The sequence below is a fragment of the Stegostoma tigrinum genome, chromosome 17, assembly GCF_030684315.1.
Source record: "Stegostoma tigrinum isolate sSteTig4 chromosome 17, sSteTig4.hap1, whole genome shotgun sequence".
Classification (NCBI taxonomy): domain Eukaryota; kingdom Metazoa; phylum Chordata; class Chondrichthyes; order Orectolobiformes; family Stegostomatidae; genus Stegostoma; species Stegostoma tigrinum.
Window position 1 is genome coordinate 8,398,875 of NC_081370.1, and position 288,358 is coordinate 8,687,232.

Below are 288,358 nucleotides of genomic sequence, written 5' to 3' on the forward strand. Positions count from 1 at the left end.
TCCCTGGACTGACCTATCCCCTCCCTACCTCCCCACCTATACTCTCCTCTCCACCTATCTTCTTTTTTCTCCATCTTCGGTCCGCCTCCCCCTCTCTCCCTATTTATTCCAGAACCCTCACCCCGTCCCCCTCTCTGACGAAGGGTCTAGGCCCGAAACGTCAGCTTTTGTGCTCCTGAGATGCTGCTTGGCCTGCTGTGTTCATCCAGCTTCACACTTTATTATCTTGGATTCTCCAGCATCTGCAGTTCCCATTATCTCAGTAAAATAACTGCGCTTGTCAAGCAGCCAGGGATTCTCCATTCCCAATCCCTGATGCTGTAATCCTGGCCACATTTTGCTCCATGCCCTGGTTTGCTCCCAGCTCTGGCAGTCCGCTGGTATTTCCTGTCGCAGGCTCCAAGACAGCTGGACAGTTTGGAGAAGCTAACACTAGGCAGCCAGCGTGTGCCCCAACTCTCTGATCAATGATACTGTTTTCATTCTTTCCTGCCCTTTCCGCTTGTGCACCAGAGACACAAGCAGCAATTGGAGCTGGGCACATACAGAGAGAGACAGAAGGGAGGGGGTGGCAGTGAGATCGAGGGAAAGCTGACTTTGCCGTGTCTGGGAGGAGAGACATTCTCTGAGTGAGCATTCCCGCGCCCCAGCAGCGGTTCCCCGTTCACCCACTCCGCCCCGAACCACCGACCATGGCGTTCGCTCCGTGCCTAGGATGTGTTTCTGCGAACTTTGGGCTGTCGGGGAGAAGTGCAGTTTAAAGCGGAGTTTGCAGCAGCCTGAGGCTTTCTTTCTGCGTTGGTCTCTGTGAGATGCCTTCCATGTTGCAAGAGGTAAGCTCAATCACAAATATATATGCATTGTTTTTTTAAAAAATATGTTCTGTAGACAACCTAATTTAATGAGTCAGTTTGCAACCCTAAGCGTCTTTCACAAACTGAGGGAATGTCCCCGATGATCATTTTTGCTGGTGTTTGTGAAATACTCTGGGAGAGGCTGTTAGGTTCAGAGCAATAAGGGTACGATGGATTTATTTTTTTAAAATCGTGCACACATGCTGTTCATTTAATGAGTTCTAACACAGGGGGAAGGTGAGCTTGAGAAATGATTTGAACAATGCACTCTGAACAAAGGGCATCATTATTGCTCTAGAAAAAGCAACGAAGAGGAGACTCCACATTAGTGTATTGCAGAGAGCGACCACAGACACCGATAAATTCACGACCAGCCTCTTGTTTGCCGACCTTCCCTGTTTATGTAGCGCTGAGCTAGAGTTTGTGCCTACTCACTGTTTAACCCCTCACTGGGCGTACGACATCTCGGTCACAAATGGCTTCACACTCCAGCAGTCACGTTTCAGCAGGATCATTGGCATTTGTACCACAGGGCTATTTCTCAGGACTGGGTAATTAGTTGGTACAGCAGGACATAAATCTTGACGATCCATGGATTTCTGTGTCCACGTGGAGATTAGAGACAGCGATGTTTTTCTTTATTGCACAGTGAAGTTGACCTGTTCTGTTTCTTTTAAATATCCAGAAGTGTTACCACTCACAACTGAATGGCTTTTCCCACCACCTATGGTATTGTTCACCTATAAACCACCACCAGTAAGTCAGTAGTGTTTCCGATTGTTCAATTTACTTGCTGACCCATTAAACCTAATGTATTAACACCAAAGGTGAGGGAGAACTAGGGAGAGAGCTAAACCAACAAGAAGTTGGGAGGGGAAGCTAAAACATTTCACTCCCTTTGGTGACGCCCCCCTTTCTGTTAAAGCATGGAGGGTATCAGTGGCGCCCAGGCACGAACATACTTGCTGCAGCTATAACCCCGCTCCACTGCCTGGATCTGCCAGGCCCAGGAGCAAGTGCACCCGGAGCACTTGGGTTGATCTTTTGCAACTGTGGTAAGAAGTCACAAATGTCATTGCAAAACGAGTACACTCACAATCCAGTAGAATTGCAATGAAGCTATTGTGATTTTGTTCTCATTACTGTTTGCCTTAAAGATCGTGAAAGTAAAAAGCGTCTTGATTGTTCATATTGCACTTGAAATCACAAATAGGTCAGTGTGCATGACGAGGTGTGGTCTTTGGATCGTGCACAATGGCAATAGTGCATGTTACACTCTGATAGATGTTCACAAATGAAATAACAGGCTGCTGATCTGATAGTTCTCATTTTGTCCTGCTGCCTGAAGTGAATGTTGCTCTCATTGTCACTTCAGAATGCTTCAATCATAGTAATCTGGGAAAAGTTACAACACTGAAGGGGATCATTGTGCCCATCCTGGTCACTTTGCATGATCAGTATAACAGAAATACCTCTCCACTGATAGCCTTCCAGCTGTTCACTTTCATTTCCCAAATCTAAATTTATGAAAATTCTCTCAGAACCTCCCCTTGTTGGGGGCCATATTCTGGCTTCACAAAAAAAATGAATGCAATTTAGGAAGTCCGTGGCCTCTGTACTTTTCATATCACTGTATTCGAGTTAATGCTTGAGTAATTGAAATCTTCCCACTCTTGCCGTCTTATTGTTTTTCCTGATTTTCACATTTGTCCTTTGATCATTCTGCAGGCCATCTCTGCAGAAGTTCTTCAGACTAGTACCCTAGGCCTATCCTTCTTCAACTGCTTAAATGCCCATCCTTACAACACAAGGCCAGAAGTGGGGATATTCACAGATGCTTGCACAATTTTCAGTACCATTTGTGACTACTGCATCTCAGATATTGAAGCAGCTATGCAGCAAGACCTGGCAATGGCCAGGATTGAGCTGACAAGTGACTTTCACAACACACGAGTGCCAGCCAATGACAATCTCCAACAAAAGAGAATCTAACCGTCACCCCTTGACATTCAATGACATCGTTATCACGAAGTCTGCACTATCAATATTCTGGGAACTGAAGGTTACCTATGAACCTGGACTGATCTGGGCTAGCCAAATAAACACTGTGGCTACAAGCACAGGTCAGGGGCTAAGGATCCCGCAGTGAGTAGCTGACGCCCTGATTCTCCAGAGCCTGTCCACTACAAGGCACAAGTCAGGAGTTTGTTGGAATACTCCCCACTTGCCTGGATGGGTGCAGCCCCAACAACACTCAAAGCTTGTTACCAACCAGCATGAAGCAGCCCTCTTGATGTGCACCACATCCACAAGTATTGACTCGGTGCACCACAGTCACTTTGTAGCAACAGTGTGTACAATCTACAAGATGCACTGCAGAAATTCTCCAAGGCTCCTCAGACGGTACCTCTCCCCCATGACCAGTCCCATCTAGGAGGGCAAGGACAGCAGATACGTGGGAATACCACCACCTGCAAGTAGTCTTCCTAGCCATTCACCACCCTGATTTGGAAATGCATTCCTTCACTTTCCACGCACAACAATCCTGCAACTCCCTCCCAAGCCACACTGCAGGGCTACCTAAACAAATGGATTGCAGTGCTTCAAGAAGGCAGCTCACCATCCCTTTCTGAAGGGCAACTAGGGGTAGGCAGTAAATGCTGGCTGCAGCCAGTGACTCCCAGATCCTACAGTGAATAACACAAAACAGTGCAAATCAACCCCCCCCATCCATGTCAATATAACAATCTACTGTGGATGGACAGGAGTGCACTGCCTAGCTGCTGACCAATACAGTAGTCATTCATTTTACTTTAGCTCTGAATTTGAAAAAGTGATCACTGCCCATTATGTGTCCCCTGCATGCTACTGTTTATTATCCTTACGTCTTCAATCGCATAGTCATCAGTAAAGCTGTATCTAAGGCAATCTGATTTCAGTTTAATTTTGTACTGGCAGCAGTGAACCAGGAACTTCCCAGAAGTCCTTATCTCCAGTGTGCAGAATGTTTCCCATTTCTCTAACGTGTTACAAAGCTATAGCTAGATTCCTGGGCAATCATAAGCTGAACGCCTGAATCTACTTCCTGCAGAAACCACCTCCCCACCCCAGTTGTGACCTTTCCTTTCTTGAAGATGTGAAATCTTTACGGTGTCAAATTTAATGATTGTTAGTTCTCCTCAAATAACTTTCCAAAAGGCTGTACTTTGAGAGAGCCTGGGCAGTGCATAAATGCTGATTTAGAAACAAGCTACATGTATCTGACCAACAACTTCAGAGAATCAGACAGTCTGAAAATGTGTGGGAACACGAGCTCCATCTCGCTGATGAGCCTGTGACTTGTGAAAACAAGCTGCTGGGGTTTTATGATTTAACTTTTTTTGGTTTATTCAATCTTCTCTATTTATTTAGGAGTTAAAGGAACGTGTGTGAAAGCCTAAGGGAGAAATACAAATGTAGACACAGCTTGAAGCCCACATCTCTGACCCTGCCATTGCACAGGTCCTAAAGACACTGTCACATATGTTTGCTGTAGTTCCAGTACCTCGGAATCTGTCTTTACCATTGGTTTTGTTTTCATTTAAAATGAATGATTCTGAATTTCCTGTAGTTGCAAAATAATCTATTATTACACCCATTTTGCAAAAGGGAATTTACACCAGAATTTCTTGCCAATTTTGCTGGTATTTATTAGGCCATGAGCAATCAAGATCCAAGGAAAGCACAGAACTCTCAATGTTTATTCCTTCTTTGTCAAAGCAAGCAGAAAGAGCCAGACTGACCCTTTGGAGCTGGAAGAAAATTTCCAGAAGATCAATGTACTTGATTGCCATTTGCCATTCAGGAATGGATTATTTTAATTTACACTTTGAAACTTTTTCCTGGCACTAAACTTGGAAATTCCATAAACATGAAAAGTAGTTTTGGTTTGTTGAGATGGTTAGTGGAAAATAAGGGATTTGAGTCTCGTTTAGAAGATCATGGCTCACCACAGTCAGGACTATGTAGGGCAAACTGAGAAGTGTGCCCACTCCTTTCAGTTGTGCGCCAGCAGCAAGCCTGTCTTACCAATGTTGACATGTTCTATGGATTGTTGCTCTTATTGGAGCTGTTTATAGTCTCTCCCTTCATCCTTTCAATTAAAGTAGGTACATTTGCTCCCATGTTGTACGTTCCTGTCATCTGTCCTCACTTGCTTGCCCCTCTGTCACCCTCTCTGTTGAAGTTGGCACACATTCTCTCACTACAACCTGAAACACCATGGCTGCCTTTCTCCCTCTTTGCCATCCCATGGAAGTGGTTCAGTGGTTGGCACTGTTGCCTCACAGCATTGGGACCCAGGTTTGATCTCACTGTTGGGTGCCTGTCTGCGTGGAGTTTGTCTATTGTCCCCCGTGTCTGTGTGGATTTCCTCTGGGTGCTGCAGTTTCCTTCCACGGTCACAAAAATGTGCAGGTTCGGGTGGATTCCCATAATGTCCAAGGATGTGCAGGCTAGGTGGATTAGCCATGGGAAATGCAGGGTTACAGCATAGCGGCGTGGGTCTGGATGGGATGCTGTTCCGAGGGTCAGCCGGCTTCCACACCGTAGGGATTTAATGATTCTATGATGTAACCCTCGAAAAACTACTAGGTTCCATCAAAGATAATGGGAACTGCAGATGCTGGAGAATTCCAAGATAATAAAATGTGAGGCTGGATGAACACAGCAGGCCAAGCAGCATCTCAGGAGCACAAAAGCTGACGTTTCGGGCCTAGACCCTTCATCAGAGAGGGGGATGGGGAGAGGGAACTCGAAAAAATAGGGAGAGAAGGGGAGGCGGACCGAAGATGGAGAGTAAAGAAGATAAGTGGAGAGAGTATAGGTGGGGAGGTAAGGAGGGGATAGGTCAGTCCAGGGAAGACGGACAGGTCAAGGAGGTGGGATGAGGTTAGTAGGTAGCTGGGGGTGCGGCTTGGGGTGGGAGGAAGGGATGGGTGAGAGGAAGAACCGGTTAGGGAGGCAGAGACAGGTTGGACTGGTTTTGGGATGCAGTGGGTGGGGGGGAAGAGCTGGGCTGGTTGTGTGGTGCAGTAGGGGGAGGGGACGAACTGGGCTGATTTAGGGATGCAGTAGGGGAAGGGGAGATTTTGCAACTGGTGAAGTCCACATTGATACCATTAGGCTGCAGGGTTCCCAGGCGGAATATGAGCTGCTGTTCCTGCAACCTTCGGGTAGCATCATTGTGGCAGTGCAGGAGGCCCATGATGGACATGTCATCTAGAGAATGGGAGGGGGAGTGGAAATGGTTTGCGACTGGGAGGTGCAGTTGTTTGTTGCGAACTGAGCGGAGGTGTTCTGCAAAGCGGTCCCCAATGTAGAGGAAGCCGCACCGGGTACAATGGATGCAGTATATCACATTGGCAGATGTGCAGGTGAACCTCTGCTTAATGTGGAATGTCATCTTGGGGCCTGGGATAGGGGTGAGGGAGGAGATGTGGGGGCAAGTGTAGCATTTCCTGCGGTTGCAGGGGAAGGTGCCGGGTGTGGTGGGGTTGCAGGGCAGTGTGGAGCGAACAAGGGAGTCACGGAGAGAGTGGTCTCTCCGGAAAGCAGACAGGGGTGGGGATGGAAAAATGTCTTGGGTGGTGGGGTCGGATTGTAAATGGCGGAAGTGTCGGAGGATGATGCGTTGTATCCGGAGGTTGGTAGGGTGGTGTGTGAGAACGAGGGGGATCCTCTTAGGGCGGTTGTGGCGGGGGCGGGGTGTGAGGGATGTGTTGCGGGAAATACGGGAGACGCGGTCAAGGGCGTTCTCGATCGCTGTGGGGGGAAAGTTGCGGTCCTTAAAGAACTTGGACATCTGGGATGTGCGGGAGTGGAATGTCTTATCGTGGGAGCAGATGCGGCGGAGGCGGAGGAATTGGGAATAGGGGATGGAATTTTTGCAGGAGGGTGGGTGGGAGGAGGTGTATTCTAGGTAGCTGTGGGAGTCGGTGGGCTTGAAATGGACATCTGTTACAAGCTGGTTGCCTGAGATGGAGACTGAGAGGTCCAGGAAGGTGAGGGATGTGCTGGAGATGGCCCAGGTGAACTGAAGGTTGGGGTGGAAGGTGTTGGTGAAGTGGATGAACTGTTCGAGCTCCTCTGGGGAGCAAGAGGCGGCGCCGATACAGTCATCAATGTAGCGGAGGAAGAGGTGGGGTTTGTAGGCCTGTGTAGGTGCGGAAGAAGGACTGTTCCACGTAACCTACAAAGAGACAGGCATAGCTGGGGCCCATGCGGGTGCCCATGGCCACCCCCTTAGTTTGTAGGAAGTGGGAGGAGTCAAAAGAGAAGTTGTTGAGTGTGAGGACAAGTTCAGCTAGGCGGATGAGAGTGTCGGTGGAGGGGGACTGGTCGGGCCTACGGGACAGGAAGAAGCGGAGGGCCTTGAGGCCATCTGCATGCGGAATGCAGGTATATAGGGACTGGACGTCCATGGTGAATATGAGGTGTTGGGGGCCAGGGAATTGGAAGTCCTGGAGGAGGTGGAGGGCGTGGGTGGTGTCACGGACGTAGGTGGGGAGTCCCTGGACCAAAGGGGAGAAAATGGAGTCCAGATGGTTCCATCAAACTTCCTTCCCAAAGCACTGATCACAGCAGCTAACTTTCCTCTCTCCCCACACTGGTTTCTTCCCTTTTCCTTCTGACTTTGTGTTCCTGTTCTTTCATCCATCTATGGGAATGGTCATTGGCAGTCATTCTTGGCTGCTGTTCATTTTCCAGAATCGACTGACTACTGTCGAGAAATAGGACTCTGCTTTCGTTTTTCTACTCTGTACCAAACGGTCAATTGTTTCACGCAACCCATCTCAGAGCCTGAAACTGGGGGTTGTTTTGGTGGGGGGGGGGGGGGCGAGCGGAATTGGTTTGGCTCGGTACGATATAATGCACCACCCTTTTCCACTGCCTGTAGTGCTGGAGCCTTCAGGAAGTGGCATTGATCTTTGTAATAGAGTTGCTTTGCCTGAAACAGCAGCTGTGTACCCCTCATGTGACAGGTTATATACAATGACGGTGTGTACAGTTCCAATCACCATCGTCTTTGCAATACACCACGTTTACACTGGTGTGTGACAAGTCAGCACAGGTTGACGGAGAGCAGTCAAAAGCTTGCTGTAACAGACTAAGCCCATTGTGGACACAAGATTTAGTTGCTATCCCTTTAGTTGTTTACAGGAAACCATAAGTGTTTGACCAGTAATGGAACTGTATATTTCTATATTGATAAATGGGTTTGTGTGTGTGTTTGTGTGTGTGTGTGAACAGCAATGTGAAATTGGATTGTCTGTGGCTCTGTGTCAAGATTAGTGCACTAGGTCTCAAAATATTTTTCTCCTTTTGACCTTGCTGGAATTTCTTGAGCTACTTTTTGATTTTCAGTGGGAGCTATGTAGTTTCAGTGGCTGCTTTTTTTTTGTTTCAGTCTTGCAAGCTCCTTTTGTGAGATGATGTCATCACTTATGAACACTACCTTCTGCATTTCTATTAGCATGTGGGGATTTTTGTCTTTAAGAGAGTCCGAATCAGCAGACCCAAAGTCCCCCAAAATCATCACTGTTCCTTTAAATACAAAGCCAAGCATGCAAGGAAAACATTAACTTCCTAAACATGACACTATTTCAATAGGTGCAACTATAGCTTTGTCAGCAACAAATGCTGTTTTTATTAAAAAACCTGACACTTCAGTAGACAAAATGCCTTCACCTTAAACATGGTTCTTGTAGGCAGCTGGTGTTACAGCCAAACAGTTGTGTGCTTTGGCTTGAACCCAGACGCATGTGCCTGTAGTAATTCATACTGTGATGTTTTGGAACATGATAATGTCGAACTGCTATTTTGTAAAAAATATTCGTAATCATACTATCTCATGTTAGATCGTACAATTGATGCAGTGTTCATGACAATAGAATCTTCTACATTTCGCTGCAACGTGTCTGCAGCCGTTTAGGAGCTACTGTAATCTAGAGACTTCATGTTAATTAACAATGTGCCATTGGAAGGTTTGAAACTATTTTCTCTCTTTCCCACCACATTTTTCACTCTCCAACCATTTTCCTGTTTGCAGGGCTGTTCAGCCCTTTGCAGCTACTCTCCTGTTTTTGTGATCCTTCCCCGTCCTGTTAGACAGTTCCCAGCTGCCAGCCTTTGAACTATCTCCAGCCCGCAACATTTTTAATGCCCCAGCTCTTCCACCTGTTTCCACCCCTCCCCAACAAAAACCGACCTTGCAGCACCTCCCCATTTTCCAGCCTCACCACTGCCCCCCCCCCACCTCGCCCTCCATCCTTACTTTAGGGTTCTGCAGAAATAGTTCTAAGGAGGAGGTTATGATGGACTGGACTTTGCAATCGGGGTTGAGAACCAGAGAACAAAGGCAGAAAATCTGTCCTATTTTTGACATTCTCCCAGTAGGTAACTCCTCACCCAGCCATCTTGCAAACCAAGTGTGTGCATGTAGTTGTGATCCCCTGGCTATGAGAAAAGAGTACTTGCTGCCTATTGATAGCATAGTTCAAAAATGGCTGTATAGATATTCAGAATACAACTTTGCCTTTAGAGGTCTTCCTTGGTTCCTAGATTTCCAGTCGTAAGTTGAAATATGCAGAATTTTTGGGAAGTTTAGACAATTAATACAATTGAATTTTAAAGCCAAACACCCACCAACCATTTTATAATGGCTTGGGTTTAAAGTTACATCATGCATGTTTTTAAATTTATTTTTAATTCATATAAATTCTCCGACAGGTTTAAAGCCACAGTTGACTGTATGCCTTTGCAAAGGATAGCACAACAGATTTTGACCCATTCCTGTCACATGCATTTTCCGTCACTGACTTTAAAAACAGTTTTAACTCACCAGCAAAGGCAGTTTGACTGAGACCAGTTCCAACTCTGAAACGATCTTCAAAAGTCTGTATCAAGAAATAATATAAATGAGCAGTACATTGAGAAACAATTGGATGCAAAGCAATTCGACATTAGCATCTGTCAGTCTCTTGAGCTGTCTCTCAGCATAGCAGTCTCTTTTTCTCCTCTCCTGCCTCGTGCTCGTTCTGTTTCTATTGATCATTTTCTAACTCTTCCTGCATGTCTTTGTTTTTCTGGATGTTTCTTCTTGGCTGTATGCATCTGCCTGTACCTTGACACATTTTTGAAAATCTTTTTGTCAAGTTTATGTTGCTCTCTTTCTGTGGATCTCCCCTTTTTTTTGCCATTCCCATATGTTCCCAGTGTACACTCCCGTAACAGCTGATGAGAGAGTATTGACTGCCTGTCCTGGTAAGAATGCCAGTTTGTTCGAACAGTGACGCCTATTGTCTGCCTCTGCTGCTGTCTGCAAAACAGTAAGTGGCACAGGGAAACATTAAATGGAAAGGAAGCAAATCAAGGGGCGAAAAAATTATGGATAAAGCAGAGTGTAAGAGAAAACCCATCCATTAGTGCAACAAAGGATGACATTGCTGACCTCCAGTAATCGTTCCTGGAATGGAATCAGCAAAAGATCCTAGGTCTGATTATCAGCAGTGTGTGCATTTCCAGGCAGCTTGGTTGGAGAATGCCTGATCCGGGTACCATACCCATATGTAACACATGTATCAGTTTCGGATTGAAGAGAAACTGTAACAAAGCCAGCCTTAGTCAGTGGTATTTGATAGAACCACCCTACAGTGAAGTTTCCAGTATCGTGCAGGCTCTGCCATTCAGCTCATCCTATAAAGGAGAGCTGACTGTTGGAATTCTGAACATATGAGTTAAATGGATTGCAAAAAGAAATAAAAAACACAAGACTTGGCCCTTCAACCTGCTTCATCATTTAACGGGACCATGACTGGTCATCTTCAACTCCACTTCCTCTGCTGTTACCCATGCCCCTTAATATGCAAGAATCTACCAGCCTCTGTCTTGAATAACTAAGACTGACTTAGTTCAACAACTAAGCATCCGTTGGTTTCCTTGTTGGAGAATCCCAGAGACTCGTGACGCTGAAGGAAGAAATTGCACATCCGATCCCTTATGCTGAGCCTGTGATCCTGTTTTTGAGATTCCCTACCTGAAATATCTGCACAGAGGTCAGTTTCCCATCACCAAGTCATCCTTTATTTACGTTAGCTCAGTACATGGGCTCTGATCAGTTAGCTCAGAAGCAGTCCCCAGAGTGAGGAGATGCTTGGACTCCTGTTTGTACCTGTCAGCTAGGGCTTCCTGATTGGGGCTGTTAATCTGAGCCAATCAGGGACTCACAGTCAAGGAGATCCACTCGTTATTGGCTTATTAACTATGGTTATCCATTTTCTCTCCCATTCTTTTCTTCACCAGCAGGATTATATTTGTTTTTTCCAATGCTGTGGGCTGTTTTTAAACCTCAGAAATATAGAAAGTACAAAACTGATATGTGCAATATGTTCTGCTGATTCTCTGAAAGCCTGATGATGCAAGTTGCCAAGTCCTTGTAAGATTTCTTCACTTAAACCAATTTCTTTACATTCCTTATTCTTTCTCGACCCTCCATTATATTATTTCTATAATCTGTGTGTTGCCTACTATTGGAGACAGGTGCAACATATGTTTTCCTTGTACCTACCTCTGTCTATTCTCCATTGTAATTTCATCTGTGCCTAACTCTAAACGGTCCCTAGATAATAAAATGTGAGGCTGGATGAACATAGCAGGCCAAGCAGCATCTCAGGAGCACAAAAGCTGACGTTTCGGGCCTAGACCCTTCTTCAGAGAGGGGGATGGGGAGAGGGAACTGGAATAAATAGGGAGAGAGGGGGAGGCGGACCGAAGATGGAGAGTAAAGAAGATAGGTGGAGAGAGTATAGGTGGGGAGGTAGGGAGGGGATAGGTCAGCCCAGGGAAGACAGACAGGTCAAGGAGGTGGGATGAGGTTACTAGGTAGATGGGGGTGCGGCTTGGGGTGGGAGGAAGGGATGGGTGAGGGGAAGAACCGGTTAGGGAGGCAGAGACAGGTTGGACTGGTTTTGGGATGCAGTGGGTGGGGGGGAAGAGCTGGGCTGGTTGTGTGGTGCAGTGGGGGGAGGGGACGAACTGGGCTGGTTTAGGGATGCAGTAGGGCAGATTAACAGGAATATTCAAATTCCTTGAGTGGCCCTGTCATTTTTATTTCGAAGCAAGTAAAGTACATGTACAAGAGTGAAGAACATCAGTTGCTGAAGGGATCTAGCTGACTTACCTTGTGATACTAAGATTGGACAGAGCACAAGGATAAGAGTTTTAAATTCAAGGTGTTACTGCACCTTGGCCAATCAAATCTTTTAGCGCTGGAATTATGAATGAACAGGGTATGGGACAAGTTAGGGTATGGGCAGCAGAGTTCTAGATGTGTTTAACTTTATGGACAATAGAAGCTTGGAAGAGGGCCAAGTGTTTACTTTCACTCTGCCTATTCAGTGCATATTAAATTCTCCCTTTGATTGGGATAGTAAAATTTGGAGGCAAGAAAGGGTTCTGACAGCTTCAGGGAAGACGCAGAAATGTTGAGATGGATCATATGATAGAATCATACGGTACAGAAGAGGGTCTTCAGCCAATCAAATCTGTACCACCAAAAATACATGATACTTACACTAGTCCCACTTTTCCACCATAGGTCAATAAAGTATCATCTTCTCCACCCTGTATCCCACACTTGCACAACTGACTCTATGGCCAACAAAACAGTAGAATTGTTTCAGTAGAAAAGTAGATATGTTTGAAGAAGTGCAAGCAGCCTGTGGTAATTTACTTTCACTAATGAATGGAAATCACTGCAAAAATTTCCATAACCAGCACTTTGGTCCTTGACATTTTGGGTAAAAGTTGTTTGCAAAGTTGGGTCAGTTAGAGACTATCTCTCTGAACGATAGACTGCAGTTTATTTCCTCAGCTCAGAGTTCCTGGCAAGCTACAGAATTTCTTACCATCTGACATTGTAAGCTAACTCACAACTGAGTAGTGGCATTGAATGATTCAACAGAGTGATAAAAGACCAGGCTAAGAGCTAGCATATCAGAAGGGAAAAGTTTTGGACAATGTGTTATTTCCAACTTCACGTATATTAATCCACTCCTCCCCCGGCTCATCAGAAAGGCACCAATTGAACTTAAGATTGGCCATAACTTTTGAATGTTGCTGACCTTTCTTAAGCTATTTCTGTCAGTCAACAAAAATATCCAAGCAAAAGCAGAAGAAATCTCAAAATAACCAGAGAAAGCAGAAATGTACATTTGATGTTACAAGGAAATCACAATTTGGAGATTGTGTTGATATCAAACAGTTAAATCACGACCACAAACTCTCATTATCTCAGGCAAGAGCAAATTAGATCAAATTGTTGCTCCATATCAATGTTTATCTGTTGGATGACAACACAGAATGGAATGTTTGATAATGAGTACACCACTACATTTGGAGGACACTGATTTTTGAGGAAATATCCTTTTCCTCATGCACCTCACTGAGGTGACAATGCAAAACCACAAGCTTTTAATTTTTAGATCTCAATCAGCAACCTTCATGTCTCAAATGTATTCCTAAACTTAGAGAAAACCTATGCGTTAACCTCAAAGAAATATTTTGATGTAGATATGTTAGTTTAGGATGGTTTAATTTAAAATAAGGTCTTCTGTTTTCAGTGGGGAAAATATGGCATATTAAAGAGTTCAAATGTTCAGTGTTTGATCATATTTGGCTGTTGACTTGTCTCGATTCTCTGGTGCTTGTTACATCTGGGTGTGGTGACTGAGAAACAGGCTGAAGAAGAAGCATCAGGCTGGAGACATTTTGAGGCCCTTATAAATAGAGGTTCTATATATGCAGAAACTTGTGTCATCTTTGCATGTCTCTGAGGCACAGTGATCATTTATCTATGCTACAGTGGAATGTTGCACATTGCCCATAGAACTGTATCTTAGAGCGTGGCGGCTTCTTTGGGAGCTCAGGCAGCTCCCATTCTTGGGAGAGGTTATTCCTGAACTGCCATATGAACGCTATTCAGAAACCTGAATAAATTCATGGATCGCACATCTCGTTTACTGGGTGAGAGGGGGGTGTTTTCTTTCCGAGCCAACGTTTTCCACTCTCTTCTGAAGATTCGCACTTAGTACGTTTGTGAAGAAACCGTTGGTCTAATGGCATGCCAGCCGATTCACCATTCTCCGTCAGAGAAGACCTCCCTGTGATGGTACATTTAGGTGTCATGTGGAAGGTTTGAATTGGATGAGACATTACTGACATCTCACCCACCTCCATCCTTCTGACCCAACATTCACAGGCATCCTCTAGCACCAGTCACAAATTGGCAATCCACAACTGGAAAATTTCCTGATGTTGTATCTCTGTCTTAATTCAGAGGAGGAAAGCAAATCAAAACCCTGCTAATTGTGTCAGAGATCGCAGGAACTGCAAATGCTGGAGAATCTGAGATATACAAGGTGCAGAGCTGGATGAACACAGCAGGCCAAGCAGCATCAGAGGAGCAGGAAGGCTGATGTTTTGGGCCAGCTTTGATCAGTCAACTTTCCACTGTTAAACCATGTAGGATGTATGTGAGCCCTTTCTCTACCTCAGGCAAAAACACTCCTGTATTTCTAGCCTTGAAAGATGGCTAGCGATCATATTCGGATCAACTGTGCTGGTCTTCTGCTCAGAAGACCCTGCGATGTGCTGATCTTAGTGAATTACATTAGTTCTTTATTGAAAAGCAAGATGAATGGTCGAGAGCTTTTATTGTGCACAATACCAGAGTTGAACCATAGTTTTGGAGTCTTCAAAAGAGTGAATTACAGTATTAAGTTTTGATATCAACATAGTATATAAGGAAGGGGAAAGGTGTGTTTGGAGATTCGGAGAAAGAGCGGTGGGGAATCTTTGGAACAATGATCATAATAATACCAATAAAGTGATGACGGTGGCTATGATAGGGGATGAGAAGTTGGCCAGAGGATATACAGATAGGCTGCTTATTTCTGATCGAATTGCCTTTGCTATCCCATATAATTTTTTTTAATAGGCATCTGAGCTTTGCAGCATATCTTTAGAGCCATTGCACATCATTCAAAGTGCCCACTGAGCATTGTCTGGTGTAGCAATGAACTCAATATGCACTGACTGCAGCTCACACTTCTGTACTGTGAAGTTACTCACCTAAGAAATTTGCAAGGCTGTTGCTGTAATTCCAGTACTTAGAGATCTGATTTGAATGATTATATCTCTGCATGCTGCAGTGGTAGGGTATGGTAAGTGTGTCAGTAGTTTGACTCCTTCTTGAAGGGAACAGTGCAGCATCTCGTTTGAGAACAATGGAATTCCATGGTCTGGGACACTGAATTCATGAGATTTGGTATCTTGTATGTACTATGTATTACATCTCAGTGGGATAGCCCACTGGAAATCCAGTCCTGTTATTCCTAGAATTATCACAAAAGTAAATGTTTATGGCCAATTGCTCTCAGCCCAGCTCATCCCCGCCTCCCTAATCTGTTCTTCCTCTCACCTATCCCCTCCTCCCATATCAAGCCCCATCTCCTACCTACCAACCTCATCCCGCCCCCTTGACCTGTCCGTCCTCCCCGGACTGACCTATCTCCTCCCTATCTCCCCACCTACGCTCACCTTTACTGGTTCCTTCCCCGCCTCTGACCTGTCTGTCTCCTCTCCACCTATCTTCTCCTGTATCTATCTTCGATCCACCTCCCCCCTCTCCCTATTTATTTCAGAATCCTCTACCCCTCCCCCATTTCTGATGAAAGGTCTAGGCCCGAAACACCAGCCTTCCTGCTTATAAGATGCTGCGTGGCCTGTGTTCCTCCAGCTCCACACTTTATCTCGAATTCTCCAGCATCTGCAGTTCCCATTATCCCTGTCTGTAGGGTTTTCCAGGATATGCTGTTCCCCAGTTTCTTTCCCCCAGAGTTCTTTTCCATTTCTTCACAGGAGGCTCATGTGACTGGTACATTACTGCAAAGTTGCTGTTTCAAAGTCGCAGCTTAGAGCAACTGGTGACAGAAAATAAATGGGATTTCATCGAGCTTTTGGTATGTTACGGGAGAGAAAGACCGCTCTCCCCTTCCAGAGGCTCAAAGGTGTGTCCTAGCATTATTCAGACCACAAGGTGCTCAGTCACTGAGGAGTCTGTTCGATTAGTTGTGGCCAGGATGGCTTTTGTCATCCAAAATGTGCCTCAATTCCACAAACCGATCAGCAAAATTGTTTCCTGCCCAATTTAGTTTTGTACACTGCCCTCCCCCTCCCCCCACCGCTGCCATCAGCCCATCTATGCCCGCCGCTGTTTGAACAAAGTACCAATATAAACATGACTTGCAATGAGCTTTAGTAACTTGCTTTTAAAAGGAATAGCAACTCCTTCCGCAGTCCTTTGCTTTAAGTCAGTCACTTCTGTCTCCAATCAAAAAAATAGAGAAAATTAGGAAGACAGTCTTTATACTAAGAAGCTATGATAGATCTCAGTGCCCAAGGACTAATGATGTTCAGGGTAGAACAATCAACATTGTCTTGGTTCTGAATATTATATGTCAACCATATTTGCACTTTACAAGGGCAGAGACTGGTTTGGTTTCAGTGCTCCCACATAGTCATAGAATGATTTTAATCTACCCCACATGGTGGTAACACATATTTAGACTTACCCCTGAAAGTTCCGTGTTTCTGGTGCACTCCTGACTTTTACCTGATTGCTTCTTGTAGGCAGCTGAGGTCCCAACCTTACTCGGTTGGGGAGACTTTATTAATAGATGCCAATCATACTCTTCCAATGTCATGACACTCATTATGGTATTTTGAATGTCGATTGAGATGCTGTGCTCAGTAAAACCTTGAGGAAGAAGTGAAACCACGAGAGAACCTAATCCTGGGAGATATTAAGAACTGCTGATGCTGGAGTCAGAGATAACACAATGTGGAGCTGGAGGAACACAGCAGGTCAGGCAGCATCAGAGGAGCAGGAAAGCTGATGTTTCAGGTTTGGACTCTTCTTCAGAAGCCTAATCCTGTGTTACCAGGACCGTGCCCTTACCCAAACTGACTTTAACTGATGTGAGTCACTGTGGCCAGCAATCACTGGGCTGTGGCTGACCAACTGACTATCTTGTGAGGCAATGGTTTGCACCTCGGGGGTTGTTTCTGACTTAATCACTGTGACTACTGTTGTTTGCACACTCTGCAGTGAAACTGAATGGTCCTCTCAAGGAATCAAGCCTAAATAAGATTTATGGAGACTACGGGCTGCTGAGATCTCAATTTCTTCATCTTGGACTCCCTGGTTGGGTCCAAGGCGGAATCTTTTAGACATGGACTTTGCTGTGGGAGCTTCTGGAAAGATGATGTGTTTAGATATCTTACTGTCTCTGGGCTCTACTTTTTTGTCAGTGTTCAGTTCCTTAGACATCATCCCGTGCATCCTAATCACCAGTCAGTGGGAGCCAGACATTATTTGAAAAAGGAAAGTGAATGCATTGTGTCTGGTGTTGTGGTTCCTGGTAATACTTGGTTTGGGCAGGTATCATGAAGAGTGAAATGTAACTTAATTCCAAGTGCTAACATGGCCTGGGCCAACAAATCGTTGCTGCCAGGAATGGTGGGCCTGTGACTGATCTTCTCCTCCTGTCTCCCCGTTAAAATTCTCTTCATTGGCTCCTGCTCTGTCTTGGTTTAGAAGTGAAGAAATTTCCACTTGGTCTGGGAGCAGAAGTTTGCTAAGATACATAGAGTTACACCACAGCAAGATGCAGAAGAAAGTTGGTTTTTAAAAAAAAAATAAAAGTTAAAGTGATTTGCATCTGCGCACTACAACAGGGACTGTTTGTGTTGAAGACCATCTAAATTGGTCTAGGTTTAAATGGGTATAAAGTCCCCAGTATAAATACAAGAAAGCTAATCCCTTCAGGAGAACAGCTTGTTTCACACATGATGTGGAACAGGATCATTTAGAATCCAGCCAAGAAAAGGCATTCCAGCACTTTAGCTCATGAATGACCATGGAGACTATTTATAAGTTAATTTTTGGCCTGCAGTTTATCCAGCAGGATAAGGGACCTTGCGTTGCGTAACAGGGTGGCACTCCTGTTTATTGCTTACTGTGCAACTTGGTGCAGTTCTAATTTACTTGACAGAGTAAGCCTCAGTAGATTTTAAGAAAAATCCTGCTGGAAATGTTGGTGCCAGTTGGACCCTGTAATGGAAACCGATCTGATTTATATTTTTCCTTTTTTTGTTTAAGAAGAGTAAATCTCAAGTTTCTCTTTGAGTTGATAATCTGCAGACATACAGAAATGACTGAGTTGCGATCCTATTGATTTTGTAAGAATTGTGGCAACTGCAGAACTCCACGGTTGCGCCACTGAAATTGCCTGTGTTAGGGGTGTGGGGAAATGCCCATGAATGGGCCATTCACAACTTAAGGATGAATCTGTTTTCTGCTAGAGACGCTGGCAAAGTCACCGCAATGGTGGCCACAGGTGAAGGGGAGTCTCTGTTCAAAAACCTTACAGGAGCGGCTAGAGGCTTCACAAAAACCAAGTGAACTGCGGGCACTGGAAACCAGAAACAAAAGCTGAAATTGCTGGAAGAACTCAACAGGTCTGGCAGCATCTGTGGAGAGAACACGGAGTTAATGTTTCTGGTCCAGTGACCCTTCCTTGGAACAGATGGAAGCTTCCCCCTGACAAGTCCATACAGGAAGTTTGCAGTTTAAGCCGGGACCTGTCTGAATTTGAAGTCCTGAATGTGCCAGATTTATGACCTGACGTTGCTCGCAGAGAAATGCAATTTGGATTGCTCTTTCTGTTTCCCAGGCTGTGCAGAGCGATGCAGTAGTAATGCACAGCATTGTTTATTTTGTGTCATTTGTGGCAGATAGACAAGTAACCTTTATGTAGTAGAACCGTTTTTTTTTAGGAAAAAATGATGAGTTTGGGGTTCTGTAATGTCTGTTTGATTCTGCATGAAAAATGTGCATATTCTACTGTAATCACAGAACTGCCAGGAGCCACTGTTCACTTGCAATTTGAAACTGGACTGGTTAGCAGTAGATAAAGGGTTGTAACCCAAGTGTGAGACCATTAATCGATGAACTTATCATATTCTTTGTCAGACATCAAACACACCCACTCACCCATAACTGCTGAAGACATCTCTCATCAGTCTATTTCCTCTATTTCCTCTCCTCCATTCCTGACAGTATCTAGTTTATTCTAACATACCTCAACCCTATTCTCATAATACCCCTGCTCTCACTAATCTGCCATTGGCTTCTCATCCAGAAACACCTCAAATTTTAAATTCTCATCTGTATCCACATCCTTTTCTATGACACAAACTGACTTCTTTCGGACCACTCTCTCAGAAGTGCCCTTTGTCTTCCTGGCCAAGTTTTTGGGAGACTGGGAGTTAAACATGGAACTTCTGGATTGTTTAGATTTTGATAAGTGAATCCTGAAAAGGGAGCTGTCTGATTATTTCATACAATTTTGAAACATTTTTTTGAATTGCCTTTTTGTCCTTAATGAGCACAGCTAACATTTAGAATCTGATGAAGAGCATCTGAATCCATTTCCACGAAAATGTAATTGCGCGGAAGAAACAAGGGAACTCCGATTTTAAAAAAAATCCGGACAGTTGGAGAAAGTTGAGGATTCCGCACAAAATATTTTTTGAAGTGAACTATCCAAGAGGTGGGGGCACAGTGGCTTAGTGGTTAGCACTGCTGCCTCACAGCTCTAGGGACCCAGGTTCGATTCCTCCCTTGGGCGACTGTCTGTGTGGAGGTTGCAAGTTCTCCCTGTGTCTGCACGGGTTTCCCCCGGGTGCTCTGGTTTCCTCCCACAGTCCAAAGATGTGCAGGTCAGGGTAGACTAGCCATGCTAAATTGTCTGTAGTGTCCAGGAATATGTAGATTAGGTAGGTTAGCCACGGGAAATACAGGGTTTCAGGGATAGGGAAGGGGGATGGGTGGGATGCTCTTCAGATGGCCGCTGTGGACTTGATGGGCCGAATGGCCTGCTTCCACCCTGTAGGGGCTCTTCGATAAGTGTGAAGTTCTGTCTGTATTGCTCTGTGAATCAGTGTTTGGTAGGATAAATGACACTCCTGTGCTCAGTGAGTCAACATAGGTATAGTACAGGATCAGAGTAAAGTGAAGCTTTCGTTACATGCCTGAAACGTGCACATCAAAGCAGCTCTCAGATGTGTCCTGGTGAAACCAATGTGGCATTTTTCTGTTTCCAGCACTGAATTGCGAAGTTGTTTCAGGGCGAGAGTGCTAATTTACGAGAGATTAATGCTAAATTAAGAGTGATATTTGGCTGCGTGTCTCATCACTGGATACCAGATCTGTAATTGCCCAAACTTGTTTCATGCAGATCTTTTGCAGCGAACAAACACTAGTTCCACGTATGAAAAGCGAGTATGTCATTCACTGCACCATTGCATCAACCAGTTCACGCTAAAATTAAGATTCTAAAATGGCCACCAGAGGTTCTCCTGCATTTTGTCCAGGGAAGATTTGGAAAAAGGGGCTAGTGTTTTCTGTGCAGCTAATTCTGTGTGGAGTTTGCACATTCTGTCTGTTTCTGCATGGGTTTCTGCTGGGTTCTGTGATTTCTTCCCACAGTCCAAAGATGTGTAGGTTAGATGGATTGGCCATGGTAAATTGCCCTGTAGTATCCAGGCAGGGTGGATTAGCCATGGGAAATGTAGGGTTCAGGGAGGTGTTAGGGGTCTGAGCTTGGGGAGGATGCTGTTTGGAGGGTTGGTGCAGACTTGATGGGCTGAATGGCCTCTTTCAGCACCGAAGGAATTTTATGATTGAGTATGAAGACTGGTGGAGGAGAAGGCCTTGTGTATTATTGCTGGACTGTTAACCCGGAGACCCGAATAATGTTATGGGGACCTGGGTTCAAATCCCACCACGGCAGATGGTGGAATTTGAATTCAGTAAAATATCTGGAATTAAGAATCTAATGATGACCATTAATCTATTGTTGGTGGGGGGGACCCCATCTGGTTCACTAGTTCCCTTTAGAGAAGGAAACTGCCATCCATACCTGGTCTGGCCTACATGTGACTCTAGACCCACAACAATGCGATTGACTCTTGCCCATCCCTAATTGTCTAGAGGGAAGTTAATAAATACTGCTGAGCCAGCGACACCCTTATCCTGAGAATAAATGAGGTAGGAAAAATGGTCATTTAGCATTGTCCCTACACAGCTGAACTAATCGAGGGAAGCGAGGTCTGATGGGAAGATACCAGAAATTGTGCCACTTCACAGTCAGATTGTTCATTTATAATCATTTGAAAGATAACAGCTTCTGTTTTACTTGGAAATATTTTGCCTGATTTTAAAGGAAAAACTGCCAGCAGGGAATGGAGAGAGTTCTATTTACAGCTGAGCTCCCTGCAGGAGAGAGTCTTCCACCGACTGAGCTAGCGTTACAACAGCACCAGTGCAAGTTCCTAAAGTAGAGATGCAGCAAAAACATCCGAGAGAGATTTAATTAGAGACAGGGGAGATGTGGAGGTTGTGAACCAGGAAGCTCTTTGAGTGCACTCAGACACAGAGGCTCTGGTCTGTGTTGTGATAGAATCCCAAGGAGCCACCTGTCATCGTATAAAGATGGCTCAGGAACAAAGTGCTTTTCCCCAGCAGTTTCTGCCACTTTTCCCATTGAATCGCCAACTGCTTGACCATGGAGAAGATGAGAGTTAGTGATTCCTGGGTTTGAGGGCAAAATGGCTCTATCTTTCTGTCCTGCTGAACTCTCTGAATTGAAACAACATTGAAAATTCATAATATTGGTGAGATTCCAAGTATATGCTGATATGTAGTGTAAATAACAATAGCTGGTGTAGTTCCATTTCTTCCAAACTCTCTTATTCTTAACTAAGAACTGGTTTCCATTAGGAAACAGGGTTCTTTATCCACAAAAGCACCACATCCTTGTTCACACTGTGTACAGGCCACTTGTAGTTCATTGCACATCGTGTGGAACAGTTGGAATGCACTGTATGTTCTTAGCTCTGAGACCAGAGCACCTGAACTGAAACACTCCTGTCAAATTGATTTTTGGTTCAAATAATTCAGAAATGAAGATGTACAGAAAAGTATTTAGATCATAAAATGGGAATTCATTGACCAGGTGTAGATTTACATTAGGCAAGGATCAGTCAGGTAGTTTCTCACTAGATCTTCAAGATGAGATGTTGAACATGATTGGAATAAGATCCAATTTACTCACTGTATTCAGATGCTTCCCACTCTGGCAGTCAGAGCTGTGACGAATTTCAAGGAATTTGATTGAAGCACTTTCTTGTCAACTAAATGTATAAATTGCCATTCTTCCTATTACTTGTCTTGTAATGTGCTTTCAAGAAAATAAAGCAATCTGCACGATGCTGTCCAATCCATGGATATCAACATTTCAAGGAAGCTATTTTAGTTTGTCAAGGCATTATCAGCAAATGGTTTCTCAGCACAAGTATTTATTATTTAATGAGAGAAGATTGTTTCAATTTTAGCCTGTTATTTCTTTTGAAAGCACATTTGTGTTTAAACTCGATTGAGGTTAAGTTTCCATTATAAACTCAAGTTCCTGTCACTCCCAAACAAAGCTAAATGATAGGTCTGTTCAATGCTGAAGGTATTCTGTTGATACTCTTTCATTGTTAGGAGTATAGTACCTTGAGATTACTTAATCTCATCACTGGCTCTTCAAAACTTGTTAAAACGATGTTTTTTTCCCCTGACACTTTTCACCTATCATCTTTTTCCACTAACTGAAATTTCTAATATCTACAATAAAAATTTAATACAGTAATTCCAATAAAAGTAAATGGCATCTAATTGTTCAATTACCATTGTATCTGCTAATATATTGATCAAGGTTTTCACTTAGCCTTAGCCTGTCTGAAAATATTTGAGCTAAAACTTGCAAGTTTTTCTTTCCACAGAGGTGTGCTTCTGAGTTGAAATCGGACTGGCGGGGTGTGTTTAATTTTCTCGGATGCATCACCAATAATCAGCCAGATTTAGAGGATACCTTTCTTTACCTCATAGCATTTTCTGTCAGGTAGTAATTTGGCTTACTTTGAAAAACAAGAAGCCCAATTTCAAAATCTTAACTAGGGAAAAATATATACGACAAAAAAAAGTTGATTATTTTTTCAAAAACAGAGGCACAGCAGTGAAAGGTTACTGTGGGTAGGCAGGATTGTAAAGTAAACAGATCAGCCATGAGCTTATTGAATGATTTAGCAGGTTTGAGGGGCCAAATGGCCTACTCCTGCTCCTAATTCAGATGTAGGTATGTGTTGAAAATGAGAAAGAAACACCAGTTGTGAATTTTGTTGTTTAAGTTTATAATTTCTATGTTTATAGAAGGGGATTAAACTAGGAATATGCTGAAATATGGATTGGATAAATTTGGTGGGAGAGCGCAAACAGAGATCAGGGTAAAGAGACTGCTGTGCTGTTTAAATGCTGCTTCAGTATAAAAGAAAAATCACCAATGGTGTTTGAAACTAGTTTTTTTCTACCTTTCTTATTAACAAGAAAATCATCTTTGAAACAGGAAGAGAAATGTGCAAATGAAGAGAAAACTAATATGTACTTTCCTAATCTGACTTTATCATAAAAGGTGTTTAATTTTGAAAGCAGAAAGAAACCCAAATTAGAGTAACAGACTGAAGGAGGAAAAGAGGAAACTTGTAGACGAGAGGCCTTGGTCTCCCCCCACCCACGTTTTGTTGGAGCGTGAAAGAATTGGGTTAAAGGAAGGAAAGTTAAAAGTGAGGTGAGAGAGAGAAGCACAAGGGCTCTAAGGGTTGACTGAGTTGCTCAAAGAGTTGGAAATAGTGGTGAGTGTGTGGCTGTGGTAAGGGTTGGATTCAGTCCTGGACAAATTGAAGACATGGTCTGCAAGAAGATTGAGAAGTGAGCAAAGTGCCAATTGTTACAGAATGAACTTGGAAAGTGTCCTCAAAGGGCCATAATTCTATTCAATCTCTGCTGCACCAGAGCATCCAAACTGCTGGTGACTAATGGCTTACTGTCTGCGACCTTCTGACCCAAATAGAAAGATAAAGGCAAAGAGAAACTTCACAAGAAGTTGTACGGGGAAGAGAGGCTGAAGACCTGAGGAAAAATACAAAGAGACAGAGAATCAGCAGCCTAAAGATATTTGAGACAGATGAACATGAGAGTCTATATTCTCCAACGTGCAATGGGTTGCATCGCAGGATGTCACCCTGTACAAAATAAAGACAGAAATGTTCAGTTTTGTAACATAAGTTGTACCTGGTAGGGTCTGCCTGACCTGGGAGTAGCTTGAACCTCACTCTGAAAACACGAAGACTCCAACTGTGATTGGACAGTGCTTGATGAAGCAGGGTGAAAGGAGGGTAACCCTGCTACTAATCAGTACTCTGCCTGACCTGACAGCACTCGTGATGTTCATGAATATTCCTTGATAGCACGGGGCTAGATTTTGATGCAGCAGACAAATAGCTGGGAAACTTCATAACTTAGCAGGCATGCATCCTATAAAAAAGGGCCCCTGCTCCTCATATTTTTGTGCCACAGAGCTGAAGTGCAATGGAGTAGAACCCACTAACTTCAGAGGAGGACCCTAAGCAGTGACAGGGGTGGTCAGGTAGGTGGGATAGCATGCCAGATTCTCCTCCCCACTTTACCAGAGTGGCAGCCCGATTTTAAAGATGAATGCGAGGTCCTCAAACCCTCACCCCTCATTTTTCTCAATGCCCCTCGTATTTGTTTTCCCTCCTATCCCTCCGCCTTCCTATGTAGTCTCCGAAGCTGCTCACCTAATGTCCATTGTTGACAATCTCAGTTTTTGGAGTGGAGATGAGGAATAGTTAATGTCTAACAATCTATAAACTTCACAATTCCTGCTTGGGGGAAAGAGAACCTCCCATTCACAAAACCTACTCAAAAAATGAAAATTTCCTCAAGTAGTCAACCTATTTTTAAGAACAAGCATCTCTTTCAAGAGCCACATCAGAGACAGAGTTAATCCTCTAATAAACTTTTAAAACGGTTGAATAATATACAAACAGGGCTGTTGCTGAGAGAAATGGCTTTGGATCTTTCGAAGTTCAGCCAAACATTCACAGTGGGTTCAACAACAATAAAAAGCCCAAAAAATATAAGTAATGGCCTCCTTTTGAAACTGATAAACCACACGAACTTTTTCCCTAAACTACTCTACACTAGAATCCTATCGATCCTTGTAGTCTAGAAGTAGGTGGGGGGATGTTGTTCTTTCTAGGTTAAAATCTGCTACAGGTTTATGCTTTTCATTTTTTTAAAGGACTCTGGGCATTTAAATCACTTCAGGTCATTGCACTGGAATTCTAAACAGTAATTCCATCAGGTTTGAATACATAAGTATGCTACTCTCATTGGAACAAAAAATTACTCTAATGCACATCAATGTTTAAACAGTGTGAATGAACATAATGATCAATATACCTTTGCCAGACAGAGCCCTATAATCAGTCACAGTCACACACATGGATTGCAATAATAGAACTAACTGTAGAATCTGATACCACAATTTCTTGTATTTTTCAATGCATGTCCAAGAATTCCAAAAGCAAGTGACTTTCTTTAGTTCTCTGTTTGGGGCTGTAGACTGTGACTGAAGGGGCAGTGGTGAGGGGCAGGAGGGGTGTGGGTCTAAACTCTCCATCTCCACAATGGAACCAGGAAGTGTGCGGTGCAATGTGTGGGGGGGACACTCTTGCCCAGTGCCCACTCTGGGCCAGTGAAAATTGATGGAAACAGCAATCCTAGGTTAGGCCCCATGGGCTTTTTTTAAAAGGCTGCCAACTTGGCAAGAATCCTGTCCCTAGTTTCTGCCTTATCTGACCTAAGAATGTTTCCTGTAGCATTAACAACAATAGACCTCGTTTACACGACATCTGTATCAGGATGAGTACTTAGCAAGATGCTTCACAGTGATGCATCAAAAGAAAAGCTGACATAAAGATGCACAAAGAAATACCAGGGGCAGTCATCAAAGCTTGCTTGGAGGGTTAGGTTTTAAGGAGTGTCCTAAAGGAGGTGGAGGTAGAGAATTTAGAGTTTACAGCCACCAGTGGTATGATGCTGAAAATTGGAGGAAATCCAGTGGCAACTGGATAGATATACAAATGTTTAATGCCTTGTATGAAATTGTTTGATTCAAATAGGAATTGTCTGCCCCTGTATCTAACCTGGGGTATCTGGTAATCTATGACAAAGAATGGTGTCAAGGTGTATTTGCTTTCTGTGCACGCAGCTCTTCTATGAGGGTACTTGATGATATGGATGGACCTTCAGTAAACATCTACTTCCATCTTCTGCTTGACGTGAGGCTATAAGGCACTTGACATGTAGTGCACACCAACTGCTTGATATTGATACTTCTTAGAAGGTGAGACACTTCACTAGACCAAGTTCTCTGCCAAAACAAAAACAAAATCCTGTACATGCTGGAAATCTGAAATAAAAACAGGAAGAGCTGGAGAAACTCAGTAGCTTATGGCAGCATTTGTGGAGAGAGAAAAAGAGTTACTGTTTTGAGTCTGAATTGTCTACTTCACAATTGTTTTGCACATCTGTGATGGAGATGAGGTGACTTGGGCTAGAAAATGAAATTATGGAGCTGAACATAGAAGAACACAACGCAGAACAGGCCCTTCGGCCCTCTATGTTGCGCCGACCTGTGAACTAATCGAAGCCCAATTCCCTGCACTATCCTATTGTCAAACATATGCTGATCCAAGGGCTGTTTAAATGCCCCTCATGTGGCTGAGTTAACTTCATTGGCAGGCAGGGCATTCCACGCCCTTACCACTCTCTGAGTAAAGAACCTGCCTCTGACATCTGTCTTAAATCCATCACCCCTCAATGTGTAGCTGCACCCCCTTGTACAAGCTGAAGTCATCATCCTCGGATTGATGCAAAAAAGCCAGAAGAATCATGGATGTAAGTGGGAGGAGACTGAATAAGGGAGGACAGAGTAGTGAGGATGGGAAGATTTAGATTGAGTAGACTAGGCACAGGTTGAAATAAGGAGTCTTGTCTGGGCAGTCCTGTTTATGGATTTTGGGAAAGAGGCAGAATGGGCATGTGTTTCTTTTTGGGGGGGAACCATGAGGTGGGAAGCTCACAGAGGAGTTGAGGTCAGTGAGAGGCTTGATTTTCAGAGCCAGAGGTCATGGTCCTTGAGATGGAAGGAAGGCAGCACAGCAGCTGATAACAGCGTGGCCCTTAAGGGCAGGTCTGATAAAGCTGAGGTTAAACCTAAGAGAGAGAATTGTTGCAAGTTTGGAGGGAGACTGGTTAGGGAGGGGTAAGGCGAGTGGAGAAACTAAGGTGGGCAATGTCACATCGGCAGTTCTTGATGGAGAGATCAAGTGCAGGTAAAAGGCCAGCTGGAGGGGGTGGCGTGGATGACAGTGTCTGCGTAGCATGGAAAGGACTTCTGTCTAAAGGCATGCATGTGGAGGCAGAGGTGATGGAGAAGAGTGAAGTGTCATAGCATGCCTGAAATTCATTGAGGTGGGGACATTGAAGGGATAAAACTAAGTCCTGTGCTCAGCACAGCTCATTCACAGTGTTTGGCACCGAGTATGGATCTCAGTGTGCGCCTGTCGCAACTGGCTGAGGAATGTTTAATGTCTTGGAGAAGCCTGTAATCTTGGGTGGGCTTGAAACATGAAGGAGCTTCCGCTGGAATCCATGCCGGGGTGAAATGGGGTAGGTGAGAGTTACCGACAGAGGACATGTGACTCTGAGTTTTTGGCAAGCACTTTATCAAACACTAGGAGGGAAATGGACAGCCATGACAGTGAACAAGCTGAAAAATTAAAACTGAAATCCCACTGGAGGGAAGAGCAGGATTTCTTCAAGGTAGACATACGTGGAACAGGAGTGTCAGTGAATTAAAGGCTCAAATACAAACAAAATACTGGACCTCTGATATAACAGCAGGAAGTGTCTCAGCAGATCTGAGAGGTTGAAGTTGACCTTATACAGGTTTGTAAAATCCTGAGGAGTATAGGTAAGGTGAATGGCACGTGCCTGTACCCTACGATGGGGAATTTCAAGACTAACGGGCATATTTTTAAGGTGACAGGAGAAAGATTTGGAAAAGGACATGAAGGGTATTTTTTTCATAAGCACAGAGGATGGTTCAAATGTGGAATGAACTTCCTGAGGAAGTGGTAGATGCGGGCGCAGTTGCAACATTTAAAAGATCCTTAGCTAAATACATGAATTGGAAAGGTCTGAATGGACATGGGCCAGGAGCAAGCAGGTGGGACTGGTTTAGTTTGGGATTATATTTGGCATGATCTGGTTGGGCCGAGGGGTCGGTTTCTGTGCTGTGTGACTCTCTCTGGAAGCATCCACGGAGAGAAACAGTTACAATGTTTTTGACTCCACTACACGCCGTCTTCCAGCTCTGAAGAAGAGTCACTCTGCACTTAATGTTAACTCTTTGTATTGCCACAGGCGCTGCTGGGGCTTTTCAGCACTTTCTCTGCTCATGTGCTTTTTAAAACACCTACACAGAAGGATATCGATAAAATTTTGGAATTCGCTCTCCTTTTCCAGAGAACGCTGTTTACAGCCAGGGCTCAGTCATCCATTAACTACAGCCCCTCTGATAGCTGCATAGACACCAGATGTGCACTTGTCAAGCCACGGCCTGCTGGCCTTGACTCATCTATTTGATTCCAGTGTGATTTTCTTTCCAGGACTAGTTTTTGAATTGCAAGTGCATCACAGTAGCAGTTAAAGAGGAATTAATTGATTTTTTAAAAAAAAGTCCCCAATCATATCACAGTAGGGTGTAAATTGCCAGCTACACCACAGCTCCTGGATCAGTCAGAAACAGACCACTCCTTTTCTGAGGAAGAAAGAACTGCAAATGCTGGAGGAACACAGCAGGCCAGGCAGTGTCAGAAGAGCAGGAAAAGTCGACATATGGTTTCCAACTTGGTTCGGTTTAGCTTGTAGTCTGCTTTGGATCATAGCCGACTGTGCACGCAGTGTTTTATTGCATTAACTTGCAATGCAGGTTTATTCCGAATGTGGAACAGAAATTGTAGCTGGGGTGACAAGGAATGGCCTGTACCTCAGCGTGTGAATGGGCAGCATTTGGAAACATGAAGTTCTATGGTCAGTGAATGTCCATTACAAAGGATCAGGGTGGCCGCATTTATTAAGGAGTATAATGGTTGAGAGAGAGGATATCTGTGAAGATCAAAAACAGAATTTATTTGGTTACATCTAAGAAAGAAAACTGGATGTATTTTTTTGGACTACCAATTAGTGAAAAAGACAACTTTTGTATTTTTCCACAAATTTACATTTCTAAAATACAGTGATAATGGTGGACTTCAATGATAAGGATGCAAACTGGAATAGTGAGGATGTACAGGACCAAGAAGAGGTTCTGAATTACATTTCAAAGAACTTTCTTGATCGGTATGTTTCTAGCTTCTGAGAAAGGAGGCAGTGCTAGATGGGGTGGACCAGTGGCTCTGTAGTTAGCACTGCTGCCTCAGACCACCAGGGACCCAGGTTTGATTCCACCCTTGGGCGACAGTCTGTGTGGAGTTTGCATATTCTCCCCGTGTCTGTGTGGGTTTGCTCCGGTTTCCTCCCACAGTCCAAAGATGTGCAGGCTATGTGGATTGGTCATACTAAATTGCCCCATATTGTTCAGGGATGTATAGGTTAGAAGTGTTAGCCATGGGATATATTGGTGGGAGATGGGTGTGCATGTGATTCCCTTTGGAGGTTTGGTGTCAAACTGTTGGGCGGAATGGCCTGCTTCCACACAACATAGGGGCTGTATGAATGCTGAGGAGCAGTAAGGCAAAAAACTCCAGAGCTAATCCTCCTTTGAGTAATTGTGAATTCCAAATGTGATGACGACCATTCTTTTCACAAAAAGTAAAGGATAAATTCAGCACCGATGGGCCAGCCAGTAGATATAATGATCAGAGACAAAATTAAAGTAACTTGACTAACCAAATATGGATTAATTGAGAAAACCAGTGTGGGTTTGTTCTTTTACATAGCCATTCATAAGACGTGTGTGTTTGTGTCACTGACCAGGTTAGCGTTTATTACCTGCCCTACTAGGTTCACGAGGTCAATTCCCAGAATGGCGGGACTGTCATATGTTGAAAGATTGGAGCGACTGGGCTTCTATACACTTGAGTTTAGGAGGATGAGAGGAGATCTGATTGAGAAGTATAAGATAATTTAAAGGATTGGACACTCTGGAGGCAGGAAGCATATTTCCGTTGATGGGAGAGTCCAGAACCAGAGGACACAGTTGAAAAATAAGGGGTAGGCCATTTAGAACAGAGTTGAGGAGAAACTTCTTCACCCAGAGAGTGGTGGATATATGGAATGTTCTGCCCCAGAACGCAGTGGAGGCCAAGTCTCTGGATTCTTTCAAGAAAGGATAGATAGAGCTCTTAAAGATAGTGGAATCAAGGGTTATGGGGATAAGGCAGGAACAGGATACTGATTGTGGATGATCAGCCATGATCATAATGAATGATGCTGGCTCGAAGGCTGAATGGCCTACTCCAGCACCTATTGTCTCTTGTCTGTTGCCCTGGAGAAAGAAGGTAACAGCGAGCTTCCTTCTTTAACCACATTGTGGGACAATACATACTGATGTTGTTGTGAGGTGATTTCCAGGATTTTGCCTGGGGCCCACATTAAAGGAATGGTGATGTATTCCATGTCAGGATGGGTGTGTGTTACGAGGGCACCATGATGTGTTTCTCATGCATTTGCTGCCCTTGTCATTCTTGATGGTAAAGTCACGTGTTTGGAAGATGAAGTGAAAGAAGCAGCGGTGTGTTGCTGTGGTGTGTCTTGTGTGCTCTGTTGTGAATGTGCGTTAGTAGTGAAGCGAGTGAATATTTAAAGTGGACTGCCAGTCACCTTGTTGGGCTTGACTAACACGGCTCAGCTTTCTGATGAGATAACAGAAAGAGTTGATGAGAGTGGTTAATACAGTTTTCATGGATTTCCAAAAGGTGTTTGACAAATACACACATACAGACGTGACAACCAAGTTGAAATCCATGGAATAAAAAGGATAGAGGTAGCATGGATATGAAGGTAACTGAGTAACTAGTGATGAATGGTTGCTTGGTCTCGTAGAAGTAGGGGATCCCACGGATCCTTGTGCAGACTGTGACTTTGCTTTATTTATTACTGAGCTAGATTTGGGGAGCAGGGCAGCGTTTCCTAACTAGCAGTTGATACAATGTTTAAAAATATTGCAAGCTATAAGGAGGATAATTGACTTCAAGTGGAGTAGAGCTGGATGTACAACAGCTGAAATTTACTGCAGAGAAGTGCGAAATGGTACATTTCAGTATGAAGAACAAGGGGATATGATGTAAAGAATGCAATTCTAAAGGGGGGTTTGGGAATAAAGTGTCCTCGAGGAATATGTGCTCAAAACATCAAATTGCAAGCTGAGAAGCCAATTAAACAGGTGATTGGGATCCTTGGCTTTGTAAATAGAGGTGTCATGCAGACAACAGGAAATCTCTGTGCTGGGAGACTGCACTGCCTTCTCCTGGGAAGGGTCACCATGTCATGAGCCTTGCAGGCAGTTGAGAGGTCCACGTGGGCCACCAAGGACTCTGGTGGTGGAAACTTCCACCAATCATGAGCAGTTGGCCGTTTAAAGACCAGCAAGTCGTCTGCTCTGTGCCACAGTGGCTTCTCCAGGAAATAAAAGAACTGGGGATTTGGTTAAATGCTGTCCCTGTTTCCAAACCTGCTGTGGTGAAGGGTGTAAAATACAATCCACAGAACATAGCAGCTAGAAAACTTAAACTTTAATAAGATGTGAAGTGAAGCACAACTGGAGCAATGTGAAGGCATCAAGAGGGGCTGGTTCATCAGAGTTTTTTTTCCCTTCATTCATTCATGGGATGAGGGTGTCGCTGGCAGCGTTTATTGCCCATCGGGCAGTTCAGAGTCAACCACATTGCTGTGGGTGTGGAGCCACATATAGCCCAGATCAGCTAAAGATGGCAGTTTCCTTCCATACAAGACATTAGTGAGACAGATGTTCTTTTTCCCAAAAACCAACAATGGATTCATGGTCATCATTAGATTCTTTATTCCAGATATTTTATTGAATTCAAATTCTACTATCTGCTGTGGCGGGATTCAAACCCAGGTCTCCGGAACACTATCTGGGTCTCTGAAGTAACAGTCCAGCGATAATACCACTGGGCAATCAATGGAACAATCAAGAGTGAAGGATACAACAGAAGGTGATTGGCAGAAGACCCAGTGAAGACATAAGCTGACTTGCACAGTGAGTTGTTGAGAATGGTGAGCAGGGATCATCTTATCTTCTTCTTAGATGCATGGGATGTTGGTTTTAAATTAGCTTGAGCTACAGTACTGCATTAGGGTGCAGCAATGTAATTAGAGGAGTTCACACAGAGTTCTAGGAATGCAAGTACAGATGTTGGGAATGCCTTTAAGGACTCTGAGGTGGAAGAACATTTAGAGATTGAGAGGGAGTTTGCAAGGATGGTAGGGTAAAGGTTACTGAGGAGATTGTTGATGGAGGGGGAAGACAGTACCTGAAGATGGAATCATTAACAGTATCAGCTCACACTGGATCAAGAAAGGTAGTTGGGCAGTCCACAGTTTAGTCGAAATAGAGTCAAGGAAATAGGAAAAACAGAGAAATAGATTGGACAGGGGATGACAGAGAAACTGATGTGAGTGCTGGGCTGGGAGAGGAGGAGCTATGAAGGACATTTGGCACAGTGGACTCTGAAGGGGCAGAGGCAAAATGATCAGTTAGCCAAAATGGTTTTCTGAGTGAATCAGAGGTAATAGGAACTGCAGATGCTGGAGAATCCGAGATAACAAGGTGTAGCAGAGCTGGATGAGCACAGCAGACCGAGCAGGAAGGCTGAAATTTCGGGCCTCGACCCCCCCCCCCCCCCTCCATTTCTGATGAAGGGTCTAGGCCCGAAATGTCAGCCTTCCTGCTCCTACGATGCTGCTCGGCGTGCTGTGTTCATCCAGCTCTATACCTTGTTATCTATTAGAGAGAATCAGCCAGTTTTGGGATTGTAGAAATACATTAATCAAAAACAAAGGGAGGAGGAGTGACTGGATTTGGATTGTTTGGAGAAAGAGAAGTCATTGAATTAAAGCCCAGAAAAGATGTGGCTGCATTTGAATTTTGGGGAGGTAGAAAGGAGATGGGTTACAATGATAAAGAGGAGAAAAAAAGTAAAGGGAGACAAATTCTTCTTGGGAGGTGACACAAAGCAGTATAATGAAGGTTGCATTTCTATTCAATGCCTGATAATCAGTTTCATAGTGCTTCGTTTTGTATCTTGCCTGTTTTGATCCAGCATCTGAGGTGATTTTATTGCTGGGTTTGGAATTGTTCAGAGATTGCGGAGATGAGCTGATCCATTGTAGATATTATTTCATAATTGGAACATTGAACAGAAGGGTAAGGCTACACCTGGCTTTCATCTCCAACATTAAAATAAAAAGCTAGTTCCTAGGAACTACTGTGTTTAAAATGATTGTTTTGCTCTATCTTAACCTGACTTACAACGCATCCTCAAACTATTTCCTCAGTTTCAGTTAGTGTAATGCTGTTATCCTGTTAACAGAGAAGCCTCTGTTTCTGCAGTTCGCCGGGAGCCCTGTTGTCGTCTTTGAATAACTATCAAATTGCAGAGACGTATACGGTGTGGGGTGTCATAGCATCGGTAAAAATACCTGCTCCTACAAGAATTCTTTTCTCGGAAATGGAGGCTTCTCGTGTTTAATTGCACATAACACTGATTTGTACACAGTGACTGAGGGCTTGGAAGCAGAATGCAGCTGTTACAGCAACACACCGGTTCCACAATTCTTTGTAACTCATCAAGAGAATGAAAAACTGAGAAGCTGGGAAAGCCCCACACTCGAGTCACAATTAGAATCCCTAAATGTGGAAACAGGCCCTTCGGCCCAACAAGTCCACACTGAACCTCAGAACATCCCATCCAGGCCCATCCCCCTATAACCCACCTAATCCACACATCCCTGAACACTACGAGCAATTTAGCATGGCCAATCCACCTAGCCTGCACATCCTTGGACTGTGGGAGGAAACCGGAGCACCCGGAGGAAACCCATGCAGAGAATGTACAGACTCTGCACAGGCAGTCACCGGAGGCTGGAATCGAACCCAGCTCCCTGGTGCTGTGAGGCAGCAGTGCTAACCACTGAGCCACCGTGCCTCAAATTTCCTCAAATAGCTTCTGGATGGTTGAAATGATGTGGCTTTTTATTTTAATTTACAAAATATTTAATCGTTGGATTGTGGATGTTGGTGTCCCAAGCTGGTGCCACTGTTTACGGTCCATCTCTAATTACCCATGAGAAGGTGTTAGTGAACTGCTGCTGCCGTGCTACAGGTTTACCCACAATACTCTTCAGGAGGGAGTTTCACATTTTGACCCAGTGTCCCTGAAGAAATGGTGATATGTTTCCAACATAGAATAGTGAGTGACTTGGAGGGGAACTTGCATATGGTGGTGTTCCCAAGCATCTGCTGCACTTGTCCTTGTAGCTGTTAGTGAATTTCGAAGGTGCTATCAGCAAGTGCCCTGGAGAATTTCCGTAGTGCATCTTTTTGATGGTAAACACGTATACCGAGTGTCAGTGGTGAAGGGAGTGAATGTTTCGGGACGTGATGCCCCTCAAATGGCCTGCTGGCTGGCAGGAAGTGTTACTGGAGCTGCACTCATCCAGGAAAGTGGAGAGTGTTCCATCACCTTTTCTGCTCTGTGGATGGTGGTCAGGCTTTGGGGAGCAAGGAAGTGAGTAACACACTGCAAAGTTCCCAACCTCTGGCCTGCTTTTGTAGCCACAGTATTTATTGAACTTGTCTAGTTCAGCTCCAGTGATTGTAAAACCATTGATTGTCGAGGGGTGATGGTTACGTTCTGGCTTGTTGGAAGCAGCGAGTTCCTGGCAGTTGCATGGCACAAATGTTTCTTGCCACTTGCCAGCCTAAATCTGGATATTATTCAGTTCCTGCTGCAGTTGGACATGGACTGCTTAACGCTTTGAGGAGTCGCACATTGTGAAACATTCTGCAAACATTGGCAAATATCTCCACTCCGACTTTATGATGATGGAGAAAAGGCCATTGAGGAAGCAACTGGAGATTGTTGGGCCTAGGACGCCCCCGAAATGAACTCCTGCAGAGATCTCCTGGAGCTGAAATGATTGACCTCCAGCAGCACAACCATCTTCCAATGTGCCAGATATGACTCAACCAGCAGAATGTTTTCACCTGATGCCACACTCTGTTAAATGAGATAACAAGGTGTAGGGCTGGATGAACACAGCAGGCCGAGCAGCATCAGAAGAGCAGGAAGGCTGCTGTTTCGGGCCTGGCCCCTTCTTCAGAAATTAAATGTGGCCTTGACGTCAAGGGTTGTCACTCTCATCTCACCTCTGGAATTCCGCTCTTCAGTCCATGTTTAAATCAAGGCTGTAATGAGGTCTGGAGCTGAGTGGCCCTGGTGGAACCCAACCTGAATGCCATTGAGTATGTTGTTGGTTTCTAATGGCTGTGTACCACAAACAGCAGCTGGAGCAGTTGTGAAAGGGAAGTTTCTAATCCGTCGGGTCGTCTAGCCAGGGTTTGGACAAACTCTGTTCGATTTGTGCATTGCTCAAATTAACACTGTAGGAAAATTTTGTTAACCTGACAGGACCATGTCTGCCCTCCAAGACACCCCATTTCACAGCAAAGGGCACTCAAGTTAATTGGTAGCTCCAAGGGACCATGCTCATGTAGCCAAACCAAAGGAAACTTGTTGATTCCTTTGACATTTCTCAGAAGAATATTTGCCTGTTACTTGGTTGCTGGGCACATATTTGTGGTGGATGCTCGCTTTCTGTTGTGGGGTGAAATTCCAGAGTCTCATCACGCCTCTACGCACTAATGGACTTTTCCTATGTGTGAGTGCTATGACAGGCCCCCCAGCTGTATGGCATCTTATCAGAGCTCAATTCATTCTTAGCCTGATGCCTGTATACATGTATTTTCCAGCAGGGAACAGAAGCCAGTTGTAGTCGTCCAATTGCTGGCCTGGTGAGAAGCCAGGTAGGGATTAAACCTAAGTCTGTGAGCTGTGGTTTGCTTTTGCTAGAGAGTGAGTCATCAGAAGAATAAACAGGACGAGCACTTATTGCTGGGAGTACGTTCACACTCTACCTTGGACTTCAGTAAACCAATTCGATACTGCACTAACCTCGGTGTCTGATTCATTTTAATCTGAATCAGGCACTGTCCCAAGAGCACCTATCTCCAGCCCCATGACACACCTTATCTCAGGCTTTGGACTGCAAAAACCCTGATTCATGTCTCTACCACTTCCAAATGCAATTGTTCCCAAGCTCACGACCATTTCCTCCTCATGCACACTCTGTGAACTCACAAGACTATGCTGCCCCTATTCTGTCCCAAACTGAATCTTGCTTATCTATCAAAAATGTATTTTTGCAATCTTACCTTGATTTCCAAGCTATAAAATTTTCAGCATTGTGTTTAACTCTGGGTACTCTCAATGCTCACTCGTTCTGCAACCTTTTCCAGTCCTGTGACTCATCTCTGTGTCATCCTTTTAATCTCCTACCAAACTCTCCATTTCTTTAGTTCTGATCCCATTAGTTTCCCCTAACTGGCAACTATAAATTAATTCCTCCGAACCCCAAAGCTCTGAAATTCATTCCCTGAACCACTCTAACTCCTTCCTTCCTTTTAAGACACTGTTTTAAAACCCAGATGTTTGATCAAACATTTGTTCACTCTTAATCCTATTTGAATTTATTTATTATCTGATTACAGCTTTGGAAAAAAGTCTCCTTCTTCAGATATCAGGCTGTAATGTAGCAAACTAGGCCGCTGTTTGATCTGCATTAATAGCCAGTGCATTTATTTGGCTTGTTAGCAACACCCAGTGACTCACATGTTAAAATCTTTAGGTCTTTTGTTTCTTGAAAGACTGAACGTCCCCACCGAACACAGGGCTGCATTCTGAATGGTCACAGAGCCACGTTTTATTATTTTATGATTATCTGTGGCTATTTTGAGTCTAATGTACAGCTCTGATTCACAACACAGGTTTGTTCTGATGCACTTTGCCTGCAACGTTCTGTCACAGTTTGTCTCTGTACAGTTTCAGATTTATTCAGTAGGTCAGTTACGTTGGCTCATACCTTTTTGTTGTCACCATCCTGTGCTGCGCCTCTACCCGCCGGTTTCAAACTGCATCTGAAAATGGAAGGCCCGATATTTAAAGCAGGTTTGCAGGAAAACAGAAGCAAGCATATGGACGTACATAGAATAGTGTAGGTTAGATGGGCTTCAGATCGATATGACAGGTCGGCACAACATCGAGGGCCGAAGGGCCTGTACTGTGTTGTAATGTTCTATGTTCTAAGTGGCAGTGTGACAATTGAGAAAACTTTTCTTGTTCTTTCAGTTATCCCAGTGAGCTATCTTACCTGATTTTACAGGCCAGGTAACACCAAGTGGGTGTTGACCTAGTTAGTTTTATGCAGTGCAGCTAAGCCCTAACTTTATTGTGCACAAAGAATGAACTCTCAGATATATAGCAACTTATATGATCACTGACTGTGAAGTGCTTTGGAGATGTCCTGAGAAGTTAGAAAATGCAGCAGTCAATTTCTGCATAGCAAGGACACACAATCCTAAAAATGGTAACAGATCTGTTTTCAGCATTGAGGAATAAGTATTGCCCAAAGCACAATGAAATCTGCCCATGGAAATGCGGCCATGCTTCATTAGTGTAATAGTACCTGTCAAAGTCCCTTTATATAGCAGTGGACCGTGAGCTTTGATTTTGTGCTCAACTTTGCGGAATGGAACTTGAAGCCACTACTTGCGACTCATGGGTTGGAGTTACCCACTGAACTGTAGCTGAGACTTTCTAATCCACCTATTCAGAGATGTTATTGATCACACCTGGACCAGAACTACCTGGGCCTCCTGGTTCAGAGGAAGGGACCCTACACCATGAATCCCAAACTTGTAACTAATGCAAAGGGATAATGGAAACTGCAGATGCTGGAGAATTCCAAGATAATAAAATGTGAGGCTGGATGAACACAGCAGGCCAAGCAGCATCTCGGGAGCACAAAAGCTGACGTTTCGGGCCTAGACCCTTCATCAGAGAGGGGGATGGGGAGAGGGAACTGGAATAAATAGGGAGAGAGGGGGAGGCGGACCGAAGATGGAGAGAAAAGAAGATAGGTGGAGAGAGTATAGGTGGGGAGGTAGGGAGGGGATAGGTCAGTCCAGGGAAGACGGACAGGTCAAGGAGGTGGGATGAGGTTAGTAGGTAGATGGGGGTGCGGCTTGGGGTGGGAGGAAGGGCTGGGTGAGAGGAAGAACCGGTTAGGGAGGCAGAGACAGGTTGGACTGGTTTTGGGATGCAGTGGGTGGGGGGGGGGAAGAGCTGGGCTGGTTGTGTGGTGCAGTGGGGGGAGGGGATGAACTGGGCTGGTTTAGGGATGCAGTAGGGGAAGGGGAGATTTTGAAACTGGTGAAGTCCACATTGATACCATATGGCTGCAGGGTTCCCAGGCGGAATATGAGTTGCTGTTCCTGCAACCTTCGGGTGGCATCATTGTGGCAGTGCAGGAAGCCCATGATGGACATGTCATCTAGAGAATGGGAGGGGGAGTGGAAATGGTTTGCGACTGGGAGGTGCAGTTGTTTGTTGCGAACTGAGCGGAGGTGTTCTGCAAAGCGGTCTCCAAGCCTCCGCTTGGTTTCCCCAATGTAGAGGAAGCCGCACCGGGTACAGTGGATGCAGTATACCACAACCTCCACAGCCAGCAACCCCAGAGAAGACAGCCACACTGAGCCCTGCCGCATCTTCACCATCCCCCCAGACCTTCCACTGACTGAGGATGAACGGTCAGTCCTCAGTAAGGGGCTCACCTTTGTCCCCCTACAACCACACATCAACGAATACCAGTCACGGTTGGACATAGAGCAGTTTTTCCGCCGTCTTCGCCTCCATGCCTACTTCTTCAACCGGGAACCTAACCCTCCTTCCACTGACCCCTTCACCCGCTTCCAACACAAGTCCTCCACCTGGACACCACCCCCAGGCCTCCTACCCTCCCTCGACCTCTTCATCTCCAACTGCCGTAGAGACATTAACCGCCTCAACCTCTCCACCCCTCTCACCCACTCCAACCTCTCCCCCGCAGAACGGGCAGCCCTCCGCTCCCTCCGCTCCAACCCCAACCTCACCATCAAACCCGCAGACAAGGGTGGCGCAGTGGTAGTATGGTGCACTGACCTCTACATCGCCGAGGCCAGACGCCAAGTCTCTGACACCACCTCCTACCGCCTCCTCGATCATGACCCCACACCCGAGCACCAAACCATCATCTCCAACACCATTCATGACCTCATCACCTCAGGGGACCTCCCACCCACAGCCTCCAACCTCATTGTTCCCCAACCCCGCACGGCCCGTTTCTATCTCCTTCCCAAAATCCACAAACCTGCCTGCCCTGGTCGACCCATCGTCTCAGCCTGCTCCTGCCCCACCGAACTCATCTCCACCTTTCTGGACTCCATTTTCTCCCCTTTGGTCCAGGAACTCCCCACCTACGTCCGTGACACCACCCACGCCCTCCACCTCCTCCAGGACTTCCAATTCACTGGCCCCCAACACCTCATATTCACCATGGACGTCCAGTCCCTGTACACCTGCATTCCGCATGGAGATGGCCTCAAGGCCCTCCGCTTCTTCCTGTCCCGTAGGCCCGACCAGTCCCCCTCCACCGACACTCTCATCCGCCTAGCTGAACTCGTCCTCACACTCAACAACTTCTCTTTTGACTCCTCCCACTTCCTACAGACTAAGGGGGTGGCCATGGGCACCCACATGGGCCCCAGCTATGCCTGCCTCTTTGTAGGTTACGTGGAACAGTCCCTCTTCCGCACCTACACAGGCCCCAAACCCCACCTCTTCCTCCGGTACATTGATGACTGTATCGGCGCCGCCTCTTGCTCCCCAGAGGAGCTCGAACAGTTCATCCACTTCACCAACACCTTCCACCCCAACCTTCAGTTCACCTGGGCCATCTCCAGCACATCCCTCACCTTCCTGGACCTCTCAGTCTCCATCTCAGACAACCAGCTTGTAACTGATGTCCATTTCAAGCCCACCGACTCCCACAGCTACCTAGAATACACCTCCTCCCACCCACCCTCCTGCAAAAATTCCATCCCCTATTCCCAATGCCTCCGCCTCCGCCGCATCTGCTCCCACGATAAGACATTCCACTCCCGCACATCCCAGATGTCCAAGTTCTTTAAGGATCGCAATTTTCCCCCCACAGTGATCGAGAACGCCCTTGACCGCATCTCCCGAATTTCCCGCAACACATCCCTCACACCCCGCCCCCGCCACAACCGCCCTAAGAGGATCCCCCTCGTTCTCACACACCACCCTACCAACCTCCGGATACAACGCACCATCCTCCGACACTTCCGCCATTTACAATCCGACCCCACCACCCAAGACATTTTTCCATCCCCACCCCTGTCTGCTTTCCGGAGAGACCACTCTCTCCGTGACTCCCTTGTTCGCTCCACACTGCCCTCCAACCCCACCACACCCGGCACCTTGCCCTGCAACCGCAGGAAATGCTACACTTGTCCCCACACCTCCTCCCTCACCCCTAACCCAGGCCCCAAGATGACATTCCACATTAAGCAGAGGTTCACCTGCACATCTGCCAATGTGGTATACTGCATCCACTGTACCCGGTGTGGCATCCTCTACATTGGGGAAACCAAGCGGAGGCTTGGGGACCGCTTTGCAGAACACCTCCGCTCAGTTCGCAACAAACAACTGCACCTCCCAGTCTCAAACCATTTCTACTCCCCCTCCCATTCTCTAGATGACATGTCCATCATGGGCCTCCTGCACTGCCACAATGATGCCACCCGAAGGTTGCAGGAACAGCAACTCATATTACGCCTGGGAACCCTGCAGCCATATGGTATCAATGTGGACTTCACCAGTTTCAAAACCTCCCCTTCCCCTACTGCATCCCTAAACCAGCCCAGTTCATCCCCTCCCCCCACTGCACCACACAACCAGCCCAGCTCTTTCCCCCTCCCCCACCCACTGCATCCCAAAACCAGTCCAACCTGTCTCTGCCTCCCTAACCGGTTCTTCCTCTCACCCATCCCTTCCTCCCACCCAAGCCGCACCCCCATCTACCTACTAACCTCATCCCACCTCCTTGACCTGTCCATCTTCCCTGGACTGACCTATCCCCTCCCTACCTCCCCACCTATACTCTCTCCACCTATCTTCTTTACTCTCCATCTTCGGTCCGCCTCCCCCTCTCTCCCTATTTATTCCAGTTCCCTCTCCCCATCCCCCTCTCTGATGAAGGGTCTAGGCCCGAAACGTCAGCTTTTGTGCTCCTGAGATGCTGCTTGGCCTGCTGTGTTCATCCAGCCTCACATTTTATTATCTTTTAACTAATGCAAGTTGTGTTATGCAAGCAGATGATCAGGAGGGGATAATTGCTGAGGCAGCAAACATAAGAGCAATGAAGATCTAGGCAGGTGACAAGAGATAACAAGGTGTAGAGCTGGAAGAAGAAGGGCCTAAGCCCAAAATGTCAGTCTTCGTGCTCCTCTGCTGCTTGGCCTGCTGTGTTCATCCAACTCTACACCTTGTTATCTCAGATTCTCCAGCATCTGCAGTTCCTACTATCTCTAGGTTGGTGACAATGTTGGATCAATAATCTTTGAAACAGCTACTCATGTTAGGAGTGCCACATTTTGGCACTAGTATGACTCGTCGTGTTGTGGTAGTTTTGAGAGGCTCCTGAGCATAATAGGTAGTACTTATTAAGTAGAGTCAAATTGGGTCACAAATGTTGCTTCTGCTTCCCTCTCCACAGATGCTGCCAAACCTGCTGAGTTCCTCTGGCACTTTCTGTTTTTGTTTTATAATAGATCAGACATCATCCTCTCACTCAAGGAATATACTGATGCTGTGCAAACCATGCAATTAAGCAAGTTCCCATGATACTCCATGCTCCTGAGCTGACCCAGCCTCATGATTGGTTAGTATTGATCTTGCCAGGAGGTCTGACTTCTTGGCCTAATATGTAAAGCTCACTGACCGGAAACATTCACTTTGTTTCCTTCTTTCTCAAGCTGCGCCTTTAACACTGGGTCTCCACACGCGTTCGGTCTGCATCTGCCCATCACTGCGATTTCACTATAAACCAAGGGCCTGAGTATGTTCCGTCTACTGACTATACCTGTGCAAGTTCAAGGGAGCCTGCCTCTTTGCCTTGCCCCACATTTCTGTTTGGTGTCACTCCAGCTAAATCGAATCAATTGCTTCCCTCTGATAGCATAGTCCTTTGTGGTCTATGATTAACTACCTTTGAACCAGCAAAGGCCCAACGTGCATTATATTTAGATCATCTCAGTCAAGTTTGTCATAAGCAGTGACCAGTGTACAAAATGAGTTTGGTACTGAATTGCTGTAGCCCAGGTCAACTTAAAATGGGTGGTTTATGCCAATAAGCTGTAAGAGAAATGCACCTGCGCTCTGCTCGTATTTCAGTGCATCTGTGCTGCATTTGAACATGTTGCATGGGTTGAATCCGCACTGAATGCTAAGTCTGGGTTCTGGTGATTTGAGAGATAGTAGGAACTGCATATGCTGGAGAATCTGAGATAACAAGGTGTAGAGCTGGATTTAAGTTGGGATTGTAGCTGCTGCATTCCTGTTGGTTTGCAACAGGAAGGTTCTCACAGACACGGACTGAACATTTGTGCACTGAATTGGATTCGGGATCCCACTGTGGTGCCTGCGCAGTCAGTTGTCCTGCTGGCCATAACTTGGGATGAAATATTTAAACAAAAACAAAGTTGCTGGAAAAGCTCAGCAGGTCTGGCAGAAGGTTCTGAGGAAGGGTCACTGGACCTGAAATGTTAACTCAACTTTTTTCCTTCACAGATGCTGCCAGACCTGCTGAGCTTTCCAGCAACTTTGTTTTTGTTCCTGATTTCCAGCACCCGCATTTCTTTCGGGTTTTACTATAAAATATTTAAAAGTTGTTAATGTCTGCAGTTGAGTTTCACATCGAGAGTCAGGAGTTCCAGGAAAACTAGATTTTAAAAAATTACAATCCCTTTTCCTTTTCCATCATCCTCCGTTAAATTGAAGCAGATGTGCCAGGACAATTTTCAAAGTAAAACTGGTTCTTTGTTAAATAGCTGAATGTTTAAAGGGTTAATTAAAGATGTGACTGTTTGCACTTTATTAACATCTTCCACTGGTGTTAAACCAAGTTCCACACTGAATATATTTCCCAGAGGAGCTGTCTCCAGCTATTGAATTACCCAGGGAGAGACAAGCTGAAAGCTGACTGTGCAGTCATTATTAAACAATTTTTTATTTAGCTGCTCAATTCAAAACTTGTTCATTTAAGTTTGAGAAAGAAGAAGTTGGAGCTGCAGAGGAAGGAGTACTCTGAAAGGGCATCTCGGGTCAGACAAGGCTTGTGTTTGTGCAATCCCAGATATGTCATTTGAGTTGGGTGTTTTGGGCCTGATGGTATTTTGCTTATGATCTTCAGCAAAAGTTAAAAGGGCAGGAGAACATAACACATAGTGATACAATCAGGTCGGGTGCTAAACCAGACTAGTAGTGAGATTGTTATACCTGTGAATCATAAGAAAATTTAAAAAATAGAATCGGGCCATATAGTTTCTCCTGTTTATTCTGCCATTCAGTAAGGTATGATCATAAGAAATGACAGCAAGAGTAGGCCTTTTACCCCCTCAAGTCTACTTCACTGTTTTTAATTAGATCCTTTTTGATCTGATTGTGGCTGTAACCTCACTTTCCTGTGTTCCTTTTGGGCCTTGATTCTTTTGTAGATCATTCATCTGTCTGAGTGTCTAATATATTCGATAACCCGGCCTTTTTCACCTTCATCATAGGGTGAAGATATCACTGACAAGGCCGGCACTTATTGCCCATAGAGCTGTTTAGAGTCCACCTTGCTGTGTGTCTGGAGTTACATGTCGGCCAGATCAGGTTAACGATGTCAGTTTCCTTATCTAAAGGAGTGGTGAACTAAATGAGTTTTTTTTTTGACAGTCGACAATGGTCATCAGTAGATTCTCTTAATTCCAGTTTTGTTTATATTGAATTCTGCTGTGGGATTTGAACCTGGGTCCCCAGAATGTTACCTGGGTCTCTGGATTAACAGTCCAGCAATGATACCACAAGGCCATTGCTTCTCCAGGTCTCCGCTGCCTCTAAAGAGAAAATAATTTCAAAGATTTGAGGTGAGGTATTCCTCCTCAGCATGGTGAATTTGAATGGGAGACCTGTTATTTTTGAACTGTGTCCCCTAGTTCTAAATCCCCCTCTGACCACCATCCGCGCCAAGCCGTCAACATCATGACATGTCTCAGTAGTATCACAGAATAATTACAGCACAAAAAGAGTAGGCCATTCACACTGTCATATCTATGCTGGCTCTTCAGAAGACTGATTTACCAGGGAGCCCCTCTCTGTAGCCCTGCACTTTCTTCTTTCTTAGTCATACAATTTCCTCTTGAATCCATCAACTGAACCTTTCTTCACCAAACAATCATGCAGCGCAGCACATTCACGTTCCCATTGCTCACTTTGCAAAAACACTTATCCTAATGTTGCCATTGCTTGTTTTGCTAATTACCTTAAACTTGTGCCCTCTTGTTCTCAATCCTTTCTCCTATGGGAACAATGTTTTGCTATTGCTCTGTCTAGACCCATCAAGATTTTATACCTTCTATCTAATCTGCTCTGAATCTTCTTCAGGAAGAACAGTTCCACCTTCTCCTACCTAAGGGCATAACTGAAGATCCTCATCACTAGAAATATTCTCATGAATCTTTCTATCTCTAATGCCTTCACATTTTCCCTAAACTATGAAATCCAGAACTGGGTGCATACTCCAGCTGAGCCCAAACAGTGTTCGTTACAGGTTTAACATAATCTCCTCCTTGTACCCATTACCCCTCTTAATAAAGCCTAGGATTATTAATTGTGTTCTCAACCCTGTTCTGCTATTTTCAATGACTTAGAGACATGTGCATCAGGGTCCCTTTGCTTCTGTGCCCTGTTTTAGAATCATGCCATTTATTTTATGTTGTTTTTCTATGCATTTCCAACAAAGGTGAATTGTGGCATGGCAAACTCTTCTGCATTAAATTTCAGCTGCTGCTTGTCTGACCATTCTACAAACTTATCTTTTCAAGCCTATGCCATCCTCCTTGAAGTTTTGAAATGTTTCCAAGTTTCATATCTGTAAGTTAGCATTTGCGCAAAGGCGCCAAGACTGATCTTTGGCACCTATGTTATCACTCATAACAACCATTAACCCCTTGCCTTTTTTGCCATGTGATGTAAACTTTGTGATTTATAAAACTTTTAGAACCATTTACTGTAAGTGTGGGTTTCTGATTTTTCAGTTAGTAACTGGTGGGTTTTCTGTGTGTTTGAAGTTAATAATTAATTTTGTAAGTATTTCTGTAGCTATGGTAATTTATTTATGAGGCCTGGTTTTAGAGTGGGTGAGTAATGTGCACCATTAATGGATTTTTGTTTAATTTGAGTTGTTCTGTGATGCATCATGGTAAATAACAAGGCCTTCAGGTTTGTTCAAGACTTGTGGGACTTGTTTATCTTTTAAGTTAAAGGAAATACCCGTAGATTTTTTGGGCTTCAGTTATTGCTTTGAGGAGGGCAGTCCTGTGAAGTCCTTGGAATAGGATAGCTGTGTAGATTAGTGCCCACTAGGAGGGAAAGATATCTGGTGAACTGGGTTACCTGAGAATGAAGGGTCAGTGTTAGTCCCAAACCAGAAATGTTGAGTAAAAACTCTGAAGACAGTACTTAAAGTTAAGCACATTTAAGCAGCTGTGTGATTGCTTCTTTCTGGAGCTAACTGTAGGTTATGTCTAAATTTTGAAGTCACTGTGATTTATCACTACTGAAGTGCGAGGGCATGAAATCTGGTGTGAGTATTGTACATGTGCTAATTTGGGAACTGTACCCGAGGTGTGTTTTGAGTATTATACAAAAGCTCTTTTGTTTCTTTTCAGTTTTTAAATGAGTGTTTGGGGATTGATGGGATTTTGCTTTTACTATGCGTCTACAAGTTTTTGAAAATGTTTTATAATTAAATGGTTTGGTTTATTCTATTTCATCTTAATTTATTTTGTTAATGAACTTCTGTTTTATTGTTAAAGCAAAATTGCAGCATTGTTTGCTTCTATCTCAGCGAGAGAATATCTTGTTAAGATCAAAACAGGTTGAAATATGATGTGCCAGGGTTCCTGTCTTGGGATCATGATACATACAATTCAACCGATTTCACATCCAAGTTGCTTTCGTTTCATGAGTTATATCTTTGTTCACAGATCTGTTGTGTGGCACTTCATCAAGTGCCCTTGAACAGTTCATGTCCACTATCTCAACAGCATTACCTTCTTCCGCAGTCTTGTTATCCAATCAAAAAGTGAGCAAATCGCCCTTAACAAATTCAAGCTGACTTGCCTTTAATTGCCAACATTTGCCAAAGTCATTATTAATTTGGTCCAAAATTATCATCTCTAAAAGCTTCCCCACTACTGCAATTAAACTGACTGCTCTATAGCTGTTAGGATTCTCTTCAGGTTAACAAGCAGATTCAGTGTGCAGTTAGGAAGGCAATTGCAGTGTTAGCATTCATTTCAAGAAGGCTGGGGTATAAGAACAGGGTTGTACTGCTGAGGCTGTATAAGGCTCTGGTCAGACCACGTTTGGAATATTGTGAGCAGTTTTGGGCCTTCTACCAAAGGAAGGATGTGCTGGCCATGGAGGGTTTCCAGAAGAGTTTACAAGAATGATCCTGGAGATGAAGGGCTTGTAATTTGAGGGGTTGTTGGAGTTTAAGGATGGGGAGGAGGGGTGCACGGGGAATCTCATTGAACCTACAGAATACTGAGAAGCCTGGATAGAGTGGATGTGGGGAAGTCGTTTCCACCAGTAGGAGAGACTAGAACCTGACGGACCCCTCAGAGTAAAGGGAAGACCCTTTAGAACTGAGATGAGGAGGAATTTCTTCAGCCAGAAGGAGGTGACTCTGTGGAATTTATTGCTGTGGAGATCAAGTCATTGAGTGTATTTATGTCAGAGGTAGTAAGGGAATGGAGGTAATGGGAAGAAGGCAGGAGAATGGGGTTGAGATAAAACAGCCATGATCAAATGGTGGAGCAGACTCAATAGACAGAACGACCTAATTCTGCTCCAATACCTTATGGTCTTAGAGCTTATCTTTATGCCCTTCTTTTGAACTAGGGTGTGACTTTTGTAATTTTTCAGTCTAATGATGGCATCCAGGTCTCAGCAAGACTGGAGCATTATGGCCATTGCCTGCAATCTCAGGCCCATCAGTATGTTTAGATGCATCTCCACTGGACCTAGTGTCTAATCAGCTGTATGTACAGACAGGCTATTCTGTACTTTTCCCTTACCAATTTAATCCCTGAAGTATCAAATTTCCCCCTGTTCTACCATGATCTGCACAGCATCCTCTTCCTTGGCAAGACAGGTGCAATTTGTTGAAATTGAAACCTCAGATAAACCCTGGCCTCAGTGTGTAAATCTCTCTTTCAGTTTCCTCTCACCTCCCTGCCCAAAACCATCACGATGGTTTTACAACTTACATGGCTACAGAGGACCTTTCTCAAATTCCCTTTTACCGTTCACTATTGTTCTTCTAAACTCCATTCAGCCTGTCAATCTCTCCACATAAGGCAAAGCCCAACCCTAAGAATGAGCCAGCAAGCCATGAACCCAAAACTGTGCATAGTATCAATTCTGTGGCCTCACCAATGCCCTTTAGCAAGACATCACTACATTTATACTCCACAACAGATGATCTTCTGTATCAACTGAAACTTCTAGCTGTACACCTATGTCACTCGTGAGAAGGAGAGGTAAATTCAATTATTTTATGGGCTTGATCAGGGCTGAGAGAAGTTGAGACCAGAGACAGGCTTTTAGCTAAACCTGTATATAACTTGTAAAGAAAAAGGAAAGTGCAGGATAAAATCAGCAGATCTGGCAGCATCTGTGGACAGAGAAACTGATTCACAATATGAATCTTCTTCAGAACCACCCTCTATCTTGTGGCTTTCTTAGCGCGAAAATGACTACCAATTTCAGTCTTGCTGTGGGCAAACATAGAAGCTAAGAGCAAGAGTGGATCCATCAAGCCTGCTCCACCATTCAATATAGAGTCATAGAGCTGTACGGTCCAACTTATCCACACCAATCAGACATCCTAAGTTAATTTAGCCCCATTTGTCAGCATTTGGCCCAACACTGTGGGATCACTAGATACTGCAGGAATGTTCTGCCCACACAGATTTCAGAAATCATTTTGAACTTTACTGGTTTAGACAAACGTGCTGGTGCGGGTGAATTAACGGAAGCAATAAAGGAAGGAAAATAGGGTGTGTTGTCTAGGGCTTTAAGCCTATTCCTTTCCAAGGATGTGTGTAATTGTTCTACCTGTGATCGCAGTTGCATCATCCTACAATCATAGAACATAGAACATTACAGCACAGTACAGGCCCTTCGGCCCTCGATGTTGTGCCGACCTGTCATACCGATCTCAAGCCCATCTAACCTACACTAATCCATGTACGTCCATATGCTTATCCAATGACGACTTAAATGTACCTAAAGTTGGCGAATCTACTATCGTTGCAGGCAAAGCGTTCCATTCCCTTACTACTCTCTGAGTAAAGAAACTACCTCTGACATCTGTCCTACATCTTTCTCCCCTCAATTTAAAGCTATGCCCCCTCGTGCTCGCCGTCACCATCCTAGGAAAAAGGCTCTCCCTATCAACCCTATCTAACCCTCTGATTATTTTATATGTTTCAATTAAGTCACCTCTCAACCTTCTTCTCTCTAATGAAAACAGCCTCAAGTCCCTCAGCCTTTCCTCGTAAGACCTTCCCTCCATACCAGGCAACATCCTAGTAAATCTCCTCTGCACCCTTTCCAAAGCTTCCACATCCTCCTTATAATGCGGTGACCAGAACTGTACACAATACTCCAAGTGTGGCCGCACCAGAGTTTATTAGTCTAAATTTTACTAGTCTAGTTTAATAGTCTATTAGCCTGTATCTCAGTATTCTCCTCGACAACATTGTTGTTTTCTAGAGTGAATACTGTTGAAAAATATTCATTTAGCACTTCCCCTATCTCATCTGACTCCACACACAACTTACCACTACTATCCTTGATTGGGCCTAATCTTACTTTCGTCATTCTTTTATTCCTTAAATACCTATAGAAAGCCTTAGGGTTTACCCTGATCCTATCCGCCAACAACTTCTCATGTCTCCTCCTGGCTCTTCTGAGCTCTGCCTTTCCTGGCTACCTCGTAGCCCTCAAGTGCCCTAACTGAGCCTTCACATCTCATCCTAACATAAGCCGCCTTCTTCCTCTTGACCAGAGATTCCACCTCCTTCATAAACCACGGCTCCTGCACTCTACTGCTTCCTCCCTGCCTGACAGGTACATACTTATCTAGGACACACAGGAGCTTTTCCTTGAATAAGCTCCACATTTCTCATGTGCCCATCCCCTGCAGTTTCCTTCCCCATCCTATGCTCCCTAAATCTTGCCTAATCTCATCAAAATTGCCTTTTCCCCCAGCTATAACTCTTGCCCAGTGGTATACACCTATCCCTTTCCATCACTAAAGTAAACATAACAGAATTGTATCAGAGATAAAGGGAACTGCAGATGCTGGAGAATCCAAGATAATAAAATGTGAGGCTGGATGAACACAGCAGGCCAAGCAGCATCTCGGGAGCACAAAAGCTGACGTTTCGGGCCTAGACCCTTCATCAGAGAGGGGGATGGGGTGAGGGTTCTGGAATAAATAGGGAGAGAGGGGGAGGCGGACCGAAGATGGAGAGAAAAGAAGATAGGTGGAGAGGAGAGTATAGGTGGGGAGGTAGGGAGGGCGTAGGTCAGTCCAGGGAAGACGGACAGGTCAAGGAGGTGGGATGAGGTTAGTAGGTAGATGGGGGTGCGGCTTGGGGTGGGAGGAAGGGATGGGTGAGAGGAAGAACCGGTTAGGGAGGCAGAGACAGGTTGGACTGGTTTTGGGATGCAGTGGGTGGAGGGGAAGAGCTGGGCTGGTTGTGTGGTGCAGTGGGGGGAGGGAACGAACTGGGCTGGTTTAGGGATGGGGTGGGGGAAGGGGAGATTTTGAAACTGGTGAAGTCCACATTGATACCATATGGCTGCAGGGTTCCCAAGCGGAATATGAGTTGCTGTTCCTGCAACCTTCGGGTGGCATCATTGTGGCTCCTGCAACCTTCAGGTGGCATCATTGCCACAATGACGCCACCCGAAGGTTGCAGGAACAGCAACTCATATTCCGCCTGGGAACCCTGCAGCTCCTGAGATGCTGCTTGGCCTGCTGTGTTCATCCAGCCTCTCATTTTATTATAACAGAATTGTGATTGCTATCACCAAACTCACCTACTTCCAAATCTAACACCTAGCCAGGCTCATTACCCAGTACTAAATCTAATGTGGCTTCGCCCCTTGTTGGCCTATCTACGTACTGTGTAAGGAAGCCCTCCTGCACACACTGGACAAAAACTGACCCATCTATAGTATTCGAACTATAGTGCTCCCAGTCAATATTTGGAAAGTTGAAGTCCCCCATGACAACTACCCTGTCTCTCTCACTCCTATCGAGAATCAGCTTTGCTATCCTTTCCTCTACATCTCTGGAACTATTCGGAGGCCTATAGAAAACTCCCAACAGGGTGACCTCTCCTTTCCTGTTTCTAACCTCAGCCCATACTACCTCAGTTGACGAGTCCCCAAACATCCTTTCTGCAACTGTAATACTGTCCTTGACCAACAATGCCACACCTCCGCCCCTTTTACCATCTTCTCTGTTCTTACTGAAACATCTAAATCCCGGAACCTGCAACAACCATTCCTGTCCCTGCTCTATCCATGTCTCCGAAATGGCCACAACATTGAAGTCCCAGGTGCTAACCCATGCTGCAAGTTCACCCACCTTATTCCGGACGCTCCTGGCATTGAAGTAGACACACTTCAAACCAACTTCTTGCTTGGCAGTGCCATCTTGCTTCCCTGAAACTTTATTTCGGACCACCCTACTCTCAACCTTTTCTATAGTCGAACTACAATTTTGGTGCCCATCTCCCTGCTGAATTAGTTTAAACCCACCCGAATAGCCTTAGCAAATTTCGCCCCCCGGGGATATCGGTACCCCTCTGGTTCAGGTGAAGACCTGGTGACCTGCCACTTCGAGCTACTGCAGGTAGACCCACAATGCCTACAGGGAGGGATTTCCAGGATATTGACCCAGTAACACTGAAGGAATGGTGATATATTTCCAAGTCATGAAGGTATGAGGCTTAGAGGGGAGCTTGCACCAGTTGGTGTTCCCTTATACCTGCTGTCCTTGTCTTTGTCGATGGAAGTGGTGAAGGGTTTGGAAGGTTCTGTGTAAAGATCTTTTGTGAATTCCTAGTCAATGACCTGCTCTTGCAGCCACTATATCTCTTTGGTGAGTACAGTTGAGCCTCTGGTCATTGGTGACCCCCAGGATGCTGTTAGTGAGAAATTTAGTGATGGTAACTGTGGTTGACTGTGAAGGGGCAGTGCTTAGATTGTCTCTTACTAGTGATGGCCATTGCCTGGCATTTGTGTGGTGTGAATGTTATTAGCCGCTTTGCAGCCCTTTCGTGTATCAGACCTTATATTGCTAGGTGATTTGGTAACCTATTTTTCTTTATTAGAAGGGACTTGGGACATTTCAATATTATGTTGTTAAGGTATAATTGACGTAGAGGAGAGGCAAAGAAATTTTCAGCAGACTGATTCCTGGGATGACAGGCCTGGCCTTAGAGGGACCTTTCTATTCAACCTCTCTATCTTTTGACTTTAGAAAAATGAGAAGTGATCTCAATGAACTCTGACAGGTTATGCTGAGAGAATCTAAAACTAAGGCTTATAGTGCCAGGATGAGGACTGCAACCATTTTATGCTGAGAAAGGGAAGGATCCTTTCAGTGGGATTTTTTCAGATCAATGACCCCTGTCAACGATTATGTTCAAGATTGAGATGATTATTTTTTTGGGACACGCAGGAAACCTGGGAGGGTAAAATAAAGGTGGGTCGGCGAAATTGGCGTAGTAGAGATTCAGCCATTATGTTCCTGAATGGTGGACCAGGCCCAAAGTCGTGAAAGGCCTATTAGAATGTAAGATGATAATGTCTTCAACCTGCATTGCTTGTATTTACTGTTCAACACTTACTGCAAGCAAATCTCTTTAACACTAGTCACAGGATCCCAACAGTATGGAAGCAATCCGTTTGGCCCATTGAGTCTGCACTGGCTGTCCAAATAGCATCCCACCTGCTACCCTATCCTTGTAACCTGACATCTTCCATGGCTCACCCACCTAGTTTAGAACACTACAGACAATTTAGCATGACTAATCGACCTAACCTCCACATCTTTGGACTGTAGAAGGAAACACATGCAGATACAGGCAGAATGTGCACACTCCACACAGACTGACATTCAAGGGTGTCATTGAGCCTGGATTGCTGGCGCTGTGAGGCAGCTGTGCTAACCACTGAGCTGCCCCAATTAACACTGGCATGAGCTATTCTAGAAACCCTACAGTACAGAAAGATGCCATGCTGGCTATATTGCCCCTCCAAAGAGCCACCTGGATTACCACCTTCCCCATAACCCTGCCTTTACCCTGGCTAATCCACCAAGCTTGCCACATACCTGAACACTGTGGCCAATACACCTGACCTGCACATCTTTGCACTGTGGGAGGATCCGGTGAAAACACAAGCCAACATAGGGACAATGTGCAAACTTCATGCAGCTACCCAGAGCTGGAATTGGACCCAGGCCTCTGGCACCACAAAGCAGCAATGCTAACCACGGAGCCACCATGCAGCCTGTTAGAGTTAGACACAGAACTCCAGAGCTCATCTCGGATGGAGACAATGTGTCTTCAATAAGCAGTGGTGGCTGTTGTTAAATTTGTTTAAGAAATTGTTAATATAATTGTACTGTTTAATTCCCTTCCGAATTTAGAGGGGACTAACTGCAGCTTCAGAGAGGTCAATCACAGGATAACGACAGCAGCTTAGCCTGCTTTGATTGTAAAACTGTCTCCAACAAAGCACCACATATCTCCTCAGCTGGTCTGTTACTTTTCAAGATTATTAAGATAATTCACAAATTTCAAATGATTGAAATAAAAACCAAAGCTGCTGGAAAAGCTCAGCAGTTCTGGCAGCATCTGTGGAGAGAAATCAGAGTTAACTTTTCAGGTGCACTGATGTTCCTCAGAACGGATGGTAGCATGGAAAGATTTTTTAAGTGCAGAAAATTGGTTGGGGTAGGAGTGAGAACTAGACATGGTGGAAGTACAGCCCAAAGAGAGAGAACCATCGGACAAAAGAATAGATTTAATCTAAAATGATTGAATTGTTTTATTGTATTCGATAGAGGTGAACAGTTGCTCCCTTTTTATTAATTAATATGGTAGGCCTCTAACCATCTCACAGTAGAGGGAAGGTCTTTTTCATTATGCTGGGAGGCTTCTGAGCAATCTCCCTCCCACAGGCTAAAGTTCCCCAACTGCTTCCAGAAGACCACCACCATCCCTGCACCTGAGAAAACACATGCATTGTGCCCTAATGACTACCGCCCAGTTGCTCTGACCTCAATAATCATGAAATGCTTTGAGGGACTGGTTATGATCCACATCTCCAGCCTCCCAAGCTGCCTTGATCCCTACAGTTTGCAACTGACATAACAGGCCCACAGAGGAGGCCATATCCCTCGGCCTGCACTCATCCATGGAACATCTGGATAACAAAGACATCTACAACAGACTCCTGCTCATCAACTACAGCTCCACCTTCAACACCATTATTCCCTCCTGACTGATCTCAAAACTCTGTGACCTTGGCCCCGGCTCTACCCTCTGCAACTGGATCCTCAGCCTTCTGACCCACAGGCCGCAATCAGTGAGGAGAGGTAACTGCACCTCCTCCACAGTAATGCTCAACACTGGAGCCCCCCAAGGATGCATCCTCAGCCCCCCCTACTGTACTACCTGTACACCAATGACTGTGTTGCCAAATTGTGAACAAACACTATCTACAAGTTCACTGCCAACACCACCGCAGTGGGACGATATCTAACAACGATCAGTCAGAATACAGAAAGGAGATAGAGGGCTTGGTGATTATAGTGCAATGAAAACAACCTCTCACTCAACATCAGCAAAACTAAAAAACTGATCATTGACTTGAGAAAATAAGGAGGAGAACCCACCCTCGTCTACATCAATGGAGCGGAGGTTGAAGAGCATCAAGTTCCTTTGGAGTGATGATAACCAACAGCCTGTCCTGGACTTCCTGCGTAGATGTGACGGTCAGGAAGGTGCAATAATGCCCCTTCTTTCTCGGGTGGCTCAGGAAATGTGACATGCCGATAAGGTCCCTCACCAACTTCTACAGACATACGACTGAAAGTATACTGTCCGGGTGCATAATGTCCTGGTACGGCAACTGCTCTTCCCAGGACTGTAAGAATCTACAGAAGGTGGTGTGCACAGCCCAGACCATCATGGAAACCAACCTTCCATCCATGGACTTCATTTACACAGCTCGCTGCTGCGGAAAGGCTGCCAACATCATCAAAGACCCATTGCAGCCTGGAAATAATCTCCTATAACTACTTCAGTCAGGCAGAAGATGCAGGATCCTGTACACACACTCAATCACGTTCAGGAACAGCTTCTTCCTGGCCATTATCAGACTGTTGAATGGATTCTAACCTCAAATAATGCTGGTTTTGCTAATGTTGATCTTGTCTAGCACATGTCCTCTCCTTTTATATGCCTAACTCTGTCCATTTTTCTCACCCTATGTTCTGTATGTGCTTGCTTACTATGATCAGCCTGTAATGCTCGCAAACAAAGCTTGCCTGTTTTATTGAACAATTCATTTAACTGTTCTTACTGATAAATCCCGCAGTGTTACTTTCTATCTCACCATTTATCATTCAGATTATAGATCTCTCTTTCATGTTCTTCAGCTGCAAATGTGTAACCTTGAATACTTTTCCTTCAGAGTAGACAAACAGGAGGATGGAAGAACACTACAAGCCAGGCAGCATCTGGAGGAAAGGAGGAGTTGCCATTTCATTGGCGGCTCCTCTCCTCCAGATGCTGCCTTGCCTGCTGTGTTCTTCTAGCCTCCTGTTTGTCTACCTTGGATTCCAGCATCTGCAGTTACTTTGTCTCCAACTATTTCTTCATGCTGTGTTGACATCAAGAAACCGAAAAGACAGTGGGAGTATCATGGACAAATGTTTGATTTATTATTGTCGCATAATATAGAGACACAGCAAAAAGTATTATTTTGAGTCCTGTCCAGACAAATCACACCATACATTAGTACATCAGGGTAATAGAACACAATGTAGAATTTAGCCTTACAGCTGTAGAGAGGTGCAGAGAAAGAGCAACTGCAGTATATGAGTGGTCCAATTTGGAGGTCCATATCTCTAATAACAGCTGCAACACAGCTGTTCCTTTACTTCTTTAATCTTTGAAATGACATTCTGTTCCATCACCTCCCACTCATTCTGCACTTTACATGGGCGCCTGGGACAGTACTGAACAGCACTGACCAGGAACGACGCAGGTTCAGTCTCTCTTCTGTCGTCAGTGTTAACTCATCTTGGTCTAGTAAGAGTAAGTGCTGTCAGCTCCTGTGAAAGTCAGAGGGCAGCTCACAGTTCAGGTTCAAATCATTATTCTGGTGCTTCCTGCTGTGATGGAAGGCGGGGGAGATGAGGACAACATTGTCCTGCAGCTGATTAACTTCTGGCCGTGCACTGACTGGATGTAGCTCAGCAAGATGCAGAAGGATCCACCAGGCCTCCCTTTTCAATTTGTACCCACGTTGAAAAATAAACCCAGTCACGTATGTTACTCTTATTACTCATAACCATCCTAACATTCTTCTGGTGTTAATTTCCATCAGCATCTTCAGGGGAGAAGGGAGTGAATTTTGTTCCAACAATGTAATCCATGAAGGAGCGGTGGGTGTGATCTTACTCCTTAAAATTCTCAAACAAAGCCTGATGCCGTTGGTCTCTGAGGTCCACTTGACTGCATGAACATTCTGGAGATGGCCAATAAATCACTCATCACCTTTGTGTTTCTCCATCAGCCTGTGGGCTGTGCATATCAGAGGGCCTGGGGTAGTGTCAGTGACTTTGGCTGGTCAGTTGCTGCACTGGGAGAAGAGGGCATCACTGGTTAAGGTGAGCGAACGTTAAGAGGGAAGACTTCCACGTATTTAAAATTCCCAGCAGTGTCACCAGTTGATTTCCCTCAGTGGACATTTAATTATAAACTATTCACCTCCTGAAGGCTGGGTCGTTGCTGTTGCTCTTGAGTACACTTGCAAAAGGAAACAGGAGGAGAGAGGACCCACCATCTACATTCGATATTCTCCAACTCTCACACGACTGATAACATTTCTCCCATTGTACCATCATATTCATTATGCATGTTCAAAATTCTAAAAAGATTTTATATTTGGCATTTCTGAAGGTCAGATTATGAGTGAACATCATCAGTATGCCATCTTCCTGCATCTATATTCCTAAAATAATCACGAGCAGAAACCTATAAAAAGCCGACTGTGGAAGTGTATAATGAGGACACAGTAGCTAAATTTCAACTGTTCCTTGGAAGAAGCATGTTAGAAAGAGGACAGGATTCAAGTCAGGCACACTGGAAGCTGCAAGGAAATTCACCCCCAGTTAGATGCTCCTTGCTATGGTGCCATACTTCTATCAAAATTGGAAATGAATTGAGAATGACTATTAACATATCTTTAGGAGACTTTGAAGAAGTGCTACGTTTGAGTGTCAAAGGAGAAAATTCTAATTAAACCTGAAAGAACCATGCTGTAAATTAGGAACAAAAACAGAACTTGCTGTAAAAGTTCAGCAGGTCTGGTAGTATCTGTGAAGAGAAATCAGAGGAACCTTTCAGGTTCGGTGACCCTTCTGCAGGAAGGGTGGTCAGTTGTTGTTCTCATCTTCTTTCATAATTTTTTAAAAATTCACAGAATCCCTACAGATTGGAAACAGGCCCTTCAACCCAACAGACCCTCAGAGCACCCCACCCTAGACCCATTACCCTTTTCCATGTAACCCATCTACATATCCCTGAACACTACGGGCAATTTAGCATGGCCAATCCACCCTAACCTGCACATCTTTGGACTGTGGGAGGAAACCGGAGCACCCGGAGGAAACCCACACGGACACAGGGAGAATGTGCAAACTCCACACAGACAGACACCCGAGGGTGGAATCAAACCCGGGTCGCTGGCTCTGTGAGGTAGCAGCGCTAACCACTGTGCCGCCCCAAAACTGGTGCAACAGAACTTCGATACCCTGACCGGGAATCGAATTTAATCCCGGTGAGGATGTTGTTTGTGTGGCCAGTGGGTTTGTTTCAGTTTTGTGCGTTTGACAGTCACGAAGGGGTCACTTACGGATCGGACCCAAGGTTTGGTTTGAAGCCAGAGGGATCCAGTACACCCAACTTCTACAGACTTCCCAAGGTACACAACCTGGGGGACCCCTCGGACCGACTGTCTCACTACCAGGCCTGCCAACATATAGATTTGCCAAAGAACTACAACAGAAATTGAAATGCTTTGTTGACAACACTACCCACTCTATCCATGGATTCTTCAGCACCATCAAGCACACCAGGATAGCAGAGGACAAAATGATGCTACCCTTTGACATTGCAGCACTATTTACATTGATAAACATCGACCTAGCCAAAGAGGCAGTTTGCCACACTACTGGACAAATCAATTAGGTAGGCACCCCAGGACACCAACAACATAAATAAGGACACTGACATGGAACTAGTAGATCTGTATCTCACAACTCACTTCACCTTCAACAGCAGCATGTACAAACAAATCAATGGCACGTCGGTGGGATCCCCAGTATCAGGATTGATTGTAGAAGCACGAATACAAAGGTTAGCACAGGCAGCGTTCCCCACGAGCCAGCCCAAACTCTGGGTCTGATATGTAGATCACACCTTCCCGATCATCAAACGTGCAAGACTAGAAGAAACCCACTGACATATAAACAATATCCTCACCGCAATAAAATTCACAAAAGAAGAGAATAACTTACTACCCTTCCTGGACATGATGGTAGAAAGCAAAAACAATTGGAAACTCCAGACTAACATATATAGAAACATCACATGTACGGACCAGATACTAAATTACACCAGCAACCACCCCAACACCCGCAAATGGAGCTGCATCAGGACACTACTTAAATGAGCCACAACACATTGCCGCATCTGGAACCATGCAAAGCAGAACAGGAGCATCTACAGAATGAATACTCGAAAAGCACAATCCACTGTTACCTCTGAGACAGACCACAACAGGAAGACTCACTAATCACCCTATCATACATCAGGAACTTTTCAGAGATGACTACAAAACTACTCAGACCCCCAGGTATCACAAACCAATAACCGCCCTGCGACAGCTACTGACGAGCATACAGGATCCCATCCCCAAAACCAGCAAAACTGAGATAATGTACAAAATATCACGCAAGGACTGAGAGAAACATTACATGGGCCAAACTGGAAGAAAATCGACAATACAGATACATGATGACCTACTAGCCACCAAGAGACATGACCAATTCTCACTGGTTTCAATACACACGGACAACAAGGGACGTGAATTCGACTGGGACAACTCATCAGTAATCGCACAAGCCAGACGGAGACACGCCTGGGAATTCCTGAAGTTCTGGTATTCCAACTGGCACTGTATCAACAAAAACATTGAATTAGACAGAGATAGTAAGAACTGCTGATGCTGGAGTCAGAGTTAACACAGTGTAGAGCTGGATGAACGCAGTGGGCCAGGCAGCATCAGAGGAGCAGGAAAGTTGATGTTGTGGGTCAGGACCCTTCTTCAGAAATGCAATTCTGAAGGCATTTCTGAAGAAGGGTCCCGACCCAAAATGTCAACTTTCCTGCTGCTCTATTGCCTGGCCTGCTGTGTTCTACACTGTGTTATCGCTGACTCCAGCATCGGCAGTTCTTACTATCTGAGGGAGCAGATATCTCAAAGGGTTTTGGGGTTGGAGAAGGATTACAGAAACATGGAGGTGTGAAGGCTTTGCAAGAATTTGAAAGGATGAGAATTTTTAAAGCAAGGATTGCCTGACCAAGAAGCCAGAGTATGTCAGCGAACATAAGTTTGGGTGGTTGGTTAGGACTTGATGTGAGTGAGGACACAAGCATCAGAGCTTTGGATGACCTCAAGTTTATGAAGGGTTTCATATAGGAGGCCAGTTACAAGTGCGTTGGAATTACCAAGACTAGATAAGGACATGAATTAAAGTTGAAATTTGCCAATACTGAAGGATGTAGTAATATTTACTGCAGGAGATTTGTTCTAATCCTGAACTTAGGGAGCATGTGATAGGATCATTAAACTATAAATGCTATTGCAGGAATGGACACTGTTCAAAGGCCCACTAGGGCCTCCAAAAGCCAGAGGGAATGCTGGTTATTCCGGTCCATATGTGAACCCCACTTGCTTCCTCAAATTGTGCCAAAGCTGATCAACACTTCACCGTAACCTTTGAGGAGAAGATTTACACTTCAAATTCTCATCTTTAGGCATGTTCTGATTTGATTATTCTGGTTGGCACTGGCTCACAGGAGGCATGAGTCAAATTAATTGTGTTCACGACTAAGATCTAACGATTTAGACCGTTCAGTTCAGCTTACATTTTAATGTTGGCTTTCCCACTTATTTCTTGGTTTAAGCCATCTGCCTGATAGTGACACCATGCCAGTCAGTACAGCAGTACGAGGTGCCCCAAGGCTACTTTTGTAAAATCAAGGGAATGAACATGCCTGCATCAACAGGGAGCACCTTGCATAAAATGGTTTTGATCTTGTGCGTCAGGTGCCAAAGTATGACATGCGCCTTGTTTTCTGTCTTAACAATAGCAGTTTGATTTCCTGCTTTGCTAGTGGAGATCAGTGATTTTTACTTGGCTGGACCTGATCATCTTGCCTCAGTACGAGAAGAGGTCCATTCTCAGGGGAACGCTAGAAATGTGACATTTTACACTTGCCAGAGCTTGCCTGTGAGTACAGTCAGTCTCCTGAATGTACCTGCAGAAGAAACAAAGTGAATATAAATCATGCCAAACCAAATCACCCTGCCTTCCAGGATATGTAGCAATGAGCCAGATAGTACAGTTTCTTCCCTTTCTGTCCTTCTAAAGATGGATCGTTGTTGCTGTTGGTGGACTGAACTTTCTGTAGTTTTGACTGGATTGCTTGGTTGTATCATACTGAGTACAGCAGATACTTTGATGACAGACAATGAGTGTTCTCTGGATCAGAGGCTCAGTACTTGTTTAAGCACAGTATGCTGATTCTGCCAGAACTCCAGATTTTGGATGTGATTTTTAAACAAAAATACAAATGTTACTTGATTGAATAGCTGGTCTCTACCAAACCCCATCCTTGGAAGTAGCTGGGTGAGGTGATGTGGCTGAGTTGGGCAGAGCTAATCTGATAGTCATTATGAGTCTGAGGACTGTGGTTCATTGGAAAAACAGCAATGGAATATTTGTAGACTTGGAGACAAAGCATCATTTGAGCTGTTATAACTTTTTGCAAAACCGTGAAGTTTGGCCATTTATTTCCTTATACGGTCCCTAGCCCTGTTTTAGAGAATGATGTATTTGTGCATTAAATTGTATGGAGCCTACAGACGTTCACATTCTTCCTAATTATTTCATGGATGCAGACAGTGACAGGGTTTTACCAACCTTTAACTATTGTCTGTAGATACTGTCAATGATCTGCAAACCAAGCTGCCTTTTGCAGTAGTGTATGACTTAGCTTGTTAATGAGATTGGATTGAGCAAACAGACATGTGAAAATTTGATTTCTGCCTGACTTCTAAGGGTGGGAGGGGGTGGGGGCACGGGGTTGAAGCCAATTCAGCCAGACCTACCTATGAAAGCCAGGAGAGAGTAGATGTAACTCCGCAGGGTTCAGGTTCAATACTGTTTTTCAGAAATTTTCCGGTAACGATGTGCAGAATCATTTTGTTTTGATTTAAATTCATTGACAAATTATGAGTAATGTTTTCACAAATTCCTTCTTCTTATTTTTCTGTCACTATGCAGCAGCTAAACTAGGTAAATAGAAACAAGAAATGCGCTGCAAGCATAGTAGTACGTTTTCCTTCCACCTCTTCTCCACCCCCCCCCCCCCCCCAGCATGTTTTATTCATGACATTTGTAAATGAAAAAATGACAAAATAATTTTGACATGAATAGTAACCAACTGGAAATAAAATTCAACTTGGCTCAAAACAATATGATCTATTGAACACAACTGAAACAGATAATTTTTACAAAATGCATTCCATATCAGATTGACATCTCAAAGGCAAAACATTTCACTTTGGAAATTACAGAAAATGCATACAGGAAAATCCATATATCACCTTCCATTCTGAGGTGCCCCAATACGTTCAGAATCAAGAATATTGAAAATGTATGTTCTGAGAAGGTTTATAGCCCAAGGAGTTTCTACAGTGTCCTCTCCCTCGGTGCACTGTGACTGAAAGTATTGGGTAGTGACATTTTCCCCTTTGTGCTTCAGCAGCAATAGTCCTAAGCTTGAGTGGGTCCTTCAACAGATTGACCTTGGGATGCGCCAATCTGCAATTGTTGGTTGTAGAAAACTTTTTACATTAGAAGTCCAACAGGTTTTGAACAAACCAGAGTGTCTTTTGCTACATTGATTGTCCTCCTGGCGCACCTTGTGTTAGTCAATAATTACAAGCTGCAAACTATATTAGAGTGGCTCAAGGTAGAGCTTCCGGTTGGCCCTGTAACTTGTCAACTTCTTTGATTACAGTTTTGATTCACACCCTTCATTCTTTCTCCAACAGCTGCTTATCTTATTTTTCTCTCTCCACTTTTTGTGGGATCTGGGAACAATTTCCCATTTTTAAGGTGTTCATTGAGCACAGAGTACCGCTGTTGGTGGAAGACTGATTGCAGAGACACTCCTTGGCATCCTCTTCCTTGACTGTGCAATTGTAATCAACATCAGTACAGATCCAACTCTTGAATGATGCCCTACTGATGTCCATTTTCCATAAAGCATCACCTTTTTAGCAGTTTGCATACTCTGACTGGATTTTATAGACTGCTGTGGTCTCTGCTATTCCCACTTTAAAAAAATCAGTGGGCAGCATGTCCACAATCCCAACTGCTGACACACAACAATTTAACATTGGGAACAGCATTAATTGCTTTGAGGTGAGACTTGTGCCTCGAACCTGGGTGGATGTCCTGTCTCGTAGAACTGTTGACCGTGAGCTCTGTATCGTACCAGTGCCAGAGCGAGCACTGTGTTTGCTGTTTTGCCTGTCAGATCCTGTCCAACCTGTAACTTAGCTCCATCTATCCCATAATCCACAAATGCTGTTTTCGAGAAGAGCCTGCTGATTGCATTGAAGATTTCCTTTGACTTATTCTGAACTTAGTCTTTATTGAGGAGTGAGTTCCAGATGTCTATTTTCCTTTTTGTGAAATAGTGTGCCTGAGCTGGAGGCTGTAGGCAGGACTGTAACCAACTGAGAGGTTGAGGAACACTTCTGTGCAAAATATTTTAAAGATTACCTCAGTGAATCAACCTGCAGTTCAAATGTAACCTATATTACTCCATGTTTCCACTAGTAGGTCCCAAGTGGCCTTAATAGAAAAGTCACAACCAGGAGTTCGGAAGTGTTCAGATTATTGGGTGAAAGCATGGTTTTTGTTAATTCAAGTTGACAGCAGAGACACTCCTTTTCATTTCGACATCGTGACCAGTGTGTAAAGTAGACTGGGAGCACTGCCTGACTTAAGCATGCTTCCTCAGTGGAGAGATATATTTGGTTGTAAGCATAAAGGTTTTTTCAAATAATGCATGTTACTGCTGTGGTTAAGTATTGCAGTCTCACGTCTGTCGTCTGCAAGGTGTTAGAAAGGATTCTGAGGGATAGGATTTATGACCATCTGGAAGAGCATGGCTTGATTAAATGCAGTCAACACGGCTTTGTGAGGGGCAGGTCATGCCTCACAAACCTTATCGAGTTCTTTGAGGATGTGACTAGAAAAGTTGATGAGGGTCAAGCTGTGTATGTGGTATATATGGACTTCAGTAAGGCATTTGATAAGGTTCCCCATGGTAGGCTCATTCAGAAGGTCAGGAGGAATGGGATACAGGGGAACTTAGCTGTCAGGATACAGAATTGGCTGGCCAACAGAAGACAGCGAGTGGTAGTAGAAGGAAAATATTCTGCCTGGAAGTCAATGGTGAGTGGTGTTCCACAGGGCTCTGTCCTCGGGCCTCTACTGTTTGTAATTTTTATTAATGACTTGGATGAGGGGATTGAAGGATGGGTCAGCAAGTTTGCAGACGACATGAAGGTTGGAGGTGTCATTGACAGTATAGAGGGCTGTTGTAGGCTGCAGCGGGACATTGACAGGATGCAGAGATGGGCAGAGAGGTGGCAGATGGAGTTCAACCTGGATAAATGCGAGTTGATGCATTTTGGAAGGTTGAATTTGAAAGCTGAGTACAGGATTAAGGATAGGATTCTTGGCAGTGTGGAGGAACAGAGGGATCTTGGTGTGCAGATACATAGATCCCTTAAAATGGCCGCCCAAGTGGACAGGGTTGTTAAGAAAGCATATGGTGTTTTGGCTTTCATTAACGGGGGGATTGAGTTTAAGATTCGTGAGATCTTGTTGCAGCTGTATAAAACTTTGGTTAGACAGCACTTGGAATACTGCGTCCAGTTCTGGTCATAGTTTTAAGCTGATTGGAGGAAAGTATAGAGGGGATGTCAGAGGCGGGTTCTTTACACAGAGAGTTGTGAGACCATGGAATGCGTTGCCAGCAGCAGTTGTGGAAGCAAGGTCATTTGGGACATTTAAGAGACTGCTGGACATGCATATGGTCACAGAAATTTGGGGGTGCATACATGAGGATCAATGGGCGGCACAACATCGTGGGCTGAAAGGCCTGTTCTGTGCTGTACTGTTCTATGTTCTAGGACTTCTGGGTGCTTTCACTGTGTTCCTGTTCAAGTGTTATTCAGTGAAATTTCATTCCCATTCACTTTTCCATTGTTAGCATATTAATTATACTAACCTGTATTTAGTGAATAATCTTGTCCAAGGAGGTTCTTCTGTACCATGCATTAGCCAGGCATATGGCAAAGGTTGGCAGATATAGCTTCTCGTCTGAGGGGGACTAGTACAGCAACTTGTGCTGGTGGGGATGAATTATGCCGAATATTATCACAGAACAGACAGTGCGGCCATGCTTCTCAGTTCCATGCTAACCAGCTTACCCATTGCCAGTGTGGATAAGTTAGCCAGTAGATTTCCAACAATGTCTGGCAGAAATTGAGAATCTAGTGTCTGATCTGTCTCTGTCTATTGCAAGCATGAATTATAACCTTATCAGCGCTATTTTGGATTGGCTCAACTGAACGCTTTTTGTTCTTTGATCTTATCACCTCAAACCGTATCGCCCTGCCTAATTTTACTTCTGTATCTTCACCACGACGAGATCAAGTACATCACACTCTTATGTTTTTAAACAAGCTCTTTCCCTCGGTCTCAGAGATGTAAAACTCTTATCCCTGTATTTTTTCTGAATAGTTCCAAGATACTTTAAATCAAAGTATTTATTCAACCAGTTTCTACCTTCTGACCTAATGCCCTGTGATATTCTGGGTGACATACTGCAATATGGGCCTTGGCTCTCATTCCATGTCACTCAAACCAAAAGAAAACATGGAGCACAATGCCTCATAATCTCATGGTTAATTGCTGGGTTATGCACATGGTTATCCAAATATTTGTTTTCATAAAGTCAACCGTGAAAGTCAATATAGCACTACAATTATTTGCTCATTAAAGAGCAGCTATATTATTCTGCTGCGCTGCCCACAAAGGCACCTTATGTTTGTTCATTTTAAATCAAACCGTTTCAGGTCTTCGACTCCCTGGTACCGGCAAATAATCTTACCCTGCTGTTCTGTTTATCAAAAGGAGGTGTTAATACGCTCCAGCTGTTTTCAAATGGGTGCCATACTGCTGAGCAATTGCTAAGGAACTAGTGAAGTAAAACTACCCTGCAATACAGTCATAAAAATGATGTACACATTTCTGTGCAGCCCATTTGCTACTGTTTTAACATTAATACCTTTGTATGCAAACAGCAAGTGGGAATAAAGGTATTTCCGGTCTGCCTGATGAAACGGGGTAAAATTGGCATAGTCCAAGCAGGGTGCTCTCTTGTTAAAGTGGCTTTACCTGAGGGTCACCATACCTCATTCAGGGATGAGATTGAAAAGGTGTTAGGTTGATGATAATCTCAGCCAATACAGGAACTGGATGGATGCTGTTGGCATATTTCTGCATTACAGACTCGGCCAAACGAGCGAGTGTCAACCGTGTGAGCAGTTACTTTGTGTTAAGGACAAAGAGCTACTTTTCCCAAATGTGCTTCATGCAATACCTTCCAACAGGAGGCTGTTGTGTTAACCACATGCCAAATTTGCTATGGTCCCCTCCTGGGGCAACTGTGACCAATTTAGCATCCCATCCCAGCCATCAGGGACTGACTGTTGACTATGAGTGAACTCTGGGACCACTCTGATCGGTGTATTTTACTGTTAGGCAGTGCAGTTCTACACTCGGGCTCAGCCACAATTGTAGACAGATTGCAACCAGAGCTGCCAGTTGCTGAGACTGGCTGCTACACACGCCGAACCATTCTCCCATAAATGAGGAGTCCACAACAGCAACTGTTTGTGGTCAGAAACCAAGATGGATATTTGTAGATACAGATGAGCCACAGTTTAATTGAATGGTAGACATATTGAGTGATGTTAAATATTCCAAAAGAACCACATCGACTGACAAACCCCAACCCCCAAGTTGTTTGTCAAGGATCTTCTATTTGTGCCTCGGCTCACCCATTATTTGTTGATAAATTGACTTGCTTGGTTAAGATGAGCAGATGCTGATGCGCTCTTCCTCTGATGCCCCCCAGTAATCGCTGTGGTTATCATGTTCCAATTGTCTCTGTGAACTCGAGATTCTCAAATAATGACGATTTAGGCAGAAGGTCCACAGGCCACCCTTGACATTTCAGCAGTGTTACTGTCACTGAATCCCTATATCATCTAACATTGATCAGAAACTTAACTGGATTAGCCATATAATCACAGTGGCGACGAGAGTACATCACAGTGTAGGAATACTGCAGCAAGTAACTCACCTCCCGACTTTCCAAAGCCTGTCCACCATCTACACGGCATAAGTCAGGAGTGTGATGGAATACTCCCCACTTGCCTGAATGAGTGCAGTTCCAACAGCGCTTGAAGCATGACAACATCCAGGACAAAGCAGCCCGCTTAATTGGCACCACATGCACAAGCATCCGCTCTCTCCAGCAGCGACGTCGCTGCGGTGTGTACTATCTACAAGACACACTGCGGAAATTCACCAAAGATCCTCAGATAGCACCATCCAAACCCACGATAACTTCCATCTGGAAGGACAAGGGCAGCAGATACATGGGGACACCACCCACTGCAAGTTCCCCTCCAAGCCACTCACCATCCTGACTTGGAAATATATCGCCGTTCCTTCACTGTCGCTTGGTCAAATTCCTGGAGTTCTCTCCCTCAGGGCACAGTGCATCAACCTAGACAATGTTGTCTGCAAATTGGTCCAAATAGGCAACTCATCACCACCTTCTCAAGGGCAATTAGGAACAGGATGAAAATCGTTGGAGAGAAAGACAATTCAAACAAAGAGCAGCGATTAACAAGCCTGCAATTTTAAAAGCTTCCAAACTGCAGCAAAACGGGACCAAAGAGCTGCTGAGTTCGGAGATGAAAGATCGTGACATTGAGTGCCAATAAATCAAGAGGCTAGTAGGGGAGAAAAGAAGAATTTCCAGATGGCAAGAATAAGGCAAGGGGGAAAGGATTAAAAATCCCCTGAAGATCCTTGTCAGCTTAAGGAGTAAAAAAAACCTCCATGTGATGAGGCTTGTGAAAGATGTAAGATAAACCAATGAGGGGTGTGGCTGACAGAAACAGCTTTTTAGAACAAGGTGTGAAATAAACCAGAGTGTGAGTAAGAACTAGAGCATAGTATGATGCATGTTTTATTGTTACTTAATCTTATTCCTTGTTCCTTCTCTTGTACTTTTTTTGTTGTTCACTCGTGGGACATGGTCATTGCTGCTGGTCAGTATTTATTGCCTGTTCCTAGTTGCCCTTGAGAAGGTGGTGGTGAGTTGCCTATTTGGACCAATTTGCAGACAACATTGTCTAGGTTGATGCACTGTGCCCTGAGGGAGAGAACTCCAGGAATTTGACCAAGCGACAGTGAAGGAACGGCGATATATTTCCAAATCAGGATGGTGAGTGGCTTGGAGGGGAACTTGCAATGGGTGGTGTCCCCATGTATCTGCTGCCCTTGTCCTTCTAGATGGAAGTTGTCGTGGTTTTGGATGGTGCTATCTGAGGATCTTTGGTGAATTTCTGCAGTGTGTCTTGTAGATAGTACACACTGCAGCGACGTCGCTGCTGGAAAGAGTGGATGCTTGTGGATGTGGTGCCAATTAAGCGGGCTGCTTTGTCCTGGATGTTGTCATGCTTCAAGCGTTGTTGGGACTGCACTCATTCAGGCAAGTGGGGAGTATTCCATCACACTCCTGACTTATGCCGTGTAGATGGTGGACAGGCTTTGGAAAGTCGGGAGGTGAGTTACTTGCTGCAGTATTCCTACGCTGTGATGTACTCTCGTCGCCACTGTGATTATATGGCTAATCCAGTTAAGTTTCTGATCAATGTTAGATGATATAGGGATTCAGTGACAGTAACACTGCTGAATGTCAAGGGTGGGGGTGAAATTTTCTTTTTGGATTCCCTATAGTGTGGAAACAGGCCCTTTGGCCGCACAAGTCCACACCGCCCCTTGAAGCTCCCAACCAGGCCCAAACCCCCCCCCCTGCCATAACCCACACACCCCTGAACACTATGGGCAATTTAGCATGGCTGTTCCACCTAGCCTGCACATCTTTGGACTGTGGGAGGAAATCGGATCACCCGGAGTAAACCTACACAGATATGGGGAGAATGTGCAAACTCCACACAGACAGTCACCCGAGGTTGGAATTGAACCTGGGTCCCTGGTGCTGTGAGGCTGCAGTGCTAACCACTGAGCCACCATGTCGCCCCAAATTGTCTTATTGGAGATGGCCATAGCCTGGCTTTATGTCTTGTCTGCCCAAGCCTGGATATTGTCCAGATCTTGTTGCACGTGAACATGGACTGCTTCAGTATTTGAGGAGTCACGAATGGTGCTGAACGTTGTGCAATCATTGGCGAACATTATGATAGTGAGAAAGTCATCGATAAAGCAGCTGAAGACAGTTGGGCCTGGGACACTACCCTGAGGAACTCCTGCAGAGATGTCCTGGAGCTGAGATGATTGACCTCCAACAACCATGACCAACTTCCTATGTTTGAGAGTTTGCCCCCTGATACCCATTGATTTCAGTTTTGCTAGTCCTTCTTGATGCCATACTCCGTCGAATACCGTCTGGATATCAAGGGCTATCACTCTCATCTCACGTCTGGAATTCACCTCTTTTGTCCGGGTCTGAGCCAAGGCTGTAATGAGATCAGGAGCTGAGTGGGCCTGGCAGAACCAAAACTTGATGGCACTGTTGATGACACCTTCCATCACTTTGCGCTGGAACAGCTTGGCTAGTGGAGCGGTAAGGTCTGGAATGCAAGTCTTCAGTACTATAGCTGGAATGCTGACACCCCATAGTCCTTGCAGTATCTCCAACCATTTCTTGATATCACGTGAAGTGAATCAAGTGGGCTTAGGTCTGGTAAATGTGATACTGGGGACCACTGGAGAAGGCCGAGATAGATCATCCGCTCGGTATTTCTGGTTGAAGATGGCTGTGAATGCTTCAGCCTTATCTCTTGCACTGATGTGCTGGGCTCTTCCATCATTGAGGATGGGGATATTTTTGGAGCTGCCTCCTCCAGTGAGTTGTTTAATTATCCACCACCGTTAATGACTGGATGTGGCAGGATTTAAGAGCTTAGATCTGATCTGTTGGTTTTGGGATCACTTAGCTCTGTCTATCACTTGCTGCTTTTGCTGTTTGGTGTGCAAGTAGTCCTGTTTGGTGACTTCACCAGGTTGATACCTCATCTTCAGGTATGCCTGGTGCTGCTCCTGGCATGCCCTCCTGCACTCTCCATTGAACCAGGGTTGATCCCCTGGCATGATGGGAATGGTTGAATGGGATATATTCTGGGCCATGAGGTTACAGATTGTGCTGGAATACAATTCTTCTGCTGTTGGATGCTCAATCTTAAGTTACTAGATCAGTTTGAAGTCTGTCCCATTTAGCACCGTGATAGTGCCACACAACACAATGGAGGTTGTTCTCAATGTGAAGGCAGGACTTTCTCTCAAGGCCTCTACAATGGTCACTCTTACTGATACTGTCATGGACAGATACATCTGCAGCTGGCAGCTTGGTATTGATGAGGTCAAGAATGTTTTTTCCCTGGTTATTTACTAATTGGGAAGGTAGTCTCAGGAGTAATTGGTGACGACTGAGGAGACTGTCATAGAGTCTGCGAGCTTTATTTAGTTAACTACATTGCTATGTTGTGTGAGACTTGCCGTACTGATTATTCAGATGCTTGGTGTGAGCTCAGCTTGCAGCCTGTCAGAGTCAGAACAACACAGAATTATTGAGTGGAGCTGAGTGCCCAATGAGCACTGCAGATGCAGCTTGCCTAATGGGCCCTGAATCTTTGACAGCAGACATGCAGGGAAGGAGGGGTTATCAAGTCATAAGAGAAGTACAGCATGGAAACAGACCCTTCAGTTCAACTCATCCATGCTCACCAGATATCTAGTATTAATCCAGCCCCATTTGCCAGCATTTGGCCCACATTCCTCGAAATGCTTCCTATTCATGTACCCATCCAGATGCCTTTTAACTGTTATAATCCTATCAGCTTCCACCCACTTCCTCTGGCAGCTCATTCCATTCATGCACCACCCTCTGCTCAAAAATGTCGCTCCTCTGTTCTTGTTTAAGCCTTTGACCTCTTGTCTTAAACCAATGCCCTCTGGTTTTGGACACCCTGCCCCAGGTAAAAGACCTTGTCTGTTTACGCTATCCATGACCCTCATGATTTTATTAGTCTCTACAAGGTTCACCCCTCAGCTTCCTATGCTCCAGGCAAAATAGCCCCAGTCTATTCAGCCAGTCCCTATAGTTCAAACCTTCCAACCATGGCAACATCCTTATAAATCTTTTCTGAACCCTTTCAAGTTTCACAACATCCTTCCTTTCACAGTAACACCAGAATTGCATGCAATACTGCAAAAGTGGCCAAATCAATGTCCTGTACAGCCGCAACATGACCTCCCAACTTCTATACTCTATGCACTGACCAATAAACGCAAAAGTGCCAAACACCACCTTCACTGCCTCGCCGCGACCCCACTTTCAAGGAACTAGGAACCTGCACTCCAAGGTCTCTTATTCAGCAACACTCCCCAGGACCTTACCATTAAGTGCATAAGTCCTGCCCTCATTTACCTTTCCAAAACGGAGCATCTCACATTTATCAAAACTAAACTCTATCTGTCACTCCTTGGACCAATGACCCATCTGATCGAGGCCCTGTTTTACTCTGAAGTAACCTTTTTTGCTGTTCACTACACCTCCTAATATTAGCTCTGTAGCCTTCCTGCATTCCTCAGTCAGAATGGTGGGATCGAATCAAGCTGACTTGCCATGTTTAATACAATGACACAAAACATGGGTAAGATGGAAAACCACCATGTGCCTAATAGTATCAGAGATAATGGGAACTGCAGATGCTGGAAAATCCGAGAAAACAAAGTGTGAAGCTGGATGAACACAGCAGGCCAAGCAGCATCTCAGGAGCACAAAAGCTGACGTTTCAGGCCTAGACCCTTCTTTTTCTCAGGAAACAAAATTGGAAGAGAAACAGACATCGTGGACACTCATTTCACTGTCTTCCATTAGAAACAAAAAAAACTCTTTAAAATAATGTTTATTACTTCTGACTAGAGCTGATCGGATATTGCTGCTGGAACAAAAACAGAAGTCACTGGTAAAGCTTTAGCAGGTCTGGCAGCATCTGTGAAGAAAAATCAGAGTTAACTCAGAAAATAATCAGGCCTGTCACATTGAGAACCTATTCCTTCAGGTGGACCAAATACTTAGGCCATAACTCCAAGAACACGCCTAGTGCGACTGCTTTCAGGCTGTATGAATACAAAGGGGTTTCGTTGAAAAATAAGAGTTTAGACATATCTTTTACTAACCTTCATCTTGCGGGAGTCAAGACAAGAGTCTTCTCACATCTTTGTCCAAAGATCCAGCCCAGACAGGGGCCATTAAAGAATGATGTGCTTGGTCAGACACCAGCTAATGTTATCCCAGATTTAGGAACACATCAGAATCACTAACATCTGATGTTGAGATAAAAGAAAACTTCAGGTGGTGCTCAGCTTATCATCATTGAAAACTTAATCTCCATGCTGATCTTCTTTGGATTTTCCAGAATTTCTTGCATAGCGTAGGTTTCTAATTCAAAGCAAATTGCTGAGCAGGTAAGACAGTGTCTGTGGGAAGACAAAACAGAGCTAATGTTTCAGTGACTAGTCAGAAACATAGTCAGCAAGGGTCAAGAGAAGGAGATGGGTTTCTGGGACAGGGTGTTTGAGGAAGTGGGAGGGAAACTGGAGAAAGATACAAGTTCAGGGTTAGGTCATTGGAAAAGCTTAGAAAGGAAGTAAGTTGAGGTATAGTTGGCTGGAATGTGGAAAGATATCCAGAAAGAAGAGGAGAACAGGAGAGCTGGGAAATTTTTATTTCTAAAATTCTGTAGCACCAGATGGTCACAAAAGTATTGTCTTGTCTCTTACAGATTTACATAAAAGCATTTGAAAGACAACTTTTAAGTTCCAAACTGTTCTCATGTTTGTGGTTTCCTATTCAAATGAGTGCTAAAACACATGATTGCAGTTCTGCGAAGTATTGCTAAACCTGAATGGATCATCTTATTTATTGGCCGTCTCTCAAGTTTTTTTTAGCCATGGTCTCTGAGTCATAAGGTTGTGGATTGAAATCCCATTTGAAGGCAGAAGTCAGATAGGAAGTTAAACTGAGGCCCCAACCAGTGAATGTAAGTTTTCCCATGATGCTATCTGGAAGGAGAGCAGGAGACCCTTCTTCAGTATCTTGGCCAATTATTTATCTCTCTGGTCATTATCACGTTGCTGTATGTGGAAGCTTGCTGTGCACGAATGAACTGTCCTGTTTCCTAAATTACAACAGTGACTATAATTCAAAGATATTTCATTGCCTGCAGGAGGCTCTGGGATGTCCAGTGGTCGTGAAAGGCGGGTTTATAAATTTCTTTTACAATTTTCTGTATAATCCCTCTTTATCACTGTGACCAAACTGGTGAGTTACGACTCCCTCTAGTGACAGAAAATGGAATTTTGATTTACTTGGCAAGTTTCAAATTTATTCAAATTGACATTTACAAAGACTAGATATTTTTAATGTAATTTGATCTGTGTGCCTTCATTTACCTCCCCATTTTCCTATTTGCTGTCACAGTAGTGAGCTCACATTTGATGCTGTTGTGCGCTTTGCTCTGGGAGTTCCCACCAATGGCTAGGCAGTTTTGAAGTAATTTTTATTTAGATGAGCTGTCAGAAAAATAAATCTAAATTTAAACTAAGAGCCTGCTTCTTAAAGCAAAAAGGAGGTCCCTTCAGAGATAATGGGAACTGCAGATGCTGGACAATCCAAGATAATAAAATGTGAGGTTGGATGAACACAGCAGGCCAAGCAGCATCTCAGGAGCACAAAAGCTGACGTTTCGGGCCTAGACCCTTCATCAGAGGCCCTTCAACTGAAGGAGGTCCCTTCAGTTTCATTTGCTCTTTATCACCAGTCGAGCAAATATTAAAACACTACTCATAATGCTACCCCTGTTCTGGCTCGGTAAAACTGGGCAGCCAGTCTGCAAAGTAAATGGCTGTAGACATAAGACTTAAATATCTCCCCTGGTAAGGGCTGCAGATGCTGGAAGACAGAGTCTGTAGGTGTGAGGCTAGAAAAGCACAGCAGGCCAGACCACATTTGAGGAGCAGGTAAGTCAAGGTTTCGGGCTGAAACCCTTTGTCAGGACTGCCCCGATGAAGAGTTACGGCCCAACATGCTGTCTAACCTGCTCCCCTGATGCTGTCTGACCGGCTGTGCTTTTCCAGCCTCACACCCAGAAACTTAAATATCTTTCTAACATGTTGGCCAACATTAAATGCGTCATTTAAATTCTGGTCAAACAATGCAATATACAGTTTCTGCTTGCTTTCTCAGCACTATACATTTGTGTTCTTTGTTCGAACAAATAATAAGAACAAAGAAAATCACAGCACAGGAACAGGCTCTTTGGCCCTCCAATCCTGCGCCTCTATGTAAACCTGTCGCCTGTTTTCCAAGGATCTGTATCCCTCTGCTCCCTGCCCATTCATGTATCTGTCTAGACACATCTTAAATGACGATATCGTGCCCGCCTCTACCACCTCCACTGGCAATGTGTTCTACAGGAAAGGCGTCAGTTTAATCCTGTTCTACTCCCTCCTTACGCATGTAGATAATGATATCCAGGCCACTTTCTCCAACAGCTGGAAATTTCCAATGTTTGCTTTGGTTCTGGACTGCTGCTTTGACTTTTTATCATCTTACCATGGAAACACAGAAGTAGATTTCAGATTTAAATTCAGGGAGCACGTGCATAGTAAGAGAACAATGTCATGACACAGTGAGGTTACAATATTTTTATATGAAGCCTTTTCACAAGATAACATGTGGCAGGGGTTTGTTTGTAAATTGCAGTTTGGAATGTGTCATGCTGGGGTATAAGTATGCGAGGTCACAATGAATGAGTTGTTAGTTTATGTGGCACGGGACAGAATGAAACAGCCAGCATGTTGGTTGGCATAAATAGTTGGCAGACATATTTGGGTCATCTATTTATTGTTTAACAGTTTATTTAAGGTGTAGCATCTCCCTCGTAACTGTTTTCCTATTCATTCAGACGGTGCACAGATCCTTGAGTCTCGCGTTTATTGTTGAATTGTCACTTCATTCATAAAACTCGACTTACTTCAATGACAAATGGTTCGGAAGTTGACAGCTGGTATTGACAAATTTATCCTGTTGTTTATGGGTAGGTCATGCCTGAGAAACCTCTCACTTTGTTGCATAGATGCTAATGTCATGGGTGTGCAGTAATAGCATGGGTAGGGAAATATTAACCTGAATACTTAATTCTTTGAAATGAACATCTGGGACGTTATGAGGACCCAGAGAGTTTACTGTGCCAGTATACCTAATGCTTGTTTATGTCTCCTGGAATTAAATGAGTTGGATATACACTAACAGCTATCGGGAGGAGACCAAGCAAAATAATCCAATTGGCCCTGCTTGCTAAAGACATTTCCATCCACTTCAGGCTGTCTCTTGTGTACTGTTGGAGAGTGCAGATTTATGCCGAGCTTCTTTCTGATAGTTGCCTGGTTACGTTTGTGTAGCAGTCCTGATGTAGATGAGCCTATCAAGGGGGCGTATTAAAAGCAGGAGTGGTTAGTGCCATCAAAAAGTGACAGAAATGAGGGCACAGTGTCCCTATTGAGAATTAAATCATCAGTTGTACTGGGATTACACATGAAATACTGATGCTGTAGAGCTATGTTTGGAATGAAGAATCACAATTGTTCTACTGCAGAAATAGGCTGTTTGGGCCATCATGTCTGCTGTGTTTCATTTAGTATTCTAACTTAGTACCAATCTCTTGCCTTTGTTAAAATAGAAAGATTGTACACAGTTACAGTTATCCAGGCCCCCTCGAATTTCTCAATTGAGCTGACCTCCGCCACACTTCCAGGCAATGCACGTTATAACATTCCACACCATAACCACTTGCTTGGAAAGATACTTGTCCCCTGACATTTGCTTTTTTTTGCAAAGCCCTTTAAAACCATGTCATCTGGTTCACCATTCATTTGCAACACTTTCGCCATATCCACTCTGTCCAGGCACGTCATGGTTTTGTATCAAATCATCCCTCGGCTTTTTCGTCTCCTTCCTTTGGTGTGGCTGGTAACCATGACGTGGAGGTGCCAGTGTTGGACTTAGTTGGACAAGGACAAAAGTGACTCAGCACCTGGTTATAGTCCCACAGGTTTATTTGAAAGCACTAGCTTTTGGAGCATTAGCTACACCTGATGAAGGAGCAACACTCTGAAAGCTTGAGTTTTCAAATAAACCTATTGGACAATAACCTGGTGTTGTGTGATTTTTGTCCTTTGTGCAGCACACAGACCTGTACACAGCACTGCAACTGAGATCTAACATGTATCTTCTACAGTTGTCATAACCTCCCTGCTCTTATACTCCTCTCCCTATTGATGAAGCCTACAATATTGTTGGCTTCATTAACAGCTCACTGTACCTGGCCTGCCACCTTTAATGACTGGTATACATGTACATCCAGATCACTCTGCTCATGCACAAACAGCAGGCTTCTAGTAAGTGCATTACCTCACACCTCTCTGCATTGAACTTCACCTGGCACCTGTGCATCTACTCCCCCAACATGTCAATGTCTTTTTGAAATTTTACACCACCCTCCCCCCAGTTTAGAATCTTCCCAAATTTTGTGTTATCCACAAACTTTGAAGACGTCCTCTGCACACCAAGATCCAGATTGGGTGAAAGGGTGCCTATGCTGAACCCTGCGAACACCACTACCAAATGTCTTCCAGACAGAAAAATCTGCTTACTCCCTGTTTTGTATCCCTCAACTGGTGTTCCATCCATGATGCTACTGTTCCTTTTATTCCTTGACCTATATATTTCCTTGCAAACCTATTGTCTGGCACTGTGTTGAATTGGAAGTATACATGCACCATATCAACATCCCTCCCCTCCTCAGCCCTCTCTGTTAACTCCTCAAAATGTCCCAGCAAGTAGTTCAATGCGACTTTCATTAACAAATCTGTGCCAACTCTTGGAAATAATTCTCAGTATTCCATATGAATCTTAATTCTATCCCAATAATTGTTTCTAGAAATTCCCCCCACCCCACAAAAAAAAATTGAAACCAACTGGTCTGCAATTTGTGGGCTGACCTTGCCAACCTTTCTGGTTGTAAATGTTTGCAATCCTCCAATCCTTCCCCCAAATCCAAGGAAGATTGAAAGGTAATTTGGCAGTGCCTGTGTAATTTCCATTCTCATTTTCTTCAATATCCTTGAATGCAAGTAATCTGGTCCCAGTTTATGACATTAAGTATTGACAGCTTAAGGCAAGTATGTCCCAGGAATCCACGGTTAATACACATAAACCTGCCCCAATATGTATCAATCTTCCTGGGGTATTCCTCCTCCTCAATTCTGTGCCTGAAAGCAGATCCAACCCATAGCACTGCAATCACAATTCTTCACAATTTTAAACCCTTCTGGTGGGGGGAGTGGGTCCGTGTCTGTGGTGGAAAGGGTAGTGTCCCTATCTCTGAACCAGAAGTTGCAGTTTGAAGTTTCATTCAGGAAGTGATGGCCGAGGAAGCTGTATTCAGTGCATTGCCAAACACCTCGAGTATCTGCTTGTAAAGCCTTCCAATGACAAGTGATTAGAACAGAAACCATGGGATGGAAGGAAATTGAAGACTCTGTCGCCATTATCAGTAGCCCCAAGTTGCAACGTGCGTGTATTTGTTGCCATAGCAACTAGGACTAGATAGGGAGTTGGTGGACAGGATGACCAAGGTGGATCAGATTGGTGCCAATCCTATGGGATTTCATAGATTCATAGGATAAAATTATTGAATCCCTAGAGTGTGGAAACAGGCCCTTTGGCCCAACAAGTCCACACCGACCCTTGGAGCATCCCACCCAGACCCATCCCCCTATAACCCACCTAATCTACACATCCCTGGACACTACAGGCAATTTAGCATGGCCAGTCCACCCTAACCTGCACATCTTTGGACTGTGGGAGGAAACTGGAGCACCCGGAGGAAACCCGCGCAGACACGGGGAGAATGTGCAAACTCCACACAGACAATCACCCGAGGCTGGAATCGAACCTGGGTCCCTGGCGGTGTGAGGCAGTAGTGCTAACCACTGAGCTACCGTGTTGCCCCTAATTTGATCTTGTTCTGGTTGGGATGGATTTAGGTCTTCTCCATTGCCCCACATATGGTGGTGTTTGCAGTGCTATGGGTTGGATCTGCTTTCACGCTCAGAATTGAGGAGGAATACCCCAGGAAGATTGATATATATTGGGGCACGTTTATGTGTATTAACCGTGGATTCCTGGGACATATTTGCCTTAAGGAGTTAACCAGGAATTTCTGAGCATTTCTCCTGATTTTAACCTCCTCTGAAATTTAGCGTTTTCCTTGTTGATTGTTGAATCAATAGGATGGAAATGTCCGGGCTCAGTGGGCTATCTTCACTTCCTGCTTGATATTTACACGCGTATCCAATAACAGCGCACTGTGCAGTGGTGTTCTCAGCACAGAATTTCACGTTCCCTGCCCATACATAGTCTTTGCTTGGCAGCCGTTTGTCTCTAATGAGCTACAGAAGTTCAATTGTTACAGATACCCAGCTGTGGGTCACTCATCACCAGGAACCCTGGTTGGAGAGTGTACAACATCAATTACCTGACTCAGGGCCGTTTAGCCTTTGAAATGGCAACGTCTAAGTTTGCAGCTAGCTCAGTGGTTAGCACTGCTGCCTCACAACACCAGGGACCCAGGTTTGATTCCACCCTCAGGCAGCTGTCTGTGTGGAGTTTGCACATTCTCCCTGTGTCTGCGTTGGTTTCCTCCCAAGGTCCAAAGATGTACAGGTTAGTTGGGTTGGCCATGGGAAGTGCAGGGTAGCGGGGCAAGTTTGGATGGTCTGCTCTTTGGAGGGTTGGTGTGGACTTGATGGGCTGAATAGCCTGCTTCCACACTGTAGGGATTCTATGATTCTGTTGGTAGCCTTGTTGGCGGGGTTCTGGAATGCAGATATTTGCTCATTCGGGAAGTAGGGGAGAATGCTTAACTGGAAGAGAATTCTTGGAATTAATTTGCTGTGTTCTGGAAAGAGCATTTTAAATTCTTGTGAAATGCGTTGGGATTTATCAGTGCTTTGCTGTATTCTATAGAAAACTCATGCGGTGAAGGAGGATCATGTCTTGAGGCGCAGGTTTTCACTGAGTACTGGATTGGCAACTCCACAGAAAATCGACCCCCGCAAGTTGACCCGAAACTCTTCCTTTGGAGGTTACAATGAGATTTGCCCTTTGACCCCAGGTTTGTTGAATTTGACTTACTTTAAGACTTATTCCATCAAACTCTGGTAGCTGTGCAGAGAAAATATGCAAGAAGTCAGCAAGCAGATTCCAATACGTCATGATCTCTGGTACATTGCACATAAAACAAACGCAGCCCTGACAATGATGCAACTTTTATTCTCACACAGAATGGGATTTTTAATATGCCTTAGTGGCTCAGTTGGTATTCGATCATAGAGAATGTAAGAGCTGATCTCATCAGTGCAGACCAAATCTCCAAATATGGACTGTCCAATCAGATCAGCATCAAATTCTGAGCGAATTCCCTCTTCCTCTAATAAAGGTAACATGGGACTGAGCAACACAGACCAGAGATTGTCTCAATAAAAACCGAAAGAACTGCGGATGCTGAGAATCAGGAACAAAAGACAAAACTTGTTGGAAAAGCTCAGCAGGCCTCGCAGCATCTGTGAAGAAAAAAAAACAGAACAAACATTTTGTGTCCGGTGACCCTTCCTGAGAATGGTTCAAAAGTTGCCAGACCTGCTGAGCTTTTTAACAACTCAGGGGAAGGCGATGGCCCAGTGGCATTATCGCTGGACTATTAATCCAGAGACCCAGATAATGTTCTGGGGACCGGGGTTTGAATCCTACCATGGCAAATGATGGAATTTGAATTCAATAAATATCTGGAATTAACAATCCAATGATGACTGTGAATCCATTGTCGATGTTGGAAAAATCCATCTGGTTCACTCATATCCCTTGGGGAAGGACATCCTTACGCTGTCCAGCCCACATGTGACTTCAGATCCACAGCAATGCAGTTGACTCTTAACTGCCCTCTGGGCAATTTGGGATGGGCAATAAGTGTTGCCTAGCAGCGACACTCTTATCCCGTGAATAAATAAAGAAAAAAACACTCCTATTTTTGTTCCAGAAATTGTCTGGTTTGATTCTCATTTTAATACTGGAGCAGCAGTCCAATCACTGCATTAATTGCTGGGTTAGGGGGGGGAGTGTTCAGTTATGTATCCAATTCCTGTTCAGAGATAACACAGTGTGGAGCTGGATGAATACAGCAGGCCAAGTAGCATCAGAGGAGCAGGAAAGCTGACATTTCAGGTCTAGACCCTTCTCCCGTTCACCTTGCTGAAAGTGTGAATGTGCCTGTTATGTGAGGAGAGAATTACATTTGTATGTAATCCCCCAACAGTTAAATAGCAAGTCAACATTCACTGCCCTGGCTTACTACTAACAGCTTAAAAGAGGCTATTACCATTTGTAGGACACAAAGTCAGTCCATTCTGAAGGTCAGGGTGTAGAGTCAAAGTTCGCAGATTAGTGGTTAGAGCTCAGTGAAAACGATGCATACTGGAAGGTGAGGTATCTACACTGTACCTGAGATGATGTGTCTGCGGGAGTTATTTGATACATGTTTCTCATGGTCCTGGAAGCAATTTATTATTCACACCAATTTATTATTAAAAACAAGCTTTACAATGTGTCTGTGATGAACACGCAACGCTAAATGTCTCACCCACCTCAGACATTCCAGTCTCCATAGTGACGGTGTTGAGACCAAGTTGTGCAAGTCCAGGTCAGAGCAGCGACCTGCACTCATTATGCAATTTATTGTGTGGTTCTGCATAAATACCCTGTCACTCTGCAGGGTATTTTTAGTTTCGTGGCTTTTAAATCTCACTGCTGTTTTAATATCTTGCTTGTAAAATCAGCCTGAGACATTACTTAGCAGATTCAAGGCCCTGAATGTATAATTATAATATATTACAACAAGGCAGAGCATTGCCCAACGTGGGGAGAAATCTGGATATGACTCAGTGAAAAGTTGTTTGTTTTAGCAGGTGACATTACTACAAAGGTAAATGAAGGGCATTTCTTGAGTTAGAAGGAGCTGATCATCAACTAATGCAAACACCGCTTTGAAAATCATCTTGAATGGAAAATAAATCAAGCTTCATTTAATGATATACTAACAAATTTATACTCCTGAATTTTTTTGAAATTTCAATCAGAGTCAGGAACACTATTGTAGAATCCCTACAATGCAGAAACAGGTCATTCGGCCCATTGAGTCCAAACCGATCCTTTTGAAGAGCATCCCACCCAGGCCCACTTCACTACCTTATCCTTGTAACTCCGCATTCCCCATGGCTGATGCACCTAAGCCTGCTCATCCCTGGATACTATGGGACAATTTTCCATGGCCAATCCACCAAACCTGCACATCTTTGGACTGTGGTTGAAAACCAGAACACCTGCAGGAGAATGTACAAACTCCACACAGACAGTCACTTAAGACTGGAATCAAACCTGGGTCCCTGGTGCTGTGAGGCAGTAGTGCTAACCACTGAGCTACCATGCTGCCCTATGTTGGAAATGGGATGTCTGACTGCAGCCAGACTGAAAAAACATTCTTGTGCTTTAATTGACTTCTACTCTTGCAGTTCCTGAACAGGATCCTCTAGTGTTGTCCTGTCCAGGAAATAGCAGAGCCTGCAGAGCAGAAGACTATCATCAAGCCTAATCCCCTTCTAAATGCCATATAAATGTTCAGCAACTTGGATAGCCATTGTACAAGGGTATGTGTATGTGAGGTAAGTCTGGTGTTAGGATGTCAGGTGGATGAGGGAATAAGGGGGTGGTTTGGAGTGGTGAGGGGATAAGATATTGGGTAGGAGTCAGCTTGGGAAGATGGGGGCAGTGGGGAAGGTGGGGACTGCTGGCTGTGTCAGCGTGGGGAGTGTATTTAAAAGCCCCCGTGTATGCTGTTGTGTAGACCAGGGTGCTCAGTCTCTGCAGTGCAGCGCTGTCCCCACCTCAAGGCGAGGAGGCGCAGGTTCAAGCTTCCCCTGCTCATCCGAACAGATAAATTAAAATTATTTAGACTAGGTGCTAAGGACCTTCACAACAAATTTGTGTGGGACAGTGTCCTCCTGATCTTTTCTGGTCCACTCTGCATTCACCATGACTTTACTGAACTATAAAGAGCATTACCATTTCAATGCACCATCCTGCTCCCTGGCCAACATCTCTGATCCTGGCTTCCTACAGTGTTCCAGGGAAGCCCAATGCAAGCTGGAGGAACGACACCTCATTTTCTGCTTGGGGACCCTACAGCCCTCCAGACTCAATACTGAGTTCAAGAATTTTAGGGCCTAAACTGTCCCATGTCCCAGACCCCCACCAGATACACCAGGCCTTGTTACCACATAGCCTGCCATTACAGACACCTCGCGCCCCCCCCCCCCCCCCCCACCGCTTGTTAGTCACTAACAGTCCCCATTAACAACTACTCACCCTCCCAGCCTGGTCGTTAGCAACTCCTTTGTCTGTCGAGCTGTCTTTCTCTCTCTTCAGGCTCTACCCTATCATTTACTCCCTACCCCACCTGCCTCCCTATTTTCTGCATCTGAACTGACGCTTTCCCAGCCACCATCAGTTCTGAGGAAGGGTCACCAGACCCGAAACGTTAACTCTGCTTTCCCCTCCACAGATGCTGCCAGACCTGCTGAGCTTTTCCAGCAACTTTGTTTTTGTTCCTGATTTACAGCATCCGCAGTTCTTTTGGTTTTTACAGAGAGTGGTGGGCGTGTAGAATGCGCTGCTGGCAGTGGTGGTGGAGTCAGATACTTTAGAGACTTTTAAACGACTCCTGGATAGGCCAATGGAGGATAGTAAAATATAGGGCATACAGGGTAGATTGATCTTTTTCGGATAATACATCGGCACAACATCGTGGGCCGAAGAGCCTGTACTGTGCTGTACTGGTCTATGCTGTATTCTTTTGTTGCTGCTGCTGTCATTGTGCTACTGTTTAGCATAAGTTCCTAATCTGTTACCCTGGGTGAACATTAATGTTTCTTTCCTCATTTGCTACAGGCCCTGAAATGGAAAAGAATGGATTTTCGGCTCTTACTGACGATGTCACTTCAACGCCCATCTCCAGCAGTAAGGTAAGATTCTGGTAGATGCTGTCTACCACTAACATATACCCTGAGTAGAAAAGGCTCAACAAGCAAGGACTGAATAAACCAGCAGGTTCCAGGTCCAAATCAGTTATACTTCTCCTTTTGAGAATGTCGGTCCCCTCCCCAGATACTGGCCACTGCGGCTATGTAGAAGCTTTCCATACAGTTGGAATTTGTGTCAAGTGCTCTATTTCCACACATTAGGATGTCCTTATGGCATCCAACAGATTCAGTTTAGCCACTGCTGCAGCTCACAGAGCCGCTACAGAATAAAAGGAGGCCATTCAGCCCATCATGCTTGCACCAGAGTACAGAATACTAGCAAAACCCTCTGCCTCCTTATAGCCCACTTGAACAACCCTTTCTGACATTGTTTCTTCCCATGTGGTATGGAGAAAGCATTGGTAACAATAAGAGAGTCCGAGAGACCATTGGTAACAGAAGAAAAATAATCTGAGCAGCGATAGGAGGAACTGCTGATACTGGAGAATCTGAGATAACGAGGCGTAGAGCTGGATGAACACAGCAGGCCAAGCAGCATTTGAGGAGCAGGAAAGCTGGCATTTCGGATCTGGACCCTTCTTCAGAAATGGAGTTGGGAAGGGGATTCTGGAATTAATAGAGAGAGGGGTGGCGGCGGTGATGGAAGATGGATAAAGGAGCAGATAGGTGGAGAGAAGACAGACAGATTAGGGAGGCGGGGATGGAGCCATTAAAGGTGAGTGTAGGGAGGGAGTGGGATGGGGGTTGGTCCGTTGAGGGAAGTCGGACAGGTCAAGGAGGCGGGGATGAGGTTGGGTAGAAAGTGGGGGTGGTGGGTGGCCAGTGAGGTGGGAGGAGCGGATAGGTTGGAGAAGAGATGGACAGGTCAACGAGGCAGGGATGAGCTGGGCTGGTTTTGGGATGTGTTTGGGGGAGGGGAGATTTTGAAGCTTGTGAAGTTCATATTTGATAACCTTGGGCTATGGGGTTCCCAAGCGAAATATGAGGTGTTCCTCCAGCCTTTGGGTGGCATCGTTGTGGCATTGCAGGAGGCCCAGGATGGACAACTCGTCTGAGGGTTTGTGGGGTGAGGGGTGGTAGCCTCTACTTTGTTTCCTCAATGTAGAGGAGCAGTACTATCTGGATGATAATAAGCACGGTGTTAAGAGCCTGATTTTATATTTTACAGACTACCTCTTGGATGTCAGTGTAAATCCAGTAATTCCCATGAAGAAAATCAATTCACTTCCATACTTAATTGACTGTTAATCTTTAATTGTGTAAAACCCATCACATATGTAGCACAGTGCTGATTTGAACCTCATTAAAACTTTAAATAAAAAACTGGTGCTGTTTAAGTGAAAACACAAATAAGTAAAGTTGTAAAATCAATACATGTTTCAGTGAATATTGGCATGTGTTGGGGTACAGTGTAGTAAAATCCCAGGCTTGTTCCTTGAGTTCAGCTTATGTGGCTGTGAAAAGGCACAAAATCATACCTGCATATTATGAAGACAAACAGTGAGGGTTTCTGCTGAAGATTGCAATCTAGCATCTCCTGGAAAATGTGAGAGGCTGTTTTATGTCTTACTGTGATCACTGTTTAAGTCTAAACATAAATAATGATTGACGAAATAAAGCACGCAGACATCAACTGATCTCCTTTGCTCCACATCTCCACAAAGAGCCAGCCTATGGAAAAATTGATTCACTCTGCATGATATGAGAACAAGGCTGAGCACGTTAGATGCAACAAATGTTGTGGTGCTGAACATTTCTGAGGCAGAACTTGTCACACCTCTAGCTAAGCAGTACCTCTCCATTTATACGGCAGTGATTGCACTCAACAAAGAGCCCGGTTATGCTTTGTCCCTAAAAGGCATTACAACATTTGCTTGTTCGATTATGTCTCATCAGCCAATTCTCAGCCATTAGCTAAGTAATTGAAGAGTTCGTCGACAGTGCTATAAAGTGGCATCTAGCAATGACCTCAATTTGGCTCAAACCATGCCCACTTGGCTCCAAGCCTTGGCCCAAGCATGGGTAAAGCTTTGAGTTCCAGGGGTGAGGTGAGATGAGTGCCCATGGCATCAAGTCAGCATTTTAGAGAGCCTGGCATTAAGAGTGTTGCTGATTTTAATTTTACCGGATCAATGGGAAATCTCTGCGCTGCTGGCAGTCATACAGAGCACAAAACAAGGTATTTGTGACTGTTGGAGGCCAGTCGTCAGGCCTCGAACCAAAGACCTTCAGCTGCTTCACCTTTGACTCCTTCCCCCTCCCCCCACCAGAGACGATGATGTTCGATTCCATTTATGACACCTCAGATGATAAAGCAATCCATATCCACTGGCTGCATCCAGGCCTGGCCAGGTTAGTGACATCTGTCAGCACCCAAGTACTGAATCCTTCTCCCATCGTAGCAATAGTGTGTACCTTCTACAAGATGAGCTGCAGCACTTGCCATGGCTTTTGTAAGCCTTCCGCTTGAAGATCCACAGCCGTCTGTCACCTCTGTGTCCAGAAGGATAGATGCAACTCTTGGAGATATGTCGATGTTCGTTCATTGTGACTGGGGCAATACCTTGGATATCCTGACCTAACAGCACTAAGGGCGTATATGCACTATGCAAATGACCGCTTCAGTTTGTGGACACGATCACCCACTAAGGAGCATTGGAGATGGGCAGTAAATGCCGGCCTTGTCAATAATGGCCATGTGCCATGAATGGAAAAAATAGACCTTTGTATCTGCCAATTATATCTTGATTAGGCATAGCTGTAATGTCCAGATCCCTGTATGCTGAGGTGGTGTTAACCTCATGTCTCTTTTTTATCCCAGTCTGATTCCAAGCTATACAACGGCTACAACAAAGACTGCGTATCTCACATCTCTAAACTCACCAAGAAAGAATCCTTGAAGGTATGTGTCTCTCGGTGACAAAGCAATACCCAAACACTGGCCCTGTGTAACTAGCTGCTCTGTTTCCTAGCTTATGAGATGCAATTGTTGATTTCATGTTTGTTTCAAAATAATCAGTTTTCTGATTAGCAGTTCCACAAACAAATAATGCATTAGGTTCAGCAGCAGGTTGCCTCCAATCTGTGGGTTTTAGATCCTCAAACCCCTTGCAGGAACATGGATTAAAATCTGCACGTTTATTTTAGTACCATTACCTGACAGGGCACAGAGAAGTGTAGATGAGGAAGGCATTTCAGCCCATTCAACTCCTCTTTCTTTCTAGAGAAACTTGTTCAGAAAGACTCCAGTAATATTCTATTGCACTGTTCAAATGTTATATCTCATGTGGGCAATACGGTGGCTCAGTGGTTAGCACTGCTGCCTCAGCGCCAGATACCCAGGTTCGATTCCAGCTTTAGGCGACTGTCTGTGTGGAGTTTGCACATTCTCCCCGTGTCTGCGTGGATTTCCTCCGGGTGCTCCGGTTTCCTCCCACAGTCCAAAGATGTGCGGGGTAGGTGGATTGGCCATGCTAAATTGCCCGTAGTGTTCAGGGATTGGGCAGGTTGTGTATATTAGCCATGGGGTAGGGTAGGGGGCAGGTCAGAGTGGGATGTTTTTCAGAGGGCCAGTGTGGGTTGAATGGACCTGCCTCTACACTGTAGGGATTCTATGATTCTACTATTCCTAAGCAACACTTCAGTCTTGACCGGAAGCAATGTGACCTGTCATTTGATGAACATGCTGTATACAAATTGGCTGTGTCTTACCATTTATTAGCTGAAAGATGCCTTGGAGCATTCTGAAAAAAATTAAACATACAATGTTACTACAAAGCCTGTCTTTAAAATTATACTTTTATTAATGGAAAAGTCTAAATTAACAGCTTAATATATTTCTTCAGTCTCCTTTACAATATTAGTTGGTGCAATATTCCCTATTGACTCCTTTGTTGAGCATATTCCAAGGTGTTCTGTGAGATTAATTGTTTAATTTACTAACAAGGTATTTTAAATAGGTTCAGAAGAAAAATTACAGACAGGAGAAGAAAAGGGCCAGCAAGGAGATGCTCAGTGCTTTGAAGGATCCTTCTGTAATTGTGATGGAGGATTGGCTGAAGGTAGGTTACCCAAGCTGTAGTTGTTCTGAAGGAGAATCACTAGGCCTGAAACGTTAACTCTGTTTTATTTTTCTTCACAAACACTGCTAGACCTGCTGAGCTTTTCCAGCAACTTCTGTTTTTGTTTCTGTGATTGTGCAAATCCATCACCAAAGTTCCAACCGGTAGCCAAAGACAATCACCTGGGTGTAGTATATTTGGATTTTCAGAAGGCTTTCGTTATAGCCCCCTACAGGAGCCTGGTCAGCAAAATTAAAGCCTATGGGATAGGAGATAATGTATTGGCATGGATTAATGATTGGCTAATAGATAGAAAACTGAGAGCAGAAATAAATTGGTCATTCTCACATTAGCAGATTAGTTGGGTACCTCAAGGATCAGAATTTGTGGATGTAGGGACCAAATATAGTATTTCCAAATTTTCAGATGATACAAAACTAAGCAGGAATTTGTGTTGTGTGGAAGGTGTAAAATGTTTTCAGAAGGATTTGGACAGTCTTAATTCGTCAAGAGAACGGCAAGTGTAATATAATGTGGAAGAATGAGAGGCGATTCACTTTTGTAGAAGAAGCAGTGTTCCTTAAATTGTGAGAGTTTGGTCAGTGTAGGTGTACAGAAGTGACTGAGCCATCCTTGTCAATAAGTCACAGAAGGCTAACATTTCGAAGCAGCAAGCTGTTGGGAGGGCAAGTCTTGATTGCAAGATGATGATTTGAGTGCAGGAGTAGTGAATTCTTCCTTTAATTATGTAGGAGCTCGGTTGGACCATACCTGGAGTACTGTGTGGAGTTTTAGTCTACCTATCTCAGGAAAGATATCATTGCCGTAGAGTGTGCAACAAAGCCTCACCAGACTTGTGCTCGGGATAGCGGGACGGACCTGTGAAGAGATATCGAGCAAACTGGGCTTGGGTTTTCTAAAGTGTCAAAGAATGGAAGATGATCTCATTGAAACATTCAAAATATTTAAAGGAAAGACAGAGTAGGTTCAAATAAGATATTTTCCCTGTTTGGAACCTAGAACTGGGGGAACAATTTGAAAAAAGGGGGATGCCATTTAGGACTGAGACAAGGAGAATTTTTTTTTTACTCAGAGGTTTGTGAATCTTTAGAATTCTCTACCAAAGAGGGTTGTGGAAGTTCAATCTTGGTATGTCTTAAAGTAGTATTTGATATACTTTTTGTAATATGTTTCCAGTGTGCCACAGACCAATGGGGCATAATACGGATAAAACTCAATGATGCATTTGCTCAGCCACAATGAAGTTGAATTGCAGAGCATAACCAGTTCTGGGTCCTGTGTACACAAAACCTGTCAGGCCATGATGTCAATGCTCCTTCTGTGATCCTCACACTTCTGCCACTCCCATGGCCATTTGTCCACTGTGGAAGTCACGTTTTCTTTGAATTTTGATTCTGTTTTTTATTGCAGCTTGTTTCGTCAGTGTCACTGTAGGGCCTGAGACAGGCAAAGGGAAAGTTGGTGCACAGTACAACAACTCAACTCATGTAATGTAGGGAACAAATCGCTCTTAATTGATAGTGGAAAAAGTTATGTTAATTCTGAGTGAGTCACATAACCAGGTGAAGGCAGAGTCAAATGTAGAGTTACTGCATGTGTTCTTGCAGCGTTGCCCTGATTGTATCACACACAAAGACTCCACATCTGCAGTCAGACGTTCTATGCATTGTTTAATGAATGTGGTACAAAACGTTATTCTCAGTTTTGTTGTATCAATTGAAGAGCAATGACCCACAATTTTGCTTGCAGATCCGAGGTACATTAAAGAGCTGGACCAAATTCTGGTGTGTGCTCAAACCTGGCGTTCTGCTCATTTACAAAACACCCAACATCGGCCAGTGGGTGGGGACCATCCTTCTCAACACCTGTGAGCTCATTGAAAGACCGTCCAAAAAAGATGGCTTCTGTTTCAAACTTTTTCATCCTCTGGACCAATCCATCTGGGCAGTGAAGGTAATATCTTTCCAGTGTGCCACAGATTCAGGACCTCCCTTGAAAGAAAAAGGACAGAGGAGGGGATATTTCAATGCTGCAGGACTAGATAAAGCCTCAAAAAACTTACAGGCCCTGTAGGAAGGTTCTACAGTTTAGCATGCTGGAGTAAGCTTGCATTCTCTTTATGTTGTAACAGGAAAGAAAGCGAATAGTAATACTATTCAAGTAACCACATGGTGTGTCTTAAAAATGAAAGTGGGAAAGGTAGTTCTTGACTCATGTCAGTGAGTTGTGCACAAGTCAAGTTGTCACACTATCAATCTTTATAAGTAATGGGTTACAAAAGTAAAACTACTTTCTTTGGCTGACTAGAGGGAAGAAATAGAGCAGGAACTATCTAACCAGAAACGGGGTTGGTCAGAAAGAGACAAATACACACGCTTTTAAGAAAAACATTGGGGCAGCATGGTGGCTCAGTAGTTAGCACTGTAGCCTCACAGCACCAGAGACTCGGGTTCATTTCCAGCCTCAGGCAACTGTCCGTATGGAGTTTGCACATTCTCCCCATGTCTGTGTGGGTTTCCACTGGGTGCTCCGGTTTCCTTCCACAGCCCAAAGATGTGCAGGCTAGGTGGATCGGCCATGCTAAATTGTCCATAGTGTTCGCGGGTGTGTGGGTTATAGGGGGATGGGGCTGTGTGGACTTGTTGGGCCAAAGGGCCTGTTTCTACACTGTGGGGAGTCTAATCTAAAAAAAATCATCTTTTCCATTCACTTATGGGAAAGAGTGAGAAAATAGAAATAAATTCATACTTCATTCTGACAGTAAGTATGGGGCATGTGGAGTGTATTGACTGAACCTTAAATTTCTCAATTCCAGCTCCTTTCAGTTTAATGCTGCTCAAAAGAATGAAAAACCAAACAGTTAAATTGCTGTACATCACATGTCTTCATACATACTGTAAGCTGAAACTCCGCCCTCGCAATCTAACATTGGTTGCATCCATCTTGTCCACTGTACCTTAGAGTAACTGGCATGATGCGTTCTCTCTCTCTCGCTCTGTCTCTCTCACACACTCAGTCACACTCACTCACACAGTCTATCTCTCACACGCGCACACACATGCATACACACACTCGCAACACATCCATTTTTACTGTCCATCTGAGGATTAGATGTATGCCGTGGACACACTAATGTTATTTTGCTTAATGCTGCAATGTTCATGGAAAAGCGTTAGCTCTTGTTGCTGTGGAATCTGTCATGTTTACATTGAAAAGAAGATTGAACCATTCCAGTGCTGACAGCAGAGTGACAATGTGTGCTTAGTTTTCTGACATATAAATTCAGGTTTCTAGCACTGGACCTTTGCTGCAGTTTGGGTAAGATCTGCACAGGTTAGATTGAAGAAACTGCTTTGATGTTTAGAAAGCTCAGACTTCACCTCTGTCACTGGAAAGAGACGCAATGATAGCCTTTCACTTTGATACTTCAGCATTCTGTGTTCTCAAATAGTCGTGGGGAAATGATGTATCAGCTGGTCAGCTTGAAGCGGCAATGCCACTTCCTTTACCTTACTGCACTGATATTGAAGCAAGGCTATCACCAGTACACTGAAATGAGCCCACAATAAACAGTCCTGGATTCATGTGTCAGAATGGAAGCTCGACCAGTCTGTGCAACTGGAGTCATTTCATTTTTGAGACAACAATCCAGAAGTCAGACTAACATGCTTCCCAAATTGAATGCCACTGTCTGCATTCTATTTTTTTATAAAATATGTACCAAACAGTGGTAGTGGTGGTGTTATGGTGGTAATGTCCCTGGGTCAGTAACCCAGAGCCCTAGGTGTATGTTCACCATTGCAGATAGTGAAATTTTGAATTCAATACAAAAAAAATCTGGAATGCGAAGAAAAAAGCTAGTGGAATGGTGACCATGTAACCACTGTTGATTCTTGTAAAAATCCATCTAGCTCATTGCACACCCAGAGCTACAACATTATGGTTGACTCTTTTTTTATTGCCCTCTGGGTAATGAGGGAATAGCAATAAATTCTGGCTTAGCCAGTGATGTCTACATTCATAAAGATCAATTGGATCTCCTCGGGCTGCATTTCCAGAGGAAGTCATGGTTCTAACACTATGTCAGATGCTAGAGGAGGGTTTAGCCCTCACCTACATGTCCTAAAGAAACATTCACTGCCACCATTTTGTGACCAACCAACAGAAAAATGTCAACCAGTTCTCTTTCTGCAACATCATCCATCCTTATATTAAGTGTAGGCCTGTCTTTTCCAGGGTCCAAAAGGTGAGAACGTGGGATCGATAACACAGCCGCTGCCCAGTAGTTACCTGATCTTCCGAGCTGCCTCTGACTCAGATGGTGAGCTTAAGCCTTGCATGTTTCTGCCTATGAGATGATGAGAATGAACTTAGCCAGTATGCAGTAGAGTAGGGTGAAAATGAGAATGATAAGTTGTGCCTCGAGGAAGAAACATTAGCATCCAATGCTCTTCTGATGGTTACTCCCCAACTAGACACAATAAGCTCCATAAAAATTAGGATGCATTAATTGAAAGGTGGGCTCTTGACTGCACAGAGTCACAGTGCAAATCATTTTCAGGAAGCGACCAGAGTTTTGGCTATACCTTTAGAAAGTGAGCTGCTTCTTCCCCCACAACACCAACCATACAAGATCCAACACTTTATTTCTACCTGCAGTTTGTCTGCTAATTCTCTCAGTTTGGCCTTAGTCAAAGATTACACATAATTCACTGTTATGTCTTCTACCTCTGGAAGGGTCTTAGCAACATTCAAAGCCATTTGGAAGTTCAAATTTGTTCAATAAATTTCACAATAACATTTATGTTTTATGTCCAGCCCCTCCAAATGTGTCTTTATTAACAATTCATAGATTCCACTTAAATTCACTAGAATACAAGCTCAATTCAGCAATGATGAGCTCCCACTGTGTTTTGATGCTTTTTGGACAAGCTATGTGCCAGAATAAATAGAACTAATAGACCATAACAAGAAATAACAAAGTGTGGAGCTGGATGAACACAGCAGGCCAAGTAGCAGCTTGGGAGCTTTTGTGCTCCTAAGATGCTGCTTGGCCTGCTGTGTTCATCCAGGTCCACACTTTGTTATCTCAGATTCTCCAGCATCTGCAGTTCCCACTATCTCTGATCACAATTAATAGACCATAAGTTTATTTTTACAGTCGATTATCGGGTGTTTAGTCATTGAACATGAGCACAAGGCTGCCAATGTTTTTTTGAGACATGAACACCAATTTTTATTTTTTATTTTGTGTAATAACTTTATACATATATAAGTAAAATTGAAAAGCTGCAACAAGAAAGATTCAATCTTCTTTCCAGAGTATCCATTTAAGATATTTAGTCCCAGAGAAATATCACTTATGTTTGAAGATAACAAAGTGTGGAGCTGGATGAACACAGCAGGCCAAGCAGCATCTCAGGAGCACAAAAGCTGACGTTTCGGGCCTAGACCCTTAGGCCCAAAACGTCAGCTTTTGTGCTCCTAAGATGCAGCTTGGCCTGCTGTGTTCATCCAGCTCCACATTTTGTTATCTTGGATTCTCCCGCATCTGCAGTTCCCATTATCACTTATGTTTGAAAGCTTTTTCATTTCTTACTTAACTGATTCTTACCAGTCTTCCTCCTCGAGCTGCTGAAACAGTTTTACAGCTTCTTGCCACTTTTGATTGTCTAAATATCTTTCCAGCTCTGGTTATGTGAAAGTTTCTGCTCAAACACTGACAGCGTGGATACTTCATAAACTAACCTGCACTTGTGTCAGGCTGAAACTATTCTACTGAGCTGAAAACCTGATTCTTCTGCTAGGACGAAACTGAAACCTGATCCTTCTAAACTGAACAGAATTCAATTTAAACAAGATTAGCTGTGTCTCCTGATTTTGTTTTTGTGTAGCTTTTTTCTGGCAGAGTAAATACTTTATCAATCAACGTCAAAGGTACTTTGAAAACACTTAGATTAGAGGAGATTCCCTCATGCTTTCTTAGAAATGATGGTTTTCAGGCTACTTCCTTCCAAATGACTTAATGACATTTTTAATAAAAACCTTCACAGAAATGAAAACAAACCCATCTGTCTCTACTTGAAGAATCAACATTCCCAAATAGTGATTATATATAATGTACCTTTATCATATTAGGTGTGTCTACATCATTGTTTTTGGCCCATTTTCTCGTTTCTTAGCAGAAAGCTCATGGAGGGCACTTTCTTGAACTGATACCATCTGCATGGTAAAGGTATTCTCACAGTGTAGTGAGGTGAGGAAATCAATTTTAAAATGAAGGCACAGCGATATGCTTCCAAGTCAGGATGGTGTGTCACTTGAAGATTCTGCAAATTATAATGTTTTGTGTGTCTGCAGCCTTTGTCATTCTAGGTGGTAGTGATGCTGCACTTAGAGGCTGCAGTTGAAGTACCTTAGCAGCCCATCTTGTAGCAATACTAAACCTGCAAGTATGATGTGTCACTGGTGAAGGGAGTGAGCCTGGAGAAACTCGGCAGGTCAGGGAGCATTTTATAGGGAACAATCAGAGTTCACATTTCGATTCCTTGTCCAAGTCACTGGACTTGAAATGATCTCTCCTCACTTGAGTTTCTTTGTTTCTATTCTTTGTTTAGTTTTAGAGGCAGGAGTGAATGTTTCTTGCGGTGGATGTTGTGTTGAAATCATGGACAGCATTGTCTTTTCCTCATTCTAGCGACACTATAAGTACTGACATGAAGAAAATCCTCAAATATTGCAGAAAATATTGTTCAGAGTTTTTGTCTTTTTGCACACAGCACCATCCCCATTCCCTTCATCAATAACAATACACAAAATACATCTTAAATCAAGTTTGTATTTTCTATGGCCTGGTGGGTAATTAAAACAACCCACGTTGAGCTCATGATGACAAAATATTGACAGAGATAGAGATGGCAAAAAGTACTGGATGGGTAAAAACTAATACACAGGAAGTACCAAGTTATTGAACAGAATTTAAGTAAACAAAGCCATGGGACAGTGCTGTACCATCTGTCCCCACCCAACACTGGGGAGAAAAGGAAATGTGCAGGCACATGGACGCCAACACTGATGTGTGCATGCACAGACACAGACTATGATGCTGCCCAGAATCCTGGCAGCTTCAAGGTGCAAACCCACCCAGTTTCCTCCAGGCGCAGATGCAGTTTATAAGCCTAGTGAACTTGTGCTGGCAGTGGATAGACCGAGTGTGTGATGGTTCCTGGCAGGCTATAATACCACTGACCAGTACCAGCAAAGCCCAGAAGTGAGATCTCCCTCTCCAGAGCCAGTTTTCAGTTCACTGTTGGCACTGTCCACCAGCTACTGCGCAGTGTGAAACGGTTACACCACTAAGCATATGAAAGCTGCACCCCCCTGTGTATCTGACCATCATGAGGACCCTGGAACTGTTCAGCAATGTAGTCCAAGTGAGGAAAAGACTTGTATTCCAGCTCAATATCTGCAATGGTGAGGAACTCGGCAAGTTTAGGAAGGACTCACTGAAGCCCCAGGGGTGGCTTGCACCCAAACAAATAAGCCCAGCGAGGTTCAAAGACAAGAACAGAAAGAAAGAGGGGGAGAGGAAGGGTCTGTAATCGGATGAGTTTGGCAGCAACATGACAAAACCAGAACCTGGGAAAAAGGAGCAGCTTCTCCCAGATTCTGTTCACTGCACTTTCTAATCAACCAGTTAAAATAGGTGCATTGGAGATAATGGGAACTGCAGATGCTGGAGAATTCCAAGATAATAAAATGTGAGGCTGGATGAACACAGCAGGCCAAGCAGCATCTCAGGATGCTGCTTGGCCTGCTGTGTTCATCCAGCCTCATATTTTATTAAAATACGTGCATTGAATTGGTTATCCATATTGCTGTAATCTTTGCGACTGTTTGAGGTTTTTGGATTGAATTCACCCGCCACTCTGAAGTATCCTGAACTCCGGCCACCCTCTCGTGACTCCTCCCCTGTGGCTAAATTATCAGGTGGCTGATCTGACATTTATTTCTAGATGAATAAAAATTTCCTCCAACTAACTATTGGAAAGTCTAAAAGCCATTGTTTCTGGCTCTGGCTCCAAATCCTGTTTCCGGCTTTATCTCTGGCAGCGATCTGAGATCTCGGTCTGCTTGGAATCCTGGTGTTACATTTGCCCAAAGTGAACTTTAAACTTAATACTTGTGCCATCATTAAGATAGTCATTTTCCGTCTCTGTTAAAATGTTGTCCGTTCCTTGGTTTATGTGCTGCCAAAACTTTCTTTCAAACCTTTTTTGCTTTTTTGTTGACATCTACTTGTGCTATTCCAATGCAGTCTGGTCGTTTAGCCACATCCTTTGCAAATCTGAGGTCATCTAAAACTGTGCTGGCTGTGTGCTAACTCTGACTAATCCTGTTCACCAATCACCCTGGTATTCCTGACCGACATTGGCCTCTAGTCCAGCAATACCTTTGTTGTTGAATTCTCATTCGTGTCTTTGAACTTGCATGGCTTCGCCCCTCCCCATGTTTGTGATCTCCAACAGGTCTGCAAACTGTTCCACTCTCTTCCAGCTTCTTGCACATTCTGTACTCAAGTTGCTCTGCTGTTGGCTATGCCGTCTGTCGCTTAGGCCCTAAGTTCTGGATTTCCCTACCTGCACCTCTCCTCCCATGTACATTCTTCTCCTTTTAAGACACTCCTTAAAACCACCTCTATATCCAAGGCTTTAGTCATCGGATCCAACAACATCTACTCATCAGTCTCGGTTGCGTACTGTGCTCTACAATGTTGCAACACAGGCACTCAAGAAATATACCGTATACGCTCACTTAAAAGTTCAACCCATATAAAAGTTGATCCCACCACTTTTGGTTGAAGTGAGTGTAATTTTTTATGTACCTTCTGTAAAAGCTGACCTTCATTTTTCAGAAGTAAAATGATTAATTTCTTACCCTTAATTACTGCATTTTATTAATGTAATGACAGGCACAGGAAACTTTTGGATTTCCCCTTGAATTCCGGCAGTGGTCTCCCAGTTAATAAACCAAAGTAACGGGTACCAGATGAGCTTACCACACTATCTTTTGAGAAGCAATCACAAAGGTGTTGCTGGGTTTTAAGCTGGGGATCAAATAAAAATAGGTTTGAGCATCGTAAACCTGGTCATATTCTCATTTGCAAAACCTGTCAGGCTCTAAAATAGCAGAGAAGTGAAGAAAGTTGATATTTTGGAATTCTGGATGGTGCATAAAATTCACAAAAAGGCAGAATAATAGTACTCTGTCAGAAAACAAATATTTCACAAATTCTGTCACCTGAACTCTAGAATAAGCTCATCACATACTGTGGATTTGTCATCCAACATAGATAGCCCAATGAACGTGGATTGAAAATATGAGCGTAACACTGATAATGCCAACAAACAAGACCATTATTATTGTAAGCAGTTTTGAGTCTCATATTGTAAGGAAGGACACATTGGCCTCAGAAGGAGTACACAGGAGGTTTACAAGAATGATGCTGGGGATGAAGGGCTTGTCATATGAGGAGTGGTTGAGGGTACTACGTCTGTACTTGATGGGGGATATCCGATTTAAACTTTGAGAGTACTGAGAGGCCTGGGTAGAGTGAAGCATGAGGAAGATGCCTCCACTAGGAGGAGAGACTAGGATGCGAGGGCATAGCCTCAGAGTGAAGGGACAACCCTTTAGAACTGAGATGAGAAGGCATTTCTTCAGCCCGAGAATGGTGAATCTGCTGGACTCAGTGTCACAACAGGCTGTGGAGGCCAAGTCGTTGAGTGTCTTTAAGATGAAGATAGAAAGCTAGGTTCTTGATTATTAAGGGGATCAAAGGTTACAGGGACAAGGCAGGAGGATGGAGCTGACAAAAGTATCCGCCACAATTGAATGACTGAGCAGGCTCGATGGGCTGAATGGCCAAATTCTGCACTGTATCTTGTGGTCCTATTAAGATTGGTAAAAGAGACATCCTTGTAAAGACTTAGTCCACAAGAACCCCTAGGCCATAGTAGTTCAGCTTTACATAGAGGATGACACAAAAATAAAACTGATGGCGATGCTCAAGCAGTGTCAACCCTTGAAAATGTTAACTGTGTAAAAGTTGACTGATGACTTTTGGAATACATTTGACTCATAGACATTTAACAGTATATAACATATGTTACATTTGTGTTGCTGAGCAGCAAACTGGTTGTATACTTGAACTGCATTTCCAGTTTTATGTTAGATCTTTACTTCTCTGTTTCTTGTACAATACTTGAAAAACCTGTCGCATGTCCTGATTCATATTGTTGCATGTATGTGATGTTTATTTCTTAGTTTATTCCTGACAGTTTATTTTATCTCTCCTCAGGTCGTTGTTGGATGGATGCTCTGGAATTAGCTGTGCGGTGTTCGAGTCTTCTCAAACGCAGCACAGTTAAGGATGGTGATCTCAACAACTCAATGGATGCAACTCACTCAGGACTGCACAGTCTACTACAAGGCTTCAGTTCCACTCACCAGGGGCACTTCCAGTAGGTGCATAGGCACTGGCTCATTAATTGATCTATTTTATTGGACCTAGATTGTGAATATCTTACATGTAAGGTAAGGAGGTGAAGTCTGCAAAGAACCATAGACGTCTCTCTGCATTAAAGGGAGATAACGGCTCTGTGCAGCTTGAGGAGAACCACTTCACAAACATGGGTGAGGTGAGGAGACGGATCTCCATGAACTAGTAGATGGAGGCTATTTAGCAGGCAGCAAGAAAGTAGTACTGACTTTCAGGTTTGTTCATTGATCACAGTCTGAGATACAGCAAGACCCAGTTGTTAGTGCTAGTAATTAGTATAGGCTGCACAGGTTAATGGAAAAATATCAACAGTAATGAGTTGAACAATAGACGGTACTTCTGATGTGCAGCACGTGTGTTTCCACCGGACATTACGTTCCGATTGGTGGTATTGTAAACCATAGAAGGTCTTGACAATGTATTTGGAGATTTTAACATTATCACGCAATTGAATATCTGTGACTGGAAATGGGCATTGTGTGTACCAAAGTTGAATACAACAAGTCCAGGCTAGGCAATATAAAATGTGAAAGCAAGAAACTGGGAAAACACCAGGTGGGTGTGGGAGGGTAAGCTCGGGGGAAAACGATCACACTCACTTCCAACTCCAGGTACATAGACCTCATAGACTTCATTATCTCCATGACTGTGGCCATCCATAAACTGACGTCAGTAACCATCATTAACTTACTACATCTCTACTGCCTTCATTCATGCAAGCCCCATTCCTTAGCCAGTCTATGATTATTCTTCATTCTGCAGTTTTCCTCTCCTGTCCAATCTCTGACCAGTCAACTGCCTTTCTTGGCCTTTGTTCCTGCAATATTCATAATGGTTTCTCCTTTACAGGCAGAGTCCAGCTCTTTTCCAAGTCTCCACTATTACATTCCTCAGAAAGCCTATCCTTGACCCATATTATTAAGGGGAGGCAATGGCCTAGTGGTATTAACGCTGGACTGTTAATCCAGAGACCCAGATAACATTCTGGGGACCTGGGTTTGAATCCCACCACAGCAGATGTGGAATTTGAATTCAATAAATATCTGGAATTACGGATCTGATGATGACTGTGAATCTGTTGTCAATTGTCGGAAAGACCCATCTGGCTCACTAATGTCCTTTAGAGAAGGAAACTGCCGTCTTTACCTGGTCTGGGTTACATGTGACTCCAGATCCACAGCAATGTGGCTGACTGTTAACTGCCCTCTGGGTAATAAATGCTGCCAGGTCAGCGATGTCCTGATCCCATGATTGAATAAAAGAAATATCTCCTCTAACATTACCATCCTACCTCCAATCTGCTTGAATATGTTTCTTCCTATCACCATGTCCACCTCTCCAGGTCATTGCTGTGGTTTTGCAGGAATGAGGCTGTTCTAGATAAATTCACAGACAATATTTGGTGTGATTGTAACTATCGAGCACACTGTTTGATCCTTCCTTGAACTTAACATTGTCGTGGGCATCTTTCTAACATACAGCCTCATTAGCTGTAAAGGAGTGCCCTTTCAAGGCTCAATTCTTGTCCCTCGTGATCAGCTAATGCATCTCCATGATTTTGTTTCTCGTCCTGTCCCCGCATCTCTGAAGTTTCCCAAGGTTCAATCTTTGGTCCCCTCTGCTCTCTCATTTACATGCTTTCCCTGGATGGCATCATCACAATCATGATTGGACACCACGTGTGATAGTGTCATAAATTCTGCAAAAAAAAATGCTGAAAGCATGGTTTTGCAAATAGTTTAGCAGAGGTCAGATACAGAAATAATGGAATGAATAACCTGATTCTAACTGACACTGAAGTATAAATTTCAGTGATTCTATATTTGGACTGCCCGTGACTCTATGGCTACGTCTACACACTCAATTGCTTGATGTTAAACGAGACCATTTGCAGTTGAACACTGGGCAGCCAGAAATTACTGTTTATGTACTCTACAAACACTCGACCACATTGCTACTCTTGGACTATGTGAAACATAATTGTCTTATTTAATACTGAGATGAGTTTGAATCCTATGTTCTATTCCAATATTATGTATAACATTACCAGCTTATTTTCATCCCACCATCAGATCTATTTTTTTGTCATCTCCAGACTTTATTTCCCTGTAATCTTCCTACCCTTCATTCTCCAACACTCATCTAAAAATAGTCTCAACTTTGATCTTTTTCCTACACAAAGCTATAGTTGCCCATCCCTCTGTCCTCAGTGGCCAACCCCAACTCCAAACAAATTTATAATCACTGCCTTCTTGCCATGCTGACTGAAGCCTTATTCCATGCTATGACTACAGTCTACATTAGCTTCAAATTCTTTTTCTAACCTGCCATATTCCACCACCGCCCCCCCGTCCTGAACCCCCTCCCCACCGAATCCTACCACCTTGCACAGCAGTTGCCCAATGTGCATTTCCCATCTTTGTCTTACCTGTGTTGGCAGATCATGCCTTTGCTGCAACCCCTGTACCTGCTACCTTAAGAACTTAATTTTCTACTTCCTTTTCTAAATCAGAATCCTTTCTTGGATCCCACTTGGGCAGTTTAACATAACAAGGTGTGGAACTGGATGAACACAGCAGGCCAAGCAGCATCTTAGGAGCAGGAAAGCTGCGTCTGCTTTCCTGCTCCTATGATGCTGCTCAGCCTGTGTATTCATCCAGCTCCACACCTTGTTTTCTCGGATTCTCCAGCATCTGCAGTTCCTATTATCTCAGGTAATTTAACAATTCATTTTGATTCCGGCTGTTTTTCCTAAGCCTGCTGTCTTATTTTTTCTTCCCCCTCTCTGTCTAAAGTTCAAGCGATGCTGAATTTGCAAGCCACGTTCAGTACAAAGATGTTGACGTGTATTCTGATAAATCGGACCGAGAGCATGATCCTCACCACGATGAGCTGGAAAATGACACGATCGACAAGAGCAGCAGGAGTGAGGAAAGTGACACAGACCTGTCTGAAATCCAGGGGGAGATGAATAGGAAGGACTTGCCAGAGACAACTTACTTGGCAGAAGATTCAGAGGACTTTGGAGAAGTAAGAATTGTATGGCAAACACTTAGCATTATTTGGGGTTTAAACCGTTGCTTTTCCTGAGACTGCGTGCGGATTTTTGAACATGGAGTTTTTCAAAATCGCAACAAGTAAAGATCAGATTCCCACCTGGGTGGGATTTGATTGTGAGACACTGCAGAAATGAAGTTTGGGAAGTGTTGTGAACCGAAAGCTGCACTGTGTTCGGAAAGCTGCTTTGAATATTGAGTATAAAGTTTGATAAATTTGAAATTGGATCCATGCAGTGGCCTTCCCGAATCTGAAGCAGTAGGGAGGTTTCTCTTATTGGCCGTGAAGGAAAAGTCCTTGTGTGGTTTTGATAGAAATATGTTTGCTTTCCATTTGGGTCTGTAGATTGGTGAAACCTCTCAGGCTGAAACCGTGACTGAAGAGAACAAGAGTCTGATGTGGACAGTGTTGAAGCAACTCCGACCGGGAATGGACCTATCTCGCGTTGTGTTACCAACGTTTATCCTGGAACCTCGTTCATTCCTGGACAAATTGTCTGACTACTACTACCATGCTGACCTACTGTCTCAGTAAGTGATGATTTTTTTGTTTTACTGTCAAGTTAGCTCACATGGTTAGAGCATGGGACTAATAACCCAGTTTCCCACGTCAATCCCCATACCAGCCAGGGAGTCTCTTCTGATCTGGCCATAATTTTTCAGCCTCCCTTAAACTTGGTGATGCCAGAGAACTGGAGAGCGGCAAATGTTACTTCCTTGTTTAATGAAAACTGCAAGGGTAAATCCCATCAATTCCAGCCCCTGAAATGGACCTTGACATGCTCCCTGGACCTGCGAGTGACCAGGTTAAGGAGCAGACCCATGAGGAGGTGCTCTGACACATGCATCTTCCCCTCTCTGGACTCAAAGATCAGAAGCATCAGGCTGAAGTGCAACCAAAAACAATCATCCATACACACTTGGAGCACAAACTCCTCGAGGTTAAAGACGACATGGCAGCCTGTGAGCCCGTCTATTACAGAGGATAGCAATACACAGCACCCTCCACCAAACCCCTCTTTGTTAAGTGGGGGATTCCCACATGGAGAGCCTCCTCCGGTGGGGCTGTCCCAAATGTCAGGTATGTCCAGGCTGGTGACAGAAGAGTGAGGAAATGAGAAGTGTGCAACATCAATCTGTACAGGAAATTCACACAGGAATTTCTATGTGACCGCTCAAATTGTGCAGCTGGGTTCCCGAGAAATCTTTTCGGATCTGGATAAACTCGCTTTTTGTTTTCAAAGATGTCAGTATATATAGTGAGACGGGTGTTTGGCTAATTCCCTGGCCAGCAGGTCAGTAGTGGTCTGGATTTGTCTGGAGGAGATGGTCTGGCTTTAAAGGCATTGTGGACAAAAGTAAATATGTGTGGTGCAGATGGATGCCAGGAGTGAGATTTGAACACTCTCTAGAAAGGGACCAGAACTCATCAGGCTTTTGCAAGCAAGACACTCTTTCAACAACAAAAACCGAAGTTGCTGGAAAAGCTCAGCAGGTCTGGCAGCATCTGTGAAGAGAAAATCAGAGGTAACGTTTTGGGTTGAGCTATCCTTCCTCAGAACTGAAACGTTAAATCTGCTTTCTCCCCACAGATGCTGCTGGGCTTTTCCAGCAGCTTTGTTTTTTGTTTCTGACTGATAGCATCCGCAGGGTTTTTTGTTTGTTTTTTAAGACACTGTTTCAATTTGACACTTTAGACCACTTGGCCATTCTGGCAAGTTGCCAAAGGTGGCACTTCAAACAGGAAAGCACTGTCCTTAATGCATTGAAGCGTGGATACTGTTAATCAATTTGTTCAGTGGTGTTACGAAGCAGGTAGAACTTGAACCCGTGCCTTATGGCTTATAGGTGGTGACAGTGTGCTACAACAGCCCTTGTCTCATGTTTAGTTGGAGCCTCAAGCCTGCGAGTGACATCTAAGCCTCCGAACTTCTGACTCTTAAGCTAGTGTTTTTTTTTAATTCATTCACGGGATGAGGGTGTCGCTGGCTAGGAAGCATTTAATGCCCATTTCTAACTGCTCAGAGGGCAGTTAAGAGTCAACCACATTGCTGTGGGTCTGGAGTCACATGTAGCCCAAGGGTATTGGTGAACCAGATGAGTTTTTCCAACAATTAGCAATGGATTCACGGTCATCATTAGACTCTTAGTTCCAGATATTCATTGAATTCAAATTCCACCATCTGTTCTGGTGGGATCTGAAGCCGGACCCCAGAACATTATCTGGATCTCTGGACTAACAGTCCAGTGATAATACGACTAGGCCGTTACCTCCCCAGTTGAGCCACAGCTGTGCTGTCAGTCCTAACACAAACAAATGCACATCACTGGTGAACCTTTTACTGCGTAATGAAGCAACGAACTAATTAACAGAGGCAGAACTTTGTAAAATCTTGCAAAGTGCTGGTTGTAGCATGGGACTGCTTCATTTGCAAAGCGGAGGGAGCACTTAACTTGTCATCCCAACTGACCTGAGAGTGTTTATTGGACTGAATTTAATTGAACAGAAATTACAACAGAGCTGGGTTTATACTCCAAACCCATTTTATTTGCTTCATCTAAGCATTTCCATGTATTGATTTCTTCCTTGTTTACATATATAGCTTTTCATTAAAATGTGTTTGTTTCACTTGCTGTTTGTTTCAACCTCTTCATGTGGGAGTAAACTCTTCATTCAGGTTGTGGATGCTGGGGGGAAGCCTTTGTAAAAGTTAACACTAGACAACAAGAGAGCGCGCAGTGACTCCCAATTCTAACAATAACCCACAACTCATTAGGAATCATGGGCAAGTGTTTGCCATGAAAGGGGAATGGCAAATGAATGAGTGGAGATGAGCTCCAAATGGAGCCAGTAGATGCAGTGACCTTGCAGCAAAACAGAAAAGGAATTGAAATCTTAAAATAATTCTTCAATGAATCATGCAATCATTCCAGCTGGAGGGGTTGGTTTATATTTTGGTTGAGTACAATTTCCTGACTTTTGCACACTATATCTCTAGTCACAGATTGCCATATGCTTTGTTATCTGTGGTGTGTGGTACTGCTACAACAGCTTGCAGTCACTGCAAGTACATTATGAAAACCTGCTTTTGATGAATTAAACTTGTGATTCTTCAGTGACACATTATAAGAATTGTGCACTACCATAAGGAAACACTTGTCTCACGGTGTAAGCAAATGGAAGATACTGAAGTTATTAACTTCTTGCTCCTTTTTCACAATTTTAGAATCTTGTTGGGGTCTGAGAGACGTGGACTGTTGAGAGATTAGTGGCAGAAACCAAAGAGAAATCTTGACAAGTCAATCTCAACAACAGGAGGTCCAACTTTTATGCATTTCACAAGCAGTGCAATTAGTTTCTCGCTTGTTAAACACCTTAATAATGACTTTGATTTGCTTCGTTCATATTCAGCTTTCTATTTTACCAAATGTGCCAAACATGCTGGATGTGAGAATGTAGGAAGCAGAGCAGAAACCCAGCGGATTAAGCTCAACACTTGCTCTGAAGGATCTCCACGTGGGGTATGCCAAACAGCATCTCAAGGTACAACCAACAGAGACCAGCTGCAGCCCTTATCCCTGGTCATTGGCATCTGGCAATTGTCAACCTGGTGGCCAGTTGCAATCCAATGGTTTCCATAGCCAGCTGTGATCCTGCCATGATGTTTGGTATCTCAATGTGAGGTGCTGCTGTAAAATGGTTAGCATGGTGCCCAGGGTGGGCAGGGTGACTGTCCGTTTGTCGGGTGAAAGCTGTTTGCTACGTGCAAGGATATTGAAGGAGCAAACACATGAAGTTGTTACTTACATACTCCAGCTGCTTACAATTTGCTATTATTTCATTGTCGATTTACAACGAGCATGCAGAGTGAAGATGCTTAAGGGGTCAGATGTCATGCCATTGGTTTTTACAAATTGAATTCAGCTGTTTTAATCCTGGCAAAGTTAGCAGCAGTGATGTTACAAAAGGCCAGTGCTGGCCAGGCGTGAAACATTATTTACATAACTTTCAAAGGTGCTCTGTGAGCACCCACACCATCATTTCATCGTCCATCATGGAAGTGTGATGATGGACTGCGTTAAGCGCAGTAAGAAGTTGAAAGGTTGTTGTGGGCCTGGGGGAGGCAAAGTGTCAAGAGTGCTTCAGGCACACGCTTTTCAACCATGTGTTATGGTCACTCAGTCCAGGAAGCACCTTCACCGCGTTATTGTACACACTGAGCCTGAAGGTAGCCGGATGATAGAAACATGTCCATCAATATCAGGTGCAGAGTGGTGAAGTGTGCTAGCCCTCATCTGCAGAGTGTGCTTCTGAAATCCAAAAACCTCACTTGCACTTTCTGTCCCCAACATTTCTACTGAGAGCTCTGTCCCTGGTGCAAATGCAAATGCAGGAGGAGGAGCAGGACTGATAGCAAAAGCAGCAGCAGAAGGATACTGTAGAGGAAGAAGAGCACCCGGGTCAGCTAAAGCAGTCTAGAGGAGGCATGAGGCCCAGAGGTTTTCTCCCCTGACTCTCCTTCCTGGCGATGAGGGAGGTAGAATGTGACCCAGGTTCCACATGTCCCGTGATGCTGACAGAACTATGGTGGGCGCTGGAGCGGGTCTGGGGCCTGTAGGAATGGTAGGCCGTCCTCTCCCAGACATACGAAGGTAACAGCTGTACTGCATTTCTGTGCAACTGCATCATTCCCAGGAGCAGTGGGCTGAGCTGTGTGGGATCTCTCAGTCGGGCACCCACAATCCATCAGGACAGTGACCTGGTACAACGTCATGATGCCATCATGCCAGTTTGTCTCCTCCTCACCCCCCCCCCCCCGCCCAGTCCCCGCCATGATGACATGGGGACAGAGGGTCCGGAAACATAGCTAGGTGCATGGTGCCGTCAATTTCACCCTCTGGTACTGAGAGCTGTATCAACACTGTGAAATTCATCAACAAGCAGGGGTTCCCTTACATTAATGTACAGATGATCTATGGTTACCATTAACACTTCCCGGATATGTGCACCTGCACGGTACCTGCCATGATTCCTACAACCTGGAGCACTCTGGTACCTGATGTGCTTAAGGTCGCGGGGTCTTGCAAGGCTGGTTACTGAGGAAAAGAGCAACAGCATGGCACAGTGTGGGCATCGGAGACAGGGTTGTGCTGTTGTCGAGGCTGCTCGTAGCCTGTAGACGGATGAAGTATGTGGCCTGGTGACTGGGGTGAGAGAATAGTTTGTATGTGTGAGGTTGTGACAGGCATTAAAAACAAAAGTTGCTGGAAAAACTCAGCAGTTCTGCCAGCTTCTGTGAAAGATAAAACAGAGTTAACTTTTTGGGCTTGGTGACCCTTCCTCAGAACTGACGGTGGCTGGGAAAACGTCAGTTTATATGCAGAAAAAGGAGGAGGGGTTTGGGTATGGAGTAAATAATAGGATAGAGCCTCAAAAGAGAGAAAAGCAGTTGGTCAGACAAAGAGTTGATAACGATCAGGCTGGAAGGGGAAGGTTTTATTGTGTCAGACATGTCGGCTTTATATGGTGAGAAGCATGGCATTGTAGCTGCATTGTCACGATGCTGGGTAGACGTAATGCCCATTTGCCAACTCTTGTTCAGGCACACAGCAGCCTTTCAAAAGATGAGATAACCAGTTGTAGAGCTGGATGAACACAGCAGGCCAAGCAGCATCAGAGGAGCAGAAAGGCTGACGTTTCGGGCCTAGACCCTTCTTCAGAAATTTCTGAAGACCCGAAACATCAGCTTTCCTGCCTCTGATGCTGCGTGGCCTGCTGTGTTCATCCAGCTCTACACCTTGTTATCTCAGATTCTCCAGCATTGGCAGTTCCTGCAATCTTGGCCTTTCAAAGATGGTGTGTGCCTAAGGGTTTTTCAGCAAATATCAACTGAATGGAAAATTGCTCTGAGAATGGCATGTGGTAAGATGAGGTGGGTATTAAGTATGATGGGACACTGTAGGGGTGATGTTTAGGTAGTGAGTGAGGTGAGTTTGGTGAGATACGCTGAGTAAACTGGCTAGGCCTCATGACAGAACTCCCTCCAGAAAATTCAACGTAACTTGCACCTTTGACCGAAAAGCATAAGATTTGGTCCGACGATATAACACAGCGTGGAGCTGGGAGAGCACAGTGGGCCAGGCAGCATCAGAGAAACAGGAAAATTGTCATTTCGGTTTGGAACCCCAAGATTCAATCCACTGTCTTTACCAGCCGTACTTGGAGTTTATCACCCATTAATCTTTCAACATTATTCTTTCATCCTAAACACTTACTTGGTTTTCCAGACCACCTGACTGACTGCCAAGTTATTGCCAGAATTGGCAGTCGCTAAGCTTTGTCCTTCTCTTGTTGCTCATAGAAAACCTTTGTAAAAAGGCTTTCCCCAATAACCACAAGCAAGTGTTAAAAACGACCTTTAAACTTAGACAGTCCATAGTTTGAGTGGAATCATCAGCTCTAATCCTATGGAAAACATGAAGACCTTGTCATGTTATTTCTGCTATCTTGAAACAGAATTAAAATAGTTTGAATTCTGCACCTAAGTGTGATATACATAACCAGTCAGCACTTAATGCTGACTACAGGTATCAAAAATGAAAAGTGTTATTTTCCCTCCACTTGCATTCCTTTTGATATTCACCAAAAGTCACTCGAGCGCCAGACTCCTTGGATCCTGTAACTTCACTGGACCAGATATTGGAAAACTTTCAGTTGCAAGCACAGCCAAACTTCTTTAATTGGCCAGGGCACTTGAAGACCCAGGGTGGCTCAGGTTCACAGAGGATAACTCAAAATTCTGAAGCTTATTGCAACTTTTGCAAGGTGCCTGCATCCGGCAGCCCATAATTGGAAATGTAGTGCTCTCTCGGCCGTTATCTTAACTTAAGATTTCTGATTCGTGCTTTCTATTTTTCCGCAGAGCTGCTCTGGAAGAGAATGCATACAGTCGCATGAAACAGGTTCTGCGATGGTACCTCTCTGGGTTTTACAAGAAACCGAAGGTAAGGCAGGATAAACAGCAACAGGATAGTTACCAGGAGAAAGAACCCAATGACAAACATGATGGGTACCATGGTAAGGTGTCTCTTAGGTGGGTAAGAGACTGTAGTGGTGGAACTTGACTTGGAGATTTGTTGTTTGCTGCTCCATTATGGCAGATGGTTAAGGCACCTATGTGTCAGCCTATTAGAATTTGTTCATCCATGTAGTTCTGCATTAAGCATGCAAAATGCAAAGTTGCGAGTGATGGGCAAGATGGGATGAGCAAGTGATAAAACATGGGCAGCTGAGCTTGGGATGTTGGAATTTGTGGAACAGGGATTGGAAGATGTAAAAGTGGTGATAAAATACAGTCATGCTGAGGTGGGAGTCCACCACTTTATTGGAAATGGAAGAAAAAATTATCTGGTTGTTGGATAAGGTGATAAATCTGAAGCTCAGCCAAATTAAATGGGGCCTGGTTGAAACTAATCAAATTGCTGAGAAGGAGATTTCAGTGCCAAAGGTTCAGATTTATGGAGGCGAGTGAAAAACTGATTTCCAGTTAGCAGGCACTTTAATTCGGATATAACTTGATACAAGCAAACAATTTCACAGCGTAGATGTCAGTGTAAGATAAAGTGGTGGTGAGATTAAGGCTGATGTCGTCTCAATGCACTTTAGAAGCTGATCCGGGATGACATTGAGGGCAACCAGGAGGTAAGAAAGGCGGGGGGTGAGACAAGAATTCTGCTGTTTCGACCCGTGATGTTGTGGGGTCAGGGCAGTCCCAAGACAATAGAAAGGATTCAATGAAGCAATTGTGTTGTCAACCAAATTAGACACAGAGAGGGGACAAGATAAACGTAAAGATCTCACAACACAATCACAAATGATGCAACTTGTCATTGCCAGAATAGTATAGTAATGTGAGAAAGAGGAAATTAGACTGGAGAATTGAAGCAAAGTTTTGGCAAAGAATCATCATAGAGTTTTACAGTGTGGACAGTGGCCCTTTAGGCCATCGTATCCGTACACGTCATCAAACATCCATCTGTTCTAATCCTATTTCCAGCACTTGGTCTGTAGCCTTGGAATGCTGTGACAGTTTAAGTGCTCATCTAAGTAGTTTGTAAATGTCTTAAGGGTTCCCTTTTAGCAAACATCCACAATGCTGTAGATGGAAAAGCTTTTGACAAAGATACTAAAAGACATCACTGTGAGCTCGGAGAGGATGCTGTTTGAACAAAGAGAATAATTTACAATTACAATGTAATTTACCATACAGTGCCTGGAGTGAAGAGTTGACTGGTCAGTCGTTCCATAGGACGGTGAAATCAGGACAGTAGGGACGCTCATGTCAGAAATCTAAGCTTGCAGAAGGCACAGTTTGAGAGGAAGGAGTAAGTGCAAAAGGCAGTTTAGAATGGGAGATTATTTTCCAAGGTCGAAAGCAGCAGGTGAAAGGGCAGAGACATTAACACTGCCACGCTTAAAATGACCGAGACACTTCTAGTAATGAATGCCAAAGCCAATGACCCAGCAGGTGTACACAAATTTCTGTTACGTTGCACGGAATCTCACTGTTCATCGCTGTGATGTTAAGCCAGTTAAATATATTCAGTGTTTTTAAACAATCTACCATCCAAAAAAGGCAGTTTGCATTGTAACTTTATACAGGTGATCATATCTTAGACAAATGCAAATGCAGGTAAGTAGGAGAGCTGGCTGGTGCCATTTGAAACAGCCTTCATTCTGAATTACTTCAGCCTTTCAGCCATGACTATGGTCCTGACAGCCTTCTGATTTGTGCAGTGCTTCCTTCACTGGGCTGAGACATCAGCTGCCACAGCTGAGTCTGACCTTAAAACTAACTGAATCCAGATTAAAACCACTTTAAAGATGTCTCACAACAGCAGGGATGATGGATGGCCTCTTTTACATTTACCTTTGTTTCTTGCAGGGTCTAAAAAAACCATACAATCCTATTTTGGGAGAGACTTTCCGCTGCTATTGGTACCATCCCAAAACTGACAGTCGGACATTTTATATTGCAGAGCAGGTAATGCCCTTTTTAAATCACTGTGTGCGTTATCCATCTCCGTTGTGGGCCATGTAAAGTACAAATATCAATGGTGCTTGTGTCAAGCCTTGTTCTGGGTGCTACAGCATATATATTCTGACTAGTATCACGCAAACATAAATCAGTTTGGAAGTGGAGTTCTTGTTATTTTGAGTCATTGTATTTCCTTCTCTGGAAGAAATATTCAGATGAGTGCTAGGGGCAAATAAACAGTTATCTACTTGAAATACCTGACCTGCTGAGCATTTCCAGAATTTTTATTCAATGTTCATTTCTGGCTTTTCCAAAAGTTGAATGAATCTGTCTGCAAGGGGGTGTGTTAGGTGTGAATCTGTTTCTGTGGGGATGTTGGATAAGTGTTGGAGATTGAGAAACATTGACTCTAGGGAATAACAATGCCTGAAATGATGGCAAGGGGACAGTGGTGTATGTTTGATGTCACTGCACCAGTAATCCAGAACCCATGCTAATGTTTGGGGGACATGACTTCGAATCCCACCACAGCAGATAATGAGAATTGAATTCAAAAAAAGTTTGAAATGCAAAAAACTGATGTCCTTTGGAGAAGGAAATCTGCCATCCTTACCTGGTCTGGCTAATATGTTGACAATTTCCCTGTAGGCCATTAAATATGGACAACAAATGCTGGCCTAGCAGTTAGGCCCCATCCTATGGATCGGGTAGAAAAGGGGTATCGTGAAAAAATGAATCATGAGGATTTTTGAGTTACATAGGGATATCAGTGTCAAGGATAAGTAATAAGGGTTTTACAAGTTTGTTTTAGGAGAAGGATTGTTGGTTCAGAGAGATCCGTTCTGTTTATGAAATGATTTCCTAACGAGCCACAAAGTTCCAGAATAACTGCTCTTTCTTCTCCATCTCAGGTATCCCATCACCCCCCCATCTCTGCCTTTTACATCAGTAACAGGAAGGACAATTTCTGTATCAGTGGCTCCATCCTGGCTCGCTCCAAGTTTTATGGTAAAGTATTTCAGAGCAATTGTATCTTCTGATGATTTTAGTTATAACAATCGTTTAATAGTACAGAAGTTCAGCATTGCTGAAGAAAGCAAGGCATTTTGTCAAAGCCTGTTTGCAGTGGTCAAGGCACTGATTAAACAGCCCGTGCTTGCAAGATCCAAAACACACTGTCCAAGTAATTCTAACTGAATGGCATTTGCTAAATGATCCTGAGTATGCTAGGAATTATGCTGACAACAAATTTGGGATTGTCATGATGGGCTTATAGTGTAGTATCTGCGCATGTAAGCTATACCTGTCAAAACGTAGGGCATTGATCTTTGCAGATGAAAGAACATGTACACATTGTGACTGTTTCAACTCAACAGAACAGATAACAACATTCTCTGGCTCATTTCTCAGCACAGTGCCTTGATGAATCAGTGTCAATGTTAAAATTTAATAAAAGCTTTACAGTTAGTTGTCAGTCATCATCTAACTGGTGCAATCTCCATGGCAACATTTGTACCAATCAGAGTCAGCACTTTCCTCTCATACAGTACACATAACGGCTTACCCTTTATTTTGGTATTTCTTGGAAATTGTTCAGATTGATGCAATAGGAAAAGCTTCAACAAAATGTATCATTTTTCAGCAATCATCAATTCAAAGATCCAGTTTCTCGCCCATTTTAGGGAGCTTTATGGATAGGAGGAGTGGGAGAGTGGTTCCCCATTAGTGTGAGATTGTGCAAATATCCATTAAGTGAATACAGCACATTGGGGCAGCGTGGTGGCTCTGTGATTAGTATCACTATCTGTCAGCACCAGGAACCTGGGTTCGATTCCAGCCGCAGGTGGCTGTGGACGCACATTCTCCGGGTGCTCCAGTTTACTCCCACTGTCCGAAGATGTGCAGGGGTTAGGTGGATTGGCCATACTAAATTGCCCATAGTATCCAGGGATGTGCAGGTTGGATAGATTAACCATGGGAAAAGGGATAGGGTAGGGTGGTGATGATGCTTTTTGAAGGATCATTCTGAAGTTGATGGGCCGAATGGCTTGCTTCTACACTGTAAGTATTCCATGAAATTAAAACTCATTGGTTCTTGAATTTACTTTAGAAAAGGAAGCTGCTATCCTTACCTGGTCGGGCCTACAGGGGACTCCAACCCATAGCAATGTGGCTGTATCTTAATTGGAATTAGGGGTATGCAATAAATGCTTTCCCAGCCAGTGACACCCACATCCTGTGAATGATTTTAAAAAAATATGTTTGAGGAGTCTCAATTGAATATGGCCCCCGAGCACTCTTTCAGTCTATCTCATTATCAATTAGCACTCTCACAGCAACAGGAATAAAATACTTCCAGAGATTCTCTTTAGGACTTGGGTCTGAAACCATTCAGTCTCTTGGTTCTACATCTTCAGCTGTAAAACACATTGGGATGATCTGAGGTCATGAGGGACATTATTTAAATGCAAGTGTTCTTCTGAGTGTAAAAGAAGCTTGAATTTATCTCCAACCTTTGCTACTCCTGAAATGGAAGGTTTTCCATTCCCCAACGATCCATACCCATACTCATCCAGATAACGCAAAAAAAAGTTTAAAAACTAAGTCTTGGTCTTCAGATAAATAATGGCAAAGTGGATCCCAGAGCATTTAAACTCAACAATTTACGTACAGATAGTATAAGTCCTGCTGGATCTTTCTTTTTTTTTAAACTGTGCTCTAAATTCTGTTCAGACTATAGAAGTTTAAGCTGCTTCTTTCCAAGAATGTTTTCCTTTTCCTATTGCAGGGAATTCAATGTCTGCCATATTGGATGGGAAAGCACAACTTCAATTCCTTAATAGACGTGAGGACTACATTATCACCATGCCATATGCACACTGTAAAGGTATGGTTCTGGCTGCTGTGGCCAAGGTATCTCTGCGATTTGTGGTTGCACACCATAGTACGGAACTGGAGTGCAACTCGCAAAAAGGATTGGAGAGGTTCTTGGATTGTGGAGCATATTCTTTGGGAATATCAACCCCACTGTAATCCTATTGCAGCCTTTGGGTGATTCTAGAATTATATGATGTGGAGGTGCTGGAATTGGACTGGTGGTGGGTGGGGTGGGGGTTGAAGGGAGCTAAGTCAGAAGTCACATGACACCAGATTACAGTCCGATAGGTTTTTTTTGAAATCACAAGTTTTCAGAGAGTGGCTGCTTTGTCTACTTCAGGTGACATAGGAACAACACCCCAAAAGCTTGTGATTTCAAATAAACCTGTTGGACTATAACCTGGTGTTGTCTGACTCCTGACTGGAATTCGATGAGCAGTAATCTGGATTTGTTTACTGTGGCTGAAAACTTCTTCCAGCTGTCAATCATCTTTTAAAATAAATAACTCAATATCGCAGCTACTGCCACTCTTTCCTAAACGCCTGTTAAACATAAAGACATGGATGAGCCACAATTTTCTTCAGTCAGTTTTGTCCCCACCATCCCATCCTGTCAGTCTCACCGCTCCACCCTTCGTGAGTACTTATTGAGCGACTTTGTCCCACCATGTTGAGCTCCCTTCCTGCGACTTTCTGCTTTGCTAACTGTCCCTGTCTCAAGATAACTCCACAAGACATTTGTCTTAAACTGTGAATTTATGATTTGTGATACTTCTTGTTTTCCTCAACTTCTGTCCCCACCCTGTAAAAAAGAGCACTGTGGAAATGTAATTTGCTGTCGAAACCCATTTTCGGTGCTTCCTCAGTTGTAATGCTTCAGTCCTGCTTTCATTATGTCAACCATTTTTAAAATCATGTAAGACCATAAAAAATAGCAACATGATACGCCATTCTTTTCTTCGGGCCTGCTGAACTATTCAGTGGGATCATAGCTGCCCTTTTCTCTTAACTGTTGATTGCCCCACTGATCAAGAATCTATCACTTTCAGTCTTAAATATATGAGAGGACTCTGTTCACACAGCTCTCTATGGTAAGGAGCACAAGAGACACTCAATCCTTGGGGAGAAGAAATCCCTCCTCATCTCAGCCTTAAATTGATGCTTGATGCCCCTTTATTCTGAGACTGTGCCCTTTTGTCTTAAATTCTCCTAAAAGTGGGAATATCCTCTTAGCATTCCCCTTACAAATCCTATAGGTTTTAACAAGATCACCTCTTATTCTTAACTCCAGTGACTAGAATTCCGATCTGTTTAGCCTTTGCTCATAAGACAGTCCCTTCATACTGGGGATCATCTTAAGAACCTACTCTGAATTAATTCCAAGGATATCTTTCCTTTAAATTAGGTGACTAAAAATTCTCACTGTACTCCAGATATGGTCTCACCAGCACTTTGTACAGCTGCAGTAAGATTTCTCCACTTTTATACTCCAATCCCGTTGAAGTAAGGGCTAACATTTCATTAGCATTCCTGGTTACCTGCTATGCATTAGCTTTCTGTGTTTCGTGCAGAAGTACCTCTAAGTCCCTTTGTGGTGCAGCTTTCTACAGTCGTTCTCTGTTTAAATAATACTCTGTTCTTTTGAGATAATGGGAACTGCAGATGCTGGAGAATCCAAGATAATAAAATGTGAGGCTGGATGAACACAGCAGGCCAAGCAGCATCTCAGGAGCACAAAAGCTGACATTTCGGGCCTAGACCCTTCATCAGAGAGGGGGATGGGGTGAGGGTTCTGGAATAAATAGGGAGAGAGGGGGAGGCGGAACGAAGATGGAGAGAAAAGAAGATAGGTGGAGAGAGTATAGGTCAGTCCAGGGAAGACGGACAGGTCAAGGAGGTGGGATGAGGATAGTATGTAGGAGATGGGGGTGCGGCTTGGGGTGGGAGGAAGGGATGGGTGAGAGGAAGAACAGGTTAGGGAGGCAGAGACAGGTTGGACTGGTTTTCGGATGCAGTGGGTGGTGGAGAAGAGCTGGGCTGGTTGTGTGGTGCAGTGGGGGGAGGGGACGAACTGGGCTGGTTTAGGGATGTGGTGGGGGAAGGGGAGATTTTGAAACTGGTGAAGACCACATTGATACCATTAGGCTGCAGGGTTCCCAAGTGGAATATGAGTTGCTGTTCCTGCAACCTTCGGGTGGCATCATTGTGGCACTGCAGAAGGCCCATGATGGACATGTCATCTAAAGAATGGGAGGGGGAGTGGAAATGGTTTGCGACTGGGAGGTGCAGTTGTTTGTTGCGAACCGAGCGGAGGTGTTCTGCAAAGTGGTCCCCAAGCCTCCGCTTGGTTTCCCTAGTGTAGAGGAAACCACACCGGGTACAGTGGATGCAGTATACCACATTGGCAGATATGCAGGTGAACCTCTGCTTAATGTGGAATGTCATCTTGGGGCCTGGGATAGGGGTGAGGGAGGAGGTGTGGGGGCAAGTGTAGCATTTCCTGCGGTTGCAGGGGAAGGTGCCGGCTGTGGTGGGCTTGGAGGGCAGTATGGAGCAAACAAGGGAGTCACGGAGAGAGTGGTCTCTTCGGAAAGCAGACAGGGGTGGAGATGGAAAAATGTCTTGGGTGGTGGGGTCGGATTGTAGATGGCGGAAATGTCGGAGGATGATGCGTTGTATCCGGAGGATGGTGGGGTGGTGTATGAGAACGAGAGGGATCCTCTTTGGGCGGTTGTGGCGGGGGCGGGGTGTGAGGGATGTGTTGCGGGAAATGCGGGAGACGCGGTCAAGGGCGTTCTCGATCACTGTGGGGGGAAAGTTGCGGTCCTTGAAGAACTTGGACATCTGGGATGTGCGGGAGTGGAATGTCTTATCATGGGAGCAGATGCGGCAGAGGTGGAGGAATTGGGAATAGGGGATCGAATTTTTGCAGGAGGGTGGGTGGGAGGAGGTGTATTCTAGGTAGCTGTGGGAGTCGGTGGGCTTGAAATGGACATCATTTACAAGCTGTATCAGAGATAATGGGAACTGCAGATGCTGGAGATTCCAAGATAATAAAATGTGAGGCTGGATGAACACAGCAGGCCAAGCAGCATCTCAGGAGCACAAAAGCTGACGTTTCGGGCCTAGACCCTTCATCAGAGAGGGGGATGGGGGGAGGGAACTGGAATAAATAGGGAGAGAGGGGGAGGCGGACCGAAGATGGAGAGTAAAGAAGATAGGTGGAGAAGGTGTGGGTGGGGAGGTAGGGAGGGGATAGGTCAGTCCAGGGAAGACGGACAGGTCAAGGAGGTGGGATGAGGTTAGTAGGTAGCTGGGGGTGCGGCTTGGGGTGGGAGGAAGGGATGGGTGAGAGGAAGAACCGGTTAGGGAGGCAGAGACAGGTTGGACTGGTTTTGGGATGCAGTGGGTGGGGGGGAAGAGCTGGGCTGGTTGTGTGGTGCAGTGGGGGGAGGGGATGAACTGGGCTGGTTTAGGGATGCAGTGGGGGAAGGGGAGATTTTGAAACTGGTGAAGTCCACATTGATACCATATGGCTGCAGGGTTCCCAGGCGGAATATGAGTTGCTGTTCCTGCAACCTTCGGGTGGCATCATTGTGGCAGTGCAGGAGGCCCATGATGGACATGTCATCAAGAGAATGGGAGGGGGAGTGGAAATGGTTTGCGACTGGGAGGTGCAGTTGTTTGTTGCGAACTGAGCGGAGGTGTTCTGCAAAGCGGTCCCCAAGCCTCCGCTTGGTTTCCCCAATGTAGAGAAAGCCGCACCGGGTACAGTGGATGCAGTATACCACATTGGCAGATGTGCAGGTGAACCTCTGCTTAATGTGGAATGTCATCTTGGGGCCTGGGATGGGGGTGAGGGAGGAGGTGTGGGGACAAGTGTAGCATTTCCTGCGGTTGCAGGGGAAGGTGCCGGGTGTGGTGGGGTTGGAGGGCAGTGTGGAGCGAACAAGGGAGTCACGGAGAGAGTGGTCTCTCCGGAAAGCAGACAGGGGTGGGGATGGAAAAATGTCTTGGGTGGTGGGGTCGGATTGTAAATGGCGGAAGTGTCGGAGGATAATGCGTTGTATCCGGAGGTTGGTAGGGTGGTGTGTGAGAACGAGGGGGATCCTCTTGGGGCGGTTGTGGCGGGGGCGGGGTGTGAGGGATGTGTCGCGGGAAATGCGGGAGACGCGGTCAAGGGCGTTCTCAATCACCGTTGGGGGGGGAAGTTGCGGTCCTTAAAGAACTTGGACATCTGGGATGTGCGGGAGTGGAATGTCTTATCGTGGGAGCAGATGCGGCGGAGGCGGAGGAATTGGGAATAGGGGATGGAATTTTTGCAGGAGTGTGGGTGGGAGGAGGTGTATTCTAGGTAGCTGTGGGAGTCGGTGGGCTTGAAATGGACATCAGTTACAAGCTGGTTGCCTGAGATGGAGACTGAGAGGTCCAGGAAGGTGGGGGATGTGCTGGAGATGGCCCAGGTGAACTGAAGGTTGGGGTGGAAGGTGTTGGTGAAGTGGATGAACTGTTCGAGCTCCTCTGGGGAGCAAGAGGCGGCGCCGATACAGTCATCAATGTACCGGAGGAAGAGGTGGGGTTTGGGGCCTGTGTAGGTGCGGAAGATGGACTGTTCCACGTAACCTACAAAGAGGCAGGCATAGCTGGGGCCCATGCGGGTGCCCATGGCCACCCCCTTAGTCTGTAGGAAGTGGGAGGAGTCAAAAGAGAAGTTGTTGAGTGTGAGGACGACTTCCGCTAGGCGGATGAGAGTGTCGGTGGAGGGGGCCTGGTCGGGCCTGCGGGACAGGAAGAAGCGGAGGGCCTTGAGGCCATCTCCATGCGGAATGCAGGTGTACAGGGACTGGACGTCCATGGTGAATATGAGGTGTTGGGGGCCAGGGAATTGGAAGTCCTGGAGGAGGTGGAGGGCGTGGGTGGTGTCACGGACATAGGTGGGGAGTTCCTGGACCAAAGGGGAGAAAATGGAGTCCAGATAGGTGGAGATGAGTTCGGTGGGGCAGGAGCAGGCTGAGACGAGGGTGGCGCAGTGGTAGTATGGCGTACTGACCTCTACATCGCCGAGGCCAGACGCCAACTCTCCGACACCACCTCCTACCGCCTCCTCGATCATGACCCCACACCCGAGCACCAAACCATCATCTCCAACACCATTCATGACCTCATCACCTCAGGGGACCTCCCACCCACAGCCTCCAACCTCATTGTTCCCCAACCCCGCACGGCCCGTTTCTATCTCCTTCCCAAAATCCACAAACCTGCCTGCCCTGGTCGACCCATCGTCTCAGCCTGCTCCTGCCCCACCGAACTCATCTCATAAGGAAAAAAAATTGTTTTGTCTCTTATCAAGTAAATATATTCACCTTCTATGTTATAGGGCTTTTGTATGGAACGCTATCCCTAGAGATGGGAGGGAAGATAATGATTGAGTGTGAAAAAACTCAGTACAGAGCAGAGCTTGAATTCAAGTTGAAGGTAAGTTATAAATTTTCCCAATCTTTTAGCTACATAGCTGGGTGTGTTATCACGTTAATGTTTCACGTAGAATTACAGCAAAGTTCCTTGACAAACTGAAATGCATGTGCTTGTAAGGAGAACTGTACATGCAATGGAATAGGATTTTGTCTTCAATGCCTGGGTGGTAATCTGGTAAAGTTTGTTGTAGAACCCATGGAATCAGCAAATTTGGTGGACAATGCATTGAGCATATCAGCCCATCACATTAATGCACAGATGAGTTTTCTCTGTGTACAAGGTCACTTCTAAACAATTTGACAATTAATCAAATACTTAGCAATCATTTCATGTAATTGAAGTAAATTCCACCTGCTCCATTAGGAGCATCTGCTTCATCGTGATTCACTGCTGCGATTGTAATTGCCTCCTGTTTACTGGCAGCCCTTCCTGGGAGGCAGTGATGCTGTGAACCAGATCACAGGAAAGATAATGTTGGGAGAGGAGATACACGCCACACTGGAGGGACATTGGGTAAGTGTCTTGGGGTTTGAAGACAACGTCAGTTCTCTGTTTTTGGTGCCATTTGTGTTTTCCCAATTTGCTCCCAGCGAATTTTGCAAAGGTGTCTGTGAATGACTGGCAGCTCTTGGAGCTGGTAAACAAACCCTGATGGAAGGCAGGTAAGTGCCCAATTAGGAGGTTTCAGATTGGCTGTCCAACCCAAGGACAACAGCACTCATGTGACTATTAAGTTCAGCCCAACGCATCAACGTTATAACACTCAAGAGTTCTTCCAGGAATATGAATGAGTCCCTTGATGTTTGTGATATTTACAAGTTTTATTTTCCAATGAGCAAAACTCCCTGTAGCATTAAGTCCATTAATTAAATACAGTCCTTGGGTTGCAAATAGGTTTCGTTCCAGAAACCATTTGCAAGTTGATTTGTTCACAAAGTTAATTTGTATGCCAGTTGGGATATAGCACAGGACAACGTAAAGCAGCTGCTCACAAAAGGAGAAAATGCTCGTATGTCAGGTCTATAAAATTACAATCATATACATTCGTAAATACAAGCTTTTTGTAAACAGCACCCCTGTACACAAATATTTTAAACACGTGTATCTTAAGATCACCCCCACTAATTCATAAACTACAAGACTAAATCAATTTTTTTACACCTGAACCACACCCTAGCCCTCCACATTATTAGCACCTGCCAGTTTGAGAGGGTTGTTATGATTGTGAGGGATTAAATTACTTCCCTTTCTCTCTCCTCTCTTCCCCTTCATCACAGCAACACTGTCTAGAAAGGATGCACTTGACAATTCAGTGAGTGTTCAACTGTTAACTACTAGCTGTAGTCATAAAAGAACAAATTGGACAAGTTTTCTTCTAAGTTTGTTCGAGAAGAAAATTAGCTGAAATTTATACTTAAACTGTTTAAGAGAAGTAATAAGATATATTCTGACTCATAGTTAGTGCATACCCCATTCAAACCTGCATACACACAGAATACAGAGTGGGTTGACCAAGTTGGTTGTTAAAGATTAGTCATTTCCAGCTCTGGGACATCTCTTCAGGAGTTTCTCGATTTAGTGACCTAGGCGCAATCATCTTCAGAGGCTTCATCAAAGTCCTTCTGTCTATCATAAGGTCAGAAGTGGGGATGTTCGCTGATGATTTCAGAATGTTCAGCACCATTTGCAACTCCTTAGATATTGAAGCAGACCACAAATGTCAGGCAATGACCTTATCGATAAGAGAATTTAACCATCTACCCTTGACATTCAATGACATTGCCTCATTACTGCAGTGTTCCTCACTGTCTACGTCATGAGGGTTACAATTGACCAGAAACTTAAATAGATAAATGCTGTGGACACAAGAACTAGTCAAAGGCTAGGAATCCTGCAGCAAGCAGCTCACCATCCAACTCCCCAAAGCCTGTCCACTATCTATGAGGCATTAAGTCAGGAGTGAGATGGAATATTCCCCCATCTCCCAGAAATGAATTAGAAAATTAGAGTCTAGAGAAGCAAAAGGGGCATGCAGCCTGTAGGTACTTATCACTTGGTTGACATTTGTGATAAGACATAAGATATAGGAGCAAAATTAGTCCATTCGGCCCATCGAGTCTCTCTACCATTCAATCAGGGACGATACGTTTCTCAATCCTATTCTTCGTCTTCCTTCTCCCCATAACAGCCTGATATCTTAAGACTTCCCCTTGCTCACCCCTCTACTTAGTATTTTTGTAGGCATGAACCAGTTTGGAGGTCCTTCTGGAAATGGCAGTACAGGGCTGCTTTCCTTCCGGATGGTCATGGTCAACAAACAGGATTCAAAGCTTGCAAGGTGGGATGGAGAGGGATCCCACATGGTCTTCACTTGTCAACATCCCAACTGCTTGTCCTCTTTCATTGCACTGAAAGCAGAAGCTAAACACACAAAAGATCTCCACCAGTTGAACCACTCAGGCTGTTGCCTTGATATTTGCTTGTGGGGGAGGGATATGTGGTTTGTCCATCTCAGTGGATTGAAGTGTGGAAGATACAGCAATACAAATTGGGGAGCTATCTTTATTGAAAGTTCAAGTCTCCTTTAGTCTCTGTTTTTAATTCGGGTCTCCGGTTGGTAGATTCTAAAAACAAAAATCATTATTTGACATAAAAAAATGATTTTGTGACAAACTGTAAAGCCTTTTTTTGGTGATTCCATATTGCTCTGTGATGATTTCTTCTGTGGTTACTTTTCCTTGCCAAATGAATTGAAGAAAACCCAGTCTTTTTGATGATGTTGATGATAATCTAGATGTTGTTTGGCTTTGTAATAATGGATCACTGTGTGCAGCAGATTGACCTGCCTCTCACTGAGCTGAATTTTAAAACGGATAGGGGCATCACAGAATTGCCCCACAAGCATTCATTGGCTGTTGGGACTTGAATTAGCTTAAAGCAGAACTTCCATGGTATCTAAGTAGTCCCGCCTCTGAAAGCTGCCGACCAATCAAATGGCTAGCAGCCCTGTTGCCCTGGCAGTGCCTCAGGGGGTAGCGGCCAATCCCATGAAGAAGGGGAGGGGAGGGCAGGCAGACAACTGGCATGTTGCTACTGCAATGTGTCCCCATTTTACCTGCTTCCTCCACCCCCCTCATTCCTTGCTCATTCCACCCCCCCTCCAATTCCATCCCCGTACATTGGCTGTAAACATCAGCCCTAAATGAAGCACAGCAATATCCCCTGACCCTGCCTATTGTTACTACACTGGTTTGGCTTTGGACTGCCCATTCAAAATGTGAACCAAACCGAACAACCAAACTGGCTGTACTTAATCTAAATCTTAATCTACCTGATGTGGGTGTGTCTCATGAAGAATGAGGATAGACAGCCCATTGCTCTTCCATCTACTTCACCTGGAGCAGCATTGAACCCCTTTTGCATGTGAAAGATGACTGCTTTTGTGGTCACTAATTTCCTCTGTGTGATTATCATAAAATTCACCATGACTGTTTTCAACTAAAAGTTGGAATATCAGGACGTAGTATGAGCATCACTGTCATGGTGCAATTTTTTTTCCCCCGTTCTGCTACAGGATCGGGATGTGTGTATTCATGAAAAAAATGCTGGATGTTCTGGTAAATTCTGGAGTGTCACCAGTGAGATCCGAAAACAGCGTTTGGTGCGGCATGTTGTGTGTTTGGAGGAGCAGGACGACTTTGAGTCTGAAAGGTATGTCAGGCAGGCAATAATAAAATCACAGCTTCAGGTTAACAAAGAGGAAAGGAAATGGTGATTTTGGCATAAACCTACAGTGTGTCTTATTAGATAAGGCACAGATTTGCTGGAGGAACTTTTGTTCCTTTCACTTTGTAAAACAGGTTCAGGAAGCAAGTCTAAAGCTACAGTCGGTTTTAGTCAGTTTGGCCTCAGCGTCAGAAATGTTACAGGTTTAAGATTTATTCAGGATTTGAGCACATGATCCACATTGGCACCTCAGGGTTCTCCCTAAAATGGCACATGAAACTGTGACGATGGCTTGGCCTTTTAGGATGTCCTGGATAACATTTCTCCCTCAATCTAACACAATTGGTTTCAACAAAATAAAAACAAAAAGCTACAAATGCTGGAAATCTGAAACAAAAACAAAATGCTGGGGAAACCCCTCTGGCAGCATCTGTAGAAAGAAAAATTGAGTCCACGTCAAATCTGGTAACTTTTCGTCAGAACTCTGTCTCAGAATTCTGTTTCTCTCTCCAAAAATGTTGAGTTTCTCCAGGTATTTTTTTTAAACAACTGAAATCAAATTAACTGGTCAATCATCTGATTACTACTTGTATAACAGTGCTGTGTGTGGTTCAGTGCCATATTATATAATCGCTACATCCAAATTAATAATCGGTGAGTGAACCACTCTGAGAAACTTCTGAAAAATATAACAATAAGCATCTTTCATGTACCTTGGTCAAACAATTGTATTTAGAGCTAACCTGACTGAGCAGTCATCCACAGGGATGTTTGGTACTGTGTGACCTGACCTGTGTCTCTTTGAACTCTATCACTTTTTTTTATGGCTAAAATTTAGTGAGGAACTTATTTATTCGGGATTGCAATAGCGGTGTGTTGTAATCTGATTCTTCAGTATTGTAAATGTGTAATTGTTATAGCAGCTGAGTCCTGACTAACTTCTATATTATTCTAACCAACACTTTTATATCAATATGCTGAATACTTCATCCAGGACTTGGCCTGCTTTCTTATTAATGGGTTATGTAGAGTTCAGTTTCACTATTTTTATAGCTTCTTTGTAGCTGCCATGCCTAACCTACCCTTGTGTTAATAAGCACTATTTCAGAATAGGGCACCCTGCACTAATGGGTTTTATATAGCATCAAGGACCCAGAATGCCCCTTTGTTGATGAATTCTATTTAATAGCTTTTTAGTGAGTTTGAAACTGTGGCATTAAAGGGAGAGTTTGTAATCTTTTCTGCTGTTCTTCCAGGCTGTGGCAGCAAGTGACTAAAGCAATAAAGAACCGTGATCAGGAACAGGCGACGCTGGAGAAATTTATTTTGGAGGAAGCACAACGCAAAGCTGCCAAAGAACGTAATGATAAGCATGAAGACTGGGTGCCACGACTATTTCAGCAGGATGTGGTGACAAAGAACTGGCAGTATAAATTCACAGAGTACGTGGTTTTTGTCTCTCACATTTATACACGGAGGAGGAAATACAATTAATAACTCTCATGTGCCCAGCAGTATGGATAATGGTACCGTCCTATGGGCAAGAAATTACTCCAGTTCTATTTGCTGCATTTACTGAGCTGAGCTGCAGTATGGCCATTGCACCAGCACTGAGGAGGGTAAAAGAATTACATAGCTACCTTTAGCAGATGGCCTCACTGAAAAGTGTATCCAGGTAAAGTTTAGAGGAATTTACAATTGAACTCAGCTGTGATGTCCATCTCATGACTAAATAGACTGATGTAACTGTGGTCAGGGTTTTTCACTTCTGCGTTAACCAGGCTGGACAATTATCCTGTTCTCTTTAATGCAATATCAGTCTCGTACCTCTGGATAATCCACAAAGAAAAGATCACTTGCTGTTCTGGAATCTGGACAACCCTATCCCACTAAGAATCAGCACCTTCAGATGAGCAAAACAAAAACAAAAAATACAAAAGTAAATCTGAGTAATAAATGTCCTGGCTAGGTTTTAAAGTGACAACATTTGTGTTTCAAGTTCCACAGTGCTGCTGGCACAAAATCATGGCACTGCTGATGTGCTTTTTTCTTTTTTAAAAATTTTCATCCTTTTGCCTACACCTCAGAACGTGATCCAGCACCTTCATAAGTAGATTTCCACAAATCCATCTGAACTCCAAATGTAGCATGAGAGGTTCTGGAGTCACCCATGCAGCCTGTCAACTAAATCTAAATAAATGAACAATAAAGTAAGTTCTTTTTCATTTTACCAGAACTACGGGGAACAAAGATCATTATGAATATGATTATTCTTTATCTCGAGCACCTCACAGGTGATGGATGTGATGCAGCAATAAGGTTTCTGGTAGACAGATGTGGAATTGAGAACACCTGCAGTATCTGTGCTTAAAGCAGAGAGTTCAGAGTCATTTTGAGCAATTGCTTTGTCCATACTTGTGCTCTTTGGGAAGTATAATTTTGCATAGAAAGCCACTACAGTTAAAAAATCTCTGAGCCATATTGTAGATTTATAATATAATTCCACTGCTATACAATTTATAATCCTTAGGTTTTGGTTTAGTCTCAATCCTAGCTCTATTTAGCATGACTCCACAAACTCCTCCTGTTGGAAATGCTGTCTTTTAAATACTTAGTGAGTGTTTTGCTTTGACTGTAGAATTCCTGCCTCAAGTTAGAGGGAACAGGATCAGAACCTGGTTCCCAGAAATAGAGGCTGTACCTCTGGAATTGGGATCCAGCAGAATATGCCTGTGTTTGGTGTGTGTAGTTAGGTGCTCCCACCATACAAGTAGTAAAAGACTATCACATCCTCACACCTTTCTGGATTTACTGGCATATTAGTCATAGCTTTGGCCATAGCAACATCATCCATTGCCATGGCCTGTCAGACTGCTCAGCCTGTGAATTTTTCCACTACTACACACTTTGCATAAGGGAAAGAGAATGAAAATATTTAAAAATAAAATCCAAGTGATTTTCCAAGTTTTATTTAGACTGAGGGAACTAATATGTGGTAAATAGAGCTCAGTTGCTGCTTTTCATTTTAGCTCAATGTAAGCCCGTCTGTGCTTTTAACTCTATGATTCCAATCCCTTATGGGAGGCTTCCACAACATCTGGAGGGAATTTACGTGCATTATTTGTGATGCTTCTCTGCCTATTTATTTTTGTCTTCCAGTGCCAGTCCCTGGAATCCAACAAATGACATCGTTCAATTTGAGAAGGATGGAATCATCCAGACAAATGTTCAGCACAAATCAATAACGATCAAGTCAACAGATGCGATCAGCAACAACAATCAAATAAGACAGCAGGTCATGATCAAAATGAACAACAAAATTTTACAACACAAGGAGAAAGCCATTCACCCCATTTCAACAATTTGAAAAAGCTATCCAGTTAATCTCATTCCCTGGTCCATTCTTTCCCAAGAGTGTATTTGTTTCCCTTGTTAATACTGAAAGATTCGGCTTTCACAGTCATTTTTGGTGAGAAATTTCATGACTTAAACAAAGTAGTGTGTACAAAAGATTTTCCCTAGACCTCCCTTTTTTTTTGGTAATTATTTTAAGTTTAGGCTCTGATTACCAACTGCTCGAACAGTACAAAATAACTTTGAGCCATTCTGTTAGATCTTCTTTTAGCCTCTCTGTGGTTTTGACATTTTTCCCAACAGCAAACAACATTTTAACTTGCTGTGTAACCTATGATTTGTTAAATTTGTCATTACCATTTTGCCTTTGTTTTATTCATGAAAGTTTCTCTTATTGACTTTTTTTTCATCTGTGCATCTCTGTTCACTCTTGTTGATTTTATATTATGGCTTCAAACAGACAAACACTTCCCTTTTCAGGAATGGAAAAGGTCATTGGGTTCAAGAAGATTCATCTAAGAACTAATACCCACTTCCTAATGTCCCTTTCATGTGACTTGTTTCTAAATGTGTCTCATGGGTGGAGGGCAGTATTCAGTCTCTGTGTCTAAAGAAAGATCTTGGGCTACATACACATCCTATAGTTAGCACTTCCCGTCCTTATTTCCCAAATAATTTTGAGCACTTCTCACTTGTCTTCTTTTAGCCTTCGTTGCTCTATTTAAAACAGTTCAAATCTCTCCAGTCTTTCCTCGACCAAAGGTTTATTTTAAAAAATATTTTACTATATTCAGGAAATGTGGGCTTTGCAAGCTGGGCCAATATTTATTGTCATTCCCTAATTGCTTTTGAGAATGGTGTTGGTGAGCTACCTTTGTGAATGGCAGCAATGTATTTGGTGTAGGTAGACCCACAAAGTTGTGAGGGAGTTCCAGGTTTTCCAGCAGGGATGCATTTCCAAGTCAGGGTGATATGCAACTTGGAGAGGAACTTCGCAGGTGGTGGCATATCCACAGATCTGCTACACTTGTCTTTCCAAATGGATTGTGGGTTTGTTAGGTGTTGTCCAAAGAGACTCGGTGAATTTCTACAGTGCATCTTGTTGATGATACGCATTGCTGCTGCTACTGTGCATTGGTCATGGAGGAAGTGAATGTTTGTGGATATATGCCAATTAAATGGCTAATTTGTCCTGGATAGTGTCAAACATCTTGAGTGTTGTTGGAGCTGCACTCATTCAGACAAGTAGGAGTATTTCATGACAGTTCTGTTGTCTTGTGCTCTCGTAGGTGGTGGACAGGCTTTGGGAAGTGAGGAAATGTTGCTTACTGCAGGATTCCTGGCTGTGACCTGCACTTGCTGCAACAGTACTTATATGGGTCATTCAGTTCAGTTTCTGGTTAATGGTAACCTTCAGAATGTTAATATTGGAGGATTTCACAACTGTAGTGCTATTGAATATGAAGGGTCAATGGGTGGATTCTGGAGGTGGTCATTGCCTGGCACTTCTGTAGAGCAAATATTACCTGCCACTTGTTGGCCCAAGTTTGAAATTGACTAGGTCTTGCTGAATTTGGACATGGAGAGTATTTGAGGAATCACAAATGGTGCTGAACATCCATCATTGATGAGCAGCTGAAGATACTTGTTGCAATGCTATAACATCCAGTCAGAAAACTAGCCTCCCACAGGGACAGGTGATTAAAGACATTTGGCATGCTTGCTTCATTGGTCAGTCCTTAAGTATAGGAGTTGGTAAGTCTGGTTGAGGTTGTACACGACATTGGTGAGGCCTCTTCTGGAATACTATGTCCAGTTCTACGAAGGATATTATTAAGCTGGAGAGGATTCAGAAGAGATTTACCAGGATGTTGCCAGCTGTGGAAGGTTTGAGTTATAAGGAAAAAGACTGAATAGGCTGGGACTTTTTTCACTGGAGCATAGGAGGTTGAGAGGCCACCTGATGGAAGTTTATAAAATAATGAGGAGTATAGAGAGTTAATGGTAGTTGTCTTTTCCCTAGGGTGGGGGATTTTAAACAAGGGGGAACATTTTTAAGGTGAGCAGAGAGAGATTTAAAAAAGGCATGAGGGGCAAACTTTTTACACGAGGGTGGTTCACATGTGGAATGAACTTGCTGAGCAAGTAGTGGATGTAGGTACAATTACAATGTTCAAAAGACATTTAAATTAGTACATGAATAGCAAAGGTTTGGAGAGCTATGGGCCAAGATCAGGCAGGAGGGACTGGTTTAGTTTGGGATTATGTTCGGCATGGACTGGGGTTGGACCGAAGGGTCTGGTTCCATGCTGTATGACTTTGCGACTCTTTGACAAGTGACTTGCTAGACCATTTTAGTTAAGAGACAACCACATTATTGGAGCCTGGATTCATATGTAGACCAGTCCAAATAAAGCTAGGCCATTAGTGAATCAAGATAATAAAATGTGAGGCTGGATGAACACAGCAGGCCAAGCAGCATCTCAGGAGCACAAAAGCCGACGTTGTGCTCCTGAGATGCTGCTTGGCCTGCTGTGTTCATCCAGCCTCACATTTTATTATCTTGGAATCTCCAGCATCTGCAGTTCCCATTATCTCTGATACCATTAGTGAATCAGATGTGTTTTTATGGTAATGGTCTGGTGATCATCATTACTTTTTAATTCCAACTTTTTTTTTAAGAATTCAAATTCCACCATCTGCTACTCATTGCCTCTTTATGGTTTTGACATTCTTTCAAAACAGGAACCATTTTACTTTACAGGTAACCTATGATTTGATTAAATAGACAATAGACAATAGGTGCTGGAGTAGGCTATTCGGTCCTTCGAGCCAGCACCACCATTCATTATGATCATGGCTGATCATCCACAATCAGTATCCTGTTCCTGCCTTATCCCCATAAACCTTGATTCCACTATCTTTAAGACCTCTATCCAACTCTTACTTGAAAGTATCCAGAGAGTTGGCCTCCACTGCCTTCTAGGGCAGAGCATTCCATATATCCACCACTCTCTGGTTGAGAAGTTTTTTCCTCAACTCTGTGCTAAATGGCCTACCCCTTATTTTTAAACTGTATCCTCTGGTTCCGGACTCGCCCATCAGCGGAAGCATGCTGTTAGCAAGTTAGCATTTGCATTTTTTTTAAATTCATCGGTTGTTTTTAACAACTTTTCCTCTCATTTGAGCATCAGAGTCCAAAGCATCCCTGTTCTTAAACTCCTTTTTTTTTAAAGCTTATTTTAATTCATTAACAAGATATGAGTGTTGCTGGCTGGTCCAGTATTTATTGCCTATCCAGAGTTTCCCATTGAGAAGGTGAGAAATAATCTGCCCTTGGAGAGGCAGGGATTGATCAGCAATAATCATCATGGCTTTGATAGGGGAACGTTACGTCTGACAAACCTGATGGAATTTTTCAAAGAGATAACCAGGTGTGTAAATGAGGGCACTGCATTCAGTGTAGTCTCCTTGGCCTTCAGCTAGGCTTTTCCCACATGGAAGACTGCAAGTGAAAGTAAGAGTCCATGAGATCCAAGGGAATTTGGCAGATTTATTACGGAATTGGCTGAGTGACAGTAAGTAGAGCCTGATGGTTGAAGGATGTTTTTGTGACTGGAAGCCAGGGTCCAATGGGGTTCCATGGAGATCAGTATTGAGGCCCTTGCTATGGGGCCCTTGTGGTACATACAAATGATTTAGACTTGAAAATAGGAGAGTTTCAGTTCACAGACAATATGGAAATTGGTGGAATGGTAAACGGTGAGCAGGATAGCCTAAGAGGATATAGACGGGCTGGTCAGATGGGTTGATCAGTGGCAAATGAAATTTAATCGGATAAGTATGAGGTGATGAACTTGGGCAGGACAAAGAAGGCAAGGGAATATATGAACAAAAGGACCCCAGGAAGCACCAAGAATCAGAGGGACCTTGGTGTACACTGGTCCTTTTAAGGAAGTGGAACAGGTAGATGCAGTGGTTAAGAAAGCATATGGGTTTATACATAAAATAACAAGAGGTATAGATAAAGTTGATGGTATTTGTCTTATCCCTAAGATGGAGAATTACAACATTGGGGACACATTAAGGTGAAAGGAGAGAGATTTTTAAAAAATAAGGCAAATTGTTTACACATACGGTGGTTCGTGTGTGGAATAAACTTCCTGATGAAGTGGTGGATGTGGGTACAGTTACAGTGTTCAATAGACATTTGGTTGAATATATGAATAGGAAAGGTATGGACAGATATGGGCCAGGAGCAGGCAGGCATTACTATTTTAATTTGGGATTATGTTTGGCATGGACTGGCTGAGCCAAAGGGTCTGTTTCTGTGCTATAGAACTCGACAACTTGCCTTTATTTGCCAAGGCATAGTATTTAAGAGCGTGGAGGTGATGATGGAATGACTTGTTGCTTAGGCAATAGTTCAGGTCCTGCGTGCAGTTCTGGAATCCACATTAAAGTAGGGATGTGATTGCACTGGAGAGAATGCAGAGGAGGTTTTCCAGAACAATAGGAACTGCAGTTGCTGGAGAATCCGAGATAACAAAGTGTAGAGCTGGATGAACACAGCAGGCCGAGCGGCATTGTAGGAGCACAAAAGCTGACGTTTTGGGCCTAGACCCTTCTAGGCCTGAAATGTCAGCTTTTGTGCTCCTAAGATGCCGTTTGGCCTGCTGTGTTGATCCAGCTCCACACTTTGATCTAGGTTTACCAGGATGTTGCCTGGGCTGGAGAGTTTTAGTTATGAAGAGAGATTGGATAGACTGGGGTTGTTTTCTTGGAGCAGAACAGATTGAGGGTTGGGGGTGGGGGCATGACTGAGATGTTTAGAATTATGAGAGGCATAGACAGACAGAAACATTTCTCCTTGGTGGAGAGATCAATGAATGGCACACAGATTTAAGACAAAGGGCAAGAGGTTTAGAGCAAATGTGATGAAAAATGTCTTCATCCAGAGAGTATGGAGAGAATCCGGAACACACTAAGGGTGGTAGAGACAGAAACATTCATAATGTTTAAGAAGGATTTAGATGTACGCTTGCAATGTACACCTACAAGACAGTGGGGCAAGTGCTGGAAAATAGGATTAGAATTGTTAGACATAGTAAGAACTGAAGATGCTGGAGTCAAACATAGCAGTGTGGAGCTGGAGGAACACAGCAGGCCAGGCAGCATCAGAGGAGCAGGAAAGAAATTTCTGATGAAGGGTCCTGACCTGAAACATCAACTTTCCTGCTCCTCTGATGCTGCCTGGCCTGCTGTCTTCCTCCAGCTCCACACTGTGTTACCTTAAAATAGTTAGATTGCTGTTCTTAACTGACCAAAGCACCTTTTTCTGGACCATGGTCTGTTATGACTGTGACTCTGTGGTGAGCTGCCTTCTTGAACTGCTGTAGGTGGACCCACAATGCTGTTAGGGAGGGAATTCCAGGATTTTGACCCAGTGACACTGAAGGAACTGTGATATTTTTCCAAGTCAGGAAAGTGAGTGACTTGAAGGGAACTTGCAGGTCGTAGTGTTCCCACTATCTGCTGCCCATGTCCTTCGAGATGCAAGTGGTTGTGGGTTTGGAAGGTGCTGTTTAAGAAGTTTTGGTTAATTTCTGCAGTACATCTTATAGTTTTATATTCCTATATACAAGCAGGCAAACACTGAAAATTAAATTTTAGGAAAATAAAAGGTTCATAATAAGTCAATAAAAGCTGACTGAATTAATTTCAAACCAAACCCATTTCCTCATATCCCTTTTTATGTCTTTTTTTGTCCTGTGTCTAAACTAGGGTTCTGGATACAGTATACACTCTAGGCTAAGTGTAGGTCCCATAATCAACACTTCCCATTGCCATTTCCCCTTTAGTACTTCCAGTTTCCATTTTCGCTCAATGCCCCAGCAGTCTAATTTTCCCACTAATGCCATTTATACAACCTACCGACCTCAGTTGTCTCTTTGATGCCCAGAGATCCCACATTGCCACAGTTTTCCTAGTTTTTGTTCAAGTATTCAAACCTCCCCCAGTATTCCTTCAAAGCTAGAAGTACCAGTCTTAAGCAGTAATGGAAGACAGAAGTTAGAGAATACACAGACATAATTATTGAAAGGTCAAGGATGGTTATACTAACAAATACACTTGAAAGCCAGTGAGATTTCATTACTGACAAAAACTAATGTCGTAACTGGCAAAATAAACTGGGTGCTTTTTGTCTGTTTTGTAATTCAGTCTTTCCACATTACTGTCTTCTATAGTTTAACTTCTGTATTATTTTTCCTTGTCTCTGAATTTAAACCTGAATTTTTACCCATTTTTAAAACTGAAGTTTTTCTCCTGTGCTTCTGCTATGCTGTTGGAACACATATCTCTTGACTGCAAATCAATTCTACATGGCAGTCTTTCAGCTGATGAAAAGACTGAATATTAAAGTTGATCTGTTCCAATCTAATCACAAGGTTTTACTTCATATTTTGAATTGTTTGTGTAATCCAGAACAACATATCATGAAATATTTACAGTTTTATTCTTTTAAAGTTGACGTGCCATTTTAAAAGCTTCGCCTGTATATGAATGCAATTACATGATGTATGTTGAGTGAGGGCAGTAGTAAGTTAGGACAGATTGAATTATAGTTGTCTGCATAGCTAACAAGCGCTTTCCGTTAGTAGGTCTCAGTTCAGGAATATATTGGGCGCAAAACGAGTGATTGCTCAGCACCAAAAGGGTCACAGAACACGGAGAGCAGTTGTTCAACACCAGAACCAGTGCAAGATGACTCATCTGATGAGGGTAGGTGCTCTACTTCCCTGAATATTCAAAAGGAACTCTTCATGTTGCAACACTGTCTTCAAATAGCACAAGACCTCGTACAATATGATTGGGCTGGAATATCCATTATCCTGAGCCAAGTACAGATCACTTGCAGCAGGTTTAGGCCTGGTCGCAATCACTTGGCAATCAAGCTGCGTGACTGACCCGAATTTCTCCAGCACTTTCGGTTTTTATTTCAGATATCCAGTATACCCAATACTTTGCTTTAATTTGAGCGTCAATTAATAAACTGCCTGCTTTGCATTTCTTTGGGGTTTGCAGCATCTCCCAACATACCGTCAGCAGAAAATTAGTGGAAATCCTGGACAAATTATGTAATTTGACAACAGCACTTGTTTAACAGAAGCCCTGGAGAAATAGTGAGAGGGGTAAAGTGGTAGACCAGATGCATCCCTGTAGAAATGCTACTTCAGTGTCTTGACTCATATATAAAGAATGGGCAGTAAGGAAAGGTCTTTACAGCTCCCAGTGTTTATCAAAGTCTGGGTTGAAGGCAGGACAAAGGAGAGAGAATTTGAAGTAAAACGCATGCTTCAAATGAAATCAGGAAGAATATCTCAAATGATGGAGAGAGGCTAAGGCTGGAATCAGGAAGGCTAAAAGGAGGCATGAGGAAAGAATGGTAGACTGCACTAAAATAAATAGTATTGAAACATATTAATAATAAAAGATTAGTGAAGGATAGCGTGGAGCCCGTAAGGAGCAAGCAGGGTGAGCTGCTCACAAGCAAAGGATATGACAGAGTTACTAAATGAATATTTTGCTTATGTATTTGATAAAGTAGAAAATGGGGACAGTGGCCTGGTTGAAAAATGTGGTGTTGAGAAACTGAGTAGTATAGTCATAGGTAAAGAAGACAGAGATACTAAAAAGACTGGTAGCACTCCAGTTAGAGAAGTCACCAGGCCCGTTTGGGAAGCATTTTAGATTGGTGAGTAAGACTGAATTATGAAACCAGTGACAGAAATTTTCCAGGCCCCTCTGAACACAAGATTAGTGCCGGGGGACTGGAAGATTGCAAATGTAACACCGTTGTTTAAGAAAAGGGCAAAGGATAACCCAGGAAACAACAGACCCGTCAGCTTGAGATCAGCATTGATGACATTGAGAAAACTGGGAGGCCATAATATGGGTTAATGTAAATACACACTTAGAGAACTACACAGTCAACATTGCATCGTCAAGGCCAGATCATGTCTGACTAATTTCATTGAGTTCTTTGACAAGGTGACACTGGGCAGTGGATGAGAGTAGTGTTGTGAATGTTGTATTTTTAAATTTTCACAAAGTATTTGATACGGTGCCGAATGACAGGTTGGTTAGCAAATTGGGAATGTTTGGGATTGATGGGTCCTTGGCAGCATAGATTAGAAGTTGGCTAAAAGATAGAAAACAGAACAAAGGTATTGATGGGCATTTCTCAGATTGGAGATAGATTGAAAGATGGTGTTCCCCAGGGATTGGTGTTGGGATCTTTGCCTTTTCTGATTTATATAAAACAATGTGGAGATGGATGTTGAGGCCAAAATCTCTCAATCTGCAGGTGATACTAAGCAAGGGAGAAGAGTGAATTGTGAGGATGATGCTGAGTGGTTTTAGAGGGACGTTGACAAATTTGCCAAATTGGCGCACACCTGGCAGATAAATTTCAATGCAGAGAAATGTGAGGTTTTGTAGAAGAAACACAGAACAACACAGGCTCAAAGGGACAACTTTCAGGGGAGTACAGGAGCACAGGGATTTTGGGGTTTGCGTGCATAATTCTCCTGAATGGAGCAAATTGAAACAGTTGTTAAGAAGGCATAGAATATAAAAGCAAGGAAGAAGTGAGGCTACACCATTGAAAAATCACTGGTCAGACGACATTTGAATTATTGTGCTTCTTTCTGAGCACCTTAGTAACTAGGGGTCACAATTTCAAGACTGTCAGTAAGAGAGCTTAGGAGTGAGATGAGGAGAAACTTCCTCACTCAGAGTATTGTTGGGATTTGGAAAGCACTGCCAGGGAGAGTGGTTAAGGTAGATTCCAAACAAGGTTTCAAAAGGATGCTGGTTATATATTTGAAAGTGATTGATTAATTTAGAGAGCTACAGAGACGGGGCTGAAGAATGGAACTAGCTGGGTGGTAGCTCTTTTGGTGCCAGTGTAGACACTGAGTCAAATGGATTCTTCCTGTAGTGTGAAATTCTATGGTTCTATATATGCTGTTGTGATCTCAAATTATGGCAATTATACCTGGTCATCAGCTTAATCTCTAGAATTCAAGTAGCAATGAATGTGGCAATACAAATACTTTACAGCCTGATGCCTGACCTAATTTCTAATACATTTTGAACCATGATCAGCCTGTGTAAACCATGCCTTTTTATCTCCAGGTGAGTCTATAACAGCATCAGATTCTCAGTATCTTAATCCCATATTTGCATACATTTCCAAGAGTCAGGATGTTCATTCACAGTGTTATAATGAGCTTCTTAATCACAAAACTCCTAGACAGTTGAAAACCGGGTGGTTTGAGTCAGAGCCATAGCTCAAAGGACAAAGCACAAAACCAGTGGATTTGATCCAGGATACCTAATATTGCAAGCCGTCCTGAATTCTGCATTGTACTTATACATTTAAAAAGACTAATTCTTTACTTATTAGACATCAAAATAAGAAATTTCATGGCAGATTTCTGGTATTGCCATACCTAAGCTCATAGCACCATCAGCTATAGTTGGAAGTTTCTTCCTGCCTTATAGTCCACTCTAAGGGTAATCTAATAGCTCCTCACCAAAGAAGAAAAATTTGAACAGCAGTTTCTACAAATGCGCTGTTTGAGACATGTTGTCTACACTGGAGGATCTTTAAGTCCCATCTCAACTCTCTCTAAATATGTCAGAAGAATTAAATATCCGGAATTCACTTGAGGACAAATGCTTTCTTTGCAAAATAAAACTGAGCATTAGATGTTTGTGTTGAAAAGATCTTAGAGGCTCACATTCCTATATTAATGCACGTTTCATAACCAAGTGGTATCCAGTTCTGTGTGGAATTGAGGATTTATGACAGATATTGATAGATGCCTCATTATTACCGTACGACAGTTGCAGCACTGCAATGTGATTGTGGTCACATTCGTCCCCCTAGCACTGTCACCACATACACAGTGATGGTGGATAATGTAAGATGCTGTCCATCGGACACTCAGCCTATCTATAACAAAGCACTGTACCCATTTCCATTACTTACTCTGATAATATGCTTTTACCCATATGTTGTTATAACACAGTCATAAACCTTTGGCTGTCTTTTCATTTCTGTGCTGAATATTTCACAAACTCTCCATCTTGATTGTCATCCCGTGATTCTGCAAGAGATTACATATATGGGAACATCAGGTATGGATAATGAATAGTCTTGTAGTGATCCCTTCACAGTTGAACAGACCACTAACTCCAACTGCCTTGACTGAGGCAGGGAACTGGAGGACTGATGGATCTATGAAATTGTAGCACATGTATTAAGGACAGCAGAAAGAAAATGTTGGAAGGAGAACCAGGAGGCAATTTAATAAGCTTTGAAATGGATGGAAAAAAAAGGATCAACAATTGATTTAGCGTATTATTGATGGTTTGAAGCTGTTGTGTAACTTCTCTCAGGATTGCTGTGTCCCAGCTGCAAAAAGGGAACGAATGAGCTCAAAGACATTCACACGGCCATCCAATCCATACAGAGGACGCAGCAAGAAATTCAGAGGTAAATATATAGCCAGTAGTGGTATCGTTTGACACCATGTGTCCTTATACACTCACGTATCTTTATATAATAGTCTGTTACTCAATGGCTCAGTACTGGCTGTAAGTTTGATTACGGGTACAATAGGTACTGAGCAGCCTTTCTGTCACTGTCTGTTCTGTCCTGCTAACTCAGCAGGTGTGAACATGTCTGTTTGACATTCTTCCTACTCCAGTATTTCTGGGACAGTTGGTGTATCAGATGACTTGCAAATGAATACAGAGGGAATTCACAAGTGCCTGTCCCTCTGTCAGAGCTCTTAGCTATAGCTATAGCTATGCAGAAAAAAACATCAAGTTGAAGAGAGAAATCCCATCTTGTAAACATGGAAATCTTCACTTGAAACAGTTTCCACAAATACTGAATTAGCAGTTTACATTCTATCCCTATGCACATTCCAATTCATCAATATAATAAAATAAATCTCAAGATCTAGCTCAATGAGCCTTCTAAGTACTTGCAAAAATTTGGAAAGCTGTTCGCGTTCATAATTCCTTTCAGTGGAAGGAGAATAAGACGTCAATCAAAAGACAAACTTGTTGCCCACTCATTTAAAATATCTGTATCTCTATGCAACCTGTGTCTTCTGCACAGCTTACATTTTGCCCAGACTCACTGTGTCATTAGCAAACTACAATACATGACCAAGAACAAAGTTGCTGGAAAAGCTCAGCAAGTCTGGCAGCATCTGTGGAGGAGAAAACAGAGTTAATGTTTGAGTCCAGTGACCCTTCCTCAGAACTGATGGTGGCTGGGAGAACGTCAGTTCATATATATAAACTGACGTTCTCCTAGCCACCATCAGTTCTGAGGAACGGTCACTGGACTTGAAACGTTAACTTTGTTTTCTCCTCCACAGATGCTGCCAGACTTGCTGAGCTTTCCCAGCAACTTTGTTTTTGTTCCTGACTTACAGCATCCGCAGTTCTTCTGGTTTTTATTTACAATACATGACCTGCTGTCTCTTCACTGAAATCATTAACATAAATAGCAAAAAGCTGAGGCCCTAGCTCTCCTCCCTGTGACATCCCACTTGTCATATTCTGTCCACTTGAAAATGCTGCTTTTATTCTTTGCTATTGTCTCTTAGCCATTACCAATCATCCCCACATCCCAATATATTACTCCATGTTCCTGTCTTATCTATTAACCTTTAGGCTGACACCTAATCAAATGCCATTTGTAAACCTAAGTGTACGATATCTGCTGTTCCCTTTATTTTATCTTATCTACTGGGTTCATCCAAAACAAACTTCTAATAAACTTGTTAAACTCAGTTTTCTTTCTGTAAAATTATATTGACTTTGTCTGATCATTACTAAGAGCATTGTAAAATATTTGTCAGATTTTAGTCCTGGAGTTTCTCTAATACTAATTTTCCACTGAAATTAAATACCTTATTAATTTCATTTATATTAACCCTAGGTTACCTCCTAATGCTCGTAATTTATGGTTTCTTCCTTGAAGACATTAAACAAATATTTGTGTCTCCTCTTCATTCCTTCTAATGACTCCAGCACTAACATTCACTTTAGCTGCATTCCTTTTTACATACTTGTAAAAGCTCCTACAATCGGCTTTTATTATTCATGGCTAGTTTACTCTAATTCTTATTTTTTCACTTTTTATCAGGTTTTAGGTGGCTCTTTGCTGGTTTTTAAAACACTTTTAATCCTCAGACTTGTACTCTCTTGCTTCTTTTAATGTGTTTCTATCCTTAACCTCCTTGATCTATGAATCGATTAATCTTGCTGCATTTTTGTTTTTCTTTACAAATGTGACATTTTTGTTGATGAATAAACAATACAAAAACATTCATTGTACTTTTTTTTAAAAGCCTACTTACTAAATTAACCTTGGGTAACACTTCACTTACATAATTGACTTTATTAAAGAGAAGTTATTTTGTTTGGGATTACAATATGTGGCTTTCAAAGTTAACATGGAATTCAGTTAATTTCATTATTAGAGTGGCTCTTCAATTATGAGATTCACTTCACAGAATCCCTAAAGATTAGAAGCAGGCCATTCAGCCTATCGAGTCCACAATGATGCTGCAAAGACCATCGCACCCAGATCCAACCCATACCCTATCGAGTTTTGAGAAGATTTGTAGCTCAGGTTGAGGTTCTGGATGTGAGTTTGTTCGCTGAGCTGGAAGGTTAGTTTTCAGACGTTTCGTCACCATTCTAGGTAACATCATCAGTGAGCCTCCGACGAAGGCTTCGTTGGAGGCTGACTGATGATGTTACCTAGAATGGTGACGAAACGTCTGAAAACTAACCTTCCAGCTCAGCGAGCAAACTCCCATCCATACCCTATCCCTATGACCATGCATTTTCCATGGCTAGTGCACCCAGCCTGCCCATCCCTGGACACTACGGGCAATTTAGCATGGCCAGTCCACCTCACCTGCACATCTTTGGACTGTGGGAGGAAACCAGAGCACCTGCAGGAAACCCACACAGACACGGGGAGAATGTGCAAACTCCACGCAGACAGTCACCCAAAGCTATAATTGAACCTGGGTCCCTGGCACTGTGAGGCAACAATGCTACCCACTGAGCCACTGTGCCACCCTTAGCAGAATTAACCCTTCGTCAGCAAAAACAATTCTGATGAAAACTGGAAACTAGAGGCGAATCTTATGAATCTAAATGACCAGTTGAACTGCAAAACAGTGTACTCTTTTGATCTAAATGTGTCAACATCTGAATAAAAACCTAAATTTATGCTTATTTGCAGGAACCTTGCTACACTGAATTGGCAAGCCTGTCACAAACAGAACGCGTCACAGATCGGATTCCTGAACCCCTACCACTGGCTGGTCATCTGTATACTTGTATCATTCCAATTAATTGTCAATTATTTTTATAAGTGAGCAAATGACTCTCTGTTCAACAACCACTTTGAAAGTGTTGAAGACTGTTAACAGGATCCTATTGAGAATGAATGCAGAATTTCCATGGTGTAAAATGGATTACCAAGGCAACCATACATTAAACATCTGAGGAGAGGGATCCCCTTGGGGGTGGAAAAATTGCTTTATGTTCAGTTGCATCCAGAGTGGGAGCTTACCTGTGGTCGTTATTCTTACGCAGTCACCTCCAAGGACAACCACCCCTAACCTAGGCCTTAATGCTGAAGCCAAATATGACTTTTCCAATGTGCAATTTTTTTCCTTCTCCTTTCTTCCAGGTCTTTCTACTCCAACAACAACTTAGAAACTTTCCTCTCAACAGTATTTATAAACAGAGTAGATTGTAATGTTTGTGGTGTTCAATTTGTATACTGTTCTGAATATGAATTTAGACACCATCCATGAACGTGACAGACTCCTTGAATCTGTCCCACCTCTGTAGCAGTCTATACTCAAAATGGCTTTGTAGAATATCTTTTGCACACTTGTGAATCTTGCTCTAACTTTAGCACTAAGTACATTCTCAAGCAGAAAGCTGCAAAGGATTATTATAGGTTTGAAAAGAAATGCCTCCACGATGGCAAGAACCTATAGGCACCACCTGCTACTTTTCTTCTTGTGGGCTCAATAAAATTTCACATCTGTGTAACATTCTATGAATGAAATGCACAATAATGTAAACAGGTGCAAATAAATAAAACAACATTTTTAAACCATGAAAGTGCATGTGTTTAAACATTCCAACAGGATGATGGGCTGTTTTCATTTCAAGTGTTTTCAAGTCACTCAGTGCGCCAATTCAAAGGGTACCATGGCAAGGATAAATGCCAGCTCTATGATCCTACATGAATGCTGTATATATCTGGTAACCTGGGGCAGGCACAAGTAAAAACTTCATATTATAATTAAATTGTGATCAAATTACACCTTCTACATCATTTTACAAATACGATACCTGCTCACCAAGCTGGAAAAATAACATCTCCCCATCTCCTCTTGAACTTTTCAAACATAGATAGCATGCATGCTATCTAGACACTAAGTTGAATAGACTGAAAGACCAAAGGGTTTAGTAAGATAATTCATTCAACAGTTGTGGTTACTACTGATTTTCTTCCCTCTTTTTATCTGATTGTCATTAGATTTGTATAACACTTTGTGCAAATTCATATTTTAGCACCACCACTAAGTAATCATTAAGTTTCATGAATAGGTGCCCTATCTCCCGTCTTGGAAGGAGGACCAACAGAATCCGATCTGGTAGGTTGGTCTGCACAGGGGACACACTGGACTGTTTACAATGTACCAGCTCACTAACATCTTCACACAGAATGAACTAATATTCATGTGACACTTCGAATATTCCACGATGCTCCACAGAAATGTTACTAAACAAAATATGACACCAGAGACACAACAAAATACCAAATGGTCATAGAGTATGCTAAATCAGCATGTTAAATGAGTAGAGGGGTTTAGAGAATTTCTGCACTTGGGCCTAAGCAATTAATGCTAAATTAATGAAAATTCGAGCTGTGCTAAAAATCAGGGTAAGAGCAGAATTTATACAGCTGGAGGTCATAGAGGTAGGAAGGCATGAATACATAATCCATAAATCGCTGAACCAAAAGTAGGGGTGACAGCTGAAAAGGCACTTTGTGCAAGTTAGGATAGAAGCGTTTAAGTTTTGGATGAATTGAAAGTTCACAATAGGTGGAATGTGGGAAGCTCGCCTGGAAGTCAAGTTCAGATAGAAAAAAAGCACGAGTGAGAAATTCATCAGCATGTAAGATCAAGCAGAATTAAAGACAAGCTGGGTAACAGGCTGTAGCTGGTCTTATTAAAGGAGTTTATTTTAGGTAGGAAGTTCAGCTCAGAATCAATTTGGAGACTCGGCAATGTTCAATCTCAGCAGTTAGGGCGAAGGATAGACACAGAGGCTGGGGAATTGTGTTTGTGGTGTGGATCGAAAGCAGTGGTAGCAGTTTTGCTGATGTTAGAAGAAATTTCTGCTTTTCAATACTCGATGTCAAGCAAACAGCATCGAGAGAGGGATAGGGCCAAAAGTCAACATATTGAGCTTATAGACCTATTAATTTTCTGCCATTCAAATATTTATGCAAAACCCGTTTAAATGTTACTATAGAAGCAGAACAAATCAGTCTGCTTCTGACATCGTCATGCTGCGCATTCCAGATTGCAGCAACCTGCTGAGCAGAAAAATGTCTTCTCATAGCACCTCTTGTTCTTTTGCCAACTTAAGTTAATGTCACAAAACAAATTCCTGCAGAAACTTAGCAGGTCTGGCAGCATCAATGGAAAATGATAGCAGAGTTAATGTTTCGTTTCTGGTGACCCTTTTCAGAACTGAGAGTAGTTGGGAAAAGGTATATATGCTGAAGTTGAGGCAGGACTAAGGTGAAGTCGAGAGAGAGAAAGACAATAAAGGAAAATAATCAAGAACCGCAGCTGTAAAAAATCTGAAACAAGAACAGAAATTGCTGGAAAAACTCAGCAGTATCTGAAGAGAGAAAGCAGGCGCAACCACTATAATAGACCACCATGCTGCCTGTCTGACATTTCTGTCTCAGACATCCTGCGGTGCTCCAGCGTGCCTCAATGCAAGCTGGAAGGGCAGCATTTCAATTTCTGCTTAGGGACACTACAGCCTTCAGGTCTCAATATCAAATTCAATTTTAGGACCTGAATCCTTGTTCCCTGTCCTTGATCCATCCCCACAACTCAGGCCCAGGATGGTCCAAGGGGCGGTGTGGACTTGTTGGGCAGAAGGGCCTGTTTCCACACTGTAGGGAATCTAATCTAAACACATGGAAAGGTGTCAGCACACCAACACAGAAGCTGACAGATGACCTTAGAGGTTAACAAAATCATAAGGGGCATGGATAGGGTGAATAGCCAAGATCTTTTTCCTGGGAGAGAACTAAAACTAGAGGTAATACGTCTAAGGAGAGAGGGGAAAGATTTAGGAAGAACCTGAACGATAGATAATTAGGAAGGGTTTAGAAGGATATGCCATATTCTGGCGAATGAAACTAGGTTAGATTGGGATGTCTAGTCAGTGCGGGCGAGGTGAACCACAGGGTCTTTTGTTTCCATGCTGTATGACTCATTTTCACCTCCTAATGGGCTCCATTATCAGAGATAATGGGAACTGCAGATGCTGGAGATTCCAAGATAATAAAATGTGAGGCTGGATGAACACAGCAGGCCAAGCAGCATCTCAGGAACGTCGGCTTTTGTGCTCCTGAGATGCTGCTTGGCCTGCTGTGTTCATCCAGCCTCACATTTTATTATCTTGGGCTCCATTATCAGCTTGTCTCATTACCTGGCTAAGCATTATTCATTCCTTTGTCTTAGATAACAAAGTGTGGAGCTGGATGAACACAGCTCGCCAAGCAGCATTTTAGAAGCACAAAAGCTGACGTTTCGGGCCTAGACCCTTCATCAGAAAAGGGGAGGGGGAGAGGATTCTGAAATAAATAGGGAGAGAAGGGGAGGCAAACCGCAGATGGATAGAGGAGAAGATAGGTGGAGAGGACAGTATAGGTGGGGAGGGTCAGTCCAGGGAGGACGGACAGGTCAAGGGCGCGGGATGAGGTTATTAAATAGGAAAGGGAGGTGTGACTTGAGGTGGGAGGAGGGGATAGGTGGGAGGAAGAGCAGGGCTGGTTTTGGGATGCAGTGGGGGAAGGGAGATTTTGAAGCTGGTGAAAAAATCCACATTGATACCATTGGGCTGCAGGGTTCCCAAGCAGAATATGAGTTGCTGTTCCTGCAACCGACGGGTGGCATCACTATGGCACAGCAGGAGGCCCAGCATGGACATGTCGTCTGAGGAATGGGAGGGGGGAGTTAAAATGGTTTGTGACTGGGAGGGGCAGTTGTTGAGTGCAAACTGAGCGTAGGTGTTCTGCAAAGCAGTCCCCAAGCCTCTGCTTGGTGTCCTCAATGTAGAAGAAGCTACAACAGGTACAGCGGATGCAGTATACCACATTGGCGGATGTGCAGGTGAATATCTGCTTGATGTGGAAAGTCATCTTGGGGCCTGGGATGGGGGTGAGGGAGGAGGTGTGGGGGCAAGTGTAGCACTTCCTGCGGTTGCAGGGGAAGGTACCGGGTGTGGTGGGGTTGGAGGGGAGTGTGGAACAGACAAAGGAGTGGCGGAGAGAGTAGTCTCTCTGGAAGGTGGACAAGGGTGGCGATGGAAAAAGGAGGAAGTGCTACACTTGCCCCAAAATAACTCCAATCTCTCCATGTAACTGGAGACATAACAGCCCTGGTACTCCTGCTTGAAAATATCTCTGTATTCTCAACAGTTTAGAAATCCTTCCTCAAGTATGGAGCTCAGTACTGACCTCTTGCTGACACCAATACAGTGTTTTTTATTAACATTTTATTAGTTTTTTTGTTGTACTCTATTCCTTTACCAATAAAGCCCATGATACCATTTTTAAAAAATATTCTTTGAATCATAGAATGCCTACAATGCAGATAGAGGCCATTCAGCTCAGTGGCTATCTCAACAGCATCCCAACCAGACCTAACCCATTAGTATATTGCCATTATCCCACATTTACCATGGATAATTCACTTAGTCTGCACACTCCTGGACATGATGAGGCAATTTAGCATGGATAATCCACCTGGCCTGCACATCTTTGGACTGTGGGAGGAAACTGGAGCACCCAGAGGAAACCCACACAGACATGTGAAGAACATGCAAATTCTACACAGACAGTTGCCTGAAGCTGGAATCAAACCCAGGTTTGATCAAACACAGGAAAACAACACATATGGACCAAATACTGAACTACAGGAGCAACCATCCCAACACCCACAAACGAAGCTGCATTAGAACATTATTTCAACGAGCCACCACACACTGCAGCACAGAGGAAATACAAAGAGCAGAAGAAAATTACCTATACAGCATATTCAAAAAGAATGGGTACCCAATGAACACAGTCCACCGAGTTCTCAGCAACAAACCCAAAGAAACAGACAAAACGCGCCCAGAAACCATAACCACTCTCCCCTACATCAAAGACATCTCGGAAATGACTGCAAGACCACTCAGACCTCTTGGCATCATGGTAGCCCACAAACCCACCAACATACTCAAACAGCAGCTAATAAACTTAAAAGACCCTATACAGACAACAAGTAAAACGAACGTCATTTACAAAATACCTTGCAAGAACTGTGACAAACACTACATTGGACAAACAGGCGGAAAGCTAGCCACTAGGATACATGAACATCAACTAGCCACAAAACGACATGACCCGCTATCACTAGTATCCTTACATACAGATGAGGAAGGACACCACTTTGATTGGGACAACACATCCATCCTAGGACAAGCCAAACAGAGACACACACGAGAATTCCTAGAGGCATGGCATTCCAACCGGAACTCCATCAACAAACACACTAACTCCAAATCAATCTACCACCCTCTGAGAAAATGAACAGGAAATGACATCACCGACCCAAGGAAACCTAAACACATAAACAGAAGGCGGGACATAACACCAGCACTTCACCGGAGGCTCACTGCTGGTGTTACCTAGAATGGTGACGAAAAGTCTTAAAACGAACGTTCCAGCTCAGCGAGCAAACTCACATCCAGAACATTCAAACCCAGGTCCCTGGCTCAGAGGTAGTAGCAATGCTGACTACTGAGCTACTTTGCCGCCCTTGTTTTTTGTATTGTCTTTCTCTGTCTCTGGGCTCGGTCTTTGCCTATCTGCCTACCCTCTTTTTCGGACTACACCTGCCACATCTTCAGCATTTGGACTACTCTTTCCCAGCCATTATCAGCTCTAAAGAAGGGTCACCCAACTCAAAATGTTAATTCTGCTATCTTTCTCCATAGACCTGCCGAGTTTTGTTTTTGTGACATTAACCAGACATGCCATGACAAGATATTTTTCTGCACAGCAAGTTGCTGTGATCTGGAATGCATGCACAACAATGTCAGAAGCAGACTGATTTGTTCTGCTTCTACTTCAGTAGTAATATTCAAATGGGTTTTGCATAAATATTTGGTTGGCAGAAAATTAACATGTCTTTCGGCTCAACCCCTCTCTTGATGCATCCTTTGCTTCCGATTAGGCATGTTGTTTGCCTGACATCCAGTACTAAATGAGCAGAAATCTCTTGTAACATCAGCAAAACTGCTATCACTGCTTTCAATCCACACCACAAACAGAATTCCACAGCTCAGAATCAATCAGGAGATTTGGCAATGTTCAACCTCAGCAGTCAGGGTTGAGGGATTGACATTGATGAGGCTGAACATTGCCCAGTCTCCAAATTGACTCTGAGCTGAGTTTCCTACCTAAAAATCAACTCCTGTAACAAGACCCGCTACCGGGAATCTGGTTGTTTCGCCGAGCTGATTGGTTTTCGTGCAAACGTCTCATCTCCCTTCTAGATAACATTGTCAGTGATGTCAACATCAATTGAAGCGCTGTTGTTCTGTCCTGCTTTCTCACAGTGAGCAGTCTTGCTTCTGGTTTTGTACCGTGGTGGTATGTTGATGGGGTCTATTTCAAAATGTTTGTTAATTGCATTGGTGGTTGAAAACCAGGCCTCCAGGAATTCTCATGTTTGTCTCACTCATCCCAGCACTGTAACTTTGTCCCAGTTAAACTGATGTCTTTCCATATTGGAGTGTATTGAAATGAGGGAAAGTTGGTCATGCGTTTTGCTGCGAGTTGGCATTCGTGTATCCTGGTGGCAAGTTTCTGCTGTCTGCCCAAGTAGTGTTTCTCACAGTTGCTGCATACAGCTGTAAAATACTACATAGCAACTGCAATAAACACTACATAGGACAGAGAGGCAGGAAACTCACCACCAGGATACACGAACACCAACTCACAGCAAAATGGCACAACCCAACTTTCCCTCGTTTCAATGCACTCCAACATAGACTGGGTGAAAGATACAGTATGAGGACAAGCAAAACAAAGACAAGCACAAGAATTCCTGGAGGACTAGTTTTCAACCACCGATACTATTAACAAACATGTTGAAATAGACCCCATCCACATATCACTACGGTACAAAACTGGAAACAAGACTGCCCACCATGACAGACGGGACCATATAACTTCAGAGCAGGACCGAACAACAACGCTTCAACGGAGGCTACATCATCTCGGTGATGACACTGAGAAAGGAAACAACACATCTGTATGAAAACCAGTCAGCTCAGTGAACCAACCAAAAACTCAATCTGCAACCCAACCTACAGATCTTCATTAAAATATTGGAGACCAGCTACTGCCACCTGTTACCTAGCTTGTTTTTAATTTTTCTTGAGCTTATAGGATGTTGAAATTCTCAGTTACATCTAGACTTGACTATTCCAAACTGGCCTCGTCCCAAGTTTTCTCACTATCTTCACAGATTTATGTCCATACCATAAGGTTCCTCTGTTTCGGCACATCCTTTCAAACTGTTCTGTTTAGATCATATTGTCTACTGATCTTTTCCAATCAAAATATATTCCATGTACTAAATTTCACTTGTCTTCGTTCATTTCAACACCTTTAAGTCAGTTATTATTTTTCCCTAGTGTTACTACAATTCTGAATTAAAACTTAACAGCTTAACACAAGACCACTTCACGAGCTTGGCTGATTAAATTAGCCGGATGTAGCCACTGCACTGACTTCACGCTGACCATGAGACTTTTGACACCTATTCCCACAATTACCTTGACCATACACCATCAAACCCCTCTTCCTGTAAAGACTCTATTCCATTCTCCCTGTTCCTCAGTCTCATTTGTTCTCACGATGCCAACTTCAACAAGGAGCCCCTGAACTGTCCATCTTCTTCCTCAAACGAGGACTTCACAGCACCAATACTGTGTGGAGCTGGAGGAGCACAGCAGATGAAGGGTGTAAGCCAGAAACGTTGACTTTCCTGCTCCTCTGATGCTGCCTGACCTGCTATGTTCCTCCAGCTCCACACTGTATTGATTCTGACTCCAGCATCTGCAGTTCTTGCTATATCCCCAGCACTGTAATTGACAGAGCCCTCAGCTGGGTTTGACCCATTTCTCACACTTCAGCCCTCACTCCATCTCTTTGCTCCCACAACAGGGATAGAGACCCCTTGTCCTCATCCACCATCCCACCAGCATCTGCATCCAGAGGAACATTTGCTACTGTTTCTGCCAGGTCCAGTGAGATGCAACCACCAGACAGACATTTCCCTTCCCCTCACTTCTCAGCCTTCCACAAGGACTGTTCCCTCTGGGACACCCTGGTCCATTTTCGTTTCCTCCCAACAACACCACTCCCTGCCCCCATAGTCTCACAGCACCTTCTGTTGCAACTGATGAAGGTCTAACACCTGCCCATTTACATCCTCTCTCCCCAGTATCCAAGGACCCAAACATACCTTCCAGGTGATGCAGTACTTTACCTGCACTTCCCACAATCTAGTCTACTTGGTTCGCTGCTCACAATGTGGTCTCCTCTCCATTAGGGAAACAAAGTGTAGACTGGGTGACACACTGGTTCCTGTCCCCTACCATTTTGACACACCACCCTGATGCCTGGCCAACATCAGGGCAGCACGGTGGTTAGCACCGCTGCCTCACAGCGCCAAGGTCCCAGGTTCGAAACCACTCTTGGGCAACTGTCTGTGTGGAGTTTGTACATTCTCCCCGTGTCTGCATGGGTTTACTCCGGGTGCTCTGGTTTGCTCCCACAGTCCAAAGATGTGTAGGCTACGTGGATTGGCCATGTCAAATTGTCCGTAACTTTCAGGGATGTGTAGATTAGGTGGATCACAGGGGTATGGGTCTGGGTGGGATGCTCTGAGGGTCAGTGTAGACTTGTTGAGCCAAAGGGCCTGTTTCCACACTGTAGGGATTCTATGACCTCTGTCTCTGGCTTGTGTTCCAGTGAAGGTCAATGCAAGCCGGAAGAACAACACCTCATTTTCCACTTGGGGACCCTCTGAACTCAATATCGAGTTCAATAATTTTAGAGCCTGAACAGTCACGGTCACGGTCACGGTCCCTTGTCCCACACACCAGGCCTTATTATCACACAGCCTACCAGTACACACTACCCGTTGTCAGCCATTAACAGTTCCACTGTTTTGTTCCTCTTCCTTCCTCTCTCCCTCTTACCCTCCTGACTACCATCAGTCCTGAAGAAATGTTAACTCTGATTATCCTCCACACAACCAGCGGGAGCTGGATCCCCGTTTTCCTTACGACACTGTCGCTCCAGAACCAGCGGTCTCACGGTTACCAGGCGTCATCGGTGACGTTAACCCCTGGGCGGCCAATGGGAGGACTGGGGGCGTGGAAAATGCTTGACGGGTTTCTATGGTGACGTGCGGCGGCGGGTGAAAACGTCAGTTCCGGTCCTTTCCTGCCTCTTGCATCAGCATCAGAATGGAGGCCGGTGAGAGTGAGTAAACGCGGGGGGCACTTAACAGCATCCAGGCCTAGGGAATGACTTCTCTCAGCGGCTTCCTCACACTGTGCATGAAGCCTGAGTCGGCCTCTTCAAGATAGTTGTTTCTCGAGCTGGGTGCCGTTTAATCTAAAACCCAGCCCGCACTGTGTACTCTCATTTCTTGCAGCCCGAGGCTCCAAAGTGAAGGGGAAAGTGGGCTGATATACAGTGGGTTAGCACCCGGGTTTGATTGCACCCTCGGGCGATTGTCTGCGTGCGTTTCCTCTGGAGACTCTGGTTTCCTCCCTCAGTCCAAGGTTGTGCAGGGTTAGGGTGGGTTGGCCATGCTGAATTGCCTCATATGTCCAAGGACGTGCAGGTTATGTGGATTGGCTGTGCTAAATTGCCTCCTAGTGTTCAGGGATACGTAGATTAGTTGGGTTAGCCATGTTGTCCCATGTTTATGAACACTATGGATTCTATTTTTGTTATTAAAAGCTCTGATTGTAACTGGCTACAGTTGATTCCCACTCTGTAATTTAGATGATGTCAAGTATAGTTTCAGATGGGCTAATCTCATATTAAATGATGAATTACTGTTCTGGCCAATGAAATAACTGGCAGATCATGACCATGGAAATTTATGCATAAGTTTTTACTTTAACTTAACATCCTAATATGTTTGATTATGGTTGCTTATCTGCATCATTAGGGCTTTTGCCTTTAAAGAGTTTCATGTCGAGCAAAACGCCTCTGAATACCTTCTGTTGTTAATCCAGAGTTTATCCACTATCAGATTAATGCAGGTTACTGAATCATAGAATTTTACTGTACAGAAGGAAGCCATTTGGCCCAACATGTCTGTACCAAATCTGGAAAGAACTACCTAGCTAATTCTATTCTCTACCCTTATCTCCATTGTCCCCTGAGTTATACACTTTCAAATGTATATTTCTGAAGAAAGGCCCTGACCTGAAATGTCAACTTCCCTGCTCCTCTGATGCTGCCTGGCTGCAGTGTTCCTCCAGCTCCACACTGTGTTATCTCTGACTCCAGCATCTAGAGTTCATGTATCTCCGAATGTACACCAAGCTCTCTTTTGAAACCTCCTATGAAATCCATCTCCATCACTCTCTCAGGCATCGCATTCCAAATCCTAACAATTTTCTGAGAGAAGAAGTTTCTCCTCCTTCTCAGTCTTCTTGCTGACTGTCTTGAACTAGTGACCTCTCCACGTATCAACCAGTGAAAACAGAATATAATTCTTTACCCTGTCGGAATTGTTCACAATTTTGAACAGCTTTAATAAGGCCACCTCAGTATTTTCCGTTCCGTGGAGAATAAGCCGAATTTCTCTCATCTTTCCTTGTGTCTAAGGTCCCTCATTCCTGGTGTCATTCCAGTAAATCTCTTTGAACTATCTCCACGGCCTTGACATCCTTCATTAAATCTTCCAGAACTGAAAACGATGATCCAAATGTGGCCTGACCAATTCTTTGTAGAGATGTAGCATCACTTCCTTTTATACTCTGTGCCTCTATTTATAAACCTAAGGATTCTGTAAACTGCCTTCACAACTGTGAACCTCAACCTCCCTCTGTTCCTGTACTTCCATCATATCTGTAGCATTGAGCTTGTATTGTCTGCCCATGATTCCTCTACCAGGTTATTCCTTCAGAGTTTGTATAACTTAAATGCGGAACCTTGGGTTTGTGACATTTACTTCCATGTTTCAATATGGATGTCAAAACTGTCATATTATGGATGCTAATTACAATATATTTCCTCAGTCAGGTTGTTAATAAATTCATGTTCACTATTTATCACAAAATCTATGATAACCACAATAGCGCCATATCCAAAGTGGTATTTGATGTTAGTGACATTTAATTGAGGGATTGGGAATACATTTATCATTTTTCAATGGAATCAGAACTTTTAGTACGTACACTTCATGCATTGAACCCAGTTTCTCTTTCACTTTGGCTTGTGGTGGCAAACTATGAAGATGAATGGTGCCATCCGTTAGATTAAATGTTGACCAACCTCTGGCAGGAATCCACGTGAGTCATGTAAACTGTGCTGAAGTTTAAGGTTAGGTACTTTGGTTGAAAAATGGGGAGAAAAAATTACTGGTGGGAGATTTGAATATGCTTGCATTCAAGAGAATCTGTACCAGAGGTATAGGAAGTGAAGATGCAGGACAGCAAGCAGTTGGGAAGGCAAATACTGCAGTAGGTTCTGCTTCATGGTATTAGCTTATAAAAGTGAAGGAGTCCAGGGTACAGGTGAGACTACATTTGTGTATGTAGGTTATGTGTCCTTCCTTAAATAAAGATAGAACTTGCCACAGATTGTGAACTTTCTTTGCACAGTGTTTGTTTTTAGATGAGAGTTATCCTGCATGAAGGGATTTAGCAGATTATGCCTGCATTCTCTGTCATTTAGAAACATGTGAGGCTATCTAATTGAAATAGAAATCCATAAGCACTTGACTGATCAGTACAATGGAACTGTTCCCTCCACACAATTGGAATTAGGGGTCATCCATTTTGGATTGATTTGAGGGGGAATGTTACTACTTAAGTGTGTGCAGATCTTTGGAATTCTACATTCCAGAGAACCGTGAATGCTAAATCATTGAATACGTGTAGGTTGGCAGATTTTTGATTTTGGGTGCCAAGAGAATTAGGGCATTTGGGGATTATATTAGAAACTGCAGTTGAAGTAAAAGATCATGAGAATATTGAATGATGGAGCATGTTTGAAGCAACAGAACGGCTTACTCTAACTCCCTCTCTTATATTCTCTGCCCTTATGTTTGGAAAATTAAAGTTAAAGTTATAATGTAATGTGATGTGATTAACTGAATTATTCTTGACTTTAAACACTTTCTTTTAAACTACTGTCTTAAAATTGTTATATCTAGTGAAGCTGATAGTTTGATATTGCCAGGTCAGAATCTTGTATAGTTTTTTCAAATCCCTTCAAACTTTTGAACCTCCAGTTGGTACAAGCCCAGCCTGTCTAATGTTTTCTCATAAAACACTATTACATGTTAGTCTGGCAAATCTTCTCTGAACTGTTTCCAGTGCATTTACATCATTCCTTAAATAAAGCGACCAATTCTGTAAACATTAATCCTGATGTAGTTTAACCGGTACCCTTTATAACTGAAGCATAACTTGCCTACTTTTCTGTTTAATTCCCCTTTAAGTGATAATATTAGCTTTCCTAAAGTTACTTGCAAACTAATCTTTGCGATTCATGCATTGGAGCACCCAGATCTCTGTGTATCTCCAAGCTCTGCAATCTCTCACATGTAGATGGTATGATTCATTTTTTATTCTTCCGGCCAAAATGGGCAATTTCACATTTTCTCAAAATATACTCCTTTTGACAGATCTTTCTCCATCAATGTATCCAAATCCATTTTGTAATTTCCTTATGTCCTCTTCACAACAACCTAACTACCTACCTTTCAGTCATCAAGTCAAGCAATCATACTGCCAATCCCTTCAGTGAAGTTAATCATATCAGTTGCAAAAACTTGATACAATGAGCATTTAACACTGTGGCACATGGTTCATTACATCTTGCAAATCAGAAAATGACTTTTAAATGCAGTGTGAATCCAGAGGGAGGCCTTGGCACCAATTTGCTCGAGTCAAACCAGGAAATAATCTCAGATTTACTGTATATGGAGGGTGAATTTCTGCAGGAACTCTTGGCTTTTCCTGCTGTAGCTTGGATGGTAGAACCACGGAAGAATGAGAAAAATGCTGCTTTTACTCTTTTTCTGAGGTTAATGGAGATTATTGCAAAAATATTATGATGGCTGAGCAGAAATACACCTACACAAATTGCCCTGTGAAATGTTATGTTGGTGCAAACCAGAAACGAAATGATCAATGACTGTTCCATCTGTTTCTCCATCTATAGATATGAACAAACTAGCTGATTAGCTTGTCCCCGCCTCCCTAACCTGTTCTTCCTCTCACCTATCCCCTCCTCCCACCTCAAGCTGCACCTCCATTTCCTACCTACTAACCTCATCCCGCCCCCTTGACCTGTCCATCCTCCCCGGACTGACCTATCCCCTCCCTACCTCCCCACCTATACGGTCCTCTCCACCTATCTTCTCGTCTATCCATCTTCGGTCCGCCTCCCCCTCTCTCCCTATTTATTTCAGAACCCTCTCCCCATCCTACTTTTCTGATGAAGGGTCTATGCCCGACACGTCAGCTTTTGAGCTCCTGAGATGCTGCGCAGCCTGCTGTGTTCATCCAGCTCCACACTTTGATATCTTGGATTCTCCAGCATCTGCAATTCCCATTATCTCTGATCATTTTTATCACTTTGTTTTATTTTGTCAGGACCTGACACTAAACTAGTACCATTGAGGTGCTTAAAGAATCTGAAATTACGGGCTAGGCTATTCATATGTTGATTAACAAGCTATTTCAATGGGGCGTTGACAATTGGTGTGTCAGACATCATTTAGACTAGGAAAGCCAATCGACTTGCCATGGGAATACTGGGGGAAGTGCAAGAGAAGGAAAACAGAAAACCTGGACAAGACAAAATTGGAATTATGATTCACAAAGAACTCTGTATCCCTTATAAGTTTGTTAGTGTGCGTCAAGTCTGTTGTACATTACAAACTCATTGATGCCACTTTCTTTTTGATTGGCAAATTACATCTTTGCCCCCCCCACCCCCCCAAATCTGTGACTCTTTTTTGTAAATCTTGAACTTCTGCAAGTGCAAACTGAAGTTCTAAGTGCTGAACGCTCCCAAAATGAATTGAAATGTGCTGACAGGATAGATATGGGACCAACGTGCTGCTGGTCTGTTGGAGCAGTTTGGTGCTAACCCAGGAAAAGAGGTTGATAACTGGAGGCTGGAAACGTGAAATTCGTATATCTTTGAACGGACAGAACCTTTTTGGTTCTGAAGTTATGTACGTCTCCACGTTATGTTTTGCAGCTTCCCAGTACAGCAAGTTCCTTGGTTTATCCACTGAAAGTAGAACGAAGGTTTTGAATGATCACCTTGCTGAGCGGAGTTATATCGGTGGCTTCACATTCTCACAAGCTGATGTGGAAGTATTCCAGTCACTTCCGAAACCACCTCTTGATCAATACTTCCATGTGGTGCGGTGGTACAGGCACATTGCAGCAATTTGGGACTGCACCCAAGGTGATGCCAAGACCTGTGAACTCCGCACATGTGAGTAGTGAGCATCTGGATGGCTGTTCACAAGGAGCATCTGGGCAACCACAGACAGTATGTGCTTGCTGAATTGTTGCCATGATTTTCTAAAACATTGCATTTTAAGACTTTAGTTTTAAAAAAAAATCATTCTCTAGAGATGGAGCCAGGTGGCAAACAAGTGTTTATTGCCGTTCCTTATTTATTGTGAAAAAGTGAGTTGCCTCCTTGAACTGTGCCATGCAGTCCCAGTGGTGAGAAAAATCCCTGTGTTTCTGTTAGGGAGTTCCAGGATTTTGACCCAACAATGAAGCAAAAACTCTGATTTATGTCAAAATCAGAATGGTGTTTAACTAGTAGGGGAGCTTGGAGCCTTGCGCCTACTGCATACCGTACATATTGTAGAAATCTTGGTTAGTTGTTGTTGTTCTAGCTGTCTGTCCTGGAAAAGCTTCGGAGCATGGTTAGTTTGGGAATGCAAGTCTTAGATGCTAATGTCAAGCTAATAATCTTTGTTGTTTTGAATAAGCTCAGCCATTTCAGTAATCACATTTTTATATGAATTGCCTGAAGTCTGATATTTGTGTTAGTGGCGATCTCAAGAGGGGGTCAAAATGGATTGCTTGCTCAGCATTCTGTATGAAGATCATTTGGCAATATGACGTAGGGACAGAAGTAGGTCTTTCAGCACATTGAGTTCACTCTGATATTCAGTTCGATCATGGTTGATCTGATAATCCTCAGCTCCACTTTCCTGCCTTTTTCCCGGTAACACTTGATTCACTGATTTTAAAAATCTGTCTATCTCAGCCTTGAATACATTTGAATGACCCCGCCTCAACAGCTCTGTGCGGTAAAGAATTCCGCAGATTCATAACGCTCTAAGAGAAGAAGTTCTTTCTCATCTCTGCCTTAAATGTGTAACCACTTATTCTGAAATAATGCCCTCTGGTCCCAGACTCTCCCACAAAGGGGAATAACTTTTTCCTCATCTACCCGGTCAAGTCCCCTAAGAATTTTGTGTGTTTCAATAAGGTCCCTGTCATTCCTCTGAACTTCAGTGAGAATGGGCCTACTCAACCTCACTTCATAACACTGGATTAGCCTAGCGAACTTCCTCTTGTCTACCTCCAATGCCTGTACATCTTGAATTAAATAAGGGGCTCGAAATTGTTTATGGTGCACCTGTTGTGCTCTGAATAGTACCTTGTTTACTTTTAACGAGACTTCGCTTTTTTATCTTTTGCTCCCATTGAAATAAAGGTCAACGTTCCATTTGTCTGCTCTATTACCTGCTGAACCTGGCCACCTTTTTCTAATTCATGCACGAGGACTCCCAGATTCCTCTATGAATATGATTGTGAATGCTTTAGTCTGGCATTTTTTTTCTGCCACATACTGGGCTTCACCATCTTTGAGAATACTCATGGATCTTCTTCCTGTTCGCATTAGTTACTAATTGGTATTTTCATTTATGACCGGATGTGGCAGCACAGCAGAATTTTAATCTCAGTTTCAATTGTACGACGCTAGGACCAGTGTCCTGGTGAATTGAATAACTAAGGCTGGAGTTAGGTCTTTAAACTAAATTGGATGGAGGGGAGGGTTTGGGAGAGGGGAAATCATAGGCTTACAAAGTTATTTGGATAATGATACTCTGGTACAGGAAGGGGCAGGGTGTACCAACAGATAAACAGCAGCAAATAAGTTCAAGGGAGAGAATTAAAAGGCAGAATTAATGACTTTTTAATTAAATGTGCACGGTATTCAGATTAAAATAAATGAACAAATGACACAAATGCAGCTTAATGTGTTTGTTTTTATAGCCATTAAAGAGATATGGTTATAAGGAGATCAAAACTGACAACTAAATATTCAAGTCTATGTAACTTTTCAAAGAACAGGCAGGATGGAAAAGATTGTTGGATAGCTTTGTTAGTACAAAATAGAATAAATACAATAGCAAGACAGTATCTTGGATTAGAAGCTGTAAAATCCATCTCAATGGAAGTAAGAAATAACAAAGGGAAGAAAACTTTGGTGGTAGTACTCTGTCGGCCCTCTAATAATAACTTTACTATAGGACAGAGAATAAATCAGGAGATAATGAGAGAGTGTTTAAAAAAAGGCCAATACATTAATCACGGGTGTCTAATTTCATGTAAATTGAGAAAATCAAATCAGCAGAGATAGCTGAGAGAGAGAATTCATAGAGTATTTTCAGGACTGTTTCCTAGTATAATATTTTGTGGATTTAACTAGGGACGTGTTATTTTGGATCTGGTACTGTGTAATGAGGTAGTTTTAATAAAAAAAAAGAGTAAAGATCCCTTAAGAAACAATGAGCATAACATGGTAGAATTTAACATTCCATTCCAGAGTGAAATAACCGTGCTCAGCTTGAATGAGGACCGTTACAAAGAATGAGGACGATTAGCTGAAGTGGAGTGGGGAAAAGGAATTTAAGCAGAAAAAAAACCAAAGAACATTAGCAAAAACTTTTTGAAAAAAAGTTCACAGCCCACAATGGAATAATTCCCAGTGAGAAATGACATTCCAAAAATACTGAATAACCAAGGGAGAGAGGAAATAAATATAATAACGTTTGCTAGAGGAAACTAGTCATGCTTAAGGGCTGGTAAGTCCTCAGGATCGGATGAATTGCATCATAGGAAGTGATAAATAAAAGGAAGTAACTACAGTGGATGCAATGGTTATAATCTTCAAAGATTTACGGATTGTGGAAAAGCCTAAAAGGTTTGGAAAACTGTCAATGTAACGTGCTTATTCAAGAAGAGAGGGAGGTAAAAAGAGAAGAAGGTAAAAGAATACAAAGCGAACTGTAGGCCCGATCAATCAATGTTTGTTACTGGGAGAATGTTGAGTTTATTAAAATGATGTAATAGCAGGGAATCTAGAAATGCATAACATAACCAAGCGGAGTAAGCATGGCTTCATGAAGGGGAAATCATACCAAACAAATTTAACACCGTTCTTTGAGGAGATAACAAGCAGGACAGGTAAAAGGGAACCAATAGGTGATATTGGATTTCCAAAAGGCATTTAACAAAGTAGCACAAGTATGGCTAATAAATAAGATAAGCACCCATGATGTTGGGGGTAGTGTATTGGCATGGATAGAGATTTGATTAACTAATGGAGAGCAGGGATAAACACATAGGGTGGGTAGTGTGGAATGCAGCAGAGATCAGTGCCGAGCCACGATTATTTATATTATTTATTAATGGCTTGGATGAGCTAAGTGAATGTGTTATTGTCAAGTTTGTGGATGAGGCAACAATAGATGGGAAGGAAAATGGTGAGGATGATAGTTTGCAGGGGGAATGTAGACGGATCAAATGATTGGGCAGAACTTTGCCACATGGGATATAATGTAGGAAAATGTGACTTTATATAATTTGCCAGAAAGAATGGAGGAGCTGAATATCATTTTAAATAGAGAAAGATTGCAGAAAGCTGCAACAAGAAAGGATTTGGCATGAATGACAAAAAAAACTAGCATCCATGTTCAGCAGAAACAGGGAAGGCCAAGGAAATGTTGGCCTTTGTTGCAAAAGGAATGGAATATATTAAAAAATGTGCCCCAACTACTCAGTACAAGATGCATTTGTCAAACATACCTAGAATAGTGTCAACAGTTTAAGGCCCTTTGTCTAAGAAAATATATTTTCTGATATTGGAGGTTCACTAGATTGATATGTGAGTGGAGGGATTTTCATTTGAATGGATGTTGAGTAGATTGTGTGTGTAGTCATTAGAGTTTAGGAGAATGAGAGGAGATCTTATTGATACATGTAAGATTGTTAAGAGGCTTGACTGGGTAGATGCTGAGTTGTTGCTTCCCCACCTCTGGGTGTGTCTGTGACCAGGGGACCTAAGTTTGACTAAGGTGCATTGAATGGTGAAGAAGACCTACTCCTCCTAGTTTCAATGTTTACTACAGCTGAGACAGAGCATCAGAGGAGCTATTGACCACATTGAGGGTGAACACTTGGGTGGACCAGTTGTGCTGAATGCCGCCCAGTTATGTTCTGACACACCTCTGGAACAGATCGGACTTGAACACAAGCCTCCTGACTCTTAGGGACACCACCACTGTGTTACAAGGCACCAGTTTGTTTAATCTTTGCAACTTGCAAATGAGATATTCTGTTCCAATTTGTCTTATAGTTATTTTAGTCAGTCTGTTCGAAAACCCTTGGAGCAAGTGGGACTTGAACTTGAGCCTCTGACTCAAACGTAGGGATGTTATCACTGAACCACAAGACCCCTGTATTCATGTTTAGATACTTTTTAATTTGTTCATAAACACCTTTGGAGACCACCTGGGTCAGAATTAAGAACATTTCCATGGGCTGGCTCAGTTGCCTCACGGCATCGAGGACCTGGGTTTGATTCCACCCTCAGCCAACTGTCTGTATGGAGTGTCTGCGTGGGTTTTCTCCGGGTGCTTTGGTTTCCTCCTGCAGCCCAAAGGTGTGCAGGTTAGGTGGATTGGCAATGGGGAGGGTTGCAGGGCTAGGTTTGGGGGTGAGTCTGGAAGGGGAACCTCTTAGAGAGTTGATGTAGATTTGTTGGGCCGATTGGCTTGTCTTCACACTCCAGGGGCTTTGTTGTTCACTGTGGCATTGACAGGGATCCATTAGACCCATTGTAAAAAGCTGATTAAAAATATCTGTTTCCATGCTTTGTGACTCCACATTGCTGCGGGACATCAGAGAGAACCGGCTACGACTACTGTGAACACCACCACTAGATGGTGCAATGCACATGCATTTTTAGCCCCATCATGTGCAGGAATACTGGTTTATTGCAAAGCAATGAAGTGGCACTTGCCTGGGACTTCATCTGTTGAAAGCTATCATCCAGGGTTTGCAACCTACACAACATATTTCCAGAGCTGCAGCCACTTCTTCCACCAGAATGTGGAGGTGCCAGTGCCGGTCTTGGATTGGGGTAGACAAGGTCAGAAATCACACGACAGCTGGTTATTTGAACATGCTTGCTTTCAAAGCCTCATTAATGCCTGAAGGAGGAATGAGGCTTTGAAAGCTTGTGTTTTCAAATAAACCTGTTGGACTATAACCTGGTTTCATGTGATTTCTGACTTCCACCACCAGGACACAAACTAACTGATTGTGAATCCAACCAACGAGTGACTGTTTATTGCCAGCATTTGCACTATTTGTGCTCCTGAAACTGTTGGGCAAGCCCTCTACCCGAGTGAACCATGGTCAGGTGGTAGGGTGTGGAAGCTCTGCCTCAACCCCGGTCTACCCAGGACCCTCACTCCCAGTTTCATCCCTAACCAAATAAAAACCAAAAGAACTGTGGATGCTGTAAATCAGGAACAAGAACAAAGTTGCTGGAGATGCTCAGCAGGTCTGTCAGCATCTGTGAAGGGAAAAAAACAGAGTTAACGTTTTGGGTCCGGTGATCCTTCCGCTCTGAGGAAGGATCACCGGACCCAAAACGTTAACTCTGTTTTTTTCCCTTCACAGATGCTGACAGACCTGCTGAGCTTTTCCAGCATCTTTATTTCTTTTTCATCCCTAACCAAGCCCATTACCTGCATCTGCCACAGTGAGTGGCCTCCTGGCCGCTGTTGACGTTTACTGTGCATAGAATGCAGTGACATTACTGGCACATGCACAGACACTGCCTATGGCTTGTTGCAACAAGCTGATGTTACAGCCTGTTTATGTGCATCCTAAAGGCCATTTGGCCATTTTGCCATTTGGAGATCTCTCTGATCAGAGCCAGGAATGCTGTTTATTGCTGCCCTGCCACTGGCTTGGGAAATGCCAAGCTCTTTGTCACCACTAGGTAAGTCTGTTAACAGCTAATTCACCTGGTACCTGGAATTGGGTCTGGGCACTTCTTGCTGTAGATCAGTGCTCGAAAAGCAATGTCTTATCCATCTGCCATTGTGGTAGCTTTCTGTAGTTTCCACTGTATTCGCATTGCATGAAATATAACCAACAATTGATAGCCAGATAGTTTTACATGAAAGGGTGTGATAATTGGATGATTATAATATGTGTTCATAATGAGTTACTTTATAAATGACAACTAAACAACTTCTGTTCACCATCATACTTTCATTCACATGATGGGAATATTGGTTGGAAAGTCAGGATTCAATTTTGTTTCTGACAAGCAGTTTTGAAAATCAGACTCAGACCAATCACAGTACAGCTAATATAGACTTGCTATATGGGACTCTTTACTGTTTTGTTTCTTCCAGCTAAGACAAAAAGAACCCAGCCACCATGGGTGCCACCATCAGAAGTGAAACAGCCTGAGCTACGACTGTATAACAGTTTGACACGTAGAAAGGTCAGTGTTAATGATGCAGAGGACTGTATTACAATGCAGAATAATTTTTTTCCTGATGAAGTGCTTTATAACAGTCTGACATAAGAAATAATCATAGAATGGTTACAGTGTAGAATCAGATGAGAAATTCCCACACACTACTTCATCCCAATTCCACCCTTTAAATCCTTTTCCCATCCTCCATTTGGCTCAGGGATGTGACTGCTCCACCATTCACTGTTGAATCAGCTGCCATTCTGACTACTGTGATAGGGAGTAGCAGAGGCTGCACTCACAACAGCTGCTGTGTCCCTGTACAGTCTGCAAAGCACCCTGCCTGTGGTTGGCTGTTTTCTTTGTGCCACCTCTATGGTGAGGGTTGCTGTATAAGGAATGGAGCAGGGGAATGTGGGGGTGTGGTGGGAGGAGTTGACAGCTTCACAGGGCCGGAGGCTGAGTGCAGAGACTGCATCTAAGGTTCTTAGCAGTGCTTTCTCACCAGCTTGCCCACGTCTGGGCATGCTGCAGAAATCCAGGACGAATGGAGGGTGGAGAAGGATGAGGAGAAGTTTGAGTGAGTGGGGCTGCACTGAGTGCATAAAATAAGTTTTTACCAAGTATTTTTAAAATGACTGGAGGGATTTTTATAAGAATGCAATGCATTACTTAATGTTGATCCATAATATGTGAATGTTAATACACCAAAACATTCCTACGATGCTTTGTTGCTCTTTTATTCTTGCTGGCTTCTCTGGTCACATAAGTTGCAAGAGTTTTTTTCTAGTTGTCCATGGAATATGGACATCATTGGCAAGGCCAGCCATTGTTGCCCCTTCCTAATTGCTCTTAAGTGGTGAGCTGAAATGGAGTCACATTGGAAAATAGTGTGTGAGGCACTCACATAATCCTTTGCTTTGCTTCTCACACAGAATCTAGCAAGCTGATATTCTCTCCTAATCTGGACTTGATCTTACTTGCACTAACTCCACTCTGCTGCTGTTATACGACAAATTTGTCCACACTTTGACGGCAATATGAGGTCAACAAAGGAAGTACTAATTCTGTCCACTTGAAGACTAATAATACCAGCCTTTGGAAATTACGTAAAATAATTTACATTTCACTGCAGATCATTTAAAAAGTGCTAAAATTACATTACATTTTGAATTCGAAGCTTAGACAGTACTTTGCATGTCCTAACCACTTGCTACTTTAAAAAGAGCTTTCCTTCATATCGTCATTGGACCTTTTGCCAGTCATTTTATGTCGGTCTCCTCTGGTTCTTGAACTTTTCACCAATGGATCCAATTTCTCCTTTCCCACCCTTGTGAGACTCATCATGATTTTGAACACCTCTATTCTTGATTTTTTTAAAAAATTGTTGTGATCTGCTGGTGAGAGCTGCCACCTTTCTGCATCCAGTCATGACACATGCTTCGGTATACTCCATTCTTTTTAGTATGTCAACTCAGCCACTAATCCAATTTTAAAGTGAATGGACAAACTTCGAAGAAACTCTGACCTTTCTTAATTAAAAGAAAAAAACCTTACTAGTTTGGTAGTAACTGAGCAATTATTTAATGCCCAACTTTTGATGCTGTGATGATATTGCAAGGCTACTAAATGTTCTAGATCAGGTATGGGTGGCACTTTCCCATCGCTGAAACAAACTACTGAATTAGATTTTTAATAAACCATGAATTTTTATAGTAATTTCCTCAATTTTTTTTACATTATTTGTCTTAGTGGGCAACACACGACCTCCGGTTTGCTAGTACAGCACTATTATCGACAAGCAACTTTAGCACACCTTCTAAAGCATAAAATAAATGCAGGTTGCATGTAGTTCTTTGTGTATCATATCAATAGTTTTAAAACACTCCTTGGAAGTTGTTATCCAGGCTTGTTTAGGCTACCTGGCAGATTGATGCTAACACTCTAATCTCTGGAAGCATTTTTATAGGAGCCCCAGTGCTATAGCATCAACATGGCTCACTTTTGGGATGTGCCCTTTGCTAATCTATAAAACCTCTCTAAAAATCTATGTCCCTGGCTCTTATTTGTAAATCATTTTGGAGAGCAACTCCCTTCTATCTTGTTTCTGTTCCTTTCCTGTGTATTTTGCTTCATTTCAATTATTGGCCCCCTCTCTATCCAATGAGACATCTTTCAAGTTGTTTGTAAGTTTCATTTTAAATAGTTAAGTAGGAAAGTCTATCGTCTAGATGAATAACTTTATATGTTAATCTATCTCGAAATTTAGTTTTATTCTGTGTTAATTTATTGGCCCAACTATAGTTGACAACGATAATCACGTTTCTAAATCTCGACATGTATTTGTCTCTGTCAGGAGATATTTCATCCCCAGAATGGGAAGCGTGTGTTGTGGTACTGCTGTGGGCCCACAGTTTATGATGCTTCACATATGGGACATGCCAGGTAATCTGTCATGAGAAGTCATTTTACTGCTTCAACTAATTCTTTATTCTTGCATAAGCTCTACCACTGTAAATGTAATATAAGCAGGGGTAATAGATGACAGAATTCCAGTTCCTGAATCCTCGTCTGGAATACGATTAGTGTGGACACTTTCATGAAAGTAGGATCAAGTTCTGGTTTTGATGCTTGCTATTGGAAACTCTGTATTGTGTATTTCTTTTCCCCCAAAAGGCTCCTGCATCACTGTCCACTGTTCTACTAAACAGGTTTAAAAATTTAGTGGTTGTAAATAGAATATTGCGCAGAAAGATGCTGGTGTTATCTTTTAACTCTTGAGCCATCTGCTGGTATGACCACCATTGTTATCCTGGCATGGCGCAGGACAAAATTAACCAACCAGGTGTGACCCAAGAGGGCATACCATCATGTTATATTAGCAGTCTGTGTAATCCACCATAGTCATCTGTCGTTGCCATTTATCTTGAGGTATCTTGGTAACTATGTGACATTTTGAGCATTGAAGCACTCATAATAATGAACCCCCTAATTCAGCCTCTGTGCAGTTGCTGAATTAGTTGATCTGAGGTTGTGATGGAGTTATTTTACAGTTGCTTTTGATGCCATAGCTAGGGTTCCTAATTCCTCTCCAGTGGCCCCTGCTGAAGAGAGGAGTGTGTATGGGTATTTATGGAAGAAGAAGATAAAGTTTGTTTGCAATGCCTGTATTGGTTAAGTGGCCTTTTTGTAACAAAAACGCAGCCATCTTTTAGTAATCCTCAAACCTGTGATGTTACCCAGACTGTTGTTGTAACTTCCCAGGTGATGTTATGTCTGATACCAGCAACGCCTGTGATATGTGGTCTCCTGTCTAAATACTTTAACCTATTTCATGCTAACGTTCACAGGTGCTACATCTCCTTCGATATCCTGCGACGAATTCTAACGAACTACTTCAAATATGATGTTTTCTACTGTATGAACATCACAGATGTGGATGACAAGGTTGGGATAAGTTAACACTTATTTTGATATTAACTGTTTAACATTAACTTTAACTTTTAATTGGTCTTTACCAATGAAGTATTTTCTGTCACAGTATTCTGACTCAATTTGCCAAAGCCTATGATTTTTATCCACAATGACATGACAGGGCAATACTGTCCCAGTGTTACCGAAACTCAGGGCTGCTACACAGTGTATCTCAGTTATTGCACTATACTAAATGTCAGATATTTTCCTTCAACTGCTATATCCTGTATGTTTTCTGTATACTCCTACCTTTAAATAGTAGCAGATGTTAAGGATAAAGTGAATAGATATAAAAATGTAAAATGAAGTTACTTGTTTTCACAAAGCGAGGTACAGAACACAGGTTGACTGTTTGTTCAGACAGGATTCTAATTTTATTTTCTAGAAATAAACTTGATTAATTTGTGAAAAGCAAAAGAATATAAAGCAAGACATTTTTGACTTAAATCTTACAGAATCTACAAGAAAGTTTAACTTGTCCCCAGGCAGAATGTTCTACTTAATACAATTGTAATAACCTTAATATTTATCAAATACATTCCATCAGATATACAACTACAGCAAAAAAAGTTTCAGGTTTTTATTTGCAAGAATATTCTTTCTTCATTTAGAAGCACATTCCAAAGCATTTCAGTTCGGCTCCTCTATTGATGGTGGTGGCAGGGTCTATAAATTTTTTGAAAACTGAATTTTTTTTAGATTTTTGGTAGTGTAGAGATTTCCACATCATGGTGCAAACAGAGAAGTGAAGATGGGACTAGAACCAGATTAACAGGCAGACAAATAAGAGAATGCTCATAGGGCCAAATGGTCTACTCTCACTGCTCTAGCTTACTGTGAATAATCTTTTTGTGCAAAATCACAGCAGGTCAAATAACCTTTGGCAGTCACATTTGAGATCCATTGTCCATCTTTAAAGTCAGTCTTTAAATGTACACATTGCATAAATTCCATATCTTAAAAGTTAAGAATACAGTATCTTAGCTTAGTTTGACAGAAGCACATGCACTGGCATGAATTGGCAAAACCTACAGACCAACCAACAGAACACCCATGGGATCTCCGATATCAGGGTTCTTAGCAGAGGCAGTAATGCAGAGACTCGAACAAACAGCTCTGCCAACCATCCAACCCAAACTTTGGGTCCGGTACGTGGATGACACCTTTGTCATCACTAAACGAAACAAATTAGAGGAAACCTTCAAGACCATCCATAATATCCTTATTGGCATAAAATTCACAAAAGAGGAGGAAAACAACAACAAACTGCCATTCGTTCTGTCTCAGTAGAGCGAACAGTCAATGGGGAACTTCAAACCAGCGACTACAGGAGAACGACACATATGGACCAAATACGGAACTACAGAAGCAACCATCCCAACACCCATAAACGAAGCTGCATTAGAACATTATTTCAACGAGACCACACACTGCAGCACAGAGGAACTACGAAGGGCAGAAGAAAATCACCTATACAGCATATTCAAAAAGAATGGGTTCCCAATGAACACAGTCTGCCGATTTCTCAGCAACAAGCCCAAACAAACAGACAAAACGTGCCCAAAAACCATAACCACTCTCCCCTACATCAAAGACATCTTGGAAATTACTGCTAGATTACTCAGACCTCTTGGCATCATGGTAGCCCACAAACCCACCAACATACTCAAACAGCAGCTAATGAACTTAAAAGACCCTATACAGACAACAGGCAAAACGAACGTCATTTACAAAATACCTTGCAAGAACTGTGACAAACACTACATTGGACAAACAGGCAGAAAGCTAGCCACCAGGATACATGAACATCAACTAGCCACAAAAAGACATGACCCACTATCACTAATATCCTTACATACAGATGAGGAAGGACACCACTTTGATTGGGACAACACATCCATCCTAGGACAAGCCAAACAGAGACATGCACGAGAATTCCTAGAAGCATGGCATTCCAACTGGAACTCCATCAACCAACACATTGATTTGGAGCCAATTTACCACCCTCTGAGAAAAAGAACAGGAAATGGCAACACCAACCCAATGAAACCTAAACACATAAATAGAAAGCAGGACATCATGCCAGCGCTTCACCAGAGGCTCACTGATGATGTTACCTGGAATGGTGACGAAAAGTCTGAAAATGAACCTTCTAGCTCAACGAGTAAATCCATGAATTGGTTGGATCAAATAGCTTACTTCTCTGCAGTGTCTTGAGCAATTCTGTTATTCAATAGCTCTGGATCAAGTGTAATGATTGACTCTATTTAAGTTGAGCACCAAGCTCAAAGACATTGCACTGTTGGGAGAATTCCACATGCCTGAGAATTGTTTGAGACATAGCATTAATGCTATCTGAAGTAGAATTCCCTAAGTGGGAGAAGGATTGATTGAAACTTCTCTTTGAACTCTGTGCAGAATACATGCATTGTTGCCATGTAGCTGTTCTGGTTTTCCCAGTGTTCCTATGAAAGTCTGGAGGCATTTCAGCTATTAGCTAATGGGCAGTCTTCAACTCTTCATTATTATTTTGAAGATCTACATTGACAAGTTGCCTTCTAAGCATACACTATCTTGACTTGGAACGATATCTCCATTCCTTCACTGTCACTTTTCAAAGGCCTGGAACTTCCTAACAAATGTGTATCTACCTACACCACATGGACTGCAACATCTAAAAAGGTAGCTGAACACCACCTTCTCAAAGCTGATAGAAGATGAGGAACAAAATGCTTACATCCATTAATGAAATGTAAAGAAAAAAATAGCCTGCCTTCTCCAAATGTCTTCTGTCTTCTGATTTGAATCTCTAGTGGCTTTCTGTGTGATTGAGAACTTTTCTGTCACTTTGAAGACTCCGTACTCATGAAATTTAGCATTTGTTTTTATGTCTCCTCTTAAGTATATATGCAGGGATTAGATATAGTTATTTGCCCTTCACCTTACTCTCTACGTAACCCTCCATATACAGACTTTCTGATGTCTATCAGTAAATTATTTTAGAGCTTATTGTTCCCAAAAATATTAGAGTTTCAACTATAGTGTAAGTATGGTTGCACATTATACATGTGTTGATTGGTTCCATAGTACAGTGGAGTACTATTGAGCTAGATATATGTCTGCCTGTCCTTGTCAAATAATGTGGTGATGATATATTCTTTTCTGGACCCTTGTGCAAAGATCTCTGCTTTGTGCTCACTTCCTCTCCCATTATGCTGCTTTTATAATGTAGTAGCTTTGTTTTTGTTTTGCACAGATTATCAAGCGAGCCCGACAGAATCACTTATTTGAACAGTACGAAGAGAAAACTGTATCTCTTACACAACTTCTACAGGATACCAGGACTGCTGTGAAGGTATAATGATATTGAGGTTGCCTCCTACAGTCTGTACTGAAAAATGATTGCCGCTTTACTTTTTTTTAAACTGGGTTATAGAAGTACATCACACTATAATTTAACTATATAATATTGACAATACAATTAAACTGTTGTTTCCCCAGTTTCTCCCTTGATGTTATGTTCCTTTCAGTGTTGCCCAGGAATCTCAGTGGGAGCACACTACTTTCAGATCAAAGGAATATCAGGCAAAGTGGCATTAACCCTTTACTCTCTTTGATGCAGAGTACTAGGAAGGGCAGTGCAGAATTGATTGATTCATTTTGTCCAGCTTCTCTTTTTCTCTTATTTGGTGAGGATTTTTGTGCCCTTTTTATCACCTTGTCAATATTTTTGAGATTGTGACCGGCCCACATTATGTTGATTCAGTAGCATTCTCTCCAACTGATCATTTCAGTTATTTTTTTTCTTTCCCTCTCCACTCGATATGCTAATCCCCTCTTTCATGATGTGGCTTACTCTCTGTTGTACTTAGTCCAACTTGTTTTTGTACTGCTTTATACTGTTGTAAGTTTAAACCGTGATTGCCATCAAAATATTCCACTTTGGAGGGACAGTCATAGAGTCATACAGCATGGAAACAGACCCTTGGGTCCAACCAGTCCGTGCCAACCATAATCCCTAACTATGTCTCCAACAACAAGGTGTAGAGCTGGATGAACACAACAGGCCAAGCAGCATCAGAGGAACAGGGAAGCTGACGTTTTGGGCCTACACCCTTCTTCAGAGCCTCCTGGCTCACCTCTTGTGACAGTTTGTGAATACTGAATTGTTTAGAAGCATGAACTCTGATTCCAGTTGCACAAGTTCATTAATTTATGAAGTGGCTGTGGTGGATACAAGTCCAGTCCAGTTTTGATGATGCCTTAGTATTTTGATGGGAATTGGAAAGTTTAGGCAGGATATACCAGGGAGTTTGGATCAAGTTGTGTTAGAAGAGGAGTAACTGAAAAGTAAGAAGTTGTGCTTTACTTGTCACATCCAAAGCTAATCTTAACAGTACTAATACTATTTTAAAAAAAATAAATCATCTATAATTTCTAGAACTGTCACCTATTACCTGGATGAATTCGTGATTTTTTTAACTTCTGTGGAAGGGATTAGCTATAAGACACCAAAAATCTGTGTTTCTTTTTGCTGTACATTATCAACTGTTGATGACTGTTCAGTAAAGTCATATCCTGCTCTGAACTGTTTCTTATATCCTTGCTTCCCATATTCCAGTCTTTCTCTGTGAAACTTGCTGAAACCACTGACCCAGACAAGAAGCAGATGCTGCAGAGAGTTAATCAAGCAGTTGAGTCATCCATCAAATCCCTGGAAGAAGCAATGCAACAAGCACTTTCCAATGGGGAGATTACCAAGCGAGCTGAGGTATGGCACAACCAAGGAGGTGGCTATTTGATATTGTTTGAGAGTTGAGACACACTGAGTAGACTAGTGAAGTGTTAAGCTAAGCTAGTGACTGAGGCAGTTTTAAAGACTTAGAGCCTCAACACCACTTAAGCCCTGTGTTATTCATAAACTTGATTCACACGTTTCTATATTTAGACATTTCTTAAGGTCAAGATCCACAGTGTACTAATACATTGGGAATAGGAAGGGAAGCATTGAAACATCAAAAACAGCTGCTAGATAAACTGAATGGCATCAATATTGTTGGAGTTAAGGACATTTTGGAAGTAGCACTCTGGTTGAGCTGCGAAGTATGAAATACAGCAATTTTTTTTTAAACCAACACCTATGGGACCAGGAGTGTGCTAGTTGATCAAATATGCTGACTGATCAAAAGGCCCACATATTCAACGTAAAAATACACACTAAGTAATAGCAATGTAATGCAGGGCACATACACGTCACTGTTGCATTTTATCTACAGCGTAAATCGCTTGAATAATAATACAGCTTTGCCTTAAATAAAACTGAACGGCAGAGAGTCTTCTCACTGATCCTCAACTGACTCAGAGATCACGATAATACAGTAAACATCTGGTGTTTTGAGATATGTATAAAATTTATATGTCAAGAGTGCCAGTTTCTAAGGTGCTGGTTAAGACAACATTTGCTGTATCAATAAATGCCAACAGCAGCACAGAGAACAAAACATCTACAGCCCACAGACAGAAAGCATATCCTCTCCGTTTCTCAATTTCTGTGGCCCCTGCCCCATTCCAGCCTACCTCCCCGTGAGCCTACAGATCAAACCCTAACTTTGTAATTAAGCCTGCTGACAAAGGTGGTGCTGTTGCTGTCTGGTGGGCTGAACTCAACAATGCAAAGGCTGAACACCATTTCTCGGATACCTCTTCCTGTCTCCCTCTGGACCATGACTTCACCATGGAACATCAGGCTATTATGCCTATTACGGTCTGTAACCTCATTTCATCGGTTTGGACAAGCTATCTGAACAACACACTGCGTGGACTTCTTTAAAAACATGCCCATGTCAATATTGTGACATAATTCTCCACTTTTACACCTTTGCACTGCGTAAATCAAATATTAATTAATGGGCAATTGATGCATTAAGGTTAGCCCTACAAGCTTTTTCTGACTCGTGGAGCCATCCTACAGTGTGGAAGCAAGTCATTAGGCCCATTGAGTCCACACAAATCCTCCAAAGAGCATCCCAACTAGACACATCCCCCTACCTTATCTCTGTAAACTTGCATTTCCCATTAACCCACTAAGCCTGCGTGTCCCTGACACTATGGATAATTTAGCATGGCTAATTCACCTAACGGACACCTCTTTAGACTGTGGAAGGAATCTAGAGCATCCAGAGGAAACCCCATGTAGACTTGGTGAGAATGTGCACTCTCAATACAGACAGTTGCCTGAGGACGGAATTGAACCCAGGTCCCTGGCGCTATGAGGCAGCAGTGCTAACCACTGAGCCAAGGTGCCACGGCACACCTTCCTGAAAATATTCAATGTTTTGGCTTCAACCGTGCTCTCAGGCAGAGAACTCTACAGGGTCACCACTCTCATTGGATGGAGAGATTTTATCTCCTCTCAGTCTGTAAGCTTAAACTGTGACCCCTGATCATCAGGAATATCTTTCCTGCTTTGATGCTGTCTAGTCCTGTTAGACTTTTGTAGTTGCTGTGAAATCCGTGCTCATTTTTCTGAATTCCAGTGAATATACTCCCAACCTATCCTGTCTCTCTCCATATGTTGGTCTTGCCAACCCAGGATTCAGTCTGGTCAATCTTCATTACATTCAGTTGCCAGAACATCCTTCCTCAAATAAGTATACCAGATGTGGACTCCCCCAGTGCCCCGTATAGTTACAGATGTTCTTGTTCCTGAACTCCAATCCTCGCACTATTTAGGTCAATATACTATTTGCTTTCTTCACCACCTGCTTGCGCCTACCTACTTAATTTCAGCAACTGGTATACAAGGACACCTAAGTCTTGTTGCTGCTCCCCTTTTCTCAATCATATCGTCTTTCAGATGATAATTTGCCTTCTTGCTTTTGATATCAACGTGAATGACTTCACATTTAACCACAATGTACTTCATCTTCCATGCATTCACTCGACTTGTCCAAATAACAGCAAAACACCTCTGTGTCCTCCTTACAGTTGACCCTCCTACTCAGCTTTGTGTCATCTCCAAATGTGGAGATAACCAGAATGAGACCTAAGGTGCATTGTGTCCTTTACCTTGTACCGTAACGGTGCAACATCTATTGATTTGTCTGCTGTGTCTGGTGATGCAGCTTTGCTTAACTGTCATGTTTGCATTCTTTTATAGGTGCTGCTAGGTGTTTCAAAGGATATGTTGTCTGATTGGTTAGATATTCAGTTTGGTAGTCAGGTGACTGACAATTCCATCTTTTCTACTCTTCCTAAGTACTGGGAGGGAGAATATCACAAAGACATGGCTGCGCTTAATGTAAGTAATTATAATTATTTTAGTAGTGGTAAATTATTATAATTCATTTCAGGCATTAGGATATATTGTTCTTTGTTCGAGAATAGGTCTAAAAATCCATCATTACTTTCTTGTAATGGACAAGTCTGAAACCCACTCATTGCCACAATGTAAAAGTTAAATGTCAAACCACTCAGTTGCCTAAGCCCCAGCATTGAGCACCATTCCTACACCTTTCCCTGCCTCTACCCCACTTTTCCCCTTTAATATACATCTTATAACCAATCTCTTTGACCATGTGGTTGGACATCAGATCTAATTTTCTCTTGTGTGCTCCTATTCTGTACTTGTTTTATGTTGTTGCTGTGAAGTTCTTGGGATATTTTATTATGTTAGAAGTATGATTATAAGGTGTATGATTTATATATATTTTAATTTTTTTGAGTTCAGATTTTTGGAAGTGAACCAGTGGCATATGGGTTCCTATGTATCTGATGGGATTAATGATCAACTTGCGACTGTTTGTGTAGCCATAGTGATTTTTTTAAAAGCAGTATGGGAGAAATACTTTTTAAAGATTAATTAATTAATTTGATTATTTTGGGAAGATTTTACCATGGAATGGAGTAAACAGTTGTGTGCAAGGCTCCAATTTAGAAGATCGGGCATTGATCTTTGCTTTGCATTACGTTAAACAGCCATGGCTTGGAAGAAAGGTGTTTTTTTTTGTTTCAGCCTGGTCAATTCTGCAGGATTCCAACCTGAAGCTGGATGTGGAAGCAGTCACTCCTGAGAAAGCAAGAAAATAGTTTAGAATTATTAAAAGTGAGTTACCTTAGTAAAAGGAGTTTAATTGAAGTTCAGCACCAGAAAGGTTCAGTTAAATGCCGAAAGGTTATTTAAAGTTGAGAAAGATTAAGCGCACTTGTATGATGGCTCTAGGAAGAGGCAATCCAATTCTCAAGACTGGGAAAGAAGCCACAGTCCAGTTAAACCCTGTAAGTGGTAGAGAAGTCAATTTGTCTGCTACAAGTAAATGGGTAATTTGGGATTTATGGAATTATATTTTTACCCTGTGTTCTAAAATAATTAAATTTGTGTTAAATATAAATAGTTTGGTTTATTCCATTCAATCTCCATCTGGGTAACTTTTTCTTGCACTTTTCCTGTCGGCAGGTGGTGGGATTCCCCTACCTCCACTCCAGAGTGCAAGTGCTGCACAGTGTCTATGGTGTAGCACCCTGCCCCTCATACAGTCTTCTGAAGCTCAGTCACAGATATCCCATTCATCATGTGTCATTCAGTACTTTCTACATTTCTTTGGTTTCTCTCCAGGTTTTGCCTGCAGATGTTTTAACTCGAGTGAGTGAGTATATTCCTGAGATTGTGCAGTTTGTTAAGCAGGTGGTTGATAATGGTTATGGGTAAGTATTTGTCACTGATTTGTCACTTTTTATCTGTATAGAATGTATAAAACCTGATTATCGGTGGCCTGTTAATCCAGAGAAAATGCTCTGGGAGCCCAGGTTCAAATTCCACCATAGCAGATGATGTAATTTGAATTCAGTTTTTAAAAAAAGGGATTAAGAATCTAATGATGACCATGAATCCATTGTTGCTTATTGAAAAAACCCATCTGGTTCACTAATGTCCTTTAGGGAAGGAAACTGCTATCCTTACCTGGTCTGGCATGTGTGTGACTCCAAACCCACAGCAATGTGGCTGACTCTTTACTGCCCTCTGGGCAATGATGTCAGCACAATAAATGCAGGCCTAGCCAGCAAAGCCCTTATCCCACAAATGAATTTTTTTGAAAAAATAATTTTTTAAAAAATAATTACAACCTTTAATCAGGGAACATTTGTATCTTTCTGTAAAATACAATTAATTGAACTTGAACCGTTAAACAAATTATTTACTAAAGCAGATTAGATAAATAGTGAACAAGAAGATATATTGTTGAAATACAGCTTTTAAATGAATTTATGATTATATCGTGGAACAAATTGCCCAAGGTGCGTTGCCATTTGGGGTCAGTCCCAGGTGGTGAAATACTTTTCACCCTGTTTCAATAACCTAGACTGGAGGGAACAGGCTGTAATTTTGAAATATGCAAATGATACAAACTTGTTAAGTGCAGCAGACAATAAGAGGAATACTAACTGACATCAGGAGGATATAGGCAGGTGAAGCACATGGTCATATGACGGATGAAATTTAACACAAACCATAAGCTGATATGTTTTAGTAGGAAGAATGCGGGGAGGTTCCTGGAAATTAAATGGTAATTCTAAAGGAGAGGCAATTCCAGGCAACAAATTTTACGAAGGATCAAAGCTTTGGATGAAGTTCAACAGAAATTACCATCAGGGATAAGGAGAGATTGAAGAAGTTTACTGCACCCACACATTTAGCATTTCTGCAAGCCTCTCACTCACTCTCATCTGACAGCTATTCAATTAGATCCATAGAATCCTCACAAAGTGGAAGCAGGCCGCTCGCTCCGTTAGTCCACACTGACCCTCTGAAGAGCATCCTGCTCAAACTCACCCCCCACCCCTGTCCCTGTAACCCTGTATTTCCCATGGCTAACCCACCTCGCCTGCACATTCCTGGAGAATATTTAGCAAGGCGAATTCACCTAACCTGCACTTCTTTGGACTGTGGGAGGAAACTGGAGCACCCAGAGGAAACACTGTACAGACAGTTGCCTGAAGCTGGAGTTGAGCCCAGGTCCCTGATGCTATGAGATAGCAGTGCTAATCATTCAGCCACCATCACTGCCCCTGTTATGACAGCTATATCACGCAGATGGCAATGTAGTAGATGATACAATTCCCTACATGTTAAAGGGAAAAGTGGTGCCAAATGGGAGACAGAGAATCTAATCAGTAGGGCTTAGGAATGGCTACATGTCCTTACTGCCATGAAGGAGATGATGCTAACTATCAGTGGAACATACATTGCTGCATTCACCAGCTGAAATATTGATGCTGCATGAAATTTAGTGGGTAGAGTAGAAGCAAGATCTGCACCTGTTGAGACATTGGATATAAGTGGTTTGCACCTGGAATAGAAAATGAAAGTTTAGCAGGTGCCAGTTCTCCAGAGAGTGGGTTTACAGACAAGTTTAGTGCAAAGAATTTGAGCGAACACTTTGGGGGTGACTACAAAGAAGGTTAATGGATATGCACAATAAAATACTTAGTGTAATGTCAGGCCTGCCAGAAAATTAAGAAGCCTTTAAAGCTGGGAGCAACTTTTGGGTAGAGATTGTACAGAATTAGCCTTTCTTTTCTGGAATTCAATTGTTTACTAACTTCAATGGGGGCAGCATGGTGGTTCAGTGGTTAGCAGTGCTGCCTTGCAGCGTCAGGGACCCAGGTTTGATTCCACCTTCAGGCGACAGTCTGTGTGGAGTTTGCACATTCTCCCTATGTCTGTGTGGGTTTCCTGCAGATGCTCCAGTTTCCTCCCACAGTCCAAAGATGTGCAGGTTAGGTGGATTAGCTATGGGAAATGCAGGGTTATGGAGTTAGGGGGATGGATCTGGCTGGGATATTCTTCAGAGGGTGGATGTGGACTGTTTGGACCGAATGGCCTGCTTTCACACAGCAGGGATCCTGTTCTATGATTAAGGAAAGTACTCCTGGATCCAACCATGAGGTATGTGTAATGGCTGATACTTGAGCTTTTGTTGCAGTAGAAGCCACCCAATAATGAATGCAGGACAAAAGAGTACATTGAAGCTCAGTTTGTTGCCAAGTTCAGAGTGAACAGTTATGCCCAAAGCCAGGGTGGCAGCCAAGTGTTACTGGGTGCCATTGTAGTCCAGCAATCTGACCAACAGAGAAAAGGACTGCTAATGCTTCACCACTGGGAAGTAGAAATGGGATTTTGCAGTTCCAACCTGTTGTTTTTCACCATATGGAGTATCAGGCATTAAAAATTGTCAGTTTTCACCAGAATGAGGACAGTTGTACAGATTTTCAGGCTCCGCACAACTCAAATCAGATGCAAAGATGCACATAAGTGGACAGTGGAAGAGAGGTTATGGAGAAGGATGGAGGAATTTGGGGAGATGAGCTCAAAAGGAGGTGCAAAACAAGAAGAAAAATAAGTTAGAGTACAAAATGATCTTGGAATAATTTTTCTTGGCTGGAGAGAGGATGGATAGAGTGAAAGGTTTTTTTTGTTCCACAAGGGGATGGGGAAGGGGAGAAAAATGAAAGGAGCAGAAAAAACTTGAATAATGGTTGAAATTGGCCTGGTTATTTGAGATCTGAGTTTGTTTGGCTGTACTACTGGTGAGATTGTATGCCTGTAGGTGAAAGAATTGATTTGTAAGGTGAATTGACTGGATTCTTGAAGGTGTAAGAATCAGAGTGTATTTGACTCATAAAGATGATGAGGTGTCTAATACAAAGACTGTACAAGGGAAAGAGGGATATTTCTCTATACAAAGAACTTAGAAGTGCAATACACATTAGATATTATGTGTAGGGTAAGACATTTGGAATGAAAGAGTGCAGACTAGGATCTGCTGATGAGAACTGTACTTGAATAGATTGTACTGAGGAGTTATTATGCAGTCTTGGGAGTATCATCTCCTGGGGCAAAGAAACATTGCCTTTTTCATGCTGAATAATGTGTATGGTTTATGTTCCTTCAGATATGTCTCCAATGGTTCGGTATACTTTGACACAGTGAAATTTGACAGCAGTGAGAAGCATTCATATGCCAAATTGGTGCCTGAGGCTGTTGGAGACCAGAAGGCACTGCATGAAGGAGAAGGTGAGAAGTCTAGCCAAAGGTACACTCGTTCAGGCCAATTGGTGCATATTCACACACACATACTTCCATACTTCAAGTAAAAATTGTTGAGTTGTGTAACGATTAAACGTCTTTTGGCATCACAAGAATTATTTTGGATGCTTGAACACACCCATGGTGAGGAGCTTCCATAATTCTTATAAACACAACAGCAAGCTACAAGTCTACTGAGGTTAGGTTGAAGCTAGCAGGAAAGAGGTTTGTTGCATTGGATGCCTTTTAAATCCTCACAGAATCCTCCTAGTGCTTCATAAACACTTAATTATGTTTTGAAGTGCAGTCATTTTTCAATTCCACATATTTTTATTTTTGCTGACAATCTTTTGTGCACATTTGAGATTGACTGATTTAGTTGTTGGAGTGAGATTTTTCTTTTCTTTTAGCCTTTTCTAGCCCAGTCTATAGTTAAAGTCAGCAGTGACTCATTAAAGATGGCTTATTATGCATTGTTTTGTAGCAGCAGTCAGAAAGTACAATTCTGAAGAATTAGGACGAGAACTGAGGATAAGCATAAAAGTTTACTGAATGACCTAGAAACTCAGGATAACAGGAAATCTGATAACACAAGCTTATTTAGGTCTTGGGCTAGTGTTGCTGTAACCAAGAGCAGAAGAAGATTGGACTGTTGGTACTTCTTGGATTTCGCAAAGGAGATTGAAGATGAAAATACATTATGTTGTTTGACAAAAAGGTTTGTAAGTTCTAAAGAGAGATGTAAGTTGGGAAAGGATGGAATTTAATAAGTTGAAGGTAAAGTGATTTGAGAATTCTGTCTACACACACTGCAGTGTTTTCTTGTATCCTTCAGTTTTCACATCTTGTTTTTAAGAAAGGCTTGGATATTCAATGTTTACTCTGTAAATGCAGAACTCATTGGGCCTGTGAATCTTTCAGATTCTTCCTGTATTTAAAAAGGGAAGGAGACATGAAACAAGTAACTATAGGCCAGGTAGGTTGTCAGGAAAAAGTTAGGGTCTCTTTATAAAGGCTATAATAGTAGACCGTTTAGAAGTATGACAAAGCAGAGTCAGTATGGCTTCATGGAGGGGAAATTATACCTAGCAAATTTACTAAAATTCTTTGAGGAAGTAACAAGCCATATAGAAGAAAGGGGAAGCAGTGGATGTAATATATTTGGATTTTTGGAAGGTATTTGATAAGATACCTCAAATTAGGCATGGTGTTGGAAGTAGTATATTAGCATGGATAGGAGAATGACTAACTAATAGAAAGCAGAAAATTGGGATAAGGGGGCATTTTCAGGATGGCAACCTGTAACCAGTTGTGTGCCATGAAGATCACTGCTAGGGCTGAGTTATTTACTATATGTGTTAATGATTTGGATGTGGAAAGTGAGTGTTCAATAGCCAAGTTTGTGACTGACACAGAAATAGGTGAGAAGGGAAACAGTGAACAGAGGAACATAGAAAAGCTAAGTGAGTGAGCAAAAAGCTTCACAGATGGGCTACAGAGTAAAGTGAAATGTGAGGCTTTGTATTTGTCAGAAAGAACGGAGGAACTGAATGTTATTTAAATGGAGAAAGATTGTAGAAAGGTTTGGGAGTCCTTGTCCAAGCATCACAAAAAGCTGCCATCCAAGTTCATTGGGTAGTAGATAAGGCAAATGGAAAATTGGCCTTTATTTCAAAGGCAATGGAGTTTTAAAGGATGGAAGTTTTATAAAACTGTACAAGGCAGTAGTCAGATCACAGCTGGAACACTGAATAGCTTTTGGGACCCTTATCCAAGGAAGGATATGCAGGCATTAGAGGCAATCCAGAGAAGATTCACTAGACTGATACTAGGTATGGAGGGACTGTTTTATGAGGAGATGTTGAGTAGATTGGATTGCACTTGTAGGAATACAGAAGTACGAGAGGTGATCTTTTGACATATACAAGATTCGTATAGGATTTGACAGGTAAATGTGGAAAGGTTATTTCCACTAGTGGGAGCATCCAGGACTAGAAGGCATGATCTCAGAATAAGGGGTTACACATTTAAGACACAAGGACGAATATCTTCTCTGAGGGTTGTGAGTGTGGGAAATTCTTTAACATAGAGGGTGGTTGAGGTTGGGTCATTAGGTATATTCAAGGCTGAGATAGAGAGAACTCTGACTGTTAGTTGCTGTGCTGTGATTCCTTCAGGAAACTTGTTGGCGGAAAAGATTGTTGCCTGTGATACCTTGCAAGTGAATAGGTGACAAACTCACTGCATCGGCTCACACATGATGTTTAGTCGATTCACCAAGGTTGTTAAAAATCCATGCAAGGTTCTCGGAACTCCGCTCCAAAATAAAGTCAGAGAATGGGAGACTATCACTTGGAAAGAATCAAACCATTCAAATCGCTTTCTAATGGATGTGATGCAAAAATATTCTTGACTTCTTAGGTGACCTTAGTATTTCAGCTGATCGACTAAGTGAGAAGCACTCTCCCAATGATTTTGCACTGTGGAAAGCCTCCAAGCCCGGAGAACCATCTTGGGATTCACCCTGGGGAAAGGTGAGGAGAAAGCATTGATCCTGCACGCTTCGTTGCTCAGTTACATGGTCAAGTTGGAGATTGAATGTCAAAATCCAACCATATTTTTTAAAATGAAGTTCAGTTGACAAAGGAATTTGAATTTTAAAATGACCTTAGAATACTCCACCCCGTGTGTGGCGACTAACAATCCACCAGGTTCAGGTCTAGAGAGACAACTAAAATATGTCACCAAACATTGTCATACTTTTCATTCCACAATTCCCCGACAACTGTTCCAATGTAATTATCCAGGATTAACATACGAAATAATACAACATGGTAAGGTGTTATTTGGTGCATCATGCTTTCTATCCGAAGAGCTATCCAATTAATCCTACTATCCTGCTCTTCCCTACAACCTTGTAAGTTATTGTCTTCAAATATTTTACCTAGTTTTTAAAAATGGCTTTGAACCTGCTTGAAGGTTGTTTAAGCATTACAACCAGATTCTTGTAATTTTTTGTATCCAAAGATTCTTTGCCTTTAGTCTTTTTGCGTTTTGACTTAAATCTGTGTCCTCTGGTTACCAATCATTCTGTCATTGGAAACAGTTGTCCTTAATTATTTTATCACATGTATTTCTGGTTTGAAACTTATGCACTGAATCTGCTTTAAATTTCTCTGTTCTGAAGTGGACAACTTCAGCTTTGCTCCACATAATTAAGTTGCTAGTCCCAATAAGTCACTTCTACATTCTTGTCAAGGCCTTGACATTGCTCAACAATTTTGATACCCTGAAAAAAAAAACTACTCCAGATGATACCTAACCTATGTGTCACAAAGGTTCTGCAAAACTTCTTGGCTTCTGTACCACTTTCTTTATTAATAGAGTTAAGCATTCCTTATTCTTTATTTTTAACAAGCTTTGTCAACTTGTACTATCACCTTTTTAAATGTTTCTTCTCTCCACCTCCAGGGTTCTCTGTTCTGTACCCTCTTTTAAAATTGTACAACCTAATTCATACTGCTGCTGTTTCTTCTTAAAAATATATCAGCTCCCATTTCTATGCATTAAATTCCATCTGCATGTAAGCATGTACCTTTTTCATTTGCTGTTTTGAAGCAGGAATCAGGCCTCAATGACCAGTCATTCAGGCCACCCTCTCCCCATCATTCAAAATACAGGAGAAATTAAAAGAAACTGTTAACATACAGTCAAAACTCCATGGCACCTTGTGCTACTATGGACCCGGAATCTCTTCTGGCGACCCACAGATTGAGATCCCCTTGTCTCCCTACTTTGAAGTATGTTACTGGCTTCCTTGCTTTTTACTACATTTGAATTCTTTTTTTGACATACATAAACTTCAAAATTATTATCAAGTCTACTTAATTAGCATCATCTGAGGAAGGTTCACCGGACTCGAAAAGTTAACTCTGATTTTCTCTTCACTGACTTCTAGACCTGCTGAACTTTCCCAGCAACTTCTGTTTTTGTCCCTACTTATGTGCCAATAAAAGTAGCGGTGTAATGGTAACCACAGGGGAAGGACATTCTCTGCTTTCTGTCTGATATGTAATTTTGTATGCATACTGCCACTGTCACTGAAATCACAGTGACTTTATATTTGTTTACAACTCTGTGATGCAGTATTTGGCAATGTCCTATTGGAAGTCCATAAATAAATTACTTACCGTATCCTTTTTGAACTACTTCTAGTTCTTTATCACATTTATAAACACACATTTTGTCTTTAACACCTGTACTTCGAATATTTTTTGGCCCATAGTCAAAGTACTGATTACCTTTGCCACAAGTTATTGTCTCTAAAATTTTCCCATCACTGCCATTAGGCTGCCAAATCGTGGATTTATCTCTCTTCCCTGAGTCATCTTTCTATCTATAAGCATCTGCTCGTGTACTTGCTATGTCATTGATAATAGCAATTTGTAATATTTATTGTTGATTCCTCTCCAATTTCCTGTTCATGCCTGTCCTGACAGGGCCGTCCTGGGTGGCACATTGAATGCTCGGCGATGGCTGGGAGCATCCTAGGAGAGTCCATGGACATCCATGGTGGAGGATTTGACCTACGATTCCCTCATCATGACAATGAATTGGCCCAGTCTGAGGTACAATCGCAACTTCTATCATTGTTGTGCTCCTAAGATGCTGCTTGGCCTGCTGTGTTCATCCGGCTCCACACTTTGTTATCTCTAATTTCTGTCATTGTTGCTTGCTCACTTTTTAAAAGCATAAACTCATGAATATTCCCTGTGGAATCAAGCACAGACCTAAATTATTAAATTAGCCTTGGTGAGCACTGTCAGGCTGAGCCAACTGGGTATGACAAGTGAGATCCACCGCATGGATTTTTTTTTGTTTAAAATAAAACTTTTGAATATTTGAAGGGCCCGTGAAATTAATTTGGTGCAGTTTCAAAACATTTCTGAAGTCATGCTATTGTGTTCACACTTTCAGAGAAGCCACAGAACAGCTTGTGTAAAAATATAGTGCGGGTGTGCTTCAAAGGTTTTTCCCGGAGCTTGATGCCAACCTGTATTCTGACAATGTAGAAAGAGCTGCAGCGTGTGTATGGATTGAACTGAGAGTACTTTTGTACTAACAGCATGGAGGGAGCTTCATTCTGAATCTCGTCCCAGGCTTTACTTAAAGCCTGATGCTGATTCCTGATGCCCAGTAAGCAGAGTGTTCGATTACATAGCACTGAAATTCATCAACTTGAGGGCAAATTTGAAATCTTTGTAAAGTAAGCATGAGAGAAAATGCCTGAGTGGTTTTGGCTTCAATATAGCCTCTTTCTCTGATGCAAGTTGAATTCAAAGTTCTGGCTGTGGACATTGGATGTGGATGGTATCATAGTATTTAGTTGTTGTTGTCATGTTACAAACTTCTTATTTTAGTACTCCCCCATCATCTTCTCCCCACAGGCTTATTTTGAAAATGATCACTGGGTTCGATACTTCCTCCATACTGGACACCTGACGATAGCAGGTTGCAAGATGTCAAAATCTTTAAAAAATTTTATAACTATCAAAGATGCACTGAATGCAAATACAGGTAATCAAAGTCCATTGCCTCAATCATTGTAACTCGTTTGGTCTCTCCAGCAACAAATAGAACTGTTCAATCTTATCTTCAAGACAGCTCCCTTGGCAGCTGTTGTGGGCTAAATCGAGAGTTTTGTACGCTGTTTTGCAAATGTGCTTTCTGACTATATTGGGTGCTAATCAAGCAAACTTGTGTTCACGTAATAGATCAGCACTTCAACATCTTTGAAACTTGCTAACATAAGTGCATAGGAGCAATACCATGTGCACCCCTCCAAACTGCGTGCTGTTCTGACTTGAACCTACTTTCCAGTTCCTTCTGGAGCTCCATTTCTGACAGCACCAAGGGTGTTTTCACCCAACATGGACTGTAGTAAAAACCAAAAGAACTGTAGATGTCCTCACATACCACCCCACCAACCTCCAAATACAACTCATCATCCTTCGACATTTCCGCCATCTACAATCCAATCCCACCACTAAAGCCATTTTCCCAACCCCACCCTTGTCTGCCTTCTGGAGAGACCACTCTCTCCATGACTCCCTTGTCCGCTCCGTACTTCCCTCCAAACCCACCACACCCGGCACTTTCCCCTGCAACCGCAGGAAGTGCTACACTTGCCCCCACACCACCACCCTCACCCCCATCCCAGGCCCCAAGATGACTTTCCACATAAAGCAGATGTTTACCTGCACGTCCACCAATGCATTGTACTGCACCCGCTGTACCCGGTGTGGCTACCTCTACATTGGGGAAACCAAGCGGAGGCTTGGGGACTGCTTTGCAGGACACCTACACTTGCTTCGCAATAAACAACTGCACCTCCCAGTTGTAAACCATTTCAACTCCCCCTCCCATTCCTTCGATGACATGTCCACCCTGGGCCTCCTGCTGTGCCATAATGATGCCACTTGTAGGCTGCAGGAACAGCAACTCATATTCCGCTTGGGAACCCTGCAGCCCAATGGTATCAATGTGGATTTCACAAGCTTCAAAATCTCTCCTCCCCCTACTGCATCCCAAAACCAGCCCAGCTTGTCCCGCCTCCCTAACCTGTTCTTCCTCTCACCTATCCCCACCTGCCACCTCAAGCCACACCTCCATTTCCTACTTCCCAACCTCATCCTGCCCTGTTGACCTGTCTGTCCTCCCCGGACTGACCTATCCCCTCCCCTCCTCTCCACCTATCTTCTCCTCTATCCAACTCCGGTCCGCCTCCCCCTCTCTCCCTATTTATTTCAGAATCTTCTCCCGATCCCCCTTTTCTGATGAAGGGTCTAGGCCCGAAACGTCAGCTTTTGTGCTCCTAAGATGCTGCTTGGCCTGCTGTGTTCATCCAGCTCCACACTTTGTTATCTTGGATTCTCCAGCATGTGCAGTTCCCATTATCTCAGAACTGCAGATCCTGTATTTTTTTAACATTTCGGTTCCAGTGATCCTTCCTCAAAACAGATGGTGGTTGGGAAAACGTCAGTTGCTCCTACGCACTTACGTTAGTAAGTTTCAAAATCGTTGAAAAGTGCTGATCTATTACATGAACATAAGTTTGCTTGGTTAGCATCCAGTGTATGCATGTAGTAGTACTAGAAGATGGCTCAGTGGTGCTCTCTCAAAGTTGCCCTTGTCAGTGAAGCCTAGATCCCATGATCTCACATATAAAAATACAGTGTTGTGACTTTCTTCCGGGTGCTTTCAAGTTGCTGGTCAATATTTGCTGTTAAGACTCGTGTGTGTAATGACTTGAGCAAAGTCGCAGGGAGTATCAAGGATGTTGAAATCGGAACAGAATAACATCTTTGGAAGGGATACCATTGTTGAGGGAACACAAAAATATGCCAGTAGGCAGTGCAGGCTCTTTGTAAATATTATGTTACCGGCATATTTGATTTATTCACGGGTGATGTGTAACTTGGTAAAATTATGGGGTAAGCTGCTGTTAAATTCCCCATAAAAGTCGAAATAATTTAAGAGAAGCTCTTGATAAAATTATAAGTTCTTGTTTTGTAACTGGCTTGTACTTGTCAATCTGGTGTCTTTGATTCTCTGCTGTTGTGGTGTGACTGGTGCCATTTGCTTGTAGGTCGACAGCTGCGCTTGGCGTTTCTCATGCACTCTTGGAAGGACACACTGGATTATTCCAGCAATACCATGGAGTCAGCTGTTCAGTATGAAAAGTTCTTAAATGTAAGCTGGTCTTGTGCTTCCTCACCTGTTTGTAAAATACGTACATGAATCAAGCTCTCACCTGGTAGGTATCATCTTGGGAATCGCAGGCTTTTTCAATAAGAGTTCAAGGCTAGGTATCAAACCATTCTGAGTCAGATGAAGCACAGGCTGAGAGCAAAGTCCTCATTACACCCTTCTGTTGATTGTATCTGACTATACAGAACAAACCTTTAATATGTGGCTCCACTGAGTTGCCTTCAAAATTCCTTCGAGGATAAATGCATGCAACACAGGTGGCTAGGCTAGCACTCTGCCTCAGTGTTTCGTAGGCAATTGACATGCTAATAGAACATAGAACTGAACAGCCCGCAGCGCTGTGTTAAACGTGACACCAAATTAATCCCTTCTGCCTGCCTTGGCCCATATTTCTCCATTCCTTCCATCTTCATGTGAGGAAGGTTCCTGGGAGGCTGAAGGCAAGTTGTAGTCCATGAGCTGAAACAGCATAAATGGATGAGCAATGGATGAACATCCCAGACAATCTGCGCAACAGTAACGACCCAAACTCACCATTCTGTTTACAGGTGGTTTTGGTCTGGAATGCACATGCAAGATCAATACTTAAGGTGTGGGTAATGTGGCCAGAGAAAGAAGTTATGGCACGGAAAGGGCCAATCAGCCTATCATGTATGCAGCTAACAACCCATTTTAATCTACCTTTCAGAACCTGGTCCATAGCCTTAGAAACTTCAAATGCAACTTCATGTACCTTTTTAAGTAAAGTTGAGAGTTTCTGCTTCTGCATCTGAACCCAGGCAATAATATACAGACATGCGTCATATCTGGGTGGAAAGGTTTTTCTTCATGTCCCCTCCAATCCCTGTAATGATCACCTCAAATTTGAGCTCCTGGTTAATGATTTCTCTGCTAGCAGAAACTGACCTTCCCTGTCCAGTCCATAAAAGTTCCTCATTATTTTGTGCATCTCAATATAAGTCATCCCTTAGTCTCCCTCAGGAAACCAACCCTAGCCTAATTATTCTTTCCTCATTCCTGCAATTCTCAAGGCCCAGCAATATTTTTGTAAGCCTCCTCCCCTATGTTTCCACCACAATTATGTTCTTCCTGTAACGTGATGAGCAGACCTGTACATAAAGTTTGAACTATGGCTTAAGCAGCATTTTATCCAGCATAATATCCCTGCTTTTGTATTCGATGGCTATCTCAAAAAGGAAAGGATTCCACATGCTTTCTTTACCACCTTATCCACCTGCCCTGCCACCTCCCAGGACCTGTGGACGCACATTCCAAGGTCTTTCATTCCCTCTTCGTTACGTAATCCTGTGTTTTGTTTGCCCTCCCTGAATACATTACCTCACATTTCTCCAAATTCTGTTTGCTTGTTTTTCATTCCCTTGCCTAAACTATTGATATCAATGTGAGGTTAGCATAAAATGTAGGAGCAGAATAAGCCATTTGGCCCTTTGAGTCCGCTGCAACATTCAAAGGGATCATGGCTGATCTGATAATCGTCAATCCCACTTTCTTGCTACTTTTCCCCAAAACTGCAGATTCTGTCACTGATTAGAAGTCTGTCTGTCTCACCCTTGATTATGCTTACCATCCCAAACTTTACAGCTGTCTGCAGTGTAGAATTACATAGATGACTATGTTACGAGAGAAAGAAATCCTGCTCCACTGTCCTCAAAGGATGAAACCTTACTCTGAGATTATACCACTCTCCAAGACTCTCCCACAGGTGGAAGCAACCTCTCGGCATCTACACTGTCAAGACCCCTAAGAATCTTTATATATTTCAATAACGTCAGCTCTCAGCTCTTCATTAACAACTATCTGCCGAGATATGTCATCTGCATATTTTCCAATAATGCCTCTGACATTCAAATCTAAATAAATAATATGTACAACAAACAGCGAGGGACTGAGCCCTGAAGAATTCCACTGGAGACCACTTTATATTCACAAAATCTGTAACCCTTGGTTTTCTATTGGTGAGCCAATTTTGGATCCTTTTTTCCCTGTCCCCTTTCATCCAAAGACTTTTACTCTTCTGACCAGTCTGCCATATGACGTCTTGTCAAATCCTTACTGAAATCTATTGGACAACATCCACTGCACTACTTATAATTCATTCTTTGTTACTTGTTTTAAAAATCACTAAATTAGTAAAAATTTTGCTGAACAAAACCATGCTGCCTATCCCTGATTTGATCCATGACTTGCTAAGTGACAGTTTATTCTGTCTCTAAGAATTGATTTTTCTAATAATTTTCCCCCTACCACTGTTGAACTGACTGGCCTATAATTCTTTGACCTATCTTGGTACTCCTTTTAAACAATGGTGCAATGTTTGCAGACCTCCAGTTCTCTGGTACCTCTTCTTTATCTCAGAAGGATTCAGAAATGATCCTTGAGCATCCATTATTTTGTCCCTCATTTCCCCTTGCAGCCAGGGATACAGTCCTTTCAGCCTGGTCATTTATTCACCTTAAAGGACGTTAGTCCCTCTAATCTTCGTCTTGCATTCTGTTAATATTTCATGTTCCTCTTTAACTAGGATTTCTGCATTGTCTTGTCACCTTTCTTAAGATGGACAAAATGTAAATTAAGAACCCAAGCCTCATCCTTCTCCATCCACACGTAAGCTATTTTGTGCATCTCTTACACTTTTGTCAGTTATTCTTTTGCTCATAATGTACTGGTAAACCATCGTTGAGTTTTTCTTGAGTTTACTTGCCCATATTCCCTCTTTGCTTTCCTAATTTTTAAAAATTCACCCCTCTGCTTTCTACAGTACTAGGTTTTTAAAATGACTGTCATGAGCTTTCTTTTTCAACTTTATCTTATCCCATCCTATGCAGGCGGCACAGTGGCTCAGTGATTAGCACGCAGCCTCACAGTGCCAGGGACCTGGGTTCAATTCCACCCTTGGGCGACTGTCTGTGTGGAGTTTGCACGTTCTCCCAATACCTGTGTGGGTTTCCTCCAGGTGCTCCGGTTTCCTCCAATAGTCCAAAGATGTGTAGGGTAGGTGGATTGGCCATGCTAAATTACCTGTAGTATTCAGGGATGTGTAGATTAGAGGGATGGGTCTGGCTGGGATGCTCTGAGTGTCAGTGTGGACTTGTTGAGCCGAAGGGCCTGTTTCCGTACTGTAGGGATTCTGTCCTATTCTATATTCTGGATAAGCAGGGAGCTGTAGATTTGGAAGTACAGTACTTTTTATGGGTCATGTACTCTTGCTGTTGAATGCCTCCCACTGATTTTCCTTCAAATACTTGTATCTAGTTCACCTTTGCCAGATCACCTCTGAGCTTTGTAAAATGTGTTTTTTATTCCTAATTTAGAACTTTTACTCCTGTTCTATCTTCGGCCTTTTCCATAATGATGTTAAATCTACCTGTAATATGGTCCCAGTCTTCAAAATGGAGATCCACTGCTACTTCATCCACTTATCCAGCCTCCTTTCCTTTCCTAAAACTAAATCTAAAATTGTACCCCTTGAGATTTGGATTTGTTACATGCTCATCACAAAAGTTCTCTTGAATGCTGTTCAAGAATTTTGTGCCCTCTGTTCCTTTCATGATGTTCATGTCCCAGTTGACATTAGGATGGTTGAAACCCCGCCCTGTCGTTTGTGCACTCATAAATATTCCTATATATTTGTATGTACATTCTTCTACTTCCCTCCCATTATTTGGGGGCCTATAGTACACTTTGAGCGGTGTGGATGCCCCTTTTTTATTTCTGAGGTCAACCTATATGGCCTAATTTGATGATTTACAGCTGTGATTGCTACATCTCCAATGGCAACCTGTGGTGTAGTGTTAGTCTCTGCCTGAGCCACGAGGCCTAGGTTCAAGCTCCTCCTGCTCCACAAGTGTGTCATACAGTGACTTGAACAGGTTAGCTAAAAATACCTGCTACACCCCTCGCTGTTTTTATGTTCTCCTCTAACCTGTCATAAAACCACTATATCCAGGGATATTCTTTAAGCCAAGTTATCATTATATCAATCATAATAAATCCCTTTTTGTCTGTCTGCTCTCAACTCATTGCTTTGAAGAAGGGTCACTGCTTTCTCTCCACAGATGCTGCCAGACTGCTGAGTTTTTTCCCAGCAATTTCTGACATTGTATCTCAGCTCATTGGATTTATTTGCATGCCCCTTGCAGTTACAATTAAATCTGTAGAACTGCCAAATTATTGTGCTTCCTGTTAATTTCAGACCCCTCACCAACTTTCTGCCTGTTGCAACCTCCTTTTCAATTGGCCCTACCTCAATCTGCCTTCAGATTCCCATTACGCTGCCTAACTAGTTTATACCTTCCCCAACAGTACTAGCAAATCTGTCTGTGAGGATTATTGTTTCAGCATGTTTAGATGTAAATCATCCAAGTCCCCCCTTCCCCATATCCGGTCTGATGGTCTCAGAAATCTGATATTCCCCCGTCCTATACTGGCTTTCCACCCATGTGTTCACTTACTGCCTTCTCCTATTTCTATGATGGGACTGAAAGGGCCTGGGACAGAGGGATGCTTCAGGGTCCAGTGCCCACAGTATTGTGTGCTCCAGGAGGCCTAGTGTTTGGGGTCCAGAGATCAGCCCAGCAACACTCAAGGGCCGTGATTTCTATCCCTGCCCTGAGTAAATCTGAGATTACTGCTTTAGGTGTCCTACTTATCAATAATTTTCCTTGCATCCTAATGTCTGGTTTCAAAACTTTACTCCTTTTTCTACCTAAGTCATTGATGCCAATGTGGACCACAACCTCTGGTTAACGAGATAACAAGGTGTGGAGCTGGATGAACACAACAGGCCAAGCTGCGTCTTAGGAGCAGGAAAGCTGACGCTTCGGGCCTAGGGCACAACCTCTGGTTGTTCTCTTTTTGTGTCCAGAAGTGCTCTTAAACACTCTTCTTCCCTGAATCACCAATCAGCCATGGCATTTTTTTTCCAATCTATTAACTAACACCAGTAAATCACTATGTTTGTAACTGAATAATTTATGTGCATAGCTCATTAAAGAGAGGAAGGGGGGTCTAGATCAAAATTGAATTGGAAGGGGTCTTTGGCTGTTCATCCACTCCAGAAAAATGTACCACAGCTGCTTTAGCATATCCTTGATTCGACACTGGAGGCCACATACCATCCTGCAGTCACATCACAGCTGGCTGTTCACTTGACTAACAAATTTCCTATTGATACTGCACTTCCGGTCTACAGTCCTGCACAACTGGGTGTCACAAACCTGAATCTGATTGCACCATTTTGAGGGATCAATGTCCTCAGCAGTGGGTAAAGCGGAAAACTGATTTTACGGGTGGATTCCTACTTTACCTGCCAGAATCATTTGCAATGCATGGTAGTCACCCATTCCCTTTCTGCCTTTATGCTCCTAGACCACACAGCATGGAATTTGGTTTTGTTACAGCTGGTGGCATTACCTTCATTTGTGGTTGTCACTGGTAGTATGCACAAATTTCCACCTACTATAGATCACTTATTCCACAAAACCTGGTTACCGTGTCTGCCTCAGCGTTACTTAATTTATGAGCATTTTAATTTACCTGGCCTTAACGAACCTTACAACTGTTGATAAACTTCAGTAACGACTTAATTATTCACCATCCATTTAACTCTTAATTTTCCTGTGACATCCTTAATTGAATTTCCCAATCCAGTGGAGCTGCAGCTGTCAGAGCCATGTCCCCTGTCATTGCTGTCATGAAGGTAAGTGTGCTGGGCCCAACCTTCTCACCGACAGCAAGTGAGAGTGAATACTTGGATGATTACTTGAAGCGTCATAACATTCAAGGCTGTGGGACTAATGTGGTGTATTTTTGGTGACTCAATGAGCCAAAGAGCCTCTTCTGTTATATGCGATTCTAACGAGAGGTTAGTCAATCAACTTACAGTCTTCCTGTTTTTTCATTCCTAACTACTTTCTTTCGAACTGCCTGTGTCAGGGACACCTCACTTGCCCGTTCCTCTGACTTCTTCTGGCCGCCTGTTTTGAGGTCCTTCTCTCACATGCCCCTCTAATTGTTGTTGATTTTTTTTTGTTGCAAAAGTATCTGAAAGTACACTTGTGACAGTTCCAAGTTGAACATTACAGGGAATGCAATGCGATATAGGTCAGCAAGTGCAGGGATTAAGAGGAAGGTAGGTGTAGGGACCAGTAAATCAGAAAGAAAAGGCAAGCAGAGACAGGTAAACAAACACAATGGTACTAATGGTATCAGAGACAATGGGAACTGCAGATGCTGGAGAATCCAATATAATAAAATGTGTAGCTGGATGAACACAGCAGGCCAAGCAGCATCTCAGGAGCACAAAAGCTGACGTTTCGGCCCTAGACCCTTCATCAGAGATACTAATGGATTATTGTGTGTCTGTTTCAACACAAGGAGTATTACAGGTGGGTAAGGCAGATTATCTTAGAGTCTGGATCAGTCCATGGGACTATGATGCTGTGGCCATTAGAGACTTGATTGAAAGAAGAACAGGACTTGCTGCTCAACAATCCAGGATTTTGTTGTTTTAGACAAGATCAAGAGAAAGGTAAAAGAGGTGGGTGATTTGCATTGCTAATCGGGGAGAAATTTACGTCTGCATTCAAACAGGACATACTGGAGAACTCATTCAGAGGCAATAGTGGTAGAACTCAAAAATAAGATGGGTGCAGTCACTCTGATAGGATTATATTATAGGGTCCCCCAACAGCCACCAAGACATTGAGGAATATATATGTCGGCAGATTATGGAAATGTGCAGTAAAGAGAGTTGTCATAGTGGGTGACTTTAACTTTCCCAACATTTGACTGGGGACTCCCTTCCACCAAGAGGCTTAGACAGGGCAGAATTTAAGTGCCTTCAAAAGGATTTCTTGAAACAGTGTGTGGATAGCCTAACTGGAGGAGGACCCATACTGGACCTTGCTTTGGCTAATTAGCCTGACCAGATGACAGACCTTTCAGTAGGAGAACATCTTGGAAACAGTGATCACAACTCCTTAAGTTTTTAAGATAGCTATGAGTAAGGATAAGTCAGGACCTTTTAGCAAGGTACTGAATTGGGGGAGGGCAAATTTCATCAGTATTAAGCAGGAGCTTGTGGGGAGCTGGTATCAGGCAAGTTCACATTTAACAAGTGGGAATTGTTTAAAGACCTGATGATGAACATTCAGGACCGGCATGTTCCAGTAAGGAGGAAGGACAAAGTTGGCAAAGTTAGGGTCCTTGGATAACAAGGGAGGTTGTGAATTTAGTCAAAAGGGAAAAAAGAAGCATAATTAAGGTTCAGGAAGTTATGAACAGACAGGGCCCATGGGGATTATAAGGAAAGAAGGAAAGTACTCATGCAGGGAATTAGGAGAGCAAGAAAGGACCATGAAATGACCTTGGCAAGTAAGGTTAAAGAGAATCCCAAGGCATTCAATATGTGCATTAAAAACAAGAGGATTAATAGGGAGTAGGTGGGACCACTGAAGGATAAAGGAGAGATCTTGCGCTGGGGGGCAGATGATGTGGATCAAATCCTAAATGAGTACTCTTCATTGGTATTCATCCAGCAAATGATATGGAGGATAGTGCGATTTGCGTGGAGCACACTAATACGTGATAGCATTTTGAGATCAAGGAAGAAATGGTGTTGGGCTTCTTGAAGAGCGTTAAGGTGGTTACGTCTCCAGGGTCCGATAGTATCTACCCCAGGTTGTTGAGAGAGGCCAGAGAGGAGATTGCTGTACCCGTGACCAAGATCTTTGTATCCTCACTACCACTGGAGAGGTCCTGGAGGGCTAGCGAGCAGCTAATGTTGTCCTCTGTTCAAGAAATGGGGATAATCCAGAAAACTATCGACTGGTGAATCTTACATCAGTGTTTGGGAACCTATTAGAGAGAATTTTTAGTGATAGGATTTACGCACATTTTCAAAAACATTGCCTAATTAGGGACAGTTAGCATGGGTTTGTGCAGAGCAGGTTGTGTCTTACTAACTTAATTGGTCACCTTTTTCACCTCTTTGAAAAATTCAGTGAGGGTAGAGCACTGGATGTTGCCTGTGTGGATTTTTGTAAGGCTTTTGACAAGGTGCCTAATGGTAGGCTAGTCTAGAAGATCAAGATGCATGGGATTCACGGTGACTGAGCTCCATGGATTCATAATTGCTTGCCGTAGACGAAAGAGGGTATTGGCGAAAGGGTGTTTTTTCAGGCTGGAGGTTCATGACTATTGGTTTTCCACAGGGATCTATACTGGGACTTCTGCTACTTGTGATATATATAAATGACTTGGATGAAAATGTAGATGGGTGGTTAGTATGTTTACAGATGATACAAAGATCGTTGGAGTTGTGGGTAGCGTAAAACGTTGACAAAGGATGCAGTGGGATATAGATCAATGGTATGTTGTGTTTAATCTGGGTAAGCATGAGGGGCTGCACTTTGAGCAATCAAATGTTAAGGAAAAATATTGACTTAATGTAGGACCATGAACAGCATTGATGTGCAGAGGGATTTTGGCGTTCAGGTCCATAGTTCCCTGAAAGTGGTTACACAAGTAGTTAGGGCGGTAAAGAAGGCGTATGGCATGCTTGCCTTTATTGGTTGGGAAACTGAGTACACAAGTTAGGATATCATGTTGTAACTTTGTAAGACTTTGGTTAGGCCACCCTTAGAATATTGTGTTCAGTTCTGGTTGCCACATAATAGGAAGGATGTAGAGACTTTGGAGAGCATGCAGAATAGGTTTTACCAGGATGCTGCCTGGATTAGAAGGTATGAGCGAGAAGGAGAGGCAAAAAAAACTTGGGATGTTGTCCCTGGAGCGGCACAAGCTGAGGGGGGGGGGGGTGCATTTAGGGTGAGAGGGGAGAAAGTGTTTTTTTTTACCCAGAATGGTAGGAGTCAGGAACTTGCTGCAGAGACAGTGGTGAAGGCAGATTTGATAGGGGCATTTAAAGGATAAACACGTGAATATGCAAGGAATGGAGTGGATATGGGTCATGGGCAAGGAATGGAGGGATATGGGTCACGGGCAGGCAGAATGGAATAGTTTAATTTAGCGTCCAGTTGGCACGAAATCATGGGCCGAAGGGCCCATTCCTATGCTGCACAGTTCTGTTATTTGTATACCATGTTTCTCCATTGAGCATTTCACATTCTTTTGTGTCTGAATCCAACTGCAATACTTGTGACTTTTACTACAGTATATTCATTCTGCAACAAGCATAGAGCACAGGGAGTTTAATAAGTTACCAACCTGTCAGTTCACTATGGCTGAAAAAAACCATACCTTTTTTCTTCAATTACTTCTGCAAAATTGGCCAAGTGCAAACCTAATTATTTGGGAAATCTATTCAGATTGACATTGATAAGCTCATGTTTTTACCTAAGTTTAGGCATGCAACTCCTTACTACTCTGCTAACAGTTGAATGAAGCTAACTGGCCCATAATTCATAGGTAACCTACTTTCCATTGCTGGTGCAGATTCTCTTGTTTACCACTTGTGCCCTTTCGATACAGGTTTGTCAGGTTTCAGGATGCAAACCGTCAAGCTCCAGCGATATGTTTTTGTTTAAATACCATGACTGTTTGATTAATATCCTCCACTCACTACACCTGTTCTAATTGTTCTACACTCCTAATTTCTGCTACCTCATAAAAATTAGATAAAATACTTTTTTAGTATCTTTTTCATTCTGTCCACTAGAAGCTTTATCTATCAATAAGTTGCCTGAGCACTAGTTTGAATTTCTATTCAATATTTAATATGCATGTACAATTGTTCATTGTCATTTACACTTCTTAATTGTTCCCTTTTGTAGCTTCCTTTTCTTATTCTGAGTGCTTCTTATGGTTCTACTTGGAATCCCTGCTAGTAAGCAGTTTGACTGAAACTGCAAAACGACCGTAAGACACGGGAGCAGAAATTAGGCCATTCGACCCATTGAGTCTGGTCTGCCATTCAATCATGGCTGATTAGTTTCTCAAACCCATTTTCCTGATTTCTCCCCATAATCCTTGATCCCCTTGGTAATCGAGAACTGATCTATCTCAGTCTTAAATCTCCTCAGATGACCTGGCCTCCCCAGCCCTCTGTGGCAGTGAATTCCATAGATTCACCACTCTCTAGCTGAAGAGGTTTCTCCTTATCTCTGTTCTAAAAGGTCTTCCCTTTACTCTAAGGCTGTGCCCTTGGGTTCTAGTCTCTCCTACCAATGAAAGCATCTTCCCAACATCCATTCTGTCCAGGCCTTTCAGTATTCTGTAAGTTTAAATTAGATCTCCACTCATCCTTCTAAACCTTATTGAGCATAGACCCAGAGACCTCAAACATTCCTCATATGTTAAACTTTTCATTCATGGGACCATTCTCGTAACCTCCTCTGAACCCACTCAGTGGCCAGTACATATTTCCTGAGATATGGCACCCAAAACTGTGCATAATACTCCAAATGTGGCCTGACCAGAGCCTTATGGAGCCTCAGAAGTACATCCTTGCTTTTATATTCAAGTCCTCTCAAAATAAATGCCAAAGTTGCATTTGCCTTCTTAACTACTGACTCAACCTGCAGGTTTACCTTATGAGAAACTTGGACTAGAACTCCCAAACTTCAGACTTGTGAATTTTCACCCCATTTAGAAAATAGTCCATGCTTCTATTCTTCTAATCAAAATGTATGACCTCACACTTTCCCACGTTGTACTCCATCTGCGACTTTGCCCACTGTCCTAACCTGTCCAAATGCTTCTGCAGCCTCCCCACCTCCTCAATCCAACCTGTCCCTCCACCTATCTTTGTATCATCTGCAAACTTACCAGAATGCCTTCATTTCCTTCCTCTGGATCATTAACGTACAAAGTGAAAAATTGTTGTCCCAACACTGACCCTTGAGGAACACTACTTCTTACTGGCTGCCATCTTGAGAAAGACCCTTTTAACCCTACTGTCTGCTTTCTGCCAGAGAGCCATTCCTCTATCCATGCTAGCACCTTGCCTCTAACACCTAGTGCCTAAGGCACACAGTTTGCAAGGCATACTATGGGTTATTTATTTGTTTCTCTATTTATTTTCCAGGAGTTCTTCTTGAATGTGAAGGATATTTTGCGGAGCCCAACAGATACAACAGGACAGATTGAGAGGTGGCAGGAGCAGGAGTTAACACTCAATAGCCGGTCAGTATCAACTCGTGCATAGAGGACTGCATGGATCTGTACAATGATGCAGTTCGGGGAAGGGCCTTTTGCAATTATATATTGCTGGAAAGGTAAATACAAACAACTACAAGTCTCTTGCCAGGTGATTAAACCATTACATGGTGTGCATTGAACAATATGAACTTGAATATGAGTTTGCTCGCTGAGCTGGAAGGTTAGTTTTCAGAGGTTTCGTCACCATTCTAGGTAACATCATCAGTGAGCCTCTGACGAAGCGCTGGTGTTATGTCCCGCTTTCTATTTATCTGGTTAGGTTTCCTTGGGTCGGTGATGTCATTTCCTGTTCTTTTTCTCAGAGGATGGTCGATGGGCTCCAAATCAATGTGTTCGTTGATGGAGTTCCGGTTGGAATGTCATACTTCTAGGAATTCTCGTGCATGTCTCTGTTTGGCTTGTCCGCGGATGGCTGTGTTGTCCCAATCAAAGTGGTGTCCTTCCTCATCTGTATGTAAGGATACTAGTGATAGTGAGTCATGTCGTTTTGTGGCGAGTTGATGTTCATGTATCCATTAATAATATCCTTACTGGCATAAAAGAGGAGGAAAACAATAACAAACTGCCATTCCTAGATGTCACAGTAGAGCGAACAGTCAATGGGGAACTTCAAACCAGCGTCTGCAGGAAAACAACACATACGGACCAAATACTGAACTACAGGAGCAACCATCCCAACACCCACAAACAAAGCTGCATTAGAACATTATTCCAACGAGCCACCACAAAGTGCAGCACAGAGGAACTACGAAGAGCAGAAGAAAATCACCTATACAGCGTATTCAAAAAGAACGGGTACCCAATGAACACAGTCCGCCGATTTCTCAGCAACAAACCCAAACAGACAAAACAGGCCCAGAAACCATAACCACACTCCCCTACATCAAAGACATTTCAGAAATGACTGCCAGACTACTCGGACCTCTTGGCATCATGGTAGCCCACGAACCCACCAACACACTAAAACAGCAGCTAATGAACTTAAAAGACCCTATACAGACAACAAGCAAAACGAACATCATTTACAAAATACCTTGCAAGAACTGTGACAAACTCTACATTGGACAAACAGGCAGAAAGCTAGCCAGCAGGATACATGAACATCAACTAGCCATAAAACGACATGACCCACTATCACTAGTATGCTTACATACAGATGAGGAAGGACACCACTTTGATTGGGACAACACATCCATCCTAGGACAAGCCAAATAGAGACACACAGGAGAATTCCTAGAAGCATGGCATTCCAACTGGAATTCCATCAACAAACACATTGATTTGGAGCCAATCTACCATCGTCTGAGAAAATGAACACAAATGACATCACCAACACAGGAAATGACATCACCAACCCAAGGAAAGCTAGACAGATAAATAGAAAGTGGGACATAACACCAGCGCTTCATCGGAGGCTCACTGATGATGTTACCTAGAATGGTGACGAAACGTCTGAAAACTAACCTTACAGCTCAGCGAGCAAACTTAGATCCAGAAACTCAACCTGAGCTACAAATCTTCTCAGAACCCACTTGAATATGAATATGTCAGTTTGAATTTTGGTTTTGCTGATCTCAGCAAGGGTCATAATTAAACTTAGTGATCCTGCATTTCATGTATTATAGAATATTAAGAACATATTCTGTGTTTCAGTTTATTTGTATCATTTTGTAGGTCAAATCTATTGGTAATGGACATGTATTAATAACCTGCAACACCATAAAGTGCCCAAACCTACATTTTGCTTCAGCCCTATTGCAAGTTTCTAAAAGTCCGACTTACTTACAAATATGTTCCCATGTTACTATTAATTTTAAGGATCTGAAATATGAATGTTCAGTCATACTTGTGAATGAGTATTTTATTCTGTCTCCCAATTTGCGTACAAGGTGACTGATGAACATACTCAGGAATGGAACGCATTTGTAATCTGGGTACAGTCTGTATAGAATGGCACGCATGTTTATCTGGGTCATATTTGTTTTTTCACCTGGGTGATTCAGGTACTGTACTAGGCCATGCCAGAGTCTCATTTTTTTGACCTTAATAATACTTGCATTTAATTAACTATTGGTAGGTACTATTGGTGTTCATCTCCACAAGCTAAAAATGCTGTTTTAATAAATGGAAGAGAAAAATCCTCAGTTCTGTCAGAATGAGTGCCCCCACTATTGGGGCAGGTTTGCTGCACTTTTCGGTGCAAAGGACAGGACTGTAAGCTCAAACAACATGATTGAGCGGCAAATATATTACACAACTGGACTCTGGCACTTAGCCACATTTACCAACAACCTTCTGTCAGATCAAAGCTTTTAGATCCTCAACTCCCCTTAGCTTCTCAAGAATTTCCTCCAGACAATGTCTCGGTTACACTTTTGTTCTTTAAGTTAACTTTGTTTTTGGTAGATCACAGTAAACTGTATGAACTTATCTTTATCAGTGGCCAGTACTGTCAGTGATCACTACAGATTTCGGGACATCCAGTGCTATCCTCAAATCTGACTCTTAAATTTTCTTGCTCCCCCCCGCTCAAACTGTGTGCCACAGTTTTGGTATATTGGTATGCAGCAGTTGAAGAGCTTTAGATTGTCTGACCCTGCCCCACATCCACCATCTCCAATAAGATATAGAGCATAACTGATACCTCTGCAGAGGTGAGATAGAGTTTTAGGTGTCTCTGTGTGGTAAATAATTTGTGTGAATATGTCTGAACTTGTGATGTGATGGCAAGCATGTTAATCTTGTCAGTTGTTAGTTCATTTGTGGGGGGTGGGCGGTGTGGGGAGGAGATCATGTGATCCTCGGAATTTTCTTTCTTGAACCTGAAATCCAACAAAGCCCTGACAAAAATGATCAGTCCCACAGTGAACTGACAATATAGTCTTCTCTGCATTGTGTAGGCCTGTGCCGATAGAATTACTTTCTGTTTCTACCTCTTTTACTCAGACAGAGGTGACCCAAGTAGTATTTGGTAATTCTCTGGTATTTGTCACAGCATTGACATATTTATATAAAGCTTCTAACTCTGAAACCGTCTCAGATACTTAATAAACATAAATAGAAATAAACAGGTGCAAAGCCAGTGATATTGGGAGAAGCCTAAATCTTGGGCAAATGGTTTAGTTTGATAGGAGAGGGAGATTTACGAGCAAATTCAGCAGGAAACTCCAATATAAACATGCGACTACCATTAGTCCAGGAACCAATTTAAATTAGGAAGACTGGGTGATAGGTCAGCCAGACTTGGTTTATAGTAAGCTATGAACTGCAGAGTTTGAGAGGAGCTGAAGTTCCTGCAGAGTGGAGAATGGAACATTTTCTCGGAGAGCAATGGAATAGTCCAGTCTAGAGATAGAAATGGAGAAGGGTTTCAGCAACAGCTGGGCTAAGACAACGATGAACAGGAATAGATCTATATGTACCCTATTATGCTATGTAAGAATGTTGTCAGTCACCATGAGATCAGCTCTCACTCTTGGAAACAGAACATATAGACCCAGTTTCTTGATCTCTCCTTGTAAAACAATCCTCAAGATGAATCTGAGATAATGGGAACTGCAGATGCTGGAGAATCCAAGATAACAAAGTGTGAAGCTTGATGAACGTAGCAGGCCAAGCAGCATCTCAGGAGCAGATGCTGCTTGGCTGCTGTGTTCATCCAGCTTCATACTTTGTTATCTAAAGATGAATCTGCTGACTACCTGTTGTACTCTCTCTACATATCCTTTGTACAAGGAGTCTGAAAATGTACACGATATTGCAGGTCACCACTGCTCACTACAACTATCTCACCACTATCTCACCACTGCTCCATGCAACTGCAAATGTGACAGGGCATCTTTACCTTTACAATGAAATCCCCTTGAAATGAATGCCAACCTACCATTTACTTTCAAATTTGTTTTTTGCATCTGCACCTTCTACTAAACGATGATACCAGGATCCATTTGGACACTCACACTTCAGGAATTTTTTTAACCAATGTGAATGACTTCACACTTGTTTGTTATATTCCATCTGTCTGAATTAGCCCATTCACCTAGACGGTACAAGTCTTCTTGAAGCCTCCTTGCACCATTCTCACAATTTACTTCCTCCCCCAGTTTGGTGTCATCAGCAAATTTACCATTATTATAATTGATCCCCACATCTAAATCATTTATGCAGATTTTCTGTGGTCGATGTGGTACTGATCCATGCAGTGCATCATTGGATGACAACCTGTTATTCCTGAGAATGAGCCATTATTCCTACTTTCTGCTTTCTATTTATTGGCTAATTCTCAATCCATTCTAGTATGTTCCCCCATAATTTCTCCATTCTTCTTTCTTTGTGAATAGTGGAATTATAGTCACTGTCTTCCAGTCAGCAGGAATCTGTCCATAATCTATAGAATTATGATAGATATCCGCCAATGTATCCACTATCTCCATTGCTCCTTCAACACCTATGAATCTTGCCTACTGCAAGTGATTGATTAGCTCTCAATCCAGTTCATTTTTCAAGCACAGCTTCTTTGCTAGCACTAATTTATTTTAACTCTTCAGTTTTATAAGTCCTGTGAATGCCTAGTATTTCCAGAAGATTTTCTGCAATACAGGCAAAAGCAAAGTGGCTGCTTAATTTTTTTTTACAATTTCACAATTCTGCACTATATATTCTCTTGTGCTCACTTGTAATTTATCCTTGCTTTTTTTTCCCCCCCCCCCCTCTCTTTGATGTACCAGTAGAAGCTTTTGCAGTCCACCTTTTAGGTACCCCACTCGCTTGTGTTTTTTTTTTCTCTGTCCTTATCGATTTTGTTGGCTGTCCTTTTGTGGGTTCTAAATCTCTTTTTCAATCATCATGCTTAATGCTATTTCTGGTATTCTTTTAATCCATTCAAGATTCACCATTCTCTTTTGGTGTTTCTGTTTTCTAAAGGATTGTAGTACTTCTTTTAAATACTAGCCATTGCCTATCTACTGTCAAATCTTTCAATGTACTTTCTCAATCCAAGTTAGTCAACCTGTCCCTGATGCTATCAGAGTTTCCTTTGCTCAGATTCAAGACTCTAGTTTTTCTTTGCAAGGTGTCCCTCCTCCCTGCAGTTCCTGCAGATGGTGGCTTTGCAGTCGGCGCCACGTGACATGACCTGACCTACCACAGGCATGGCAGACTTTAGGTAGCCCTGCATAGGTCAGGTAGCCCTTGCTCCTGCCGATCTCGAAGCTGGACGGTGGGTGTACAATGTTCCCGTCCACGCCCATCCTCAGCGTCACCTTGACCTGCCTCTTACTGGTCCAGATGCCAAAGGGGTCCATGATGTCGGTTAGGTCCCCTTCCAACTTCACGTACCTTCCAAGGAAGGTCAGGACATCAACTGCTGGCACATGCGGGTTGTACATGTGTACAGTCACTATACGGCTCCTCTGCGCTGGCATCACAAACAGCAGGACAGCGGTTAATACAGAGAGGGGGCCCTCACCTCCTTACTCCTTGAAAACCGCCAGGAAGCGCTCGCAAAGCTTGGCACTCCTGAAGGTTACGTCATAAAAACCTCCTACGGGGAAATCCTGCAGGCAGTAAATGTCCGCAGCAGCGAACCCACAACAGCCCAACAGGACCCTCTTCACGAAGAAGGTGTGGTCCACAGGTGCACCTTCATCCACCTTCTTCACGGAGACACGGATGATGTTCCGGACCCCCTGACCTGGGGCACGAGCACTTGCCGCAGCCATCGTTGCAGTTTGGCTGCTCCCCTGAACCAGCGTTAGGTCGAAGCCAGCATTAAGATCCACCGGTTGCAAGGGTGCACAGCCAACCCGACGTCTTCCTTCCACCTCCAACACAGCGCTCTCCTCCTCCTCGGTCCACAAAAGAGTGGGTCTTTATTTTGTTCCGGATGTGAGCTGGAAGGTTTGTTCCCAGATGTTTTGTCATCATTCTAGATAACGTCAACAGTGAGCCTCCGGTGAAGCGCTGGTGTTATGTCCCGCTTTCTATTTATGTGTTTAGGTTTCCTTGGGTTGGTGATGTCATTTCCTGTTCTTTTTCTCAGAGGGTGGTAGATGGGCTCCAAATCAATGTGTTTGTTGATGGAGTTCCGGTTGGAATGCCATGCTTCTAGGAATTCTCGTGTGTGTCTCTATTTGGCTTGTCCTAGGATGGATATGTTGTCCCAATCAAAGTGGTGTCCTTCCTCATCTGTATGTAAGGATACTAGTGATAGTGGGTCATGTCTTTTTGTGGCTAGTTGATGTTCATGTATTCTGGTGGCTAGCTTTCTGCCTGTTTGTCCAATGTAGTGTTTGTCACAGTTCTTGCAAGGTATTTTGTAAATGACGTTCATTTTGCTTGTTGCCTGTATAGGGTCTGAAAACGAACCTTCCAGCTCAGCGCGCAAACTTACATCCAGAACCTCAACCTGAGCTACAAATCTTCTCAAAATTGCCATTCCCCTACCAATCTAGTTTAAGCCCTCCACAACAGCAATAGCAAATCACTTTGTGAGGATGTTAGCCCTGCCATTTGGTACATGCACCTGGTCCCAATGCTTCAGTATGTGATTCCTTCCTTTCTACATCAATTTGTCAGCCTGTGTTCAATTGGTCAATTCTGCTGTGTCTATGCTCGCCATGTCATGTGTAAGCCTTACCTTTGCAGATTCTGCTTTTAATGTCCTTAATAGCTCCTTGAAATCCACTTTTGGGACCTCTTCCCTTTTCCTATATAAGTCATTTTTATCGAAATGGACTACAACCTCTGGCTATTCACCCTCCCACATAAAAACGCCCCACAACTGTTCCATTATACCCTTGATCAGGGCGTCATGAATGCAACGCATCATGTTTGTAGCAGCAGAAATATTTGTCTATTCCCCCAACTGACGAAAGAATCTCCTATTAGTGATGAAGGGTCTAGGCCCGAAACGTCAGCTTTTGTGCTCCTGAGATGCTGCTGGGCCTGCTGTGTTCATCCAGCCTCACATTTTATTATCTTAATCTCCTATTAGTACTGCTCGACTGCTCTTCTCCCCCCGCTCCCCCCAACCTCAGAGTTGGTGAGAGAAATGGTATAATGACCACAATATCCCTTTTTATGAACTGCAATTTGTTCTGATCAGATTTCAAAACAAATTAGACAAAATCAATTTGATGATGGAAATCATTTGAATAATAATCTGGTTTTCTAAAACTACAAGAACAGTGTAATTAAAATGTAGGTATATTGTGCAAGTTTTATGCATCAGTGTGGATTCTTGCCTCTGTAATCAGTATGTTAGCTTACAAATGAGTAGTGACCCTAGAATGTAGCATTTTTGAATATACTAGCCTCGCTTGATTTAGATATCTTCCCTTTATTTAGGTTAACTAATTGTCTCATTGTTTTGGCCACCAGCACGCTTCTGAATGGAATTTCCACAATGCGGTATTTGTAGACGCTTGAGTTATGCCCCTCTCCAACAGAATCACTTTCCTCAGCCGCCTTCTCATGATCTGAATTCTTCAGTCACATTTCAAGAATTGAAAAACGTATTTTTCACAGTCATTTCAAAAGGAAAGGTACATGCAAACCAGGTTACTGTAGTTTTACAAAAAGACTTCATTTTTAACTATAGGTTTTATGAGAAGAAAGCAGCTGTGCACAGGGCACTGTGTGATAACATTGACACCCGTGCTGTTATGGAAGAGCTGCGTTCTCTTGTGAGCCAATGTAACACATACATTGCAGCAAAGAAAAGCAACAAACAGTTACCGAATCGGATGCTGTTGAGGAACATCACATTGTATCTTAGCGAGATGCTGAAGGTGAGATGGCAAAGCACGATATGTAACACTGGTCTCTCCCACAAATGTCTCTTCCTTGAATAAAGTACTGCAAGTTTGTAAATCTTAACTAAAAACAGAATATGCTAGAAATATTCAGCAAGCTTGAAGACCACATCTGGGGAGAGAGAAATTGAAAATGTTTAAGGTCTGACAAAGGTTTGTCAACCTTGAAACATTAACGCTTTTTCTGTCTCCACAGATACTCCTAGATTTACTGTGTATTTTCTATTCTTTATCATGTGATTCTTCACAATCTGATTCTTCCAATCTATTACTCTGATAGCCATGATCAAGTTTTCTGTTTTCAATTCATGTTTGAATTTCATCAATAAATTATCAAATGTTTGTTTGTTTTTATTTTAAATTTACTCTCCCCTGGAAATAAACAGGCTGCACCAATAGATTTCTTCAGAGCTGCCAGCCATAATAGTTTCATCATAACTGACATGTAAGGTTTGTTTCTGCCTGTTCTTTCCAGCTATCCCCTGCTTCTTTTCCCAATTATCCCCTGCTTCTGCCAAAGACACTCGACTGTTCCTAGATTATCCAAAGACAGAGGCCTGGTTACCCACTAAAATCTGGCCTAATTGACCATTCTGCCTATGTTTTGAACGTGGCTATAATTCTTTCTCAAAGGATACTGATTTATAAGTGATATTACAGTCAGTTACAATCGGAACATTTATATGTCAAGTGGATCTGCACCAGGTGATGAAGTAACCAACAAAAGGGAAAAACATACTGAGACTCATCTTCGCCAATCTGCTTGTTAGTGGTGAATGTGCCCATGACAATATCATTCAGAGTGACCACCACATAAAGTGACCTGTGGGAAATAATCAGGAGTGGAATTTTCCGCATTCTAGCCAAAGGGCACTGTTGCAAATTCTCCCAGTCCAATTATCGGCTCTGCTAAGGATCAACTCATTCAGAGTATTTGATTTGTTTGCTGTGGGCCAGTGTGATATGAGGCATTCTAAATACTAGATTATCCAACTACAGTTCTCACTTTCAGTGAAGTGCATAGTTGCTGCAGATCCAATTGGAGAATTATGCTTGTAAGGTGTGAGTGGTTAAAAACTATTAATTATCAGGCTTTGTTGATAGGCCTAACAGTGGGAAAGAAAACTATAATTGTTTCCTTCTATCTGTGAATCAGATTTTTGGAGCAATAGAGGGTGAAGAACCAATAGGATTCCCTGTTGGAGGAGGCAGCGAGAATTTAAATGTAAGTATTTGCAGTCTCTCTCTCTCTCTCTCTCTCTCTCTCTCTCTCTCTCTCTCTCTCTCTCTCTGTCATATTTGCAGTCTCTCTCACACCACACACACACACACACACCTGTCTCACTCTCGCACTCTCACACACACTCTCTCTCACATAAAGGAATCCACAAAGTCACGTTTACTATCTTGCTTCTACATTGAAGAATATGATCATTCAAGCAGTAATACAGTTGGAGGTTGCAAGTACTGTATTTTAATTGCACATAACAAAAAAAGTTAATATTTGGCATTTAAACATAGAAACATCCAATTTGTTGCAATCATTTAAGCTGTTTGCAGCTGTTTACTTCTTTCAATGTGTAGTCACTGGGGGAAAATAGCAAGAAATTTGTGTATAAATGCTACACCTCAACAAATTATTAATCAGACCACATTTGGGAGATTGTGTTCAGTTCTGGGCACCTTTATTGAGGAAGGAAGTTAAAGCCCTGGAGAGAGTTCAAAGGAGATTTATTAGAATAATACCAACAATGAAGGATTTTAGATACGGGGAAAGGTTAGAGAAATTGGGCTCATTTTCCTTGTAACGTAGAAGATTAGGAGGTGACATTATTTGAGGCGTTCAAAATTATGAACAATTTTGACAGTGTGAAGGAGGACTTTCTGATACCACTGGTTGGTATGTCAGTACTAAGGAGTCATCATTTCATGATTGTCAGCAAGAAAGCTAGGAGTGAGATGAGGCAAAACTTCTTTAATCAGAGAATCATCAAATCCCTACAGTGCTGAAAGAGGCCATTTGGCCCTTTTTAGGTTTGCACCGACCCTCCAAAGAGCATCCTACACAAATACAATCCTTATAATCCACATTTGCTAATCCACCACACACTACAGGACAATTTAGCGTGGCCAACCCACCTAACCTGCACAACTCTGAACTGTAGGAGGAAACCCAAACACCTTGAGGAAACACACATAGGCATGGGTAGAATGTACAAACTCCACATAGTCACCCGAGGCTGGAATCAAATTTGAGTTCCTGATTCTATGAAGCAGCAGTGCTACCCTAGCTGTTAAGATTTGGAATGCACTCCCTGGGTGAGTGGTGGAGGCAGATTCCATAGGGGGTTTCAAATGCATATTTGAAAGTGATAAATTTAGAGAGCTACGGAGAGAGGGCTTGGAATGGCACTAACTAAATAGCTCTTGGGCCCCATTACAGACACGATTGATGGAATGGCCTCCTTTTGCAGTGTAAACTTCTGTAATTTTAAATTATAAAATCCTAAAATATGAGAAAGGTAAATGTCAAGCTCTTCTATTTTGGGTGGTACCCATTGGGGTATGACTGCTTTCCAGAGGAATTCCCCTATTCTACTTTGAAGAATGGCATGTATTATTTTACATCTATCCTAAAAGGATAGTGTGCCTGTCTTAATACATCATCGAAAAAGCAGTATCTATAAATGATGAAGCACTGTCAGCCTTGAATTATGTGTTTAAATCCTGGAGGAGCTTGAACCCATAAGCTTTTAACTCAGCAGCTGCCGCTTAGCTAGGTCTGAAATGTTATTCTACAACCAGTCGAAAGTGAAAGTGTTAATCATTGTGCAGTGGTCTTGGGAAGAGCTGGTCACTGTGTAGGAAACCCTCAAATTGACATCTGCTTGAGTTCCAAAAAGCATTTAAACTGTGCAATGATAGATGTAGATTGCTATGGTGTGGTAAGGGACCTTTCACTGTAACAAATTCAGTGGTCAGTTTCTACTGCCTTTTTAATTCTTGTCTTCTGCATCCAGTTGGAAGCCACCATCATGCCCTACCTGAAGGTACTATCAGATTTTCGTGAGAATGTGCGACAAATTGCCCGTGAGAAGAAAGGTACAGAACGATGAATTAGTATGTTTTCCTAATAAATCTACTTAGCTTATGGGTGGCGTCCCTGTGCCTAATGTAGTTGAATCACAGTTCCAAGATGCAACGGTGAAGTGGTTATTGCAGTGCTTTAATAAGATGCAACATGACCAGAGTACCACAGTCTTAGCATAACTAACTTGTGCTTTTACTTGTTTTGGTCATGTGGATCCACAATTTGTTTGCATCTTGATCTGGTGATCTGCTTAATTAAATAACAAGTCTACTAACATACTGATCCCTGAGCCATTGTAGTTAACTGTTTCTTCTACTCAGGATGCCTGGTTCCTGTAAGTAAAAGCAAAATATTGTGGATGCTGGATTTACAACTAAGAATGCTGGAGAAACTCAACAGGTCTGGTAGCATCTGTGGATAGAGAAGCAGATTTAACTCTCTCTTTTAATTAGCATCATATTGGACTTGAAACATTAACATTGCTTTTCTCACCACAGTTGATGCCAGACCAGGCGAGTTTCTGTAGCATTTTTGTTTCTGTGCTTGACTTTTGTGCATTTATGCTTGACTCCTCTAACCTTCGTTGCACCCTTCGTCCAATTTCTTTTCCAACCAGTTTAACCAGAATCTCCATCATTTTAAGCTTCAAATGCCTTTGGGGCATAATTTGTCAAATACACTAAGGAAATTGAGGTAGATATTCATGAAGTTGGTGTCCATGCCAGTCATCTCATACCCTGTTATCAAAAATAAGTTCCAAGTTACCCAAGATACAGTATAATTGGAGCTGCTATCAAATGCAATATATGACCAGTGATATCAATGCTGCCTGCAGTGCTGAACATATCAGGGCTGATCTCCTCTAGACTATTTGGTAGAATAATCTTGTAGAGAGGAAAGCTGCAGACTCAACAAAGAACACCTCATGTAGTTTGGGTATCAGCTTCTCCTACTGATGTGGCATGTACCCCATTTTGAAGGAAATGTGAAAAGGTTCGGTAGAAGTAACAAAAGAAAGGTACAACCTCTCCCTTATAACCCTCCTTAAGCAATTTCTTCACGAAATGTAACAACACCCCGTTTTGTCAGCTTCAAAGATGCTGACTGACCAAAGTGGGGGAAATGTGATTGAGAAAAGTATTTACAAAGCAATTTATTATCATGCCAAAAGTCTCATGACCTGCAGAGCAATGCTCTGAGTGAATCAAATGTTGAATAACAATCTTGATTGCGTTATGAGTTATCAATTCACATCCAAACAAGGTTTATGGTATTGTTGAGATAACACAGTGTGGAGCTCGAGGAACACAACAGGCTGGACAGCATCAGAGAAGTAGGCAAGTTGACATTTCGGGTCAGAACCCTTCATCAGATTATCTGAAGAAAATCTGAAAAAGGGTCCTGATCCGAAATGTCAACTGTCCTGCTCCTCTGATGCTGCCTGGCCTGCTGGGTTCCTCCAGCTGCATACACGTTATCTCTGACTCTGGCATCTGCAGTTCCTACTATCTCTTATGGCATTGTTGAGGTGATGTAACTTTAAAAAACTGGCACAAAAGCTTTACTCTTCCTCCAACTTATTGTTTACTCAACTGAAAATGCTTCATGCAATAGCATGGATGGAATTTTACTTTGATTTTATACCAATAGAAGGAAAAATGAATTCCCAGTATAATCCCAGCTTGATAAATGTGCAGGAAAAGTAAGGAAAAAGTTTGGAGTGTATTCTGTTCACCTTTGTTGATTTGGTCACAAAACTCAATGATCCTGGTGTGGCCTAAAATAGGTCCATTGCATAACCTTCATCTGTGTTACAGTGAGTGAGGTTCTCCAGCTGTGTGATCACCTTCGAGATGACATCCTTCCAGAGCTTGGAGTTCGTTTTGAAGACCATGAAGGTACTGAATTGGGTCACCTGAAGGTTATCATCTGTAGATATTGCTAGCTTTGACTTCATTGAGTGGGTTATGATATTTTCATACACTAACAAATTTTGTCTTTCAGTGTTGAACTTGATTATCATACCATTTTTCCCAGTATTCTTTCACCATGCTGTGACTGAGAGACTCCTTTTTTTATGCCCTCTAAGTTTGGGATATATGTTTGGTGGTACCTGATCATGAGGTGTTGTTTTCTATTGTCATCAGCTCAATTTCCAGCCAGATTGCTGAAGCATTGGATGGAATTGAAAGTGGCCTCTGGAAGCAGGATTTGAGGCAGTGTAATAACTCATGGAGAGAGAAATGTGCATAGTGGGGAGTTGATGTTTAGCCCGTAGGAGGGTTCTCGGGTGTATCAGATAAATATTGGCTCTGTTCATTAGTTAATCAGGAGTTAAATTATGTAGTCTAACTTTTCCTAACTAATTATTTTTTTCAGAACCATCCAAGTATTCAATATCGATAGAGACTTTTGGAGGGTTCCAAGTGTTAGATTAGGTTAGATTCCCCACAGCGTGGAAACAGGCCCTTCGGCCCAACAAGTCCACACCACCCCTTGAAGCATCCCACCCAGACCCATCCCCCTGTAACCCACACACCTCTGAACACTACGGGCAATTTAGCATGGCTGATCCATCTAGCCTCCACATCTTTGGACTGTGGGAGGAAACCCACGCAGACACGGAGAGAATGTGCAAATTACACACAGGCAGTCGTTTGAGGCTGGAATTGAACCCGGGTCCCTGGCACTAAGGCTGCAGTGCTAACCACTGAGCCACTGTGCCGCCCCTAATTGTGGAAATATGGTGGAATTACACAGCAGTTCAATAGGCCAGGCAATTCCTTTGAAGTGTGCTATGATTCTGCAGGGCCTCCATGCACAACTCCTACCTGTGCTTGCAAAATGATTATCACAACAGGGGATAATTTGCCCTAATGTCATACCGGTTCTCCTGTTGGTGGCTGAGACCCCCTTGTCATCAATATTACATATATGTTTTGAAATACTGAGGGGGCTTGACACCAGGGTAGAAGCTGAGAAAATATTTTCCCTGCAGGGGAATCCATTACTATGGGTGACAGTGTGGAGCTGGATGAATACAGCAGGCCAAGCAGCATCTGAGGAGCACAAAAGCTGATGTTTCGGGCCTAGAACGTTCATCAGAAAAGGGGGATCGGGAGAGGATTCTGAAATAAATAGGGAGAGAGGGGGAGGTGGACCGAAAATGGATGGAGGAGAAGATAGGTGGAGAGGAGAGTATAGGTGGGGAGGTAGGGAGGGGATAAGTCAGTCCCGGGAGGACGGGCAGGTCAAGGGGGTGGGATGAGGTTAGTAGGTAGGAAATGGAGGTGCAGCTTGAGGTGGGATGAGGGGATAGGTGAGAGGAAGAACGTTAGGGAGGCGGGGACGAGCTGGGCTGGTTTTGGGATGGAGTTGGGGGAGCAAAGATTTTGAAGCTGGTGAAATTGACATTGATCCCATTGGGCTGCAGGGTTCCTAAGCAGAAAATTAGTTGCTGTTCCTGCAACCTACGGGTGGCATCGTTATGGCACTGCAGGAGGCCCAGGATGGACATGTCATCCAAGGAATGGGAGGGGGAGTTGAAATGGTTTGCAACTGGGAGGTGCAGTTGTTTAGTGCGAACCGGGCATAGGTGTTCTGCAAAGCGGTCCCCAAGCCTCCGCTTGGTTTCCCCAATGTAGAGAAAGCCACAATGGTACAGTGGATGCAGTATACCACATTGGCAGATGTGCAGGTGAACATCTGCCTAGTGTGGAAAGTCATCTTGGAGCCTGGGATGGGGGTGAGGGAGGAGGTGTGGGGGCAAAGTGTAGCCCTGTCCCTGAGGAACACCACTCAGCACTGACCTCCAGGCCGAATACTTAACATCTACAACCACTCTCTGCCTCCTGTTAGCCAACCAATTCTGAATCCAGACAGCCAAATCACCCTGTGTCCCATACTTCCTGACTTTATGAATGAGCCTGCCGTGGGGAACCTTATCAAATGCCTTGCTGAAGTCCATGTACACCACATCCACTGCTCGACCCTCCTCAACCTGTCTCATGACCTCCTCAAAGAACTCAATAAGATTTGTGAGGCATGACCTGCCCCCCTCAAAGCCATGCTGACTCCCTTTAATCACACTATGCTTTTCCAAATAGTCATAAATCCTATCCCTTAAAATTTTTTCAAAACCTTGCTGACCACAGACGTAAGACTGACAATTTGAGACTGAGTTAGACAGAATGTTGATTTAAGGGTTATACGAACAAGCAGGAAAGTGGAATTAAGTCCATTTTTGAGTGGCAGTGCAGACTTAATGGGCTAAATAACATATTCGTGCTCCTTTTTTTTGTGTTTATATTAACGGTGGGGAAACTTCGTGCCTTGGTTCCAGTCTTCAGAACAATGCTTCTTACTGCACTAAAAAGGACAATAAGAAGAATCAGCTTTCCTGCTCCTCTGATGCTGCTCGGCTTGCTGTGTTCATCCAGCTCTACACCTTGTTGTCTGATATTCCTGAGAATTTTTGTTGCAAAATGTTTCTCCTGCCTTCCTAGCCCAGGGCACCGAGAGCTAATGTAATGGTCATAACCAGTATTCAAGCTGAAATCAGCAAATTCAGAATCAACAGAGAATTAACCTGGACCCTTTAGTCAACTTTTGTTACGATGTAATTAGCCACTGAGTTGTTAATGAGTAACTTTTATAGTGTTTTTTAAAGAATTGTTTTTAATGCTTTCCCAATGGGTAGTTGGTTGACATAGACAACAGAGTGCAAGGTTTAATCTCAGCCTGCTACAATGGAACTCTACACTTGGCTGCAGAGTTTTCGATGAGCAAGAGGGGGGGGAAAAAAACTGATTGAAAGCTTTATCCAGACTATTGAATGCTGACTTGGTAGGCATAAAGTTGAAAAGTCAAGTCATGGTAAAGACAGTTGAAAAGCCATGTTTTAGTTAATGTTTGAACATGTTTTTGACAAATTTATTCCAGTTTTATGTGGCAAAGTTGTGTCTAATATTTGACCAGCTGTCACATCACTGAATCACGGAGCAAGACACTTACAATATTGTTCATGACCTTGGGTGCTCTGTAATTTTGAACTGTAGCCATTAATGTAGTATAAGAAACAAAGCAGGGATAAGAACTTAAGAAATAGGAACGGGAGTAGACTGTTTGGCCCCTCGAGCCTACTCCACCATTCTATAGAATCATGGCTGATCTGACATTCCTCATGTCTGTTTTCCTACCTTTTCCCCCATAATCCTGGATTTCCTTTCTAATCAATAATCTATCTATAATACGTGCAAGGACTCTGTCTCCACAGTTCTCTATGGCAAGATTTCTGTAAGACCATGAGACATGGGAGTGGAAGTAAGGCCATTCGGCCCATCATGTCCACTCCGCCATTTAAATCATGGCTGATGGGCATTTCAACTCCACTTCCCTGCACTCTCCCCATAGCCCTTGATTCCTTGTGAGATCAAGAACTTGTTGATCTCTGCCTTGAAGGCATCTAACGCCCTGGCCTCCACTGCACTCCGTGGCAATGAATTCCACAGGCCCACCACTCTCTGGCTGAAGAAATGTCGTCGCATTTCCGTTTTAAATTTACCCCCTCTAATTTTAAGGCTGTGCCCACGGGTCATAGTCTCCCCGCCTAATGGAAACAATTTCCCAGCGTCCACCCAGCCATACATTATTTTGTAAGTTTCTATTAGATCTCCCCTCAACCTTCTAAACTGTAATGAGTACAATCCCAGGATCCTTAGCCGTTCATCATACGTTAAACCTACCATTCCAGGGATCATCCGTAATCTCTGCTGTACGCGCTCCAGGGCTAGTATATCCTTCCTGAGGTGTGGGGTCCAAAATTGGACACAGTATTCTAAATGGGGCCTAACCAGAGCTTTATAAAGTCTCAGAAGCACAGCACTGCTTTTATATTCCAACCCTCTTGAGATAAACGACAACATTACATTTGCTTTCTTAATGACGGAGTCTACCTGCAAGTTAACCTTTAGAGAATCCTGGACCAACACTCCCAGATCCCTTTGTACCACTGCTTTACAAATTTTCTCACCATTTAGAAAATAGTCCATGCTTGTATTCTTTATTCCAAAGTGCAAAACCTTCCAAAGATATCCAACCCTCTTAAAGAAGAAATTCCTCATGTTAGTCGTAAATTGGTGTCCCTTTTATTCTGAGGCTATGCTTTCTCGTCCTTGACCATCCATGAGGCGAAGCACACTCTTCAGCATTTACCCTGTCAAGCTGTTTAAGAATCCCCTGTGTTAATGAGATCATTTGTTGTTCTTCTAAATTCCAATAAATAAAGTCCCAAACTGTTAAGAACAACTTTGTTCGTAAAACAGTTCCTCCACACCAAGGATCATCCAAACAGGTCGAAAAGCATCCCCTCTTGTGCTGTAGCAATTCTGTGAATTACTGCACAGCAAGCTCCCAGAAGCAACAATGCAGCAATGGCTAAAGAATCTGTTTTTAGTGATGATTGAAGTATAATTGTTGACCAGGACACAGTGGATAACTCCTAAGCTCCTCTTAAAAATGGTGCCAGGGCTTTTTTTTTAACATCCACTTGAGATAGCAAACAGGTCTTGGTTCAATTATCATCTGAAAAACAAAAATCCCAACAGCACAACACTCGTTTACCACAGCCACTCTAAAATGTCAGCCTAGATTTTTGTGCTGAAGTCTCTGGAGTGACTTTGGAACCCAGAACTCTCAGAAGATTAAAGGAACAAGTGATTCAGCCTGTGGACCTGTTCCACTATTCACTGAGATCATGGCTAATCATATATCTCAATGTATGTTTCCAGCATTATTTACATATCACTTGATGGTCTTTCATCTCCAGAAATCTGATTTTTGTATTGAGCATGGACAATGACTGAGCTTCCACAACAGTCTAAAGTAGAGAATTCCAAAGATTTACTACACTCTGAATGAAGAAATTCCTCCTCGCTTCAGCCTCCTCCTTACTTCAGTCTCAAATGGCCAGCCCTTATCCTGAGACTCTTATACCCTGGTTCTAGAATCACCAGCTAGGGTAAATGTCATATCTAAGGCTAGAACTATCAAGAATAAAGCAACGGAACTGGTAAATAGTTATGTCAAAAACCTGAATAAGCTTTGTCTTTAAATAGACAAATGACTGCCCTCTGAGAAAAACAAAAGTTGTGCACACTGAGGGCAATTGATTATGAAATGTGATCAATTAAAAATTTAATGACCAGGGTTATAGGATTGCAGAAAGATGAACCACTTGCCTGGATGAGTACAAGGGGCAGCATGGTGGCTCATTGGTTAGCACTGCTGCCTCACAGCGCCAGGGATCTAAGTTCGATTCCACCCTCAGGTGACCTGTCTGAATGGAGTTTGCACATTCTCCCCATGTCTGCGTGGGTTTCCACCAGGTGCTCTGGTTTCCTTCCATAGTGTGAAGATGTGCAGGCTAGAGGGATTGGCCATGCTAAATTGCTGATCGTGTTCAGATATGTGTAGACTAGGTGGGTTATAGGGGATGAGCTGGGTGGGACGCTGTGAGGGTCAGTGTGGACTTGTTGGGCCGAAGGGCCTGTTTCCACACTGTAGGGATTCTATAATTATGAAATTATTAGAATGGAAAAGGCACTTGGAAGAAATTTTAAAAAGGCGGAACGGTGGCTCAGTAGTTAACACTGCAGTCTCACAGCGCCAGGGACCCGGGTTCGATTCCCGCCACGGGCGACTGTCTGTGTGGAGTTTGCACATTCTCCCTGTATCTGCGTGGGTTTCCTGCGGGTGCTCCGGTTTCCTCCCACAGTCCAAAGATGTGCAGATTAGGTGGATTGGCCATGCTAAATTGCCCGTAGTGTTCAGTGGTGTGTGGGTTATAGGGGAATGGGTCTGGGTGGGATGCTTCAAGGAGCGGTGTGGACTTGTTGGGCTAAAGGGCCTATTTCCACACTGTAGGGAATCTAATCTAACTTTAGCACAGATGACTGGCTAAAGAGTAAATTAAATAGTTATGAACATAGTGAAAGATATAATATCCAACTCGAGCTGGTTTAAAGGTTTTAGTAGAGGTCCAAATTGATGAAAATCGCATCGTTTAAACTCTTCAAGTGCACTGTTCTCGATGTCTGTCTTGTAAACAGGAGGATCATTAGTTTCAACAGCCTTTCTGAGACATGTATGGCCATTAGGGAGTCGGCAAACATCAAAAAGGTACAATTTCTTCATATCCACCTGGCCAACTGATAGCGCTTTATCTTTGGGCAGTTTCAATTAACTATAGAGAAATTCTGTTCTCTATGCAGTGTCTTGTGAACTGTACAGAAACCTATTTTTGTTTATTGGCCACACTACCATACATATCAAAAAGATCCTCTCCATTCTCCCCATATGTAATATCCTTACCAGAGTTCTATCCTCCAAATTCCTCACTTGTATTAGAATTGCTCTGTGCTTCCAATTCTTTCTGCTACAAAGTATTATTGGTGTTTATTAAGAGCAAGATCAGACTTTTCTGTATTACAATCTTAATGCCCTTGTACTGTCACAAAGAATAGCTACTTATGTGTTAGAAACCCTGCCCACCCCATTGTGTTTTCTTTTTCTGAAGATTTTAAACACTTAGATTAAGGAATATTGAACTGAAGAGCTTAAAGGGTTAGGCTGGCATTTCTAATGGTTTCCTATCGTTTTGCAGGATTACCTACTGTGGTGAAACTTGTGGACAGAGAGACATTGCTGAGGGAGAGAGAAGAGAAGAAAAGGGTAAGTTGATCTTTTCATGTTGGAAAAGTAAAAGTATACAATGGAACATTAAGCTGTGCGGTGAAGTGAGATTGAGGAGACTGTCTGTATTCATTAGAGTTTAGAATAAAGAGAGATTATCAAATTCAAACTTACAAAATTTGTAAAGAGCTGAATAGGGTCAACACGCTATTGGAAACTTTAGTGAGCAATAAATATAGGAACAGATCAGTGGCAAATATTTATTTTCACAACCTGGCGGTTTCATTTTTAAGATACATGAAAACTCGGTATTTTCCTCGCCTAATAAATCTGGTGAGCAAAACTTTCCATGTTGGTAGATTCAGTGACTGTAGTGAGAGCCTTGTATTTACAGCGCCTGTCTACATATTTTGTTGTCTTGCTGATTAAAAGGAAATAATTAACGAATAAAGTCAATAAATGGAAATATTCCAGTGCCATACTACACCATCAGAGTTGCTAACTACAGCTAAGGTGATGCAGTTTACTCCAGCAGCTTAAATGAAAACAACATGAATACAGTCTGGATTCTTGCTCCAATTTTAATCAATCCCCTTGCACCCACCCCTACCCAGTGTAAGATTTGTATCTGTGGGGATCAGGGTTACAGTAATGTTCTGCATGACGTAACACACAGTGACATTTGGGTATTGTACCAGGAAATGTTATTTGTTGGACCACACAATGTGAGATCCATGTCTTGAGAAAATTAGGTGGAACGTATGTTGCAAAAGACTGACAACATTGAGATAGTTTGCAATCTGAGAAAAATTGTTTTCTGATTAACAAACAAATAGTATCGTATTTATTATGATTAAAACTTTTTTGTTATGCCTTTTTTTGCAACAGATTGAAGAAGAGAGAAAGAGGAAGAAGGAAGAAGCAGCCCAAAAAAAACGAGAACAGGAGGTGGGGGCTCGATACATTATGTCATAGCTGCTGTAAAAGCTCGTTCAATTGGTCTTACAATTGTCTGTTGCATTTGTTCTGATGGGCGTCATCTAACTTAAATGAAAGAGAGCAAAAATCTAGTTGACCGCTTGCATAGCTGAATGCAGATAAATTAATTTTACCTTCTTTATTAGTTTAAATTTTAGCCTTACATTGAAGAGTCATCACAGAGACCTGCTGATCATAAATGTAGTAGATTTGATTCAAGTTTGCACTGAATTAGCTGATCTCAACTGGGATGGTAGTTAAAACAATACAATTATTGCTTCCAAGTTAAAGCAGGGAAAATCAAACAGAAAGACCACTCTTCTCAATTCAATAATCCTTCCTAAGGAAAAATGAGTGAACAATGGTTGTTGGGTGCCATCCGGATTTAAGAAGGATGGGATTTGTACTTGTCCTTAACCTACAATACCAAAGTATGTAACTGAAACTCAAGTTTAATAACACCTTTACTATTGTGATAACATTTACAGTGGCCTCTGACCTCTTCCCCTCCCCTCCCACTAAAACTTTGCGTAAAGATCAGCCTTTTCAGAAAGATACAGATTCAGAGAAAAATACTAATCTGGTATTTAACAATTCTTGATCATAGATGACCTCTTCCTTGAATAAGTTCAGTCCTTGCCTTGCATAACTTCCTTTTGATATTTTACAGAATAATATGAACATGCAGGCTAATTGACAAGATTGCCAATAAGTTTCCCCTTCTCTATTCTCGTTGATAGCATGGAGTTGAAACAAAAAATGACCCAGATCATCTGCTCTCTGCATACTTAGAGCCTGGACACCTACGGAAAGATGCATACCAAGATCCCTTTGGATGGCCCAACATAATGATGACCCAGCAGTTGCTCACAAAGTTGAAACATCCCTGGTGCAAATACCCAGCATTTGGACCTCTCCAAAAAGTCCCTAATTCTGAGAGTTGGACAGTTCAGAAGATTCTGACTCACAGTTAGGCAGGAAACATTTGAGAAATTAAAACCAGCTCTAACTCCTGACTAACTACAAAATTCACCTTTCAATTGCTCATACTGACAATTCTCATGGACCGCTAACACTGCTTCTAGGATTCCCTTGTTCCAAGCCCGACAGCCACCTGATCCCTTAATAAGTCAATCTGCATCACCCTCAATCCATCCAGCTGGTCCATGTTATCTACCCTGTTGTGAACTTGTCATCAAATCCACCCCTTCCAAGTTGCCATACTACCTACCTCAGGTCCAGCACCACCTCCCGCCCTTTACACACTTAAATGACTTTCCCTCATTCCAAAACACTGAAAAGCTGTTTAAATGTGCCGAAGTTGTTCAATATGTTTATAAACAGTACAAGAATAAGGAGCAATGCAATTATCATGGTTAAAGAGAACGGTGTGTTGCTTTGTTTCCCTTGACTGTCTTACATTACAGGAATTCTGCTGGATCTAAGGTGTGCTGAGCATTCTCAGCCCTCCAGCATCGGAAGTTGGGCCCAGAAATGCAGGAAATTGTTGCAAGATTTTAAAAAGTGTTGGTGAGAAAGAAGCAATTTATGGGTAATAACTACTCTCTGAAGGCTTTGACTGCTATTTTCACTTAAGATGCCAGTCTCTCTCTGTAACATGCAGGTGATGTAAAACTGGTGACTTAGAAAGGCAGCACCACGATGTCGTTTATATATGCGTTTTGTCTTCCCCATTCCTCTTATTTTGATTAGAGTTCTATCTCCTGCCATATATGTAAATCTTGTTTGCATATATTTCCTGCCTACAACACCTCACTTGTGGGCTTGTTTTTGACCCGTTTAAATATCAATATTTCCATTATAAATTCCTTTGTCTGTTTATAATGGAAACTTCCTGGTGTAAGTTATTGTGTTGTAATTTGCTGCATCCTCCCAAGAGTTGTTTCACATCTTCCAAATTCCTCATCTTTTATCAACTTTAATACTCCAGCCAATTCTATTTCACTATCCTGAGTCATAATTTTGATTAATTGGAAAACTTATTACATAGACATTAGAAGCAGGGCTGAATTACATTTGCGCACTCTTACATTCTAATTAATCTTTGTCCTCTGACACAGCCTCATCCAAAAAATTACATCGGGTTTTGCTCACATATGCAATCCATTGCAGTATCAACTTGTATTCTGAAATTGTTAGAAATGAAAAAAATTCACCGAGTTAAAAAAATCTGGCTTCACTTGCCAACCCTCCAGACCATGCATACTAGCAGGGATATATTTTAAAATATAGTTAAACAAAGAGTAGCAAATGCCTAGCAATACCAATTAATGAACAACAAAATGGTAGAGTGTATTGGGTGGGAAAAATAGTGTTGAACAAAACAGAATTTTTTTCCATTTCTGAATTTAATTTGTATCGGTTTAATATTGCAATTAGAAATAATCAGAGATGAGTATACGCCATCAACAATCCTCATCAGATTATTGGTATCAGCAAACATATCAAAATAGTTTATCTCTATAATCACATCAGAATATGAAAAAGAGATTTAAATTAAGACATATTTAAATCTTGTGCCAGGAGGGTCATGTCAACGTAAAGCAAAATGTAGAATGTCCTTCCAGATAAGGTTGAACAGTAAACATTTAGGTAGTGGTTGGAAAATGTAACTGATAAGGCTGTAGACTCTTTCTTGGGAGATGAAATTAAACAGGTCCTCATATAGCTTTTAAACTAGTATGTTCTTTTATTTGTGTGCCTCTTTCTGCCACAATACTGCCCATTACGTCAGACGATCCAGAAATACCTGGGAGATGCACAGAAGGATTTCTCGATGGGTTTAGAGGTTAGAAACAAAATTAGCAATTGCTAGTAAAGCCCAGCAGGTCTGGCAGCATTTGTGAACAGAAATCGTAGTTAATGTTTCGGTTCCAGTGACGCTTCCTCCATTCTGATAATCTCCAGTTAAAAGAAAACACTCACCAGGTTTCTGTTCTTCACATAAACTTTATTATGACCAAGTTGACTTTAAGCAGTGACAGTTAGGAAGTACAAATTGCTAACTTTATATAATTCTGTAATTTAAACTCTATCCCTTAAATTTACCACATTCCCAAACATAACATGGACAACAAGAATGGAAAAAGGCGGAATAAAAAACAGGGTTAACAGTTCAAATGATCAGGAAAACACCGTTCAATAGCATTAATCTGGACTACTGTTTTCAATGAGTGGCATTTTTTCTCTTCCTTTCAATTCAGCTGTTGACAAAAGATTGTTTGCATACTGATTTTTCTCTCTCTCTCATTCACTGGTTGAGAGTTCAGCCTTTCACTGTCTTAAGGGTGTTTTATTCCTCCTCTAATCGGGGATTTGCAAAGAGAAGCAATTGGAAGAAAGCCAGCTGTTAGTGGAGATTTTTGGTACCTCCACGCAAGAGCACGAGACACAGATTTTTGGGTGTTTTCTGTACAGTCCAGCAGGTTTTCAGCTGTGCTAAGTTCAAACAAGTAACAGACTGGCTCCTGACCAGCATCAAAATGTTGAACAGTCTTTTTTAAGTTTGGAACCCATCGACTTGGTCTGCTTTTGTTCTCGCGTTTCTGGAGAAAGCAACATTTTATGCAACTCGTAATGCTTCATTAAACATGATTTTTAAACAGCAGCCATGTCTTTATATGGTACCTTGGTTTACACCACCATTTTCATTCTTAGTACAAAAGCAAAAGGGCATAAAAAAGTTGTGGTTGTTACAATAGAACAATCCATTAAATGTCCATTTGTTTCTGCAATAAGATAACATATTAAACAAATGAAGGAAGAGTTACAGGCATGCAGAATCTGACTTATTTATCATAGTAACTGTCTTCCTACAGGCAGCAAAACTGGCCAAGATGAAGATCCCTCCCAGTGAACTGTTCAGATCAGAAAAAGACAAATATTCCAAATTTGATGAGAATGTAAGTATTAAGGATCTAGAGGTAAGCACCTCCCCACCCCTGCCTTGAGTTGAGACGATTTTTTTAAGAAAAATGTACATATACAGACCAGAAAGATCACCTTAAATCTCCATATTGAGTCAGCTGACCTCTGTCAAAGGAGTGGTTAGGAGAGTAAAGTTAGTTCAGCATAACCTGAATAAGAACAAGAATATCAGCTAAAGTTGCTGCCTCCAATCGTTCTATGGTGACTCCTGTAGTCTTTGGGCTGCTGGCACATTCTGGTGCTATAGATCCAAGTCCTAGCATCAGAACGGCTACCAGTCTTCAACCAATTCTTTCCACATGATATCAAGAAATGCCTTAGGACACTGGATACTGCAAACAACATGGATCCCAACAGCATACCAGCAGTAGTCCTGAACACTCGTGCTTCAGAATCATCTGTGTCCCTAGCCCAGCTGTTCCCATACAGCTATAACAGTGGCATTTACCTGATGTTAAAAATTGCCCAGATCTGTGCTGTGCACACAAAATAGAATAAATCCAAAAATATGGCTAACACAATATTCATATTGTCTCAATTATCAGCAAAGTAGTGGAAAATGTTATTGTTTCTCAACAAGGCAGAATCCAACCATTGCCTTTTGATATTAAATGGCATTATCATAACTCCACTGTCCACATCTTGGGAGTTCCAACTGACTAGAAACTGAACTGGATTGCCCACATAACTACTGTTATAAGAGCAGGACAAAGGCTAGGAATTCTGTAGTGAGTATCTGCCATCCTAACTTGTTAAAAGTGCTGAATTATCTGTGCTTAGCAAAGGATTGTTTTGATCTCCTTACATCCCAGCCTCATTAAATTTAAGGCATGATATCACCTCTTGAACTCTTCTGTTGCGCTAGCTCCTGTGGCCATTTCTTTTGGACAGTAGTCCTCTTCCCTGATTCACAGACCACGTTATCCATCTTCAATTCTCTCCGAGTTTACACCTTGCAGAGACTGAGTGCCAACTCTTAGACACTTCTTCCTATTTCCCAGCTGGACAATGGCCCGAGCACTGAACGTCAAACTGTTTATTTCCAGGTTTGTCAGTGACCTCATCTCCTTTAGAGCTCTCTTCTCCAACACCACACGGGCACTTCTACCTCCTTCCTGAAAGCCACAAACCAGACCCCCATGGGAGACCCATCATTACACGCACACGCACACACACACACTCCACCTCTGCCCTTACTCTGTCACCACCTCCCAGAATAATGATAGAGTTCCCCTTAGCTTCACTTTACACAACACAAATCTCTGCATTTCTGCCACCTCCATCAGGATGCCATCACAAAACACATCTTCTCTTCCGGTCCTTTGACTGCGTTCTGCAGGGACCATTCCCTCCAGGATATCCTGACTCTTCTGTTGCACCTAACAATTCCTCACTCCCACCATGATACTTTGCCATGCAATCACAAAAGTGTAACACTTGCTGTTTTATTTCTTTCTTCCTAATTGTCTGAGGCCCCAAATAGACTTTCCAGGTAAAGCACCAATTAGTTGTACTTCTTTGAATTTACTCTGCTGTATTTGCTGCTCACAGTGTGAGACCAAGTGCAAACTGGGTAACCACTTTACAGAATACCTCTGCTCTCTCCATAAGGAGGATCCCAATCTTCCAATTACTTGTTCATTCAAAACACCACCTCTTGCTCGCACCATCATTTCCGTCCTAAGCTGCTGCAGTGTTGCAGTGATGCCCAACACATGCTGGAGAAATATGACCTCATTTTCTCAGGCACTTTACAGTAACCAACACTGAGTTTGATAATTTCAGAACATGAACACCATCGTCCATTTTGATTCCCCCACCTGCCCCACCTTGTTTGCATGTGTTAGTCTTAGAAAAGCAGACTATTTTCCATCTGAAACTCTCCTTTACTACCATCAGCACTCCCTTTTTATTTGCTCTCGACACCCTGACCATCTGTTCCACTTGTTCCTCATCCTTTTTGTCAACAGGATACAGCCACTATTTTCCAGGCCCCTTCAGTTCTGAAGAAACGTCATCAGACTCGTAACATGAACTGTTTCTCTCTCCATGGATGCTATGAAACCCCCTGAGTTTTTCGAGCACTTTATTGTAACAGCATTGGAAAAGCATTGGCAGCATGAATTTATTAAAGGTAGATTGTTGGTAGTTCTATAGAACTGGTCAGGATATTGTGGCTGATATCTTTGTGCACTTTCAAAAGGCATTTAAAATTTGCCACATATTAAGAAGTGCAAAATTGGACCCCATGGGATTAAAACAGGGCTTTGCACACTGTCGTCACATTTCTGGGTGGCAAGCTACAAAGTACTAATGGCTGCTGTTAAGTTCAAGCTGCAGGTCCCCTTTAAATCAGAATTTTTTAAAGTGAGTGTGACCCAACTGTCCACTCAGAGACCTGAATCCTCTCCTAAAAAAATATAATGGAATGGCTGATAGTTTAATTCAAATGATAGAACAATTTCCCCTCTTCAAATGTGCTGAAAACCGGCAGGTGCTTTCTCTGAAAATTTACAAAATACAAACAGACCTTGGACAACACAAATTGGTGAACTGGGCAGGTACATGGCAGATAGAATTTAATGTAGAGAAGTATGATGTGATCCATTTTGGGAGAAGGAATGAGGTGTGGCAACAAGTCCTAAATAATGAAGTTAAAGGAACCGCAGGAACAGAGATGCTCAGTGGTGTAACCTACATAAATCTTTGTCTCCACACAGTTTATGTAGTTATTTTCAATGTCCCATCATCAAACTGAAGAACTCCTCCATCACGTGGTACTGTCAGTATGCAAAATGGGGTATATTTTGATCAGATCCAGGAAGTCAAAACAATATCCAGAAGGTGCTGTGGGCTACTAGCAGTAAAATTATATTCAACTACCATCTTGAACGTCTTGCCCATGTATATTCCTCACTCTACAATTATCATCAAGCTGAGGGATCAACATTCGGTCAATGAAAAATATCAAATGGCTTGCTAGAACACCAGGTCATCTTAAAATGAGGTGTCAATCTGGTGAAGCTCCAAAACAAGACTACTTGTGTGTCAAATACATAAGTGACATGTGACAGACTGCTACCTCACAACCAACAGATCAGATTTAAACCCTGCAGACCTGATACATCGAGCCACGAATGGTGGTGAACAATTAAGCAACTAACAGGAGGAGGAAGCCCTACAGCAACCCTGTCTTGAGTGCTGGGGTAACCCAGCAAATCTGTGCCCAAAAAAAAAATCTGAAGCATTTGAAACAATCTTCACCAGAAGTGCAAAGTGGATGCTCTACTTTCACCTCCTCCAGAGGTCCCCAGAATCACATGCCAGCCTTCAGCCAATTTCATTCACTCCACTTGATATCAATAAGTGGCCGCTAGCACTGGATACTGCATAAATTATGGGCTGTGACAACATTTTGGCAAAAACTAAGCTGTTCCAATACAGCCACAATTCTAGTATCCACTCGACAATGTCCTGTCCACAACAGTCAGGATAAATTCAATACAACCAATAACTGCTCTGTCAGAATCCTCTCAATTGTCAGCAAAATAGGGAATGGCTTCCATCAAAGTCTGTTGGCACTTTCTCAGCAATAATCTGTTCAATGTTCAATTTGGGTTCCATCAGGATCAATGAGTTCCTGGCTTCATTACAGCTTTGGTCAAAATGCAGACAAAAGAGCTCAACTGCAAGGGTGAAAATGACTCATTTGTAATTCTAAACTGCGATGAGTGTAGTGTGGCATTCATTCCGGAAGGACATTAACAAGTTGGTCAGGTGGCTGGATATGTGGCTGATGATGTTCAATGTAGAGAAGTGTGAGATGATGCACTTTGGTTGGAAGAACACAATAACAATACAAAATAGGGACACAACCACTGCACTACCAGAGCCCTACAGTCCGAACCAGGATTATTTTTAAGTCAACCTGTTCGGAGATGTTATGACATCACCGGGTGCTGAATCCAGATCTCTTGGCTCAAAGGTAATTACCACTGTGCCACATAGTCCTTGGCCTTATTTATTGTATTGTTGTTAAATAAGATACATTGAATATAACTGAAGTGTACAACTGCAACAGAACTGGGGCATAAATTATCGATTTGGCTTAGCCACTTACTAAATGCAGCAGATTTGCATAATGTTATCTTGGGGGGAGAAAAACTATAGAATTGTACAAGAATCAGTGATTTGCTTATTGTAGGAGTAAAAAAGAGCTGGCCAAAATTGACCTTTTTCATTATGTCCTTTTCTTTATGTTGTTCATCAGAATTTGTTTTAAATTTTAATTCTAATGTTGTTTATTTTCTTCAAGGGGTTTCCAACTCATGATGCTGAGGGCAAAGAGCTTAGCAAGGGTCAGACCAAGAAGCTTCGGAAACTTTATGAAATCCAAGAGGAACGGTATAATGAGTATATGCAGACTTTGCAGAATAACAGCACCAACTAAATGTTTTACAGTGACTTCATGTATATCTGTTAATCGAAAGAAACAACAAAAGAAACGACAGAAATATGTTTTTTTTGTTTAAAAATCGACATGCTGGGATAAAGAGTGGAATAAAGAGAGACTTTCTTACTTTTGACCATATGAAATGAATTAATGGAAGAAAGCGAACACTCTGAAGAGTACAATTGTCCTATTCAACCTATTTTAAACAATGTGATTAAGGGTCTTGACAGCTTTGCCTTTCACCTTTGGGACCTGCATGCAAATATATCCCTAAGTTGAAAATACGGAAATTACTTCAGTCTAACTATGATTACTTTTGGGCAATCTAAGTTCAAGTTAATTCAGTGCCCAGTAACAGCTCAGTTGAGAATAACTGTCAATATCACGTTGTTGGTGCAGAGAAATAGTATTCTTGGGAGTGAATGGTTTAGGAAAAATAACTAAAATGCAAGGGATTTAATTCTGAGCAACAATATCCTTCAATCTGTGCAAAATTTTAAAAAATACAAATTTTGGCTCTTTAGCTGTTTGCTGGTTTCAAACGGTCATTTATTTGTTCCAATTCCAAACCATGTCATTGAATGGAGCAGTTTGAGGAAGAACACGTAAATGGTTTGATATTTTCTGTCTTCTCTTTTAATAGGCATGATAAATCAGTTTCTGTGCACCAATTTTATATTTTGCTGCAATTTTAATTAATGTTCCTTTGCTTAATAAATTAACCTTTGGGTTCTGGTGTGAGTTTTTTTTGGCATGAAAATTTTCTATTTGTATCACATTGAAATAATGTTTTGCTTGTTCATAGAATTGTCAAATGTTTATCACACACCCAAGGAGGCAACTGTTCCTGCCTTTCTATTCTCTTTTGAGAGCAATGATTTGAATCTACCTCCAACAGCTTTTTGGGCTGTACTGCAGATTTTGACCATTCGTTCTGAAATAAGGGTTTTCCTCATGTCACTTTTTATTCTTTTGCAAACCACGTCATTATTTATGTTCTCTGATTCCCAAGCTTTCCACTAATGGGACAGTTTCTCTACACCTCATGATTTTGAGCATCTTAATATCCTTTTCATTGAGGATAACAAACTAAGCTTCTCCAACCTATCCACAAAATTGAACTCCTACTTCCTTGAGCTATTCTTGTAAATATTTTTGAACCTCTTTTTAAAGCCTACACAGCATTCATTAGGTTCAATACCCAAAAGCAAAATATTAGTTGAGGCCAGGCCAATAGTTTAGGAAAGGTTCACCATAATTTCCTGACTTTGATGCTCTGTGCCTCTATTAGAAGCTCAGGATCCTGGATACTGATTTTTGATCACTTTCTGAACTCATCACCTTCGTAATTTGTGTATCTCTCCTGCTTCTGCTGTTCTTCATCGCCTTTCACTGTTATTGGCTGTTTTCTTTCTTCCCACCAAGATGCATGACCTCATACTCAGTTACATTAAACTTCCCTTTCATTTATATTTCTACTCCACAAGCCTAAATCATCTTGAAGTCTTATTCTTATCTTCATAGTTGACAATATTTCCAAGTTGCAAAATCTTCAAATTTTGAAATTGTACATTTAAGTCATTCAACTATAGCAAGAGAAGCTGTGATTTTAGTGGGATCCCTTGAAATCAAAACCGTTCATTCCTACAGTTTCCTGTCATTCAGTCAAATTCATATCCATGCTGTAGCATTGCTGGCAAGTCTATCATGTGGTATTTTACTAAAAACTTTTGGGAAGTTTATAGAAACTATATCAACTGCATTAACCTTCTCTATTGCCTCAATTTAAAAAAGCCTTAAGTTAGTAGATCAGTTTTTCTTAAGCCAGTCTACGTTGGTTTTTTTTTCTTTCTTTATTCATTTATGGGATGAGGCGTCACTGGCCGGGCAGCATTTATTGCCCATCCTTAATTGCCCAGAAGGCAGTTGAGAGTCAACAATGTTGCTATGTGTCTGGAGTCACATGTAGGCTCAACCAGGCAAAGATGGCAGTATCCTTCCCTAAAGAGCAATAGTGAACCAGATGGGTTTTTCCTGACAATTGATTCATGGTCATCATTAGATTCTAAATTCCAGATATTTGTTGAATTCAAATTCCACCATGTGCTGTGGTGGGATTCAAACCTGGGCCCCAGAATGTAATCTGGGTCTCTGGATTAACTGTCCAGCGATAATACCACTAGGCGATTGCCTCCCCTATTCCTTAATTAATTTACACTTAACCAAGTGATGTAATTTTTGTCCTAAATAGTCCCTTTCTAAAAGATTTCTCACCATTGAAGTTAAACTGGCTAGTTTGAGAGTTGCTAGGTTTTTTTAAAAAAGATGATTTATGACAGGCAATTTTCCAGCCCTCTGGCATCACTCACAAATAAAGATTGGAAGTTTATGCCTAGTACATCCATATTTTCCTCAGCAACTTCGGATACATCACATCTTGTCCTGATATAATATTTTAAGATTAACCAGCCTTTAATTAATTTTGCCAGATTATTTTAGCCTCAGTAACATCTCAACTATATCTTTGCTATGACTTTGACAGCATCCCCTTCATTAGCAAAGACGTGGTATAAAACTAGTTTCGTACTTCATCCATACCCTCGGAAACCATGCATAGATCTGCTTCTTGGTCCCTAAACAAAAACACCGTTCCACTTACAACTAGTTTATTATTTAGATGCTTATGAAAACTTTAATTCCCTTCTGTGTTAGCTACTGGCATTTTCTCATTTTATCTTTGACTACTTCTTTTATTCTCCTCATTCTTTCTATATTCAGTTTGAGTTGTCCCTTTGCTCTGAGACTGTGCCCTCAGGTTCTACTTTCCTACTGGAAACAACTTCTGCCTGTCCACACTATCCAGGCCCCTCAGTATGTTTCAATCAGACATTCCATCCCCCATCCTTCTAATCCCCAGAGTAGACAACCCCCTCATCCCTAGAAGTATTCTTGTGAACATCCTCTAGACCTTATCCAATGCCAGCACATCTTTCCTGAGATACAAGGCCCAAAACGGTTCGCGATATTCCAAATGCAGTCTGACCACAGCCTTGTACATTCACAGCAGTACATCCTGTTGTATTCTAGCGTTCTCAAAATGAAAGCTAACGTTGCATTTCAGCTCCTAACTGCCAACAAAATCTGAATGTTAACTTTAAAGTCCTGCGCTAAGACTCCAAAATCCTCTGTGCTTCAGCTTTCCAAAGCCTTTCTTCATTTGGCAAAGTTTATATCTCTGTTCTTCCTACAAAAGTATATAATCTCTCACTTTCCCATGTTGTATTCCATCTGCCGCTTCCTTGCCCGCTTTCCTAGCCCATCCAAGTCCATTTGCAGCCTCCCCACTTCCTCAATACTACCTTTCCCTCCACATATTTTTGTATCATTTGTAGCCTCACAACAATGTTTGGATCATTAATGTATATTGTGTATAGTTATGGTCCCAACACTGACCCCTGTGAAAGTCTCACCACAGACTGTAGCAAGTTTCTAAATGATGCTAGTTGCTTGTTAAAACACTTTAACAGCCCAAGTCATTACAGGTTGCAAACTTATCAAACAAGTATACTGTTAGGAAAGCTCAGCAGGGAAGTGAGAGCTTGGTCCAAAAGACATCCATGTAGAACTCAAACCACTTATATGGTGGGTATGCTCCATGAGAAATGGAAGTGAGTGGCACAGATACTGTTGGTGCAGGTGGAGAGGTTTCTCAAATGAGTGGAAAGCTGTGCAGAGACTGCAGGATTAGTGGTGTTGCAGGTCAAGGTGTGTGAAGGCAAGTGGAGAAGTTGTTGCATGCATTAGCAAGAGCGGTAGAACTTTAATAAGATTTGAATATACAGTTGCAGAGACTGAGTGTGAGTTATCAGAAAGAAGAAGATGGTGCTTACACTGGCAGAGTGGGCTCTGACATGGTTGGCAACCTCAGGACGACACCTGCAAAGCATGACACTGAATTCCGCCTTGTCTACTAAGACTGGGGCAAATATCCGAATGATACAGGATGGATCTGATTGACAGTGCCCGCCTGAATACACAATGGCCTTTTAAATATGGCACCTTCAGAAACAACCAGAAGAATGTGGGAGGACAATATATTACATGTCCAGAGTATTCTCTGACACTGAAACATATTACACAGTTAATGAGAAAGCATACTTGACCTCAAATGTCTTTTGGTTGACCATAAAGAAATAGTTGGAAAAGATACTTGCAAAGATCCGGAAAATGTTTTCACATTATGAGGAAACATGTACAACAGGAATCTGCAAACATAAGCAGATGCCATCTTCAGAAGCTAGCCATAAAACTGCTGTTGAAGACTTGACTTGTAAACAAAACCTATGCACCCGAGCCATGGTGGCACAGTGACCCGCAACATCACAGCACAGACTCAATAAAATCAGACAGAAGCAGAAAAAAAACACCCCAGAATGTAACATTCTTGGTATGATGTCAGATGTTGGCCAGATTTTAAAAAGAACATTGGTTTGACTAAAACCTACTTGAATACAATATTTCACCTTTACTGATGACTTATTGATATTCAATGATAGACTGGTTATTCTGCCTTCACTCAGTGCTGATGTCCTTGATTATCCTCAAATGTCCTCAATGTAGTTTATCAAATGCAGAACCACAGCTGGGGCTTCTGTATGGTTGCTAGGGATGTCAAAGCAAATAGCTGAATGTGTAGAAGGGTCTAGGCCCGAAACATCAGCTTTCCTGCTCCTAAGATGCTGCTTGGCCTGCTGTGTTCATCCAGCTCCACGCCTTGTTGTCTCGGATTCTCCAGCATCTGCAGTCCTATTATCAGCTGATTGTGTAGACTGCCACACACAGACCTAAACACCAACAGTCATTAACTCCTCCCACCTATACCACAGAAATGGGTGAGAACTGATCTATTTATGTGCGATGGACATTCATCTCATTGCTTATGAATCTTTTGACAACTTTGCAGCCATCTCCAGCTTTTAACACTTAAATCAGCACACTGAAATATCCACAGCCAAATGGAGAAGCTAAACAAGGGATACAAACTGTTATATCAGCTTGAGAAGGAACAGTGACAGCTGTAAAGCTTTGCTGAACTATCAGCCCACTCCACTCCAATGTATTTTATCACCATGAAAATTAAAATAGGGAGAAAGCTGAAAATTCAGCTCTCTGTCCTTCCAAGAATGTTGATTTCCACAGATGAATCCTAGGGCCTATAACAATTTTTACTGTAAAGAAAAACAACAAGTTTCTAACTACAGCAAATGTCACCACACACAACAGTTGCTAAGTTTGACACTAAGGTCTGGAGATGAGGTCTCAATAGAAATACTAAAGAGGTACAACAATTGACAATGTAGCACAATTCATTCCTTGTCCACATATCAGATATTATACAGAAACCTTGTATCACAGCACAACTGACTGCTGCAGTGTAGTGAACTTACTAATTAACATAATGAGAATAATAATTCACAATCCACTACAACACAGGACTAAAAATCAAATGAACTATGTTCAAGCCACGACATGCCAATCCAACAATGAATTGGTCTGGAAGAATCATCAAGCCTCCACATTGATTAAGTTTGTAAGTTCAGAGACTTGGAAACGGAGGGCGCAGGTGAAAGAATAATGGTAAACTTGATATACTTATTTAAACAAATATATAGTGGAGTAAAACAAGGGGCAATATTTTAGAGAGAGAGATGTTATAAAAGACAGTTGGTCTAAAAGGTTAACTCCTAAGATTTGGAATAGCACCAGCCACTGTTATAGAAACGACTGTCCCTGGGAGGAGCTAGCCAGTTATTCAGAGTACTCTTACCTGTCAGTTGTACAGTCTACAACAGAGCATTGACTAGTTACTATACCTTAGGAAATAACAATGGCCTGGATTTTGTGCTGGCCACTCATTATGCCAGAGGATAAGAGTTGCGCTCAGGCAAAAGGAATCCTCATCACAGCACACTCCGGAAATTGAACGGGCAACTGAATTTTTCACTGGGCAATTCCTCTATGCTTGGAACTCTCCATATATATTGGAAATTTTGGAGGGTTCCGAAGAAATTAAGACCATAAGACATAGGAGTGGAAGCAAGGCCATTCGGCCCATCATGTCCATGCCGCCATTTAAATCATGGCTGATGGGCATTTCAACTCCACTTCCCTGCATTCTCCCCATAGCCCTTGATTCCTTGTGAGATCAAGAATTTGTCTATCTCTGCCTTGAAGGCATCTAATGTCCCGGCCTCCAATGCACTCCATGGCAATGATTCCACAAGCCCACCACTCTCTGGCTGAAGAAATGTCATCTCATTTCCATTTTAAATTTACCCCCTCTAATTTTAAGACTGTGCCCACGGGTCCTAGTCTCCCCGCCTAACGGAAACAACTTCCTAGTGTACCCCCATTCTAAGCCATACATTATCTTGTAAGTTTCTACTAGATCTCTCAACCTTCTAGATGTCCCCTCAACCTTCTTTAAATTAAATAAAGTATTTACTCAGGAACTCATGAGTAACAATTTAATGGAACCCATACTTAGCTCACACACCCCAACTATACCACCCCAGACCCTTTATACAGCCAATACTCCGAGTCAACCTCCACCTGGGACCCAATCCACTCCAACCGTTTCTACCTCCATGACCCAATTCCAATCACTTCTTGACAGATCCCAATTCAATCCCATAGGACCCAAGCCCCAAAACCCATCAACGCAGGAACTGAAACCCACCCTCCCCATCTCCCACTAGACTTAATATCTCTCATCAACCCCAACCTGCTCTAAGAGCTGCCTTACTTAGCTTATCACTTTGAATCCAACCTACTCGGCACCCTACTGCCTTCCACTTAACATTCTATCCTGCCACCAGCTGGCTCCCTACCCCATTCATCAAGCATCATAATGCTGGCATCCTAATTCCCTGCCAGCCAGTGCCCTGTTTTCCCAGCACTTTACCCTCTCTGCACCCAAACACTGCACTCAGGTTATATACTAAAAAGACTGTCAGGACCTGTAAAATTTCAGAACAGGACAGCTGATTGCTGTGAAAGTAAGTGATAGCAAGAACTGCAGATGCTGAAGTCATAGTCAATAAAGCGTGGAGCTGGAGGAACACAGCAGGTCAGGCAGCATCAGAGGAGCAGGAGAGTCGATGCTTCAGGCCTGGACCCTTCATCAGGAATGGGGAGTGGTAAGAGAGCTGGAAAATAAATGCAGGGAGGAGGGGAGGAAGGTGGGATGGCAATAGTTGAATGCAGGTAGGGGTATTGGTCAGTGGGGAAGTTGGGACAGATAGGTGAGAAAGAAAATGGACAGGTAATGTCAAGTCTAGGAGGCAGGGATGAGAGGGAGGGTTGGAAATGGGATGAGGCCGGAGGTGGGGAGATCTTGAAACTGGTGAATTCTATGTTCAGGCCATCACGCTGTAAGCTCCCAAGACGAAATATGAGGGGCTGTTCCTCCAGTTTACATGTGGCATCACTGTGGTGCTGGAGAAGGCCCAGGTTGGACATGTCATCCAGGGAGTGGGAGGGGGAGTTAAAATGGTTGGTAACCAAAAGGTTATAGTGTACAGAGTGCAGATGCTCTGTAAATCTGTCACTGTCTACACTTGGTCTCAACGATGGAGAGAAGGCCACATCAGGAGATCACGTTGGTGGGTGTACAGATGAACCTCTGTTGAATTTGGAAAGTTTGCCTTTGTGTCAGATGGAGATGAGGCGGGGGGGGAAGTGTAGGGGCAGGTGTAGAACTTCCTGCAGTTGCAGCAAAAGGTGCCAGGCATGATGGGGAGTGTGGAGCAGACGAGGGAGTCAAGCAGTGAGCGGTCTCTACCAAAGGCAGATGGGTTTGGGCGGGGGTGGGGATATCTCTTTGGTCATGGGGTGGCAGAGGATGATGCGCTAGATGCGGAGGTTGGTGGGGTGGTAGGTGAGGACAAAGAGGAGTCTATCCTTACTTTTGTTGGGGAGAGGGGTCTGAGCGCAGAAGTGCAAGAAATGCAAGAGATGCAGTTGAGGGCATTTTTGATCAACAGAGGGGTAAGTTGTGGTCCTTGAAATAGGGGATGTCCAGGAATGGAACGCTGCTTCTTGGGTGCTGATGGGGCAGAGGTAGAGGAATTGGGAGTAAGGAATCATATTCTTGCACAAGAGTGGGTGACAAGAGGTGTAGTCTAGGTGACTGTGGGAGTCAGTGGGTTTGAAATAGATGTCAATGCTGAGACGGTTACTGGATATGGAGACAGAGAGGTCCAGGAAGGAGACGGAGGTATTGGAGAAGGTCCAGGTGAATTTGAGGTTGGGGTGAAAGGTGTTGATAAAGTTGAAGAACTGTTCAAGCTCCTCCTGGGAACATGAGGCAGCACCGACACAGTCAACGTAGCAGAGAAATAGGCGAGGGATGGTGCCAGTGTAACAGTGGAACAGGGACTGTTCCACGTATCCTATGAACAGGCAGGCATTGCTCGGACCCATACGGGTGCTCATAGCTACCCCTTTAGTCTGTAGGGAGTGGGAGGTGTTATAGGAAAAGTTGTTGAGGGTAAGGACAAGTTCTGTTAAGCAGATGAGGGTGTCATTGGAAAGAGACTGGTTGGGTCTGCAGGAGAGGAAGAAGCAGATGGCTTTTAGGCCATCTGTGTGGAGAATACAAGTGTACAGGGACTGGATGTCCATGGTGAAGATGAGATTTTGGAGGGTCGGAGAATTGAAAGTCTTGGAGGAGACGGAGGGCATTGGTAGTGTCCTGAATGTAAGTAGGGAGCTCCTGGACTGGCGGTGTTGGGGGGGGGGGGGGGGGGGGGGTCGGGGAACAATCAGGTTGGAGGCTGTGGATGGGAGGTCTCCCGAGGTGATGAGGTTATGAATGGTCTGAGAGAGGATGGTTTGGTGATCTGGATGGGGTCATAATCAAGGGGGTGATAGGAGGAGGTGTCAGAATTGGTGAGCAACAGGTTTGTTTCAGTATGTGGTCGAAGACCTTCAGGGCAGAGGAGGTCTCCAGAGGGTTGCAGGGGGACAGAGATCCACTGATGTCTTTCTGGAGGGAGGATGACTTCTTCAAAGGTGGGCATCCTTGGAACAGGCTTCACAGTAGGGTTAAGTTACTCAGAGATAGCAAGAACTGCAGATGCTGGAGTCGGGGTCAATAGTGTGGAGCTGGAGGAATACTCTCTCAATGACACATCCATCCTGGGCCTCCTCCAATGCCACAATGAGGCCACACACAAACTGGAGGAACAACACCTCATGTACCACCTTGGGAGCTTAGAGCCCAATGGTCTGAACATAGAATTCACCAGTTTCAAAATCTCCTCATCCCATGTCCAAGCCTCCCTCTCACCCCCACTTCCTTGACCTGTCCATCTTCTTCCCCACCTATCTGCCCCACCCTTCCCACTAACCAATCCCCACTACTTCTACCTGTATCCGCCCATTGCCATCTCACCCAGCCCAACCCCTCCGCTTTTTATTTCCCAGCACCGTTCCCCCAGCCCCTGTCGTGAAGAAGGGTTTAGGTTTTAAACATTAACTCTCCTGCTCCTCTGATGCTGACTGACCTGCTCTGATAATTGGTTCACCTTGCTCTGACAGTTCTATGCGTTTAAACAACTGTCAGGATAGAAGTATGGCTCCCCAGTTCCAAGGAATCCCTGAGTGGAATTTCCTCTCAGAAATGCAGAGCTTCCCTTCTTTCATAAAACAAGCAGCCAGTACAGCAATCTCAAATAGATTGCTGCACCTCAAAAAATCTGGCCCATTAAGTACCTTTACATTAGGTAAGAAACAATCAATCAGTCTTATGCTAATATAACCAGTTGTCTTACAATTATATCCTAAACTACTTCCTGTTATTCAAACACATGCCCCTTCAGCTGCAGATTTATTAGTGGTTAATCCTTCATTAGTTAATACCAGAAAGTCCGTAGACTACTAATTAGAAGGGTCGGTGGTAGCAGCTCAAAGATCATCCTAACAGAACCTGGTACCAACTGCAGACATCACTTATAACAGGCTTGAGTTCCAAGGGAAATAGGCAAGTCTGTTAGAATTTGAAAGGGGATTGGTGAAATTGCACATGGAGTACTTGGCACAGTTCTAATCATCAATGAAGGAAGAATACACTTGCATTGGAAGCAGTTCAAAGAAGGTTCATGAGGCTGAACTGTGAGGTGAGTGGGTTCAATTAAGAAGAAATATTGAGCCTACACTCATTGGAATTTGGAAGAATGAAAGGTAACCTCACAGAAACACAAGTTTCTAAGGGGAGTTGACAGAGTAAAGGCTAAGTGGATGTTTTTTAAGCTGGGGAATTCCAGAATTAGGGGGAAACAGTTTAAAAATGAAGGGTCTTTCATTTAAGGCATAGTTGAAAAGGAATTTCTTCTCTCAGAGGGTCAATAGACTTTGGAATTCTCTTTTTAAGTACAGTGGAGATTGAGCAATTGAACACATTCACGGTTGAGTCAGACTTTTGACAAGGGCCATTTAGGGTGAAGGTGGAAAAAACATCGAACTGTACAGCACAGGAACGGATCCATCGGTCCACAATGCTGTGCCAAAATAAACTAAACTCTTCTGCCAGCCTTTGGTCCATATCCCTTCATTCCTTGCATCTTCGTATGCTTATCTAAGGCCTGTTAAATGCCCCTCTTATATCTGCCTTCACCATCCACCCCTGGTAGCACATTCAAGACACACTCTGCATGTAAAAAACTTGCCTATCATATCTCCTTTGAACTTTCCCCCCCCTCACCTTAAATGCAGAAACCCTCCTAATATTAGACATTTCAACTCCAGGAAAAAGTTTTTGACTGTCAATCCCATCTATGCATCTTTGTACTCCAGATGTGGTCACACCAACAGCTTATGCAGTTGCAGTAAGACTTCCCTATTCTTATTCTGAAATCCCTTTAAATAAGAGCCAACATTCCATTAGCCTTCCTGATTACACTCTGCATTTGTGACCTAGCTTTCCGTGTTTCATAAACAAGCACCTCCAAATCCATTTCTATTGCAGCTTTCTGCCGTTTTTCACCATTTAAATGATACTTGATTCTTTTGTTCTCCATTCTGAAATGAACAACTTCACATTTTCCAATATTATACTCCATTTAACAACTTTTTGCCCACTTACTTTACATATCAATATCTCTCTGTAAATTGTTTGTAATTCCTCTCACAACCTGACTTTCTATTTTTGTGTCCTCTGCAAATTTGGCTACAGTATTTTTGCTTCCTTCCTCCAAGCCAGTCATCTATATTGTAAACAGTTACAGACCCAGCACTGATCGTTGTGGATGCCTGCTGGTCACAGGTTGCCAAGCTGAAAAAGAACCCCTTATTCCCTTTCTCAGTTTCCTGCCCATTAGCCAATTCTCTATTCATGCCAATATATTACCTCCAACATATGGGCTCTTATCTCATTTTGTTAGGAATCTTGAAGACCTTCAGGAAGTCCAAGTACAACACGTGTACTAGTTCCCCTCTGTCCACTCTGAATTTTTAGAGGAGCTATCAACCAATAAATTAGCTAGACACAATTTCCCTTTCATGGAGCCGTGCTGGACTTTCCTTGATTAGATTCTGATTTTCCAAACATTCTGCTTTTACTTACTTAATAACTGATTGCAGTATTTTTCAACAATATATGTTAGGCTACGAGGCCTGGAGTTACATGTTTTTTTCCTTCCTACCTTTTTGAAGAGGGGTGTCATATGGGCAGCTTTCAAATCACGTAACTATTCGAGCCAAACTGAACAAATAACTAGCTCCTACTGTTGCTAATTGTTGCTGTTGTCTCATTTAATAGTTTTTAATTATGAATTTGAATTGATAAAGACATCTGTGTCACCAGTGAACAAAGTTCAATTGATGCCGTGCAAGACCCTATCCATGTCCACTGATACATTGTTCATCTTATACAAAACTCAATTCATTTTTGCTGATATAACCTGATTAGTTTAACTGTACCAAGGTCTTTCAGTAGCTGTCTCATAGAGGTTACCGGAGTTCACATACCTTTAGTTTAACACAATCAATGCTTGCATTACAGAATATTACATCTAGTGCCCAAGCTCTGATATTAATTAAAATGATCAGATAATACAACTTAATAAAAGCAAAACTTAATCAAATATATAACTCAATCAAGGTTTCAGGATTAATTGTGCTAAACAATTTATCTTAATACAATGATATCAAATGAACTAGCCATTTGGCCATTTTTGAGCGTCACAAAACAAGGCTAAATTTTACTATCTAAATCTATCTACATGTAGGGCAGCAGGAAAGTAGAGTTAAGACCATTATCAGATGAGCCATGATCTTACAGAGTGGTACATAAGTCTATTCTTATAACTTACAAATTCTGGTAATAATACAAGACTCAGTCATTAGGGGGATAGAAAGCATCCTCCTCGGTCAAAAATTAGAAGGCTGAAAGTTATGTTTCCCACCTGGTACAAGTGTGATGGATAGTGCATGAAGCTAGAAAACAACTTGCAAAGGGAGTGGGTAAATCCAATTCTCGTGTTCCAAGCTGAAAGAAATGACATAGGATCTCCTCTTTATTCATGCCTATGTAAAGAATATCAAAGTTAGATTTTAAACTAAAAGGCAGAAATTCAAGGGTAGTAGGATCTGGATTATTGCCTGAGCTACACAGAAATTGGCATGGGAGCAGACAGATTAGGAAAAATAACACGAGTTATTTCCTCTCAGCTTGAAAATGTGCCCCTAGTTATGAAATTCCCCACACTAGGGAAATTACCTTTGCTAAAGAGTCAGGTACGGGAAACAGCAGCTCCTTTTCATGATTCACTGGTACCAGTTCAGGAAGAGGAAGGAGCTGCAACAGTAGCCAAGCTCCACCTCAACAGGAATGGAACTCTTTATCAAGTGGGAAGGTGAAAGGAGGGGACAGTGAAGGTTTTAAGCTATCTGAACGTAGGAAGGAGACTACAAGAAAAATAAGCAGTCTACATGTAAATAAAACAGGGGTTCAGAGAATAACATAAGGGAGGATTTTAGCGGAAAGGATCTAAATAGAGTTGTAGAATATGCCTCTTTAGGCCAAATATAAAGTGAGAAGAAACCCTATTTAAAAATGATTTGAAATGAATGTACAACAATATGCAGTGTATAATAAACATATAGTGGAGCTAAACACACTTTGAGATAAACCAGACATCATAGAAGACATGGGTATGAAAAAGAAATCAGATGAGGAATTAAATATAGCAGGATGCAGCATATTTTGAAAAAGAGTGATTCATGGCAGATCAAATACAAAATATGTTTTTTCCAAAGGATAACAAAGTAAAAGGGTTTTCAAGAAGGCATTTAGCTTCCCTCCATTGCTCAGACCATTGAGTGTCGGAGTTGGGATGTCATGCTGAGGTTGTACAGGGGTTGGTGAGGCCACTTTTTAAGTACTATGCACAATTCTGGTCATCCTGCTGTAGGAAAGATATTATTAATCTGGAGAGGGTTCAAAGAAGATTTACCAGAATGTTGCCAGGGCTGGAGGGTTTGAGTGATAAGGAGAGGCTGGATAGACTGGGGCTTTTTTTTCTTTGCAACACTGGAGGTCGAGAGGCGACCTATCAAAATCATTAGGGGCACAGATAAGGTGAATAGCAAAGGTCTTTTCGCTAGTGTGGGGAATTTCATAACTGGGGGCCCATTTTCAAGCTGAGAGGAGAAAGATTTAAAAGGGACCTGAGGGGCAAATGTTTCACACAGAAGGTGGTTTGTATGTGAATTGAACTGCCAGAGGATGTGGTAAATGCAGGCCATTGTAATATTTAAAAGACATTTGGTTTGGTACATGAATAGGAAAGACTTAGAGGGATATGAAACAAATGCAGGCAATGAGACTAGTTTTAGTTTTGGGAAATTTGGTTTCCATGGACAAGTTGGAGCAAAGGCTTCGTGTCTGTGCTATGTGAATCTATGGCTCTCTAAGACAGGTGAAGGAAGAAATATGAAGATAATGTAGGGAACTGAGTAAAAGAATGTAGAATTGTAATTATGTTGGATATAAAACACAGCAGCACTAATTAGAAGAGTTAAGTAGAGGCGATAAGGGAATGGAGTGCCTAAAATAGATACAGGACTAATTTCTAAAAGAGAATCCAATAACTGCAAATGAACCAGATTGTGTAAGACAAGGAAGAAAGAAGCTAAAGAACCGAGGATGCTGAAAATCAGAAACAAAACAAATTGTTGAAAAAAAAATCAGCAGGTCTTGCAGCAACTGTGGTGAGGAAGCAGACTTAATGTTTTGGGTTTAATGATCCTTCCTCAGAACTTCAGACAAATAAAAACAGTAGTGAAACATCCAGCTGGTAGCAACCAAAACAAAAGGGAGTTAAGATAATAGAAAAGGACATAATTATGATGAAAGCCAGGTTGATAAATTGGAGAAAAGCTGATTATGAAGGTCTGGGAATGGAACTTGGGAAAACAAAAGGGCCGATAATATTATCAAACAACAATGTAGAACAACTGGAAAGACTTAATCTGTTCAACAGGAAAGATATAATCAGTTAAAAGCACAATTTAAAAAAAAGCAAACACAAGAGAGACTCTACAGATGAATAAAGATGTAAAGAAGCAATTGTAGTTTACAAAAGAGGCATACATTAAGTCTACAGAAAGCAGAAGACTGCATGACAGAAGAAAATGGGTAGAGATTAGGAGGGAAGACAAAAATTAGGAAGGCAAAGAGGAATTTATGAAGTTGAAATTATGAAATAAAACAAAATATTTGATAGGTAATAATAAAATAAATGGCCTAGTGGTATTATCGCTGGATTATTAATCCAGAGACCCAGCGGATGTTCTGGGGATTCAGGTCCGAATTCCACCACGGCAGATGGTGGAATTTGAATTCAATAAAAAATATCTGGAATTAAGAATCTACTGATCACCATAAAATCATTGCCGATTGACGCAAAAAGCTCACTCACTAATGTCCTTCAGGGGAGGAAATCTGCCACCCTCACCTGTCTGGCCTACATATGACTCCAAACCCACAGCGTTCGTAGCAATCTTCAGCCAGAAGTGCCACGTGGATGAACCATCTTGGCCTCCTCAAGTGGTCCCCAGCATTACAGATACCAGTCTTCAGCCAATTCGATTCAGTCCACGTGATATCAAGAAATGTTCGGAGACACTGGGTACCGCAAAGGTTGCTGGCCCGGACAATATTCTGGCAATAGTACTGAAGACTTGTGCTCCAGAACTGCCAGTCACCAGCTAAGCTTTCCAGTACAGTTCCAACACGGGCATCTACCCAACAATGTGTAAAATCACCCAGGTATGTCCTGTACACAAAAAGCAGATCAAATCCAACCCAGCCAGTTGCTGCCCCATCAGTTTCCTCTCAATCATCGATAAAGTGATGGAAGGTGTCATCAACAGTGCCATCAAGCAGCACCTGCTCAGAAATAATCCGCTCAGTGACACCCAGTCTGGGTTCCGCCAGGGTCACTCAGCTCCTGATCTTATTACAGCCATGGTTCAAACATGGACAAAAGAGCTGAATTCCGGGGGTGAGGTGAGAGTGACAGCCCTTGATATCAAGGCTGCATTTGACAGAGTGTGGCATCAAGGAACTCTGGCAAAACTGGAATCAATGGGTATCGGAGGCAAACACTCCGGTGGTTGGAGTCATACCTGACACATAGGAAGATGGTCATTGTTGTGGGAGGTCAATCATCCCAGCTCCAGGACATCTCTGCAGGAGTCAAGGTAGTAGCCTAGGCCCAATCATCTTCAGCTGCTTCATCAATGACCTTCTCTCCATCATAAGGTCAGAAGTGGGGATGCTCGCCGATGACTGGACAATTGCACAATGTTCAGCACCATTCATGACTCCTCAGATGCTGAAGCAGTCCATGTTCACATGCAAAAAGATCTGGACAATATCCATGCTTGGGCTGACAAGTGACAAGTGACATTCAAGCCACGCAAATGCCAGACTATGACTATCACCAATAAGAGACAATCTACCACCGTCCCTTGACATTCAATGGTGTTATCATCACTGAATCTCCCACTATGAACATCCAGGGGGTTACCATTGACCAGAAACTCAACTGGACTCACCACATTAACACAGCAGCTACAACAGCTGGCCAGAAGCTGGGAATACTGTGGCGAGTAACTCACCTCCTGACTCGTCAAAGTCTGTTCACCAGCTACAAGGCACAAGTCAGGAGTGCGATGGAATACTCCCCAGTTACCTGGATCAGTGCAGCCCCACAGCACTCAAAAAGCTTGACACCATCCTGGAAACAAAGCAGCCTGCTTGATTGGCACTACATCTACAAGCATCCACTCCCTCCACTAGCGCCACTCATTAGCAGCAGTGCGTACTAACTACAAGATGCACTGCAGAAATTCACCCAAGATCCTCAGACACCACCTTCCAAACCCACGATCAGTTCCACCTAGAAGGACAAAGGCATCAGGCATACAGGAACACCACCACCTCCATGTTCTTTCAATGTCACTGGGTCAAAATCTGGAATAGCCTCCATAATAGCATTGTGGGTCTACCCACAGCAGGGGGATTGCAGCAGTTCAAGAAGGCAGCTCACCACCACCTTCTGAAGGGCAACAATAGAGGGGCAAGAAATGCCAGCCAGCCAACACCACCCACATCCAACAAAAATGAAAGATTAGCATGATAATAGGACCATTGAGAGATTGATAGGAAACAATTACAGGTAATGACTGAAAGATGATAGAAGCATTAAACAATTATTTCTAATAAAAACAAAGTGCTGGAAAAACATAGCAGGTTTGACAGGATCTGCAAAGACAAAAACAGTTAAAAGTTTTGAGTCAAGAAAACAGAAGGCTACTACTGAAAAGACAAAATTAACAAACTAAATCATCTAGATTTACAGCTCAGCTGGGAAAAAAAATCTTAAAACACCCAGCAAACCGAAGTTTCAATTTATTTCCCAAACTCACTACGCTACAGAAGTCCTGAATATAAAATCTTTAAGACTGACAAAACTGAATCCACCAGTGCTCTTGTATACCGTTAAGCCTTCTTACATGAACACTTACAAATCTAAGTTCTTAAATCTTTTCAGTTTATAATAAATTGCAGATTTTTTGACTAAACACTTTGGTCTAAAAGCAGTACAAACTATTATTTTTCTACTGAGGTCAAGAGTGCTTTCCCTGAACTGAACAATATCCCTTTTACAAAGAGAAATGGCCTATGATCTCAATCAAATCTTCAGAAGCATCCTGGATGTCTGCCTTTATCAAACATTGCTCTATTCCTCCCTCTGTCATCCAGACAGCCCTACACTGCGCCTCCTCCATTCCCCACTACACAGCTCTTAACCACTCCACCACCAAACATAATAAAGATAGCGCCAGCTGTCCTCACTTGCCACCCCAACCATCCTCTGCACCCAACGTATCATCCCCAAACTTTTGCCACCTCCAATAAGATCAACCACCTGGAACATCTTTCGCTCCCCACCCCTCTCTGCCTTCCGTGAGGACCATTCCCTTCGCCATTCCTTAGTTCGCGCCACACTCCCCACCAAGCACTCCAATCCGCCCAGTACCTTCCCCTCTAACCATAAAAGATACAACACTTGCCCACACACCACCTCCCTCACCCCCATCCAAGGCATCAAACAGCTCTGCCAGGTCAGATTCCATCTGGTGTTCCCAATGTGCCCTCCTCTACATCAGTGAGACCAACCGTAGACTAGGTGACTGTTTGGCAGAGCACCTTCACCTGGCCTATAATGGCCACTGCCCATTTCAACACACCACCACCACCAGCCGTGCCCTCCTTGCAACATGTCCATCCTCAGCTTCCCCCAGTGTCACATCGAACAAGAACGCAAATTTGAAGAACAACACCTTATCTTCTGCCTGGGCACCCTACAGCCTGTAGGACTCAACATTGAGTCCTCCAAATTCAAATAACATTCCCAGGCATCCCCCAGCTCCCTTTCCAGCCCCTTCCATTCTGCCTACTGACCCTCTCTTCCAGCCATCAACTGCATTCAACCCTCCCATCAACCAACCAGGTCATACCTGCCATCAGTGTCCACCTATCACCACCAATCTGTTAAACACCGCCCCCACCCCTCCATTTATCTGCAGCTCCCCCTCCCCCGATACCCAGTCCTGAAGAAGGGTAATACCCGAAACGTTGGCAGCTCCTTTCCTCCAGATGCTGGCCGACCTGCTGTGTTTGCCCAGCTTCCTGCTTTGCCCTGTTTGAATTAACCAAAAACTTTCAAACTCTGGAATTCCAAAACTTAAAGAAAAAAAACTTTGGATTTTTCTGCGCCAAAACCAAACCAACTGATCTCATTACTTCCATCGTCACTCCAGAAATTCCTCCTCGCTAACAGACACTGGATTAGGACAGTATTCTGCAAGGATTGTCTGATTTATTTTTTAACCCTTCAGAAAAGTAACCAATCCCCCATACACTATCCATTCTAAAACACGGACTCTAAACACTGTAATGCGCAAATCAGAAACCTTTCGTTGCAATGATTAATAAATAAATGAAAACTTTTTTTTGGTTAATCGAGCCCAGTAATAATGAAGGGAGACGCGCCTGAGCGAGTAATTTTCAAATCCTGGAGTCTCCAAGACAAACCTGTACGCTCAGTAACCTAGGGAGGCACATATCCTACATTTACATCGTGTCTTTTCGTGAGCTTTCGATGCCTTCGCACCAAAACCTATTGGGAATGGACGGTGAATCTTGGGCCGTCAGCGTCTCTCCGAAAGCTCTATTTTTAGCCGGCAGGTTAAAATTCGGCCGCCTTTAAGAGCCGACGAATCCGGCACCCGGCGGGCTCGTGCCCTCTAATTGGTCGGCTCTGTGCTCCCTGACGTCAGGCGGGGAGGGGGCGACCAATGGGAAGTGGCCTCTTTGGTGTCCGCCATTAGCGCGCGGTGGTGGCTGTGAGGCGGCCGGGCGGGAGCAACGGTTGCGGAGCGCAGGTACAGGTGAGGGATGGATAGGTGGACGAACGAACGAACGGACGGAAGGATAGATGAATGAATGGTTAGAGGCCCGGGCTGCGGCGAACAGAAAGTGCTGTCTGAGCGGCTTGTTGTAGGCAGAGGGTGAAATCTTCACGTGTTGCAGGGACATACAAGGTGGGAGTTCAGACCACCCCCCAAAAAGCCTTGCACGCCGGATCCGAGATGCGTGTTCTGCTGAATTTGAGGCTTGAAGGTTGAATGTTTACAGCGGCCGCAGTGCGGTGTTTACTCGGCAGGTCATGTTTTTAAGGTAGCAGTAAACAGACACACACACTGTGGAAGTCCACCTAGCTGTCTCTATGGGGAGGGGTGGGCCTCAGACGCCCTGAAGCTTTTAAACCAATTGGGGAGGGGGGGAAGCAATACAAACAGGATATTACTTCTGCCTGCTCCAAATGCGTAAGGTATCGTCTGTCCTTACGTGCCCATCCCCCGCCAACCTTTTACAGCATAAAGTCAGCATCACTTATCCAATCCCAAGAAGAGTCGTATTTGACTTAAAACGTTAACACTGCATTTCTCCACAAATGCTGTCAGACCTGCTGAATTTCTCAGGGCTTTGTGTTAATTTTGAATCTCCAACATTTATAGTGTTTTGCTTTTATTTATTAACATGATACTGTTTTGCCATCTTCAAGTAGTACACAGTTGGGTAATTTGATTATTAAAACTTCCAAATCAGTTCTAAGGTTTGCTTATTTGTGGATCAGTTACGTTCACGTTTAAGTGTGAATTTGCTTAACAAAGAATTAAAGGCTAAAACAAAAATAAAACCTCCTGGAAAAGTTCTATAGATCTGGCAGTGTCTGTAGAGAGAAAGCGATGCTATCACACCTACTCGCCTGTGCCAGTATTTTTAATTTTTTTTCTGATTTACAGCACCTGCAGTTCTTTACTTTTTCAATTACAAATTAAAGGCTGTTGGATAGTAGGCATGTATGGCCACCATTGGTTTTCAGAAGTATTTATTCTGACATCTTAAGTTTTTTTAAAATTACTTTGGGCACTTATGTAATATTCATCTGGAATGCCAGTGGTGCTTGTGCTCCCCAATGAAAATATGAAACAACATTTAAGATCTTTATTTCATTCTGTGTCCTTTGTTCCATACAAATTGGAAAGTTAATATGCAATTATCAATGTCTAGTTATTGGTGATAGTACTTTATTGCTGAATTGTTTCCAAGTCCATCTAATGAACTCATGAGGTGAACATATTACAAAACTCTCCAGATGTGAGTTTGCTTGCTGAGCTGGAAGGTTTGTCTTCAGACGTTTCGTCACCATTCTAGGTAACGTCATCAGTGAGCCTCCGATGAAGCGCTGGTGTTATGCCCCGCTTTCTATTTATCTGCTTAGGTTTCCTTGGGTTGGTGATATCATTTCCTGTTCTTTTTCTCAGAGGATGGTAGATGGGCTCCAAATCAATGTGTTTGTTGATGGAGTTCCAGTTGGAATGCCACGCTTCTAGGAATTCTCGTGCGTGTCTGTTTGGGACAACATATCCATCCTAGGACAAGCAGGACATAACACCAGCGCTTCATCGGAGGCTCACTGATGTTACCTAGAATGGTGACGAAACGTCTGAAAACGAACCTTCCAGCTCAGCGAGCAAACTCGCATCCAGAAACTCAACCTGAGCTACAAATCTTCTCAAAACCCATTTACAAAGCTCTGTTTGTTGAAGGGTGTTACATTTAACAAGGGAATAAAATAAGGCCCAGTTATGTTATTCACCTTGAGTAAATGATTCCATTGTATCATTTGCTGAATAGGAAATTCTGTTTGATCACCTTTTCTCAACTATTCCAACCAAAACAGACCAAATTTTCAAAACCCTTTTAATGTTGGTGTGACATTGTTACACATAATTTGACTGATATATTTGCATGTACTACAGACTGATTATTGGAAGTAACTAACTGATTGAAGTGCTTAGAGATATTCTCAGTATACAAGGTACTGTATAAATGTGAGCTGTTTGTCTGTGGATTTTTTTCTAGATTTGCCAAAGCATTTCTCAACCAATTAATTAATTTTCAGTTGCATTCTGCATTTTCATGCTAAAGTTGCACTCACTGGGAGCAGGGTTCCAAGGAGACATGTGAATAACTAGCTAATGTATCTTTTGGTGGCTTTAGAGAAGAAAGCACAAACTATTTTCTGATAATTCAGTGCCATGAATCTTTTAGAAATATACGCAGGTGAGCCTTGATTTAAAGTAATATGAAGAGTGTCAGCATCAACAAACCTGTGTCCTTCTCTAAGCACTGTGCTAAAGATGTTATTCGTGTACTTTAAAAATTCTGGAGCTGTCGTCCTGAAACTGCAATCCATTGATTCAAATATGTCTAACTATTTCATAAGATTGTGAGAAATGGGAACATTTGACCCTTCAAACCTGCTCCACTGATCCGACATTCCGCATATCCACTTTCCTGCCTTTTCCCTGTGGCCCTTGATTCCCCTACTGATCAAAAATCTATTTATTTGAGCCTTAAATAGCCACAGCATTTCACGTGGAGTTCCAAAGCCACTCAGCCCTCTGAGGGAAGGAATTCCTACTTATCATAGTCTTAAATTGAAGCCCCTTTTATTATGAGGCTATGCCCTCAGGTCCTAGACTCTTCCCATGAGGGGAAACATCCTGTTGGCACTTAGTCTGCCAAATCCTTTAAGAATCCTATGTGTATCAGTGCAATCACTTTTCTGTCTTCTAAACTCAGACTCCCAACCTGTTTAACCTTTGCTTAAAAGCGAGTCCCTCCATACCAGAGATCATTCAGTTTGATAATTTCTGTGCATGTTTTAGTCTGATTTTTATAGTTAAGTAATTTTAAAATCCCATTATGAAGTACAGCATTGATTAGTCTATGTAACTCAAAAATACATGTTTTAAACTTTTCCAAAGATCTTGATCTCCTTAGTTTACTGTAGTCTTGTGGGCAATGGTTGTTACTCTAGACTTTGCAGTAGGTTTGAATCATAAGTAAACCATGTTGAATTTTGTTACATTCAAAAATGATCCATAATCAACTAATTCTCTTCTGTTGTATGTACATTTTAATAAGGGCAGGTAGTCAGTGGGGGAATTACAAGTGGGGAAAGCAGATTCTAAACCAGAGTTGTTGCTGCTGTCTAATCACATAGTTCTTTTGGAACTTAATGTCCTCCTGTGAAACAATCACTTCAAATAGCACAATGAAAGTATAGTTTATTTCTTACCCGGACAACCTAGAACCTTCTAACCTGCTCTTTTGATCCCATAAAATGTGAATACCTTAGCTTGTGTAGGATTTATGAACAGAAACATGCCATTTAACCCAACCAGTCCATGTTTGTTTGTACTCCACTTTTAACCTTCTTTATCTTTTCTCATTTAAATCTACTATTTTAACCATCTATTCCCCATAGTCCCTACATAAATCTGTTCTATACTCTTCAGTTACTTCCTGTGATAGAACGCTTTGCATTCTGACTACCTGGGTGAAGAAGTCTCATCTTGAATTTCCCATTGGATTTCTTGGTAGCTTTTATATTGGCAGTTTCTAATTGTGTTCTTCCTGGGAAGGGGACGTATTCACTCTGTACTGATGCTAACAAAACTGTTCATAATTTTCAAGGTGTTGTTTTGATTACCTGTCTTTTTTTGAACCGTGAAGTGACCCAGCCCGTCCATTGTTTTCTGTAAAGTGTATGTATGTGTTTCTGGCATAATCCTTCTGATTCATCTTTTACAGTCTGTCCTGTATATTTATGTACTTTTTACAGCATTGTGACCTTTTAAGACAGTGATATGATTAGTAGTCCATTTCTCCCTCCTTCCAGTTGTCCATTGTTATCCTGAAAATGTCAGTTTAGGAGTATAAGAACACAAATGAGTGTAGAGCAGTTGGTCACCCACCTGCTTTCTACTTCAATGGACAATCAGCCTTAACTTCATTTTCCTGTCCATTCCTCATATACCTAATTTCACTGTGATCAAATAAAACAAAGAATTGCAAATGCAAGAACATCAAAACAAAGGTCTAAAGGAAAGTCAGTGGTCTCTAAACATTCAGAGATAGTAGGAACTGCAGATGCTGGACAATCTGAGATAGACAAGGTGTAGAGCTGGATGAACACAACAAGCCTAAGCCTAGGCCTAACCCCTTCTGAAGAAGGATCTAGGCCCGAAGTGTCAGCCTTCCTGCTCCTTTAATGCTGCTTGCCCAGCTGTGTTCATCAGCTCGACACTTTGTATATCATTGACTCTAAATACTAACCTTTTCCTCTTCAAGGATGCTGCCAGAACTGAGTTTCTCCAGCAATTTGTTTTTTCTTCCCTGAGTTTGAAAATCTATTGTTTTTATTTTCTTTCAATCTTGAATATACTCTAGAATGGAGTATTCGTAACCTTCTATCAGCTATTTCCAAAGAATCTCAGCCTTCCAAGTGAGGAAATTTCTCCTCATCTTCCTAAATGATTGACCTTTTTTGACCTGAGTCTGTGTCCTGGCACTGTAGATTACCCAGCCAGAACCAAAAATAACCCTTCACTTTCTGCCAGGTAGCCCCTTCAGAATCTTGGTCCAATTTGATCATCATGAATAATTCCAAACTCCAGAGAGTATGAGCCCCATTTACTCTGCTTCTGGTCAAGAGAGAACCTGTTCCCAAGAAGCAAGTCTAATGAACTTTTGCAGTCCTGCCTCCAGAGCTAGCATTTTGTCCTTGAATATAGACAACAAAACTGTGTACAGCATTTCCAGATTTAGTCTCGCAAGTCCTGTACAATTGCCACAAGACTCCTGGTTCTTTTAACTAATCCTTTTGCAATCATCTTCTATTTTGTCCATTAACCAGCTTTAATCCGTATTAACATCGTCCCATGCCAAAAGCTATATTACTGTGTATTAAATGGTAAAGTTGCCATTACCCTCCCAGACCATAGGGCTGTTCCCTTATCAGGGATGGATAACTGGTTGTTTAAGCTAAGGGCCACCAGGCCTCAAACTCTCCTTCTCACCCTCTCCTCTTGTTTATCATGGTAACCTCAGCAGGTGTGGAATGTATTAATTGCTTGTCTGGCAGCTGTTTGAATACCTTCTAGAAACCCGTATAGCTTCCATCAACTGTCTCCCATTTATCTACTCTTCTCGTTTAAATAGTTAGGGAAGCACTTCAGTAGACCATTGAGATATGTATTTTCTTTTCATAATGTTGATTTTATTTAGGCACCTTGATATTCAAAGTGTCTGCTTGTTAAATCACTAATATTAAATTCTAGCACTTTTTTCAACAAGGGTGATGTCAAGTTAACTGGTTGACAGTTCCCTATTTTCTCTCCTCTTGTGTCGTGGAGTTACGTTTGTTACTTAACAATCTGTCACAGCAATTGTTGAATTTAAGAATCCAGAAGTTTGAATGTCGACATTTGTTATTCCTCAACTGCTCCAGAAACAGAATTATAAACTGTTTTTTAAATTCTAATTTGATAGCATAGTTAAGTAAAGGCTTCAAATATATATGTGCTTAATGTTAGTCTTACATGTGAAAGTATGCAATTTGCAAACTTTGGTATTCCCTTAGCTGTTCGGTGTGCCGGGTCCAGAACATCTTTAGCCTAGATGTTGCTCAGGAGACAGCTGCTTTCAAAATGCAAAACTGGAATTGTAGCTTGCCTCTGGTGTATGAAAAGCAATTTTTCTTTAATGTCACTGATAGACGAGGTGAAGAATGTGGCCTGTAACTACATCAGTGCTGTGACCAGAACAGAGAATGACGTGTGACTGAATAGATGTCTAGATGTAGCCATTTTAATAAATTATTCATTGTGACCCTTGAGCTGAAAAGTTCCTTTGTTTCCTTACCTGTCTGTGGGATGATAACCCTATCTTGCTTCTACCTCAAGCTTAAAGTAAGTAGGGAAATAGGTGAGAATGTTAACAATATCATGTATGTGTGGAACTCTATCTACATGTGGGTATATCTACATACTTTAGTATGATCAACGGTGAATGAAGAATGCTCTAAAGAAGAATCCTATTAAACTCAATGTTAATTCTCTTTGTCTCTGCAGATGCTGCCAGAGCTGCTGGGTTTCCTCAACACTTTCTCTTTTCCCTATTCCTGTGTTATGGATCATATGCAGTTAGTATTTTAATTGCATAAGTGTGAAAATCAACCCTGGTGCAAAACTTCACACATTTGTGCAGATCTGGTGCTATTTCTGCAGTTCTTGTCAAAATTGCTTTTTGTTAACACAAGTAAAAGAAAGGAAACTTGAGGATCTACAAATGAGGAGAACAAGCCTCTTCCTCCTCCTCCTCCAAGTTTCCCAAGAGACTGTCCGTACCCCTGCCTCTAGTTGCGTTCCGTCACCTATGCACGTCCACCTAAGAACAGGCTCTCCGTGAAAGTGTGTGTTCGTGTCCCTCTGACTGCCAGTTTCAATAGTGTATCTTGGCACCACAGGATTAAATTTACTTTATTAGTTAATATTGTAATACTGAAAGCACGGCACCCAATCTGAACTCGGCATTATCCGACCATGAAGGAAGGGAATGGATTGATGAGTGCAGAGTGGTAGACTTTGTTTACTTAGCCTTTTATTAAAGCCTTTGACAAGGTTCTGCATGGTAGACTTGCTTAGTATAGTTACATCATATTGGGATTCAGGGTGACCTTGCCAATTGGATTCAAAATCTCTAGGAGACAGGGTGAAGCTTCTCAGGACTGGAGGTCTGTAACCAGTGGTGTTGCACAGTGATTGGTGCTGGGTCCAATGTTTCTCATTTATATAAAGTATTTGGATGAGAATTTTGAAGGCATGCTTAATAACTTTGTGGATGACCCAAAATTGGAGGTATAGTGGACAGTGAAGAAGGTTATCTAAGATTACAAGGAGATCTTGATCAATTAGGTAAGTGGGCTAAGGAGTGGCAGATGAAGTTGAAATTAATGTTTAATATTGCATTTAGGTGAAACAAATAAGGGCAGAACTTGTACAATTAATGACAGAGCCCTGGATAGTGGTGTAAAGCAGACACCTAGGAGTTCAGGCCCATAATTCTTTAAAATTTGCATCACAGACAGGGTGGTTCATGTGCTCAGCATGCTTGCCTTCATTATTCACTCATTTGAGTATAGGAGTTGGGATGCACTGTTGCGGTTGTCAAGGATATCGAGGCCTCTTCAGGAGTACTGTGTGCCATTCTGGTATGCTGTACTATAGGGAAAAATATTAAATTGGAGTGGGTTCAGAAAATATTTACCAAGATGTTGCCAGAAATGGAGAATTTGACTTTGTTAAAAAAAAATAGGCTGGGGTGTTTTTAACGAGTGTGGAAGGTTGAAGGGTGACCTCTTATTGAAGGTTTATAAAATCATGAACTACCAATATGTGTAACAAAATGCTAGTGAATTTATGATGTCTCCGTATGTCCCTGGAAATACTCAAGAAGGTTGAACAAGCACCAAATTGTATTTATATAGTATCTACAGTGCAGGAACATGTCATAAAACTGTGTTGGAGAAACTTGGCATTTCTGGTAACATTTGATGAGAGAAGTAGTTAGTCCATTTGTGACTGCAGAGTTCTGAATGTCTTTGTCTTTTTTTCAATTCTTTGTGCCATAGTGGATAGTTTCTCACTTTTTCCCACATTCAACAACATTGTAATCCATTTGCCAGATATTTACTCAATTGTCTTTCTTCTGTTGTAGGCTTGTAATGTCCTCTTTACAACCTTAAAGTTTCCAACCTATCATTGTCATCAGTAAATTTAACAACTGTACATTTGGTTCCTTCATACAGATCATTATTCAAATTGTAAAGAGTTGGGGCTATAGCACTGACCCCTGAAACTAATCAAGTCTAGCAGTATCTGTGATGAGAAATAGTTAATGTTTTGAGACTGATATTAATGCTGTAGGATTGCAACAAATGTTTACTAGATTTGATCCCAAAATGGCAGGTCTCTCCTCTGAAGAGAGTTCGAGCAAACAGGGCCTATATTGAAGTTGTGAAAAATGGGAGGTGACCTCATTAAACTCTATGAAATATTTAAATTTAAATAATATTTAAATAAAAAGATGGAAGAGGTGCCAGGAAAATGCTCCCCCAATTGGGGTGCCTAGAACCAGGGGTCAGAATTTTGAAAAAAGGCAGATGCCACTTGGATTCAAAATGAGGTGAAATTTCTTTATTCGGCAGTGACTCTTTCAGATTCTTCGAAAGTAGGAAACATGTGTGCAGGTTGAGATTTTGTGGAAGTTTGGCACTTTTCTGTAAATGTCAGTTGATGCACCATTTAGTTGTAAATTCTGAGATTTTTTTTTTGTTATCCAAAGTTGTGAACTTGTAAGACCAACCAGTTTGAGAACTAAATGATCTACGTGTGTTCATATGTTCTTAAAGCGTGTTTTCCTATGTTCCATTTCTGGTTAATATAGGCATTGGTAACGGAGCATTTATATACTTTAGCAGAAGTAACATTTCAAGATCCTTTTAGCAAAAGATTCTTATTTTCTCCATTCAAAGTTTGGCTTCTTGTTGGTGTGTTCAAATTAAGCATAGTCAGTTGCTGCATTTTGATAAGACCAAATTTACTAATTTCAAAACTGTTTTTAAAAACTGGGCCATACCACCAAAAATTTGAAATTGTTGAAGCTTTATCTGTTTGCCATTTCACAATCAAACTATATTATTTTAGATCTTTTGGGCTGGTTGTGAGACATTTTTATAACTCCTTTGACATTGTTTCCACCCCAGTCACTTGTTGGTAAGTAATGATCCCTATTGTTTTCTCTTGTGATTGCTTTCCCATGTTCTATTAGATTTCTATAAATTTGGTTCAGAAACAAAATGCTATTGGGAAAGAATTGATTACTGAAACCTGCTACAAGCCGGTCACGAGGAAAATGCCTCATCATATTGATATGAAAAAATGTTAAATTGTATGCAGCGGTATCAATGGATTGCAGTGATGGAATCTGAATATTATTTTATATTGTATCAAAATTCTTAAGTGATAATGGAGCACTGTTTCCTTCAACCTTCAGTAGTTAAAATTTTGATTATTTTTGGTATAGTGGTGCTTTATGAAGTCTACTTGCATGAACTGAGTGTCATATTCCTGTTATTAGTAATGAAATGTGTCCAGGCATGACGCTGACATTATCTTTGGCTATTAAATACCAGGAACTTAAGTTTTAAAAATTGGAATCCGTAAAAGAGAGAAGCAGGTATTTTCCTCGCAGTTGTAGCTCTGATTTTTTTTAAATGTAATTTCTGAGTAACTCGTCTTGATCTTTCCCTCACTTTAGTGCTAGTTTAGTGAGAAACATTTATTGACTAACAATACTTGGGTATGAAGTCTAGCCTATTGCTAATTAATAAAAGGACAATAACTTCTTGGCATGTGTCAGATACCTTTTGCATTGAGTTGGCACAGTGGCTCGGTGGTTAACACTGCTGCCTTGCAGCGCCAGGGACCTGGGTTCGATTCCACCCTCAAGCGACTGTCTGTCTGTGTGGAGTTTGCACGTTCTCTCCGTGTCTGCGTGGGTTTCCTCCGGGTGCACCAGTTTCCTCCCACAGTCCAAAGATGTGTAAGCTAGTTGGATTGGCCATGCTAAATTGCCCGTAGTGTTGAGGGGTGAGTAGATTAGGTGGGTTACGGTGGGGTGGGGCAGGGTGAGATGCTTGGAGGTTCGGTGTTGACTGGTTGGGCTGAAGGGCCTATTCCCACACTGTAGGGATTCTGATTCTAAAAGTTGAAGGTTTGAAATTATTTGAGTTAATAGTGCCTTGTGGATTTTTTTATGTATATTAATATTTCAGATGGCAAATGATGCTTTATTATGATATGCAGTCACTGTGTCTCAACTCCTCCATGCTGACTAGATATCCTAAATTGAATGAGCCCTGTTTGCTTACGTTTGACCTGTATCCCTCTAACCTTTCCTATTAATGTACTTATCCAAATGTCTTTTAAATGTTGCACAATTCTACCCGCCTCCTCCATATTGGTCTAACCCAATGGCCTAAGCATTTTGCATGTGTTCAGTATCCTGTATTTGCCTTTGTCTGTCTTAGTAATTTTTTAAAAAATAATTCACCCTGCTGTAGAGATGTTATGTTATGACTTGAACCGGAGTGTTTTTGTTTCGGGGGTTTTGACACTGTGCCACATTGCTATTTGACCATCTTGTTGCTTGCAGAAATGCAGTTGTTTATTTATTACCCTTTCCTCTGTTCTGTGTTTTGTACATCTGTAAACTTTATAGTATATTCATGTCAGTATGTTTGTTGTGCCCAGGTGCTTCCAGATTGCATTATTTCCAGTTAAGACCAGTTTAATTTTGTCGACTGTCATTATCTTGCACTTCTTTTTAAACCAACTATGACTAAGTTGATATTTTCAGTAAATATGTAATTGCAAAGCTGATGGAGAGAATGAAAGAGATCACAAGAAATGAGTATTTATGATGCATTAATATCTGCAGTCTGGATGAAAATGAAAGCTCGCTTGGAGGGATCTGAATTTGATCATTATGACATCTGCTTTTGTTTTGCCATATTGGTTCTGTCCAGTACACGTGGTAGAAACTTCTGTGTAGGCACATACATTTCTCTGTGCGACGTGAAGAAATTTATTTATTTACTCATTTTATTACATCAATCTATGAAGGTATTACGTAAAGGTTTTTCAGATTAAGGGAAGTAAGAAAAGCAACCCAAATTTTTTTTTTCAGCCGTTATCCCGTTCCTAATTTTTTTAATTTTGAGCGTAAAATAGATAATGTTACCATACTTGACCTGAAGTAATCAGTGGTATAGCATTTTGCATATGGCACTCAGTGCCGATTTTTTTTTTATTTTTCTTTGTTTTTTGAAAAGTAAAATGCTGGAAATCTGAAATAAAACAACTAAAAATACGCAGCCTATAGGGAAGCAGTTTTGGTTTTGTTGCTGCTCTCCAATGAGTGTTTCCGGTCAGTGATTTTTTTTTCCACTTTGACTGCTTTCAGAAACTGCTTTCTAACTCTGTGATAAATTGCAATGAACAGTTCCCAGAATCATAGGAATAATAACTTCTCAGAATTTGCTATACATTTTACTTTCTAATTGGAGTATTGGAAATATTTCATTTCAGATAGGAAATGGTCAGTGGGAGAAATCAAAAGAGGGAAGATGATAAGGCTGGAAAGTGAAGTAGTTTGTTAATCTTGTGGTTAAATGTTTCTCAAATTTAATCTTTATTTACGTCATTCAATCATTATCAGAGAACAATGAGCAAGGAGTATTTGGTGCTTTTCACTTTCTTCGTGCCTAAGTGTTTCATTTTTTTAAAAAAAGGTTTGCTTTTAACATAGTCACTCACTGTTTGTTTAAATAATTAGTCATATTTGTTAATGTCAGGCAATGGCCATCTCCAATAAGAGATAACCTAATCACTGCCCTGTGACATTCGATATGGTTACCATTGACCAGAAACTCAACTGGATTTGTCACGCAAACACTGGCTACAAGAGCAATTTAGAAGCTCTGAATAATTCATCTCCTGATTACCCAAAGCCTGTCTACCATCTACAAGGCACAAGTCAGGAATGTGATAGAATATTCCCCACTTAGTTAGAAGGGTGCAGCACGAACATCAGCCAGGAAGCTTGACACCATCCAGGACAAAGCAGCCTGCATTATTGACACTATAGGCATCCACTCCCTCCATCACCTGACATTCCGTGTACTAACAACAAGGTGCATTGCAGAAATTCACCAAAGATGCTCGGCCAGAACTTTCCAAACCTACAATACTTCCATCCCGAAGGATGAGAGTAGCAGATACATGGGAACACCATCTGCAAGTTGCCCTCCCAGCCACTTAACATTCTGACTTGGAAATATATCACCATGCCTTCACTGTCACTGGGTCAGAATTGGGAATTCCCTCCCTAATGACATTATAGGTTAACCTATGGCATGTGGTCTGCAGCAGTTCAAGAAGGCAGCTCCTCAATATTGCCACAAGGATGACAAGCCACAGGCAGTAAAATGCTGGTCATCTAGAGATGTCTGTGTCCCACCAGTGAACATTTTTTAAAAGGTCCCATTAGTGGCACATTGATAGCCAGTTAATCTTGATGTACATTAGGTAAAAGACAAATCTCAATCTTGCCAGTAAAGCCTATGACCTATGATTGAAAATTCATTTTTTTAATTTAAGTCAGTTTACAAATTAAATTTCCCTGTTGGCACATGCCAAGATTCCGTTCTGCTGTTTTGTAGCTCTTAACTTCTGTGTGACCAAATAGACTATCCAAGTCCCCTACATTGCCATTACAAAGGATATGTTGGCTTAGTGTAAAAAAAATTAACTCTTTGAGAATTAACTATAAAGGGCTGTTGCACAGCACTGAAGCAAATGGTATGTATTCTTGCCATCCGTGAAAAACTTTTTTTGATTTCTGTTTTAAATGCATATAATAAACTTTTTTCAGTGGTTGCAATACTGCAAGGCATGTGATGGCCTTTAGTTGTGTAGAATTTTAGATGGGCAAAAAAAAATGGCAGAAGAACAGATAAGTAATATGTCTGCTGCATCACAAACGGAGGAGGGATGGTGGGATGATCCTCTTTTTTTTTCCCCCCCCCTCAACTAACCATGAGCCCCTTGCATGACAAATGCTATCATGGGCAGTTTGCTTGCTCACTCTATATGATAACAAAAAACAGCTGAAGTGTCTGGATATTGGAAACCTATGAACCCTGACAGTATTGTACCACAATAATGAAGAGTTGTGCTTCTGAAGTTGCCGCCTCATTAGCTGTGCTGTTTCAGAGCTGCTCCAACACTGGCAGCTAACCAATATGGAAAGTTGCCCAGGTATAGTAAGCTTTGTTTTAATTGGCACCTTTATGAACCACTACTCTCTATTTTAAACCGGCAAAAATTATATACCATAAATACCGGAAGTCTGTGTATTACCGCGATCTCTGCAATTTCCAGGTAGTCAGTTAACAGTGCGAGTGAGAAGTCTGTGCTGGTAAGTTCTGTTTAAAGCAAAGTTGTATTATGATTTTAAGTACTTTATTCTTTAAGCATAAAAGTGTGTGTGTGTCCGTGTCCGTGTCCGTCCCTGCATCACTTAATCAATGTTCAAAACACACATTATGTGGACCTTTTGATCAGCCAGCACACTGAGTCTCATAGGTGCCAGTTAATAAAAGGTTTGCTGTGTATCTTTTACACAAAGCCAGGACACATCCAACCCAGCCAATTACCACCTTTCAGCTTATTTTTGATCAGTAAAGTGATGGTGAGTCATCCTTGTTATTAAACAGTATTTGCTCAGCAATAACCTGCCTACTAATTCTCAGTTTTGTTCTGTTGAGGCCACTCGGTTGTCGACCCATTGTTACCTTGGTCCAAATATGCATAGAAGAGCTGAACTAGAGAATGAGTGAATGCTATTGACATCAAGGGTGCATTTTGTAGTGTAAAATCAAGGAAACCTAGCAAAACTAACATCAGGGGATCGTGAGACAGACTCAGTCACAAAGAAAGATGGTTAAAAAGTATTCATGCCAAACAAGTGCAGACAATGATCACCTTCAGCAAGAGAATTTGGTCTTGACGGTATCTAAATTTCCCAGTACTTGTGCCCATTGGGGGCTTACCATTGACTAGATGTAACTGGCCTACCCGTAAAAATACTGTGGCTACAAAAACAGGTGAGAGGCTAGAAATCTTGCAGTGAGTTACTCACCCCCTGACTCCCCAAATCCTGGCAACGTAATCAGCAATGTAATGGGAAAGGTGTCATTAAGCTAGAAAAAGCAAACCCACAGAGGAAACCAGCAAATTGGCTTAACAGAACGGACGATTTGGACCAAAGGGTCTGTTTCCATGCTGTGTGACATGACTTTCCGTCATAGGGAAGCTGTTCAGTACATTGTGGCAGGGTACTTTTTGTAAAATTCATTGCAATCAATCAGAGGAAAAAAATTTTGGCAAATCTTATTTAAAATCACATTTCTTAATTAATGTACTGTGAGTCAAGGGAAATTGCATATACTGTACTCTGACTTCCAGGTACAGGAAGCTGTGAGCAAAAGTGAAAAGTTTTCTGGTTGCCACGATTTGACCATTTCTGTGCCACAGGGATCAAAGCTGTGGCCTCAACTTTTACAATTTGTATAATAACTTAGATGAAGGAACTGTTTGTTTTCCAACTTTTTTTTATCAGAAAAATTTAAAGCGAAAAAGGGATATGGGTAAGTCAAGTGAGGGGACAAAAATATGGCAAATGGAGTCAAGAAGGGAAATGTACAATTGTTTTGGCTGGAAGAGTAGAAAAAAAGGCATACTATCTTAGTGGGAGATTGCCAAGCTTAGATGAGGGTGATCTGGCTGAACTAAAATGAATAGCATGTAGGTACAGGAAATAATTAAAAAGCTAACAAGCGTTTACAGGAAGAGGAAATTAAAGCAATAGTAGGTGGTATCTGGAGAATCCAATATTGATCTCCATAATAAAGAACGTTGCAAATGTATTGGAAGCAGTTCAGAAGCTTACTGGACTGAAGTTTGGTGGATTGCCTTTTGAGGAAATTTTCATCAGGCTACACTCATTTCCACTCTTTCAGTATAGTAAGGTGACTTAAATGAAACAGGGGTCTTAACAGGGTGCATGTGGTAAAGATATAGCAGAATGTAGAACTAGGAATCACTGAAGTGGGCAACTCCTTTTATTTTTAAGATGGGATATGGATTTTTTTTTGTTGCGGGCTGGGAGACTTTGAAACTTTTTATAGTAAAGAGCAGTGAAAACGGAGGCTGCGGATATTTTTAAGGAGCAGTGATTCCTGATGAGCAAGGGATAAATGGTTATTGGGTCTATTGGGAAATGTAAAATAATTACATCAGCCCTTTTTTTTTTGAATGGTGGGGCAGGGTGTCATACTGCTGGCCTTAACTGATCTGTTTTTTTTTTATTTTTGTCTCCTCCCTAGAGAAAGGGTGAATTTGAGTGTACAGTGTGTTCCTCTTGTGACCTTATTCCAATAATAACTTATGGACTTTTCCTTTATTTAAAAAAAACTCTGCATGCTACATCTTTTTTGTAGTCACCTTTTCCGGTGTGTCTTGTGTGAGTGAATGCTTTTTGGTTGAGATATAAACACTTTTTTTTAAACTTACAAGGAAACCAGTACAGTGATTTTGAGTCACAGTAGTTGAAGGATTGCAGCGTATCTGTAAGGCAGACTTTTCTTAAGAATTTAAATAACCTGGGTTTCACTGGATGGACCACCATTTATTGCCCATCTCTAGTTACACGTGATAAGGTGGTGGTAAGCTGACGTCTTGCTGCATTTGAATATATACTGCAGTATTTGACGAGTTGCAAATGATACTGAATATTACACAGTCATCAGCAAACATCGCCACTTTTCACCTCCGGATAGAGCAAAGGTCACTGAGGTAGCAGCTGAAGCTTATTGGGTCTAGGACACTACCATGAGGAACTCTGCTGAGGTGTCCTGTTTCTAAAATGACTGACTTGCAACAACAACTATCTTTTGTGCCAGTTATGACTTCAATCAGCAGACAGCTTTTTCTGAATTCCCATTGACTCTGGTTTTGCTTGGACTCCTTGACACCACAATTGAACAAATGTGGTCTTGATGTCAAAGTCTCCTGCACTTCTGGAGTTCAGACCGAGGTTGCAACAAGATCAGAAGCTGGGTGGCCATGATTGATGTGTCAGTGTACAGGTTATTGCTAATGAACTGCTGCTTGTTAGTGCTGATGATACCTTCCATCATTATGTATCTGTTTAAGTTCCATTCCAATTTTCAATTGTACCTTTTAGTAGCTATGTAAAAATTGCATTGACTTTCCATTTTTTTTTCTAGGTGCATTAAAGTGAAACATGGCTGATAAGAACAGGTAGGACAAGTTACCACCATTGCTTTGGTCCTTTTGTATTCGGGTAACATGCTGTTCAGTTTGGAAAACATGAGCATAACAGCTGTATTTGCTGAGATTTTAGTGAAATTATAATGAAATAATTTCTAGCTGGATTTGTGGTTTACATTGTAAAATTCAATAAATTAATCCAGATTACGGTAATGATTTTATGATTAGCCATTAATTGTACTTTCCACACGTGGAGACTTGTTTTCAGTCATGAATTTCTTTCTTGTAGCCTGAAGATCCTGCATCTTAACAGCATTTCATTACTACCATCATTTAAATGAATGCAGAAGTACTGGATAGATCCACTCTTGAACCAAGTTCAAGTCCAGCCTACTGAAATGGCTGGCCTATCCATTATATGCATTGCAGAAATTTGTCCTCACTTGTAATCCTGCTTAAACATACAAGTACAGAGTATTCAAGAAATGAATTCAGAGGGAAATTATTTTTAAATGCTGAATGTAAGTAGTTTTGAATTTAGTGAGGTTTTTTAACTCCAGATAGGTTTCCAGTACTTGGTCTAAATTACTACTTGATTTTTGAAGAGCAGTGCAACTATGGCTTTATATGGGAGCATACTTCGTGGACCAGTGCTTGCTCATGTTAACTGGAGGCTTAGTTAAATCTACTTCCTGTTCTGTGATAATGCAGGACAGCTAGCTGCTGATCCATAGCTTATCTGACATACTGTTTTGCCTTTCAGCAAAGGGGATGATGCTTCTGTAGAGCCTTTGGGAGCAGACAAACTGCCATCTGAAAGCAAAGGAAAAGGTACATTTCTGGACACTTAGTATATCAAGTGTTATTTTATTAAAGTGATTTAGTAATCAGATTTTTTGGGATGCATTTAGAGATTGTTAAAACAAAAAGTACAATATATATTTCAGTGGCGGGGAAACTTGCAGTGGCTCACGACTGGGAGGTGTTGTTTGTTGTGAACCAAGTGTAGTCGCTCCACAAAGCAGTCTCCAAGCCTCCGCTTGGCACCTCTGATGTAGAGGGGGCCACATCGAGAACAGCGGATACAATAGACCACGTTAACGGATGTGGGGGTGAACATCTGTTTAATGTGAAAGGTCTTTTCTTTTGGAGCCTGGGATGGAGGTGAGGGGGCAGGTGTACCACCTGCTGTGATTGCAAGGAAAGGTGCTGGGGTGATGGGGTTCGTGGGGAGTGTGGAGCAGACGAGGGAGTCGCAGAAAGAACAGTCCCTCTGGAAGGCAGCTAAGGGTGGGGAGGGATATGTATCCTTCATAGTTAGGTCAGATTGGAGGTGGCAGAGAATGATGTGTTGAATCTGGAGGTTAATGGTGTGGACAAGGGGAATTGTGTCCCCTCCCCCTTTTCTGAAGAAGGGCCCTGACACGAAACGTCAGTTTTCTTGCTCTGATACTGCCTGGCCTGTTGTGTTTCTCCAGCTCCACACTTTATTATATCAGACTCAAACATCAGCGGTTCTTACTATCTGTGTGCTAACTGTGTTTATTGTCTAGTCTTAAGTGTAATGTTTTGAATTGTGTTGATGAGGAAAGATTAACTGCATTGAGTACAGTGTTACCTTTCGGTTGCTGCAATATGATGTGAACCGTTTCTGATTGAAGTTATGCTTTTACTAACAGTTTGCCTGAAATCTCTCAAACTGATCTGCCACTAGACCACCCGTTATGATTTCTCTGTAATTGCCCAAAAGTGAGACTGTGCTGATGAAGTTTGGACAGTATCAATGCATTAGTATGGATCTCTGTTTGTTTTTCTTTTCCCTTAATGCGACACATTTTATCACTAGTTACGGAATGAGTAAAAGCTTTAATAGCATAATGTCACCTCATACGTTTCAATGCAGAATAACTGATTTCATAAGATGTGTGCAGTTATATCAACTGAACATAACAAATTCCATGGTGCAGTGTCCAACTTAAAAGCCCTTACCAGTCATAATGGACTGGAAGTGCTGTGATTTCTTAAGGAATGGTAAATGCTTCAGGTAGATTTCGTACCTTGAATATGTTTAAGGGCTTAGTCTGCATCCATGTGGAATAGCATAATTAAATGGGTTAGAAAGAACTCTGACTTGAGACAATGTTGCATGTTAGTCTTGAAAAGATGAGAGCACATTTTCTGTTCAAAGATTTTTTTTTTGTGTATCTTTTAAACCAAAATTTTGTCTCGTACATTGAGCATAAATTCACAAGCATTCAGAGCGATGTTGGCGAGGGATCCTTCTTGTGTATGATACCACTGGCAAGAAAATTAATGTATAGTAGGAACTGTACTTTATATCTTTCATGGGCCGTTAGCATTGGTGACTCGGCTTGCACTTCTTGCTCACGCTTACTTGCCCTTGAAAAGGTTATAGTGAGCTGCTACTCTGAACCACAGCAATTCATTCTGTGTGGGTAAACCCACAATGCTGCTAGGGAGAGGAGGATTTTGAACAGTGACACTGAAGGAATGGAGATCTTCCCAAGTCAGGATGAAAAGGCCATAAGAAATAGAAAGCAGAGTAGACCATCTGACCCCCCCCCTCGAGCGTGTTCTGCCATTCAGCAGAATCATGGCTGATGCAATGTTCCTCACATATGCTTTCCTGCCTTTTTTCCTATAACCCCAGATTTCCCTACTAATCAGGATTCTATCTCAGCCTTTGTTGCGAAGTTGGGTAGAGTACTTATGAATTGGAAGACAGGATGTTAGAATTTGTTGTGAAGTGATGGTGGTGGGGAAGTGTGTGGCCCCTTTTTTTTTTTTGAAAAGTTTTTTTTTTCTAGGCTTGGAGACTTAGGAGATGTTTGTGAGCAGTAGCAGGGACAGAGTTCCTGAAATTAAACATTCATATCAAAACACTGCATGGTCAGTAACCCAGGCCCTTAGTCTTGATTTGTTATTAAGGCAACCAGTTTGAATCTGCCAATTAATTTAAACCAAGCACTTAGACTTAAAACCAATTAAACTTAAACCTGATGGTTTCAGCAACCTAAGACCAATCCTATTGTAAGAAATTGACCGGTCACTGAGGGTATAAAAGAGTACTTGAAAATTGGTGTGAGAGCAACTGCCATCTGTTAGTTAACAACTGGCGGTCATAAAGAGAAAATCACTGGCTGTCAATTCTTTTAAGCTGTCTGCATCGCCATCATCCATCTGAAGGTGCAGCAGCACTGTTAGCTGATATGGTTGGGGGCTCAGCTCTGGGATCTGGGACGAGCTGGAACACAAATGGATTTGGGGCTAAATGTCCTAGCTCCCTAAATAAAACTTAGGTGAGAAGTGGAGAATCTGTGTAATTTAAGTTGCTTGTTGGTTAAATTAAAAGTGAGGGAATGGCTGTTTCAGTCACTAAGTTTTCTGGGGATGGAAGTGTTGAGTGGGTGTTTACGAAAGACGAGGAAGGTAACATTTCTGGAATAGGCAAACTAGCTGGAGCTGTGGTTGCCTTTGAGAAAAGAAGAGGCAATAGCTTGACATTTGAATTGGCTGGAAAGGTAATAAGAACCTTTTTGGAAGTGGCTAGAATTCAATTGTAGTCAAAACAGCTTGAGCAGGAAAGGGAACTTTGTTTGAATTACAAGCAAAGACAAAAAGAGAAAAAAGTTTTTGAATTTTAGAAATTGCAAATTAGACAGGATAGCTGACTTAACGTCATGGAAATGAAGGTAGAAGAAAGTCTTAGTGAGGTGGAAAGTGATGATGAGCAAACCTTTCATAGCCAGAGACTGGGTAATGTTAATTCAGACCGAGTTGGTAGGCAGAGCTAATGAGGTGTTTGCAGCATTGTTAGAGGAGGTGTCAAGAGAACATTAAGTAAAACAGGCTATATTGCGTGTCTATGAATGGTACCAGAAACGCATTGACAGCCCGTCAGAAATATAAGGAAGGAACCAGACCAGACTTGTGTTGAGTTTGAAAGAGTTAAACATAGCAAATTTGGTTGTGAGCAAAGGCATATGAGGATCTTGGAGAGATTCTTCTACTGAAGTAGTTTAAAAACTCACTTCCAGAATTGGTAAGAGCTCACGTTGAGGAACAGAATGTTAAAACCGTGAGAAAAGCTACAGAGATGACACATGAATATGCATTAGTGCATAAATCACAATCTAGTTTCCAACAGCAATTTCATTCCATGAGAGATAGAAATTGGGAAAGAGGGAGATCCCTGCTATGAAAAACAAAAGTAGATCACACTGGGAACAGTTTACCACATGGAAAATGAAAAGAAACCCAAGGTGGTAGAAAAGTGAAGTAAAAGAAAGTAAAGAAGTTAAAATATGGGAGCTATTCAGCCTCTAACAGGAAGGGTGGAAAGTATTTGCACTTCTTCTCAACTGCTACCTAAGCAAGTGATAACCTGTGGAATAAATAGAGATTTAGTGGTCCCTGTGTAAGATATGGCTGGAAAATCCATTCAATACTGGGGAAGTGACAGTGGGAGTGATTTGAAAGTGTCTGTTGCAGAAATAGTTCGTTCTTGGAAACGACCTAGCTGAATCATAGATCAGAGTGATGCCCATTGTAGTGGAGAAGCTGAAAGAAAATCAGGGAACTGAAGAATTAAAAGAAAAATAACCAGGAATTTTTTTTTCTGAACTGTGTGGTGACAAGATCCCATATTCGTAAGTTAAATCAAGAAGGGAAAACCAAAGATCTCCCCTTCCCCCACTGCGTCCCAAAACCAGCCCAGTTCGTCACCGCCTCCCTAACCTGTTCTTCCTCTCACCTATCCCCTCCTCCCACCTCAAGCCGCACCTCCATGTCCCACCTCATCCTGCCTCCTTGACCTGCCTGACCTATCCCCTCCCTACCTCCCCACATATACTGTCCTCTCCACCTATCTTCTCTTCTATCCATCTTCGGTCTGCGCGCCCCCCCCCCACTTATTTCAGAGCCCTCTTCCCCCTCCCCCTTTTCTGATGAAGGGTCGAGGCCCGAAACGTCAGCTCTTGTGCTCCTGAGATGCTGCTTGGCCTGCTGTGTTCATCCAGCTTCACACTTTATCTTGGATTCTCCAGCATCTGCAGTTCCCATTATCTCTGATCAAGACCAAAGAGTTGAGGTCCAATTAGCTGACCCCCTATTTGATGAAATGGGAAAGGAAGAACTTGATCAAGTAGAGGTGTTTCCTTCTGAAATATTATTGGAGTTAGAACAAAATGATCAGACCGTAAAATATTACTATAGTAAAGCCTACTCTGAAAAGAAATCAGAATATTATTACTGTAAAAATGGAATCCTAAGGCAGAAGTGGAGACCTCAACAGGTGAGTGCAGAGGAGAATTGGATGGAAGTTCACCAGATTGTTGCCAGTAGCATTCAAACAGGAAATATCGCAGGTAGCACACAAATTACCTCTAGGAGGTCATTTCAAAGTGAGGAAGACTCTGGCTAAGATACAGAAACATTTCTATCGGCCTGGATTACATAAATGTGTGGTTTAATTTTGCCATATGTATCAGATGGTAGAAAAGCGACAGGCAGTATTAAAACTAGCGCCTTTGCCAATTCCTACATTTTGAAGAACCTTTCACTCAGTTTGATTGTGTAGGTCCTGTTCCTCAAACCAAAAATGGGAACCAGTATTTGCTAACCATAATGATGTGTCTACCAAATTTTCGGAGGCAATTCCATTGTGGAATGTCAAGGCAGGAAAGGCTATGGAGGAGTTCTTGCTTTCTTTACCCGTTATGGGCTACCTGAGGAGATTCAGTTAGGCCAGGGGTCCAGTTTTACTGCCAAATTATTTAAGGTGGTCATGGATAGTTTAGATATCCACACATCAAGTATTGCCATCCCGATCCCAGAAAGCGTTGGAAATGTGATGTTAGACCCTGAAGACCATGCTGAGAGCTTATTGCCGGGATTACCCAACTGCTTGGGCTAAAGATGTCCCACTTGTATTATTTGCTATCACAGATACTCCAAATGATCAACTCTGTTTACTCCAATTGAGTTGATGTACAGTCTCTAAGTAAGAGGGCCTTCAAAATTAAGGAAAAGTTGATAAGTCCAAAGTCAGAGATCTCACACTTGTGTGTCTGAGGTGAGAGATTAAACAGTAGGTGAATTAGCTAGACGACGTTTGAAGGTGGAGCAGCACCAAATGAAGCAAGAAGCAGATAAGTCTAAAATGTGTATATTTGCCCATGAGGATGAAGTATTGGTGTTGTTACTAGGGGTAGGAGACCCTTCAGACCAAGGTTTACTAGTCCCCATCAAATTGAAAAGTGAAGTCAGGTGAACCATCTAGTAAAGATGCCAGATGGAGAGCCTTTGTGCGGAGTTTGCACATTTTCCCAGTGCCTGCGTGGGTTTCCTCCAGGTGCTCTGGTTTCTCCTCTCAGGTGACTGTCTGGACTGAGGCTGGAATCAAATCCAGGTCCCTGGTGCTGTGAGGCTGCAGTGCTAGCCACTGTGCCGCCCTTGGAGAATGGAGAGGACGAATGCCTTAGTACATGAGGTTGACATAGAGAATGCTGTTTTGATGAAACAACAACCCTACAGGCTTAATCCCCTCAAAGCAGCTCAGGAAGTGGATTCGATGCTCCAAGAAGACATCGGAGACAAGTCAAAACAAGTGGAGCTCACCAGTTGTCGGTTCCCAAACCTGATGGTACTCGGCGATTCTGATTATGGGAAGCCAATGCCATGACTCAATCGTACCCAGTTCCACGGCTGGAAGACTGTGGGGCAAAAATAGGACAAACCACTTGCATCACATTGCGGTTATAGGCAAGAACTTTTGCTGGAGAGAGCAAAAGATGTTTCTGCGCTTGTAACCTCAAATGGCTATATCAGTTTAAAGTAATGCCCTTTGGAATGAAGAACACACCAGCCACATTTCAAAACTTATGAACAGAGTTGTGGCAGGATTGACTAATTGAGCCTTCTATATAGATGACTTTGTGATCTTTCGCCATTCTTGGACGGATCACATGGCACATTTGGCAGACATCTTTATAAAGCTGCTGATGGGAAGGTTGATCATAAGTTTGCCAAAAACCGAAGTCATGAAGATGGAAGTGACATTCTTAGTACACCAAATTGGGCATGGTTGGATAACACCAAGGAACATGAAGACTAAGCCCATCAAGGAAATTCTAAGACCATCCTGGAAGGAAGAGGTACTATGATTATTTTTGGGACTGAGCAGCTTCTACAAGAAATTTGTAACAAACTTTTAATAAAGTGGTGGGACTGCTGACAGACTTGTTAAAGAAGAACATGAAATTCCGATAGACAGACCGATGCCAGGATGCATTTCAGAACTTAAAAGCGGTGTTAACTCCAGCACCAGTTTTAGCCATGCCAAACTTCTTGCGACCCTTTTAAAGTTGCTGTCAGTACAAGTGATGTAGGGTTTGGGCCTGTGCTCTTACAGAAGAATGATTGTGGAATTGAAAGGCCAGTAAGTTATTTTCAAAGAAACTCCATATCCACCAGAGAAAATATTCAACTGTTGAAAGAGCTATTGAGGTTGGTACTGGCCTTGCATTGTTGTCAGCATACAATGTTTTAATGTTTATCAGAGACAGTTGCGTGCACTGATCGCAACCCTTTGACATTTTTGGAAGGATGTAAAGATAAGGACACCAGCCAATTTCATCGGAGTCTTGTGTTGCAAGCGTTAATTTACAGATTATACATGTTGTGGGTCATAAAAATGTTATTGTACATGCATTGTTGTGGGTATGAAAGGAAAATGTGTATGAGAGATAGTAATGGTAGCGTTCAATATTGTATATATGTCGAATTAGTATGAGATATGTAACTCCAGGTTAATGAGATATGGGTCTACTAATAATGGCATTAAGGTTTAGAAAAGGAAAAAAAATGTAGCCATCTTCAAAGGTGTTCCTCGCTGAAGATCAGAGAAGGCACAGAACTTTCAGAAAGATGTGTCCTGGCTGTAATTTCGAGTGACTCAGTTTTGATTTTTTTTACTATTTTGGTTTATACAAGCAGATCTTTTATCATTTTGGAACAACATATCATCTGAATTTTCTTTTTATTCTGGGTTATTTAGTCGTTAAGGGGGAATTGTTCAGTTTGTTAATGGTTCAGTTAATTTGCTCACTGTTAGATTCAGTTAAATAAATTGTTACTTGTTGATTTAGAGTGAATGAAAGGTGTTCACTTCATTTAACCAGTCCTTTATAACAGCTTGAGAGTGAGAGGCAGGTAATACCACTTTTTTCACACTACTTTTTAACAGATAATAGGGTTTTTTGGTTTTAGTTGTTGCGCGGGAAGTGGGGGCGAGAGAGGTGCGCGGTGGGTTGACTTCTAGTTCATTACATCTTATTTATACTCAAGGGCTCAGCCCCCACAGTTCTCTTTGACAACGAGCTGCAGCAATATTCAGTCCCCTGAGAGAAGAAATTCCTATTCGTATCAGTCTTAAATTGGTGCTGTTTTATTCTGAGACTCTGCCCTTTGGTCCTTGACTTCCACAAGGGGAGCATCCTCAAAATTTATCATGCCAAGCCCTTTACAAATTCCATACAAATGGAATGACATTATCACCTTTCTTTCTTTCTTTCTTCCTTCCATATGCCAGTCATTCCTGACCTGTTTAATCTTTGGTCATAAGACAATCCCTCCATTCTAGGGATCATCCTGACCACCTCTGAACTACTTCCAATGAAAAATCTTCTCTTAAAATAAAGGGACCAAAACTGCTCCCAGTACTGCAGATATGGTCTCTCTAGCGCCTTGTTCAGTTGCAGTAAGACTCCCCTACTCTTGTACTCCAACTTCCTTGAAATATGGGCCAATGTTTCATTAGGAATCCTGATTACCTTCTTGACACTTGTGTTAGCTTGGTGCTTCATGCACAACTACCCCAGGTCCCTTTTTGTTGTCTCTTTAAAAATGAGCATTTCATATTTTCCCACATACTCCATTTGCCAACTTTTTGCGCAATTACATAATCTATCGATATCTCTAAACTGTATACCTCTTACTTTATGACATTTTTGGAAATTTACAAATTTGGTAACGTACATTCATTTCCTTTCTCCGTGTCTAATATATATTGTATTATATATATTTTTCAACAGTATTCACTCTAGAAAATGACAATGTTGTCGAGGAGAATACTGAGATACAGGCTACTAGACTAGGTGGGTTTGAGGTTCACAAGGAAGAGGTATTAGAAATCCTACAGAGGGTGAAGATAGATAAGTCCCCTGGGCCGGATGGGATTTATCCTTGGATCCTCTGGGAAGCCAGGGAGGAGATTGCCGAGCCTTTGGCATTGATCTTTAATTCGTCATTGTCTACAGGAATAGTGCCAGACGACTGGAGGATAGCAAATGTGGTTCCCCTGTTTAAGAAGGGGAGTAGAGACAACCCTGGTAATTATAGACCAGTGAGCCTTACCTCAGTTGTTGGTAAAGTGTTGGAAAAGGTTATAAGGGATAGGATTTATAATCATCTAGAAAAGAATAAATTGATTAGGGATAGTCAGCACGGTTTTGTGAAGGGAAGGTCGTGCCTCAAAACCTTATTGAGTTCTTTGAGAAGGTGACCAAACAGGTAGATGAGAGTAAACCGGTTGATGTGGCGTATATGGATTTCAGCAAGGCATTCGATAAAGTTCCCCACAATAGGCTATTATACAAAACACGGAGGAATGGAATTGTGGGAAATATAGCAGTTTGGATCAGAAATTGACTTGCTGAAAGAAGACAGAGGATGGTAGTTGATGGGAAATGTTCATCTTGGAGACCAGTTACTAGTAGTATACCGCAAGGGTCGGTGTTGGGTCCACTGCTGTTTGTCATTTTTATAAATGACCTGGATAAGGGCATAGAAGGATGGGTTAGTAAATTTGCAGACGACACTAAGGTCGGTGGAGTTGTGGATAGTGACGAAGGATGCTGTAGGTTGCAGAGAGACATAAATAAGCTGCAGAGCTGGGCTGAGAGGTGGCATATGGAGTTTAATGCAGACAAGTGTGAGGTGATGCACTTTGGTAGGAGTAACCAGAGGGCAAAGTACAGGGCTTAATGGTAAGATTCTTAGTGTAGATGAGCAGAGAGATTTTGGTGTCCATGTAGACAGATCCTTGAAACTTGCCACCCAGGTTGACAGGACTGTTAAGATGGCATACATTGTTTTAGCTTTTATTAATAGAGGGATCGAGTTCCGGAACCAAGAGGTTATGGTGAAGCTGTACAAAACTCTGGTGCGGCCGCACTTGGAGTATTGTGTACAGTTCTGGTCACCGCATTATAAGAAGGATGTGGAAGCTTTGGATAGGGTGCAGAGGAGATTTACTAGGATGTTGCCTGGTATGGAGGGAAGGTCTTACGAGGAAAGGCTGAGGGACTTGAGGCTGTTTTCATTAGTGAGAGGAAGGTTGAGAGGTGACTTAATTGAAACATATAAAATAATCAGAGGGTTAGATAGGGAGAGCCTTTTTCCTAGGATGGTGACGGCGAGCACGAGGGGGCATAGCTTTAAATTGAGGGGTGAAAGATACAGGACAGATGTCAGAGGTGGTTTCTTTACTCAGAGTAGTAAGGGAATGGAATGCTTTGCCTGCAACGGTAGTAGATTCGCCAACTTTAGGTACATTTAAGCCGTCATTGGACAAGCATATGGACGTACATGGAATCGTGTAGGTTAGATGGGCTTGAGATTGGTATGACAGGTTGGCACAACATCGAGGGCCGAAGGGCCTGTACTGTGCCGTAATGTTCTATATCTATATTGTAAACATTTGTTCCAGTACTTATCCTGGTGGCGTCCCACTAATCTCAGGTTGCCAACCTGAAGAGCCCTTCGCTGCTTCCTCCCATTAGCCAATCTTGTATCCATGTCAGTACATGACCTCCAATGCTGGGCTTTTATGACTTGATTGTTTTTTATGAGGTACCAATTGCAATGACCTGAAAGTCCAAATACAACACATTAGTTGGTTCCTGTCTTTCCACTTTGGTTGAGACTTCCTTGAAAAACTCTTGTTTTATTTATTCATTTGTAGGATGTTGGCAAGCCTGGCTGGCCAGCATTTATGGGCTGTCCCCAATTGCCCTTGAAGGTGATGCAGAGCTGCTTCTTGAGCTGGTATAGTTTGGTGTAGGTAGGCTCCTAATGCCGTTAGGAAGGGAATTCCAGGATTTGGGGCCGATTGAATGTGAAGGAACATTGACCTGTTTCCTAGTCAAGGATGGTGAGTGGCATGGAGAGGAATTTGCTCATGGTGGCATTCCCATGCATCTGCTTCTGTCCTCTGAGATAAAAGTGGTTGTGCGTTTGGAAGGTGTTTTCTAATGGTCTTTGAATTTCTACAGGGCATCTTGTAGACAGCACACACTGCTGTTAGTGGGTGTCTGTTTGTGGTTGTGGTACTAGTCAAGTGGGCTGTTTTGTACTAATGGTGTTGCATTTCTTGAGTGTAGTTGGAGCGGCACCCATCCAGGCAAGTGGGGCATGTCCTATCATGCTCCTGACTTGGACATTGTCATTGACATATAGGCTTTGGCAGTTTTGGAAGTGAATTACTGCAGTCACCCGCTCATATACTCAATGTGTTCGTACGGTGAGTCAAGTTGAGTTTCCAGTCAATGATAAACCCGAGAATGTTGATAGTGGGAGATTCAGTAATGCTAACACCATTGAATGTCAAAGGGTGAAGATTAGATTGTCATCTCATTGAAGATGGCCATAGCCTGATGTTTGTGTGGCATGAATGTTACTTGCCACCTGTCTGCCCAAGCCTGGATATTGTCCAGATCTTATTGAATTTGAACACGGACTGCTTCAGTATCCAAGGAGTCTCAAATGGTACTGAACTATTCGCAATTATCAGCAAATATCTGCACTTCATCTCTTACCATAGAGGGAAGGGTATTAATAAAGCGGCTGAAGTTGGTTGGCCCTTGGACACTATTTTGATTGCACTCCAACAGCAATCTTAAGACCATAAGACATTTGGCCCATTGAGTCCACTCCTGTGTACCAGGTATGACTCCAACCAGGTGGAGGGTTTGACTCTTGATTCCCAGTTTTGCTAGGATTCCTTTTGAAGCCATACTCGGTCAAATGTCGCCTTGATGTCACAGGCTGTCGCTTTCACCTCCATCTTACCTCTGGAATTCAGCTTCTTTGTACAAACCAAGGCGGTAATGTGGTCAGGAGGTGAGTGACTCTGACTCTGACCCTGGCGAACCCAAGCTGGTATCTCTGAGCAGGATATTGCCATGCAGTTGCTGTTTGATAGCATTGTTGTTACCCCTTCCATTACTGTACTATTTGGCTAGGTTGGATTTGGCCTGCTTCGCGTGCCAGATATATCAAGGCAAATTTCCACATTGTTGGGTAGATGCCAGTGTTGTAACTACACTCGAAGAGCCTAGCCGGGGGTGCAGCAAGTTCTGGAACACAAGTCCTCAGCACTCACACCAAAATCTTGTCAAAATCTATAACCTTTGCAGTATCTAGTGCCTCCAGCTGTTTCTCGATATGTAACTGGTGACGCTGGGGGCCACTGGAGGAGGCCGAGATGGTTTATTCACTCAACACTTCTGGTTGAATATTGCTGTGAATGCTTCAGCCTTATCTTTTGTGCTGGTCTCCTCCTCCATCATTGAGGATAGAAAAATTTGTGGAGTCTCCTCTTAGAGTGAGTCGTTTAATTGTCCACCACCATTCATGAATAGATGCGGCGGGATTGCTTAGCTCTTTCTATCAATTGCTTATGCTAAGTGGCAGGTGAGTTACCCTGTTTGGTGGCTTCACCAGATTGGCACCTCATTTTAAGATATGCTGCTTCTGGCATGTCCCCTACTCTCTGGATTGTACCAGGGTTGATTTCCCCCGTGGTTTGACAGTAATGGTTGAGTGAGAGATATGCTGGGCTGGGAGGTTGTAGATTGTGCTGGAATATTTTGGATACGTTGATGGTGCACACTGAAATCCCCTATACAATGTAGATGTTGTGCTCTTCCCCCTGTCAGTATCGCTCAAAATGGATGAAAACTGAGTCATCAGCACAGGGAGGGCAGTATGTGATAACCAGGAGGCTTCCTAGCCCATATTTAAGTTGAAACCATGAGACTCCCACAACAACTCCCTCCCGACTATTCCTCTTTCTCCAGGTGGGACAAGACATATCCAGGAACGGTGGTGATAGTGACTGGAGTATTGTCTGTCAGGTATGATTCCAAAAGTATGACTGTCAAGATGTTGCTTGACTGGTCTGCGCAACAGCTCTCCCAAGTTTGGCACTAGACCTTGTAGATGTTAGTAAGATGGACTTTCTAATGTTGATTGGGCTGTTTCTTCCATTTCTTTTCCAGTGCTTGGGTCAGTGCCAAGTTGTCTGTCTACTTTAATTCTTTTTGACACTTTTGTCATGATTAATTCAACTGAATGGCTTGCTAGGCCATTTCAGAGGGCACTTGAGAGTTTTGATAACAATAGCCAGTACTTTCCTGGTCATCAGATTCTTAAATCCAGTTTGTTTTTCTTGTCTGAATTCACATTTCGCATCTGCTGTGGCAGGATTCAAACCCAGGTCCCCAGAATATTATGAGATTCCAGATTAATAGCCTGATAACACAAGGCTGTTGCCTCCCTTTCATAAAGCCGCCCTGACTCTGATTTTTCCAAGTGTTCTGCTGTTACTACTTTAATAAATGATTCCAATAATTAGCAAAAATTGATTTTAGGCTAATCAACCTATAGTTGCTTGCTTTTTGCCTTTCTCCCTTTTGAATAGGGGTATCACATTGACAGTTTTCCAATCCCCCCTCCTATCAAATCCAGCACTACTTTTTTGGAAAATTACTAACCCTGCATCTGCTACCTATGTAACTACCTCCTTTTTTAGGATCCTAGGTTGCAAGCTTTCAGTGTCAAGGAACTCAGCTGCCTTTAGCCGCAATAATTTGCCCAATGCTGCTACTTTAGTGAGGGTAGTTGGTTCTTAATTCTTCCCCTGTATTCTTTCAGGTTACTGGGCTGTTCAAAATATGTTCCACCATAAAGACTGATGCAAAATATCTGGTCTGACTCCTGCCATTTCCTTGTTCTTCAAAACAGTCTATTTCAAAGTCATTTTCCAAGGGGCTGATATTCATTTTGATCTGTCTTCCCTTTCATACATTTAAAGCAAGCCTTGCCAGTTTTCTTTTTTTGCTAGTTCACCCTTTTGGGTATATTATCTTTTTAGTCCTCAAATGCTAGATTCTTAAATTATCTCATCTTCTCAGACTTTGTCTCTTCAAATGCTTGTTTCAACTTAATACTCTCCTTGACTTCCTCAGCTAGCCATGATGACTTATCTCTCGTAGAACCTTTCCTGTTATATTTTTGCTTAAATCACGAATTGCCTCCTTAAAATGTCTGCCAATACTTGGTTACTGTCATTCCTACTAATCTCTCCACGTAATACACTTTGGCTAGCTTTGTCCTCATTTAAGCTAAATGCAGCTGTTTCCAACTCAAAAACAGAAATTGCAGCAAAAACTCAGGATGTCTGGCACCGTCAAGATGGAAAGCAGAGTTAACACTTCTGGCCCAGTGACCATTTTTGCTACTAAAGGATCACTGAACCTGAGAAAGTAACTCTCCTTTCTCTCGGCAAATGCTGCCAGAGCTCCTGAACTTTTCCAGCAACTTGTTTTTGTTTCTGATTTCCAGCATCCGCAATTCTTTAGTCTTTTTCATGAATCTGACCCACATATCTCTCACTCTGCTACGTTCAATTGTGTGACCATGTTCCTGGGGATCTTTTTACTCAGGTCATTTCTTAAACCTGCCTCATTACCCATTACCAGATTCATGGTATCCTACTCCCTTGTTAGCTCCGTGATACAGTGCTTGAGGAAACACATCCCTCATTCACCCTCTGAATTTGCTGTCATAGCTATCCCACCTTTTTGACCCAAGTCAACATGGAAATTAAAGTCACCTGTAATTGCTGTATTCTTTTCAGGTGCTCCTCTATTTGTCAAATTTATAGCCTTTCCCACAGAGTGACTACTGTCTGTACACTACTCTTACCAATGTCTACTTTCTGTTGATATTTTTTAAACCTCTGCCCAAATGGATTCCAGATCTAGATCTTCTCTTTAAACTGTCTTCATTCAATGTCTTATTGCGACCCTGCCAGCTTTTAAATCCCTCCTGTCTCTTCAAAGTCATACAGAAACACTCTTCAGTCCAACTCGTCTTCGCCAATCAGATATCCTCTATAAATCTAGTCCCATTGCCAACATTTGGCCTATAACCCGCTGAACCTTTTCGTATTCACGTACCCATCCAGAGCCTTTTTTAAATGTTGTAATTATACCAGCCTCCTCCTCTTCCTGTGGCAACTCATTCTGTACATTTCACCCTCTGCATGAAAATGTTGCTGCTTTGGACCTTTTTAAATCTTTCTCCTCTCATCTTAAAACCATGCCCTTTAGTTATGCACTCCCTTACACCAGGGAAAAGACCATGTCTATTTACCCTATCCATCCCCGACATGATTTTATAAATCTTTGAGGTCATCTCAGCCTCCGACGCTTCAGGGAAAATAGCCCGAGCTTATTCGGCCTCTCCCTTCACCTCAAATTCTCCAACCCTGGCAACATCCTTGTAAATCAAATCTGAATCCTTTCAAGTTTCACAACATCTTTCCTATAACAAGGAGACCAGAATTGCACCTTTTTTCCTAAGTGGCCTAAACAATTTTCTGTATAACTGCAATGTGACCTCAAAACGTTTATAGTCAATGCTTGCCTTTATTGGTGCATACTAAATGACGCTTTCTATATCCTGTCTATCTGTGACTCCACTTTCAAGGAACGATGCACCTGCACTCCAAGGTCCCTTTGTTCAGCAACACTCCCCAGGACTTTGCCATTAAGTGGTTAAGTCCTGCCCTGATTTGCTTTTCCAAAATGCAGCACCTCACGTATCTAAATTAAATTCCACCTGCCACTCCATTGGCTCGTCTCTTAAAGAATCTGTACTTTGAGGGAACCTTCTTCACATTCCACTACACCTCCAATTATGATGTCATCTGCAAATGTACTAACCATACTTGCTATGTTTACATCCAAATCATTTATATAAATGACAAAATGCAGTGGACCCAGCATTGCTTCTAATTTCTATTAGGCTGGATAGGGAGAGCCTTTTTCCTAGGATGGTGACGGCGAGCACGAGGGGGCATAGCTTTAAATTGAGGGGTGAAAGATACAGGACAGATGTCAGAGGTGGTTTCTTTACTCAGAGTAGTAAGGGAATGGAATGCTTTGCCTGCAACGGTAGTAGATTCGCCAACTTTAGGTACATTTAAGTCATCATTGGATAAGCATATGGACGTACATGGAATAGTGTAGGTTAGATGGGCTTGAGATCGGTATGACAGGTCGGCACAACATCGAGGGCCAAAGGGCCTGTACTGTGCTGTTATGTTCTATGTTGATCCTTGTGGCATATCGATGGTCACACCACCCTTCTTCCTACAAGCCAGTTTTGATTCCATATGGCTAATTCTCACTGTATTCCATGTGATCTAACCTTGCTAACCAGTCGACCAAGAGGAACCTTGTGGAATGCCATACTGAAGTCTAGATAGATTATGTCCTCTCCTCTGCTCTGCCCTCATCCACCCTCTCTTTACTACTACAAAAAGCTTTTGTTTTTCTCTCTATTCATTCACAGGATGAGGGTGCCGCTGGCTAGACCAGAATTTATTGCCTGACCCTAATTGCCTAGAGGGCAGTTAAGAGTCTCCCACATTTCCTGCATGCGAAACCATGTTGACTATCCCTAATCAGTCATCTTTTTAAATACATGTAAATCCTGTTTCTTGGGATTCCTTCCAACAACCTACCCACCGCTGATGTCAGGCTCCCCAGTTTATAGTTCCCTCCCTTTTCCTTACTACCCTTCTTAAATAGTGGCACCACGTCAGCCACCCTCCAGTGTTCTGGCACCTCCCCTGTGGCTATCAGTGATACAGATACCTCAGCAAGGGGCCTAGCAATCACTTTCCTAGCTTCCCAAAGAGTTCTCGGGTGCACCTGATCAGTCCTGAGGATTTATTCACCTTCATGCGTTTTAAGCCTTCCAGCAGCACCACCACTTTAATGTGGGCATTTTTCAAGATGTTGCTATTTATTTCATGTTCTGTAACATCTTATCCTTCTCCACACTAAACACTATCCCTGAATGTTAAGTTCCCATTTTCAATCCCCTTGCAACCATGTTTCCATTCTACGAGGTCATATTTACTTACCTCGCTTTACACTGCCAATTTGTGTACTGTACTCCATTTATGCATTAAGATAGAACCAACTAAAGGCTTTATCATCGAATTTCCATACAGATCTATGGCACTTCTTGCAGTGATCTTCTGGAACTCACTTGCCTCTCCTCCTAGTAGTTGGAGAGGGACACATCAATTTTTTTTCTCCTTTCCCTAATTTGACTAAGTATCTCTCTTGAAGTTTTTGTTTGCAGATATTTATTTAGCTAGTGAATGGATGCATTGAGTCTCACAACTAGTCGCAAATTGCATATGTGAGATGGTATCTGTAGGTGAGCTGGTTAGTTTCTATAACTTTTCTAGGTGACCGAGAGGAGTATCTAAGTTAACTAGACTTGGAATGTATTCGCAGAGCTTGAACATGAGCAAATTTATTAATGGAAAGTCTTTGTATTGTAATCAATAGTTTGAAGAACTAAATAATAGGATAAGGGCAAGGTAAGTCATGATGTTTGAACGTGATTTCTGCAGATCTGTTACGCTGTTGCCTCAAATAAGAAAGGACAAAATATGGTTTTGACAGATGTAGATTGTCCTACTGATGCCTTTGTTCTGACTCTGATGCCATGAGTCCTCGTGTGTTACAGCAAAATTGACAGCCCAAGTCATGCAGAATCCACAAGTCTTGGCAGCATTACAAGAAAGACTTGACAATGTAACGCACACTCCTTCCAGCTATGTTGAAACGTGAGTATGTTTGTTTACACATTGTATAATGTTTAAAAGCTGAACTCTGGCTTTGTAATATCAAGGTATGTTCTTTGGTTGCAGCTGGTTCAATGTTATGATGTAACTTTAGTGCTTTGGTTCCTTAAGAATTTTACTTCCACACTCATTGCTTGTGGGTAGTCTGAAGGCTGGACCTAAAAGGAACTGAGACTGAATTTCCCCTATTAAATCAATGTATCAACATTCCATGATCAGTACAACATGGTATATCACATGATGAAATGTTCAGCTGTCACCCTATTAGTAGTATTTGCATGCTATATAAAACTTAGAATGCAAGCAGCGCAACTTCTCCTTTGTATTTACTACTTCCTTGAGTTAAGGGTGTTGAAAGCAATGCCATTGCTGAATGCCTGTCCTTAATTGACCTTAAGGAAATAGTGATGAGTTGGCTACTTGAACTGCAGCAGTCCATCTACTGAAGGTACACCCACACAGGAATCTGGTGCTGTGACAGTCAGTACAGAGTAGAACATTCAAGTAGATATTGATTTTCCAAACATCTCTCCTTCTAGGTAGTAGAGGTCATCTTAATGGTTAACGGGGCTGTGGTGGGTTGCCGCCCTGTACATAACACCCTGCTGTTAGTATGCGTCAGTAGTGGATCGAGTGAATGTTTCTGCTGCTGCGTGGGTTGCAAATCAAGGGAGGCTGTTGAAGTTGCACTTGTCCATCAAACAGCAAGTATTCAGTCTCTCTCTAATTTGTGTGTTTTAAATGATGGACAGATGCTGAAGTGTCAGGAGGCAAATAATTCTCCTTAAAATTTCCTGTTCTTTTAGCCCAATATTTCTATCTCGTCTCGTTCAGTTTCTGATGGATTGTAGACCTTCTGAATATTGATGGTGAATTCAGTGATTGAACCACCATTGAATGTAATGGAACTATAATTAAATTTTCTTGTTGAAGATGCTCTTTCCCTGACGCCCTAGCCTGAACGTTGTCCAGGTCTTTCTGCATATTGTCGTGGCCTACTTCAATACTTGAATAATTACGGACGGTACTGAACTTTTTGTAATCATCATCAAGCATCAGAACTTCTAGCCTTAATCTTAAGTGGCTTTACCAATGATATTATTAGGCTTAAGAACACTCTCCTGAGGCACCTGAGGAGGGCTCTCTTGTGGTGCAGAGATAGTGTCCCTACCCCTGAACCAAGAGACCCAGGTTCAAATCCCACCTGCTCCAGAGTTATGTAATAACATCTCTGATCAAGTTGATTTTTTTTAAGAAAGTACATTTTGTAAAAACAAAACAAAAAATTCAGGGGCCCCCTAAAGCAACATCTGGGTTTGAAATGATTGGCCACCAGCATTCACAATCATATTCTTTTGATTAGTAGACAGTTTTCCCTTAATCTCATTGCCTTCAATTTTGGCGGAATTCCATTATGTTGCACCTGTTGAAATGTTGCCTTCAGGTTAAGGGCTGGCATTCAGTTCCTTTCAAGGAATTATGGACATTATTAATCATCTTATTCAAAGATGCCACTACACACTACTAAAGCAAGTGGGGCTTGATCATGGGCCTCCTCGATTAGAGATGGGGCATTGCCATTGCGCTACAGCAGCCCTCCATCGAGGAATCCTAATTAGGATTCTCATTTTCCCCTTGAATTTTCCTATAGTAATTTCCCCATGGTAATTTTCTCAAGTGCTGAAGTTGTTGTTTTATACTGGACCAAGGGTTTTTATTCACTGAAAGAATATGTGTAGCTGGCATTTTATTGCCTTCTGAGATAATCAAAACCATGTAGAAGGGTCTAGGCCCAAAACATCAGCCTTCCTGATCCTCTGATGCTGCTTGGCCTGCTGTGTTTATCCAGCTCTTCACCTTGTTATCTTACAACCATTCCTGATTGTTGTATAAAGAATCTATCTCATTCACTGGTGTCCTTCTTGTTGAGGGAAGTCTTCCGTCCTGTGATTCCATGTGACTCCAGGCCAAAATCAAATCAGTGAGTCTCGACTGCCCTCTGAAATTGCCTATCAAGCCATATTTGTAGCAGGCAATTACTCAGGATATTCTTGAGCCTTCAATTTACATCTCATATCATGTATTTCTTGCATGCTTGCGTGCAGTATCTGAAATACAAAAGGTGAAATTTAGTCTTGAGACCAGACACTAGAGCTGTAAAAAGGCAGCATGTATTAGTATTTAAAATTAAATAACTAGCATTTTGGACAAATACTACGTAGCTTTACCACCTTCCATTCCTGACACCCCAGCTGACTAGCTGTTTGTCTCCCCAACGCATCCAGTTTTCACCTATCAAGTGCTGAACCTCCCCTTGCCCCACCCTCCTGTTTCCTGAACCTTTTTGTTCACTATATCCCATTCTTGAACGTTTGCTGTGAACAAGGTTTGCAAGGTGAGTAGCAAGAGACAGATGACCAGAGCTTTGAATTGCAGGGCTGCAAAGGTGAGTCACCAGCTGGAAAATGGCAGAAGAGGGGAATCAGTTAGCATCTACGGAGAATCAGGGGAGCACTGATCAGATCAAACCAAGTTTGGAATGTAAAAATTGTACATCTAGTGGTAGTCATGACTATCAATTCCCCCCCCCCCTCGCCCCACTCCGTGTTAAAGCAGAACAATTTAAAATGGATCATATTGTAACTGAAATGTACTATTGGCAGAGAAATTTATTCTTAGGCAATCATTAATTTTCCTTTTTTCTGCAATCTCGATAATATTTCACACTTGAAGTCTAGCAATAAATTGCCTTTCAATAAAGAATGGAAACTTACATTTAGGACCATAAGACATAGGAGCAGAAATTAGGCCATTCAGCCCATCGAGTCTGCTCTGCAAGTCAATCATGGCTGATGAGTTTCTCAGCCCCCTTTCTCCTGCTTTTTCTCTATAACCCTTGATCCTCTTGACAATCAAAATCTGTCTTTAAATGTACTCAGTGACCGGACCTCCAGCCTACTCCAGCAGTGAATTCCATAGATTCACCAGTTTCTAGCTGAAGAAGTTTCTCCCTATCTCTGTTCTAAAAGGTCTTCCCTTTACTCTGATGCTGTGCCCTCTGCTTCTAGTCTCTCTCCTATCAATGAAAATGTCTTCCCAAAATAATTTCTGTCCAGGCCATTCATTTATTCTGTAAGTTTTTCAATTAGATTCCCCCCCGCCCCCCAAAATCTCCTAAACTCCATCGAGTATAGACCCACAGCCCTCAAATATTCCTCATACATTTAAGCTTTTCATTCCTGGGACCATTCTCATGAACCTCCTCTGAACCTGCTCCATGGCCAGTATGCATCTTTCCCGAGATAAGGCACCCAAAATTGCACAATACTCCAAACGTGGCCTGATCAGAGCCTTTAGAGCCTCAGAAGTACATTCCTGCTTTTATATTCAAGTTCTCTCAAAACAAGTGCCAACATTGCATTTGCCTTCCTAACTACTGACTCAACTTGCAAGCTTACCTTGAAAACCCTGGACTAGAACTTCCAAATCTGTTTGCGCGTCAGTCTTCTGAATTTCCCCGATTTAGAAAATAGTCCATGCTTCTATTCTTACCAAAAGTGCATGACCTCGCAGTTTCCCACATTGTACTCTGTACTCTGCCTGCCACTTTGCCCACTCTCCTAACCTGTCCAAATCCTTCTGCAACTTCCCTGCTTCTTCAATACTACCTGCCCCTTTATCTATCTTTGTATCGTCTACAAACTTAGCGAGAATGCCCTCAGTTACTTTATCTGGATCATTGACGTACAAAGTGAAACGTCATGGTCTCAACACTGACCCTTGAGGAACACTCTTTGTCACCAGCTGCCATCCTGAAAAAGACCCTTTTAACCCCACTGTCTACTTTCTGCAAGGCAGCCAATCTTCTGTCTGTGCTAGCATCTTCCCTCTAATGCCATGGGCCCTTATCTTACTCAGCAGTCTGCTAAGTGACACCTTGTCAAAGGCCTTTTTGAAGTCCAGGTAGATAATATACGTTAGCTCTCCTTGGTCATTACTCCCTCAAAGAATTCTAACAGATGGGTCAGGCGTGACCTCCCCTTGATGAACCCATGCTGACTTTGCCCTATTTTATCATGCACTTCCAAGTATTCAGAAATCTCATCTTTCACAATGGTCTGTAAAATCTTACACGCAAGCGAGGTTAGGCTAATTGGCCTTTAATTTTCAGTCTTTTGCCTTACTCCTTTTTTAAACTGGGGTGTCATGTTAGCGATTTTTTTTTTTTTTTCCATCTTCTGGGACGTTCCTAGACTCTAGCAATTCCTGAAAGAATGCCACTAATGCCGCAACTATTTTGTAAGAACTCCAGGGTAGAGTCCATCTGGTCCTGATGATTTATCTACCAGCAGGCCATTCGGTTTTTCTAGTAACTGTTTGGTGATGGCCATAATTCAGCTCTGCCTCATGACTCTTGAATTTTTGGGATATTTCTTAAGTCTTCCACTGTGAAGACTGACGCAAAATACTTATTCAGCTCCTCAGCCATTTCCTTGTTTCCCTACCACTATCCTTCCAGCATCATTTTCCAGTGGTCCAATGTCCACTTTTGCCCTTTTATATAAAGGAGGGCTGTAAGCATTTTTAGATATAGTGATGGCTATCTTACCCTCATTTAATCATCTCCCTCCTTTTTTGTTTTTTGTTGCCCTCTGGTCTTTGTAAGGTTCTCAGTCCTATGGTTTCTCACCACCTTTGCCACATTATATGCTTTGTCTCTTGCTTTTATGCTATCCTGACTTCCCTATTCAGCCCTGGTTACCTCATCATCCCTGTACCAGGTTTCTCTTTCCTAGGGATGAATTTTTCTGTGTCTTCCTAGGAATTCCTGCCATTGCTGTTCCTTTCCTGCTAGGCTCTTCTCCTCTCCTGGTCAATTCTGCCCAGGCTGTCATACCATTACTTTTGATTCTTTTTTCTCCCCCTCAAATTTTGGAGTAAATCAGCCATATTATGATCACTGTCCCCTAAGGGTTCCTTCACCTTAAGCTCCCTTATCAAGTCTGCCTCATCACACAACACTAAATCCAGTATTTTAGTGGGGTCCACCACAAGCTGCTCCAAAATGCCGCCTTGTAGACATGCCACAAATTCATTTTCCTGCAATCCACGACTAACCTGATTTTGCCAGTTCACCTGCATGTTGAAAACACTTCATGTCACTAACTTTGCCTTTTTTACACATCTTTTTGGTCTCCTGATGTATCTTGTGTCCCAGCTCCTAAATACTGTTTGGAGGTCCATACATAACTCCAACTTTGGGGTTTTTGTTACCTCTGGTTCCTCAACTCTACCCAGACAGATTCTACACCATCTGACCCTACTTTGTTTCTTACTATGAAGTTAATTTCATTTCTTACTAATCAGACAACCCCATCCCCTCTGCTCACCTGCCTGTCTTTTCAATAAGATGTATATCTTTGGCTATTCGATTCCCAATCCTGATCCCCTTGCAGCCAGGTCTCTGTAATGATCACCACTAGACATCTGTCAATTTCAATCTGCGCCACAAGCTCACCTTTTTTCTTGTGTTATGTCTGAATGCATGCAGTATGTTCAGTCCTGTATTAACTGTTCTTCTTCTTGTTGTCATTCATTTATCCAGTGTGCTTGAAGTTTAATTCTTAACCCCTTCCAAACACATTATCCTATTTCGTATCTGTGCTGGAGACTTTAATAACCTCTCCTGGGTTCTCCTTTCCTGTCATTTTTTTCATATTTTTCCACACAGTGGTATCTGCCACTACAATTGTTCACCTGCTGTTTTGTTCACCACTCGGGGAGGTTTCACCCTTCCTGTCTTCGTCGTCTTCTTTCCATTCCCCACCCACCCCATCCTTTAGATCTCTCCTGTTCCAAGACTGATGCCAGTGCCCTGTGAAAAGGAACCACGCTGTTAGCCACGTGTTTACTTTTAGTAACCCGGAGATTATAACCTTTTTGAGGATCTGCTCTTTAATTTCATTCCCAGCTCCTGGCAACCCCTAACTAGTTCCTCGTTTTTAGTATTGCCTATGTTGTTTGCTCCGATGTAGACCACAACAACTGGATCCTCCCCCCTCAGATCCACAGGACCCCAAAAGTGCTAAATAATTAACACTGACTTGAAATCATCATTTCTCCATAAGTAGGCTTTATTCAAGAGTTGTGAAATTACATAAAACATTTTGACTTGAATTTTGTTGCAATTCTTGTAATTCTCAACTTCCCTACCATATGTCCCACTCTGTTTGTAATGTTACTTCAGTTAATAATAGCACCATATGTTCCGTGTGTACAGCCCAAGGGAAAAAGTATTTAAATAAAACTTAGAGTACCATAGAAATAAACTTTTCATGTGCCATTTTCCATGTATGCCTCAAATCAGTTTTGATATCCTTGAAATTCACAATCTTTATTGAATGTTAAGTATAAAGTCTAAGAGGTTTTATAGTTTCCAACCTCTGTTTGCTGAGGCTGAAAGGCTTACGCAGCAGCGTTTCTTCATTACATCTCTGCAATGGCTGACTCAAGTGTTAGTCTATCTGTGTGGTACTGAACCATTGAATGTGCCAGCCTGCAACACCAAGTACAACGCTTGAGGCTGAACGACGAGCAATTTTCTGGTCAGACCATAAGAGTTTTATCAGTGAATTGATTATGCTCCAACCAAAGTTGATATTGCCTCTGTGTCCCTGGGAGCAGGCCTTGGAGCATGGCGTCCTGCATCGGGTTGCTATACAGAATGTACCTCAGCAAAACTATGACCCCCTCCAGATTTTTTAATATTTGGAATGTGCTTTTTCAAAGGTGGATGGTGGTCTCTTTGCAGCACCAACTAGAGGGCATGTGCAGAGGAGCTAAGGCTCTGAGCATGTACAAAGAATCTGTCATGGAAATTCCATATTCTGTAGCTAAATATGGAAATGTGACCCCAGCATGGACACAGACGCAGAATCGGCAGAGAGATGAATGATTGGCCAACCAGTTGGATTGAATAATAGCAAAGCTACCAGATTACCTTGTGCTGATGGCTCGGAGAGCCAGGGTACAAAATGCTTTATTTTGTAAATTGACTGTCAAGGTAGTTATGTCATCTGAAAGATGAATCTAATTACTGCTGTTTCTTCAACCAATTCATGATTAACACCAGGGATATGATATTTTGTGTACATTATTCTCTGTGCTTTCAAGTGACACTGCCACAGTGAAGCAGAAAGATTGTTTAAAATTAGGAAAAATAAACTGTAAGTTCATCCCCAAACCCAAAACCAAAGTGACTGTACTGCAGTTCAAGATATTAACTGTTACATACTGTTGGCATGCTTATTCTAAGAGTTCAGTATTCATTAAAAGCATAAACATGATCATGTGGTCATACTACTCTGGGTAAATGGGTATAAAGTGAACAATGCACGCTGTCACTGAAATAATAGGCAATTATGGATGGACAGAGAATAAGTGCTGCATGAATGATTTACCTTGCCTGCAGCCCTCAATCTCCAGAATGAATGTTAGAAGAAACACAATAGAAATAATCCTGTTCAGCAGTGAGTGTTAATAATCTGCCATTTTAAATTGACAAAGATAGTATTATTCTGTACTTAATTGTTATAACAATTCATTTTCCGCAAAATCTCTTGCTACAGTAATGAAACAAATTTACATATCAAACTTAAACAGGCCAGATGAATCAATAAAATTTTAGTTTCCAACATGTCAGTTAAAGTCCCACTTTCATGGCAAACATTTATTTTAAGAAAAAGAGCTGCAAATGCTGGAAATCTAAAACAAAAGCACACAATGTTGGAGAAATTCAGCAGGTTTGGCACATTTATGGAGAGAAAACTGTTATTGTTTCAAGTCCTGTGACTAATGTTAATTCTTGATTTTATTTCTAAAGATGTTACAAGGTCTGCTGAGTTTCTCCAACAGTTTTTAATTAAATATGTATTCTGTCTATTATATATTCAGACACTTTTAATCTTTACATATATACCAGATCCTTAAGAAGCATCAAGATGTCTTCAGTGGAATAGCTTAATTTTTGAGTACAGTTCTTCTTCCTTTACTTCCATGCATCATCTTCCCCCACCCCTGAACATCTGTCTTGTTCTCCTGACGCCTATTCTGCTGTTCATTATCACAGTCACCTTCTGTGATTCTTCCCTTGTCTCCTACTTCATGATCTTCTGCCCCCTTTTTTCCCCCTCCCATCCTTCCTCCTTCTCACATGACCTCTTCTGCTCTCGTGTCCTTCCCCTCCCCTCTCTTTGCCCCTCCATCTGCCCTCTACGCCTCTTGTCCGCAGCTGTCCACCTCTCTACCCTACGTTTTATCTGCATCACCCTCCCTCTCCTGCAGCCTCCATTATTCAATACAGTCCTGACTTGTTCCCATCCTCAAGCTTCAGTTTGATCTACATTAGCAAAAATGCCCTTCTACCCAATAGCTTTTTGTTTACTCCTTTCAGGACCTTGCCTCTGTCTCTATGAACTTATGAATTAGCACAGAGTACTTAACTGATTTCACCCCTCTCTCTGCACAATGTTCCAATCTCGATCCTTCCACCACCTCTTCCTCCCATGTGAACGTATGGTGGCTGTGTTCTTAACGCAGCAGTCTGAGCCTTGAATTTTCTCTACAGTTCCCAGTCTTTTTACACTTAATCCTGAAATTAAACAACCACCAATTTTAACATGATGTTATGTATCGGCATGCATTTTCATCCACTTGCATGTTTTAAAGACCTTTAGTTAAAGGCATTATTAATAATCTCCCTGTATTAATAACTTTCCCTATTCTATTCCAGTAGGTAGACATGCACGTGTCAACAGTTATCAGACCAGTATCATTAAGGCCACTGCCTGGTCCCTATTATTTGTTAGAAGCCAATTAGGGCTGGAAATTTAGGGATTTGTGATTTATGTTGAGAGTTATGCGGTTATTTTGAAAAGCTGTAGACAGAAGGGGTTGGACCAATCAATGGTTCCACAATTCTATTTCTGCCGCCCACTGACTCTCTACTAGGAAGTACATATTTTACTGAGGATTGGATCAAGTTGAGCTGTGGTTTGCTTACAAGGAAAAATGGCCTGACTCTATTCATTGCCTAAATCCATACATAGAATGATCCTTTGGTTGAGCTTATGGAAGGCTGTGCCCATGAAACCGTAGACCACCATGAATCACCCTCGGAGGCGGAAACTGTTGAAAACCTACTTGCAGTTAAGCAATGTGTTTTATACAATTGTTACTTGTTTGGCATCCAGCGTAGCTCTTTATTTTCATTTAAATCATCCTGTCCAACGTGTGTAGGGTCAATTGTTCATTAAATTTATTCATGATGTTTAGCTGCAAGGAATTCCTAAGAAAGCTTTATTAATAAAGAATATAAGTTCTGTGCTGGTGATGCATCAAGTTAGCTAAGTTTCCACATTAGTGATCCTGCAAACTTAAGTGAAATAGTTAACTGGATAGTCAACGTTGTGGTTAATGCCTGCTAAGAATGCAGGATTGTGATTACCATAATGATTCTACTTTTTAAGAGCTTTTATTGAGTTAGTTGGAGCTAAGGTAGGGGTGAAAAAAGTTTGAACGTTTCAGTGGAATGTATCATTATTTTTCATTTTTTTTAGCTTGATCATGAGAGCTGTTTAAGTCACTAAACATAATGGTGTAAAGGAACTGAATAACAATGTGGAAGTTGTAACACCACTAGTAATGTTTCGGGAAGTAGGTAATTCAGCTTCCTCAGTGTTTAAATTGAGGTTACAGAAGGGTTTGCATGCTCTATTTAAGATACCAAGGACATTGTAAACTACATTTCCTGTTTCAGTTATCTGATATTACCTGTTTTGTGTAGTTTACCTAAAGCTGTAAAGAGAAGAATAAATGCCTTGAAACATCTTCAGGTCAAGTGTGCCCATATAGAAGCCAAATTTTATGAAGAAGTTCATGAGTTGGAGCGGAAATATGCAGCCCTTTACCAGCCATATTTTGAAAAGGTATGAGTGCTTACAAGTTGAGCTATTTCTTTTTGCTTGTTAATTAATCCCTTGCCTTTCAACTGATCTTTAACTGTCTTAGACCAACACAGTGCCGCTTGGTAAATAAATTAGCATTGGTTGGTAACAAACACTTGAAATACCACAAATTTCTATGTTAACTGTTTTTCATGGCTATTACATGTTTTCCTTGATTACTAGGTTGGGTGTTGTAGATGATGCCATTTATGAAATTGAGGGGGGTTAGTACTTGATGTTGCATTTTAACAAACATTAAGGTGAAAATAGTTTTAATATGTTTTAAAAGTAAATTTCTAGTCTAGAACATGGAAGGTATTCTGAAATGAGTGTGAATATGTTCTCGAACCTGTTGCCTTAACTCAGGTGCTGCCAAACTTGCTGAATTTCTCCAGCAGCTTCTATCTTTGGTTCAGAATTCCAGCATTTGTAGTTCTTTTAACTTTTGAGGTTCTACTTTGCTGTACTTGGTTGTTATCATTCCATTCGGCATATATTAGTGAGGTGTTGATCTGGTGAAGCTAAACACAGAATTAACTGCATGCCAAACAGTGCAGGTAACCTTCAATCAAAAGAACTAAGCAAGTTCCTGTAGGTCAGACCAAAACCTTTTTGGAGACCTGTCACAGCTCACAGAAGTTAGTGGACAACTGACCATTGGAGAAGACTGCATAAATATTTCCATCCCTATGATGGTGGAGCCCAGTGTAGTGGTGCAAAAGATGAAGCTAACATATTTGCAACCATCTGCAGTTCAGTGTTAAGTGCATGATCCGTTTTGTGTCCTCCTGAAGTCTACAGCATTACAGTTGCTACTCTTTTTTTTACCCAAGTAGATTCACGCCATTTACTCCCAAGAAATGTTGAATACCTGAATGCTGGATAATCTATGGACCTTGACAACACTCTTAACAGTATTACTGGAAATGCGTGCTCCAGAACTAGCCACACCCTACCCAAACTATTTCAGCATAGCTGCCTCTGTGACATCTGCCTGATAATGTGGATAATTACCTTGGTGTGATCTGACCTCAAAAACCAGGATATATCCAACATGGCTGAATACCACCCGTTCATCTACTCTTGATCATCAGCAAAGTGAGAGAGGATGTAATTTTGGCATGTAGAGTGCTATCAAGGTGAATAAAATTACACTTGAATAACCTCTCTACCACTTGGTTCCTGTCTTCATTACAGACTTGATTGAGACATGGTCCAAAAAAAAGCTTGATTGAAGAAACCCAGCAGAACTAATGTCAATGGGCAAAGGATAAACCTGCCCACTGAAGTCGTATTATAAAGATAATTGGCTATGGTTGTTGGGTGTCAGTCACCTCAGCATAATTTGAGTTCCTGAAGCTGATGTCCCAACTGCTGTCAGCTGCTTCAATAAGTGGCTTCATTTCTATCAAGTCAGAAATGAGAATTTTTGATAACAGTTGCTATAGGTGCTGAACATGCCGAACATTCTGCAACCTTAAAATAGTGAAGCTTATACATCAGGACCTGGGTAACATTCAGGCTTGAGCTGGTAAATGACAAGTAACTGTCAGTTAACAGCCATCTTCAGTGAGTGAGAGTGAAACCACTACCACCACCATCCTCTTTTCCCCTCTTGAGTTCAATAGCCTCACCATAGCTGAATTCTCCACTCTCAAAATCCCGGAGGTTACCATTGGTCAAAAACTGAACTGGGCAGCCATATAGATACTATGACTGAAAGAACAGGTTCAAGTCTGGGAACATCCCCCAAAACCTATTCACCATCTACAGGGCTCAAGTTAAGAGTTTAATAGAATCCCTTCTCTGTGCTTGGATGAAAGCCACTGCAGCAACACCCCGAAGCTTCACATCATCCAGGACAAGAAGCAACTTGCTGGCTGCCCCACTGCCCCAACCCAAGCATCTTTCATCATTGTTTCAAAGATCGTAGGAACTGCAGATGTTTGAGAATCTGAAATCAGCAGCACCTTGGAGCAGAGGTTTCTGGGAAGGGAGTGACTTTTTTTACATCCCTCAGCTATATAAGTGATAGTTATGTAAACCCGAGACCCTACCCTTGTAGGGCCTCCCACCCATCCACCTCCTCTAACCTTATACACCAGGGACAAATCAAGGTAAGCTTCTCTTTTTTTAAACTTTCTGTTTTGGGGGAAAAGCAGGGATGGCAGTGCAGTTAGAGGAATGTTCCTCCTGCATGATGTATGAGGTGAGGGACGCCATTAGTGTCCCATCCAAATACGTCTGCAGGAAGTGCACCCAACGCTTGCTCCTCCACGACCGCGTTAGGGAACTGGAGTGGGAGCTCGATGAACTTCAGATCATTCGGGAGGG

The 288,358-nt window shown here is 42.5% G+C and overlaps 3 protein-coding genes and 1 long non-coding RNA gene across 16 annotated transcripts in view; 3 read left to right on the forward strand and 1 right to left on the reverse strand.

The window, feature by feature from the left end:
- The first annotated feature begins 374 nt into the window (after positions 1 to 374).
- Positions 375 to 139,222, forward strand: LOC125459222 (oxysterol-binding protein-related protein 8-like). Of its 3 annotated transcripts, XM_048545326.2 has the most exons (22): positions 375 to 833; positions 78,692 to 78,839; positions 82,724 to 82,797; positions 85,637 to 85,717; positions 86,775 to 86,876; positions 88,647 to 88,850; positions 91,134 to 91,218; positions 97,258 to 97,420; positions 100,254 to 100,488; positions 100,861 to 101,045; positions 107,438 to 107,519; positions 109,460 to 109,558; positions 110,464 to 110,560; positions 112,341 to 112,439; positions 117,807 to 117,904; positions 118,328 to 118,417; positions 121,479 to 121,615; positions 122,887 to 123,072; positions 124,790 to 124,925; positions 131,647 to 131,767; positions 135,455 to 135,551; positions 138,336 to 139,222. In XM_048545326.2, exons 1-22 carry the CDS (start codon positions 813 to 815, stop codon positions 138,469 to 138,471), a joined length of 2,676 nt encoding a protein of 891 aa, XP_048401283.1. In that variant the 5' UTR covers positions 375 to 812; the 3' UTR covers positions 138,472 to 139,222. The 3 variants fall into 3 exon arrangements, with proteins under 3 accessions (XP_048401283.1, XP_048401285.1, XP_048401284.1); XM_048545328.2 differs by lacking the exon at positions 88,647 to 88,850; XM_048545327.2 differs by lacking the exon at positions 78,692 to 78,839 and having other exon boundaries at positions 377 to 833.
- An 8,693-nt stretch (positions 139,223 to 147,915) lies between these two features.
- Positions 147,916 to 223,761, forward strand: cars1 (cysteinyl-tRNA synthetase 1). Of its 4 annotated transcripts, none has more exons than XM_048545290.1 (23): positions 147,916 to 147,974; positions 152,952 to 153,194; positions 159,445 to 159,536; positions 161,866 to 161,954; positions 162,860 to 162,956; positions 166,240 to 166,338; positions 167,605 to 167,754; positions 170,143 to 170,283; positions 171,598 to 171,686; positions 174,935 to 175,056; positions 177,490 to 177,602; positions 179,568 to 179,696; positions 180,516 to 180,645; positions 182,717 to 182,820; positions 193,907 to 194,004; positions 201,641 to 201,830; positions 203,011 to 203,079; positions 204,875 to 204,956; positions 206,763 to 206,843; positions 213,608 to 213,675; positions 214,525 to 214,584; positions 218,454 to 218,537; positions 222,878 to 223,761. In XM_048545290.1, exons 1-23 carry the CDS (start codon positions 147,959 to 147,961, stop codon positions 223,010 to 223,012), a joined length of 2,481 nt encoding a protein of 826 aa, XP_048401247.1. In that variant the 5' UTR covers positions 147,916 to 147,958; the 3' UTR covers positions 223,013 to 223,761. The 4 variants fall into 4 exon arrangements, with proteins under 4 accessions (XP_048401247.1, XP_048401249.1, XP_048401250.1 ...); XM_059651920.1 differs by having other exon boundaries at positions 147,951 to 147,968; XM_048545292.2 differs by lacking the exon at positions 152,952 to 153,194 and having other exon boundaries at positions 147,918 to 147,974.
- Positions 217,730 to 241,801, reverse strand: LOC125459209 (uncharacterized). Its single transcript, XR_007248983.1, has 3 exons — positions 241,686 to 241,801; positions 235,483 to 235,603; positions 217,730 to 218,180 (listed from the first exon to the last, which is right to left on the reverse strand). It is a non-coding gene; the product is annotated as an uncharacterized LOC125459209 (long non-coding RNA).
- A 133-nt stretch (positions 241,802 to 241,934) lies between these two features.
- nap1l4b (nucleosome assembly protein 1-like 4b) overlaps positions 241,935 to 288,358 on the forward strand; it is a 105,236-nt gene continuing 58,812 nt past the window's right edge. For 5 of the 8 annotated variants that reach the window (XM_059651926.1, XM_059651927.1, XM_059651924.1 and 2 more), the window contains exons 1-5: positions 241,940 to 242,041; positions 257,983 to 258,016; positions 258,750 to 258,817; positions 275,903 to 276,002; positions 285,865 to 286,006. In XM_059651926.1, the coding sequence (XP_059507909.1) occupies positions 258,000 to 258,016; positions 258,750 to 258,817; positions 275,903 to 276,002; positions 285,865 to 286,006 (327 nt within the window). In that variant the 5' untranslated portion in view covers positions 241,940 to 242,041; positions 257,983 to 257,999. Of the gene's footprint in view, positions 242,042 to 242,076; positions 242,195 to 257,982; positions 258,017 to 258,749; positions 258,818 to 275,902; positions 276,003 to 285,096; positions 285,227 to 285,864; positions 286,007 to 288,358 lie in introns of those variants that run through there. The other 3 variants (XM_059651922.1, XM_059651923.1, XM_059651928.1) reach the window with 3 other exon arrangements.

Excerpts from the sequence above, each read along its gene's own strand:
- cars1 (XM_048545290.1), top strand. Across the intron at positions 171,687-174,934 it reads GTGGTTGATAATGGTTATGG|ATATGTCTCCAATGGTTCGG; the intron begins GTAAGTATTTGT and ends ATGTTCCTTCAG. Across the intron at positions 175,057-177,489 it reads GGCACTGCATGAAGGAGAAG|GTGACCTTAGTATTTCAGCT; the intron begins GTGAGAAGTCTA and ends TTGACTTCTTAG.
- LOC125459222 (XM_048545326.2), top strand. The coding sequence starts at position 813 with ATGCCTTCCATGTTGCAAGAG. Across the intron at positions 834-78,691 it reads TGCCTTCCATGTTGCAAGAG|AAAACTCATGCGGTGAAGGA; the intron begins GTAAGCTCAATC and ends TGTATTCTATAG. Across the intron at positions 100,489-100,860 it reads ATTCAGAGGACTTTGGAGAA|ATTGGTGAAACCTCTCAGGC; the intron begins GTAAGAATTGTA and ends TTGGGTCTGTAG.